Genomic DNA, 287288 nt, shown 5'->3' with positions numbered 1-287288 from the left:
ATAAGCACAAAACACTGAAGGCAAACAGTTTCCATCAGGTAGAACTGAGTGGCTCTGAAATCACTTTTTACAAACAAGCAAAGTTTCAGTTTAAGATTTTTTGCAACTTAGTTACAATTTAAGTTTAATAAAAACTTTAAACTCAGATTCACAAATGAGTTTCCTTTACTAAACTGCATCTGTAGGTCTCTGTTCATAAACATAAACTAGACAAAACTAATTTACTATAAAATGAAATTGTGTTTGTATAAATTCAGATGCCAGTCACAACTGCATATGAGTACATATTTCTATATTGTGGTCTATTTACACAAAGTTAGGTTAGTTCATCATTTATGTTGAATAGACACTCCCAAAATTTTACGCTGCTGCACTGACGTTGAACCGTGTGCTGCACTGGGTCGGTATGACCAACAGGTCAAAACAAGCTCAAAACAAAGTGACCGCTGTGCCCTGATTGGTGTTCATGCTTTGCGCTTCTTTTGTTTTGCCTGGACTGCTCTCGGTAGCTTTTTAACACAGAGTATGTTAAATCAGAAAACAATATAACACAGAAAGTGTAAAAACAGGTTTCTTGTTATTTAACTGGGTCATTCTACAGAAATGTCCATTTTTGTGTCCCTACAGATATATTAAACTTGAAAACCATGTTAGGGTTACAGTTTATTTATATTTTAAAACAAAACAGCAAGTTATTTTAACAATTACACCTTCTTGAGCCTCAATTTAGCAATACTGGTTTTTATATCAATCATATAGAACTCCAAGCACCTCAGAAGAGCTCGTCCTCACACTCATGTGTAAAGGCTGAGGCCATATTTTGAGGTAAAAAACAGTTTTTCTTTGCAATTTTAACTACAATAATCTATACATGACTATGAAATATATGATTTAAATGACATAAAGAAAACAAATGCCAAATAAATATTATAAAATATATAATGAAAGTTGTCCCCAGGAGTCGTGTCACTGGTGTTACTGCGTAACAAAAAACCTCTTATTTTGAAATAAAAGTCACACTGATGACATCACTCGACTTCCTTTTACCTGTTTTCTGAGGATCTGTGAAGAAAAGCACATGGTGAGTCCACTGTGTCTTTCAGTTATCAGAGATTTTCTCATTTAGCTCATGATTTCATATGAAGCTTTTAGCTGAAGTCACTGGTGTGACCGACTTTATTCTGAGGTCATTGTGAAAAAATAGAATACAAACGGATTAAATTACATATTTTAGTGGATATTCCATGACTGACAACATGTGGTTTGATGCTCTGTAGCAGCCAGTTTGTAAAATGCACCAGTAATACACCAGTGACTCCTATAGAGAGATAAAACAGTGGACATTCCTGTAGAAAGACCCAACACTTCTTATCACTTTTTATGCTGGTAACTAAAAAGGGAGCACCAGAGGTAGCAAACTTGGGCTCCCTGAGATCTCAGCAGCTCTCCACTCCACTGTCAACAAACCTGAGTGAGTGAGTTAGAGCAGTGGGACGACAGCACCAACACTCCCAGTATACCATAATACTCTACGACCATGAACCCCCAGATCTGCAGCTTTTATCTAACAGGAAAAACTAATTACCAAAGGCTCCACTAAACAAGTGGGTTTTTAGGCTAGACTTAAAGTCTGAGTCCTAAACGCTGACACTTTATTGAACATGTGCCTTTTGAGTTTTTATGTTTAATGTAGATAACGACAAACTAGTGTTAAATCTGAAAAGGAGATGCTATATATTTGTGCTATAACTCTCTGTGAGGTCGCTTTTAGAGGCATTGTACTCCTCAAATGTCTGATTTCTATTACCATCAATTTCACATCAAACAATTCTGAATAACTTCACATTTTAATAGTTTTATCATGGAAAATTTTCCAAAAATTCCAAAAAGTAGATGTAAATGAAGCTGCAAATATATGACTGTTTATAGACTGTTCAACATATTTTCTTGACTATTCCTTTCAGGAAAAAAGTCAGATTTTTAAATTTTCTTAGTCTAAAGGATTTAAAGGTTGATTCCACAGATTTAAACAGAATTCTGCCTAATTAAATTAAGATATAAACACATTATTTAAAACCAGTTCGCTTTGCCAATAAGTATGTTTTTGCTTGTAAAAATACAGTATATTATACAAAAATTGCAAATAAACAAACACAATATAGATTTGTTTTCAAAAGTAATATCTTGTGAGCTATTTTGAAGAACAAATTTTGGCCCCGGACTCCTCCTGTACGCCTGCAGCCGTCACATATATTTATTAAATTCCAGCAGCAGCACACTTTATATACCATAATGAAATACTGATTAGCCAAAACAGGTATTGGATGACAATCGCAAGTAAAACTGGGAATGATTAAACAAACACATTGACATACATAAAATCACGACCAACTGTATTAATGTTGTTTGTCTTTCTTCTAATGTGTATTTTCCTGTGTACATAAATGCTTACTGACCAGATAAACAGCTTTTTAAATGTAATTTTCTCAGGCGCCCAAAACATTTTACAAGGTGTGGACAGAAGAAAGTGTTAATAGGAAAGATATTGAACAGGAGACTGAGGAGTATTTCTGTTTTATACAAGCAAAAATACTCCTTCGTATGTACTCATGCCTGTAAAGTGCACTACTCTACTCCAAGTCCCCACCAATTAAGAGATACATCACTATACACTTCTGGAAAACTGTATTGCATTCAGAAATTATTAAAAACCCATTTAAAATCCCAGTTAAAACCATGCACAAACCATTACGAACATTAAAATGATTGACATGAAAAACATTTTGAAGCATTTGTTGAGGTTCTATAAACTCTAAGAACTTAAGAATGTGTTAAAGAAGGATGTTGAATGTTTGAATGCACAGATTGCGGGAGCGGCTGACACTAAAGAAATAAGTAAATACTGTCGAAAAGAGTCAAAACAGACAGTTCCCAAAGTTACGGCCCTAATCCAAAGGACAAAGATCAGTTTGTCCATTTCTCATAAATGGCAGCTTGAGGAAAGGGAACTGGCAGAAACTGGTTCACTGACACCGAGGCAAACACTTAGAGCATTAGAATAGCTGCTAAACAAATTACTGGATCTTTTTATTTAAACCCTGTTAAAACTGTGCTGCGTTTGCAACACACAGTCAGACTTAAATCCAAGTAAACCTGGAGGGCATTACATAAAGAGACTAAAGAAGGAACATCTGTCTCCTCAGATTCTCACAAACTTCTACTGCTGCACCATCGAAAGAGTACTGGTGGTACAGCAGCTCCACTGTGGCCAACAGGAAGCTCCTTCAAAATGCGGTGAGGACTGCTGAGCGCATCACCAGCGCACGGCTCCCTGATATCAGAGACATCCATCACCAGTGCTGTGCGCATCATCAAGGACTCCTCCCACCCCAGCCACACACTGTTTAACCTCCTCCCATCCGGGAGGAGATACAGAAGCATTCAGACCAGAACCAGTCAGCTCCGGTCCAGCTTCTTTTCATCCACCGTCACCCTGCTGAACTCCACACCACTCCACTAATACTCAGACTTATATGTTGTACACAATATTTATTTATTATTTAATATCCCTTGCATTTCCATACAACAGACTGTTCACTGTATATTGAATACAACACACAACTGCTTACTCTAGCAGTACATAACATACCATTTGTATTGTATTTATAGTATTTTATGTATTATATTTATAGTATTATGTATCATATTCATAGATATATTTGTAATTCTGTATTTATTGTTCATATAGCTATATATATTTCATATAGTTATATATGTAGACATATTTGTAATCGTGTATTTATTGTTCATATAGTTATATATAGTTCATATAGTTATATATATGTAGACATATTTGTAATTGTGTATTTATTGTTCATATAGTTATATATTTCATACGTTATATTTATGCCTGTTATTTCACATTTGCACTGTCTGCACTATTGCTACTATTTGCACCTGTCTGTCTGTCTATCTATCTATCTATCTATCTATCTATAACTTAAGCCTGAACAGAGACTCACTTTTGGTTTGAGTTATCCAGTTTTCCCCAGAGCAAGTGTTTCATATCATTCCTCTAAATCCTGAAGCTGCTCTACTAACAGGCCTTACCACAGATAATCCCATGTACTGAATGACATTTGCATCATTCTGTTCACTCCTTGTATAACTCACTTTAACCAGGTATAGATATATATCACTGCTGTCGGAACAAAACCTCGTACCTACATTTTTTACATTTTTCAGTTTTTAACAAAAGTGTGAAAATGCCTGTTACATTATATTCAAATTTCATGATAAATGGACCAAAAATTACTAAATGTCTGGTTCCATTGACTTACATTGAAATTAAAGTGTGTTTCTTCCTTCTCCTATAAAGCTCACATTTTGGAGATACGAGGTTTTGTTCTGACAACAGCAATACACGACTACACTCTTTAGAAAGATGGTTCTTCAAGGGTTCTTTAATAAAGAAAAGGGTTCTATGAAGAACCATGAACACTCAAAGAACCCCTTGCATGGCTAAATGGTTCTTTGCATGATTAAAGGGTTGCTCAGCCTAATGGAGAACGTGCTGTAAATGGTTCTATATGACACCCAAAGGGGTCCTTCTTTTGTTACAATGTCTAACTTCTAACGATAGAAGGACCCTTCTGGATGCCACATAGGGCCCTTTTTAAAAAGGTTCTATATAGAACCGTTTGTAACACATTCATGCACATTCTCCATCAATCTGAAGAACCCTTTCATTACGCAAAGAAGCACTTAATCATTTGTAAAGGGTTCTTTGCACATTCATGGTTCTATACAGAACCATTTTCTTTACTAAAGAACCATCTTTTTTAAGAGTGTATAATTTTAATAATCAGGCCGTTTTATGCAAACAGAAACACATTATTTTATACACTCAGACTCACAAATCAAAACAGCAAAGCTGCAAACTCAGTTTCACTTTTGCTGAATAAGCACAATAGACAACATTTCAACCTTTATATTTCCGCATAAATCAATAGTTGCAATGTAAACAAAGTCATTCAAATTGCTTTGATGTAAAATGCTTCATTCTAGAGAAACTTAGCCAGTCAGAATTGTTCACCGTGGAGGTGACAGGAACCAGATATGAGAGGAACCAGACCTATAACGCCTCTGAAAGCTACTTAACAGAAAGCTATTATATGAAATGGTTACATATACGCTGCCTGACGCCTGAGACACTGTTTTATAATAATTCTGAGACAAAGTTTTGGCCTGAAATGTAAAGACGTCCTGCCCCCTTTAAAGGGGAACTCCACTAACTTTTCAAAATTTCTACACAATCAAATGGTTAAGATGTAAACAAAGTCATTCTGAGTAGTTTGGTGTAAATGCTCAGTTCTAGAAACTTGCCAAGCCAGAATTGTTCACAGTAGTGATGATAGGAACCAGACGTCCGAAGAGTTTAATGCCTCTAAAAACCCTCTCGCAGAAAGTTTTTACATGAAATGGTTATGAATACAGTGCCTGATGCCCAAGACATTCTTTTCTGATAGTTTTGTGGCCTAAAACAACTTGTTAATCCATTTATTTTAATCTATTTTTGGCAGAGGGGTAAGTGCAGGGTGTTATAAGGCAACATAGCCCATCATAAACATGACATATACAAACTTAGACCTAAGTAGATTTGGTAGTGATTCTGGATAGTAATTAAAACGGCTATATTTTGGGCTTCGACATGGCAACCCTTGGTTCCTATCACCTCCACTGCGAAGAAATCTGAGTCTGTATCTTTCTCTACGACAACACATCTTACATCAAACCCCTCTGAATGACTGTTTACATCGCACAAACTGAATTATACAAAAAAAATTAAAAACCGGTGGAATACCCCTTTAAGGATACTCCATAGGATTTGAGGCCTAGCCCACTTGCAATGCCTGGAGAATGAAAGGCTACATCATTATGTTGAAACACCCATCAGGACTGAAAAGCGTCTGATCAGAGATGCAGTTTGAGGAGGAACAGTGGGTGGCTGACTGAGCTGGGCAGAAAGTTGCAGGCCATGACACACATGCACACTAGAACGGAAAATATCCGTGGCTTCTGTTACAACCTCCAAAACGGGGCGAGAGAAGGGATCCGCTTTCCCCAGAATTCAGCTTATGTGCACGGCTGCGAGGATTTGCGCAGGGCCCCGAAACGAAAGCGTATGCAAGCCTGGGCTCGGGGCACCGTTAAAGGAGACCCCCGCCGTTTCGCCAACTTCATTCACGTTTAATGCCCGAGCGCGGGAACGCGCTTTCGACCCCGCTCGGCTGGGCCTCGTGCACGGCGCAGCCCGGAGCCTCTGCGAGCGGCGCAGACTCAGCCGCCGCTCCGAGTTTACCCGATCTACAGAACATCCGAGCAGCCGCGTCGCGCGGCGCATGATCTACAGATCGCGCGGTCAGCGCAGCCTCTTGCGTGACGTGAGCGGGCTCCCTGTTTGTTTGTGTAGCTTGAGGTTGAAAATGGCGGTGGGGAGAGACCAACGCGAGAATTAAAGACACAAATAGCGAGTCGCTTCGGATGACAGCTCCAGCGCAGCTCCGTCAGCAGACGAAGGAAGCCTCCGACGTCGGACGGACCGTCGGCTTCCTCCGGGCTTCGGCGAAGGACGCCTGCAGCGCGGCTGAAAACAAACAGCGTCGTGGATTTAAAATAGCCCTCGGAATTAGCCAGCTAGCCTCGTTAGCTCGGTAGCTTTCAACTGGGAGATTTAACAGCAACAACCTTGTTCGCTCAGCCAGGCTAACCTAACCTAACCTGGGTGGCTGAGCGCAACTCTGGCAAAACAAACGAACTTCTCGCCTTTCGCGTTAGCGGGGTAGCTTCGTCGGACGCTTTCTCGAAACCGAGCGGAACCCGTGGGCTCCCTCGCCTTGTCAAAACATTTGCATCTGATTGAATGCATAACTAATCGCTCCATCTGGCAACTCTTGCAGGCTAACAGTAGCGGGGCGCAGCCATTCAACGCCTGGGAAGTTCAAGAATCTTTTGCGGAGGAGAGCCAAGCCGAGCCGAGCAGGTAAGGCAGCTGCAGCTATGTATGCTTTGTTTTGCGGGTGGTGTGTGACGAGCTTCGCCTTGCGGACCGATCCAGCCAGCGCGCTCCTCAATCGCGCATACGCAGCAGTATCGGTCCGCCACACTAACGTTAGCCGCAGCGGAGCTAAAGTGGCTAACAGGGCAGCGCAAGTGATCGCTCGGCTGCTGCAAATTAACGCTACTGTCGTGGCTCGTCGCTTTTTAACGTGTTACGTAACGTTAAAACGCGTTTTCCCCTCTGGAGTGGGTGAATATAACCTATGCGAGCCCAGTGCTGCGGGGAGCGTTTGTTGTTGGCGGTTTTGCAGGTGAGCTAGCTTAGCTGACACCAGTAACGCTGATGTTTTTACGCGGATCCAAAATGGTTAACCAGCCGTTCCAGTCAAGCCAGTCTTTCACCTCGGTGTTTTGACTGACTGACCTGGAAAACTTTGGTTTGGTGACATTTGAAACCCCTTTCAAGTCGGTGTAATGACTCGTGTGCGTGTCATCTGGACGTAACGCCGCTCTCTCTGTGTTTATTTGCGGGTCAGTAGTTACATCCCTGCCTTTACATAGTTCGGGGAAAACTACAGGTCTGCGTGATGTGGTGGTGCTCGGCGATGAGACTGTCATTAGAAGAACGAGGAAATTGGAGTTTTATGACGGTTGCCTCTTTAATATGGGTTTGCAGATGGGAAAACAAGGTTTTATGAAACCTTATAACGGTGTTATAAACCTTATAAACACGTTTTTTAAGAATCCCCTAATGAGGAATTGCATAATGCATTCATTGAGATGTAAACTGATTCATTCAGACTGGTTTGGTTTGAAATGATTCATTCGTAGAAAATTTACACACTCAGATTTATTCACTGTTGTGGGGATGGAAACCAATGATCGGTATGTCTACAACACAGATTGAGCCGTTTTATTTACTGTCCAAAACTACTAGAGAACTATAATGCTAATAAAAGTTAAAATAGTGGTAAATCTAGAAAGGAAAAAGTTTTATTTGGGACCATATTGCCTTGTGACAACCTTTAATGGATCTTAAAAACTACACCGTAGCCCAAAGGTTTGTCAGAAGTCCAACAGAATAATGCATTGAGTACTAATCTGTGTATTCATAACCATTTAGTGTAATAATATTCTGTGAGGAAGCTTTTAGAGGCGTTAAGCTCTGTCTGGTTCCTATCACCACCACTGTGAACAATTCTGACTTGGTAAGTTTCTCTGGAACTGAGCATTTCACTCCAAACCACTCTGAATGACTACCTCTTAACAGTTGACCTATGGAGAAATTTGGAAAAATCAGTGGAATTCCCCTTCAACGCTCACTTAGCTATGCAACTTGCATGTTTTTGTTATGGACTGAAGTCTTTATTATTCCGTTTTATTCTGATTTCATCCACATTTTCATATTTTACTTACTATGTACTATATATATTATTATATATTGTATATTGCTATATACTATGTATATATTTTCAGATATACTTAGTATATATACATATAGCATAATATATATACAACATATAGCTCAATTCCAAGACCCACTGTAACTCTGCATACTACATAGAGCACATTCACCTGAACTTGGCCTTAATGTGAACTTTCTAGAAGGAAGGGAGAAAATACAGGGTGCTCTGTTATGAGGTGCAGTTTGACATGTGGAGCTGCTAACGCCGTAGTATTAAAACCAGTTTGAATAGAGTGCAGGCAGCACGTTTGTAATGGACTGCTGACAAATTTGATTGGCTGCATGCCCAAGGTCATACCCAGTAAAAGCACTGGTTCTCAGTGCAGGTGTATGCTTAGATTAAGGCTGTACCCATGTTAAGTGGTTGAGTGTCCAGAGTTTGGGAGGGCCGAATGGCTAGTAGGTCAGAACATGTGCTCACATGCTTCTTATCTCTGCTGTCGGGACAAAACCTCATATCTCCATTTTTGCCGTTGTTCAGTTTTTGACATAATTTGAAAAGACCTGCTGACCTTTACATTGCGTGTAAATTTCATGGTGAACGGACCAAAGGAAACGGCCCAAAATTGCTTGGAAAAACTTGTGGTTCCATTGAATTACATTAAAGATGAAGTAGGTTTTTTCCTTCTCCTGTGAAGTTACCGTTTTGGAGATACAAGGTTTTCTCCCGACAGCAGCGATATGCATCTGTAGAACCATGCGCTGGCCTTTGCACTTCCGAATTACTGCTGCTGGTTCTTGTATTTTCCCCAGTCTGAAACTGGTGACCAATCAGAGGCACTGTCACTCTGCCTTTCACTTTGTTGCTGGTGCTGATTGAAGGGTCATGCCTTAGCTTCATAGCTTCGTTGTTATCTGAATTCATGAATATTAACTACCTTTCAAATAAAAGTCAGATACCAAACACACCAGGTTTAGGTGCTGTTGAATGTTAATTAAAGACAACAAATTGTCCGTTAAATACAGCTCAACTTTAAATCGTAGGTAATACTTTCTATTTAATATGACCCAGAATGTAAATCTAACCCTAAAACCTAACCCAACCCTACTGCTGTTGATAATCGACATAGTCTAACCAGATAGTGTGATGACAGTTTGTGCTTTTGAGTTTAATTTCAGTCCAAAACATAAACCTAAACCTTGACTGTAATCAAAAATGTAAACTTAAACCTAACTCTGATTAGGTTCCGTTTCCCCTTTTTTAAAACCTAAAATGTTTTTGCTAATGAACACACTTAATAAAGATGTTTCTTCAAGAGTTCTTTAGTAAAGACAGTGGTTCTATGTAGAACCATGAACACTCAAAGAACCTTTTGCATGTTTAAATGGTTCTTTGCATGGTAAAATAGTTCTTCAGATTGATGGAGAATGTGTTGTATATGGTTCTATATAGAACCTTTTTGAAAAGAGTTCTCTGTAGGACCAAAATGTTCGTCTATTGTTATAAGCTTGACATCAACAAGCAACGAAGGAACAGTACCAACCCTTTTTGATGCTATACTGAACCACATACAACACATTCTCCAATCTGAAGAACCTTTTCACCAGGCAAAGAACCTTTTATGCATGCAAATGGGTTCTGTGTGGAATGACTGTCTTTACTAAAGGACCATCTTTTTAAGAACCTTGAAGAACTGTATTTTAAGAGTGTCGGCTATAATTATCCTGTAATTTGAAAATTGCGCTGCCTTAAATTGTGATTTCAAAATATAATCAATTAATCTTTCAGCCATACCCAAAACCCAGCCCTGCTGCTGTTGATGATCAGCCAATTGTCACTAGAAGTTAATATCTAATAACGTCTGATAACTAAGATAATCTGAGCATCTGCATGGTTATCTACTGAGGGTTATTGAACTGAAATGTGATTCAAATAATGAGGCACGATAAGATATCTTAATAATATTATGCACTTCACTTGTGGCCTTATTAATGGTTTAGATATTATGATTCTTTTTACAGTCCATAAACACTGAAAGTAACAGACGTTATTTTTATGTCTCCAACAGGTGGAGACAAAGCAAGTGAACATTTTGAATTTATAAATAAATTAATTCATTTATTCATCCATTCATCCATCCAGTGAGGAGAGGTAGTTCCAGCTCAACCAGTCAAAGAATAGGAACGTTTTGTAGCAGTGTTGTGCTGGTCTGAGTGGATCAGACACAGCAGTGCTGCTGGAGTTTTTAAACACTGTGTCCACTCACTGTCCACTCTATTAGACACTCCTACCTTGTCAGTCCACCTTGTAGATGTGAAGTCAGAGACGATAGCTCATCTGCTGCTGCACAGTTTGTGTTGGTCATCCTCTAGTCCTTCATCAGTGGTCACAGGACGCTGCCCACAGGACGCTGTTGGCTGGATATTTTTGGTTGGTGGACTGTTCTCAGTCCAGCAGTGACACTGAGGTGTTTAAAAACTCTGATCCACTCAGACCAGCGCAACACACACTAACACACCACCACCACGTCAGTGTTACTGCAGTGCTGAGAATGATCCACCACCCAAATAGTACCTGCTCTGTGAGGGTCCATGGGGGTCCTGACCACTGAAGAACAGGGTAAAAGGGGGCTAACAAAGTATGCAGAGAAACAGATGGACTACAGTCTGTAACTGTAGAACTACAAAGTGTAGTAGTTTATTTTGCAAGTGAAACTAGTAACATTTACTTGTGTAGGGTTTTACTCTTTATTGATTATTAGTGAAAAGCTCTGCGTTGGAGGAAAAGAAAGCGCTTCACTCCGGTCTTTTCTGCACGTTGCGTGCTCAGGAGAAACGGATGATGGAGAGAAGTTAATTCATTATTTTTACCTGTGCTGTTGCATGAATGTTGTGAGAATCCTTTCTAACTAGTGCAGAGCCATGGCTGCTGCTTGGTAGCTGCCTTTATATGTAATTCTTTGTAATCTGGCATAATTAGCTGTTTGTTTGCGTCCTTGTAGGGCTGTTTTAATGTGGTGGCCCTGTTAAATGCTGAGCATGTTACTGTGATGTGTGATCTGTGGCACATATGTGAACGTTGTGTTGTTTGCGGTTATTATTACAGCTACGGACTCTCTCACATGCACAGGCTGTCGTACAGATTACTGCCTGTGCTGCTGCCTTTGTGATCAACAATGAGGGGAGTTCACTCCTCTGTCTCGTCCCTGTGCTGTAGCCTCAGAGGCTGCGTTCACAAGTCTCGTTGCTCAAACCTGATTTTTTGCTCAAATCCGATCTCTCTGACTCTCTGATGGTTCACACTCATTTAGGTAAGTGATTCAAATCTGTCATTAATGTGACGAACCGGCGTCCTGAAATGACCCTCATGAACACATCTTACTCAGTAACGTCACGTGAACGAATCACGAGCATCATCAGCACAAATTAACGAGCAGAACGAGCTTCGCTGAGAAGATAATTAACTCTGATCAGCTCTCAGCTTCATTATTAGAGCGAGACGAAGGAGAAAAAGGTGAGATGAGCTGCTTTTCCACCGTTTACAGGCTTTAACTTCTGTTCGGCGCTGCTGCCATGGTAACGCTGAATGATGGCACAGCACAGTGGAAAAAAGCACATGAATTCCGATCTGAGCGTCACATTAAGGTCGCATGGCAACGAATCGGATACGTATCTGATCTAGGACCACGTATGAAAGGCTGCGTTCACATTACCAGGCTGAAGTGACTCAAATCCGATTTTCTGCCCTAATGTGACCCAGATCTGATGTTTTCAGAGCTGTGTGGACACAAATCTGATCTTTTCAAATCCTACCTGAGCCACTTTCATATGTGGTCCTAGATCGGATACGGAAAAAAAATCGGAGCAATGAGGCTTGTAATGTGAACACAGCCAAAGTGGCTCAGGTCGGATTTAAAAAAAAAGATCAGCTCTGAAAACATCAGATCTCAGTCACATTAGGGTTAAATATCAGATTTGTGCCACTTCAGTCTGGTAATGTGAACGCAGTGTGAGCTACATCTTTTATACCATCCTGAGAAAAATCCCCAATATTGTTTTATTCATTATTATTGTAGTTTTTTTGTAAATAAAATCAAACATGAACAAAGACGGCTTTGCGATTTCCTTAACGTTATTAATTTATTCACTGCTACTGTAGTTTTTTAAGACGGTATACATTAACAAAAAGTATCTTTTGTGCCTCTGGTTTGTTGCGTCATCATATTTTATTGTGACACTCGTATCATGATGTGTATCGTATCGTCAAGTTGCTGCCAAAACACAGTTCTACTCCTAATTTAGTTAAACATTTTCAGTTTGGGGGGAAGAAGATGTTGCCACCCTTAAACAGAACAGATGCTGCTGTTGAAGTGTTACCATATTGTGTTTACTGCTGCTTTGCTTTGGGAGCGATAATTTGCCATTTTGTTTTTCTTAAACGAACCATGTGTTGATCAAGAAAATTTAAAGCTATAATTTTTGAATTGCTTATGCTGACATTGATCATTCATGGCAGCTGTGTGCTGTTTTGCCGTTAGATTATTGGGACTATGGTGACCTTCAGAGATGAGCCAAATAGAGAACAGAAAACCCAATCAGAGATTTCAACGCTGCGGTAGTTTAGTGTCCAGAGAGCGATTCATGCATTTTTCACTGCATGAAGCTGGGGTTACACTACACAACCTTTAGCCCCAACTTTAGCCCCGATTCTGAGGCTGGCTGAGTCTGAGCTGGTCGGCTCTAGTCTGCAGATTTTTGAGTCAGTCGGAGTCGACAGTTGGAGAGAGAATTAAGACGTGTGTGAGCGACGCCGACTCAGATTTCTGGCCTCCGGTTCTCCTTTCAGGCCAGTCAGAGTTTATCAAACGTTTGATTTGTTTTCGACCCGACTCTGAGCGAAATCTCATGTAAACTGGTCAACGACTCAATCTGAACAGGTTCCTGCAACAACCAATGAAAACAGAGCGCGAAGGAAGAAAATACAGCAAGCAAACAAAGAAAAATGTTAAAGTCTCTCACATGTGGAGCGAAGCTTTTTAATGAGCTGAGTTTAAGGCACAATTGAGTTTATATATGTTTAAAGTGCTAAAAAATACCAAATAGATCACATTTTAAATCTATGATCCTCACTTAAACATGTTTACGGCAGAGAAAACAGTAGCAGCAGCTCCACGTTTGTTTATTTGCGTCTCCTAGTAATGGGAGAACGCGAGAGTTTGCGAGAGTTCAGTGAGCTCCATTTGGTTCAGCACTAGCTGAAAAGTTGAGGAGTGTGTGATCCCCAGTATCAGACTGGTTTTTGCAGAGGCTTTAGTCTTACTGTTAATGGCCAACTTTCCCGTGTTGGATGTGTTAAATAACCTCGATAGTGTCCGTGTCATTGCGTAAGCCATGTAGGCCTACTGTCATGAACAAAAGCGCCTCGTATTAATTTCCATTATCCAATCAGCACCCTGGGTGGCCCGGACAATTTGCATTCATTAGGTGCGATACGCAGCCATTACAGTCGTGGGCTTCAGGACCTCTCAGGCTTGGCCTGGCCCAGTGATCTTTGTGATCAGTGAACAGGCTAATAATTTGCTTCCAGGTTTGCTGAGGAATTTGCAAGAGGGAAACTGAAAGTATTTGCTTTTTGAATTTGACAGCGAGGTCCACCATTACTGCGCTCATTATTGTGAGTGTGACAAGACTCCTAAACAGGCCGTTAACAGTTAGGAAAGTGGGCCGCTGCATAGTGGACAAGTAGTTGGATATGGAAGCTGATTCGCTCCTTTGCGGCTATTTATTTATTTATTTATGGAAAGAAAATCTTTATTTCCTTCTTCTTCTTCCCCTTCTACTTCTTCTCCTCCTATTCCTTCTCCTTTGGTAGATGACGCTAAGAAAATGTCATGAAAACATGAAGAAAGTCATTAGTTAAGCGATAGAACGCGTGAGGGAGTGAGTTATCACGAAATAACATCACGGCTGTGATTTGGTCGTCGTAGATCATCACAGCCGTGATGTTATTGGCGATAACACACTCCTCGAGTGTTCTATTGCTTTTATACAACAGGTAAATAAATAAAGTAATAAATTAATAAACTGGGCCGTGAACGCGGCGTTTAATATGTTTTAATGTTCGCAGTTCCTTCACCAAATTATAGTTCCTTAACGAGCAGCTTGTTGCTACGTCAGAGTAACGAGCTCCGCCCACTCGCTGCACAGCCGGCAGTTCGTCCTCCAGCTCCTCACACTAAATTCCCAAACTGTCATCACCACTGAGCAGCTTTTCAGTCAGCAGCTGTGACAGAAGAACAGCTAAACAACCTGGAATCAGCCAGAAATGAACCCAACACCATTCGCCAAACGTGTAGTCTGATCTTCAGAGTCTGACCAAATCAGACTGAGTCATAAAACTGGTGCAATATCAAGTTCAGCTCAGTTTTGTCAGTTTTTTCTAGATCAGTATTAATGTTGTTTTGTTCCAGCCAGTCTGTAAAGCATCTTACAGCCCATTTAGTTTGGCGAATGGTGTTGGGTTCATTTCTGGCTGATTCCAGGTTGTTCAGCTGTTCTTCTGTCTCAGCTGCCGACTGAAAAGCTGCTCAGTGGTGATGACAGTTTGGGAATTTAGTGTCGTCTCATCTTCAGAGTCTGACCAAATCGGCTGTCGGTCAAATGTGATCTTAAAAGTGTCTGTTTTCTGTTTGTGGCAAAGTAAGAAGTAAAAACGTTCAAATGGCTGTGATGTTATGGTGAAATAACAGCACGGTCAGAACGCCTCTCAACCAATCAGCTTGCGTGGCCGGAACTAACTGTTGTATAATGTGTTGTATCCACAGTTATGAAGTAAACACCCCGAAATTAAAACAGCTTTCGAGAAGGTGAGATTGTGATACCCACATCCAGATTCAGACCTTAGTGCGTCATGAGTGCCGATGCTCTCCCTAGATCCTCTTTTGAGGAACTGGCTGAAGTGGCGGTGCAACAGTAAATTCAAAACAGCGCATAGATGTTTTGCTGTTAGTCTGTTTGCTGTGAAAAGTGCCAGACTCTATTGGGCAATATACAACAAGACAGTGACCAGAGGAAAACACAGCTAAAGCAACCAAGGACTTTGAAGAGGGGTAGTAAATAAGTGGAGGATTTTGTGCTGTTCAGGGCCTCGATTCTGAACGAGCCCTTCTTTTCCAGCGCTCTGGTTGCTTTCTGTTCTTTTCTGGAGAAAAGAAATGAGAAGGCTGTAATTTTTTAAATATTTTGCTTCATATTAATTGCTTTGTTTGGAAACATCTCTGGTATAAAGCATGACAACACTTTGGACGTTGTCCTGGTCGTGTTGCTCGTGCAATAGTTTACAGATTTATTCAAAACTAGATGCTCAGACTCTTCTCAAGGGCGAACAAGGCACAAGAAACATGACTATTACTGACAAGTGTTCAGGTCTTTGACGGTGGTCAGTGGTAAAGGAGTCTGAGCGCACTAATTTAGCCACCCTATTAGGTAACTCTAACATAAGATAGCGCTGATTCTGAATGAGGACTAATGGTATCAGTAGTATTAATCTCAAGCATGTGAGCTCTATCCTGAATATCTGAACAGAGAGAGCCCAAACATCTGTGCATGTGTGGGCTCACCAATGCATAGTAATGCATATACAGACAAATTCCATGTCTGACAAGTTTGACTGGAGAGTGAACGAATGGACGCAGCTGCTGTTCTGCGTATATTTATGTTAAATCTGTGATTGGATTTGATGTAAATCCCGACCGGTTTGGAAAAGCGTAGCATTTCCCTACTTCCCTGTTTCTTTTAAATGTGTGTATATGTGTGTATATATGTGTGTGTATATGTGTGTGTGGGTGATATGTGTGTGTGGGTGTGTATATGTGTATACATATATACCTGTTGTTGGAAGACAACCTTTTATCTCCATTTTTGACGTTTTTCAGGTTTTTGACATAATTTGAAAATGCCTGTTGCTCTTTACATTGTATGTAAATTTCATGAGGAATGGACCAAAAGAAACGGCCCAAAATGACTTGGAGAAAAGTCTGGTTTCATTGACTTACATTAAAAGTAAAGTAGGTTTTTTTCTTCTCCTGTAAAGTTACCATTTTGGAGATACGAGATTTTCTTAAGACAACAGTGGGGTGTGTGTGTGTGTATGTATATGTATGTGTGTATATGTGTATATATATATATATATATATATATATATATATTGCTGTTGTTTGAAGAAAACCTCGTATCTCCGTTTGTTGTTTTTCCATTTTTGACATAATCTAAAATACTTGTTACCCTTTACATTGTGTGTAAATTTCACGACCCAGAATAACTTGGAAAGTAGTCTGGTTCCATTGACTTACATTAAAAGTGAAGTAGGTTTCAGCTATTGCAGTCTGGTTGAAATGAGTTTAGACTTTTCCGGATGACCTAAATAAAATACTTCTCTCGAAACTCCGGTCCGTACGTTTGTTTGGAAGCCAAAAGCACGCAAGCATACATGGGTAGCCAACGTCTGATCACTGCGTCTGAGCCAACAACGCTGATAGGGTGACGTCTGACAGCGCTGTAGCTTATTTCCCTTCGGTGTCGGTGCGAGCGGCTCGCTGCCGCAGCCTGGAAAGAGGCGCTCAACTGTGCCTCCCCCAGTCGTCAGAGAAGCTGACCTACATTCTCATCTCTCTGGAAAAAAAGAGCTTGTGCAGCAGACTGTGAGAATGTGTGGGGGCAGAGAGCGCAAGAGGGAGAGAACTTAGCGAATGAGAGAGGGAGAGGAAAGGAAAGTTAGTCTGCTCAAGTCAGCCTTTGGACGCCGTCCTCGAGCGAAGACCGAAAGGGAGACCCGGGGCCGATTCGCTCATAGTGGACCATGAACAAGCCGACGAGGAGCATGGAGCTGGTGTCCAGACCGCTGTGGACCTTCAGGACTTCCACTTGCTCTGTACCACTTTTTAACGGCAGTTTGGAGAAGAAGCAACAAACTTTACGAATGTAGCGTCGGCTGCTGCTCCCTTTGCCTCAGGACGCGCGTTTACAGATTTGAGGAGGCGGGAGTGAAAGTCTCACGCCGAAGTTCGGAAGTACGTGATGTTGTAGCCGGGCTCAGCGAGGGCGCAACATCAGGTTCTCCAACTACACCTCCCACAGCGCTCTGCTGTGAACCTCGGTGGCTTTGGCACCCCTGTCGGCTTCCTGATATTCAAATTGAGCAGTTGGTTCTTAATGAGGACTGAGGTTCTAATTTAACTTTCGCCCCATGCGGATCAAGGTATGAAGAACAGTATGGATCCTTTGATAATTGATAGTTAGTATATCGTCGCTGTCTGAAAAAAATGGAGATGAATTTTCTTCTGATTATTTTTCCTTTACGTTGCATGAAAATTTCATGATGAATGGAACACAGTTGGAATAAAATCTCAAAATATTAACATTCATTAAATGTTTGTCTTCTCCTATAAAGTTACCCTTTTGGAGAGACCCCTTTTTTTGGGACAGTGACAGTGAGAAGATTTATTTTATGTAAAATTGGAAACCATATGTATGTGTGTGTATGTATGTGTGTGTGTGTGTGTATATATATATATATATGATATATATATATATAGATATATATATATATATATATATATATATATATATATAATATTTTTTTTTATATAGGTAGTATGTACATAAACGTGTGTGGGTTGGAAGAAAACCTCGTATCTCCATTTATGACGTTTTTTCAGTTTTTGACGCAATTTGAAAATACCTGTTGCCCTTTACACTGAGTGCGTTTACATGCACTCAATAATCCGATCATAATCGGATTTCTGCAGTTATCCGATTATTCAAATGGTCATGTAAACACCGTACTCCGATCTAGAAATCTGATCAAGAAATCTGGTAAAGAGGCTGGATTTTAGCTCAGTAATCAGATTTCTCAGTGCATGTAAACTCTTACTCTGATTTCTTTCCGATTTCTCAGTCTGCACATGCGCAAGATCAGACGGCGGATGTATCAAAACACCTTTGGAGCGACACTAAAACCAAACACGAAATAAAGGATTTAAATATTGTTCATCTTCTAGATGATGTATGTTCATATTTTCAGATAAAGTGGGTCCCTGTTTAAAAGAAAAGCCGCAGGATGAAGTCTGGGTTTTACATATGTTTATGTCACGTCGTCTTCTGTGACTTTATTGGTCGGTAGTAAAGCAGAAATCTGATTACTGTCTGATTCATGTAAACCCAGACTTTCCCCATTATCTGATTGCTCAAGTGCATGTAAACATATTGATCAAATTACTGACAAAATCTGATTTTCTGCAGTTATCGGATTATTAAGTGCATGTGAACGCACTCATTGTATGTAAATTTCACTATGATCACCTGACAAAAAGTTTCCATTGAGTTACATTAAGAGTAAAGTAGGTTTTTTCCTTCTCCTGTAAAATAATCATTTTGGATATATATGTATATATATATATATATATATATATATATATATATATATAATATATGTAATATATTTCTCAAAGGAAAAGTCTTGCTAATGAGTTCAGTGTCAGTTGAAACTGTCTATTTTCCTTTCGTAGTTATGAAGGATGGGGCTACATGCTGAATGTGTGTACCTTTTCTGTTTGGTTTACCTTTTTGTGGTGGGGAATAACAAACAATCTGATATAAGCTATATTTTTCCATATCTTAAAGCTGGAGGTTTGTTAAGATCCTGTGTTGTTCGTGGTCGAAAGAAAGACATTTCTATTCCTGGGCTAAACCTTTTGTTTGGGACCTTTGTTCTGTCACACTGACCGTACTTGGTTACACCAGAATGCCACTAGGAAAAACAAACAAAGCAGCCCTCTCAGAGAAATAATCAGAGCTGTTCTCCATTTCCACCTCTTCTTTCCTGGGATCTGCTGAATGTGTTTTGATGCTCTTATGAGTTTAATTCGTCAACAATAAACTACAACTTATTTACAAATAAAAAAGTAGTCTTGATATTATAGTCCAGAACGTTTGCCACAGTTCTAGTTCATGAATAAAACAATAATAATGTACTTTTTACTGGAGTTAGTTTGAGTAATTTCTGATTTATGCAGTAAAGCTGCAACAAATATTCGCTCATTGTTGATAAATGAAATAAAATTGATGGTTAAAATATTTAAAATATGGAAAGATCATTCGAATAACCAGCACGTTTACTACTACTGTGAATTTTTAAGACCGTGGTTAAAAAGCAGTGTCTCCGATCTCTGACCACTGCTCAGAACCAGATCAGGGTTGCCAGATTGGGAAGAATCAGCATTTTAATGCAGCTTGCTATGAAAGTATTCATTAACAATGACATTTTTTCAGTACTTTTTAGTAATTAGAAAGCAAAAAAAAATGAGAATGCAAAAAAAGATAAAGATAATAATAATAATAATAATAATAATAATCTCCCATTGCCTTTATGGCACAGGGTCATCTGGGATTCTCTGGTCTCCCAACTGCTACCTGACCCTATCTGGAGTAAATGGTTAATGTTTTTGATGATGATGATGATAATAATAATAATAATAATAATAATAATAATAATACATCCAACAATATTTTTTCTTCTCAGTTATTAGAAAGAAAATGTCTTTTTGTATTGTTATTGAAATGAATAATCAGTGCTAATATTTAATGGAATATTCTAGATGAATTTTGATACCCGCAGGCCTTCACTACCTCTACAGCTTTATTCACAACAGTAGCCTATTCATACTTTGGGGTTACAGAGTTACCTGTAATGTTATCTTTGAGCTGTGAGTCTGTTGGGAGTTTGGAAAAGCGTGTTGCTGTAATTATTGTCATGGTTGCAAAGTGAGTCACGGCGGGAGTTTTTAATGTTTAGTGCCATCTAGAGTGTTTATTCAGGTAATTCTGTAAGGGTGCGGTCTCGCTTCTGTCATATTATATGGGCACCAGTGCCACCGATGCCAGGCGTTTACTGGGAGATGTGTAGGTCCACAGTTAAAACTGATTTAAAAAGGAGAGAATCCCGTTCTCTATACAAGAATCTGCTGTAGTTACTATATCATGTCATATATACTATTATAACATCACGTTTTTTTTTCACAAACACTGTCACTCCGCCGAGATGCTGTTGCTAAGCGACGACTTTGACAGCTGTATGAGACGCTCAAGCCATTTGAATGTTTTTACTTCTTACTTTGCCACAAACAGAAAACGGACACTTTTAAGATCACATTTGACCGACAGCCGATTTGGTCAGACTCTGAAGATGAGACGACACTAAATTCCCAAACTGTCGTCACCACTGAGCAGCTTTTCAGTCGGCAGCTGTGACAGAAGAACCTAAACAACCTGGAATCAGCCAGAAATGAACCCAACACCATTCGCCAAACTAAATGGGCTGTAAGATGCTTTACAGACTGGCTGGAACAGAACAACATTAATACTGATCTGGCAAAAACTGACACAACTGAGCTGAACTTGATATTGGGGCAGATTTATGGCTCAGTCTGATTTGGTCAGACTCTGAAGATCAGACTACACGTTTGGCGAATGGTATTGGGTTCATTTCTGGCTGATTCCAGGTTGTTTAGCTGTTCTTCTGTCACAGCTGCCGACTGAAAAGCTGCTCAGTGGTGATGACAGTTTGGGAATTTAGTGTAAGGAGCTGGAGAACGAACTGCTGGCTGTGCAGCGAGTGGGCGGAGTTCGTTACTCTGACGTAGCAACAAGCTGCTCGTTAAGGAACTATAATTTGGTGAAGGAACTGCGAACATTAAAACATATTAAACGCCGCGTTCTGCGACCAAAACACAGCCGTGATGTTATTTCGCGAAAACACGCTCCCTCTCGTGTTCTATTGCTTAAATATACTGTTCCTGTTAACATTCATGCCATCGGTACTCTGTCCAGTGAACTCTGAATAATAAAGTCCTTTTGAAATTTTCTAACTTCCCCATCCGTCCATCCTTCCATCCATCCATCCATCCATCCTTCCATCACCCTAGATCGTAATCATTCCGGCATGTAAATGTTCTGCTTGTAAAGACAGAGTTCACTGGTTTTCTGACAAGGAAGGTAGATATGTGCAGATAAGTGGAGATGAGGATGACTCAGAGTTTTTTAATCATTCACGGCCGTTATGATCCTGTAATTCTAGCTAATAATTAGTTATTATAAATAACAATCAATAATTTAATCGTTTTTTTTTGTTCATTGTGTGCAACTATTAAAATACAAGTTTAAGTGGCCACATTGACTGTTCAGCAACTTGTCTTGCTGGCTGTGTTTACTTGGTAACTGACACTGGTTGTACTGTTGAATGAATACTGTGCGCACACTCACATAAACGTCTACAGATACATAGAATTATGTGTAGAGTTAAGTGAATCTACGTGTTTGAAAAAGTTGGTTGGCCTCACTAGCAGCACGGCGGGAATTTTTTTATTAAAAAAAATTAATAAATAATAAAAATAAACAATGAAATATAAATTATTTTATTTATAAAATGCTCTCCAGTCGTATGTCAGAATATATTACTTCGATGATGTTTGTAAATAATGGTGTTTATCAGACTCGCTCCAGTGGTTGGATCTCAGGCCAGGTACTGAGAGTTTTTACCGAACTGCCTTTAGTTCCAGAGCACCAGCGAACTGGACCCTCACTACAGGAAACACTACAGCTCAGCTCGCTGGGTCACTCAGTCATTTAAACTCTTACTCTCTAAACACCTCCACTCTGCCTCACACTGTTTTACCTGATTTTTTTTACTATTATTGCCCTATTTTCATTATTTTATTATTTATTTGTTTGTTTATTTATTTATTATCAATCATATTCTTATTCGTATTTTAATTACAATTATTATGTTATTATTTTACTCATTTTAATTAATTTTTAGTTTACTTTTTTGATCTTATCCTCCTTTTGTTTTATTTTGATTTGATTTGATTTTATTAACTTTTATATTTTAGCTGCGTTTTAATTATTGTTTCATATTTTCTACTGTATTTATATTATTAATGTTTCTTTTTTTTTGTACTTACCTGATTTGAGTCGTTTTTTTATTAAATTTTCTTTTATTATTTGATATGTTTTTACACATTATTGATCCCTTTTCCTGAATCAACCCAGCAACATTGTAAATGAGGGTCACCCTCAATGTTCTCAGAGGTTTAATAAAGGTTGGTTGATTGTTAAATATAAATATAGACAAAAATTTCTGCTAGCCTGCGTCCTGAAAAGTTAGAATTAGCTACATAACAAATAAACAAACATTACTCAACACTGCCCAGTTAGAAGCTGGAACTTTTTACCAAAAAAAAAAAAAAGAACCGCTTACAAAAGTCCTGTGATGTTTTAGTGATTTGCATTTAATGATTTTACTTATTTAAATTTATTTCCCTGTTGACACACTTAATTTACATTTTAATGTTTCCTGCGTAATGTGATTGTGAAATCCAGTGACTGTGGAAAGTGATTGATTAAATAATTATGATTATGTAATAAACGTGACGGACCTCAGATTATTATTTATATATTGTAATCACCCCTGCTAGCCTTGAGCGAACAAACAAGCTGTGAGTTTATATGCCAGCCCATAGCAAAGCTTCTGTTTCCTCCAGTCTGTTGCGTGTAATGGTCGATGCCGTGTGTATATTTAATAAGGAGCTTTGCCTCAAGCAATGCAATACAATGCAGTTGTGTTTTTATACCCATATATAATAGAGAAAAACAGTTGTCACATTAACCCAAAGTGGTAAATCACCTCCTAAACATTCTCCAACTTGCTGGTCCAGACTTTGATTCTTTATTCTTTTAACCTCTTATTCCCCAGTGTATATTTTGGTTTGTCCATCTGAATTTACGTGACCAAATCGTCAGGCAAATTATTCAGTAACTTCATGAAATAAATGTAAATTTTTATTTTATTTTATTTTTTTTTGTCAAAGCTCCTCAAATTAACAGAACGTGTTTTATGATACACATATTGTTATATGCTTACAATTTACTACTGAAAGCCAATGATCTTAGATGCTCTTTGTATTATTTTATAAAAATAATTTTTACAGAGCAGATCACTGAAGAGACGCCGTCTGTTTATAGTTTATAGCCCAGATTTGTGGAAAAATGGGTCGACTTTCAGTAGAAAAAAAAATTGTGAGTTCAGCTTCTTTTATTATAAGGGTTTAAAATGACATCACCCATCTATTTGACTGGAAAGAAGACAGTTACAGCTCTCATATGACCCCCACCTTTAGAATGTAGCTTATGAAATATGAAAGTTATGAAGAATATGACGAAGTGTGTTTTGGAACCACCGGTGGTCTCAAGGAGTTGAAAAGGTTAAATAACTCAAAACTCCGTATCAGTGAAATCAATGAAGTTCATAAAGATTCTTATTCTTTATGTGCTGTAATAACAGCCAGATTGCCTAATGGACACAACCATACAAGAGCCACTTTGCAAACATTTCACTTAAGATTTTGAGAGTGTTGGTGTCGGTAAAAATAGTTAGTGGTAGAGAAACGACTTCAGTGACGTGACTGTAATCATGTGCTGTTAGCAGTTGACAGTGTTATAGCAAACCTGCAGCAGTTTGACCAGATTAATCACATCTTGATATTTTTCATTACGTCATCTATACACGTCCATCAGTGTGTAAGTGAGAATCTGAGAGTTTCCAAACTGGATAGTTTTCTGTTTTCGGACACGTTATGTATGAAGGTAGTAAAATGCTGTCTAGATACTGGCGCTTCCTTAAGTAATTCTCAGTTCTGGCTTCTCTAATTGACTATTAATCCTCACCTAAAGTACGATCCAAAGTGCGTAGCCTGTGCATAACCTGTTTGGAGAGAAGGCAAATTTGGATAACATGTTTAGCAGGAAATGTCAGTCTTTTTATGTTGTTTCCTTGATGGATAGAACATATGAAAAATGCGGCACTGCTTTGTATTTTCCAACTCGTCAATAGTAATAATATGTATGTGTGTGTGTGTGTGTGTGTATATATATATATATATATATATATACGTACATTTTTTTGTGGTATTTTGGGTCAATTACAATTGCAATTATAAAGTATTTACGTGTGACAGTCACACATGCCATATGCTGTTATTTTCAGGAGACCCTGGGCTACACAAATATAAGCATAAGGCGGACATGTTTTTTAAATTGATTTTCTGTCCTTTTGGATTCAAGCTGAGTGCTAAAACTTTCATACACAGCAAGACAGGCTTTATTTTTAATTACACATTGAGTTACATAATTAACGTCAGATGTTTTTAATACTCAAAATCAGTCTAAACTGAAAGTCAGAGCTGGATATTATTAAATTTATAATATTTGTCATTTATTGTTATTTATCTGTTAAAATGTATTTTAGGGCCTGTTTCTGTGATTTTGAGGGAAAGAGGGAAAGTGCACTCATTGTGTTGAATGGGACGCTGCAGTTTTATCGCCTTTTATCGCCTTTTTTGTTGGAATAATATCAGGATTTTAGGTGATTTTCCGAGCAGAATTACTCACTGATGCTGACGTCTCAGCTCGATGGTCATGCTTACTAGTTAGGGGCGGGTCTGCTGAATGTCCTGATATGTGGATCATGTTTGTAACTTAAACCGTTCTGAAGTTATAAAGGGTAGAAGTGACCTACCGTTTTTCCCGCTAATTGCGGACTTTGGGTTAAAGTATGCCGATTTTTCCCGTATTGCCCACCTGACAAATTTGGTTAAATCTCTTAGGCCAACACTTATTGACAAGTGTTTGCCATTCTCAGTGGAACTTATACTTATTATCTGAGCTTTTTTCCTGAAGCTGCTCTAGAGTAGTTATTAACTGGTGCTTCGGATCGTTGTCATACCAATAAACGAGTAACTTGACTTGAAGATATTTAGCTCTAATAAATAAATGCTCACCAGCATGTTGCTGCCACCGCCATGCTTCACACACAGAAACAGTGCGCTCACAGTCAAGAACCTTATCCAGACAATATTGCAAAGTATCATAATAATGATTTACAGACTATGTATTGTTCAGCTCTACTCTTTTGCGTATTCCGTTTCATTGAATGCCATTTTAAACTAAGCTCTGTCTTTGTTTTATTCGCAGGTTGCGTACAGTGTCCAGTTGTTTTCTGCCTCCCCCAGTGGGATGGTGCTGCATGACAGAGAGGGAATGGCGCCGTAGCCCCCTCTGCTTTGCGTCTCTGCTCGCCTGACACCGTCACACAAGCCCACTGCAGTGGATCACAACCACAGTGCTCCCCTCCATGCACACCCTCTTGGAGCCCTAGATCAAGTAAGTTAACTGTGTTAGTCTGTACAGCGGGTCTTGGCTCACAAAGTCTGTTTTCTTATAGGCTGCAGGGCAAGGTTAGGATTACGCAATCCAGCAAAGTGGCTGTGGTGTAGGGCTGGGCAATTAATCGAAAAGTAATCAACATTCAGAACCTCTAACCGTCGTGATCTTGCCCATGTTGCTTATTTTGATTTTTTAAAATTCTGTTATCCTTTCCTGACTCTCTGTGTTAATGTACTGTCCCCTTAAAACTTACTACCGCGCGTGTATCACGTGACTCCGCCACATCAACTCTGCGATGTGGAAGCTGCGGCTACATTCACACAGCAGGTAAAAGTGGCCCAAATCTGGTCACCAAATCCGATTTTTTGGTTTGGCTGTTCTGATTATCTTTTAAATGTGATCTGTATGGGTCATCAGTCTGAACAGATCAGCTCCTAAACTGACCCACATGCGCAAAAGATCAGAGCTTCACGCGGCTCATCCAGAGGTAAACAATCACGACTGCCAACGAACGCCAGTCGCTCCCGGAGGATCAGCTTCATCTTCACCAGCATCACAGGAGCCATCATGAAGCTTCACTGACTGACAGCTGGGCTCATCACCCAGAATGTGTTTGAGCCGTAAAAAGGGCGCGGTCACTTCTTTGGTTCGCGTCCTCGGATTCTTTAAACTCTGCTTTCAGACTTTTAACTGTTCTTTGACGCTGCAGCCTCGTTCTCCTGCGTCCGCGTTCGGACATTTCTTTCGAAATCTCTGAACACAGAGGTGTTTTGGACGAGTCTCTTCTAATTTTTGTACAGAAATATCAGCCCAAATGTTTTTGAGTCTCAGCAGCGTGAAATTATGACTAATGTCGAGCAGGATTGACGTAAAAACCGAGTGAATTCCAATCTGGCTGTTGAGACGATTTACATTAAGATATGCAGAACATATTTACAGCACATGCCTTGTCAGTGAACTATAAGGGCTGTAAAGTAAACAAACAGAAAACAAAAACAAAATAATCATTTATTAATCGTAATCGAGGTAATTAATCTTAATAAACAATATTAATTAATAAACGTTGAATTAATCGTGATATTGGTTTGTGGCCATATCGCCCAGCACTACTGTGGTGTCTATGCTTTCTTGGTGTGGGCCTGTTTTGAGTATAGCAATCAATCAGTGATTGTGCTTCGGATCGTTGTCATACCAATAAATGATCGTTGTCATACCAATAAATGAGTAACTTTACTTTGAAGACAGTTTGAAATAAGATATTTAGCTCTAATAAATAAATGCTCACCAGCATGTTGCTGCCACCGCCATGCTTCACACACAGAAACAGTAATTTTGGCGTGGGCCTGTTTTGGGTATAGCAATCAATCAGTGACTCTCTGTGCTTCTTTAATGTATCCAGTCTACAGTTATGTTTTGCTATGGCTAATGCTACGAATGTAACAGCTAATCTCATTACTGATGTCCACCATGAACTGAGGTCATGCATATCAGTGGAACTCATAGGGCTGTTTACTGATGAACTCCACTGTACATGTGACTTTGGTTTCAGTTCTGACATGCACTCAGGAGAATCTTGTGAAACTCATGTTAATCCACAACACATACTCCACAAGATATACTCCTCCCCTTTCTGTATTTAGTACATGTATACTTTAATATTAGTGATACATAGATCAGGCATAACATTATGACCACCTCCTTGTTTCTACGCTCATTGTCCATTTTATCAGCTCCACTTACTATATAGGTGCACTTTGTAGTTCTACAGTTACAGACTGTAGTCCATCTGTTTCTCTGATACTTTGTTAGCCCCCTTTTACCCTGTTCTTCAGTGGTCAGGACCCCCATGGACCCTCACAGAGCAGGTGCTTTTTGGGTGGCGGATCCCTCTCAGCACTGCAGTGACATTGACGTGGTGGTGGTGTGTTAGTGTGTGTTGTGCTGGTATGAGTGGATCAGACACAGCAGTACTGCTGGAGTTTTTAAACACTGTGTCCACTCACTGTCCACTCTATTAGACACTCCTACCTTGTCAGTCCACCTTGTAGATGTAAAGTCAGAGACGATAGCTCATCTGCTGCTGCACAGTTTGTGTTGGTCATCCTCTAGTACTTCATCAGTGGTCACAGGACGCTGCCCACAGGACGCTGTTGGCTGGATATTTTTGGTTGGTGGACTATTCTCAGTCCAGCAGTGACACTGAGGTGTTTAAAAACTCCACTCCACTCAGACCAGCACAACACACACTAACACACCACCACCACGTCAGTGTCACTGCAGTGCTGAGAATGACCCACCACCCAAATAGTACCTGCTCTGTGAGGGTCCATGGGGGTCCTGCCCACTGAAGAACAGGGTAAAAGGGGGCTAACAAAGTATCAGAGAAACAGATGGACTACAGTCTGTAACTGTAGAACTACAAAGTGCACCTATATAGTAAGTGGAGCTGATAAAATGGACAATGAGCGTAGAAACAAGGAGGTGGTCATAATGTTATGCCTGGGGCCATTTGGTCTGACAGTGTTTGGCAAATGTAGGTATTTCATTTCATTTTCAATTTTGGCAGGATATTTGTGCAGATGTTTGGAAAAAGAAATGGAAAAAAGAAGTTTGCTTTTACATTTTATGGTTTTATTTATAATTTCTTTCTTCGCTTTCTTTTGCCTCCCACATTTAGAGCAGTGTATAGCCCATTGGAAACCTACTTTTTCATATTTATAACTACTTTACTATTATAAATACTACGCTTAAAAAGTTCAGAAGATACTTTTAGGGTTATTAGACATTTTGGATAGTAAATAACATGCCTATATTTGCATTGGAGACATCGTGACCCCCCCGTTCCTCTCATTACCACTGTAAAGAAATCCAAATCAGTACATTTCTGTACAATGAACCATTTCACATCAGACCACTCTGAATGGCTTAGTTTACATCTCAATGATTTAGTTGTGCAAAAACTGAAAAATTGGTGGAATTTCCCTGTAATCAAAAGTGAGTTTTGCTTCAAGGAGAAATGATTCACTGGCTTTAAATCAATTTGACATGGGTAACCAGGACGGTGGATTTGGTGCTAAATTCAGAAATGCTTCAAATTGATGTTGGACGGATGATGGAGTTACATAAACATGTTTATTTTAACAGAGCTGACCGATTACCGTGAAGACAGTACATCAATTCTTAAATGAACACTTGTTTTGGCTGCAGCAATCAATTATATTTTTGATTTCTGTTATTCTATTCACAATTGTTTTCAGTTAATATTATCAGATGTGCTTATAGAAGGACAACAGCATGACCAGTAGCCCTTTCTGTGCAGGAAGTGATGTGATGTAATGCCTTTATATTTGGATTTATTTGGATTCTTCATTTCAAGTGAGCATCTCGTTACTTGGATAACCTTTTATATCCTTCCTTAATACAACAGAGAGTGTATGAGTCGCTAGGAAACCACCTGAACTGGCAGCTCTCCCCCTTACATTGAGGTGGGCTGCCTCCATGAATTAATCAGAGCTCTAATGGGCTCTCAATCCAATTTGAAAGAAAGCCAATTAGTTTTGTCCATATGATGGTTCCACCAGTAGGCCTGGCTTTCCTCCTAGGGCTGATGTGCTAATGAAACAGTGTGAACAGCCCTGCCACCTGCTCTGAGCTCCATCCTAGTCCATTAGCTTCTGAATCCCTTCTGCTACACTTTCTCTCTTCGGCCTCCTCAAAGGTTCACTCATTACTCACTCTGTGCATAGGAGCGCATGCTTTACACTGAGTTCCAAGACACAGTGCTGTACATTATTATAATTATTATTATTATTGTTATTATTATTATTACTATTATTATTACTATTACTTTGTTGTTGTTGTTGTTGTTGTAATATAGAATTGCTAGAGTGATGATGGTAACTGAAAGTAGCATCTTCTTGTGTCCGTTTTTTTTTTTTGCACACTATTTCACACTATAATCCATAAAAATGCCTAATTAATTAATTTCACACTGCCATGACTATGCAATATCGGCCATGTCACTTATTGTCAACACTAAATATTAACTGAAAATGATTATATTAAATGAAAACATAAATAATAAACATGAATATTTTAAATTTTTTTAAACATGTATTTTAAATATTATAAATATAATAGCAAAAAATATAATAACAGATAAATAATAGATTTAATTAAATTAATGTAATAGATTAAATGAATAGATAAATGTATAAATTGATTCTAAGGTGCTCGTCCTGTTAAACTTCACATCGTTCAAATGTTTGACTTTTAGAAATTTTAAATGTGTCCAGGACAATGAGGAAACTGTAGAGTCGATGATTCTGGAATGACAGAAAAAGCTGTGTAACATCAAGAATGATTTAATAATTTATAATTGATTGATTCATTGATAAATTATAATGAATAAATGAATATCCAGACTAATATCCATGAATATGGTGAGACCAATAACTTGACAAAAGTGTGTTGTATATAAATAATTACAGTATTAATCTACATGAAGCCATTCTTCAACCTAAAAAAAAACATTAAAAACTAAACTTGGTTAGTTTTTACACATTTTGTTAAAATTTGAGATCATTTGAGGGAGAATTGGCTGTTATTAGACTATGAAATGATGTCAATTTTTTGGGACACCCTGCATGTTTATGTCAGTAATGTGCCGCAGCATCCTGCATTATTTCAGACATGAAAACATTTAAATAAGTTCAGTTTGCCAAATAAATGAAAGCAGTGCACAGTTTTTAATCCACCACTCAATAAACGTCAGCTTCAATCTAACGCCAGTTACTAAAATGTTAAACGGTGCTGCTAACCAGGAGAGAGTAGTCGGATAGTATTAGCTTAGCTAGCATGCTGCCAGATCTGGTCACCAAAGAACAGGTTCAGTTCTGACTGAAAACAGAATTTACTGACACAAGTTTAGTTTATCATGACTCAACTTTGAGGAATCTAAGTCGAGTCACTGGTGTTGGAGGTACAGAAAGCCGAAATTAAACCTGTGTTGTAGCCAGTGCTAGTTGGCTCCTCTCTCCTAACTAACTTAGCTAATGATATCTAAACACCCCATTAGGGTTCGATTTAACTAGCTGGTGCTCTCCTGTCACAGTGTAGATGATAAAATAACAGCGAGAAAGTCAGCAGATTGATGTTGGAGTGACAGAAAGCCGGAATCAAACCTGCTAGAGTTTTAAACTGCTAGGCTAAGCTAACACAAGCATTTGGTACCTCTGACCGCAGTAGAGGCTCAGTTCCAGTGAACTGAAGCTTAAAAACACCCGTTTAGAGGTTATTGACTCATATGAGGTCACATGAGGTTTTTTTTTCTAACTTAAACTTTGTTTTTAGACAATAAAAATAAAAAAAGGAAAATGAGAGAACAAACAAAAACCCTCCCAACAACACCCCATCTATGCTGCACCACTGCACCATAAAAGGTCATTCAACTAGTATACAGCAGGGCTGAACGATTTGGCTCAATTATCTAGTTTCGATTTTTCGGACTAATTTTGCAATTGCGATTTAAATTGCGATCATATTCTCTAAAGTGAGGTTCAGGACTTTTTTGTTGACAAGACCAGAATATTAACCTTTACTAGCTTGAGGCTTGACCCCTTAATGCACTGTGCCAGACTGCCAGTAAGTTGTGGTTGTGATGTCACAAAACATGGAGGTTCGGTTCCCTCTGATTGGTCTACCTTACAGTTCTCAAATTCTACGTTATTTGGTTAAACTTTCCCTCTTAAAACTTACGACACCATTTTTGATGACGTACGCTTTAATTCTTTTAAATTGCAGCTCTTGTGATTTGAAAATTGCACTCCCTTAGATTGCGATTTCGATATAAAAACGATTAATCTTTCAGCACTAGTATACACTCATATATATACACATGCATACATACATACAGGCTTAAATACACATACACAGATATGAAAATATATACACAGAATTATATAATACAGTGAGAAGAAAAGTGACATTTGATTAAAAAGGAAATAAATAAACAAATAAATAAAAGCGAAATATCGACCGAGTCCATGTTTTCTACATATGTCAAGACGGGTTGCCAGGTCTTATAAAACTTATGACCACAACCAGTCACAGAGTGACGAACCTTTTCTAGACTCAGGTAATGCATTAAATCCCTTGTCCAGTATTTGAAGGTGGGTGGGAACCCATCCTTCCATTTCAGCAGAATACGCCGCCTGGCTAAGAGAGCGGCAAAAGCACTCGCCCTTTCAGCAGAGTTATCTATGAGAGACTCCTGTGAAGTCACTCCAAATATTGCCGTAATGGGAGACGGCGTCAGTGAGCTTTACATTGTTTTTGAATTTCATGATGAATGGACTAAAAGAAACGACCCAAAATGACTTGGAAAAAAGTCTGGTTCCATTGACTTACATTAAAAGTAAAGTAAGTTTTTTGGAGATACAAGGTTTTCTCTTCTGAGACAGCGACATGTAAGGTACACAGATGGCGCATGCCTATTGAAGTGAATGGGGCGAAAAGGGGTTCAGCTCCTGTCTACTTAAGTCTCTCCATGGTTTGTAGCAGCGTGTGTAAAAGCTAAAAATAAGGTGCTAAATTATCAGATATGAGTTAATAACATTGGACAGGTAATCATTTTCCCATTTATTGGTGAAATAACCATATTGGCCGCTGATATATTGTATAGCCCAATAGCAACTGTATTAAAACAGCATGACTAGATCTTTTTGCCAAGGTAATTCAGATGATTTCACAGGAGGGTGTTGATGGTGGCTCATTATTCGGAAATTCCAGGCCCCGGTTGGTACCCGGTTGGTGTGTCGCAGTGTAGAGTGATGGTAGAATAATGGAATAACCAAAGGTAATAATATTAAGTAGCGCTATGCAACTGAAGCAGCGGAGCACTGAAGTCCTGCTGCCTCCCTCAGAGAAGCACGACTTCCTCCCTAGAATAAACATCCTGGCTTTGGGCGTAAACTTCGAACACGTCAAACAATGTGCGTTCAGGGATGAAGGCGTGCATTGCCCACTCCCCCTTACTCCTGGGCTACTTCAGCAGGTATGTTCTGTCACGTAGACGGTGACATTTCACCCAGCTGGAAGTCATTCCTAATCACATGGCTGCTCTGTAGAAGCAACATACAGGGGCAGTGAGTGGACCCCCACATTGCACCTCACAAGGGCAAGTGACAGCACAGCTCTATCAGGTGTCTCAAGAGCTTTAAGCAGTACTCCTTTCCCATGTGAGCTTTTATATGAGTATAATCAGTTAGTGCTTCCAAGTGAATTTTAATAATAATAATAATAATAATAATAATTTTAATGTTGCAGTTGCTCTTAAGCTCTTGTGTGAAGAATTCCATGACTTTGAATTGGGCAGCACACTTTTTATTTAGCTAGTTAACTTCAAGCTTAGTTTGATCTGACCCTGGATTTTTACCAGGCTACATACATTGGGGGCAGTCGTGGGCTGGAGGTTAGGGAACCAGCCTTGCGACCAGAAGGTCGCCGGTTCGATCCACTGAGCCAACAGTACGTGACTGAAGTGCCCTTGAGCAAGACACCTAACCCCCAACTGCTCCCCGGGCGCTGTGGATAGGGCTGCCCACTGCTCTGGGCAAGTGCCCTCACTGCCCCCTAGTGTGTGTCTTCGCTAGTGTGTATGTGGTGTTTCACTGCACGGATGGGTTAGATTGCGGAGGTGAAATTTCGCCACTTTGGGATTAATAAGGGTCACTTAATCTAATCTAATCAACATGGCAACACAGCTAACCTGCTCCAGGGTCAGTTGACTTTGTGATTTCTATTTATAAACAGCTCTTTGACCAATCAGGGCTGAGCTTCTGACCAGCTTCTGACCAGGGCTGAGCTTCTTCCAGAGATAGCTGGATGAGGTGGACCCTCCAGTCCTTTTCAGGCCACATCATGTGAAAAATGTCGCTTTTCTGCATAGAACAAATATAAAGATCAGCACTTCTCAACCTTTTCCACCTCAGGGTCCATCTGAGGGCTTCTCCCTCAGTATTGGCCTAAGATGGCCAGAGTGTGCTTCACGGCCCACTTGTGGCGCACAGCCCCGTGTTTGAGAAACCCTGTTATAGGCCTCATGAATATGCAGCAGTTATTCCTCCGAACACATTGGTGACAGCGATGCCTTTTATCGCTTATTGTAAATTTTTTACTTTCTATGTACAACCCAGTTTCCAAAAAAGTTGGGATACTCTGTGCAAAATGTAAATGAAAACAAAATGCAATGATGTGCACATCATTTAAATTGTATATATATATTTAAAAATAGTAAAAAGACATATCAAGTGCTGAAACCGAGAAATTTTATTGTGTCTTGAAAAATATATGCCCGTTTTGAATTTGATGGCAGCAACACGTTCCAAAAAAGTTGGGACGGGGGCCTGTTTACCACTGTGTGTCATCACCTCTTCTTTTAACAACACTCTGTAAGCGTTTGGGAACTGAGGAGACACTGCTGAGGTTTTGAAAGTGAAATGTTTTCCCGTTCTTACTTGATATAGGTTTTCAGCTGCTCATCAGTTCGGGTCTCTGTCATATTTCTTGTTTCATAAAGTGCCAAATGTTTATAGTGGTGACAGGTCTGGACTGCAGGCAGGCCAGTTTAGCACCCTAACTTTTGTACTATAGAGCCATGCTTTTGTAATATATGCAGAAAATGGTTTTACATTGTTTTACAAAGCCTTTCTTAAAAACGATGTCGTCTGAATGGCAACATACACAGATCATGCATAATATTCTGACCACCTCCTTGTTTCTACACTCATTGTCCATTTTATCAGCTCCACTTACTGTATAGGAGCACTTTGTAGTTCTACAGTTACAGACTGTAGTTCATCTGTTTCTCTGATACTTTGTTAGCCCCCTTTTACCCTGTTCTTCAGTGGTCAGGACCCCCATGGACCCTCACAGAGCAGGTACTATTTGGGTGGTGGATCATTCTCAGCACCGCAGTAACACTGACGTGGTGGTGGTGTGTTAGTGTGTGTTGCGCTGGTCTGAGTGGATCAGACACAGCAGTGCTGCTGGAGTTTTTAAACACCTCAGTGTCACTGCTGGACTGAGAATAGTCCACCAACCAAAAATATCCAGCCAACAGCGTCCTGTGGGCAGCGTCCTGTGACCACTGATGAAGGACTAGAGGATGACCAACACAAACTGTGCAGCAGCAGATGAGCTGTCGTGTCTGACTTTACATCTACAAGGTGGACTGACAAGGTAGAAGTGTCTAATAGAGTGGACAGTGAGTGGACACCGTGTTTAAAAACTCCAGCAGCACTGCTGTGTCTGATCCACTCAGACCAGCGCAACACACACTAACACACCACCACCACATCAGTGTTACTGCACTGCTGAGAATGACCCACCACCCAGATAAAATGGACAGTGAGCGTAGAAACAAGGAGGTGGTCATAATGTTATGCCTGATCGGTGTATATATCGGTGCATGTTCTGAGCTGCTGATTACATAGCTCTGTATTGTTGCTAAGCTTGATGGGTCAGTTTTGAATCTCTGAAGGTGAAGCTTTGCCATTTCCTGGCTTCATGTCATGAATGGGACGTCTGACGGTCTAGAGAGCAGAAAAATTTGGCTTTAGGTTTATGGGATATTTACCAAGCCCTATTTACAAAGAGAGGATGGTCTGGAGGCTATACGGTGTTTAAGCAACCCCAGGTTGAGTAATGAAGACGGATGGTGATGAGCTGGAGGCTTCTGTGGTATCAGGATTGTAATCTGAGTCCCAGGGCGCTGTGGCACTCTGAGCCGTAGCTAAATGAGCCATGTAAAATACAGAGTAATGGCATGAATTCTTTTGTTGACGACAGAGAAAAGTAACTCCCGCAGAGTGCAAATGGTACTGATTTAAGGTCAGCACTGGTGTTGAGTGGCGATAAAGCACAACTGAAAACGTTTTGCAAGAAAATTTTATTTTTTGATTGTTTGGATTGAATTGCTGTGATAATAAGAGGCCGATTGAGTCTCATTTCTTGCAACATCAGCTACTGAAATAAGTCCCATCCCTCTTGTAGCTTCTGTTACCATGCAGAGTTGATGTTTTCTGGAGCAGTATGCATTTTCTCCCTTGGCCTATATTGCTGATGGGAGGTAGTCAGCAACAGTGACTGCGCGGCTTTCTCCCGGAGCGAACCATTCTTGCGAGGGACGGAGGGGGAGGGGTGTGCGTGTGCAGCCGAGCATGGGATTCGTCTGTTATGAAACTGGCTCGCTACCTCCTCCTCCTCCTCCTCCTCTTCCACCCCCCTTTTCCACTTCTCCACCCTGAGCTCCTCCACGAGGGGCCTCTTCCCCCTCCGTCCTCCTCTTCCCAGCTCTGTTCTTCCAGGCTTCTCTCCTTGTCCCCCCCCGGTGCGGCTGCCGGAGAGGAGTGTGTAAACAATGCTGTCCCTCCCCTGTCCCTCGGCGTGCGGTGGTCCGTCCCGCTCCCTCGGCGACATGCGTTGCTGTTTCTGCCTGCGCGCGAGGTGATTAAGGCAGCTCAGGCAAGACGCTCGGGAAGGAGCCTCCCCCCCCGGTAACCCTGCGGAATGAAGGCACCCACGGGCACAGACTCGTGCGGCCGGAAGGTTCGGTGCCGCTCTCGTTAGCCTGGGCTAACAGGGCCGCCTCGCTGCTTTTCCCCTCTGAGCTGCTCGGCTCCGTAGGCCACAACAACAGCCCCGTCTCAGGTGCGCAACTGCATGCTTTTGAGTTGAGGGAGAAAGTGAGTCCCTCCCACTCTTTCCCCCCCTTCTTTCCTCTCCTTGTGGCGGGTTGTTTAGCTTTAGGTCATGTGCGCTCGCATGCGTTTGGAAAGAAAGGGTTGAAGGCCTTCCCTGGCTTTGTGAGTTTGTTTCCCTGCTCAGGGGGGCGAGTGCACGGAGTTTGCACATGTTTTGCTGAGCGAGTTCACCAAGTTTTAGGTGTCTGTTTATGAGTAAGTGCGCTCCAGTTTGACGTGGAAGGCGGCTGGACAACGTTAAGAACTTAAAATGCAACTGTGGGCCGTTGAAGATGAAAACAACTGTGTAGAGGACGGGTTTGTTTTGGTTTCAGTATGTGCAGCTGTGTGACACCGAGAGATTAACAGTTGTAGTAGCATATTTCTCATAGTTATGCTGTAAGCTTGCTGGTACAGTCAGTCAATTATAATATTTTATGCTACCCTGTAAATGGTATCTGCTGTAATTGTCTGGTAGGTGATGTAATGAATGAAATTTAATGATCGGTTTACTGCCAAGACCTTTAGAAACCTTTAGGTCCAGTGCACATGAGCTTTTCTGTTTGGCATGCAGGAAAGTGGATGTTGAGTTATTAGCAAGCTGTGCTGTTCTTTTGGTCTTTCAGTTTCTCTTATCTTTGCATGTAAGTGTATGAAAAATGCAGTGACTCCCACGTATGCCATTTCTTTGCCAAGCTAGTGTTTTAAGCTCTGTCTGATTTATACGTTTTGATTTATAAATGAGAAAATGCATGCACTTTACATAGTTACTCCACAAACATCGTAAATAAAGGGTGCTCAGCGGGTCAAACGCATGGATGAGGAGTCGATGCTTTGCTCCGTTTGTGGTTGGCCATAATCTTTTGAATTTATGAAGAGCGATGTTGTCCAGGGGCTATTAAAGTTGTATAACATATATGGTGAACTGCTGCAGGGGAAAGAAAAAAAATAGAATATTGCAATATTTTAATATCATGATTTCCATGATGAAATTTAGAAAATATAGTAAATTTTGAGTTTTTGGCAAGACTTAAAGTGGAGATCAGCATAGCGTTTCACGGTACATAGTTCAAGGATTAGGGATATGGGAAGGAAAAACGAGAAACAGAAACAAACTTCAGCTGATGTTGTTGGGCTTTATACAGCAGTTAGTTCCGGCCACGCAAGCTGATTGGTTGAGAAGCATCGTAACTGTGCTGTTATTTCGCCTTATCACGTTTTTTTCACAAACACTGTATCACTCTGCTGAGATGTCATTGCTAAGCAACGACTTTGACAGCTGTAGGAGACGCTCGAGCCATCTGGACGTTTTTACTTCTTACTTTGCCACAAACAGAAAATGGACACTTTTAAGATCACATTTGACCGACAGCCGATTTGGTCAGACTCTGAAGACAAGACGACACAAAATTCCCAAACTGTCATCACCGCTGAGCAGCTTTTCAGTCGGCAGCTGAGACAGAAGAACAGCTAAACAACCTGGAATCAGCCAGAAATGAACCCAATACCATTCGCCAAACTAAACGGGCTGTAAGATGCTTTACAGACTGGCTGGAACAAAACAACATTAATACTGATCTGGCAAAAACTGACAAAACTGAGCTGAACTTGATATTGCGGCAGTTTTATGACTCTGTACTTCAAAAGGCGAGGCTTACAGCAGACTGTGCAGCGAGTGGGTGGAGCTCGTTACTCTGATGCAGCAACAAGCTGCTTGTTAAGGAACTATAATTTGGTGAAGGAACTGCGAACATTAAAACATATTAAACGCCGTGTTCACGGCCCAGTTTATTAATTTATTACTTTATTTATTTAACTGTTGTATTAAAGCAATAGAACACTGGAGGAGTGTGTTATCGCCCATAACATCACGGCTGTGATGATCTACAACCAAATCACAGCCGTGATGTTATTTCGCGATAACACACTCCCTCTGGTGTTCTGTTGATAAACTGGAGCAGCACGTAGCAGAGGAACATGATTTAAAATGTTTTGTTATTCAAAAGCCAAAGCGAAATTAATAGGCTCTTATTTTGAGTGAGGCTGCCTCTTCAGATGAGCTAATAGTCTAACTATTAACTGGTACAACATGATGAGGACTCATGGTCTCGTAGATGATGTGCCAGAATTGTTCCCTCAGAAATACGTTTTCACTGTTTCTGGGCCCTAGCTAACTTTAGCTAGAGCAGCCTAGCTAGATGGTAGAGTCAGCCTAGTTAAAGATTTAGCCACACCAAACCTGGTCGTGCCGTCTCTGCCTACTGATTCACATCCTTAACAACATGTCCTTTGCAAAACACTCACGTGCAGGCACTCGTGTTTCGTAGTAGCGAGGTTTATTATAATATACTTACTCTGAAAAACTTGAAAAACTTGTCTTTCCACAATAAAATGAAACACATGAATAGCGATTTCAGTATTCGAATACTGCAGGGGTGTGCAAAGTCTGGCCCCAGGGCCAAATGCGGCCCACGGACAGATTTTAATTGGCCCCCGGCTTCTGATTTACAGTGTATTATAAGTGGCCCGCCAGCCATTACGTTGCAGTTCTCCCTTTCACCTGATGGTGGCAGCTGACCAGACCTGCAGCTTCATTTAGTGAATGACGTTTAGTCAAGACTTCAGACATAAAGCTCAAACTAAACACTGAAAACTGCCAATTTTGGCGAGATGGAAAACTTCCTATCAGAGCAAATTCAGCAGTTCAGTAAATACTAACCCTATAAGGTCGAAGTAAAACGCAGCTACACTGTGTTTACTTGATATGTAAAGAACTTTACCTAACAAAACCAAAAATTTTTTGTTTGTTTTAGTTTGTGTCAAAAATTATATTTTTTAACAAATAAAAATCTTTGAATAGGAATATAATGTATTGTTACTCTTAAACGATTTAGTTATTTATTATAAGAGCTTATTGATCCAAACTTCTGAATGAAAAATCCAACAGTGAAAGAAGCCTCGTGCATCTTTTATACAGTGATAGGAAACACAGCAGCTCACAGAAAGCTCAGATTCTATGCGCTGATATTTTGAAAAACGTTATATTTTGAGTCATTAGTGAATAATATGTCGGCCCTCAGGTGTTTTAACACAGTACAATCTGGCCCTCTTTGGAAAAGTGTGGACATTCGTGGAATATCGGCACCTCGAATGATGACCCGAGTGCAGAAAAAAAGGAAACAATAACGTTAATTTAAAAAAAGGAAACAATAACGTTAGTTTACGTATTAACTATGTATAATTTGTAAATATTTTCATGGCATAAAAGTAGTGCTGCCACATTTTCCATGAAACGGAGATAGTTAGTTTGTTTTCCTTAAAAACACAAGTGAAGTGCAAGATTAACCAAATTAGCCTAATACAAAGACATGGGGCTGAGGGGCCATCCTACCCACTAAGAGAGAGCGAGGCCAATTGTGCTCTCTCGGACTCCCGGCCACGGACGACTGTAGCATCACCAGGGATCGAACTTACGATCTCCTGATGATGGAGCCAACGCTTAGATGGTTGTGCCACTCGGGAGCCAGACACACATCATGATGAAGTCTAAAAAAATTCTGTCTCTGTTGCTCAGGGGTTTGTTTTGTCATGTCATCATTAAGCCCATGGTAGAGATGTGCATGGGTAATCATGCACTCGGGTAACCATTCGAGGTGCTGGTGTTCCACGGATGTCCAAACTTTTTTCAAAGAGGGCCAGAATGTACTGCGTTAAAATAGTTCTTTAATTGTTTATTCGGTTCACACTAGTTGCTGTGACAGTATGGAAAAACAAAACTAAAGTCAGCGCAAAATTAAACCTGTTCTGTGGTGTTTTTGTTTACTCCCCGTGTCTGAGCAGTCAGTATGTGAGGAAAAGCAGTATTTGGTCTTTGCGATTACTGCCTATTTGCGATGAAAGCGCCAACGGCACAATTAGAAACCAAAAACGGTGCGTATTGTTTCACAGTGGTGGAGATAAAGCGCGTAGTACGCTGCTCAATGCTCAGTTCCTATTGGTAATCGCCCCATTGTTTCGCTCCTTATTTGCATAAAGTTAAACTCCGCTCAACTTTGTTGCGTCGCTGACTCCCCCTGTTTCAAGTCACTTCCTGTCGCCAGAAATCACCAGATCTTATTGAAAAAGAATGACCTCTGGCCGCTTTGTCGCATCGCGCCGCTGCCGGTGTGAGTGCAGGGTTAAACCCAAAATGTTCCCAAATTGACGACGTGACTTTTGGCTTAGGAACTAAAATCATAACATTTGTTAAATCGAAAAACGACCAGCTGGCATCAACTTTATGGGCAATGCCAAGAGAAGTGTGTTCGCTATAAGCACTTGCAATTAAAATCCAGCTCCAACTGTTTAGTAATTTGTTTCTGTCTTTTAAATTAAATAAATAGTATCCAGTTTGTTTTCTGAAAATGTTTGGATCATGTTGTACTATATTGTGGAAAGTTTCCTTTTGGTGGCATTTTAAGAGAAGTAGAACACAACAAAACCATCCAATCAAAACAAACTGTATCAGGCCGGTCACTGGTCTGAAATATGCCTGAGGGGCTGTTGTTTTATTCTAATATGTATGAATATCAAAGCTCATCTCGGTGATATTTTTTACTTAATTGGATATTTAAATAAGGCATGTTTGGAGTGCTGCGATGGACTGGCGACCTGTCCAGGGTGTATCCTGCCTTCCGCCCAATGACAGCTGGGATAGGCTCCAGCACCCCACCGCGACCCAGAAGGATAAGCGGTTTAGATGATGTATGTATGTATGGATGTATGTATGTATGTTTGGAGTGGGATAAAAGCTAAAAGTAGTGTATTATCTTGTAATTTGTAATTAAAGTTTAACTGAGCAAGCAGCTTTGAACCTTAGCAGTGCTGAAGTGCATCTCGTTATATGAAATGTACCCTTGTTTATTCATAATAATCGAAATATTTTGGAAATTGTTGAAATGGATTAAAATACATGAGCGACTGTCAACATACGTGACTCAATTGTTGCTTGTGTGTGGGATACACTGGCATGGGTTCCTTATCTTTCTTATTGCAAATGTAAATATAATCTGACACCATGACATTTGGAAAATATTGTGACAAATATTCCAGGTTTTGCATATGTGCTGTACTAAACTCCACCTGCTGCACGTCTGGCTGTGGTGATGCATGTAAAGCATCACTACTTTACTGTATATTCACAGTGCATCATTGCCTGATTAGTGAATTCGGTTCACTTCTTGTCACTTTATGGAACTGACACTTTTGTAATAGCAGATGCTGCGTGAGGAGTTAACCTCTTATTCCCCAGGGTATATTTTGGTTTGTCCATCTGAATTTACATGCCCAAATCTTAAGGCAATTATTCAGTAACTGCATGAAATAAATGTAAATTTTTATTTTATTTATGTGTTTATTTATTGTAGTTCCACTCAAATTAACAGAACGTGTTTTATGATCACACATATTGCTATATGCGTACAATTTACTGCTGAAAGCCAAAAATCTTAGACGCTCTTTGTATTTTTTTATAAAAATAATTTTTACAGAGCAGATCACTGAAGAGACGCCATCTGTTTATAGTTTATAGCCCAGATTTGTGGAAAAATGGGTCGACTTTCAGTAGAAAACAAAATTGAGTTCAGCTTCTTTTATTATAAGGGTTTAAAATGACATCACCCATCTATTTGACTGGAAAGAAGACAGTTACAGCTCTCATACGACCCCCACCTTTAGAATGTAGCTTAGGAAATATGAAAGTTATGAAGAATATGACGAAGTGCGTTTTGGAACCACCGGTGGTCTCAAGGAGTTGAAAAGGTTAATAGAGGGGAGAAGCTTTCTTTTGGGACATCATAAGGGTCTTATATGTGTCGTATGGCTGCGCTTGGGTTCCTAAATAAGGAAAAAAATATAGTATTTAATTCCTGTTCAAAGGGAAATGTGCAAATTTGACAGCAGTTTACTGCAGTGCCTCATGCAGAAGAGAACTGTGTGAAAGCTGCACTGCACCTATTTAGAACAGTAAAACAAATGCATGGCTGTGTAAATGTTGTAACTTTATGGCACCGAGTCCTGCCAGTATCAGTTCACATGCAAATCTCTTTCCCTTCAAAGTGGTGCAGTGGTTTCGTTGATTTGCCCGTTGTTGCAAGACTTGCAGATAACCCGCTGCTTTAGCAAACCTGAAGCAGGCTGAGCTTATCTGTCAGCACCCTTACAGGAAAAGGCCTGTGTTGTGGCGATGTGGCAGTGCAGCAAACCAAAACAAGACGCGTGTGAATGCCATGGTGAGTTCGCCTGGTAACCAGCGCATTGGCAGCCTGCTCTGCTCCTATTCTAATAGTCTGAAACTGACTTTGTTTATTTGGCTAAATCCTTGGCTGGCGTCCCGCCTGCCGGGAGATCCACCACTCATTTCGGAGACATAGCTAGCGTCTAAAATATGTGACACTCACAGGCGTCGTCTGCCCCTCCTGTTCCCAATTTCAACGATATTTCAGAAGGTAAGGTCAGAAGACTTCAACTATGGGTGTTTGATGTGATGAAGTTTGCACTCAGGTAAAAACCATCTTTATCACGTTTAAAATGCTTTAAAAATTTGATGAAAAAATTACTGAGAGAATGAACGACGCTGTCTTTACTAGGATGTTTGAGTGGTTTAAGTGAAATCAGCTGTTTTAGGCTTTTAGTGGTGGGGCATATTGATGCTGTTGGACAAAACCTTGTTTCTCCAAAAATGTAGCTTTACATTTAATTTAAAATGTAAGCTGATGTATGGTGTCAAATCCAATGTAAAAGCAGCAAAACCACGCACGCGAGGGCTTCTGCTTTTGCGCGAGTGCAGAGTAGTTTTCCTCGCGCAAAAGCAGAAGGCCTCGCGTGCGAGAAAAATCAGCCCGACACTCGACTGTTCTTTCTGCTCAATATTGAACTTCTGCTTGCAAAACAGTAGAATTCCTTTTTGATGGCTGTGGGTTGGTCCCGGCATATGATTGGTCACTACTGATTTCTGGAACTGTGTTGTGATTGGGTGGCTGTCAGAGGTCATCAGAGCTTTTGCTGCTTATAAAAAAATGTGAACAGGACTTTCAGTCTAGAAGACGACCTCCGTAGTCCGCCTGTACAGTGGCGTTAGCTGAAACGCTGCCTGTTATTACTGACTTCTGCCTTCATGAATGTTCGGGAATCATGATTAATCACTCAGCCAGCCTGAAACCATTTTAAAGAAACAGTTTTCCTCGTGCGCGAGAGCAGTTTTGCTTGCAAATTTTGAATTTAATTTGATGCCACACTAACGTAACAGAAGGAGATTTTGTACATTGATCCTTTGACCTGGTTATGGAAAGAAACAGATTTTTAACAAGTAAATTAAAATACCTAGAAAAACAGTACATTTGGACATAACTTGTATTTGCGAATAGTCCCTGCGTTTTAGTCTCAGAGTTAGGGCAATTAATCGAACAGTAATCGAAACCGACTTTCAGAAACTCTAACCGACCTAATCTTGCCCATGTTGGTTATTTAGATTTTTTTTTTTTAATTCTGTTATCTTTTCCCCACTTCGTGTTCATGTACTTTCCCTTTAAAAACTTACTACCACGCATGTAGTCAAGTGACTCCGCCACGTCCAGTCTGCGACGTGGAAGCTAAGGCTACGTTCACACAGCAGGTAAAAGTGGCCCAAATCTGATTTTCTCACCAAATCCGATTTTTTTGTTTGGCTGTTCACATTATCGTTTAAATGTGATCTGTATGCGACATCAGTCTGAACAGATCAGCTCCTAAACTGACCCACATGCACAAAAGAACAGAGCGTCACGGCTCATCCAGAGGTAAACAATCACGACTGCCAACGAACGCCAGTCGCTCCCGGAGGATCAGCTTCATCTTCACCAGCATCACAGGAGCCATCATGAAGCTTCACTGACTGACAGCTGGGCTCATCACCCAGAATGTGTTCCAGCCGTAAAAAGGGCGCGGTCACTTCTTTGGTTCGCGTCCTCGGATTCTTTAAACTCTGCTTTCAGACTTTTAACTGTTCTTTGGCGCTGCAGCCTCGTTCTCCTGCAGCCGCGTTCGGACATTTCTTTCGAAATCTCTCCAAACACTGAGGTGTTTTGGACGAGTCTCTTCTAATTTTTGTGCAGCAATATCAGCCCAAATGTTTGAGTCTCAGCAGCGCAAAATTATGACAAATGTCATAAATCTAAAAGCCGCATGAATTCCTATCTGGCTGTTGAGATGATTTACATTAAGATATGCAGAACATATTTACTGTACAAACCTTGTCAATGAACTATGAGGGTAAAAAAACAAAAAACAAAATAATTGTTCACTAATCTTAATCGAGATAAAATATTAAATTAATCGTGATATTGATTTGAGGTCATATCACCCAGCACTACTCAGAGTGCACCAGTATTTCACATTAATGTCACTTAAAAATGTCACTTCTCCTAGGAACGATGCCCCCCAGACCTCCCCCTAAACAGGATTGGTTTCTGAACTTGCCACCTTTTTTCTCCCACTGTTTGCGAGTTTTAGTGTCTGCAGACAAATCATGAACAAACAGCGTGGTGGGAAGGCTACTGTGGCCGCTCCAGCACACCTTATCCATGACGTTATCTGCCAGTTTGATATGATTAGAAATTAAGTGACCACAACTAAATCAATTCTAACCCCATTCAGTGCATTGGTAGACGGCAAATGTTGTAAGGGCGGCCAAAATCTTTTCTCAAAACCTGAACAGTTTTCCTTGAAAGGAAATCCATGCCACCGATCCCTAAGACCAGGACTGTGACCAAAATTTTATTAAGGCTGTTCCGGCAGTTTTAAAAATTCTGTTCTTATAAAAAAATGGTGTTACAAATCAAGGCCACAGCGCGCCGGCCATCCAGTTCAGCTCTGGGCTTGTTTGCTCTGTAGCCTTTGGCTGAGCAAAACCTAAATGCTGGCCTCAGGATGTTGATTGCTTCAGGCAGGGCAACACAGGGTAATGTCATTGTAATCATTACTTGTCATGTTTTTTAGAGCAGGGAATCATATCCAAAAAATGTGCCTGTTAGCTTTGGCCAAGTTGAATTTCTGTTCCTTTAGCTTGGCTTAGAAAGGGTCACCACTGGATCAAAACTATAAAATGGCAAAATCTATCTACCCAGGCTTAAATGTTTACTTACCATAAAGAACAAAACGTCTTAAGGTGGTTCAGTTGCAAGGTTGTCATTCCTGGTATGTCCATCATATTCCTGTCGTCTGCATCAACCGCAGCTTGTCTGCTGTCATGCTACAGTTTTATGCCATTATATCTCCGTATGATCCTCTTAGATCAGGGGTCGCAACCCAAATGGTAAGAAGAGTCATTTTGTCAAGTTTCAAGAAAAATCAGTCCACCTTGGGAGCCACAACATTTCATGTCCATTTATTTAAGTATTGTTTTACCATCTTGGCTGTAAATATGTCTCAGTATGTACTAATGTACCAGTACAGGCTATAAAATATAAACAAAAACACAGACTTACTTTGCTCTGCTTTAAGCTTTAGCTCAGCTGTAGCTGCTTTTCTCGCATCTCCGGCAGGAAACTTTTCCTCAAAAGTAGAACATTTTCTTGTAAAATGTCTCTCAACGTTCGACTTTTTATGAGGCTGAAGTCGCTTCTCATTCTCCAGCTTCTTGTTCGAATTGTCCCGTTCCACCTTAAATGGCACCCGAGGTGGCAGAATGGAACTGCTGTACCATTTAAGGTGGAACGGGGACAATTTGAATGATTGGCTGACTTTAGCTTTGCAACTTTTTAGTGTTTGAGAGTTTCTTGCTGCAGCCAAAACCAGCTGAGTGCTTATAAATGCGAATAAGTCCATTCGTCTCCAAATTATCGAAGTTCGTCTTAAATCTTTCTCTTTGCCTTTTCGTTAGCTGTTAGCTAGGCGAGATTGTCTGTGTTGCTATGGTGACCAGCGGTCTGCACGCCAGCCTTCAAGGTTAAAGGGTGAATTAGCAGTTCTACATTAACTCCAGAGTTTAAGACCATTTATTGTTAAACTGTGTTGAACGATCAGCAGAGCTTTATTTTACTGTAAAGGAGGATTATTTTATTATTACCTACAAATCTGATTCTGCTGTGGAGCCGCAACAGGGACAGTAAAAGAGCTGCATGGGGCTCTGGAGCCACGTGTTGCCGACCCCTGTAGTAAAGCATCAGGGGAAAAAGCTGAGAGCATATATTTCATAGCAAATTACAAAGAGCCTCAACAACTACTTATAATACCATGTTTTCAGGCCTTTATTGCAGCTTCTGCTCTTTTCAGGAGGCTTGCTTTCAGTTTTTCAAAGAATTTTGCATGGGTATTTTTCAGCACCTCCAAAGTTCAGTATCGTAATCCAAGTAATAATTCCGAATACAGATGTCCAGGTTTGGTGTTTTAGTGCAGATTTTCTTTGCCAATTTCCTTTTCATCTGCCTCTTGATAGCCGCACAGGTTTGGTTGGTCTACCGAGTCTTGCGTGGTTGTTAGGATCTTTAACAGTTTTTTTGAACTCAGTTTTGGAAATCCATTCAGGCGGATTATCTTATATCTAATCTCCTCAGAAATATCTCCTTGAGTCATTTCAGATTCCAATGAGAAAGAAGTGAGCAAGGCAGCTAAGGTGTGTGAGTTGTTGCTTGTGTAAATGTTTGTGTTTGTTTGAAGGGGAATTTAATATCAGTGACACTGTTGGGAGCAGCCTTTGTTGGGAGAACACTGCTGTCACTCGTTGGTTTTAAGGAGGGAACGGTTAAAGTGTCAGTAGGTGCACAAAAGTAAAGAGTAGATAAGTTAAATGCTGACATTTGATATTATACTTAATGTTGGAGAGTTTTCTATCAAATCTGCTTTTTTTTTCTGAAACTGAAAAATAAAAACTGTATTTTATGGCCTTTTTGATATGAAAACGAGCGAAAGAGTGGTCTCTGACTTGTGTGTAGTACTCAGGGTCTGAATTTCAGTGCTCGATTGTGGGTATTGTGGTAATTTAATTCATTTCCGCAAATCTAACGCTTACAATATGGGGGATTCCCGCAGGCGTTTACAGCGATGTTTAATAATGTTCAGCCAATGTTTGCACCAGTGTGACGACTGGCCGAACGGACTGACTTCCACCCTGGACAGTATACTTGGCGCATTCTCTCTCCCTCTATCTACGAGCCTACGAGCACCCTCTGCCGCTGCGGCACCTCTCGCTAACATTTACAGACAGGTTTCAATGACGTGGACTTAAACAAACATTGACCGCTGGCTAAAACATAAATCTACATCATCTGAAGTGGAACCCGCTCAGAAAACAACACCAGAACCGGAAAAGGGCGCAGAAAGCAGCGCTAACGATGTCTGCGTTAACAGTATTAATCCTCAGGATCCTCAGTCAGGTAACAGTAACGTTAATGAGCTGAAGCAGCACGAAGACAAGTTTCAGACTAACTGGCTTAGAATATCTCCGTGGCTCGAACTTAACGACGGTGAAATGAGCTGCTCGATTTGTAAAATGTACGGTGCTGCGTCTTTTACCAGCCAATGTTACTAAACGTCAACTTTAAGGCGCCACTCAGACGGCATTTCTCACACCGCAGCCTTGAAAAGGAAGCATGACGCAGATTTGGCAAAGAATGTGATGGCTAATGATGTTGAAGTTGCGCAGTTGCAGTGTGAGGAGGAAACGATGGGGCTTCTCAAAACCGCCTACTTTATAGCAGAAAATGAACTGGCTAATTCATAATTTGGTCAACTGGTTAAATTCAGGGAAGAGATGGGCCCAGTCCCATTTCTTATTTTTACCCCTACTCCTTGTTTTTGAGTGTCACCTTGCCCCTTGGAACTGAGTTACAGGGTAGTGGTTGAACTCTTCCCTCTGAAATGGGACCCTCAAATAAAAAGAGCATCACTTCATTAACAGCTACCAGCGCTGCTCTGTAGGCGACCCTGCCAGTCTGCAGTGACAGCAGAGGAGGGTAAAGTTCAGCTCCTCACTGCTGGGCTTTAGTTACATTAAGGGAATCATATGCCTTCAAAGAGGGGGGCAATTATTTATTATCACCCCCCTAACTCTTCAGTGATATGAAGCTGAAGTCAGTTATTCTCCAGCTTCTTAATCAAATTTTCCCGTTCCACCTTAAATGGTGCAGCAGTTACATTCTGGTGCTTCAGGCGTCAGAACTGCTGGACTATTTAAGGTGGAACGGGAAAGTTAGCCAGCTACAGAGACATTAGTACACTATTACCGATTTTTTTGTATGCTTGTTATGAAGAAAACGATCATAATACACTGAAACGACATTAAACTAAGATAATACAATGGTTATTGTAATTTTTTAACAGAGAAAATTCTCACATTTGTGTGTTTCTTTGGTCTCTTGTTCTCCATCTTGCCGTTTTTTCTTTTTTTTTCTCATAACTCTCTTTTTGGAGTCTCTGAAAAATCTCCGTTTAGAGGGTCATGTAGCTCCAACACGCCCCACCCCTCTATCTCAACAAAAATCGGGACACCCTACCCCTAGACGTGAACGCGCAAAACAGAGGGCTAAGGGCTAAGTGGTAGGGCGAGGGGTGAAATAGGACTGGGCCATGGAGTGTCCTTCTTTCAAAAAGCTTTTAAAAAGAACGGGACAAATAGTATCCCCCCACCCAAAGTGTATCAATCCCCCCTATGTGAAACATTTTTGGGGGGGAATCCTCCCCTATTTTGAAAAATGAATTTCAGGCCCTGGTTCTGTGGATAAGTATCACATCAGAGCGAGTTTTATCTGTGAGGTAGCGTTGGTGACTTCAGTAGCCCAATAACTGCGAAGTGCCAGTGTACATGATGGCATTGTGTCGGATGAAGCAGTCTTGCCTACTGTTTGCAAACTGTCTTCTAACAAGCACATTTTCGTTGAAACTGCCATATAAATCAATTGCAGCAGGCTCTCATAGATTGATACTTCAGCCTGTATGTCTGGTATGTGTCTATTGTCATTTATTTTGGACAGTAAGGAAGCTATTTAGCCGAGCTAACGATGTGCTGCGACTCTGAGCCAAACTTAAGTGTCCTGGGTCTCAAAATGCACTCTGTGAGCAGAAAAATGTGACGTTTCGCCTCCGCTAAGAGCTCAAGCCTCCTCATCCCTAATAGACACACAGTTTTTTTAGACTAATCGATCATGGCATGTGGTGCTTTGTAGCTGCCTGCGAAATTCTAGCTGCTGCTGCAAACTTGGAGACTTGTGAATGCTCTGATTGATGCTTAGGGAATAGGCATTGTCCAGTGCCCCGTTAGGCAGCGCTTGCCAGCCTTTAACAGAGCGAGGGCACGACTTCTGTGCCATCGCTAAAACCTGCGCCACAAGCGGTCCCACCTTGTCACTTTTCTTTACCCTACCGATTCTGGCTCATAAACCGATTCTTTTAAAGTTTAAAGCCGGCCTAATTTCCGTGGTTTCTTGGCCTGCGTTAAATGTGCCGGTTCGAGGTGAAATGCTGAAAACGAGGCTGCTGGGGATTAGGGGCTCACAGGCTGTCGGCGGTTTTTCAGCAGGCCCCACAATGGCAGCCTGTTCAGGCCCTACAGATCAAAGTTGCCCACGCCTGCGAGCCAAGCAGTGGTCCCAAGAAAGCCCAGCAAAGCTCCTGCCCCCCTCGGTGGCGCACCTCAGACGCCAAGCGGAGCATCTGAGTGGGAGAGCCGCGCTGGCTTCCTGAAGGAACACACACAGCCTTGGCACGTCGTGGTGCCGAGACTGCTTCAGAAGTCGTGCCCTTAGCTTCGAGGCTCTTTCGCAGACGAAGCCAGCTAGGGTGAGCCACCTGGCCCAAACGTACAATGATGGCAGTTCCTTGCTCAACTCTGGAGTTTTGTTTAGGGTTTTGGCCCGGAATGACTTGTTGTGTAAGGGAATGTGTGCGTCAGTGTCTTTAAGTTGGCCCTGTATGCTGAAGGATTCCCTTACAGGGAGCTTGTACACGTCTTGTTGCTATGGTTACGGGCAGCATCCGAGGACACCTGATGCTAGTAGAGAACATTTTATGCGGTGCTCTTCAAGTAAACACAGTAAGCACAGACCGAAAATTAGCTTACGTTGCTTGATGAGACATATTGACTGTTACTATTACCTTTATTTGACACAAGCTGTTCTGCTGGCATCAGTAGATATTTAGCGCAGTCCCACTTCAGACTGTAAATGATCTGATGGAGGTAAACTTCTTTAATAGTAGCTTGACTGGTGTTCAGTCAAATGCAGGTCGGTTCAGGGAATGTGGCTCCTCAGCTTCTGAGGGTTCTGGGCCTCAATAGGGCCAGTGCTTAGACAGTTGTCAATCAACCTTTATTTAATCTCGGAGAACATTAAGGGTGACCCTCATTTACAGTGTTGCCGTGTTGATACAGAACAAGGGATTGATAATGAGAATGTATCAAGCAATAAAAGTAAATTTAATTAAAAAAATGATTAAAATCAGGTAAGTATAAAAAAAGAAACGTTAATAATAAAAATACATAAAAATACAGTAGGAAAAAAAAACAATAAACTTTGCTAAAATGTAAAAGTTAATAAAATCAAATCAAAACAAAATAAAATAAAAGGAGAATAAGATCAAAAAGTAAACTAAAATTTATTTAGAATGACTAAAAAAATAATGAAATAATCATAATTAAAATAAGGATATGAATAATAATAAATAAACAAACAAATAAATAAATAATAAAATAATGAAAATAAGACAATAATGGTAAAAAAATCAGGTAAAACAGTTAGGGCCAGATCGGAATTCGTGCGACTTTTATGTCAATCCAACTCGACATTTGTCATAATTTTGCGTTGCTGAGACTCAAACGCTGATGTTTCTGTACCAAAAAATTAGAAGAGACTTATTGCAGGAGTTTTTTTGAGCGAAACGGCCGAATGCGACCGTAAGAGAACGAGGCTGCAGCATAAAGAAAAAATTAAAGAATCTGAGGACATGAACCAAAGAACTGTGGCTGAATAACGTGCCCTTTTTACGGCGTACTCAAACACATTCTGGGTGATGAGCCCAGCTGTCAGTCAGTGAAGCTTCATGATGGCTCCTGTGATGCTGGTGAAGATGAAGCTGATCCTCCGGGAGCGACTGGCATTCGTTGGCAGTCGTGATTGTTTACCTCTGGATGAGCCGTGAAGCAGCGTGACGCTCTGTTCTTTTGCGCATGCGGGTCAGTTTAGGAGCTGATCTGTTCAGACTGATGTCTCATACAGATCACATTTAAAAGGTAATCTGAACAGCCAAACAACAAATCATATTTGGTGAGAAAATCAGATTTTGGCCACTTTTACCTGCTGTGTGAACGAAGCCTTAGACGCCCTGTTATGTATTTTTTTTGTAAATTATATTGCATGCTTTTTTCAGCTGTTTGATTAATTATTTTTTTTTAGCTCCTTGCAATCAGTATGGACAATCTTATTTATTTATTCATTTATTTATTTTTCTATCACTCAGGCACTAAAGGAATCAACCCTTTTACTGCCTATCCCCATACTGTGCCTCTAAGTATGGAGACTCTGTAGCAGGGGTATTTAATTAAAATTCAGTAAGGTCCAGTTAAAGACATTTTCCTCAAGCAAAGGTCCGGAACATCATAATGTCTAATATGCATTATGATTCAGTGCCATATACTGTTTACTGAAGTAGCCTAGCAGGTATATCAACATCTTATACAGTCAACAACTGAATGTCAAATCAAATAAAGTACAATTCAGTCATATTTTAACAATATTTGTTGTCAGTTTCTCTTTTTAGAGCATGTCGTGAAATAATCTGGCTCACTTTCTTCTCCGACTGCTGTGCCTCGCCTCGTGTGTGCGTCACTCACTCGAGTCTCAGTGCTCATCGTAATGCCCCGATCTGATTGGCTGAGTAGCGTCACGTATGATATTTACAACCCATGTGATTGGTCTGTGAGTCTTCCAGTCTACCGATTAAAATAGGACCACCCCGTTGATATTAAATAGTTGCCCACAGTTTATCAGTTATAGGTCCAGGTCCGCCTTGGCCAGAGTCTGGGTCTGGACTCTGCGCCTATTAAGACCTCTTCTCTTGAGTCTCTCAGACTGACGATCAGACCCTCGTACTGTGCCCATCATGGGTGCACCGGAAGTGTCATGAAGGCTCGAGATGAGCAGGGGAAAAGTCCGTTCTCACTTCTTCTGTGGAATTCCCCCCCAACTCAGAAAACAGAGTCATGCATCATTGGAGAGCATGACCCATAGATTACTTACCAGTGCATAAATGGTGCTTATTCAAAGCTTAGTTCTCTCACCCAGTCACCATGCAGCGCTCGCACATTAGCCACGCGAATGGGGATTTCGCGGCGCCCGAGCTTGATGCTCACAGCCATGAGCCAGATGCATTTGTGGCTGGAAAGCGCTGTGGATCAAAAGCGTCTTTAACTTAGCGATTCGGCTCTTGACAGATTCATGATGCCTCAGTGAGGAGCTGTTGATTTCATGCATGGCCGACGGGAATGAAGCAGTCACTTGAGGCTGTGCGTAACATGGTGTCATCTGACTCTTGTGCTCCAACAGTTCGGGCCATGTCGCTTGACCTTTTGCTGGTTTATGAGCAGAAAGACATGCGACCGTTGTCCTGCCTTCATGCATGCTGGTTTGGGCAGATAATTGATTTTTCTGTCGGTTTAAATTTTTTCTTCCTTGCCGTGTCATTTGTTCGTTCTGGATACTGTTATCTGATTCTGGTTGAATGCGTAGAATGGATGCCATTTGGCTGTCTTCCCTAAGCTTATGTGAATCAATTTCCTGGACTGTATCACTTAACCCTGCTGGCCTGCTGCTGTTGATTTGTGAGTATTGGATTATGTGATTGGCCGAGTGCCTTGTCTGAACTTGAACCCATTGGCTGACTGGTGTCTCCACTCTCCCACAGCTTTGCATAAGCTCAAAATGAGTGCCCTGGGAGAGAATGCCCTTGACCCCGCCACCCCGGAGTCACGCAAAAGGAAAGGCTCACCATGTGACACCTCTGGTCCAAGGTAAGTTGAACTAAGCTTATCTCGCTCTTTGTTTCAGTCTGTTATGGATGCTCATGCTGTTATTTACACTGATGTATTGATGTATTGACTTCTGAATCTCACCAGCAACAAAATAAACAGGTTTCTACCAGAATCAGGTGGAGTATTCTTCCTCTGTTTCAAGCGAGATGTTTTCGTGTGCTGTTTGGACAGGTTTATTCTAGCCTCATGAGCCTGACGGGCCCGGTATCGGATCCATACATACATACATACACCGTCCAGGCATAACATTATGACCACCTCCTTGTTTCTACACTCATTGTCCATTTTATCAGCTCCACTTACTATATAGGTGCACTTTGTAGTTCTACAGTTACAGACTGTAGTCCATCTGTTTCTCTGCATACTTTGTTAGCCCCCTTTTACCCTGTTCTTCAGTGGTCAGGACCTCTATGGACACAGCAGTGCTGCTGGAGTTTTTAAACACTGTGTCCACTCACTGCCCACTCTATTAGACACTCCTACCTTGTCAGTCCACCCTGTAGATGTAAAGCCGGAGACGATAGCTCATCTGCTGCTGCACAGTATGAGCTAATCATCCTCTAGTCCTTCATCAGTGGTCACAGGACGCTGTTGGCTGGATATTTTTGGTTGGTGGACTATTCTCAGTCCAGCAGTGACACTGAGGTGTTCAAAAACTCCAGCAGCACTGCTGTGTCTGATCCACTCAGACCAGCGCAACACACACTAACACACCACCACCACGTCAGTGTTACTGCAGTGCTGAGAATGATCCACCACCCAAATAGTACCTGCTCTGTGAGGGTCCATGGGGGTCCTGACCACTGAAGAACAGGGTAAAAGGGGGCTAACAAAGTATGCAGAGAAACAGATGGACTACAGTCTGTAACTGTAGAACTACAAAGTGCACCTATATAGTAAGTGGAGCTGATAAAATGGACAATGAGCGTAGAAACAAGGAGGTGGTCATAATGTTATGCCTGATCGGTGTAGATTCATACATACTTACATAAATAAATATATAAAAAGGTGCTTTTTTACATCTGCCACCAGAGGAGTTAGTTACATGAGCGAATGAGAGTTTAAATCGGTTGATTAGTGATTAGTTTATTATTGATTAATCAGAGTTACGATAAAGCATCACTGACTTCGATTCCTATTTGTTTTTTTTGTTTTTTTTTGTTTAGCAAATAATTTGTGACAGAGTGATTAAATTGGCTTTGTTAGATAACGTCCTTTACGAGTCAGAATGAACTGTGATGCTTAGAAATGACGTGATTAATGGAGAAGATCAGTTTAAATGGCAGGAATAGACACTTTTTTGCCTCAGCCTTAAGTGCTTAAATGGGGAAGAGGCGTAATGTAATTTTACCACAGGACCATTTTGGACTGGATATGAAATCTTAGTATGTCGCTGTTGTCGGAAGAAAACCTTGTATCTCCAAAATGGTAACTTTTACAGGAGAAGGAAAAAACCTACTTTACTTTTAATGTAAGTCAATGGAACCAGACTTTTTTCCAAGTAATTTTGGGCCGATTCTTTTGGTCCATTCTTCATGAAATTTACACACAATGTGCAGAGCAACAGGCATTTTCAAATTATGTCAAAAACTGAAAAATGGAGATACGAGGTTTTGTTCCAACAGCAGATCTGATCTGGGACCACATATGAAAGTGTCTCAGGTCAGATTTGTGTGTCCACACAGCCCTGAAAACATCAGATCTGCGTCACATCAAAGCAAATATTCAGATTTGTGCCACTTCGGCCTGATGGTGTGAATGTAGCCAGAGATGACAAGTAAATGCCTCCATCCATACTTCAAAGAAAAAAGAAAATGAAAAAGAAAACTTTGAGCCAGCAGCTTTGGCAGGCCCACAGTCTAAACCCCCCTCCACCCCCACCCCCTGGGGGATGCATGTCAAATGGTACTAAAATTAGGCAAGATCATGTACGATAAGAATTAGTCACAGTTAGAAACTGTTCTAATCAAAATATCTGTGAATTTTTTCACTGTCCTGACAGGCTCCTTTCATTTCTAGGTATGCGCCAAATTGAAATATCAATACCATTTTTTTTTCAGACCCAAGTAAAAAATATGAGTACATCTTTTTTGGTACTCAATGATACAAAGTCCGATACCGTACTGAATGACTTACTTAGAATTAAGTAGTTGTTAGTGTAAATGAGTGCGATCTCTACCTGTGTTGGGGAAAAGGTTGTGCTGTGCTGGTGTCTGAATTTTTCTGAGGTTGAGTCTGAGTAAATGAGCATGGTACTGGCACAATACCAGAATAGGTATCGATGCATCCGTAGTAATAAGTTACATTACTTTGATGAAATAATTAAAATAGTTTCCTCCTTAGTACGTTTTTAATAGACTAACTCGTAATCTGTAATCTATTACATTTCAAAAGTACCCTTTTCCAATATGAACATTGTTGGAAATTATTTTGTAGTACTGTGAAGTATTGAAGTATTTTCATACACTGAGTTCGCTAACGTTAGTGTAAGGTTAGCTGGACCACTGTTTCGTGATGTAGTAGTAATAATCCGGTGTCGATCAGAGGAGGATGGGTTCCCTTTTTGAGTCTTGGTTCCTATCAAGGTTTCTTGCTCTTAGGGAGTTTTTCCCTGCCACTGTATCCTTCGGGGGCGCTCATGGGGGCTCGGACCCGGATTTTTCGGTAAAGCTGCTTTGTGACGAGACCTGTTGTAAAAAGCGCTTTATAAATAAACTTTGACTTGACGTGACTAATAATAATAACAATTAGTTGTCCATGAACATCAATAGAGAGTAATGTTACTTTGCGAATGTTCTTTTAAATATAACTTAACATTAGCTAGTTTAATCTACCTCTACCTCTGACCCTGCGTTCACACGGGCAGCGGCTTTTCGCCTCTTTTCGCCTCAAATTGCTGATCGCTCATCGCTGGTGGGCGTTTCTGAACTCGAGCGGACCCAGATGTGTCCCCGCTAGAAATAAAAATCCTGCTGAGAAATCTTGTGTGCTTATTTTTATTCAATCCCCTGTCAGTTTGTTAGGAAAACGGTATTTGGTCTTTGCGATTACCGTCTGTTTGTGGTGAAAGCACCGCCGCCATTATTCCACCTGTAGTAGGAACAACTATCTATGAACCAAAAATGGAGCGTACCGTTTTACAGTGGCGGAGATAAAGTGCGTACTATGCTGCTCGATGCTCAATTCCTATTGGTAATCGCCCCATCGCTTCACTCCTTATTTGCATAAAGTTAAACTCTCAACTCTCACGTCGCTGACTCCGCCCACTTCGCGTCGCCAGTGTTCGCACTGCCTCCTGTCGCCGGAAATCGCCAGCTCTCACTGAAAATGAATGACTGCAGTGTGAATGCAGGGTGACTTCTCTCTTCTCGCTGTCTCTCTTCCTCTGGTTGGGTGCATAGATATAAGAAAACCGGATTGGGTGTCTTCACTTCCTGTATCTGTTTCAAATTAAAAGCTCTCTGCAGAGTTTAATACTTGTGACTTCATGACATTTCATTAAATTCTGAAGCAGTGGTGCCAGTAATTTTGCGGTGGCGTCAACACTGGAGGGACGTGAAAGTCTAGTGGTAACTGGATCACGAGTAACATTGTTCTTGTCAAATTGCCTTTTTTTGTGCTTTTATTCTAAAATATGCTATGAAAACTAGTTTGAAAAAAAATGCAGAGAGGAAAACTTGCGAAAGAAGAGAGTAGCGTTCAGATGTCAGCTGATTATGACTATTTTTCCTCCTTGTTTATTCAGAATAATTAAAGGTTCTGGAAACAGAACAGGGCAGCTCATGTTTTGATACAAAGCCGTCCTCCAAGCCAGGTTGTGAAATACCACTGAGGCAGATGTGCCGTGCCTCGTCTGTCTACGGTCACTGACTCCTGAAAACAGAACATAGCATGCTGAGAATGTGAGATACAACAACTATGCCAAGAAATCTTGTAGGTTTTTGAGTGTAGCGAGGCAGTTAGACTGTACACACGTTCTGTTTGCATAGGCTGAGTCCGGACGGCAGGTAAAAGTGGCAAACAAACATCCAAAGACATCCAACAAACACAGCTGTCCTCTGCCTTTCCATTAGATTAGATCCTTAGAATCCTTTAATGCGACTTCAGAATGAGCAAAGTGCTGCTTTAACCCTTGTGTGGTGTTGATGTGTTTGTTGCTCAGTGGTCTGGTGGACCCACCGCATTATTGTTTTTAAATCAATACAGCCATAACAATTTATGTAAAAATACCAGATGTTTAAAATATCACAAGTGTCCAGCGTAGGGTTCTCCTTTAGCAGCTGTAGCCAGTCAGCAGCCTGTCCATGTTGTCCACCCTCGCACACACACACACACAGACTTCACAGAAAATGAGCAAAGACCAAGAAATCTGAGGTTGAAATAATAATAAATCACATCATTTTTTCATTTGGTAAACACTGAAAATGGGTCCCACAGATCTGAACACCACACAAGGGTTAAACTTGGAGGACAGACAGTCGAGTCGAACACACTCCTCGAGTGTTCTATTGCTTTTATACAACAGTTAAATAAATAAAGTAATAAATGAATAAACTGGGCCGTGAACGCGGCGTTTAATATGTTTTAATGTTCACAGTTCCTTCCGCCAAATTATAGTTCCTTAACAAGCAGCTCGTTGCTGCGTCAGAGTAACGAGCTCCACCCACTCGCTGCACAGTCTGCTGTAAGCCTCGCCTTTTGAAGTACAGACTGAGCCATAAAACTGCCGCAATATCAAGTTCAGCTCAGTTTTGTCAATTTTTGCAATTTTTTAATGTTGTTTTGTTCCAGCCAGTCTGTAAAGCATCTTGGAGCCCGATTTTTGAACTCAGAAGAAACTCAGATGACGTGTAGTAGGTTCACTTGTTATTTTGGGTAGTAAATAAAATGACTATCTGTATTGTAGACTCCTGGTTTCTGTCACCACCACTGTAAAGAAATCAAAGGTGGTAAGTTTCTTTATTTCACATCAGACAACTCCGAATGACTGTTTACGTACCACGGCTTGAATTTTGCAGAAATTTAAAAAAAAATCTAGAAAGTTGTAGCAAACTCACAAAGAAAACATGCTCATTTGTTTTGGAAACATTTTAAAAAGCCGGATGTTCCTGTCGTTTCGGGCAGTTTTGTAATAGTGTCGGTTCAGTGCAGTAGGAAAAGGCATTTGGTGGTAAAGGTACAGTAGTGTTGGTAGATCTAGTGGTAGCAGTTGGTGTTTGTGGAATTAATAGTATTTGTAGTGTAGTAGAGTGTGTGTGTGTGTGTGTGTGTGTGTGTGTATGGGTGTGTGTGTGTATGGGTGTGTGTGAGGTAGCAGGACTGGTCTGTCCGGCTGTGTGATAGTACCTCTTCCACGATAGAGGCCTTGGTGGGGCTGATGTAACAGCTTGTTTCTACAGCAACCCCACGCAGCGCCTGACCTGCGCACCGCGCCTGCGCGCAACCTTGGCAATGCGCTGACCTACTTTCTTCGCCTGTCTCCCCCAACACACACACACACACACACACACACACACACACACACACATGTGCGTAAACAGAACACACACACGAGAGTCATCTATATGTGCATGGACTCGCTCACCTCAGCCTCTATATGAAGTCTAACAGATAAGCCCACTTTTAGGTCCTCACACAACACTCCCATCATATGAGTCACTCACGCACACTCTCCGCTGCACACATGCGCACACACACACACACACACTCGCTCCCATTACAGTGTAGCGCACACAGAGCGGAGAATGTTGAAGAATAAACAGTTCCTGCCACGACTCCCCAACTGACCCGCTTCAGTCCTTTGCTAATGTCTGTCGTTCCTCAAACATTTACAGTATCACTTTCTTCCCTGTGCCTCGGCGAGCCTGTTTACTGGCAGCTTTCTCCAAACTGACTTTCGTTTTTCACAGGGCAGAAACTTTCGTTCCTTTTGACAGGTTGAGAACGAGGGTCAGATGTGCTACATTCCACTGATATATCACACTTTGTCATTGCTGTTATGTCTCTTTCACTCGCTCTCTCGCTCTCTCCATTATTTCTCTCTGCCCCCCCCATTTCTTAAACATATACTGATACTGGGTATCGTTATCATGTAGGCCTGTTGCGATCAAGTTTTACCTGATGATTAATAAAGCAATAAGCCACTCAAGGCTGTGAGTTACTGTGATTTATACCATGGGTTGTTTGCAATGGCCTATTATTCCCTTCATTGTAATAAAATAGCAACAACGCACAGCCTCAATTGGCTTATTGCTTTCACAAAACAGTGGCCAATATAAAGTATGATAAAATTCTAGTCATCAGTGGCGAACCCCTGCCTGTGCTGGACAGGAAAACGTAGTCTTTCGGAGCAAGATATATTCATTGGATTTTCACAAGCACACAACGGTTACTTCTGTCCACGCAAGCTGATTGGTTGAGAAACGTTCTAACCGTGCTGTTATTTCACCATAACATCACGTTTTTTTCACAAACACTATCACTCCGCTGAGACGCCGTTGCTAAGCGACGACTTTGACAGCTGGAGGAGACGCTCAAGCCATTTGAACGTTTTTACTTCCTACTTTGCCACAAACAGAAAACGAATACTTTTCAGATCACATTTGACTGTCAGCTGATTTGGTCAGACTCTGAAGATGAGACGACACTAAATTCCCAAACTGTCGTCACCACTGAGCAGCTTTTCAGTCGGCAGCTGTGACAGAAGAACAGCTAAACAACTTGGAATCAGCCAGAAATGAACCCAACACCATTCGCCAAACTAAATGGGCTGTAAGATGCTTTACAGACTGGCTGAAACAAAACAACATTAATACTGATCTGGCGAAAAATGACACAACTGAGCTGAACTTGTTATTGTGGCAGTTTTATGGCTCAGTCTGATTTGGTCAGACTCTGAAGATCAGACTACACGTTTGGCGAATTGTACTGGGTTCATTTCTGGCTGATTCCAGGTTGTTTAGCTGTTCTTCTGTCACAGCTGCTGACTGAAAAGCTGCTCAGTGGTGATGACAGTTTGGGAATTTAGTGTAAGGAGCTGGAGGACGAATTGCCGGCTGTGCAGCGAGTGGGCGGAGCTCGTTACTCTGACGTAGCAACAAGCTGCTCGTTAAGGAACTATAATTTGGTGAAGGAACTGCGAACATTAAAACATATTAAACGCCGCGTTCACGGGCCAGTTTATTAATTTATTACTTTATTTATTTACCTGTTGTATAAAAGCAATAGAACACTCGAGGTGGTGGTGTGTGTTACTCGCCTTCGGCTTGTGCAACCAAATCACAGCCGTGGTGTCATTTCGTGATAACACACTCCCTCTTTTAATTTTACAGTGGTTTCGAAGGCGGCTTAGCCAATCAAATTTTGAGCGATAGAGCGATGTAATTGGATATTGTCGCTGATTAAAAAAGTAATCTGATGACGATGCTTAAAAGGCGATAATCACTATATTGGTAAACCGTCAGAGAACTGGAGAGGACTAATTGGCTAACAGCTTGCTAAATATGTCGGGAAATTGGGGTTCATGTTCCTTTAAGCAGTGCGTGGGCGTGCTCCCAGTAGTTTTTGTTGTTTTCGATTAGAGAGAGAGAGTGTTTGAAAGTTTAAATAGCAGCCTTTTAGTTCTCTCTACAACACTCTGTAAGGCTATCTTTACCTGCCCCTCGGCTCTTCCTCTTCTACTTACTTTACATTCAGTTTAGCTTTAGTACATAGAAACGAGCATAAATGCCGACATGGGAACTTCGGCTTACTTCGTTGTGTCTCACTGCATCAAAACAACCAAGCCGAAGACTGGGTTTCACCCTAGAAGAGCAAGCTCTAGCTCTGGAACTTTTAGAAGTAGAGGAAGTTCCTCTGTTCCAGCCTCTCTGCCAGAAATGGCATGTAAAAAATGTAAAAAGTAGTATTAAATAATATGTACGCATAATGTTCTATTCACTCTCACAGTTAAAAACATTGGGTTATTATGGGGCTTTTAAAAGCCGTACGACTACGGTCATTTTCCATTCTGCTCTGGGTTTCCCAAAGTGGGACAGGGTGGCAGGATAATCACAATTTACAAAAGGTTGTGCTAATTATTTTTACCTATCAACCAGGCCTAGTTGTCATAATTAATCACCATCATCATCATCATCATCATTAACTGCTTAACCCAGATAGGGTCGCGGTAGCAGTTGGGAGAGCAGAGAATCCCAGACGGCCTTGTCCACTGCCACTTCCTCCAGCTCATTCCCGGGGACCCCAAGCCGCTTCCAGGCCAACTTGGAGATATAATCTCTCAAGCGGTTCCTAGGACAACCCCGGGGTCTGGTAAACCCCCACCGGGAGGCGTCCAGGGGGCATCCGGATCAGATGCCTCAACTGGCTCCTCAACGGTGCGGAGGAGTAGCGGCTCTACTCAGAGCTCCTCACCCTCACCCTGTCAGTAGGGTGTAGCCCACCACCCTGCGAATAGGCTCATTTCTGCCGCTTGGATTCGTGATCTCATTCTTTCGGTCCATACCCAAAGCTCATGACCACAGGTGAGGGTGGGAATGTAGACCGACCGGTAAACAGAGAGCTTTGCCTTATGCCTCAGCTCCCTCTTCACCACTACAGTCCGGCACTATGACCGCTTTACTGCTGCCGCCTGCCCAGCCTGCGGCCGATTTCACCATCCCTGTTCACATCACTCAAGAACAGGACCCCGAGATACTTACACTCCTCCACCTGGGGCAGGTCTAAATAATTGTAATTAACAGTTTAATTGCCTTTTTTGTGTTAATTGAATGCAACTAATCTCGCAAGACTATCGACAGACTCTGGTAGCAAGAACTTTCTACTTTGTACATAGGAAGCCATTTGACTGACAGGCAAAACGATAGCCTGCTGTTTTGGCATAGCGTGTAGGGGGAAGTGCTTGTGAAAATCCCATGTACATATCTTGCTCTGAAAGGCTGATTTTCCTGTCCAGTACAGGCAGGTTTTTGCCATTGCTGACTAGAATTTCGCTGGAAAAATAAAACTTTGTTTCCTGTGTAAAAGATAAAAGTACTGCACAAAGGTGTATAAGCGTGGATATGCGAATAGCCAATGAGAATGCAGCTGACAATCTCGACAGTTGCGGCCAGCTACATGTGCAAAAGATATCAGGCGCTCAGTTTCCGAGTGGGTGGTGTGTCTGAGGCTGAGGCTGCTGTAGTAGAAACTTAAACTGGCCAAATTAACTGAAACTGTGTTGTTTCCTAGATGATACTTAGTACTAGTAACTAAAATCAAAAGGCACAAGTAAGCATTACTTGCAGCTGCCCTCCAAAGGTGTTACAGCACCAGTCAGAGGTTTAAAGATAGATAGATAGGCAGACAGATGGATACTTTATTGATCCCAAAGGAAATTTAGCAGTCAGTAGCCGCTCAGTTATAATAATAAGGGTCACACAACACAAGACAGTTATAATAAAATAAAATGTTATTATAAAAATAAGGGTTTTGGTAACACCCATAATGTCTCAAGAAAAATGGTTTTTTAGTTTTATTTACATTTCGCTGTTGTCGGAACAAAACCTCGTATCTCTAAAATGGTAACTTTACAGGAGAAGGAAAAAACATACTTTACTCTTAATTTAAGTGAATGGAACCAGACTTTTTCCAAGTCATTTCGGGTCAATTGTTTTGGTCCAATCATCATGAAATTTACACATAATGTAAAGGCCAACAGGCGTGTTCAAATTATGTCAAAAACTGAGAAACTGTTTGCAACGTAATCATATTAATGTGAAAGCTAACAAGTGTAGACAATAATTGAGGCCAGCTTAAATAGTTGCAGTATCTGCAGAAAATGCTGGGTTGGATGTTGGAGGAGGAAAATGAATCCAATACTGTAACGAATTTATCCTGAAAAAGCAGTGCTTGAGTAGATCGAGCGAGTATGATAGCCTACTTGTAGATACTCATCTTAAAAGGCCCATATAAGGCAAAACTGAATTTGCTCTCATCACTTTTGTTTAATGAAAGAGTTTGATGTAGTGTGTAAATATTGTTTTTATAATAATTTTCAAAACGTTGACTCCCCAATCCAAACAGTCCGTAAATGAAAACCACACTGCAACAACATTTAATTTGTTTTTGTCATGTCATGAAAACTTGTTTACACACAACCACCAATTTAACTTACGGCAGTTTAGCTCCACCCGTTCACGCTAAAGTTGTAAAGAGTGTTTAACCGGGATGCTTTTTGATTGAAGCATGTTACAGGGCAGCCAGTCAGGACAGAGCTCATTTACATAAAGCACAGTAACAACAAGAGCCCCTTAAATTCAAAGGGATAAAAAGAAGTTGAAAAATGGTTATTTAGAAATTTGTTACGATTTTTTGTGGAACATAAATGCACACAGATGTAATTGGGTCTCAGGGAAAAGAAGAAAATACGGGAAAAAGGCAAGGCAAGTTTATTTATAGAGCACCTTTTAAACGCTGCTGGCATTCAAAGTGCTTTACAAATGAGAGAATTCAGAGTAAAAGATAAATAAACAATTAAAACACAACTGTATGTGAAAACAATTAAAATAAAAAAACATTAAAAACATAGTTAAAATGTGACAAACAATACATTTAAAAGAGAAAAATCATTAAATTAAAAATTAGAAATTAAATTAGGATAGTTAAATAACAAAAATTAAATACTGAAAGTTAGATTAGGATTAAAAAAAAGTGCTGTTACAGAGGAAAAAGGGGCTAGAAATGCTAATAGTGTTTGAACTGAGCTGAAAGCTGCCCAAACAGGAACGTTTTTTTAAGCCTGGATTTAAAGAGTCCAGTGTCGGGGCTCTTCTAATGCTCTGTGTCCACTGGGTCCATTTAAGAGCAGCATAGTAGCTAAACGCTGCTTCTCCATGTTCAGTCTTTAAGATATAGAAGGTGAGATTTGGGGCCTTAAAGTGAAGAGCATCAGTTATAAATAGCTCAATTTAAAGCTTAGTAGTTTTTAAGGAAAAAAATGTTGGATTTGGGATCTGCTGATTCTCAAGGTTTCAGTGTCGATATCACTATAATAATCTTACTCTCGTCCCTTTTTTTCTTCTTCCCTCTCTTTCTCCCACCCACCACATCTCTCCTCTCTGTCTCTGCAAAGCTCTATAACCCACTTTCCAGCGTGCAGTGTAAGTCTGTGAGGAATGTGTGATGTGCATCTAGAGCTGAAAGCCTCGGCTCGCCCCTCATTAGTCCTGCTATAGGGCCCGGCCAGGGAAGTGTGTTTTTTGGCCTTGCACTGCCGGCAGCCCACCCACCGCGCGTCCCCGAAAGCACCTATCGCCCCATCGCCTCGGTCATCTGCTGGCTCTTCCCTCCTAAACCAACCCCCCCCCGCCTCATGGTCAGAGACTGTCCTCTTATCATCATGTGACCGAGGACATGCATGCAGCAGCTGGGTTTTCCTGCTCTCAAGCTGTCTGTGAGCCATGCCTCATGGAAACGTGAATTATTGAGAAGGCCCTGCAGGTTGCTGCACTCTTTCCTTGCACTTCCACCGTTCTTAGGCCTGGCCTGGAGATGGGGCCTCAGACGAAGTCTGAAATTTTCAATTTACTTTGGTTCATGTCTTCTCTCAGCTTGGCTGGGCACAGTTTTTAATTATTTTTAATATTTTTAATTGTCATGGCTAGTTTTTTTTTTTCATTTATCATATTTTGGTATATTGGGCTAGGCACTCTTAAGGTGTTTTCACACTTGGGCTGTCTCAGTGTCTGAAATGGACTCGGACTGTTGAGTCATGGTTTCTTTTGGGTTTGTGATCACGCCAAACGAACTCAGACCCTCTACACTGTTAGAAATAAAGGTACTTTGCTGGTACGTTTTTCATTCATCAAGGTACAAACAGTACAAATGTTCCCTCAAAGGTCCAACAGTGGTTTTAAGGTCTGATTGTGAACCTTAAATCAGTTTTTCCAGGTGAAAAGTTCGTATTTGTACCTTTTCATAACCGAATGTTTAAAACAGAACAGTAAAATAAAAGCCTGGAGGTGAGACGGGGTGTGTGGAGTCAGTACAGCTTAGAACATATCATTTCAGTGGGTTATGGTTCAGTTATGTTCCCTGACTAAAGGTACTGAGATGGACCCTTGAGGGTCCCAACCCAGTGACAAGAGGGGAACTGACCCAGTGACAGTTTCATACCTTGTTTTCTGAGAGTGTAAACGGCCCTCAAAATGAACCAGACTGAGACCACCTCCTGAGGTCTGGTTCATTTGTAGGTTGTTTTGTGGTTCGATTGATTTGTACATTGTGAAAACAAAACAGCCCCAGTCTGCTTTAGCTTTGCTTTATGGTGAAGACCTCGAGGCTCACTGTACACACAGCCAGTCTTCAGCACCTCAGCAGGTAAAAACAGACCAAGGATCATTTATAAGGTTCTACTCAGGATAAAGTCTGTCCGTGATCTGTGACAAGACAGCAGCGCTGACATATTAAAGCGATAAGATGCGAGAGGCCGCGTGATTTTAACGTGTTAAATGCTCATGCTGGACACGCAACACAGAGTTTTAGCTGCTTTCACACTGAACGCTGAATGAATGAGTTTCACAGGTTGGAGATCAGTAACGAGCACAGCCGAAAACGGAACGGCAGACATGCAGGGTCATTTTTGAAATTTTGCGCGATGCACTGCGGCCAATAGGAGAGCAGCAGGCGTTGTTGGTGGTTCCTCTCAACACCTGAAAGGTTCAATTTATCAGAGAACGCTGCCCACACCATGAGTGCTGTGTATGGGGTCTGAGTTCTGTTGGAGTTGTGGTCTGAACAAGAAGTGGTCTGAGATCTCAAAGGACCAGAAAGAAAACCGAGTCCTCTTTGTAGTTCACTTACAGGTCATTTGCAGTTGATTCCCTTCTAGGTTCACTCAGTTTGGTTCTTTTAAAACTAACTATATGTGAAAACACTGTTAGATGTGCATCCAAGTTATAACTGTACAAAACATAATCGCTTTAATTGAAAACAATACAAAGACAACAAATCCAATGTTGAAACGGAGAATTTTATTTTTTTTTAATGCATGCCTGTTCCAAAAACGTTGGAACAGGGGCAACAAAAGAATGGTAAAGTTGGGTAATGAACATCTGGTGAAACATCTCTCAGCTAATTAAGTTAATTGGCAACAGGTCAGTAACATGATTGGGTATAAAAAGAGCATCTCAGAGAGGCGGAGTCTTTCAGAGGTAAAGATGAGGAGGGGCTTCACCACTCTGTGAAAGACTGCACGATCAAATAGTGCAATAATTCAAGAATAACGTTTCTCAGCATAAAATAGCAAAGAACTTTTGCTTTTCATCATCTACAGTACATATTATTAAATGATTCAGATAATCTGGAGGAATGTCTGTATGCAAGAAACAAGGTTGGGAACCAGTATTTGCTGGCTGTGATTTTGGGCCCTCAGGCAGCACTGCATTAAAAAGAGACATGATCCTGTAGAGGACATCACTGCATGGGCTCAGAAATACTTCTGAAAACCACTGTATGTGAAAACAGTTCGTCGCTGCATCCAAGAATGCAAGTTAAAACTCTACCATGCAAAGAAGAAACTAATATAAACAGGATCCTGAAACGCCGCCGCCTTCTCTGGGCCCAAGCTCAATTAAGATGGACAGTGGAAAAGTGGAAAAGTGTCCTGTGGTGGTGTATGTGTGTGTATGTATATATGTATATATATATATAAACCCTAACCCTAGATGTGCATCCAAGTTATAACTATACAAAACATAATCACTTCAGACCAACCTAAACTGGCAAATCAGACTAAATTTATTCTGGGCTCAAATGGGTTAACAAATCAGTGCATAGTTAGGAGGTAGTTATTGTTCAGTGTGCATGTAATGGCAAAGAACACAGGCAGTGTTTGAAATTGTTTAACGTTTTGAGCTCACTCAGTTTCAGCGACTGATGCATTAGCGGCTCATGTGTTGTTGTCTAATAAGGCTCAAGGGAGCTTGGAGGTGCGGATGCTTTTATTCAGTTCCAATGTGTATGAAACAGGCTGCTGTTATGTCGCTGAATACTGTGTAGAATTTTGCAGAGAATGTTGTGGTACTGTGGAGCTGGTTGCTTGCTTGAGATTGTATATACTCTCCTTAGAAAGAGGTTTGCTGTTGTCTTATTTAGACGATTAAGGTTCAGGGCAAGCATTGCTCAGAGAGCCTATTCCCTCGCAACACAACTTAAATATAGAATCATGAGGGTCCAGATATGAGGGGTGCTTTAATGCAAACCATAGTAAGAGGATTGATGGAACGGTGAAAATGCCTAATGATAACTTGCACAATAGCAAGTAGTGGCCACTAACTTCCCCTGAAGGATTCCCCTGCTGTGTTTCCCTTCATACTTTAGGGTAGGGGTGTTGCAGTTTAGTCCTGGAGGGTGGTGCCCAGCATGGTTCGGTTGTTTACTTGCTGAAACCCAGCTGATTCAGCTCATCTGTTATTTGTCAGGTTAAATGGGTGTGAATAGGGAAATCACTAAACAGTGCTGGACACTAGCCCTCCAGGACCTGTCCCTGCTTTAGTTCCCTAAATGTTTGTTCCTTGACTTGGGACTAGTTTCTGTTAACCTTCATGGTAAACGTTACAGATCTTTAGATTGTAAGAGTTGTAACTGTCAAATATTGAATATTGTATCAAATATTTTTTTGAAGAAAACCTTAAATCTCCATTTTTGTTTTTTCATTTATTAACATAATTTGAAAATATCCATTGTCCTTTACATTGTAAATTTCATGATGAATGGACTAACAGACTAAGGGAAATTACCCAAAATTACTTGGAAAAAGTCTGGTTCCATTGACTTATATATATATATATAATGTAAGTCAATGGAACCAGACTTTCTCCAAGCAATGTTGGATTATATATATATGAAATTGAATTCTGTTCTGATTGGCTGCCTTTTATTGTGCCTTACTCAAAAACACTCCTTATAACTTCATTGTGAATGGGTGGAGCTAAATGGCTCCCGGTCTTGGAGAACTCCCACGCTGCAAAATTTAGCACCACCTCAAATCTAGCACATCTGATCCAGATACTGAAGAAATTCAGGGACATCTGAGTATTAGAGCCAGGTGTGTTGGATCTGAACCCTCCAGAGTGATAGACCTCCAGGACAGGGGTTGGACATCCTTGGTTCACATAATACATTTAATGTTTATATTTAAAAACCTAATTTTCCATAATGTGGGCTCCTTAATAACTGAATAAAAAATTATTGTTGCCTTTATTTTTATGCGTAGTCAGGTTCTTATTCTTCTTAGTATTATTATTCTATAAATTCTGTTCATTTTTTTTTATAAATAATGCCCAAGTGAAATATTACTTGATGATGATAATAAAAAAGAAAGAAAAGAGTGGAAAAAAAAGATTCCTGATAATTATTTTCATAGCAAGTTGCTATAATGCTAAACTGAGGATCTGGCCCAATCTGGCAACCCTAATCAGTTCTTGGCTCTGTGTGAACAGCAAAAAGTGGTGCAAGAAAGCAGCATAAGTCTCCTGAGTCTTTTGAACCTTCATCTAAAAAACAAAAACAACTTTTAGTGAGCTCTTACTTATAAACAGAGAAGTGATGAGGGGTTTTAAATCGCTGGCTTTACCCAAAGGCTTTAATGGCCAATGAAGTCCAGTCTCAATAATTTTTCTAGTGCAGCCCAAACCTTTCATGTATTCTCTGTATTAGGTGCATTTGAGAACATGCTAGATAGCTAGCTAGCAGTCTGGAGCAGTGGGAAACTTGCTTGGACTGACTCTGGAGTTAAGACCAGTAATATCAACTGTGTGCTGCTGGTGACAAGATAGTGTTTGGGTTCTTAAACAAATAACAGAAGCGCTTGAGTTTATAAAAGAAGTAAATTTACGTGTTATTAAAATGACTTTTTAATTCTTTAATATGCTCATTATTGAACTAAGGGGTTAAACGTCTCTCTCTCTCTCTCTCTCTCTCTCTCTCTCTCTCTCTCTCTCTCTCTCTCTCTCTCTCTCAGTGTGGAGAAGCGGCGTCGGGAGCTGGAGTGCCGCTACATCGACGAGCTGGCCGAGCTCCTGTCAGCCAACATGTGTGACCTCGCCAGCCTGAGTGTGAAGCCGGACAAATGCCACATCCTCAAGAGCACGGTGGACCAGATCCAGCAGATCAAACGCCGCGAGCAGGGTAAGCAGCTCACGCCAAATCCCTCTCCTGTTGGGTGACCGCGCAAGCCAGGCTGCGGCATTCCGCTGTGAGAGCCAAATCCGGGCATCAGAGACCAGGTGAATGAACCCCTCGGGCCCTTCAAGACCGGCAATTAGGAGTCTGTTCGGATTTGAGCGAACAAGCAATGCATGATGGAGAGCTTCTCAAGAGTTTCTCAGAATCTCTCCTGGTTTTTATTTGTGGCTATTGAAACTGTTGAGAAATGGAAAAGTGCCCCCCCCACCACCCCCCAACTTTATTGAGTAGTGTTACACTAATTCTGGTTAACCATTTCAGAGCTGCCAACTTCAGTACTTGTGTGACTAGGGTTGTTTTCTTTGCCTTTCTTTGGATTGCAGGTGTCGACATAGAGAGGTGTTGCTTATTTGCTTGGGTCTGTTTTAATGAGTAACTGGTCAGGGCTCTTAAGAGAAGCAGTAAATTGATAAGAGGATGAATTTACACCCCCTATTTCAGGCTTTTGTCCCTCTCTAGACCAATTGCTGAGGATTTAGTCTAAGGCCCATGTGTGGAACTCAAGGCCCACAGGCAAGATCAGGCCCACGACACAATCCTATCCGGCCCACAAAGGTATTTTAATTTTCTGTTAATATTAGTTTGTTTTACAATGCGCTGCAATACAGTCCCCAGCATGCACTGCAATGTAAAGTGCGCTCTGACTCTCCAACATCAACAGCAATCTATGGGGACAGCGGTTACACTGCGATTCTACACAACTCCATGCAATTCTTGTTTTTGAGACCTTCTAGCTGCTTCACGTTGCCAGACAGGTTCTATGTAAGTGATGTTTAGATTCAACAGGTCTGACAGTAATGAGGCCTGGGTGTGGTGGTGAAATTGAACCCAGTAGTCAATTGAATTCGGTTAACTGATTGATTTAGTAGCAGGGGGCAGTTACTTTATCACACAGGGCCAGGTACAGCCGAACAGCATGTTTTGTTCAATAAATGAGATCATCGTTTAAAAACAGCTCTTTGTGTTTACTTAAATTATCTTTGTCTCATAATAAAAGCAGTTATGTGATTTGAGTCATACTCAGTCATATTTACCCAGATTTTTCATGGTAGTGAAACTATATAAGCAAAAAAATGCTAATTCTGCTTGCATACATGATAACAACATCAGAATTAGCTACATGGCTAACAGTTAAACAAACTCATGGTGTCTTCTTTTATTAATGCATTTACTGCTTTCTTTTATAGACGCTTGTTTGTCTTAACCCAGCTCACCTGTTTATTAAGATTAAGTTAAGTGACCCTTATTAGTCCCACAACGGGAAACTTCAACCCATCCGTGCAGCTGCTATAAAATGTAAATTTACACCATCGTTAGCTCGATGCTAACCTTTCAAGCTGAAAATGTCATTGAAACACTAGCACCATTTTAGTGGTAGCAAACTGCTAAACAAACTGCATTAAGCATTGCTGTCTTATGACATGTTTGCGTGGCACATATTTATGATTGGTTTTTAATTCAGTGACACTTGAGGGATCGAAGATTCCTTTATGCACAAACATTTTTCTGGATTCCCTGAATCTTTTGCTCATATGGTGCATTGTGGAGGGTGAAATACCTTTTATTTAAAAAAACAAACAAACCCTAGTTGAATTATTTGCTGATGCATTTTTGGCATTTTTGGCAAAGTGACTTGCCTTGACGCATCCTTGCTCATTAAGGACCTTTCTTGGATGCTTCTTTGATGTTCAAGCATAAATGCATCACCTTTTTAAGATGTCTTTTGAACATTTTACAATGTTTCTAGTCTTAAATTGTCCCTCTCTACACTTTTCTTTGTTGAAAAAAGTAAAACATTACATATCTTGTCTTTGTACTATTTTTATCTAAATGCAGGTCAAAATAGATTTATATCATTGTTTTCTGTTTTTATTTGCATTTTACCCTTTGTCCCAACTTTTTTGGAGAACATATATATATATATATAGTTTTAAATATCTATATATTAAAAATATTTAGCAATATAGGTATATGTCGCTGTTGTCAGAAGAAAACCTCATATCTCCAAAATGGTAACTTTACAGGAGAAGGAAAAAACCTACTTTACTTTTAATGCAAGTCAATGGAACCAGATTTTTTTTCCGTGTCATTTTGGGCCGTTTCTTTTAGTAATGAAATTAACACACAATGTGCAGAGCAACAGACATTTTCAAATTCTGTCATGACCTGAAAAATGACAAAAATGGACTTCCAACAGCTTCCGACAGCAGCTATATATATTGTGTGTGTGTGTGTGTGTGTGTGTGTGTGTATATAGACACTCAGACATGCTCACACAAAGACACACATTTGGTTTAATTTGGCAAAGTGATGTTTGATTTATTTGTTTTTTTTAAGCTGTTTAGGTGATGCTGGGGTACTATACTAAAATATCAGCATTCAATAAGTGTTGCATTTCTCCACAATGCTTATGCAGGTGGATCTAGTCACAATTTCCATATTATGTTATGAATGTTTATGAATCAGCATTGGCACATGTCTACATGAACAGCATCATAAAGCTGTGTCAGCCCACAATTCCCCAGTCAGTGCGTCCCTGATCATTGCTTTCAAACTCACTGTTTAATTTTAAATAACACAGTGAATTTCGGTGTAGGGGTGGAATGCATACCAGTGTAAAAGTAAATACCAGTGTGATGTTCTCCCAGGGGTTTTGCCATACCATGGGTACCTTGACAAGCCCAAAAACAATGAACCGCAGTCAGCACCACACCCACGACAAACTAAACATCAGCATGAACCGCTTGAATAACTCTACTAAACTCGACAAAGGGATGTTTTAAACAAAACGGCACCGCTGAGTGCTGCTTGCAGTCGCTCCTACGTTAGTCAGTAGTCAGCGTGCCGCAGGCATGAAGCATCATAAAGACATTCCTTTTTGCAGACCACACCGTACGGTGTCCGCACAGACTTTTACTTTGAGATACTTTCCATTTTTACTCTTTTGTTTGACTCTCTTGGTCAAAACATGGCTGTTGAGCATGACAAAGAAGAACGAATCAGCTCATAAAACCCATCCGGGAGGCGGGGGTGAACTTTGTGATACACTTAGGCAGTTCGCTGTTCAATGCTTGCTTTGTTAGATACAGCAAACAGTGAAATGTTATTTTAGACACCAGCTACAAGGTGCGAAATGGAATTGAAGTAGAGTGAAAAGGTAAAAACAAATATGACGAGAGGCTGCAGAAGGGAATGACTACAAACTGCTTCCATACAAGGGGACCTAAGAAGCTAATAGATTGTGTGGTAGTATTTACACAATGAATACCTTTCGGTTGAAAACTCTCACAGAAAATGTTTTAAGAATAGGGATTGTATTAGTTTTTAACTTTAAGGAACTTATAAAAATTGCTGTTAAGATAATAAGAAGAATAATGGGAACAGTAACTATAGTAATAACAATAATAATCATTATTGTTGCAGTGTTTTTATTGTTATTGTTACTATTATAAATGTAATAACTTCTTTGATATTTTGACATCATATCATTATTGTAAGAATAGTAGAAAGTATGTGATGGTATGAGTTTATATGATAGGGCATGTCGCTCTCTTTCTTTGGTGAAGTGAAAAGAAACATTTGACCAAAAACTCCAGCCTTGGCCAACAATGAATGATGGTAGGAACCGTTAAGCAGGTTTGCTTTGGCATAATTCCAGTTGGTGGCAGGTCTTGTCACTTTCATTTCTTCTAAGCAAAATTTGCATTTGTGGTTATGCTATTGTTTTAAATACAACCCCAATTCCAAAAAAGTTTGGAAAAGGTAGATAAATGAAAATACAAACAGAATGCAATGATTTTGCAAATCTCATAGACCCATATAGGCCCATATTTTATTCACAACAAAACAAAGAACACATTTCAGATGTTGAAAATGAGACTTTTTACCAATTCATGAAAAACAGTAACTTATTTAGAACTTAATGGCAGCAGTGTATCTGAACAAAGTTGGGTCAGGGGCAACAAAAGGCTGGAAAAGTTAGTGGTACTAATAAAAAAACAGCTGGAGGAGCAATTTGCAACTAACTCACATGACTGAGTATAAAAAGAGCATTTTAGAGAGGCAGAGTCTCTCAGAAGCAAAGAAGGGCAGAGGTTCCCTCTAAAAGTGTGTCTAAAAATTGTGGAACAATTTCAGAAAAATGTTCCTCAACGTAAAATTACGAAGTACATAATATCAAAAGATTCAGAGAATCTGGAGAAATCCCTGTACACAAGGGACAAGGCCGACAGTCAATATTGGATGCTCGTGATCTTTGGGCCCTCAGGTGGCGCTGCATTAAAAACAGGCCTGGCTCCCGAGTGGCGCAACCGTCTAAGCGTTGGCCCTATCATCAGGAGATCGCGAGTTCGATCCCTGGTGATGCTGCAGCCGTCCGTAGCCGGGAGTCCGAGAGAGCACAATTGGCCTCGCTCTCTCTGGGTGGGTGGGATGGCCCCTCCTTCTCCCCCCATCACTCAGCGCGATGCTAGTCAGCGCAGGCGTCTGTTAGCTGACGTAACAGATCTGGCGGTTGGCGCTTTCCTCCGAGCGCGTTCGGCTGTCCAGTGACGTTGCGTGAGCGGCAGTTCGAAAAGAAGCGGTGGTTGGCTTCACAGGTCTCGGAGGAAGCCTGTGTTAGCCTTCACCCTCCTAGCGTTGATAGCATCGTGTGATTGGGGGAGTCCTAACTAGCGGGTGGAATTGGAGACGACTAAATTGGGGAGAAAAATCGGGTAAAATTTAAAACAAAAAAAAAAAACAGGCCTGATTCTGTACTGGAAATCACTGCAGGGGCTCAGAAACACTTCCAGAAATCAGTGTCTGTGAACAGAGTTTGCTGTACAGTCCACAAATGCAAGTTAAAAAAAAAAAACAAAAAACAAAAAAACAATCCAGAAACGCCACCGTCTTCTCTGGGCCAAAGCTCATTTAAAATGGACTGAGGCAAAATGGAAAACTGTTTTGTGGTCAGATGAATCAAAATTTCGAGAAAAGGGACTCGAGAAGAGGGACCATCCAGCTTGTTATCAGCCCACAGTTCAAAAGCCTGCAACTCTGATGGTCTGGGGTTGTATTAGTGCCTATGGTGTGGGCAGCTTACACATCTAGAAAGGCACCTTCAATGCTGAACAGTATATAGAGGTTTTAGAACAGCACATGCTCCCATCCAGACAGTGTCTCTTTCAGGGAAAGCCTTCATATTTCAGCAAGGCAATGCTAAACCACACACTGCATCCATCCCAACAGCATGGCTTCACTGAAGAACAGTCCAGGTGTTGAACTGGCCTGCCTGAAGTCCAGACCTTTCACCAATAGAAAACATTTGGTGCATCATGAAACGAAAAATCTGGCAAAGAAGACTCAGGACTGTTGGGCAGCTAGAATCCTACATCAGACAAGAATGGGACAACATTCCTCTCCCAAAACTCCAGCAGTAGGGGACGCTACACAATGGTAGACACAGTCCCATCCCAACTTTTTTGAGATGCGTTGCTGCCGTCAAGTTCTGAATGAGTTGATATTTTTCATGAAATGGTACAACGTCTCACTTTCAACATCTGATATGTGTTCTATGCTCTATTGTGAATAAAAAATGGTTCTATTAGATTTGCAGATCATTGCATTCTGTTTACATTTATTTACATTTTACACAGTGTCCCAACTTTTTTGGGAAACAAAAACTTGTACTTGATCATAGGAGAGAAGACTGTAGCCCAGAGGTCACTAATAGGCGGACTGCAGTCTGAGTCCGGACCCAGACGCTGTCCTATGCGGACCTGGACCTATAACCGATAAACTATGGAGAATTATTTAATTTTGACCAGGTGGTCCTATTTTAATCAGCGAAACTTTTCTAGCCTTTAGGGTAGCTTTAACAGCCCGGGAGACTCACCGGCCAATCGCATGCATTGTAAAAATCACACGTGACGCTATTCAGCCAATCAGATCTGTGCATTACGATGAGCACTGAGACTCGAGTGAGTGACGCACACAGGGGAGGGACAAGGCAAGTAACAGCAGTCAGAGAAGAAAGTGAGTCAGAGGGAAGTTATTTTACATAGCGTGATCTAAAAAGAGAAAACTGTCAATAAATGTTGAAATATGACTGAATTGTACTTTATTTGATTGGACATTCAGTTGTTGACTGTATAAGATGTTGATATACCTACTAGGCTACTTCAGTAAACAGTATATGGCACCGAATCATAATGCAAGTTAGACATGATGATGTTCCGGACCTTGAATTGTAATTAAATACACCTGCTTTAGCCTGTAGCCTGATTAAAGGATCATTTCGAGCTCTGTGCATTGAGTGATATACACCGTTATGAAGCCTTGTGGATGTGACTGACTGATGCCTTGTTAGGAATCCGCCTAGATGTTTTTTGGTGTAATTATTAATTCACTAGGCTGATAAATAATGCATTCTGCTCATTTCAGAGGGGAATATGAATCTGCCAGGATAATAACGCGCGACGTGACGAATGACCAAATGAATAGATGCGTAGCACATAATTCAGCGCATGGTTTATTATTATTTTCCTTATCTGTCTTCAGTTACTAAGCAGCGTATTCTATATCTTAGAGTTGTAGTTGGACCGTTTCCCATAGGAGTCAGTGAATTAAGTCATGACATCATTGCTCAGGCACAAGTACTGTGAGGTAATTCTGTTTGTGTGTGATCTCCGTGTTGTCTTTAACACATGAACTGTATTGTCTGTGGTGAGTGGTGGGTATTACGGGTCTAAAAGTTGGTCATGCAGGTTGTAGCAGCAAGAAGGTTAAGGACATTTGGCAATGCCAGTATGTGGTTACTGATATGAGGCTGAAGCAAATGCCCTCTTCTGCTTTATTAGTATTGGGCTATCCCTGTTTACTAACAGATAAGACGCTAGGCTTATCAAATATTTTGCAACACAACAACGTTCACTGGTAGGACATAGTGTCTTTTTTCAGTTTGGTTTGTACATGAAGGAAAACAGCTGATTATTCTGTTGGAAATTTACCAAACAGTTTTATAACCAAGTCCAAAATATATCAGTGTGTTCATGTGTTTCACCCTTTGCCATGTTGCCCCCTTACCAAATAGCAAAAAGGTTATCTTATGGGCCCAGTCCCATTTCTTATTTTTACCCCTATGCCTTATTTTTAGTGTGTCCTCGGCCCTTGGAACCGAGTTACAACCGGTAGTGGTTGAGATCTTCCCTCTGAAATGGGACCCTCAAATAAAAAGAGCATCACTTCATTAACAGCTACCAGCGCTGCTCTGTAGGCGACCCTGCCAGTCTGCAGTGACAGCAGAGGAGGGTAAAGTTCAGCTCCTCACTGCTGGGCTTTAGTTACATTCAGGGAATCATATGCCTTCAAAGAGGGGGGCAATTATTTATTATCACCCACCACTAACTCTTCAGTGATATGAAGCTGAAGTCAGATATTCGTCAGCTTCTCGTTAGAATTTTCCCGTTCCACCTTAAATGGAGCAGCAGTTACATTCTGGCGCTTCAGGCGTCAGAACTGCTGGACTATTTAAGGTGGAACGGGAAAGTTAGCTAGCTAGCTAGCTACGAGACATTAGCATGCTAGTAGCGATTTTTTTATGAAGAAAACGACCGTAATACATTGAAACAATGTTAAACTAAGATAATACAGTGGTTATCGTCATTTTTAACAGAGAAAATTCTCACATTTGTGGGTTTCTTTGGTCTCTTGTTCAGCCATCTTGGCAGTTTTTTTCCTTTTTTCTCGTAACACTCAGTTTGGAGTCTCTGAAAAACCTCCGTTTGGAGGGTCATGTAGCCCCAACACTTTGCCCTGCCTCTCTATCTCAACACGAATTGAGACACCCTACCCCTAGACGTGAACGTGCAAAACAGAGAGCTAAGGGCTGAGTGGGTAGGGGTGAGGGGTGAAATGGGATTGGGCCATGAACTGTAGTAACAGTGAATGATATAAGCTGGAAATTGATTTTCAGCTCTGAATGAGCTCTTGGTTCGATTTTGTACAAAGACAGCATTGGCAAAGCCCAGCCGTGCTCCTCTCAGCGCTTCTCTATGGTTAAACATTTTCCAAGAATAACCCACAGGGACCTTGGGATTGAGTAAAGTACTTGTGACTCTAGTTCTCCTCCTTATCAGTAATAATGTTTTGTCGCAAGTTTATTAATTAAGCTCGACCTCACGACTCCTGTCGACTCATTGTCATGACTATTTGTACTAACTGTTAGGCTATTTGTGGAGTTGTGATGTTTTTATTTTGAACGGGCAGAGAAAGAATGATATATATATTGGCCTCTGTTTGATTTGGGTGTTGGGCGGATGTCAGATCTGCCCAATAACCAGTCAGAGTTAGCAATTTGTGTATATCAGCTACTCCTGTTCCTCTCCCTCACATCATCATCATCATTCTTTATTTAAGCTCGGGTTTACATTGAGGAGGGCCCTCATTTACAGTGTAGCCAAGAGCCACAGGAAGAGTAAAAAAAAAAAACATATAATAAATTAAGATTTGTTAAAATAAAGATTCCAAAGTGAAAATAAAATAATAAAAGAAAATGTTTAAAAACAATAAAGAAATACACAACAATAAAGAAATTTTATATAATAATAATAATAATAATAATAAATAGTAAAATAATTTAAAAAATAATAATAGTACGTAAAATGGAAAAATGAAGATAAAAATAAATAGATAGATGAAATATTCAACTAAAACAAACTAAACAAAATTTTAAAAGCCCTACGAAAAATGAGTGAGTCAAGCTTTAGAGTACCTTGTACCTTGTTCCAGCTCACTGGTGCACCGGAGCTGAAGGCGGTTTTACCAGCCCAGTAAAAACTCGGGGAACCTCCAGTGAAATAAAATCACCTGAGCAGGTTTTGTAACGTCACATGAAAAGTTCCCAACAGTTGGTTATTTACACTTTCCTAAATTTAACTGTGCTTTTTATGAGTATTTATTACACTGTTGTTTGTAGCAGAGCTAGATGCTGCTGTCTAATTGCGTTCCTATAAGCAATCAACATATATGAGCGTGCAGTAGTTAGTGATTTAACTGTAGGAGTCAAAATGATACGTTGGTTTAGTATTATGTTAGCTACCTCCCTTCTCACTTCAAGGCTCACAGTATTGCCCTACAGTTGTATTCATATGTCTTGTATATAACACTGCTAAACGCTTATTCTGCAGCATGTTTTATATTTTCTCTGTTAAAACAAAATTGTAAACATTTGAAACCAATGGAGCATTCAGACAGCATGGAGAGGTACTAAAAGTCATGAAATGCCTACGTTCACATTACCAGGTTGAAGTAGCACAAATCCGATTTTTTTGCCCTAATGTGACACAGATCTGACGTTTTCGGGGCTGTGTGGACACAAATCTGATGTTTTCAAAACATTTTGCTCAAATCCGATCTCTCTGACACGATGGTTCACACTCGTTTAGGTAAGTGATTCAAATCTGTCATTAATGTGAACGAACCGGCGTCCTGAAATGACCCTCATGAGCACATCCTACTCAGTAACGTCATGTGAATGAATCACGTTCATCATCAGCACAAACTAACGAGCAGAACGAGCTTCGCTGAAGATCATTAACTCTGATCAGCTCTCAGCTTCATTATTAGAGCAAGACGAAGGAGAAAAAGGAGAGATGAGCTGCTTTTCCACCGTTTACAGACTTTAACTTCTGTTCGGCGCTGCTGCCATGGTAACGCTGAATGATGGCGAGCGTGCAGTGGAAAAAAAGCACATGAATTCCGATCTGAGCGTCACATTAAGGTCGCATGGCCACGGATCGGATACGTATCCGATCTAGGACCACATATGAAAGTGGCTCAGGTCGGAACTGAAACGATCAGATTTGTGTCCACACAGCACTGAAAACATCAGATCTGAGTCAAATTAGGGCAAAAAATCAGATGAGTGCCACTTCAGCCTGGTAATGTGAACGTAGCCTAAGTCACTCAGCATTCTTGAACTGGAATTGCTAATAATACAGTTTATGGAGAATCTGAAAGTATGTTTTCAGTATTTTCTAATTTGGGTGTCAGTAGTACTGGGTAAGATACTGTCCTGACTAGTTTTCCAGTATTGATGTTGCGTAACAGTTTTGGTTTGTTGTTTTATTAGTTGTAAATTAGTTGTTTATTAATTTGTATGATAAGATAAAATAAAATAATCCTTTATTAGTCCCACAATGGGGAAATTCTCAGTGCTACAGCAGCAAAGGGACAGTAAGACACTCAAGAAAAGAAAAGAAGTACCAAGAAGAGAATTAACAAGCGAGTAATTAACCTTGTTAGTTACTTTATAGACAATATGTAGTACTAAAAGTAAAAACCTAAACTCTATCCTTCACAAAAAGTAACAATATTAAAAACTATAAATAAATAAAAGCGAAAATGTTTCCATTCATTTTTTTTTATTCAAGAAGTTATTTAACCACAACTCATCAGTATTCATTAATATTCTGTTATTCAGTATCAGGAAACCAAGCAGACAACATGTATTTCTTCAGTTCGGCAGTTAATTAATTTCACATTTTTTAGCTTTTAGTTTCTGTGCCTTCATTACAGCTTCTGTTCTTTACAGGAGAAATGTGGGGATATTTTTCCACACCTCCAAAGTTCAGTCTTAGAAATTGGTTGCATTTTCTGCTTCTTACAATCCAAGTACAGTGATGTTGGAATCTGGGCTCTGGGGTGGTCAGTCCATTGTTCTGAAAACACCAGCAGCTTCTTTCTTTTTCCTTTTTGTCTGTTTTCTATTCTTGACAGCTACACATCCTTTCAGACTCAGTGTTGTGTTGCTTCTCACAGTGGAAGGATGGACAGAAACACCTGTGGATGTTTTCAGATCTGAAGCAGCTTGATTTTCTCCTCTCTCTCTTAAAGATGAAAGCTTTATCTGATGGGGACAGTTTTGGTGGTCTTGTTTTTTCAGTTATTTTCCTTTGATTTTCATTATGTAAGTAAATAATCTAATCTAATCTCCTGGGAAATATCTCCTGAAAACATCCACTGAATGGTCATTTTGACCAGAAGTTAAATAAATTAAGGCTAATTTGTACGTTATTTGCTTCAGGTACTTCAGATTGTTTTGAAAGAACAGTTCAAAAATAGTTAAAAACTATATAAAATGCATGTTTCATTTCTGATTTTTCAAATCTGATTTTAATGCCAGGTTTGTAAGACATTCTTTAAGCATAGAATGTGCTGTTTTTATTGTGCCGTTTTCGATCAATTGTAATAATTGTGCTGTTTTCGATCAAATGAATGCTAGAGTAGCATTCAATGATGTAAGCCTATTAATCTGACACTGCAAAGCCGTAATAAATTTGGAAAATACTGCGAAGCTGAATTGTATCAGTACCACCTGTCACTACTTTTTTGGATTTACAGCAGGAGGAGGTTTAGACTTGCAGTATGGCTCCCTGTAATAGGTGGCATTGAAAACAGATGAGTTCATATAGGCTCTGCTTTGTTTTCGTTTTGCTCATAGCTGGATGAGGTCAGGTCGAGGCCTGCGAAACTGTTTGGCTGCCCGGCAGACGAATGTGACTCGACCTGGTGCAACAGAGTGAAACGCTCAGGGGTCATCACGCTCGCTTCGTTTCTCTGGTGTGTCATTCAGGACTCTGGCCATCTTTTCTGTTTTCGTTTCAAGCCCTCGCCCTGTGATGGTTTGGTGTGGGGGGGGGGCAGTGGAGGGGGGCCCACAGGGGCGTGTGAGAGAGCGACCAATGGCTGTGCTCCTCTGCCCCCTGACCTTGTGCAAGAGAGGGGCCTCTCGCTGGCCCTGCTTCCTTTCTCTCAGAGCAAACGAGCAAGAGAGAGAAAGAGAGAAATGGGGAGTGGGGGGAGGTCGGGGGGGCGGTTTGAGAGCAAAACAGGAACTTGCCACCCCTCCGCTCCTATCTCCAGCCCAGGGTGGTGTCAGCGTTGTTAGACAAGGGCAGGTTCTGGGCTCTATTGCCTTCCCTCAAACACGCCAGATGTGGGGCAGCAGCCTTTACAGGGGGCGAAAATAGTGCAGTAGTATCTTTCCCTTGGATCACTGCGCGAGACACAGCGCTCTACGCAACCTCACTGGCATTAGACTGTAATGGGTTAGCGTGCTGTCTGCCGCTGGGTACAACTGCACTCACTCTACTGAAACACCAGCTAATTCCAAAGAATCAGCAGCGTCCGACTCATATCTGTAACGGGAATCGCTCATCCACGTTTTGAATGTGCTGGAAATCGGGCTAATTGGTATTGATCCTGGCCTGCTTTTTCTACCCTTGGTTGAAAGGCTGGTCACTGCCACTGGACAGCAGCATGAGCCTTCAAATGAAAAATGTCATCATGACATCTCTGATGGAGGGTACATCAAAGTCGTTGTATGCATTTCGAGCTACTGCTCTCTAGCCATTGCACGTTTCGCTCAGACCTCTTTAAAGTTGGGTGATAGGACAGTATATCAATATTCTGACAAATTACTATCATAATCTTTCATAAGCATATTGTACATTTGAGAACAAAACAAAATAATTGTGCTGTTTTCGATCAATTGTACAGCAATGCTGGTCAGTTCCAGTTAGTAAAAAACAATATCTTGTGATTAGAGCCTGAGGAGTATATCGATTTAGACGGAGTACATATTTTTTAGTACTCACTGTACCAGGTCTGATACCATACTGAGTAAAAAAGTGAGTTTAAAGTGAAATTTATAATCCTGTACCCCTGTATAATTTTAAGTCCACTGATTTGTAACCGGTCATTCAGAGTGGTTTTATTTCTGGAGGAACTCAGAATTATTCACAGTGGTGGTGCTGGGAATCAGATGTCTTAGGAGTTTAATTCCTCCAAAAGCTCCCTCACAGCTATAGATAGTATTCAGTTGACACACTTGTCGCTGCTCCCATATTGTTGACATACGCCAGTCAACGAGACAGTGACAGTGTAGGGCCACTGTTTGTGCACCGTTAGTTAATAAAGCATCCTGACAGTTAAAATATAGCCGTTGTGCGCTGCATGCTTAAAGGTAGTTGGAACAACAGCAATAAAAAACAAAATGAATTGGGTTTTATAGCATCCTGGCTGGCTAACATCGTAAGGGGAAAGAGGCTGAAGAGATGATCCAGCGAAGGAGAAATCTTTGGATAATAACCAGGAAAAACTCTCAGCCGTCTCCCGTTAACAAAGTTAGCTCTCCTGATTTTGTCACAGCTAACATAGACAGTTAGGTGAATGAAGGATGCTGTAGTTTTGTCCTTGATCATTTTTGAGTGTGGAAAATTGTCTGTGGTTTAGCTGTACGATTAAAACTGATATGGCAGAATGTTAGCAGGGCTCATGTAACGTAAGCTAACCTCAGGTTAAGGCTGGGCGTACACAGATTTCTGAAACGGAGAGCTTCACACACGTAACGTCAGTTTTTCACTGAAGTCTTTTTGTCGTGAGGCGCTGAGACTAGACAACAAGACAAAGAGAGAGAATGACACACACAACGAATAAGAGCTCAAACTCCCAGATCTCCTCAGATCACATGACACAAACAGAGCTAAACTTACTGGACCTGTTTGTGCTTTTATGCTTAGTGAAAGCGCAAACTGGGGATTGATATGTGGTGAGAAATGCTGACATCACAGTAGAGCTGGAGAAATATTTCACTACAAACTGGCAGCTGAGCTGAAACGGTAAAGACAGTGACCTGATCTGGATCCAACGTTATAATATGATATCGGATCTTATCTGACTGTGTTTTACGCTCAGCTCCTCTGTCTGTGCTGTTCATGTGCGCCTCTTCACCTTTCTCTCCGCTCTTCTAGCTCTCTGATTGGCTGTTTGAATCACTCGTTGCGTTCATCCCTGACCTTTTCACACTACAAGGCTTATGAACGTTTTAAGTCGTAAATATCAAACATGTTTGATAACATCTGAGGGTCTCTGATCATTTCAGAGTTCGATCAGAGGGCTAAAGATTCCCTCGTTTCTCCTCTCACACATCAGATCATCCACTCTGTCAGTCACTTCTGATTGAGCTCCTGACCTGGAAAATCGCTTAAGACTGTGAAAATGTGACGCAAGGGGCAAAAAAGGGCATAAAATCGGGCAAAAAATTGTGTAGTGTAGACCCAGCGTAACACTTTTGTGATCACAATGACATTTGATGGTGTTGATTGGACAGCAGGCAGAGTATCGCTGACCCTACCACAAAACTATTTGATTCTAGCAATCTTGTATTCTTTTAGCTCCTGTGATGTGTGTCTGATGCTGAATTTGCTGGTAACTACAGATGTCTGCACATGTCATTGAGGGCAAAAACGCATAACCTGGACTCACAGATAACACATCGAATTGGTGCAGATCGACACCTCCATACATTATGCTGACCGAATGTCAACAGTATGGCCACAAGATGCTTTTCTCAGTGATTTATGAAACATATGGTTTACAGTAGTTTGAAAAGATGTTTTGGAAAGAAAAAAATATTTTTTAAAAGCTGTTCATTGCAGAGAAGTACATGCAAGTGTTGTGCGGCAAAATAGAAAACAAAACAAAAAAATCCTTATTTTACCATTTATCAACAAAACGTATAAAAACCCATTAATCACTCTTAACACTGTAAGTGTATAAATTAATGAATTAGGGCTGTCAGATCAAATCAAATCACGTTTGTCACATCACATTTACACAGGTGTGAAGGTCAGTACATACACATTTTTATATATATATATATATATATATATATATATATATATATATATAATATGCACAATGATATATACCAGTATTGCACCATTTTCAATGTACAGTATGTGCGGCAAAATAGAAACAAAATAAATGTCTTATTTTACCATTATCAACAAAACACAGAAAACCTCATAAGGCACAAGTTGGTTCACTGGTGGTTTGAATAGTAAATAAAATGGCATTTATTATCATTTATATCTGTGTTGTAGACATTGAGAGCCCTAGTTCCCATCACCACCACTGTAAAGAAATTTAGGACTTTTTTTTATACAGTGCATCATTTCACATAAAACCACTCTGAATAATGTTAACATCTCAATGACTGAATTATGCAGGAAATTAGTGGAATTATCTTTATAGAAGTTTGGGCCAGTAAAGCACTATATAATTTAAAATATATACCCCAAATTATATCGGCCATCATTATTGGTAATCATGTTCTTTAGTCCCTTAAAATCATATCAGCCTGCAAATTTTCTTAGCACTTCATTTCAACTTCTTATATATATTATAAATCTCGTTTATCATGCAAACGTCTTCAAGTGTTATGATGTTAGATTTTTTCCATGTTGCCCCTCAGATCTAGTCTTGTTTGAGCTGAAATGCCAAGAAGTGAAGCTATGACAAAGGTCGCCAGCCTCGGTGCCCATTAGCTTTGTTTGCTCAGCGTGTGGCTGTGTGACCCAGTGACATTGCGTTCGTTTGTTTATTCTACTTTCATATCAAGCTCCAACTCGAGAGCACTTTGTGTAATTCGTGGCGAAGCCCTCACACGCTGCCCTTATTTCAGGGGCTTGGCCGGGGGCCAGCGCGTAGTTAATAAACACAGCTTTGTCACTGTTTTTATTTCCGCCGGGAGAGAAGGAGTGAGAGGCAGAAGAAGTGGAGGAGGAATAAGGATGACATAAGCCACTCCTGGCCATTTCTCCAGTGTCTCCAGTCCAGTTGTCTGTGAGTTTGGACGTGAGAGCGAAAGAGAACGAAAGTGAGTATGTGTGAAGGAGAGTGGGAGAGAGTGATGATGCTGCCTACATCACTCAGCCCGGGACCCCCCATGTGATGAGATCAGGTATCGCCTGCTGCAGTGCTGCCACGGTAACGCTGCCGTCATGGCAACGAGCTCTGTTTTGCTGGGGGCTGGGAGGAACGGTAGCGTAGCCTTCATTACTGCATTTTGATTGACTGGCTGTTGGTCAGGCTGCGTGGGATTCAAGAAGAGCCACCCGTTTTATTTATTTATTATTTATTTATGATTTTTTTTCCATTGATGTTCAAAGAAGACACTGTGCAGTGCTGCTCTTCTCATCCATTCATGTTCAGCTTCACTGTCTTTCTTGTTTGACTGTCTTGTTTTGATTTGGATTTAATCTTTCAAAATGACTTTAAAACCCATTAATCATTCTTAACATTGTACGTGTATAAATTACTGAGTTTAGGGCTATCAGATCAAATCAAATCACTTTTATTGTCACATCACATTTACACAGGTGCGAAGGTGAGTGAAGGTGTGTGTATGTATATACACCGATCAGGCATAACGTTATGACCACCTCATTGTCCATTTTATCAGCTCCACTTACTATATAGGTGCACTTTGTAGTTCTACAGTTACAGACTGTAGTCCATCTGTTTCTCTGCATACTTTGTTAGCCCCCTTTTGCCCTGTTCTTCAGTGGTCAGGACCCCCATGGACCCTCACAGAGCAGGTACTATTTGGGTGGTGGATCATTCTCAGCACTGCAGTAACACTGCCGTGGTGGTGGTGTGTTAGTGTGTGTTACGCTGGTCTGAGTGGAGCAGTGCCCCCCCTTCCCCCCCATCACTCACTGCAGTGCTAGTCAGCTCAGGTGTCTGTTAGCTGACGTAACAGATCTGGTGGTTAGTGTTCTCCTCCGAGCGGGGCGGGGTTTCCTTTATATGGGGGTTTCCTTTATATGGACTGATTAACCCTTATGTGGTGTTCAGGTCTGTGGGACCCATTTTCAGTGTTTACCAAAATATAAAATGATGTGATTTATTATTATTTCAACCTCAGATTCTTGGTCTTTGCTCATTTTCTGTGAAGAACATATAAAATAACCCATTTTCAGTGTCTTCACTCTGTTCACCCCCCAAACATTTATATTACACATGTGGTGTTGGGTGAACCCACGGGGAGTAAAAGTGTGGAGGTGCTGTGTCCTTCACTCTGTTCTCCTCCTACATGGCCTGCTGTTAGTGTGTGTGTGTGTGAGGGTGGACAACATGAACAGGCTGCTGACTGGCTACAGCTGCTAAAGGAGAACCCTACGCTGGACACTAGTGATATTTTAAACATCTGGTATTTTTGCATAAATTGTTATGGCTGTATTGATTTAAAAAACAATGTTGTGGTGGGTCCAGCAGACCACTGAGTAACAAACACATCAACACCACTCAAGGGTTAAAATATTGTCGCTGTTGCGCAAAAAACATTTTTAAATTTTTCATTTCATTTCATTTTTTACTTTTTTGCATAATTTGAAAACTCCAGCTACCCTTTGCATTGTGATGAAGTTTCATGATGGACAGACTAATAGAAATGCTGCAAATGGAAAAAAAAATCTTGTTACATTAACTTCCACTAAGAAGTTAATAATGTTTTTTTTTGTTTTCCTGTCAAGTTACAGTTTTGGAGAGGTTTTCTTACAACAGCAACAATATTTAAAATCACAGTGTGATCATAAAGTGTATAGTGGTATGCAACAGTTTAAAAATCCCCTGTCAAATTAAATGCATTTTGTTAAGAATAAAATCTTAATGCATTAAAAACAGACATGATTCTGTATTGGAAATCACTGCATGGGCTCAGGAACACTTCTGAAAACCACTGTCTGCATCCACAAATGCAAGTTAAAACTCTAAAACACGAAAGACGAAACAATATATAAACAGGATCCAGAGATGCTGCCACCTTCTCTGGGCCTGAGCTCATTTAAAATGGACTGAGGGTAAGTGGAAAAGTGTCCTGTGGTCCGACGAATCAACATTTTGAAATTCTTTTTGGAAACCATGGTCACTGTGTCCTCCAGGCTAAAGACCACTCAGCTTGTTATCAGTGCACAGTTCAAAAGCCGTAAGATGGTATAGGGGTGCAGTAGTGCGCATGGCATGGGTGACGTGCTAAAATCCTGTATTAAACAAGAACAGGAAAACATTTCACTTTCTAAACTACAGCAGTGTCTCCTCAGTTCCCAAACGCTTACAGAGTGTTGTTAAAAGAAGAGGTGATGAAACACAGTGGTAAACAGGCCCCCGTCCCAACTTTTTTGGAACCTGTTTTTGGCATCAAATTAAAAATTGGGCATATGTTTTTCAAAAAACAATAAAATTTCTCAGTTTCAGCATTTGATATGTTGTCTTTGTACTATTTTCCTTAAAAAATATGGTTTGCATGATTTGCACATCATTGCATCATATTTTTATTTACATTCTGCACAGCGTCCCAACTAAAATGTATCATCTGTCAACAAATTGGAGAGTAGCTGGTGCTCTCAGTGGCCCCTCCAGGCTCTATTTCAGTTCTCTCAGCAGGAGGTCTAACTGTACCGGGAGTGTAAGGCTGGGGACGTCCCTTCGATCCAGCCAGTGCTGGTCATTCCATGACCTGAGGCGCCCAGCTTCCGTTTCAGATTCATGACTGACACTGATTGCGATGCAGATCACCGTGAAAATTACATAGGTCAGCAAAAACAGTGTTATTAAATGCTGACAATCCGACGCTTTCTTCCCCCCTCATTTGTCACTTGGGCTATTAAAGACTCATGTCTTCCGCTACTCCACCCTTGACCTCTCTTGTTACCAGCACAACAAGCAAGTCTGCAGTCCGACTCGGAGCAGAGAGCTTCGCGCACATTCCACAGAGCTTGGAAAGCTACGTTACTATTATGTATGTAAATACGGCACAAGGCGACGCACGCAGAAGCTCAGATCTAAATTTAGACGCTCCTTCCAGGAGTCGCTGCTCGGAATAAATCCCAAAACAAACAGCCCTGAGCCTCTATTCCCTCCAGCTGCTGGACCAGGCCCTGTTCTCATGTGGCGGCTCCAGTGCCCCGAGCGCCTTTGATCTGGAAGATGAATGACAAGGTTGAGCGACTTGGCTGTGGAATAATCGCCGATGCATCATATAGCGCTTTGAGCTTTATGAAGACGGAAGCGTTGGCGTTGTGGCTTTTGCCTCTCTTCACATTCTTTTTCTCGAGAGCACCCATGGGTCTTGCTGTGGTTGGCTTCCACTCAGCTATCCCACTTCGCCAAAGGGGGATTAGGTGAAGTGTCTGCTGTGTTGCTTTCATCTACCACCCTTCTGGGGGGAAAACGGGTACCGGGGCAAAATGAGGTGATAACATTTATTTAAGAAAGAATAGATCAAGCCCAACGTATATGAACATATTTGACGATAACAGTTTCAGGGGACTATAAATTCAGATAACGTCAGCCAGTAAGTTTTTTTTGTTTAGATTTTAATTTTGCTTTTCAGTTGTTTCAGTTAAATCAGTGTTTTACTGACTGAAATAATTGTTAGCTCTTAATTATTACACTTGTTAAAATCATTTTAACTACAGAAACTCAGTCTTAGATAGTATAAATATTGCTGCAGTGTGGTGAAGCTGCCTGTTAATTATTTGTGTTTTTATTTATTACCTTTTATTTCTTATTTTGTGTTAGTTCTGTTCATAAAAAGTATTTTTTGTGTTAAATGTTGCAATTCAAAAAGAAAACACTAAGATATACCATGAAATGTGTGTTCTTTATATATGTATGTCAATAATACTGATACAACTGATCTGCAGTTTTGGTAATATTGACAAAAAATATTGTGTGTGTGTGTGTGTATACTCACAGTCATATGTAAAAGTTTGTATGCCCCTGGTCAAATTATGTTTTGTTGATTTTCTAAGTGAAAATACTAAACGCATCTACAGAGACACACATTGGTGCATGTTCCAATGCGCAGTTGCTGTTTATTTGCTGAAATTAACATATTTGTGGAGAGAAGAAACGTAAAATGTGGCCTGTGCAAAAGTAATGACACATTTTATATTTTGTGTTTTTATTTTTTTCTAATATGTTTAGTTATTTAATATTATAAAATTAATATAAATGTAGTATTTAATGACAATTATTCAATGTTAAATTCTGCAAATGACCAGAAATTGTGCACTAAATTTGCTGAAAATGTCATATTTAAGTGTGTTTCCTGTGAAGGATTTGTTAACATATTTTCACATGGAAAATCAACAAAACTTGTAATTTTACTGGGGGTGTTAAAACTTTCGCATACAAACGTATAGGTTTAAATTTATTGGTTGCATTTTATTGTTTCAAGAAATTGTTAGAATAAAGTTGAACAGTTCATATAAAGGATTCACCCAAGTTAATGATCTGTATTATTGGGCATTAGCTGTTAGCATGACATCAGACATACTGACACTGGCTGTCTTTATTGGCAGTACTGTCCATGTTTCCATGTGGGGTTGAAGTGTCCCTGTAATCAGGATGGCCTGTGTGTGTTTCCACAGAAAAAGCAGCTCTGATGTCCCCAGATGACGAGGTGCAGAAGAGCGATGTGTCGTCCAGCAGTCAGGGCATGGTGGAGAAGGAGGCTCTGGGCCCTCTTCTTCTGGAGGTACGTAGGGGCTTATAGTTGTGCTTGTTAGTTATTTATTTATTTATTTATTTATTTAAATCAATCAATACTGGTTTGTTATGGTTGTAGAGCCATGCTGCTTATACTGTGGTCGCAGTTAGAGAGGCATATTTTCATCTAGTAAAACTTAAAGATGTTTGGCTGACAGTGCTGTATGAAATACTGTATACTGTGCAGAGAAGGTGACCTTTGCCAAATGAAGAAGCGCTTAAGGAAGAGTTCAATCAGCAACGCTAATGTTGTTGTCAATGAATGGAAGCAAATGGCCATTAATTGGTATAACGAAAAAAAGACATAATGGCATTTGGTGCCTACAGTCGTTGCCAATTTGTGCATGTATGGTTGATCTATTCCTTTTGCTCAGGGGTGTTAGACATACGGACCAGCCCAAATGTGGTTCTTTTCTGTTTGCATAAATTTACAGTCTGTGTTCTGAATTAAAATAAGCTTGTGCACCATAATTGACCATTGGGAAGTGTGTGTGTGTGTGTATATATATATATATATATATATATATACACACACACACACACACAAACATTACAGGATAATGAAAGAACATACTTTACTTTTAATGTAAGTCAATGGAACCAGAACTTTTCATAAGTTATTTGGGTCATTTCTTTTAGACCATTCATCATGAAATCTACACACAATGTAAAGGCCAACAGATATTTTGAAATTATGTCAAAAACAATGGAGATATGAGGTTTTCAGGCTTTCTTCCGACACACACTATGTATGTGTGTGTGTATGTGTGTGTATATATATATAGCTGTTGTCAGAACAAAACCTCTTATCTCCAAAATGGTAATTTTACAGGATATATATTTGTTTTTTGTTCTTGCTTATTTGACATTGAGCTAAATGTAATGTTACTTAAAATGAGTTTGACAGCCCTGTTTTAGCCTCTTTTAGATGGTGAAGGTGTGTTATTACCTTTTTTGATTACTTTCCCGTTCTCTTATTCAGATTTCTGTAAGAGTAGGAGAAGAAAAATCCAGTCACACCACGTCCAAAGCTGGCCCAGTTCCCACGGATGGGAGTGTTTTCGTGGTTTTAATCCTTTGTTTTTTCTCTCTCTCTCTCTCTCTCTCTCTCTCTCTCTCTCTCTCTCTCTCCTCCCTCTCTCCAGGCCCTGGATGGCTTCTTCTTTGTGGTGAACCGAGAGGGCCGGATTGTGTTTGTGTCGGAGAACGTCACCAACTACCTGGGCTACAGCCAGGAGGAGCTGATGACATCCAGCGTCTATAGCATCCTGCACGTCGGCGACCACAACGAGTTTGTTCGCAACCTGTTGCCCAGAAGCCTGGGTGAGTGTCATTTAGTTTGTCCTGTTGACACGGAGTGGAAATGGAGCTGCACCATGCTGCCCAGAGCTTAATGTCAACACTGGCTGATACAGTTAATGCCAGAATGCAGGTCAGAGGGCGGCATGTACTGGCTCAGACCACTCTGATTCAACTCGCACATGCACATATTCCTCCTCTCATGGCTCTGACACTCTCCCGCTCTCTCTCTTTCAAGTACACAGATACACTACCTGCCAAATATTTGCAAACACTCTGCCTTCTTTTGAATGTTTTGGAGTAATGTTTGATTTTTTTTTTACTATTAAAACTACTATTTGGGCAATTTTTTGCAACACTCAGCTTTATGTTCATCAAAGAGTCTTCATTTGTATGAAGAGAAGGTTAAATAAAAACTGTTAAACAATGATTTGATTTTACTTTTGACCCAAAGGTGCTTTAAATACCTGTGAAGTGTGAGTTCTGACATCACAGCAACAGAATACAGTGTGTGGACTTTGGCTTAACTCTCAAACTAGTACTTTTGTTAGTTGTTCCATCATTTCTGCAGTTTATTTGCAAAGAAAAACTGCAAGATCTAAGCAGCTTTTCTGTTTAGTGTTAAGTTACTGCAAACTGACAAAGAAAACATGCTCAGATGTTCCGGATAGTGTTCTCAAACTTTAATGGGCAGTGAGTGTGCCGTCGTTTTCTCACTCTTCTTTCTCCGATAGTGAATGTGTTTGTTTATGTGTGCATGTACAGTGAATGGGGTGCCCTGGCCGCAGGAACAAGGCCGGCGGAACAGCCACACGTTTAACTGCAGGCTGCTGAAGAGGCCTCCAGATGAAGTGGACGCTGAAAACCAGGAAGCCCGGCAGCAATACGAGCACATGCAGTGTTTCACCATCTCGCAGCCGAGAGCCATACAGGAGGAGGGCGAGGGTGAGACACACACACACACATGCGCTCTGTCACTGCAGCCATGTTAAAGCAATAAGGTACAAGAAGCCGTGGGTTACTGCAGTTTTATCATGGGAAAGGTGTTCTCAGGCACAGCGCAAAGCAGAGTAAACCCCCTCCCCATGATAAAATCGCAGTAACGCACAGCCTCAAGCGGCTTACTTATTTTGTAAAGTGGCAGCCAACATGAAATATGATTTAAATACACACTTTTTCTGAAAATAATTTAACTTATTATTAATAATAATCGACATCAGCAAGTATTCTGCCAAGAAATTTAGTTCTTTTTGTCATATAACAATGAACATATGATAAAACGGCACTATTTAATGCCTTTTATTTTATAAGTACTTTTTGGTCACCAAATTTCCGCCTCGAGTCTAATTTAGCACCAATCCAGTGGTGCCCTCTTCTCACGCTGGGGCTGAATCTCAAACGGCTCCCTGCTCCCTACATAGTGCGCTACATAGAATTTTAAATACTGGATCCTGCAGCACAGCAGAGCAAAATAAAGCCAAGCAATAGTCATTTATAACACAGACACATCCACACTCGATAGATGATGCACTGTTTGGCTGTAGAGGCTAGAATTTCTAAATAGCTAGCACACTATTTAGGGAGTCTGGGGCCAACTGGAATTCAGCCCAATCAGATTTTATAATTATTCATAAACTCAGTGCATGTGAATATATAAAGTTACATAAAATACTGTTTGAAGACACGTATTTTAATTAATTGACAATGTTTTTTGTCATAGAAGTTCAAGTTTACATACATGATTTTTGTGCAAATCACTGCAAGACAGCAGAACTCCCACACATAAACGTAACTGAACTTTTGCACATCGGGTGAGGTGATATCCTGCATTAATGCCACGTTTATTGTACCTAACAGATAAGATTGTTCTAGAAATGCAGCTACACTGGTTAAACACTGTGCTGCAGTCAAACATCATGCCTGTACAGAGAGCAGCCTCTGTGCTACGCTGTACATTTTAGAACATCCTCACACCACAGTGTCCGGTTTCACACTGGAAAACAACTGCAGTCTCTGGAAAAACATGAGTGCAAACACGTTTCAGGCTCTCGTTTATCCGTTGAAACTCCTTCAGAGCAAAAGGCCACAAACTCTCAGATGGTAAAGTTTGTGTGATATTTGCAATTATGTTCTTTCTTACCTAGATTAATTAGTTCTGTTGCCAAAATCGCAAAAAAAATACAACTATAACTTTTACAGAACTGCACTGTATTATGTTCTTTTATTTGACCAAGATTAAGGCCCAGCTTAGTACTGTTTTCTACTGTGGCTGTTAGGGACCGTCTGAAAATTACTGGATGAAACAGTTAAACAAACAAAAAACATACCTCCAACCTTTTATTTTCTTTTACTTTCTTATCATCTTCGTTTTTTTTTTCTTTTTCTTTCAGACTCTTATCTGAAATGTTATCAGCAAAGGCGTATATTAACGGTTAGTTCTCAGACCCCGACTAAAAAAGCCAAGACGAAGCACACATTTTCAACGGTGCGTCAGCGTTGGCACAGAACTTTAATCCAAGACTAGGCTTTATCCATGTCTGAGTAACCCTTAGCATTTCTTTGTCCTTGAGCTAAAGACTACATTTACAGAATAAAATTACAATTTATAGGAATATGTTTTGTAAAGTAATGCAATAATGATAGAAAACACAAGGAGTGTCAAAACAGTGTTGAGATTCAAGCATGAATCTGTTCTTCTTACTGAACTGTTGTTTAGTCTGCCTGAATCAGAACACATTTTCTTTCCATACTGTGACATGAAACACGGTACCTGAGCGTTTTCACTCAATGACTGTGTTTACATGCACTCAATAATACGATAACTGCAGAAGATCAGATTTTGTCAGTAATTCGATCAACACGTTTACATGCACTTGAGTAATCAGATAATGGGGAAGCTCCAGGTCTACATGAGTCAGACAGTAATCAGATTTCTGCTTTACAACCAGCCAAGACATGACATAAACAGTACATAAAACTCGAGCTTCATGACGCAGCTTTTTTTTTTAAACATTGCACCACTTTACCTAAAAATAAGAAAATACATTATTTAGAAGATGAAGAATATTTACATCTTTTATTTCGTATTTGATTTCAGTGTCGCTCCAAAAGTGTTTTGCTGAGTTGTGTGGCGACGCTGCTCGCTTATTTCCAGTACCGCCGTCTGTTTTCACACATGAGCATGAGAAGTTGCGAAGATGAAGTCGCTTCTCTTTCTAATTTTCCCGTTCCACCTTAAATGGTACCACATTTACATTCGGCGCTTCGGTGAGAATTTTAGGTGGAACGGGAAAGTTCAGCAAGAAGCTGGTGAGTGAAAAGCAACTTCAGCCTCGTAAAACAGCCGAAAGCTGAGAGACATTTTACAGGAAACTATTCAACTTTTGAGGAAAAGTTTTCTGGCGGAGATGGGAGGAAAGCGGCTATAGCTGAAAGCTTAAAGCAGAGCGAAGTAAATCTGCATTTTCGTTTATATTGTTTAGCCTATACTAGGACATTAACACACACTGACACATACTGGACATTGTGTTGCGGCTCCCAACCTGGTTTGATTTTTGTTGAAAGGACAAAATGGCTCTTCTTATCATTTGTGTTGTGACTCCTGACCTAACCTGGCTTTAATGCAGAGGGAGCCGGTCGGATTTCTCGCTCATCCAGTTGTGTTTTTGTTAAGTGCCGCCACAGACTGTCCGGGCGCTGCACTTACCCACTTCCAAGTTCCGCCTTTTACGTTCCTTCAACATTACGTTATAAATTAAATATTTAGAAAATTGATTTTTGACATTTGTGAATCGATTCAGAATCGTCCACGTCTGCATCGCGATGCATCTAAGAATCGATTTTTTTCCCGCATCCTTTATATATATATATATATATATATAATATGATAATTTACATATCTGTGTAACTTTTCTGAGTTCTGAATGCCGGCACATACACGGCACGTTACCTCATCCTCACATTAGCACGTCGATCTGTAAGTTTGTGCCAGCTCCTCCACTCTCACATGCGGATGTGCCATGTTGTGAAATCTCGAGAATCAGCAGCCGTGAAATTGCATTACGTCTTTTGTCGCAGGTGTCTCTGCACATTTACGGTGTGCGTTTTAGAGCGAGCGTGGCAGCATATGTTCCTGGCTTCTATAAATGGCGGCGTCACTGATACACAACAGAGCATGTCGTGGCACAATGTGATGCGTTTATTTATGGAATATAAGCACTGCTGTGTCATAGGAGGAGGAGGAGGAGGAGGAATACTACAGAGTTTTTTTATTTATTCATTTCTGTCATCTTATATATTCCACCGATTTATGTGGTAAGATCATTACATTTATAAAACGTTGCTACCCTTAAAGCTCCAACCATACAGTCAAGTACAACGAAGTGGAAAATTCCAGTGCTAAAATTTCTATTAAAAGAAGGGATTGGGGGTGAAGGTTACGTAAAGGTTTCTTACTTAAATTCGTGGATGAATCTCTTGCAAGTGCAAGAACCAGCCCTGGATGACAGACTCAGATTTAAACTAGTGCCTTTTGTTAATGGCAGGGAGCTCAAACTGTCGGCCTGTAGACCTGCCAACCTGCATCCAGCCCTCAAGACAGCTTCACGCGGCCCGTCACACATTTACAGTTTTATCTTTAAATCTGGCCTTGACAGCGTGGCTGGTCAGTAAATATAAGCTATATAACATCATCTTAGGCTGATTCTTATGTTGGTAAAAGCAAAAGTTGAGCACTGCAGACAAGAATAACCGTTCAGATGAAAACCTGGCACAGCATGAGTGCTGCACACTTGGGAGGCATGACTGTAAGTTAGCTACAATCAATGTAGTTATTATAGTTTATTATAAGTATAGCTAATTTATTTAAATCTGCTTTCATAGACTCAGTAATGATAAAGGGGTAGATACACTGTATCACAGTTAATAAATGAATAGAATTATCAATTCATAATGCAGATTATCTCCAGCACTTCAAATGCAATAAATTCATTCTCATTCAGCATAAAGGGCAACTGTACTGTTAAATATTAGGTGGTTTAACTGATTATGCAATATTTGCAAAATTTGTATTACTTTAAATACTTTATGTATCCATAGTATTTATTTATGTATGTTTATGTATTTATAACATTACTACAAGTAATAGTGGTAGGAATAGCAGTAGTAGTAATAAAAATAATAATAGGAACAACAACAATCTTAATAAACGTCGACTAAAATGTGCTTAAATGAGTGTATATTTTATGCTAAAATCTATGGGCAATGTGACAAAGTGTAATATCATGATAAGATCAACAAGTTTGCACGATACTCAATATGTCTATATATATTGATTTCTGAAATCTGCTAAGTTGGAACAGATAGTGCCGAATTTAAAAAATACTATCAAAAAATAATTTTAATTAATTAATGCAGTTATTTATATTCAATTAATCATTTACTGTGCTGCACTAAAACCTATTAAATAAGGATTAATAAGGACTAATTAGGCTCACTTTGTAGTCAAATGTGTTTGGGAAGTGTTTTTAAGTACTGATCATTTCCTCAGTATACTCATAAAAGCTTATTGTGAGATAAATTATCACGATAAATATTATTATACAGGGTGTCCCAAAAAAATTGACATCATTTGAGATGTGAATATCTGAGTAACTACATGTCCTGGGCAAATTAAACAGGCTTCATGTTGAACAACACAAGATTTATATATCAAAATTCGAACAAAAAATTCAGAGGGATGTAGATTTTATAACCGATTTCACAGCTTCACAAATGTAATATCTTCCAAAACTGGTGGTCGTCCAGACCCCTCTGTCCTGCACAGACAGCCTTCCTCTTTGAATTTTTTTGTGCTGTGTCCAAATCTGCTTTCCAGTTGGTACATTTTTATTGAATTTTCTGGAAAATGCTGCTGCACACTCTCGTTTGACTGTGTTCGAGCAGATTCTAACACACAAAACGCCTTTTCATTTCTAGTGAACGCCGTTCTTCAACCTGAAAAAAACATTAAAAATGAAACTTGGTTAGTTTTTACACATTTTGTTAAAATTTGAGATCATTTGAGGGAGAATTGGCTGTTATTAGACTACGAACTGATGCCAATTTTTTGGGACACCCTGTATTTCCAAGGACACTTTTTCCCATAGTTTAGTTTTAAACATTAGGTAAACAATACATTAAAAACTGAAATACCTGTGGACCCTGCAGATCACCTGGCTTGTGGACCATGAGTATGAGACTCCCGTTGTGTTAGTATAATGAGGTACATAAAGCTATTTGCTCTTAAAGGCAATTAGAATGTGATATTTAATGCAAACCAAATGGATTTTGCAGTTCTTACTCAGGAGATTCAGTTCTGGTTTGCATCTGGTCCAGTTCTTTGGTCTGGGTGAGGCTGAAGTGATTCTCCAGAAGAGAACTGGCACCAACACAATGAATACACTTCAATGTTTGTCTAGGAAATCCGCCCCATACAGGTTACTTTTAGCAAAGCATTTGCGAAACTCTTGTCATGAATGATTGCAATGCTACTCTCTGACCTTTGCCCTGCCTCTCTCTTTCTTTGTCTGTTTTCTCTCTCTCTCTCTCTCTCTCTCTCTTTCTGTGAACAGACTTGCAGAGCTGTCTGATCTGCATAGCGTGCCGCGCACCCCGTCCGCCACAAATTCTCGCCAGCACGGAGTCCTTCATCACCAAGCAGGACCCCACAGGTAGCCCCTCTTTTCTGTGCCTCCTGTTTGCCATGCACGCACATTCCACTCCCAGTCTGACGCAGCTTGCTAATCTAACCGATTATCAGACGAGGGCTGACTGATCTCGGGTCAGCTTTCCCCAGGCTAATCCTAAGCCCCCACAGCGCGCTCAAAAAAGGCTGTATTGGTCCGAGGCCTGCGCTTTGGTAGTACGGACTCTCGCTAACAACCAGAAACCTGGAGGATTAGGAGGCCTTTTGTGCCACTCTGGTCATGCAAGGTGAAACAAATGACCTGATGTGTGAGTTGCCCAATAAACATACCAAGGTGTCACCAAGTCCCCTGTTGAAATTTAATCTTAGGAGTGCTCCTGGCAGGTATAGGACAGGGGGGACGTGGAAGCTGTTTTTCAGCTAGAGCCGACACGGTTCTTTTTCATTATTGATACTGAAACCTAGCCGGTAAAATCTGATTTTCTTACCAAATCTGATTTTTTTTGTTCGGCTGTTCACATTATCTTTTAAATGTGATCTGTATGCAACATTCGGTCTGAACAGATCAGCTCCTAAACTTACCCACATGCACAAAAGAACAGAGCTTCACGTGGCTCGTCCAGAGGTGAACAATCGTGACAGCCAGCGAACGCCAGTCGCTCCCAGAGGATCAGTTTCGTCTTTGCCAGCATCACAGGAGCGATTTATAAAGTTCCAATGGTTTACAGCTGGGCTCATCACCCAGAATGTGTTTGAGTTCGCCGTAAAAAGGGCACGTTATTCGGCCTCGGCCATGTCTTTGACGCTGTAGCCTCTGGCTGCGTTCGGTCGTTTTGTTCGAAACCTCTTTGAACACGGAGCGTTTGCGATGAGTCTCTTCTAATTTTTGTATAGAAACAGCAGCCTAAATGTTTGAGTCTCAGCAGCGCGAAATTATGACGAATGTCAAGTTGGATTGACATAAAAGTCGCATGAGTTCCGATCTGGCTGTTCAGACTGAGTCGCACTGCTGCAGATCGGAAACGTATCGGATTTCAGTACCACATATGAAAGCGTCTCAAATTGGAATTGAAAATTTCAGATTCAGTGTGTTTATCTGTTCACACAGACACACAGACACACATCTGTGTCACATATGAAGAAAAAGATCGGATTTGGGCCACTTTTACCTGCTGTGTGAACAAAGCCTTTGTCAACACAAAAATCACTTCCAGTGCAAATGTTTGCAAATTAGACTATTTAAAATAAAGGAATTATACTATAATATTCAACTGGCTACTGGTCCTTCTTATGTTAATGCACATGTTAATGTGAATAAATGCTTAAATGATCAGGTAAATAATTAATTTCCTTCAGAAATTTCAAATTCCAAATTCAGGCGAATTCAACTGACAATTTTGTCCCATCATCAACACATCATTTCCATATTAATTATAGACGTTATCATAAGTGTGCATGTTTTTTGCGTACTGTGGTTGTCAGTAATCAGTAATCACTTACTTTTTTAAGAAAATACCGATAAGAAAATATCATGCTATTGATTGTTAGACATCGCCAGGCTTTATTTCACTTCTTTTCGTCATTGTTCCTGAAGATTTGTGTGTAGAAATATTTTACTTATTTTGTGTTCGTTACATCATTTCAAAATAAAGCATTAAAACTTGTATATTTTAAGAGTGCTTGTCTGCATGTTCTCAGTTCTCAGAGACAGTCCACTTCCAGCTTGTTTCTCGCTCGTTTTTGTCAGGCTTCATTCAAAACAAGTTGACGAAATATCTCACAGCCATCACGAGTTTCCGTGGATTTATTGCAAACTCAAAACTAAAGTGCAGAAATTTCTGCTGCTGCAAAGCAAATGTGTTATTTGTCTTTCTTGCATGTTCCACGACTTTCTGCACACTTCTTTTCTCTCTGTGCGCGTGACTGTACTGTTAAATAAATGTGCGTGTATAACCTGCAGGGAAGATCATCTCCATTGAGACGAGTGCTCTGAGAGCCACCGGCCGGCCAGGCTGGGAGGACCTGGTCAGGAAGTGCATTTACGCCTTCTTCCAGCCTCAGGGCAAAGAACCCTCCCACGCCAAGAAGCTGCTACAAGAGGGTAAGCACAACCACCACCTTTTCCTCAAGCCTTCTTATTCGGCTCCAGTAGAGGTGCCTGGGTACTAGTCATGCTCGAATCTCGATTTTTAGAGGTCTCTTGCCTGGACATTACCTGTATTACCTAAACAGGTCTTGGAAACGGGGTGGCAGTGTCAGTTTTGTTTTTCTCTTTGATCAAATGCTCTTATGTGCCTGGAGAAAAGACTTCAATTGCTGCTTGTTGATGTCAGCTGCTGCTGCCCTCTGTTGGTTACATGTTATTGCCTTGAATACATAACAATGAAGCAGAGCAGGTAATGTGTGTGTGTGTGTGTTTGAACAGTGATGACCCATGGCACGGCCATCAGCCCTCTGTACCGTTTCACACTCAGTGACGGGACACCCCTCAGTGTGCAGACGCGCTGCAAATTCTGCTGCCCCCCCAACCCCGATGAACAGCCCTTCATCATGGGCATCCACACTATCGACAGGTATTGCTTCTCTCCTCACACACACATGCAGCAGATTACTTTTGTAGAGATGACGTCCAGTCGATTTTTTGCAAGCACTCTATGTTTAAGGCAGACGCTGGTGTTTCACAGCTAGGCTCAAGTCAAGTGAGGGCTAGGTTTGAACAAAGATGTCTTTTTTGCGCATTCTCATACGTAATCTCTATTCAGACTGGATTAGTTTTGTATGGTGAGGTGTTGTAATTTGACTGATTACAATGAGACCCATGATTTCATACTAGTACAAATCTGCGAAGTGTGTGTAGTTCCAACTACTAATTCCAAATTACCTTTTAAAGCCCTTTTCTAGCTGGATTAGGTTTACCAGATTGTAATCTGTGCCCAATTCGTACGGGATTAAAGTTCTGTGTTATTTCCCCCACATTACCCCAAATAGCCTGGAGCGGAACATCATTGCGCAGATGTTTGCATCAGCAATATGCGACAGGTGCCACACTTCAACAATAGCAATGACAAAACATATTCAACATGGTGTGCACTAAGTGGCATATAGACTAGCATTAGGCTAGTGAAGTAGGTTTGTTCAGTTATTAGTTGCTGCCCAATAAGAGGTACTTTCGAGCTGGTCGCTAAGCAACCATTGACCGCGGAATAAGGAGAAGAACGTTTTTTCGTATAACAGTGAATATACGATAACAGCACTGTTTAATGTAAATACTTCCAGTTTATAAGTACTTTTAGGTCACTAAATCACCACCGCGAGTCTTCTGCCAGACTGACACCGCTGCTTTCCTCACGGTGGGGCTGAATCTCAAACGGCTCCCTGCTCCCTACATAGTCTCCTGCAGCCCAACAATGCAAAATATCGCTAAAATTGGGTCATTTCCGATTCAGCCACATTCATACTCGACAAGCAGTGCATTATCTGACAGCAGAAGCTAGAATTTCTAAACTTAATGTTACACAGCGCACTATTTAGCAAGGGAGTACGGAGCCGTTTGGGATTCAGCCTGGGTTTGATGCTGATTCTGGCTGAAACGGACATTTCTTCTCAAGTTCAAAATAGGACTACTGTAATCTACAGCAATTTTGGTGATGGTCTAAATAGAAGGAGAATGAAATGAAATGTCAGTGCCTCTCACAAGGCAGAGCAATTTCTTTCCTGTTGGGCAGTGGTTAAGGTGAATGACCCCTCTTTACTTGACTAATGCTATTCCCTTTAAACCAGAAGTTTGTTTTTGTTGTTTGTTTGTTTGGTTGGACCCATTTTATTCTAGTCCTGATGCTGAAATAAATGGATGGGCTATGACGTTTCAGTCTGAGCTATCTGAGGCCATTTGGGGAATTTACCTAGATACTTTATCCCATAAGATTCAGCCAGTGAGATCCATAACAAAACACAGTGCAGCGCCTCCTCTGGTAAAACTAATCCATGTCGGAAAGGACTTTAAATCTTTAAATATGTAAACTGTTTAGTTGGATCTTGTAAATGCTTCAGTAGCTTGCCACGTAACATGAAGCCACTTTTTTCAGTTTCATAGTATGATCATGTATGTGTTTTGAAGTATTTGTTCAGCACAAAAAAAAATCAGTTGAGTACTGTTTCCCATGCCCAGTATGTAGTTAACGAGCCAAGAATTGAAGTACACTATCAATGAGCATTGCACAAAATATTTATTAGGTTTCCCATAAAAGTCTTAGAAAGACTTAATGATAGATTTTAAAAAATGTAAGATTTTAAAATGTCTGAAAATGTCGTCTTTGCTACTATTAGAGACAGACATTGCATGTTTCACAGATAGAAGTCAAAAACAGTGAAAATAGAAAGCATTTGGAACCGAAAAAGGTCCTTTGACTTTGCAGAACCCTTTTTGTTGTTATATAGAGCAATCTTTTTTTATAAAAAAACCTTCGTTAAAAAAAAACGTGTACAGTTGTTGCTATTCTATGCATTACTACTGCCTTTACTAAAGAATCCTTGAGGAGCCCCTTTTAAGAGTTACTACAGCATATGTCAAGCATGTATCTTAAGAGTGTTATTACATATTTGATTTTCAACCATTTGCTTGAATAAAACAGAGATTACATGCTATATTGTAAAGTTAATTTGTGGTCATCTTCTAACTGATAGTTATATTATTTTTTTGTGTTGCGGTCTAAAAAGTATTAAAAGCACTGAATTAGTTTTTTTTAAGCAGCAACTCTGCTCATGCCTAAACCTTCTCTCACTTTTCTCAAACCACTTTGAGTTGTGGTGTAATCTCAGATTATGGTTTTGCTTTGTATGACGCTCTTATCTATGAAAATGGACCAAAAAAAAAACATTAATGAAGCAAATTTGAGACAGGCAGCATTTCTTGGCTGGTACTGCATACTGCCCTTGTGGTAAATGGACAGTTAAGTCAATTGAGACAATTGAATTTGATTTTGCTGAACAGTTTGTTAGTTAAAGAGATTACCTTTCATGTTGGCTTAAACTGTGTGTTTTATGTGCCACAGGGAACACAACACTGCTAGCTCTCAGGAAAACACTACCCCCAGCCTTCTGTCCCCCTCGGCCCTTCCAGCCCGCTCTCCCGCCCTGCAGCCCTCCAGTGACCTCGGCCTGCATCTCAACAATGGAAACGGCACCTGCCCCACGCCAGGCCCTCCTGCCTCCACCCCGCCGGGCTACCTGACGCCCAGTCGTGCAGGGCCACCCCAGCAGGTCAACAGCCCTTCGCCGCTGGGCAGCCCCCTCACAGCCACCCCTACCTCATTTATGTCACCGCGGCCTCCGCGTGGCAGCCCGGGTCTTGCAGGCAGCCCCCGCATCCCGGGACACCCTTTCTCGCCCCCCACGCCCGGCATCCACTCTCCGGCTGGCGCCCTGGTCCGGCAGCAGTCTGGCGGAGATGGCAGCGCCTTCTCTCTCCCCTCCCCCCTGCCACCCAGGCAGGCACCCACCCCCAGCAGCTCCCCCGCTCGCCCGCCTCCAGCTAAGCCACCTGAGCTGGGCATTGACGAACCCAAGAGCGCATCGGTGAGCAACCCAAAACTCAACCAGCTCCTGGACAGCAGCAGCAGTGCCGCTGGCCCTGCAGACCACGAGCCCTCGCCGGCCACACAGACCCGTCCGCAGCCTGCCGCCCAGTGCCCAGCCTCCCACAGCACCCTGACAGAGCGGCACAAGATCCTGCACCGGCTGCTCCAGGACAGCAGCCCCGCTGACACTTCGAAGGATGCAGAGATCAAGAAGGAGCCACCAGGCAGCCCTGGCCAAGGCACAGGCCCAGTCTCTATTGCTGGAGGCAGCAAAGAGCCGCAGGACCACCAGCTGCTGCGCTTTTTACTCGACACAGATGAGAAGGACTTGGCTGACCTGCCGCCACCCGCTGCACTCAGTCTTCAGACGATCCGGGTCAAATCGGAGAAGAAAGTGGGCGGAGAGAATGGGCCCTGCGCCGCCACAATACCTACTGGCCCTGCTGCTCCTGTAGCTCCTCCAGCTTCTGCAGTTACCTGCTCACCCAAATCCAGCGACCGGCCCAGTCCGGTATGCATTTACGTACTTATACCTTATTCACTTAGAAAATACTTGTGTTTTATGCGGTGAGGGTTTCAGACCTGCCAGACAACAGCAAACCAATGAACAAGAACGATTCACTATGCATGAGAAATTCAGTTTCAAATGCATAGTATAAGATGTATTTATAGATTTCGGGATAGTCCGACCAGTGCTAATGTTGGTAGCAATGAATGAAGGCTAGTGTTGCCAGTTGGCATCGTACTACCTGGCATCACTGGCTTTCATGTATTCCTGGCCATTTAGAGGTGTAAAAATGTGCAATCTGAAGGTGCCTATTGAACAGCGTTGATGTTGGAATGTTAGAATTAATTATAATTGTTTATAATAATGGCGAAGTCTGAAAATTTATGATACATTGATTCTTTTCCTAAAGAATAATAGAGTCGTTAAGGGGTCAGAGGCATCTCTGTGTTGAAATTCATCTCGATGCATTGTTCTAAAGGTGGCTTTAGATTTTTGGAATATTAGAATCAGTTATAACTGATTATTTAAACAACAATGTGCACTTTTTGGACAAAATCACTTAAGGTTTGAGATTTGAAATTTGCAATTTCATCATGCATCAAATTAGAGGTCATTGCTGTCAGAACAAAATATTTATCTCCATTTTTGTTGTTTTTTTTTGTTTGTTTGTTTTTTGACAGTTTAAATTTGCATTGTGCCAAAATTTTATGATGAATGGAGCAATATAAATGGAATTACTTAGAATAATTTGCAGAAGTTGCAGAAAATACAAAATTACTTAGATTTTTCCTATAAATTTTCCTATAAATTTCCTTAATAAACTAGATAAGTCTTTCTTTCCTCTCCTGTAAAGTTACCCTTTTGGAGATACAAGGTTTTGTTACAACAGCAACAATATGCATCATGATAAAGGAAATACATCAGTATCTGCAGATAATTGCTTAAAAAAATCTCTGCATCAGACAGAAGTTTAGCTTTGATCAGTATTTCATTTTTGATTATAGATGATCATTGAACTCTGGAAGAGCAGATTGTGTAGGCAAACAGTTTTAAAAATATGTATCAGTATACATGACAAATATTGGATATCTACATTATTCTACAATTCTCATAATGGTGCTACGTCACATAGTTTCTAGAAGAACTGTGATTGAATTGATAGTATATATTTGTAAGCTACTTTTTAATTCTGTCTCTCTAAAATGTTTTCAGTATGGAGGACACCTCTTGAGTGTAAGCAGGTAGTCTGATGCCCTCATTCTGGTTAAGAGCAGATACAGGTTGCTATTTATATCCACCAAGCTGGCTCGTTCTCTGGCTCCGCTCTTTAACACTGCAGCCTTGGTGTTCGTTTGCAATTCCTGAGCTTGAACTTTGCCTTACTGGTGCTCTTAGTTACCGTAGAACACTTAGATGTTGGCTAAACTTTTCCCCCTCATCCTTTTTGTTTTTGTGTCTGTGTGCGCGTGTAGCAGTTTCCCAGTGATTTGGACACGTTGAACCAGCTGCTGCCCACCCCGAGGGGCCCTGTGGGCGGGAAGCCAGCAGAGGAGCCGGGGCTGCCCCAGCCGGCCGACGACAACATTCCCATCGGCGTGAGCGTGAAACGTGAACCGCCTGGAACACCTAGCCGCGGTGAGGGCTTCCAGACCTGCCAGACAACAACAAACAAATGAACAAGAACGATTCTCTGTGCATGAAAAATTCAGTTTAGTTACATCACTTCCATAGTATAAGATGTATTTAGAGATTTAGGGATAGCCCGACCAGTGCTAATGATGGTAGCAACGAATGAAGGCTAGTGTGGCCAGTTGGCATCATACTAACTGGGTTCACTGGCTTTCTTGTATTCCTGGCCATTTAGAGGTGTAAAAATGTGCAGTCTGAAGGTGCCTATTGAACAGCGTTGATGTTGGAATGTTAGAATTAATTATAATTGTTTATAATAATTTATGGGGCAGTCGTGGGCTGGAGGTTAGGGAACCAGCCCTGTGACCGGAAGGTCGCCAGTTCGATCCCCTGAGCCGACAGTACATGACCGAAGAGCCCTTGAGCAAGGCATCTAACCCCCAACTGCTCCCCAGGCACTGTGGATAGGGCTGCCCACCGCTCCGGGCAAGTGTGCTCACTGCCCACTAGTGTGTATGTGGTGTTTCACTGCACGGATGGGTCAAAATGCGGAGGGGCAACTTCCCCGTTGTGGGACTAATAAGGGCCATTTAATTTTACTTAATTGTTCAAGGCATGTACAATTTTTTTAACAAAATAAAAAATAACCTTGGAGTTTTGTTTATTTATTGTTTTTCCATTTCATTTTATTGTAAAAATAATAATAAATCCTCCCAAATTCATCATCAAATTGTGGTAAAGTCTGAAAATGTATCATGCTTTAATACTTTCCCGAAAGAACTTCATTATGGGGTCAGAGACATCCCTATCTAGGCCACTGTTGACTCTCCTCTGAATGCTTAACATTTAAAATTGCAGTTCTGCTTTTGTGACAGGTGCTTTACATGTCTTTGGGCACCAGAACATTGCACTTTCTTAGGCTTAGTAGAACTATTTTGTTCCTTAAAGTAACTGTGTCTTTGAGGCTCAGAGAACATTGTCCATTTTCAGGCCTATTGGCACTATTTTGTTGAACAGTCCCTTTAAACACTTAACAATTCAGTGCATTTACGCTGACTGCTCCGTATGTGTTCACTTGTCTCTGCAGTGTTCCCTGATGGCACCAGTCTTCAGAGCCAGTCTCCTTTTGACTTCTGCAGCCCCTCTACGCCCACCCAGGCTCAGGGCCCAGGGCTGGGTCAGGCTGACCCCTTCCAGCCACCCAAAGAGAGCAGCAGCCCTTTTGCTGATCCCACCAACATCAACACCTTCAGTGCCAGCACAGGTGCTGTATCGCCATTCCAACACACATGGCTCATGAATTACGTACTCCAATCATCCCACTGTGACAGCTTTGATTAGTTGTATTGAATTCATGGGGTCAGGCCCTGGCCCTAGTCCTTCTTGCAGTGGACAAGAGGTGTCACTGTTGTGTTAATGACTCATAATTTGTTCCGATATAGGACTAGCCAAGCTGGAGCTGCCGGACTCTCAGCAGTTTCAGCCCATGTCCTTACCTGACCTGGCTTTCGATGGTACCCTGGGAACCCAGACACACGCCCCTCTGCCCTCTCCTCAAGAGTGAGTGTTTGTCCTTGACTAAGTAAAGTTGCTAGGCATAAAATGCGAATGTTTTAAGTTTCTATAGTTTATGATTTAGATACAGATGCACCCATATTGATTATCTCAATACGAGATCCCAACTGTTCACACCTTATTGTAACCTGATATCATTATCAGTATCTGATAATTTGACTGTTTGGAAATTTAAAACATTTTCATCAGTGTTACTGACTGTGCTGTCCATTTGTGTGGCATTCCCAACACCACACGTGTCAGTGTGTGCATTAGCTTAAAATAAGATGCTGAATTATTGTTAGTAATTATTGGTTTTAAATCTAATATTGGATGAATAATAATAATGAAATTTTCAAATTTTAGCATTTAACCTCATCCAGTGCTCTGAATTCAATGCATGAAGGCCTTGCTAATCAGCTAATGAGCTGAATCAGGTGTGTTTAATGAGGCAGTGTGCTGTAGCCTACAGTGTTTTGTCCTGTGAGGACTGGAGCCTGACACAGGTGCTATAGATGGTCATTTGATCACATGGACTATACTGTGCACAAGTCAGAGATCACCCTTCATTTATTTAAAATACAGTCAAAACAGCCATTAAGGCAACTAGTAAGTACAAGTTATTCATTTTTCAGATGAAAAAGCAGAAAAACATATAACAGAAAATTACAAATGAGTCCCAACAACTGCAAATACATCACACTATTCGGTATTTAGTCTGTCCAGCTTTTGCCTTTATTACAGCTTCAATTCTTCTCAGGAGATCTAGGGCCATATTACATGGTCTGAAATCTTATCTGCTTAGTCGCCATGACAGCTACAGTATGGACTGAATTTAGGACAGAAGCTACTAGAGAACAACAGTTCTTAAGTTCAGAATCTTATCCTAACTCCAGATAAGAAAACAGTATTACAGGAACGTCCTAACTAGACTAAATCTCCTAAATGCTGTCCTAACTTTGAGATAAACCCCAGTGTCTTAACTTCTGTTTTAACCGTCTGAGTCTATTGTTTTATGCAGCGACAGGCTGCACGCTACATTTAACTAAGTTACACTGAAAATGGTGGTTTGACTTGTGAGATGTTTTTCTTTTCTAACTCTGCGTTTTAAAAACCTCAGACGCTGCAGACTCGATCTCCACCGTCCCTCTGATTACCTTCGTGTGTTAATGTTGATGATGAAATATTACAGTGATGGTGGTGAATAATGAGGAGACGGAGCTGAACGTGTGTCTGTTTATTAGGAGGAGTAAGGTTAAAGCGTTTGGGAAATGGAAACTGAAACTGTGGAGCAGTGACGCTCTGATAAACAGCAGGGGGCGCTGATACAATATTCTTAACTTCAAGTTTATCGCGCTTTAGTTTTGACCTTTTTAAATCAGTAATGGTAGCTAATGTTAGCTGTCTGGCTAACTAGCTTGATTGCTTTGATTACGTTTGTTTACGTTTCAGTGCGCGTATAGTCGGTTGCTAGGTAATAGACGTGACAGTTGATCGTCGACTTTGATTGAGTAAGTTGGGATTTGAGATAAGATGCTGTGAGATAAGATTCCTAAATTAAGATCAGATTTGCTTCTGTAATACGAATTTGTGAAAAATCTTATCTTGACCTTCAGATATTAAGTTAAGACAAAAAGATAGGAAGTTTCTGTAATGCGGCCTTTGATTTCCGAAGTTCAGTCTTGGAAGTTGGTTGCATTTTCTACTCCTCACGATTCCAAACACATTCAGTGATGCTGAAGTCCGTCTGTGTCTTCTGCTGTTTGAGCAGGCAGTGTGTACCATGCCCACTGGACGAGATGCTGTGCCCTCCTACCACCCCGGAGGGCCGCAACGACGAGAAGGCCCTGTTGGAGCAGCTGGTGTCCTTCCTGAGCGGCACGGATGAAAGCGAGCTGGCTGAGCTCGACCGGGCGCTGGGCATTGACAAAATTGTCCAGGTCAGAGTCACTCTCGTTCGATTCCTTTTCCCTCGCAAACAATCAGGGGTCTAGGTGCTGACCGTCTTCTTCTGTCTTCTCCAGAGTGGATGCCTGGATCAGATCTCCCAGCGCTTCCCCCCACCACAGGCGCCAGCCCCGGTGCCCATGGATCCCAAGCTCCCCAGCTATACCACCCAGTTCCCCACGTCACCCTCTCAGTTCCCGGCTGAGATGGGTGCTACGCAGGGCGTGGGCTTCGGAGCACCTCGAGTGCCCTTTCCAGGCAACATGAGCATGAACACGATGCGGCCCGGCATGAACCGAGCCCCTGGGATACCTAACCAGCTGCGCCTGCCGCCCAACCAGCTGAGGCTGCAGCTTCAGCAGCGTCTGCAGGGACCGCAGCAGGTAAGGCACAAACCTGGCAACCTTTTTGTTTACCACCTTTTTGCTGACTGCTTCATCCTGGTTTGTTGATGCTCCAGCTCTGGTGAAACTGTTGTGCAGTATTTGTTTTGCTCAACATAACCCATAGTTTGGGGCTCCCGAGTGGCGCAACCGTCTAAGCGTTGGCCCTATCATCAGGAGATCGCGAGTTCGATCCCTGGTGATGCTACAGCCATCCGTAGCCGGGAGTCCGAGAGAGCACAATTGGCCTCGCTCTCTCTGGGTGGGTGGGATGGCTGCCCTTCTCCCCCCATCACTCACTCAGCGCGATGCTAGTCAGCGCAGGTGTCTGTTAGCTGACGTAACAGATCTGGCGGTTGGCGCTTTCCTCCGAGCGCGTTCGGCTGTCCAGTGACGTTGCGTGAGTGGCAGCTCGAAAAGAAAGAGGTGGCTGGTTTCACAGGTCTTGGAGGAAGCCTGTGTTAGCTTTCACCGTCCTAGCGTCGATAGCGTCGTGTGATTGGGAGAGTCCTAACTAGCGGGGTGGAATTGGCTACGACTAAATTGGGGAGAAAATCGGGGTAAGAATTAAAACATAACCCATAGTTCATAATGTGGGATGATCATTTTCATGCATTGTGTTATAAGAAAAAAGGAACTTGACTGAAAATGCAGATGTAGTTTTGTTCTCATTTGTCAGAAGTGGTTGTTAGATGTTCACTGCTGGTTCCATTCTAGAATTGATCGCTAATGTTCAGAGTCCGATGTTTCTTGACTCAAGTGTGGAAGTGAAGCCATAGGTTTTATTGTAACAGATACGTAGAGTTATCAAATAAGTAATGTTCAAACGAATAAATTGCGTTTAATCACATTGTTTTGTGTAGTGAAGCACAATAAATCACATTATTTGTGTCTTATTTGTGAAAAATTTGACCATAATGAAAGACTTTTGAAAAGGCAGTTTGTTTTGTTTAGGGATGCACCGGAATGAAATTTTTTGGCTGAAACGGAACAAAATGAAACATTTGGCTGAAGGACAATTACCGAATACCGAACACGGTTTTTCACAGTGTTTCATTTATTTTGCCACTTTTTTCACCATTGCATAAATTAAATAAAGATGATTTTTTTGTCTTGGTTTTCAAAGAAAAAACAATTAATAAACTGCAGTTTAAAAATATTTATTGAACACTGAACATTTTTAACATCCCAGCAGGCATACTAACAAAGCACACTAGATAGATAGGTAGATAGATAGGTAGATAGATAGATACATAGATAGATAGATAGATAGATAGATACTTTATTGATCCCGAAGGAAATTAAGTAGCCCGTATCAGTCACACAACACAGGACAGTTAGAATAATAAAGGTGAAACAATATAAAAAGAAGAATAAATACAAAAACCCTATCTACAGGCATATATACAACTAGAAATATACAAAAATCTGCAATAAGATCTATAACCTGAGATGAAAAGGCAGTGCAATAACAGCATATAATGACAATCCTGAATAAATATGTGCATATATTGGTACTGAAATAAAGTGTCTAGTGTGGAGTGTCCAGATATGCAAGATACGCAGTAGGGGTTACAGAAAGTGCAATATGTACAGTGACTAAATGACTAAATTAGCAAAAAAAAAATGCAATTTTTCACCCCGCCCCCCCCCATAAAAGTAAAAATAAAATGTCAATATGACTTAATAAATTAGTAATACAAAATATTTTTATTTGCCCCCCCCCAAAAAAACAGTATGACCATGTTACTTGACATAAATAAGTTAAGATGTACCCTCTCTTGACAATTCAGCAGAACAATGTCTGCAAACGGCCGATCTTGGGTCTCTGACGCTTTAAAACGCTTCCACACCGCCGACATGTTCTGCATTTACAAAGAGCGCGAGAGAGAGAGAGAGATGGAGATGGTTACGTTTGGCTCTTGAAACTGAATAAAAGCTTGGAAACCTCAGCTCCAGTGTGACTCGCTGTGTAAAGATAACGCGTTAAAGTGGGTATTAGCCTAGAGCAGTTGGCTCCATCCCTGGAGCTAAGGAGTACAAGTTCCACTCTGGTTCCCGTCTACGGCCGGGAACTAGAAAAAGGTATAAAGGTCATTGTTCGGTATATATTATTCGGTCTTTTCACTTACCGAAAGTATTTTTTTTGCCATTTATGGCCGAATAATTTTGGTTACTGAACATTCGGTGCATCTCTGGTTTTGTTGCAAGTATGTGAGTGGACAAAATAGGTTTTCATCATAATGTGTTTATTGCTTTCAATAATTCAGTAATTATTTTCATTGTGTTAATGCAGGGTCACATGATATGAACATAAAACCCACGGACACGTTATCCAGGTTTCATTACTGACCTCCACTGAGAACAATAGTGGCAAGGAAAATGCATTAACATTGTAAGAAAATGTAGTGACTTACATTTATGGCATTAATAATTAATAAGGGATGTACATTTCCACTAGTTTTGATGTTCAGGGAGCTGCAAGAATTATTGAATGGATATCATTAGCCCAATACTTTAGAAGCAAACAGTTGATTTCCATTTAAAAAACATGTTAAGGTAGGTAGGTAGTTTTTCGTGGTGGATGAGTAACGCAGGCTGCCTCGTCAGATGTGAGCTAAACCAACAGCTCACTTTGTAATGAATTTTGTTCTAATGCTGGACGCAGGCTCATCATCTTACATCAGGTCTTTTCTCCTCAGTGGACAACGTGCCAACATCTTGTTTATCTGACAAATATATTTCAGCTGTTTCTGGAACTAGCTAACATCGAGTAGATGAGTAGATAAGCCATTGTGTGCCATGGTCAACTAACCAGGTCACGTCTGATCCAACTGCTTATTTTGGAGCAAAAAAAAATGAAGGGAACAATATAATATGGGGGCAGTCGTCGGCTGGAGGTTAGGGAACCAGCCTTGTGACTGGAAGGTCGTTGATTCGGTCCCCAGAGCCAACAGTAGGTGACTGAGGTGCCTTTGAGCAAGGCACCTAACCCCCAGCTGCTCCCCGGGCGCCGTGGATAGGGCTACCCACCACTCCTAGTGTGTGTTCACTGGTGTGTATGTGGTGTTTCACTGCACAGATGGGTCAAAATGCGGAGGGGAAATTTCCCCTTTGTGGGACTTGGAAGAGGGTCACTAAATCTTAATCTTAATAACACATCATAATGTTCTGTGCCTCATTATATCAAGTTACTCACACAGAGTGAGTTATCAGTGTGTTGTTCATGATCACTTAAAAACCTCAGTACATTTTGTCTTTTATGTTTGCTCAGGAGTTTTATTAAAAAGCCCAAATCAGAAACACTAAAGTGCTCCCTGGGGATGCGGTTGCTCAGTGTTACTGAACCGACGAAGGCCTGTTGAATGTCTGCTTGCGCTGGCATGCTGTGGAACTAACCTTGTCTTTTGTGAGCTGCAGCCTTGTGGTGAATACATGGCAGGCCAGGAGATTAGTTGCGATCATTTAGTGGCGATCTGTTGCTCATATCTCTTCCCTCTCCCTGACAGCTTCAGAACAGACTCGCAGCCATGGGCCAGTTCCCACAAGGGGCGCCAGTTGCTATGGGGATGCGTCAGGGCATGCAGCAGCCCCAGATGCCCTCGCAGGTTAGTGTATGCAGGCAGTGAGGAGCAGTGCTCCGTGCCAGGCATCTGATGATGATGTTGTATAAAGTGGTGTGTTAGCGTACAGGTTCTTTAAGTGATAACATCTCCGCTCTTCTCTCACTCAGCCTCCACTCAATGCTCAGATGCTTGCCCAGCGGCAGAGGGAGCTCTACAGCTTCCAGCACCGCCAGAGGCAGCTGCTTCAGCAGAAGGTCCTGATGATGAGGCAAGGAATTACCACGGGGCCCATGGCAGCCCAGCGAGTCCCCAAAGGCCCCCAGCAGCCTCAGCAGCCACAGCAACAGCAGCCGCAGCAGCAGTTTGGCTATCCCCCAGGTTACAACACTGTCCCTGGAAACACCCCTACCTCCCCCAGCCACTTCAGCCCCTTGGGGGGACCTCTGGACCCCAAGCTGTCTGCCAGGGGACCCCTGCCAAACCAAGGCATGATGGGAGGCATGCAAGGGCAGTTCGGGGCACCTGTGAACTCCCCGGTTCAGCAGGGGCTTTTCCAGCAGTTTGGGGGTCCAGGTAGGTTTGGATGAACCAAACGATGCTAACTGTGATGGGAAAGTACTAACGACTATTAAACAGCAACATTTGGTTTCATTGTATCCTAGCAACAGGAACCCTGCTTGGTGGAACTTATCCTTTGAGTAGATGGTATTTAGCAATGGTACATGTCTACATGCACCTTTTTTCGCCACTTTCCACCACAGTGGGTCCTTCTGATTGCCACTGGTGGACATTTCTAAATGAAAGAACTGTGTCAAACATATTTGGGTACGAAAGAATCTGTGAAGTTTTTTATTTTAATGTTACACACAAGCTTATAGTGAGATGAAAAAACAAAGTAAAGCTTTGTAAACACTTTCAGTCCAAAAACTAAAGTCAGCTACCATAGCAAGTAACCTATGAAGTCTGTATGATTTAAAATTTAACTTCCCGCTCAAACAATGCGAAACATCATCCAGTTGAACATCTTTCCTCCAAATCTGCAGATGTTTTCTTTATTACCTAAAACTCGTATGGATTCCACGAAGAGAAGTGGATGCATTGTTTTTCCTGCTCTGTCCTGTGGCTAAGACCAGTCTACTCTTGCTCAGTAGACTAAAGGTCTGCAGCTGCCTTTTGCATGAAGTAGAAATCTGTTGAACTTTTTTGCTGCAACCGTCATTCGTCGCATGGACTCTGCACCGAAATAAATAGGGTGCAGCATAGCAAAGCTGCAAGTGGACACGTACCATAATAGGTGAACGCCAATAGCCACGTTTACATACATCTTAATAATCCGTTAATAATCCGCCTAATAGCTCAAACAGAATGGAACACGTCCATGTGAACACCTCAATCAGAATAGTCTGATTGAGGGAATTCGGAATACAATTTCTGTCCGATTGATCGAGGTGGGTAATCCTGTAAATGATCTGTTAAATAGAAGAGTAATATCCGTGTAAACGCCTGTATCTGATTACATTCCCAGTCGGAAAGTTTAAGTCTGTTCTGATCATGTTCGCCGCGTCATAGTGAGAGTTTATACTGTTCAACATGGCGGAGCAGAAACTGGTCTGCAGAGGAGACGAAGTTTATGCTCTGATCTTTAAAAGACGGCGGTGGGACGGACGTCCAGCTTACGTGTCTCAGAACACGACGTCTTCCTCTCGGCCTCCTTTAATAAGGACGTGTGAAGGACGTTTTCCTGAGTCTGACATCATTTTAAAGCAATTATAAACACAAGCACTGCTCACTGCTACTCATCTCAGTCCGACTGGACTCACGTGATGCTGGTTGTCATGGTAACGTCTACACTAAGCGGTTCTCTACGCATGCGTGTCATTTTCGATCTGATTACTTGTAGTGCGTATGTAAATGTGATTATCATCAGATTGTTGAGTAGAGTGAGATATCGGTCTTAATCAATAATCAGAATGTGTTTAATCGGATTGTCAAAAATCTTGCATGTGAACACAGACAATGTCTTTTGTCTTAGTTCAAAGTCTAATAGCTGTTGAATGTTTCTTTAAGGCATGGTCCAGCAAGGAGATCCATCTTTCCCCCCTGAGCTCGGACCTACCAGCCCCTTGCTGTCACCACAGAACTCTACCTCCCAGAGTCCTCTGCTTCAGCAGACACAGCCGCCACCTGGTTACCAGTCGCCTGACATGAAGAACTGGCAGCAAGGTGGCATAACTAATAACAGGTAAGGTGGTCAGGAGGTGAATGGTCTTTGTGTTCCTAGCTTTGATGACCACTTTCTGTACCAGTGCAACTTGACATTGTAAACAGGACCCAGTATTGCTTTTGCTTTTTGGACGTTTACTATCTCTGCTTTGTTTGTTAGTTTATATAACCAGACTGGCCAGACTGCCTCGCAGAATTTTGGCCAGCAGGGTGTGTACAACAACATGAGCATCACCGTATCCATGGCCGGGGGCACGGGAGCCGTGGGTTCACTACCTCCAATCGGACCACCAGTTGGCATGGGCAACAACAACCTCGGCAGTGTCAACTCTATGTGTAATGATCAGGTGAGCAGGGTGCCGTTACTGTTTCGGTCTGTGTTTTCATTTGAGGAGCCCTGCTGTTCATTGCTCGTATGTTCTTTGCCAGGTACAGCAGGTTCAAGTTTTCGCTGATGTCCAGTGCACAGTAAACCTCGTGGGGAGCGACTCCTACCTGAACCAGCCTGGGCCCATGGGGCCCCAGAAGACCCAGAGCGGGGCCCCCACCTCCCAGTCCCAGCAGAAGAGCCTCCTGCAGCAGCTCCTGACTGAGTGACCCTCCTAGACGCCTGCCTAGACAACAGTCTCCAACGCGTAGAGATTTCTATTCGTCACCTTTGGTTTCTATACAGTAATATCTGCAGGGGTCGGTGTCCGTGGGCCCGGGGGGCCGAATGGCATTTCGCAGCCTGTTAGACAGCGTGCTCATTCCTGGTCACCTACTTTTCAAAGTCTGCTTCCTGAATGGAAAAAATTATATATATATATATATATATATATATATATAATATAATATATATATATATATAATATATATATATGAAAAATAAGATCACGTTCCAGAAATTTGCCAAGTCTGTAAAAGGACCTGCTGCTTCTCACCGGCTATCGTCCTATCAGGCCATCGTCGCAGTGCTTCTTGGAGAGCGGAATGCAGCAGCTGAGCTCAGATTGGACAGATTGGAAACTGGGGCAGGCGGTTGCCGTGGTGTTGCCATGGTGATGCTCTGGCCTTGGCCAATAGGACAATTCTTGGGAATGTTTTAGGTTTCCTCTGCATGGGAAAGCTCAGTTTCAGCTGGATCTGTGACTGATAGGCTCTCCTCAGCAGTGCCTGATGATGGGAGGAGTTTCCTAGCTCTTTTTATTTGTGTCTCTCTCTCTCTTCGTCTCTCTCTCTCCTTTTCCTCTCTTCTATTTTTCTTTTCTTTTAAATATCTGTTGTCGTCTTCAGAACAAGCATCGCCAGGTTTGGGAGACTGCTCTGTAGCACACGTCTGCTGCAGGCTTTCCTGGGAGAACTAATTTTGAAACAGCAGGCGTTTTTAAAAATGTCCTACACGTTTTTTTTTGTCCCCCCCTCAGCAGCTGTGAATACGAGCCACTTAGGGTCGCGTCAGCCTATCAGTGTTGTTTGCCATGTGTACTGTGCTGGTTGGTATTATTGTACAGCACAAAAACGGACAAAGTTGGGACGAGCTCACACTTTCTATTTTCGTTTAAAAGAAAAAGAGAAGAAAAACATTTAAATTACTCTACGAGCAACTGTCCTTTTGAATGCATCAACATCATGGGTTTCAAACTGGTTCTCTTCTTTTATAGCTTTGAGAATATGTAATATCTTTTCTTTGAAGAATAATGTTTGAAATCAAGAAATCGTGTGTACTAAGTAACATTGCTGAATATTACCTGGGGAGGTGTCAAGCTCTCCACTCGTTTATGATGAGAGCTTGCACAAATTTTATTATTATTATTATTTTTTTCTTTCTCTTCTGATTGATATTGGTATGCTATGTGTTTTGTTTTTCGCACCCCAGAACATGTTACAACCCTCAGATTCTATTGTACAGTACATTAATAACATTTATGAAGCTTAGATGATCTAAACTGGTTTTGATAATTCAATGGAGGTATTTTTTTCTTTCTCTCTTTGTTTTTTTTCCCTTTCCTTCTTTCTTTCTTCCTTCGAAGACAGTCTAGAAAATCCCAAGCCGCTCTCCTCTGGCTCTGGAAGGGCGTCGCCTCTCTCTCGCACCGCCTCCAGCTCTTTGACTGCTCATGTGACTACTGTTGCCCAGTCAGACACTGTTCATCAGCATCGCCCTCTTCCTCATTCGCTTCCTCTCCCGCCCCCCCCTCTTTTAGACTCGTTACAGCGATGGCAGCATTCTCTCCGGGACGTCAGGAAACGAGATGACATGCAATAACGTTACACGGCGGAGTTCGAGTTCCGTCGCGCCGTTTCAGCGGGTGGTTCCGAATCCGTCTCTCTGCGAACACGCGTACAAGGGTATTTCACGAATAGTGCGACACAGTCGGGAAACCGCCCGGCACTACAGATCGTCGGAAACCGTTGCATGTGTGACCGTCTCTCCCCTCCGATTTTTCATCCTGCGCAAACGGTGTTCTATGATTTGTGAATCACTTTGTGTAGTTTCAGTGGTGTGTCTTCGTGGGTGTGCCGTGTATACAAAGAATGGCTCTTTTAGCTCAATGCCGCACTGAGTCGAACCGTTTACTTTCGGACGCGAGTTGTGAGGCATCAGGCGGACACAGTTCCTTTCCTGAGCCACTTTTTTGGTATAAATGTTCATACACGTTACAAAAGGCAAAATGGGTTTACATGAGACTACAGTTACAGCGTGTACTCCCTCCTCCCACCACTACGGAAAGAAATCCAATCGGCTCACCTTCGAAAAGGAATACGGCGGAGAACGAGCCGTTCGTTTCCGCCACGTTCTCTACAAGCAGGCGTTCTTTTATCACTAAGCCTTTAGGTGATGTGGTTACATCGGATACGTTCTTTTACCCTCTAACGAACTCCTCTTCGCACCATTTCTGACGCACGATTATGCCAAATATACCGCACTATTAAACAGTGCCTATTAACGATGGGTTATCCTTTAAACAAACGGCTCTCAGTCAGTTCCACACCGAGGTACAATGGACATATTTTTGTTTTTTTTTTTCCTGGTTCAACAAGTTATCGTGTATATAACAGACAAATGTGAATATGTATCTGTTCAAGAATCAACAATATGTAGTGCTCCAAGTTTGTGGTAATAACTACTTGCTTCCATTTTTTTCCTCTCTGTTTTTTTGGGATGTGTATGGCTGTCTGAAAGTGTGTATGTGTGTGTGTGTGATTAATACTGTATATCTGGTGTTTTTAAATGGAAACTTGTCCTGATTTTTTTTTTTGTTTGTTTGTTTTATGTTTCTCTTTCTTTCTTTTTAAGAAAAAAAAAATACCTGCAACTTTCCTGTGGGTGTTCAGATTGCTCTTTATGTGAGAGAATGGTTTAGCGACTGCTGAATGTGACTTTACTGAGAGAGAAGCAGCGTGGACTGGCTTTTGTACGGGTTAATTTAAAAAAAAAAAAGGCCATATTATTTAATTTCTCTGTTGTCAAAAGTTTAAACAGCTCTGAGGAAGTGGAACCTTGATTTGAGGGTGAACGGTGCTCGGGTATTTCGGTCAGAATTTGCCACGTGCTTATTATTAATATTATTAATTTTTTTTTTTTCCTTTGAGAAATAATGACCAAAGCTTCAAGGTATTAATGGAAAAAAAACCATATCATATGCAAGGCTCATGCAATTGGATAGAATAAATGTAGCATTATTTTTTTCCTGAATAGACGTCCCATACTTTTAGCATAGTTTATTGATAACACTACCTTTCTGTAACAGAATTTGTTACCCATTTCTTTTATTTTTCATTTTATTTTTTAAACCCCCTTATTTCTTTCGCTCTTTATCCCCCCAATATATTTAAGTGGCTTAGTGTTTGTATATCCACAGAATATTTTTCAAACCCTGTTGCTACTCAGAACATGCAAATGTCTTTACGGGCAGGAAGTGTAGTCACTGTTTTCAGGAAGAGAAATGTACTACAGCTAGCTATGCACCTTAAATAAGAACCATTTCTTCTTTCTGTTTCAAAGGTTAAAACTGACACTCGAATCTGATCTTTACTTTTAAACCGCTAATTCTCTGTATGCATACATGTGATTTACGTTCTTATTGTTTTCCTTTTTCTTTCAACTCAAGGAAAAATACCTGATTTGTGGTTCGGAACATGGTTTTGAGCCACTTGAGCTAAAAAAAAAAAATCACACTGATGCAAGTATTCTTAGATATTTGACTTTCTTTAGCTGAATTCTTTATACCAAATTTGAGGTGCCTCTTGTATATATTTTCTGCATAGAGGACTGCTCCTCCTGTTTGATGAAATTTTTCTTGTTAATGAAGATTTTCTTATATCGACCTTTGTAAGACATGTTTGCTGTATTTTACATGAATTTTTTACTCAACAAAAAAAAAAATATTCCAGGAATTTGCAAGGAATACAATCTAGTTTTGCACTTTATATTTCAATTAAAAAGGAAAGAGGCCATCAGACACACACAGGAAAACAAAAAACAAAAAAACAAAAAAAATCAGAAACCTTATGACATTGGAAGACTAGAAAATGTCCCCTGAATGTATTATAGTCAAATGTCCTTTTGCTTTCTGATCGTTAAACCTTCAAAGTTTTTCCTCAGGTTCTTCAGAAAGAACTTGGCAGTAGCCCCTCACGCTTCGAGAAACATTGAAAGAGCAGGGTAGCCTAGCTTTTTTTGCGACGTACTGCTGCAGCGTCTCCGTTTTTTAAAACTATGCCTATCTTCTTCAGGTGCTCCACTTTCCCCCCGTCCCCTCCTCGTCAGCCGGCGTGCTCGCCTTTCGTACCTCTTCTAGCTTTTCGCCTTCTTGAGACATTCCTCGTACATCTCTGCTTTCCGGTGGCTCGTGCCGTGTTGTGAACTTAGGCTTCGAGGTCGCGATCCAGGCCCCGCCCGCACCGTGCCAAGCTCTGATAACCATTTATGCAAGACTCCTCCCCTCTATGACTCCCCTCCGCATTGTTATTGTTAGTGAATCTCGTAGAAGCTTCTCGCAAAGTGAGCGCACGCTTTCCTCCACATTCAGGTCACACCACTCTCTACTGTATCACTATCGTAGGCGCTACTGTTTGCCTGAGATATTTTTCGAGTATTGTAAGTGCTGCCTTATTATTAATATGGATGTTGGTTGCGGTGGCAAAGACATTTGTCAGGAGTTTTTTGCAACTCTGCTGAAACAGCACTGGTGACTCAAAGCAAGGTTCCACTTTTCACCTGTAAAATTAATATAAATAAATATAAATATATATGAATATATACATTTTACTCATTTTGTCCAGTTTTGTATAATACTTGTGAAACATTTTTTTTTCCCTCAAGAGGCATCATTGCAGCTGTGTTGGGACATTATGAATGAAGATGTATCTGGGAGACTTCTGCATGTTATCGTCATGTTTTTCATTTCTGTTTTGGTTGGTTTCTTTTATTGTTTTTGTTTCTTTCTCCTTTTCTTCCTCGTTCTCTCTGTGTCCAGGCGTGTCTGGAAAAAAAATCCTACCTTTCTTAGGACGTTGTAGACAATCAGTCACATGCTGGGTCCAGCACCCGCAGGGTTGTCCTGTGGGCTGCAAAACTGTGTTTCGCACCTACTGAATCAGTCTTATTTCTCTTGTCCATTTCATGGAAATATGTGGCTGCTCAAACTGAAATAGTTCAAGTTTACACACGTATGCATACAAACATACATACACACTCGAATACACACACACACACACACACCAACATCCACACCTCGTGCATATGGCCCCTCTGTTGCTTGTCCAAGGTGAAGATGCAGACCTTGAAGGAAGTGATGCTTTGACTAACAAATCTCTATAACATCCATGAATGTGAGAATGCAACACATTGCAATAAAAGCACCATGTAAAAAAGGCATTTCTAACGCTCACTCTGTCCTCACTTTAGTTCCGCAGTTTGCCTGTAAGCAGCTCCAAATCAAGAGCTGTTTTTTTCCCCTCTATTGATGCAGCTGTATGCGAATGTCCCCACCTCCCTCCCCTCCAAATTACAAATTTAATTGATTTTTTGGAGTGAAAAGTCGGCGCAGCCTCTGCAGCAAACTCTCTTAAAAAATGACATTTGTGTAATAATCTGCTTGTCTGTGGATGTGCACAGTTACTTTATATTTCATTAACTCTCAGAATATAAAAGAACAATTTAACTGCATTTGTCGCATGTTCAAAAGTTCGGACACCTTTCCAGCTGTGAATCCTCAGAACTTAAGTCATTAAGCCATAATTGAGTCGTTAGGACTGGTTAGACAGGTCAAGAATTGCCATGAGAAAGTCAACCAATAACAATACTAGAGCGTAATAATTCTCTGACTCTTCAAACCGTCTGCTAATTCAAAAAGATTCGTCCGAATTTCAAAATGATTTATTTCACTTGTAAATCATTACAGATCAATGCAGTAAACTAAATAGTTTAAACGAGCATAAAGTTTATGTAACTGTAGATGTGCTCAGCATGAACCTCCTCCAGCTGTACAGACAACATCAACACCATAGTCAGATTCATCCCATACTGGATTGAGCGTGTCGGGTGTCGCTGCACTCACGGCTCTTTCAGTGCGATTTCGGAGATCAGTGTTGTGGAACCAACGCCGAACGCTCTGAGCTGTTGGAGCTTCACTGCCCACGAAAATCACACTGCACAGTTATGACGGATTCCCTCTTATTGAAATGGAGAACGCAGAACGCTTTCTGCTCAGGGGTCGCATCTCCTCTCAGACTGAAGGGAGCCATCTTCCACTGACAGTCAGAAACTCTATGACCCCCTTTACAATTGGATTGTGATTGGTTCCTAGGCGCCTCACGGTTGTAAAAATACGGCACTTTGAATCGGATGAATCTTTTTTGAATCACCCTGTATTTGTGATGTAAATGCCAATATCTCCTTATAGTGGCACTCCAACCAAATCTCTCCTCTGAAAGTATGATTCTGCCTTACTTACCTGTAGCCTGGCGACCAGCCGTTAAAAAGAAAAGTGACAACCAATTGGACTGCTTTGAAATCGGATGAATGTTTTTTAATCACTCTGTATTTAATAACCATGGGCTCCTCTAAGCAGCCGGCTGAGGATCTGCAAATCAAAGTGATGGCTGCTAGGCAGGGGAAGGCTACAGAAAGATATCAGAGCACTCGCATTTTCCACTGAAATGTCATTCAGAAGTGGCAGTTAAGGGGAACTGTGGAGGTCAAGGATCTGAAGACCAAGAAAACTCAGAGCTTTACTGTGAAGGCAAAGCAAAACCCCCATATGACAGCAAAGGACCTGCAGGAAGGTTACACAGGAGCGGTGGTGCAACGTTGGTTGCACAAACTTGATCTGGAAGAGTCATCAGAAGGAAACTCACCTGCGACCTCATCACAAAGGTCAGTGTCTGAAGTATGTAAAACAATATCAGTATCAATATCTAGATGAACCAGAGGCACAATTGAAACAAGTGCTGTGGACTGATTAAGAAGAAAACTCAACAAAGGTATGTTTGGAGGAAAAAAGGAGCAACATTTAGTTAAAAGAACATCTTGCCAACTGTTAGGCTTGGGGTGGATTTATGCTTTGGGGTTGTGTGGCAGCCAGTGGCATAAGAAACACTGCACGGGGAGACTGGATACCATTAAATATCAGAAAATTCTGGAAGCAAATGTGACAGCCAGTCAAGAAACTGAAGCTGAAAAGAAGCTGGCTTCTACAAGAAAACAATCACACCATAAACTACTTCAGGAAATGCAAGCTGAAGCTTTTGGAGTGGCCCTCACAGTCCCCCTTCTTCAAAATCACTGAAAATCTGTGTGTGGATCTTAAACATGCTGCACGTGCAAGACAGCCAAAGAATACTGCAGAACTAGAAGCGTTCGGCAAGAAAGAGTGGGTGAAAATTCCTAAAGCAGAACGTCCCAGCGAGCTGCAAAAAGCAATAAGCTGTGATATCTGTGAAAAGATGTGTTGCTAAAATCCATTTTTAATTTCATTATTTTTATTTGCACAATTTTCTTTCCTATTTTGTAAGATAATCAAACATCGCTGCTGTCAAAACAAAACCTCGTATCTCCATTTTTGTCGTTTTTCAGTTTTTCACATAATTTGAAAATACCTTTTGTCCTTTTATATTGTGTCAAACTTTCATGAGGAATGGGCCAAAAGACAAGGCCCAAAATTGCTTAGAAATATGTCTGGTTCCATTGACTTACATTAAAAGTAAAGTAGGTTTTTTCCTTCTCCTGTAAAGTTACCATTTTGGAGATACAATTTTTTTTTGGTTCCGACAACAGCGATAAGTAACATTTGCAGAAAAAAAATGTAAACTAATTTGCTGCAGAAAATCAACAAATTATATATTTTGACCAGGGGTGCCCAAACCTTTGAATAGGACTACGTGGTCCTCGAATCTAAACGCGGCTTCTGATGAAGAATCCCCATCAACATTTTAATGAAGACCAGACTTAAACCACGTCTGAATCTCATTTGAACATACAAGGACAATCTTCTCTGCAAAGGACTAGTGTTGCTGAATACTTTCATTCTATCTCAACCCAGGCTGGACAACTCCAGTTCTGGAGGGCGAGTGTCCAGCCTAGTTTGGTGATAGTTTTGGCTGCTGAAACGTACCTGATTCAACTCCTCTGTTACTGGGCAGGTTTAGTGGATGTGTTTGAGTACGGAAACTACCTAAATGTGCAGGGACACCAGGCCTCCAGGTCCGGAGTTGTGCACCCCTGATCTAAACAGAAGCACCTCATATACACTAGCATTAAAAAGTGTATCACTGGGATGACCTGCAGCCATGTCAGCGCTTTGCAGATAAGACTGGTGACGCCGTCCTAGGACTTAATATATAATGAGAAGATGCAGCATCTTATATTTTACTTAATCTGGTGGTGGGACTAAACGTTAACATCCTTTAGTGAGGCAAGAACCACTGGACAGCACAAATCTCACTTTCATTCATGTTCTCAAGTGGTTGAATTTGCTTTTATATGTATTAAATTGCAAAGTGTCACACATTACATACGTAACTGAGACGGTTTAAGCTCATTCTCCTCAAATAGGAAGACACTGGATAAGTAGATGTTTTCCGTGACCCGTTCGCAATGACCTGCTGAATCAATAATCCGATCACAATCTGATTTCTGCAGCTTTCTGATTATTCAAACGGTCATGTTAAAAGCACACTCTGATTTCTTAGATCGAAGTAAGGTCCAGAAATCTGATAAAGAGGCTGGATTTCATCAGATTTTGTCAGAGTCGGATTTCTCGGTGCATGTGAACTCTTACTCTGATTTCTTTCGGAGTTCTCAGTCTGCGCATGTGCGAAAACAGACGGCGGTACCTGAAATAAATGAGCAGCGTCGCCGCGAGACTCTTTTGGAATGAAGCCGAATCCAACCACATGCTTGACTAAATGAAGGATTTAAATGTTCTTCATCTTCTAGATCAGGGGTATTTATAATTCAATAAGGTCCAGTCAGATTTCCTTAAGCAAAGGTCCAGAACATCATAATGTCTAACTTGCATTATGATTCATTGCCATATACTGTTTACTGAAGTTGCCTAGTAGGTATATCAACATCTTATACAGTCAACAACTGAATATCAAATCAAATAAAGTACAATTCAGTCATATTTCAACAATATTTATCAGTTTTCGCTTTTTAGAGCATGACAAATAAAAAAACTGCCCTCTGACTCACTTTCTTCTCCGACTGCTGTGTCTCGCCTCGTCCCAAACCTGTGTGTGCGTCACTCACTCGAGTCTCAGTGCTCATCATAATGCACAGATCTGATTGGCTGAGTAGCGTCACGTATGATATTTACAACCCATGCGATTGGTCTGAGAGTCTCCTGGGCCGCTAAAGCTACCGTAAAGGCTAGAAAAGCTACACCGATTAAAACAGGACCACCCCGTCGAAATTAACTAATTCTCCACAGTTTATCGGTTATAGGTCCAGGTCCGCATAGGACAGCATCTGGGTCCAGACTCGGACTGCGGTCCGCCTATTAGTGATCTCTGTTCTAGATGATATATGTTCGTAGTTTCAGGTAAAGCCGTAGCATTAAGTTTGAGTTTTACGTTACGTTTACGTCACGTCGTCTTCTGTGAGTTTATTGGCTTGGTGTAAGGCAGAAATCTGATTACTGTCTGACTCATGTAGATCCGGAGTTTCCCCATTATCTGATTACTCGAGCATGTAAACGCGTTGATCAGATTACTGACAAAATCTGATTGCTTACAGATATCGGATTATTAAGTGAACGTAAACACGCTCAACGTTTGCTAATTGAACGAGAATTAAACCGATTTTTCAAAGATGTCTGAGGTGAATAAATTAATTGTAGTAAAACTTACCAACTCGGATGTCTTTACAGTGGTGGTGATGGGAACCAGGGGTCATAACGTTTACAGCACAAACATAGCCAGTTTATTTACTTTCCAAATGCACCAGTGAACCTGTATGTGTCCGACTTCTTGTATGCAATCGATAATGATGAAATAGTACTAAATCTGAAAACATAAGGTGAAACTTTTGTTCAAACCTATTGTGAAATAATGTCTCGGGCATTAAGCAGCACATTTGTAGCTGTTTCATGCTTTCTGTGAGGCAGCTTTTGGACATTCTGGACATCTGGTTCTCATCGCCACTTCTGTGAACAATTCTGACTCGGTATGTTTCTCTAGAATCTCTTTCACATCAAACCACTCTGAATGACTTGGCATACATCTCAGTACGTGGATTATGAAGAAATCCTTTTTAAATAATTTGAGAACAGCAGCGAGAGGCATCACAAGCTCAGACACAAGTACGTAGTTTTATTGACCATTAACAGCTTCACCTAGTCCTCCTCTCCTCTTCACACCACTCAGTTGAACAAAGCCAATTCTTTTAACATGAAGGTCTTCATAACATCCATCAGTGAGCAGTGATGATGGATGAGACTGCCATGTCCTCCATATGTGAGGCTGGCAGCCAACTCCTTTATCAGAGGAGTTCTGAAGAAATGAATGGCTACCCCATGCACCAACAGCATTCCAAGGCAATCGCTTATTGAGCTCTTTTCATGCGCGGTGGAGTGGAGCGCGAAGCTGAGCGGTAGCGTCCTCTGGAGGAGGCCGCGTCATTTGAAAAGCTTGAGCTTTTTGAGAAAAGGCTGCACGGTCTCCTTCGGGTAAGGTTTCAAGGCCAGGCAAGTGGCGATGTTCTCAGGCTGTTCCATCCACAGCTTGTGGGCGATGCCACTTGCACTAAGCGTCGCTGATAAGCTGGAGAGACATCCTTCATCTGGTGCCTAGAAATGAAATTTAAAAATATATTAAAACATTTGTTGGCTTATCCAGTGCATTAATATCAGGATCAGCTGAGCGTTATGATAATCACCCTACAAGATACATTTACTGGCCACTTTATTAGAAACACCTGGCTACCTCCTGGCTACTTCATGGGGTCCACCTACCTTACAGCAAAATATGTATTATATGTCTTGACACTGGGCGGTTTGTCAGCCACTGTTTACCCCATGCATTACTGGTCACTTCGCTTGGCCTTGCTGGGTTTTTTAACACTGATTGTCACCCCTGGGTTTATAAAGGCCCACCACCCTAAAATTGTCCAGCCAAGAGCAGCTCTATGGTCAGAAACAGACCACCTATGAAGGGCCAGAGCAGGGCTGCCCAGAGTTGGCCCACCACAAAGTTAGGCCAACCCCAGAAACATACTTTAAGATATTTTTTTCTGTTTTCATTTTTTTCTTAAGACTTATTTCTTATTATACTTTAGAAACGCAAGTATTTTAGTAACAAACTAGTGTAATGTTACAAAAGCTCTCTTGTAGAAAATTCTGGAATATAATGGTTACAAATTTGTCTAAAACATTGTTTAAATCCAGTCATAGCAGTGAGGTAAATGTAGGCAAAACAGTACCTAAAGAAAACTTATTTTTAGTCATTTTATTGTTAAACATTACATAAAACTCAGATGTAAACATTCACCAATTATTTTGACAGTAGAAGTAAAATGGCTATATTTGTGTTGTAGACACGGTAGAGTCAGTAAGACCCTGCTGAAAAGACATGAACCATGAAGCATGAATTCCGTGCTGGTTTAGCCGGTCACCCAGCATGACTGACCAGCATACCAGCATAATGTGCTGGTTTTGTTGGTGACCAACCATGCTGGTCTACGATGTTTTATCTAGCAGGAGAGTCGGTAAGTTTCTCTACAATGAACCACCTCACACGTAAAACAGACTCTGAAATACTTTGTTTACGTTTCAGTGACTGAATTATGGAAAACTGAATCATCAGTGGAATTCTCCTTTAAAGGGGAATTCCACCGATTTTTGAAAAATTCTGTATAATTCAGTCAGGTTAATATATATATATATATATATATATATATATATATATATATATATATATATATATATATATATAATATAAATAATGATGTTGATCATTGTAAAATAATTTCAAATTTAGAAAAATACATTTTCTTTGGGGACTATTTTGCCTCATAACGCCCCTCCACCATGAATAGCTTTTAAAAATATACATTTTAAGCCAAATCCTTATTTCAAAACTTAAGGAAAACGATGTCTCAGACATCTGGCAGCATATTCGTAACCATTTAATGTAGCAACTCTCTGTGAAGGAGCTTTCAGATGCATTAAACGCTACACTAATTTTGAAAAATCGGTGGAATTCCCCTTTAACACATAGTTGACACTGAAGGGCTCCCGTCTGTAACACCACAGCGGAACGACAGGGAGAGGTGTTTCTAATAAAGTGTCCGCCCGTCAAACTTGCAGAGCAGGTGAATCACAGAGATTACTGATTTTAGCCGGTCTGTTAGTGAGTGTGTGAGTGTGTGTGAGTGAGTGTGTGTGTGTGTGAGAGTGTGTCTGAGTGTGTGTGTGAGACTGAGTGAGTGTGAGACTGAGTGAGTGTGACTGAGTGTGCGTGTGTGTGACTGAGTGAGTGTGTGTGTGTGTGTGTGTGTGTGTGTGTGTGTGACTGAGTGTGTGTGTGTACCTGCAGCACCACTTTGTGCATGCTGTCCAGTTCAGCCAGATACTCCTGAGTGTCCGGGTCGCTGTAGTGCAAATGAATGGCAGCGGTGGCGGCGTGACAAGCCTGAGTGATGACCGCTCCTAAAGGCCAGGATAAAGCACTGACCAGGTCTGAGCGAACCACCACATACTGAACCAAACGTCTGGAGGGGCCACCGCCACCCGGGGCCGCCATCTCGGTACAAGCTGAAGGAACTGACGAGGCGGCTGCAGCGGTGTTTATGTTCCGGGTCGGAAGCCTAAAAGGACTATTTAAAGCACTCTATTAGCTGTAAACCCACAGCGGCGCCCTGTCTCTCAGTGAAGCCGGTAGGAGATCGAAACAGAGCCGGTTTAACGGGAGTCTGGACCATAGATATCCATACCTAGATGCCGCGCTGTCTGTTGTTCTCTATCTGAGGCGATACGTCTGCGCGTCCGCCATGTTGGAGCGGTCAAGATCCGCTTGTGAACAAATCCACTTGTATTGAGAGACGATGAGTCTCAGGATTAAATCAGCCACAACTTCCTTATTACTCAACCGATTTTCACCACATTTGTTTTGTTATAATCCTCAGACAGAGACTAATCTGGGCTGCACGGATCTGCTCTCGGTAGCTTTTACTTCTTTAATAAATGATTCTGCTAATTAGCCGTCCGGACCAGCAGGAAAGTGCTCAGTCTGCACCTGACGTGAGTTTAGCGCGATAAACACAATCAGCAAATCCATCAATGTGTTAATCACCTCTAATCTTTATACACAGAAGGACGACGCTAAATGTGGCTTCCTATTCGCCAGCTTCTTGTTCGAGCTTTCCCGTTCCACCTTAAATGGTGCAGCAGTCACTTTCTGGTGCCTGAAGCTGCACCATTTAAGGTGGAACGGGAAAATTCAATCAAGAAGCTGGCAAATAAGCACCTGACTTCAGGTGCGTGTAAGAAGGTGTAAATGTTAATCTATTATGAATATCTACACGGATTAAGGATTGCTATAATTTTACAAAGCTTTAACCATTATTGTAAATAAATAACTACATAAAGTTAAGATCCTCTGAATAGATTATTAAATGATATAAGCTTAATATAAAACCAGAGGAAAAACAATCACATCAACAGGTTCTCTGTGCATCACCAACCACACGGCCATATCTACATAAACACCACACAAACAATACACATCACACTAACATGAGTGTGGATCACTGCGTTTCCTCCGTTATATAATCCTATCCCACTTTCTGAGTGTAATATTCTTGAAATAGTATAATTTTGGACAGTATCTTTCTTAAACTGCCGCTCTGTAATGGTACTGAATGCAGTCCAGCATCAATGTTGACCTCCCTAAAATGGCGGCGCCGTTGACGTGCCTGGCTGGACCCAGCGCTGCATCTAGGTCTGTATATCTATGGCTGGAGCAGCGTTTTGGCTGAGTGAGGCGGTTCGCGCTCACTGACGACATGAACGAGCATGAGGAGCCGTCTCTATGAATGGAGCTCAAAAATACTCAGAAATATAATAGCAACGTTGAAAATGTTTTATTCTGTTCTGTGTTGAGCAAATTAACATATTCTTCTATATAAAAAAATGTTTAAACATTTATAAACTATGCTCCACATTAAGCCGTTCATTTTGAACTCGCTCGGCAGCGCCCTCTTGCGTTCGAAAAGCCTAAAATACATCAGAGTGGCAGATCTCCCCAGAACACGTTCTGTGGTCGAACGGCTGATTCAGATAATGATAATTCGGTCTTTCGAAACGTTCGAATCATTGCACAACAGTGACATCTTGTGGCCAATCGGTGCTCAACACCGTATTAAAGACCACAGAGAGTAAATAAATGAGTTCCTACATTAGACGTTCTGCCTCTTTGTCAGATAATAGAAAAGATAAATGCACTGGTGGTTATTTAATTGAGGCGAGTGGAAGTGCAGGGCACTATAAGAGGAAATATTGGCCAAGAAAACTTATTTTTTAGGATTTACCGCTTTTTTTAAACATTATATCCCTGCTGAAAAAAAACATAGAAACCATTAAGCGCTTCTGTTGGTTCCTAGTGGTTTTGTAATGTGTTTTGGGTTTTTGTAAAGGGCTGATATCACAATGTAAAGGGTTTAACAGGTGACCAATGGCTGAATCTAAATGCATTTGATGATTTCATGATGGGATCTAAAGGTGCTCTACTGGAAATCAGTGGTCTCTATTGAAAACCATTAAGCCAATTCCCATTAGAAAGCAAAACCAATGGGTTTTAATCCTAATGGTTTCTAATAGTCCTTTTTCAGCCGTGATATGAAGGTTCCTTTGCTGTGGAAAGCAAATGAAATGCATTGGAGACATCGTGACTCTTGGTTCCTATCACCACTATGAAATCCAAGCCTTGGAGGACCTGTTAAGGTATGTTAATATGCCCCCAGTTTAGAGTGGAACAAATATCTTTAGTATTCAATTAAGCCCATATAAAATAAATATAAAAGGCGAATCCAGACTAAGGTTTGGACTCTTGTTTTTAATTAGTCTTTTTCTCTATAGATACACTGAATAATGCCAGCAGCGCTGAGTGAGGTTTGTATGTTCATGGTACACAGTAACAGGCATCCAAACATGAAGTACATCTGTGTGGGTTTTATACTGAGTAAGCCTTTAACATGAGGCTTCGTCTCTAACTGCACATTATTTTGACTCTAGCTTTAGCTTATAACACAACCAGGCCATGGAGGTTAATCAGTGTTTTGCTGGGCTGCCGTGAAGGCCTGAAGTCTAAGGCACCGAAGGGAAACACTTTGTCTGTCCACAGTGGACAGCAGTTTATTCTCAACACTCTTGTTGATCTTCAGAAGGAGCTGATGCCCACGGCTCGTCTGATTTGTTCAAACGTTAGCCAAAACGTCATGGACCAAGGAGCCTGCAAAGCCAAGAACAAACAGTATACATACATTCATAAAGCCAAGGAGACAAAAACTTTAATGCAAGGAAATAATGTTTAAAACTGTACCATTCTCAGCCAGGTTGGTAGGAAACCTTTATAAAGTGACAAAAATCCCTCCCCCCTGACAGCCTGAACCAGGCAGTCGACAGACGACTTGTACAGGAGACCCCTAAAGAGTGAAAAGGCATTTTAATATTTATTATAGATACAAAAATGAAGTGCCTGTTGGCTCACAGTGCCGTCCATAAGAAAGCTTAGCTCTGTTATTGTGGCTCTGTATTCAAGCAGACTGGATTTCGAATGAAACAGTGTATTTGAGGTTAAAATAAAAAGAGATCAGGTTTAATTTAAGAGTATTTACATCTATACTGGCTGAACCACATCGCTGTTGTTCGGAAGAAAACCTCTAAAATGTTAACTTTACAGGAGAAGAAAAAAACACACATCACTTTTAATGTAAGTCAATGGAACCAGACTTTTCTCCAAGTCTTTTTGGGCTGTTTATTTTGGTCCATTCTTCATGAAATTTACATACAATGTAAAAGGCAGCAGGCATTTTTAAATAAGGTCAATAACTGAAAACCACAAAAATGGAGAGGTTTTCTTCCGACAGCAGCGGAATACTAACAATACCTTATACAGTGTAGAGTGAAATACGATACGCAAGACACGAGAGGGTTTATCAATGTTTAGTCAGCAATTTACATTTTTGGGAAAAGCAAGAATTTATATAATGATAAAGCACAAATAATATACTATAGGAGTCATTTCTTGATAAGTTGTCTGTCTGAAATCACCTCGTTTCAAATGTGAGGCATTCAGGATGCTATTTTTTATCACTTCATTCTCAGTTTTTTACAGTCTTATTAGTGATTACACAATCATCTACAGCTCTGTTCATTCTGGACACATCTGAAATATCTTAAACTAACTTCCTACTAGTTGAAATCTGTTAAGTTATAAAATAACTATAATAATAATAATAATAATAATAATATATCTGCAGTTGTTTTTAAACAACACAAATTGTTCAGTTGTGAATTTAAACTTTGGAAAACAAGCGTAGGCATCACATTTGTACCATTTTTGTACATAAGTAATTAAACAACTGACCACTCAAGAAACAATTTTTAAGATTATATTCATTTGTCCAATTAATTAGAGCCCAGAAAGGAAGGAACTAAAATGATTTCAGTACATTTCACCCAGTATGGAGTCACAGGCAGGTCTAAAACTATTTGGATGTCAACAATGTTATGGTTATTTTAGCTGTCTACCGCAGCATACTGGAGTTGAAATTAAATAATGAAAAACATGACAGCATAAAGTCTGGAACCTGTAGACCAGTGATGCTCTTCGAAACCTTCACTGCAGCTGTCTTCACGTCCTGCTTGTTCTTGGAGCGTTTTACCTTTGGTAACTGAAATGCATGCTGATTGGACTGATGACAGGTAATTGCCTTGGTCATTGAAGAACATTCCACCCTTTGCCTTTAAAAAGTCTAAGGTTGCTTTTGCCGTATGCATCAGGTCATCTGTGAAGCACTGTCTAGTGAAGCATTTGGCTGAATCTGAGCAGATAATATAGCCCTATATAACTCAGAATTCATCATGCTGCTTCTGTCAGCAACATCATCAATAAATACAAAGGATCCAGTTCCATTAACATGCCTACACCATAAAACTACCTCCATCATGCTCGACACATGAGGTGGTGTGGTTTGGATCATGAGCAGTCCCTTCCATTCTCTATACTCTTCCCATCATTCTGGTACAAGGTGATCTTTGCCTCATCTGTCCGTAAGATGTCGTTCAGAACTGTACAGGGTTTTTAAGATTATTTTTGGGAAAACTCTAATCTTCCTGGTTTTTGAGCTCCTAAAAACAGCAGGGGGCTTTGAGTGAAAATGATTGTAATTCACTGTTCACCCGATTTAGATCCCCTTAAATTAAAGATGAAAGTATTTCATTTGAACTCCAGTGTGCTGTTAGACAGCTAAAATAACGATAACTTTGTCGACGTCCAAATATTTATGGACCTGACTGTAAATGCCCTCAGTGACGTTCATAAAAGATGACATTCTGCTCTTTAACCACACAGTCACTGTTTCATTTCAGAGCTGGAGCTGTGGCACAGAGGCAAATGAGCAAACAATGTGTCACTAGCCAGCTTGTTGGACTGTGTTGTATATTTACATAGATGTTAAAGGATTACTACACTATATGGACAAAAGTATTGGGACACCTACACAAGCTTTTATGAATCCCATTCTAAATCTATAGGCATTAATATGGAGTTGGTCCCCCTTTGCAGCTACAACAGCTTCCACTCTTCTGGGAATCTTTCTACAAGATTTTGGAGAGCGTCTGTGGGAATTTTTGCCCATTCATCCAGAAGAGCATTTGTAAGGGTCAGACACTGAGGTTGGACGAGAGGGCCTGGCTCTCAATCTCCGTTCTAGTTCATCCCAAAGGTGTGTGATGGGGTTGAGGTCAGGGCTCTGTGAGGGCCAGTCAAGTTCTTCCACACCAAACTCACCCAGTCAGGCCTTTATGGAGCTGCTTTGTGCACTGGGGCTCAGTCATGCTGGAACAGGAAAGGTTCTTCCCCAAACTGTTCCCACAAAGATGGAAGCACAGAATTGTCCAAAATGTCTTTTGAAGCATTAAGATTTCCCTTCGCTGGAACTAAGGGTTCTAGACCAACCCCTGACAAACAACCCATATCATCCCTTCATCCCTCCTCCACCAAACTTTACAGCTGGCACAGTGCAGTCAGGCAGGTAACGTTCTCCTGGCATTCGCCAAACCCAGACTCGTCCATCAGACTGACAGATAGAGAAGTTTGATTCGTCACTCCACAGAATACGTTTCCACTGCTCCAGAGTCCAGTGGTGGCGCTTTACTCCACTCCATCCAACGTTGGCATTGTGCATTTTGATCTTAGGCTTGTGTGCAGCTGCTCAGCCATGGAAACCCATTTCAAGAAGCTCCTGATGTGCAGTTCATTTGCTGATGTTGCTTCCAGAGGCAGTTTGGAACTCTTTAGTGATGATTCAACAGAGGACAGACACTGAGCTCTTCAGCACTCGACAGCCCCACTCTGTGAGTTTGCGTGGTCTACTGTTTTGTGGCTGAGCTGTTGTTGCTCCAAGATGCTTCCATTTCACAATAATAGCACTTACTGTTGTCTGGGGCAGATCTAGCAGGGCAGAAATTTCACACATTGACTTGTGGTGAAGGTGGCGTATGATAGTGCCACATTTAAAGTCCCTGAACTCATCAGTGCGACCCTCCACTGCCAGTGTTTGTCTAGACTGCAAGGCCATGTGCTTAATTTAATCCACCTCTTAGCAATGAGTGTGGATTAAAACACCTGAATAATTAGGAGGGGTGTCCCAATACTTTTGTCCATGTAGTATATGTAAACACTGCTATGAATAAAGGCTAAAACAGGCTAGTTAGCATTATGCAACTTATGTAATTAATCATGCAAACTTGTTCCACCTACTTAACTGTAAACTACTAATATTAATAATAAACTACTAGCCAACTTAACATTTCTGTCATAAAATTTTGAAGTATCTCAAGTGAACTCATTAACAAACTGACCGTCCGTTGGAATCCCGAGGCTGGTTCATTACTCTTGTTTTGACCACATCGGCTGGAGTTCCCATTGTAGCTGCTACCAGACCGGAGCAAGTGCTGTAAAAAAGGTTAATGGAACGTAAACCAGTAGTAGAAACCTGACGGTCTTTTAAAAGCGGAGTAAATTTTGCATTTTAAAGAAACTGAAACGTCACCTTGCCAGTCCATGACAAAGACAGTTGTCTTCTAAAGAGGTATGTCTTAGTAAAAGGTGCTTCACACTATCGTACGTTGCGAGGTCTGAAAAAAGGAAAGAATGGAGTTGTAGACAAAATTCACAAAACAACCGACTAACTGGTTTCATGAATTAATCTGCAGTGTTTGCTCTGCATTACCTCCTAGATTGACCAGAGCTGCTCTCTGGACGTTGGGCACCCATCCAGCCCAGAGGCCACGGATACCTCCCTCTGAAACAATCTTAATGAAGGCGTGGTAAACCCCCCGTACTCTGTTAAACCACAAGCACAGTGAAACACGAGATGTACAAAGAGAGGAGTTTTGTTGTATTTTGAAAAAGTCTCATGGGTTACTTACCGCGGTGGTTTGCCCTCCAGCCGCCTTCTTCCTTCCATTTGCATCTGTACCTTAACTAGATCAGTGGGACTAGCCAGGAACTGACCAAAGGCGCCAGATACCATCCCACCAACTGCAGCCTTCCTGCGCCCAGTAAGGGGTACAAATGTCATAATCTAACATGTTAGGTTAAAGGAGAATTCAACTGATTTTCACCGTTTCTACATGATTTAATAGTTGAAATGTAAACAAATTCAGTGTGGCTTGATGTGAAAATGAAGCGTTGTAGAGAAACTTCAACTCAGATTTCTTAACAATGGTTATGAAAGGAACCAGGAATTGCAACATATATAGCACAGATATTGACATTTATTTATATATTTATATTATTTATGTTGACATATTATTTATAACCAGTGAACCTTATGGTGATAAACGTATAATAGTACATAAAGGTAATAAATAAAGGTACTAAACTGTCACTGGGTCAGTCCCCCTCTTGTCACTGGGGTGGGACCCTCAAGGGTCATCTCAGTACCTTTAGTCAGGGAACATAACTGAACCATAATCCACTGAAATGATATGTTCTAAGCTGTACTGACTCCACACACCCCGTCTCGTCTCCAGGACTTTATTTTACTGTTCTGTTTAAAACATTCGGTTGTAAAAAGGCACAAATACCTTTGAGGGAACATTTAAATTTTTTGTACCTTGAAGAACGAAAAATGACAGCATATACATAACCATTTCATGTAATAACTTATTGAAAGTTAGATTAATGCCATTAAAATTTTGAATTTAAATGTAAAAATTTTAATTTCAGTGTTATTATATGGAATCTGTATCATACCATTTGAAACTGAATTCTGAATTGAAATTAAATGTTTGCAAGAAAGCAATATCAAATCTGAAACTGAATTGATGTACAATTAAATGTCTGCAATCCAGTTTATAAAAAGCAGTTTTTCTGTCTTCCATTATGAATCTGAACATTTTAATTAACCGAAAAAACTGAATGTTTTTAGAAACTGGATTTCATCAACCATAAAATTCACTTTCATATTGTATATTGCTCTCTTACAAACCTTAAAACTCAATTTCAGGTCAGAATTCAATTGCATGGTATGATGCATTTAAATTCAGATTGTAAATGGTGTGAATCCAACTCCGTAGTCTGGTTACTATCACCAACACTGTCAACAGCTCAGACTCCGCAAGTTTCTCTAGAGCGTCGCATTTCACGCCAAACCACTCTGAATGACTTTGTCTACATTGTAACGATTTAATTATACAGACACTTTGAAAAACTGGTGGAATTCCCCTTCAAGAGATGAAGTTAGTGGTAAACCTGCCCTTACCAAACTGAAAAGCTGCCATCTTCAGATTTTCCTAAGACAGACTCCCTGAGCTGCTCATACGCCACCATCCTGCCCCCGGAATAAACTGATCAGAAGAACAAGAATGTCAGTATCCTGAGATCTAAAGACTATGCTGAGTTTAACTGGTTGAGTTCACAAAGCTTTAACACGATGAAAGAAGTGGCAGCGTAACATCCCTGCTGAAAAAAACATAGAAACCAATGTTTTTGTTGGATTCCGAGTGATTTTGTCATGTGTTTTGGTTTTTCTTGATGGGTTGATTTCACAGTGTAAAGGATCCTCAAGGTCAATCAATCAACCTTTATTTAATCTCTGAGAACACTGAGGGTGACCCAGTGCCAGGTTAATACAGAGCAAGGGACTGATAATGTATAATATATATTGATAATATATTAAATACATAAAAATCTAAAAAAAATATTATATATATATATATATATATATATATAATATATATATATATATATATATATATATATATATATATATACACATATACACACACACACACACAGTAGTGTGAAAAAGTGTTTGCCCCTTCCTGATTTCTTATTCTTTTGCATGTTTGTCACACTTAAATGTTTCAGATCACCAAACAAATTTACATATTAGACAAAGATAACACAAGTAAACACAAAATGCAGTTTATAAATGAAGGTCTTTATTATTAAAGGACAAAAAAATCCAAACCTACAGGGCCTTGTGTGAAAAAGTGATTGCCCCCTAAACCTAATAACTGGTTGGGCCACCCTTAGCAGCAACAACTGCAATCAAGCGTTTGCGATGACTGGCATTGAGTCTTTTGCAGCGCTGTGGAGGAGTTTTGGCCACTCATCTTTGCAGAATTGTTGTAATTCAGCCACATTGGAGGGTTTCCGAGCATGAACTGCCTTTTTAAGGTCGTGCCACAGCATCTCAGTCGGATTCAGGTCAGGACTTTGACTTTGACTTTCTTAAGCCATTCAGAGGTGGATTTCCTGGTGTGTTTTGGATCATTGTCCTGCTGCAGAACCCAAGTGTGCTTCAGCTTGAGGTCATGAACAGATGGCCGGACATTCTCCTTCAGGATTTTTTGGTAGACAGCAGAATTCATGGTTCCATTTACCACAGCAAGTCTTCCAGGTCCTGAAGCAGCAAAACAGCCCCAGACCATCACACTACCACCACCACATTTTGTTGGTATGATGTTCCTTTTCTGAAATGCTGTGTTACTTCTATGCCAGATGTAACGGGACATCCACCTTCCAAAAAGTTCAACTTTTGTCTCGTCAGTCCACAGAGTATTCTCCCAAAAGTCTTGGGGATCACCAAGATGTTTTCTGGCAAAACTGAGACGAGCCTTTATGTTCGTTTTGCTCAGCAGTGGTTTTCGTCTTGGAACTCAGCCATGCAGGCCATTCTTGCCCAGTCTCTTTCTTATGGTGGAGTCATGAACACTGACCTTAACTGAGGTAAGTGAGGCCCGCAGTTCTTTGGATGTTGTTGTGGTGTTCTTTTGTGACCTCTTGGATGAGTCGTCGCTGCGCTCTTGGGGTAATTTTGGTCGGCCGGCCACTCCTGGGAAGGTTCACCACTGTTCCATGTTTTCGCCATTTGTGGATAATGGCTCTCACTGTGGTTCGCTGGAGTCCCAAAGCTTTAGAAATGGCTTTATAACCTTTTCCAGACTGATAGATCTCAATTACTTTGTTTCTCATTTGTTCCCGGATTTCTTTGGATCGCAGCATGATGTCTAGCTTTTGAGGATCTTTTGGTCTACTTCGCTTTGTCAAGCAGGTCCTATTTAAGTGATTTCTTGATTGAGAACAGGTGTGGCAGTAATCAGGCCTGGGTGTGGCTAGGGAAATTGAACTTTCCAAAGATGTGATAAACCACAGTTAATTTATGTTTTAATGGGGGGGTTCTTTTTCCCTTAATAATAAAGACCTTCATTTATAAACTGCATTTTGTGTTTACTTGTGTTATCTTTGTCTAATATGTAAATTTGTTTGGTGATCTGAAACATTTAAGTGTGACAAACATGCAAAAGAATAAGAAATCAGGAAGGGGCAAACACTTTTTCACACCACTGGGTATATATATTATGTATATATATTATATATATAAAGATACATTAAAAAAATATATATATATATAATTTTTTAAATGTATCTTTATTATTAATGTTTCACTTTTTATACTTACCTGATTTCAGTCTTTATTTATTAAATTTACTTTTATTATTTGATATGTTCTTATACATTATCAATCCCTTGCTCTGTATTAACTCGGCAACACTGTAAATGAGGGTCACCCTCAATGTTCTCCGAGATTAAATAAAGGTTGATTAATGTGTGACTTTTGATGGTTTTCTAATAGGACCTAAAGATGTCCTACAGTGAGTGGGTCCAAAGTCTGGCCCCAGGGCAAAACGCACCCCACCAACAGATTTTAAATGGCCTGTGGCTTCTGTTTAAGATTGTGTTATAAGTGGCCCGCCAGCAAATACACTGCAGATTTTCCTCTCACCTGGTGGTGGCAGTACTGCAAAATTACAGTATACTGCATCGCACTGTTAGCTAAGATTTAAGAGCCTTTCTTTTCTGACCAGACCTGCAGCTTCATTTACTGAATGACGTTTAGTCAAGATTACAGCCATAAAGCCCAAACTTAACAGTGAGAACCGGCTGTTTTGACGAGATGGAAATTTGAATACTTTTTCATTAAAAGCCACAGCAAACAGGTTTGCCTCATATTTCAAATGACTGTACAGAATTCAATGTCAATAGACATAAATCAAAGCATGGATGTTAGATATTACAACACATATACAGGAGACGGCAGAGAATCAGAGCAATTTCAGTAGCTCAGTAAATATTAACCCTTAAAGATCGAACAAAAATGTGGCTATTTATACTGTTTAATCTGCTCTACCGTTTAACCTCTTCAACTCCTTGAGACCACTGGTGGTTCCAAAACGCACTTCATCATATTCTTCATAACTTTCATATTTCATAAGCTACATTCAAAGGTGGGGGTCACATGAGAGCTGTAACTGTCTTCTTTCCAGTCAAATAGATGGGTGATGTCATTTTAAACCCTTATAATAAAAGAAGCTGAAGTTTTTTGTTTTTTCTACTGAAAGTCGACCCATTTTTCCACAAATCGGTGCTATAAACTATAAACAGATGGCGTCTCTTCAGTGATCTGCTCTGTAAACATTATTTTAGCAAAATAATACAAAGAGCGTCTAAGATTCTTGGCTTTCAGCAGTAAATTGTAAGCATATAGTAATATATGTATCATAAAACACATGTTCTGTTAATTTAAGGGGAGCTTTTAAAATAAACAAATAAATAAAATAAAAATTTACATTTATTTCATGCAGTTACTGAATAATTTGCCTTATTTGATTTGGTCATGTAAATTCAGCTGGAAAAACCAAAATATACCCTGGTCAATAAGAGGTTAATAAAGTGATTTCTGAATGTTGTTTCTGTGTTTCTTTGACATGTAAAGAACATTATTTAACAAAACTGAACAATTTTATTGATATTTGTTCAGCTTGTCTCACAAATGATATTTTTGAACAAGTAAACATTTGAAATAGAAATATAATTAATACATCAGCCATGTTTTATAGTTACTCTCAAACAAATTATCTGTTATAAGCATAGCTTTGTGCATCTTTTATACAGTGATAGGGAACACAGTAGTTCTCAGACAGCTCTAAATCTACGCGCTAATATTCTGAATTACTTATGAAAGATATTTCGGCCCTCGGGTATTTTGGCACGGTACGATCTAGCCCTCCTTTAAAAACATTTGGACACCCCTGTCCTACAGTGGTCTCCCATGGTAGCCATTACGCCAATTCCCATAAGCAGAACCATCCGGTTTTAATCCTAATGGTTCGGTTCTAAAGGTCTTTTTTTCAGCAGGGATGTTTTGTTTGTGTGTGAATAATGGCAAAGTAGAACCTATTTGTTCAAAAGCAACACTGATATGTTTACCTATATGCCTATAGACAGCAGGTGTGGCCCCCTGCCACAATTTCAGGGGTCCCTCTTCACGCACTATTCCCACAGCTGTGCTCAGCATACCCCTGTAGACAGTTCGAGTAGGTCCAGTCCTGCCATGTTCCGGAAGACCAGCTTCACCTTGGACCTGAAGCCTCGTTTTCGTAAGATCAAGTGGGAATGTGACTGAAATGGAATAAGCAACGGGAACAGACAGAAATATTCACCTTTAATAAATAAATAAGCCCATTCGCTTATCAATAAAAGTACATGGCTTTCAATGTTATCACACTGTTCTTTCAGTAGCTGGACATTTATTACCCAGTTCTGCAACGGTAGCAGCGAATGCAGACAGAATGAACTTTGACACAAGGGGGTACTGAGAATTTTCTTGCACGGGGTCCATCGCAGGCGCCAGCTGTCGGTTGTGAAGTTACAGATTAAAATATGTATATTTTCAACATAACGCGTCATTCAGCATCAGCAGAATCCAATTTCACAAACTACAAATTATCACTAACCTGAAGAGCATGCCGTTCCTCTGTTTACCCTCCTCGAGTCAGGACAGCGGCTTTCAGACAACATACGATTTCACTGTAGTTCAAAGTCCGCTTGCGTGCGGTTGTGTCGTATGGAATCCCGAGATGTTTTAAACTACATTTCCCATGTGCCGTAGCGTGTCAGACGCCAAACTGCCACAGCTACTCGCCACCTGATTGGACGGCCTGTTTCGTGACTCTCACATGCAAAACTTGGCGGCTTTTTAAAATAACCTGTTGTAAGGAGAGCTTGTCTGCTCAAATGTACTCACTTTAGATTTAGGCGTATAAAAATATAAACATTTTATTCAGCTAATGCTGGCTAGCGGGCAGCAACTACTGATTGTAAAGTTATTGTGCCATCTGGCGGCCGAACCCGAACACAGCTACATTATATGTGTGGCGTTAAAATACATTAAAAGGGAAAAAAAATAATTAAAAGTGCTAATTAAAATAGACATTTCTCTCAGTCGCTGGTCGCCCATCCGATTAGCCTCATCAGTTTCTGTTACTATATCAACAGCCCCGAGCAGGGGCGCGCGTGACGTCACGCCCAGCTCCATTTATGGTGTTTAGTTTCTCATCTCAGTCAGTCCGAGTATTCAGATCAGCAACGCCGGCTGAAGAGAGGAAAGCCTCGCCTGGGTGAGCTGTGGCTTTATCGACTTATCGAATGACTAGAAAATCGATTTTCCTCCGTGCGTCTTAATCATAAACGCCAGACCAGTGTTGTGCTTTAACGCGACGGGGCTGAAGTTGGTTTCCCATTCGCCTGCTTCTTCTTAGAATTTCGCCGGTCCACCTTAAATGGTGCAGCAGTTACATGCGCCAGATTGATACTGCTGTGCCATTTAAGGTGGACCGGCGAGATTCGAATAGGAAGCTGAGTAACAGCCGGCATCATTGTGCGCTCGGGCTGTGTTTAAAACGCGAGTCTGCGTCTCCTGAATGGGTTTTCTGTCAAAATATCCGCCTAATTTTATTAACAATACCTCGGAAATAATATTCTGTGCTTTTACGGTGTTTTTAAACCACCGTGTGGGGATTTATTTTAGAAAAACCGTGTAAACTTCCGCCTTTCCTGGCGTGCTGAGTGAGTGTGGTCACAGTGGTCATGTGCATCTTAAAGCCGGCGGCTTTGTCTGTGTTTCCGCCGGCGAGCTGCAGCTGCAGCCTGTTAAATATAACTCCCTCGACGGTTTAAATGAACCTGGACAGTAAAACCTACCTGTACGTCGAGCGTTGTCTTGTTTCGTAGGCTGGGGGGCGCCTCCCTGCCTCCCAGCGCTCAACTTACTTTGAGGCACTTGATAATGCATTAATTCTCATTCAAAGAAGTTCATTCCTGAGCTGTGGAGTCCAGGAATGAATTACTCATTACTCATGTATATTTTATAATATATAATATATAAAAGCTAAGAATCTGAAATCCAGACCGTTTGAACTGTTCACCCTTTTCACACTGTGTGTATTAAGTAAGACAGTAAATGCGTTTAGGGCCACTGAAGAATAAGAAAGGGGATATATGTTATGAGTGTAGCCTACATTTCCCAGGTACATATACATGTCCCTACATTCCATTCAGACCTCATCAGTGCCTTCTGAAGACAAACACCTCCATATAAGGGCGCTGCTTCCTTTGCTGTTCAGTAGGGGGCTGGTAAGGTGTCCATTGGCTGGTTGAGTGAACGTGTTCACACCAACAGAAAGGTTGTATATTGGGTTGTGCGTTGGGTCAAGAGTCCTCTAATAGGGCATTACATACACGTCTAATCACTATTATGTGAGATGACGGCAGTTATTTAAGCTGACTGTAGTCATTTCCCATAGTCGTTGGATTTCACAGTAATATGCTGCAACAGACCACATGTGCATTGTGTATGTTGGGTTAATAGTAAACGAGAAGAATTGAGCTTATTAGAGAGCAGAGCTCATTAATGGTTGCTTATTTATTAGCTATGTAGCTGTGTAACAACTATTTTGAGTGCATGCTTGCAGAATTAGTTTTTTGAAATTATTTATATGACAATTAATCGTCAGTTAAAATGTCGTGATCATGACAACCCATCATCTAAACCGCTTATCCTTCTGGGTCGCGGTGGGGTGCTGGAGCCTATCCCAGCTGTCATTGGGCGGAAGGCAGGATACACCCTGGACAGGTCGCCAGTCCATCGCAGGGCAGACAGACAGACATACACATTCACACACACTCACACACACCTAGGGGCAATTTAGCACTTCCAATTGGTCTGACTGCATGTTTTTGGACTGTGGGAGGAAACCGGAGTACCCGGAGGAAACCCACGCAGACACGGGGTGAATATTCAATAGAACTTGCCCTGTGTGACTGGAGCTTCTGCAGTGTCTCTCCTCTGATCAGTCCCCCTTTTACATGCATATACAGACACTTTTAGCCCTCGTTTCTCAAACTTCATGGACCACAGTACTGACCAGTTCAGTGTTTGTCCTGATTTAAAGAGACGCACTGGTCAAAACGGAAGCTTGAACCATTTTGAACTATACATTTGGTGTAAACATGCCAACTTTCCTCCTACAGCAGTGCCACGGTAGTGTCTAGAGCCAGAAAACCCCCTTCTGATGATGTATTTTGAAGGTGGAAGGTACTTTTGAAAAATGCTGACAGATATAAGCTGTGTCCCAATTCAGGGGCTGCATCCTATGAAGGCGTGTCCTTCGAAGGCTGCGTAGACCCGCAAAGCCTAAACCAAAATGAGACGGTCTGCCCAACGGTGGATTTCCTGTTTGCGTCACTGTTCCCGCTCTTACCGCTGCGCCACGAAACGCTGCTGCTGTCAAGTTCTTTTAAAGCTCTTTAAAGAAACTTTGATTTTAGTTTATTTTTTCATTTATTAGAGCTGGAGATGCTCCTTGCTCCCTAAAACAAACTGTAACGTTAGTGTAAGTGCAGCTTCAGACCACGTTGGCTTTTTCCAAATCTGTATCATTAGCTATTCAACTCAGTGTAAACCCAATACTCATATTTAAAAGTGTCTCCTCAGCCGCCGTTCGCTCCTCTGCTCACGCCGCCATGTACTCAAATCCTCACCAGCACGCAGTGAACCTCGGGATATGTTGGCTGGCGAAGGATCCACCTGTTGGATCCTTCATTGCCATGGAAAAGAGGGACACATTTCTCGGCCGCATATGAAGGAGGCTTTGAGATAGGACAGCCTAGTCGCACCACTTTGATACAGTCGGCCTTCAAATGCAGCCCCTGAATTGGGACACAGCTCTAGTGTGCACAACAGAAAGTGCTAGTTTTAAGCTGGAATGCCTTTTTACCATCTACAGAGTTTGATGAGCCCACTGCCCTGGACATTTTCATTGTGTTTTCTTTCTAAAACCAGTTTTAAATCATGGAGCTTTGCTTAATTTAATTATTTGCTTAAATCCAGGGACAGTGTGAAACGGAGTCGAGAACAGGAGTCTCTAATTCAGGAGAACGCTTGAATTAGAGCAGTGAAAAAGGAAGTGTGCAGTTTAGCGGCCCTCCATGATCAGTTACCTGTTTTCATTACCTCTTTCCTGACCTGTCATGTTATATCTCTATTCTGAGTTCTCCTAAAGGCTCCGCCGCTGCTTCTACATCCAAAGATGATTCACTGCAATTTAAATCAAATTACTGCGGTTTATCGCAACCAGAGGCTGATTTTAGCTTGTTATTTTCATTTGAAAGGCTGCAAGGAAATTACAGTAAATGCTTTCACAGTGTGCCCATGTTAAAATGTGCAGTATGTACATTTACCATGTTCTCGGTTCGTAAACGCAGAGGTAGTTCTTACTGGGATGAATTCACATATTTACTACTTTATCTATTCTTTTTTTTGGGGACATGAAATAGTTGGCATGCAATGCTGGTACTTCATAACGTTTTAAAGAATATGTTTGACATCCTCCCCTAAAAATGGACAGAAAACAAGGGTTTTTGTTTAGAGAACAAAAATTAATTGTGCTTTGTTTTGTTTTAAGAAATATTAGCTGACAGCTTCATGTTTTAAGTCTTCATACTACAATTACTGCATACTTCACTGTTTGCAGACATAATTCTGTGTCATTATTTACTCCACTGTTAAAAAGTTTGGAATCACTGTTTTCAATGATTATGAGAAGAATTATTCTAATGTTTTTGTCCTGTGCAAATTTACAGTTTTCATGTAATTAATAGGACACTAGTACGCTGTGAATGAAACATGAAGGAGCTTTAGAAGCGTTGAGTGATGAGCAGAGCTGTAGTTCATAAAACTATTTAGCTGTTTATCATCTAGAGTTGTTCTAATTATATTACCATCCATCATACTTTAAATTTCAAGGCAGATAAAATGACAAATTGGTGTTAATAGATAATTACAGTATATTTTTTAGCATTGTTTGTTTGTAGGATTTCCTAAAATATTGAATTAAGCATCCAAAAATACTTGTGAGTAGTTTGTGGTGTTTGATTCCATATTATATAAATTATTGTATATAAAATAAGTCATTAATATGGAACAGGAACGGCTGTTATTTGCAGTACAGCTATTTGAAACTTAAATGCTATTTTGCTATTTTTACAACATTGTTACTTTACTGATTCCTAATTTTTTGAACCTCGTCTTTTAGACACTATACCGCCCTGAATTGACTGACACCTGAAAAATCTCTACACTGAAGTAATTCTATGATGACAAATCCATTGAAATATATTTTTTCCCCTCTTTCAGTGGAAAAAATGAACGTGGAACACGAAGTAACACTCCTTGTGGATGAGATTCGTCGACTTGGCAGCAAAAGTAAGAATCATCTCATCCATCATTACTGATTGTGTTCTTGTCTCATTGAGGTAACTTGTAAGTAACTTCATTAGGTTCTACACGTAGCTCACAGCATGCCCACAGTCTATAGGCGGCATCTCCAAATGTCATACATCATCATTCTCAGGAAGATGTAAGATTTTTTGGTCCACTGCCTCTTTGGGACGTGTCCAGTCAATTGCAACTGAGCCCAGCGGTTGTTTTCGAGAGCCATTTAAATGGCCTACTTTTCTTCCGTGGGCAATTTTGCAAGTCATAACATTGAGCTACCACTCCCTCTGTCATAACTTTCACTTCAGCAGCCAGTGTGCATGTTCAGAATCAGAGTTTCCGTGTGAGGTGCCTCCTTGTTTAAATGCTCCGCCAAGAAATACCAGCGTACACAACTACACACAGATGCAGGGTGTGATTTGAACTAAAAGTCCAGGTGAAGAAACATGTTTTTCCTATGGTGAAGCTCAATAAACCACATAAACATTCACTGTTAATCAGCAATTAAAACAAAATCTAATGTACACAGTTTGTCTCCTTAACCTTAAAATGTTGTTTACAAGCTAAAACTTTTTGGAGTTTCAAAGTTTAATTCTTTAGTTTTTTGCCTTTGAGCTGTTAGGCTAACAAGTAAAGGACCAACCGACCAATTAGCCTTGTTGCAAACTTCAAATATATATATATATATGTGTGTGTGTGTGTGTGTGTGTGTGTATATATATATATATATATATATATAATATATATATATATATATATATATATATATATATTGTCCATTTTATCAGCTCCACTTACTATATAGGTGCACTTTGTAGTTCTACAGTTACAGACTGTAGTCCATCTGTTTCTCTGCTACCCTGTTCTTCAGTGGTCAGGACCCCCATTGACCCTCACAGAGCAGGTACTATTTGGTTGGTGGATCATTCTCAGCACTGCAGTAACACGGACGTGGTGGTGGTGTGTTAGTGTGTGTTGCGCTGGTCTGAGTGGACACTGCTGCTGGAGTTTTAAACACCTCAGTGTCACTGCTGGACTGAGAATAGTCTACCAACCAAAAATAACCAGCCAGCGTCCTGTGACCGCAGATGAAGAACTAGAGGATGACCAACACAAACTGTGCAGCAGCAGATGAGCTGTCGTCTCTGACTTTACATCTATACATCAGTGTCACTGCAGTGCTGAGAATGATCCACCACCCAAATAGTACCTGCTCTGTGAGGGTCCATGGGGGTCCTGACCACTGAAGAACAGGGTAAAAGGGGGCTAACAAAGTATCAGAGAAACAGATGGACTACAGTCTGTAACTGTAGAACTACAAAGTGCACCTATATCGTAAGTGGAGCTGATAAAATGGACAATGAGTGTAGAAACAAGGGGGTGGTCATAATGTTATGCCTGATCGGTGTGCATGTATAACCATTGCTTTACGAAGCCAACTGAACAAAATGGACAAAGGTATGTTGAACAGCTATAAACAGTAGCCAAACTGAATCCTGAATTTTGTCCACAGTGTAGTCAGTTCTTATAAATGGTGTCTGATGTTTATTGACTAAGCATGATGACTACATTTTGGTATTTTTTGCTGAAGTGTTCCTTTCATATGAACACTAACGACTGAGAGTGATTAAAATGGAAAACTTGATATTGATCCACAGCCAAATTACCACCCCTCACTCTTTTACAGACTCAGATGGCAAAACCAGCGTCAAATTTGGAGTCCTGTTCAACGACGACAAGTGTGCCAACCTCTTCGAGGCGCTCGTCGGAACGTTGAAAGCAGCCAAGCGAAAGAAGGTCATCACGTTCGACGGGGAACTCTTACTGCAAGGAGTTCATGACAACGTGGATGTCATATTACTGCAGGAGTGAACTTGACAGGCTGTCTTCTAGTCAAACACAGTGGTTTTGTTTTGAGAGATCTCAGTGCTGCAATGAGTGAGCAACGTTTTGATATCACATAATCATGAATGTATCATTTTTCTACATTGGAATATTTTTTTTTATAAAGCTGAGGGGAGTGAGCTGCATCCCAAACTCGTTTCTTTTCTTTTAAATGTGCAACAGCCTTTGATTATTGACATGGTTGATGTGGCTACCTCTTGTAGACTTTTATCAGTTTTTTAAATCACTTTTCGTGACCTCAGAACCAAATGATTATTGCGTTTCTGGCACATATCAGTACTGTATTTGTTTGTGAGCAAAGGTTATGGATGCTTGACATCAGTATAATTTCTACTGTAATTAATTTTTAATGTCTTACAGAAGACTCAGCCAATGACCTTCCGGTGCAATACTGTTACTGTGACAATGGCCATCGTATTTGTACCAAATGTTTAGTTCATTTGACTAAACGTTTTCTATTCGGGTAACCTGTACTTAAAAGTAATGCTTGAAATTTGATAAATGAGCTGAACCAATGTGGAAACTTGAGTAGAAACCTAGCAACAAATAAATGCCTTATGAGGTTTTTAGCACACATTTCTATATGAAATTTGAGACTATAGTGCTGGAATGGTTGAAATCTTTTTAAGTTCATCCACTTGATGGCTGCATCCCATTAAAATGGGACAACACAAGTAGCAATAGGAAAAACCCTGAAGCTTTTGGCAAGACAAATGCAAGATTTGTGTTATGGAATTCAAAGGAATCACACTGTCTGAATCCCAGATGGCTCCCTTTTGGACATATAATACACTTTAGAGGTGCAGAAGCCATTCATTTTTGACCTATATAGGGTGCTTCCTACGTGCACCATGTAGGGCACTACCTAAGTGCACTATATAGGGAGCATCTGAGATTTAGACTGTGAACAGGGTCTACTCAAGATCACTGATTTACACTGAAATGATCTACACTTTGCCTTCATATCAGCGTTCTGATATAATTCACCTCATTAAAATTGTACCATTTGTAGTCTCTCAAACTGTGTGTTTATTTTGATTTCGAATTAAAATGACCCTGATAAGTAGGTTTAGTGCATGCCATATCTTATCTTCATCAGACATTAGGTCAGCGTAAGATACCATCACCAGCATTGGACATTATAAACCAGCTTAAGAAAACAGACGGCTTGAAATTTAAATGGGAGCCTACTCAGGAATTATGCTTTTAAATAAACATTAACTTGATAAGCGTAGTTAGTATGCGTCATATCTATATTTATGTAGATAAATGATACTATCACCACCATAAAACACCACACAAGATGCCATCTCCAGTGTGAGAAACATAAGACAACTGAAACATGCTGTATTAGCATTGTAAGATGTAAGTATAATTCATGATAGCAAAAGAAAAGAGACAACGTGATGTTGATCCCATCGGGACAGAGGACCATTTAACACTCCATTCCCCTTCTGTAAGTGCAGGCCATCTTTAGGCCCTGGAACTGCCCAACTGCTGCTATTAATAACCCCATAGTTGGAGATTGGGGTGGGGGGGCGGAGGCCCCGTGACGTAAGGAGGGAGGAAACGGCATCACTCCGCCCCTTTTCTCTTCAGAGCATAAGACGACTGATTCAGTTCTAACGAACCGATTCGTTTGAACAGTGAATCGATTGCCCGAGTCTACGAATCGTTTTCCGCTGAGGCTCGGAGTAGTACAATGTTTAAAGTTTAAAATTAACTTTATTCACAAGTTATCGATATATAACAACTTTAAAAGAATCAGGCTGATGTCGCTAAGTGTACTCCGGACTCGGTAAGTCTAGAGACTAGGATGCACAGCAGACAGAGAAAATGTACGTGAATTTAAACAGGTTACTTTGCGGTATTTTGTGCTGCAGTTTTACACTGGGAAATATGATTATTTGTGTTTTATTTGAACCCTTCTGTCTTCAACACCGATGTAAACGTACCAAATAAGTTCGACTCAGTCGTACTCACGAATCGGTTCGAGTGATTCAGTTTAAAAGAATCGGTTCAGAAGAACGACTCGTTGGCGAGTCGGACATCGCCACTTCAGAGACAAGAATCAAAACAAGCCGAGCGGACACGCCTTCGCCATGGCTCTCGGTCTCCTGTCAGAAGAAAGCGCGCCGCTCCGCACCGCGGCGTTCGAACTCGCGCTTTAACGGCTCCGCGGGCGCGTTCTGTCTCGAGACCGACAGACACGAATCAACGGGAGGACGATGGCGGGCGACGGTCGCTGACGGACGGGCGGGCGCTTCTTCGACGAGCGAGCGAGAGCGCGGCCGCTATGCCCAACCAGAAGAGCGGCAAAGGGAAGAGAAACAAGCGGACGAACAGCAGCGGCGACGAGCAGGAAAATGGAGCCTCAGCGGCGGCGGCGGCGGTGGCGGCAGCGGCTGCGGTGGCTGCGACGGGAGGAGCGCAGGGGGCCGCCGGAGCTACAGGAGGGGCTGCAGGAGCTCCGCTGACCGAGAACAGAGGTGGGGGGCGAGGAGAAAAACACCACCCGCTGCCCACAGACTGTTTTGGTGGGGGGAGGAGGAGGAGGAGGAGGAGGAGGAGGAGGAGGAAGAAGTGGGGGGAGGAGGAGGAGGAGGAAGAAGGGGGGGGTGAGGAGGAAGCCTGCCTCATGTGCTGCTGCACGATGCTAAAGCCAAATTACCTTCGTTTGTGGCACGAGGCTTCTTGCTCGAATTCCCCCGTTCCACCTTAAATGTTGAAGCAGCCCCGGACGCCAGAACGTGACTGCTGCACCATTTAAGGTGGAACGGGGAAATTCGAACAAGAAGCTTGCCTTCACCTTCGTGTTCCTGGCAATGTAACGAGTCGTTCTTGTGGAGCGCTTCTGTCCGATAAATCGGTCGAGTCGATTCATAAGGTCAAATGAATCGAGCTTTCTGTGGCGTCTACGCAGTGTTTACGTCCGCGTTACGGACTCGAATAAAACAAAGCGTTCGCACTATAAAATCACGACCAAAACGCCACACCGTCGCGTTTTAGGAGCTTCCTATTTGAATCAGTGTAGATTCTCTGTCTGTGGACTGAGCTGTTTAGGTGCCAGCTCTCTTAGAGAGAGTCGGACAAGTCTGTGCTGGACATCTGATTCTGATTCACTCGTTGAATGTCGTTGCACATGGCGGATGGTGAAAATGAATGACAATATGAGAACAAGTACTTGACCACAAGTAGTTGACTTCACTCCTCGTTTCCCCCCCCGCCCCCAGCACGAAACGAAAGTGAACCTCTGAATCGAATGCTCGAATCGCTGGAACGGCGAGTTCGAAAGAGTCGATTCGGCCAAACAGATTCGAACTTCATCACTTGGTTCCTCGCTCGCACAGATCTGTTTGGAACGGGTCTCGGCACGTCTCACGCTTTGATGCAGAATTTAGCTCTTACGCCATAACCTTGGCTTTACCTTGTGTTTTAGTGCTTCCTCCTTGTCGTCGTGCTCGGCAAGGTTGCGTAGGCCTCGCTCAAGGGTACTCAGAGATTCAAACGATTCATATCCTTCTTTCACGTGATGTCAAATCAAAGCAGCAGGACGTCCACTGTGTGTTATCAGTGGTTCTCGCAGTAGCTGACACTGACTGTTGGGTAGTGAAGGTCAGCTTTTAGTAGTAGTACATCTTCATGCATCTGACTGGTGTGTCAGTCTTTCTTATTAAATGCACAGACTCTGAGTGGAAGTGAGGATGCACAATGATATATCGGACTCATATCGGCATCGGCGTTTTTTTGCTCAAAACAGATACATTTGTCTGATGTTTTGACCCAATATTTAATGCTATATTTATCGTTCGCTGGAAGAGCAGAAGGTGTAGGTGATGCTGGACTGCTGCACTAAACATCTGCGTTTTTTTTTCATCATATCACATTTATAACCCTATGGAAATAAGTGCTATATCTACCTAGATGAGCATTATGAAGAGATATAACATTTATTTCACTGCATTTGTATCAGAAGGAAATATTATATCTCTCCATAATGCTTATCCAATTACATTTAATCCCAATTTCTGCCTACGTTTTATAAATGTTTATGCATCTGCGTTCGCAGATATCACTGCTGTCGGAACAAAACCTCAAATCTCCATTTTTGTTGTTTTTCATTTTTTGACATAATTTGAAAAAACCCATTGACCTTTACATTGTCTGTGAATCTCATGATGAATGGACCAACAGAAATGACCCAAAATGGCTTGGAAAAAATTCTGGTTCCATTGACTTGCATTAAAAGTTGAGAATGTTTTTTCCTTCTCCTGTAAAGTTACCATTTTGGAGATACGGTTTTGTTCCGACAATAATAAAATTTGCATTGGCCCATAAGTCCCGCATCAGCGCATCCCTGAGTGTAGGTGTGAGATATATTAAGCAGTATTCACAGATGAATTTGGGTCAGTATGTCCTCTCTTTCTCTCTTTGTCTCTCTCTTTCCCTCTCTCTCTCTCTCACACTCCCTCTTATGCACACACAGCATCTCAGGAACACACAGTCGGTCCATGCGAGAGTGTTGCGTAATATTTTTTCTTTTGAGTACTCTTCTTTGTGTGGGTAGCTCACCCACAGAGTTTGCACAAATAGCACACTGATTCTTAGAATTCATCGAGATTGCACTGTGGCGCCACGGGTCCTCTGGTCTATTGATAAATGTGCATTTATGAATTGTCCAAGGTCAGATTTGCAAGGAATCACTTGCAGGCGATTGATTTATAAGCCATAACTGTTTAGCTGATTGAATTAGGAGTCCTAATACACTACTCAGCTACACTTTTATGAAACCCTGTGATGGATAATTCACTCAAATATATTTGCTTTACAAGACTGTAACACGTCCAGTGCACTTACACCAACAAGATCAAAGCCTGGGTTGACCGGAGTTCAGATGTACAGTTTTCCCCTTACGCCAGATATATTCGATCGGTTCAGACATGTTTGGTGTCTGAAGTTTTGCGTCTTTACTTTTGCACCAGAGGCTGATCATAACAAATCAGATTGCTGGATTAGAAAAGCAATCGGCCAATTGATTATTATCTTGATTTTGGTTTAAATTTTAATGAATGGTTAAATTTTATGATGCAAATAATGTGAGGAAGGTAAGCTATATTTGAATGCTGCTGCTACACCTGTACTGAAACGTCATAGCATCATTACGCACAACTCATTGTGCTAAATAGCAAGTTGTGTCTAACTTTCGATGTACCGCTTTGCTTGATATGTTGTTTTCTTAAACAGGTAATTGATTATTTGTTTACAAATTAAAAATGCCAGTTTGGCCCATTCATAAAAAAGGAGTGGTACTAGTGATGTGTTCACACGGTGTGAGCTTCCAGTATTAAAAAATCAGCCACCAGCCAGTTTCGATATAAATTCACTGAAATCAGCCATAAAACTTATTGTTATTAGAATCTCAGCTAACATGTTCATAGCCAGCAGTTCAGCATTACGTAAACTGTATTGCGTGCTCACCACACAGTTGCTTTGACTACTAAAATAGACCAACTTATGTGGTTTCTGACAGCTTTTATCTGAAATTTTGACCATTTTTATATATAGTAGTATGTCAGGCAGACTCAAAAATCACCTAATCAAGTCTATTTGAGTCTATTTTGCAGCTTAATACATTTGAGGCAAGGCAGTAGGCAAATAGTTTGCATGATGCTAATTGGTTGCAAATAAGTGGTCATAATGTGTTAGCTACATTAGCCTAATAGCTCCAGTGCAAGCCTAAATAAGCAAACTTAAGACACTACTAAGTATGTCTCAACTGATTGATGACATTTGGAATATAGGGTTAACTGTAAATTTGACTCTTTGTGGCTGAGCCATCACTGTAAGTATTATGATTGCAATGTCAGTTGATAGCTGATGAAATTAACTAAAGTCAGGGTTACACTACACGACTTTTACCCCAATTTAGCCCCGATTCTCAGTCTGGCTGAGTCTGAGCTGATCGGCTCTAGTCTGCAGATTTTTGGGTCAGTCGGGGTCGACAGTTGGAGAGAGAATTGAGTCGTGTTTGAGGGGCGACTCAGATTTCTGGCCGCCCGATCACGTTACAGACTAGTTGGAGTTTTTTTCGACCTGACTCTGAGTGTAATCTAGTGTAAACTGGTTAATGACTCAATCTGAACGGATTCCTGCAACAACCAATGAAAACTGAGAGCGTGAAAGAAGAAAATACAGCAAGTAAACAAAGAACAATGGTGAAAAGTTTCTCACAAAGCTTTTTAATGAGCTGAGTTTAGGGCACAAGCACAATCGAGTTAATGTACATTTAAAACTCTAAAAAAATACCAAACTGATCGCATTTTTAAATCAATGACCATCAGTTAAACATGTTTATCTGCTGCTTCTTTAGTGTGTCAGTGCAGGCGGCAGAGAAAACAACAGCAGCAGCAGCTCCACATTTGTTTATTTGGGTCTTTTAGTAACGGGAGAGCATGAGAGTTCAGTGAGTTCTGTCCGGTTCTGCAGCAGCAGAGTAGTGTGTGATCCCCAATATTTTAGTCGCCCCAAAAAATCTTCAAAAACCTGTCGGACAGAGTGAGACGCCCAGTCGTTTATAATCTGTTCAGATTTTAAAAGTTGTGTAGTGAACCCAAGGCTTAAGGTAAACATTGCCTGTGTTTTGTGTTGTCTTTTGCAGACGCGCCATGCGCCACTCCTCTGGTGTGTAGCGTGGGCCGTGCAGTGGACCTGGAGAAGGACGAATACCAGCGGGTGCTGTGCAACAGTGAGCACTGTCCCTTTGGCAACTGGATGCACCTGCAGTGCTTCTATGAGTGGGAGAGCAGCATCCTGGCGCAGTTCAACTGCATCGGTCGCGCCCGCAGCTGGAACGAGAAGCAGTGCCGGCAGAACATGTGGACCAAGAAGGGCTATGACTTGGCCTTCCGCTTCTGCTCATGCCGCTGCGGCCAGGGCCACCTGAGGAAGGACACAGACTGGTACCAGGTCAAGCGGATGCAGGACGAGCGCAAGAAGAAGGTGCTGCCGGAGAAGAGCGGTGCCAAGGCCAAGGAGGGAGGTGCGTCTGGTGCGTGCGGAGGGGAGGCCCCGGAGGAGCCCAAGAAAGGGAAATCGTCCAGTAAGCTGGCTCACCGAGGCTCCAACCAGGAGCTGGCGCGCCGCCAGTCTGTGGACCGGCAAAACTCTCAGGAGAGAGGCCACGCGGGTCTGACCTGCGACTCGCCTGGACAGTCGCCGCCCTCGGGTTTCTCCTTCTTCTCCCCTCAGCAGGCTGGAGGCCCGCGCAGCTCCCGGCATCTAGGTGAGTTCCTGAAGAGCGCCGTCCACATGGAGGGTGGCCGGAAGCACCTTTTGGCCACCCGTGGGGCCGCACACCCTGACCACGGAGCCGCAGCGGCTGGCCTATGCCTGCCCCGCCTCATGCCAGGCGATAACCCTGTGCAGTTTCTGCAGAGGCTGGACCTCTCCGAGCTGCTGGCGCATATCCCCCGCCACAAGCTCAACACCTACCACGTGCGCATGGAGGACGACGCGCAGGCCGGCCAAGGAGAGGACCTGAGGAAGTTCATCCTGTCGGCGCTGAGCGCCAGCCACCGCAACGTGGTCCACTGTGCCCTGTGCCACCGCACGCTGCCCATATTTGAGCAGTTCCCGCTGGTGGACGGGACGCTCTTCCTCAGTCCCTCGCGCCATGACGAGATTGAGTACGACGTGCCGTGCCATTTACAAGGTGAGGTTCTGGTGTTACATACCTTAGCTGTAGTTGCTCGTATTCATCTCAGTTTTATTTAAAAGAGCATTGTCTTTTATCACAAATACAGTTTTTCTACTGTTCAAAAGCTTGTTGTATTAATAGTTTTTGTTGTTTTATATACAATAACAACCATGTATTTTACATCTACAAAAATACAGTGTAGAGTTAAGTATCAAATACACACAAGGCATGTCTTGATCTGATCCCATGGATCAGGACTGGAGCTGGTCCAGGCATATCCAGGCATGCTTTACCAAACTTATTCTGTTTATATGCAAAAGTGCTAAATCAGAGCCATTTTTCTTTGTGGAGTGTAAAGAAACTTTCTTATTAATCAGTGTTTGTGTCATAATTGTCTCAAAATCTAGTAAAATTTGTAATGAAAATGATACAGTTGGTGGTGTAATTGCAAAAATACACCGTGCTGTACCTTAAAATATTGGCACTGGTGAGCTACGGTCGTAGATCAGCGTACCAGTGCCTGTTATTAGATTTTGACACAATTATAGCACAAAAACTGACAAACAAGAACGTTTGTTTACACTCTAGCACTGCTGCATGTGAATGTTAATAATTAAAGCATTGCAATGCAGAACTTTCATGACGTCTACGCTGGAAATGTTAAGTCTTTTCATCGAGGCAAAACATAAACAAACTATAAACTAATCAGCTGACAGCTGAGAACTAGTATATTTAAAAGCAGTATCAGTAGCTCATATTAGATTAAACAACACTAATGAAAACTTCAGGGCAGCAATGTTTATATAAAAGTAGGCAAAGGGTCATACAGCTCTCTTTTCTCCACCTGATGGATTAGTTTATCCATTTTTGGCTATTTTAACTGTGTTTTGATGAAAGGCGACAGGCTTAACCGCAGTATTTAAGGTGGAACATCAGCTGATGCAACGTGTCAGAAATAGAAAGAGGACGTTTATCAAAAACGGGCCTCTGCCACTCGTGTCTTGTTGTTGCTGCATTACAGACAAATAAAGTGGGGAGATACTTAGAGATTGATTCCGAATGCCTTTATCAGAAGATACTGTCACACAAAATGCCTGTTAGCAAATCACATTGCAAAGTCAGAACCAAATATAATAATAATAATGGATCGAATATCGGCCATAAATGCCTGATCCAGTTCCGGCCCCTGAAAGTCTGCAGTGTTTACACTGAGGAATTATTTTACTCAGAATATGAAAATCTAAAATACAGGATGATTTAAAAAGATTCCTCCGATTTCAAAATGATTTATTTCACTTGTAAATCGTTACAGATCAATGCAGTGAACTGTAAATGGTTTAAATGAGCATAAAGTTTATTATGTAATTGTACAAGGTCTCAGTATGAACCTCCTCCAGCTGTACAGACAACATCAACACCATAGTCAAACTCATCCCATACTGGATTGAGCATGTCGGGTGTTGCTGCACTCACGGCTCTTTCAGTGCGATTTCGGAGATCATCCAGTGTTGTGGAACCAACGATGAACCTTCTGAGCTGTTGGAGGTTCACTGCCCACGAAAATCACAGTTATGACGGATTCACTCTTATTGAAGTGGAGAACGCAGAACGCTTTCTGCTCAGGGGTCTCATCTCCTCTCAGACTGAAGGGAGCCATCTTCCACTGACGGTCAGAAACTCTATGACCCCCGCTTTCAATTGGATTGTGATTGGTTCCTAGGCGCCTCACGGTTGTAAAATATGGCGCTTTGAAATCGGATGAATCTGTTTGAATCACCCTGTATATCTGTAATATTTGCAGTGCCAGTGTTTGAGCTAGCCACGTTTCGTCTAAACCCTGGCCGTCTAAACCCTGGTACACTTCCACTTCCACTAAGATAAAGGACCAGGAGCGCATATGTTAGAGCATTATGAAACCTTTCTGTGTTCACAACAATATAACATGGTTATTTCTCATAAATAGTGTACCACTATGCACATATCAGAAGTTGAGTGATTTCACTGTATATTGTTAAAGTTCTGCTGGCTGGACAATCAAATTTGATCATAAGCCAATATTAGAGTATAGTATAGTAGAGTATAAAACATTAATTTAAAAGCATATATGCCTAGAAACAACACACATCCACAGTTTTGCATTGTGCACATATTAAAAATGAGAGTAAATTTACTGTAGTATTTATTGGCAGTTTAACATACGTTACCTGAGTTGTGTGGCTGTATTATATATCGTTGCTGTCCGAAGAAAACCTCGTATCTCCATTTTTGTCGTTTTTCAGTTTTTGACAGAATTTGAAAATGCCTGTTGCCCTTGAATGACTTGGAAAAAAGTCTGGTTCCATTGACTTACATTAAAAGTAAAGTAGGTTTTTTCCTTTTTCTGTAAAGTTACCTTTTCGGATATACTTTTTTCATATTCCGACAGCAGCAATATGAAAACGAGCAGTATGGAATTTTATTGAACGTTACTCAACATTAAAGTGGTCCAGTTAGATCTGGGGGAAACGAGTACAGTCATACGTGAAAGTTTGGGCACTCCTGGTCAAATTACATATTTTGAAAAAAATAAGTGTTAACACATGCTCTACAGACAACAAACTTCTGAAGATCTTTATGCAAGATTACTGTTTATTTAGTTGTGTACTACTATCTGTACTGGAGGAAAAAAATATATATAAAACGTAAAATATTTTATTTTTTTTTAAAAATGATAAACTGTTTTTTATAAAAGCAAATCAGTAGAAATTGTGCACTAAACTTTGCAGGAAAATGCCATAATCTGTCTTCCCTGTATAAGATATAAGATAATTCAGCACCACTGGGCAACTGTATTAGCACACAAAGGAATTAGACCTCTGCATTTTGACCCATCCATGCAGTGAAACACCCACATACATGCAGGTGCGGTGGGCAGCCCTGTCCACGGCGCCCGGGGAGCAGTTCGAGGTTAGGTGCCTTGCTCAAGGGCACCTCAGTCATGTCCTCTCGGCTCTGGGGATTGAACCGACGACCTTCCGGTCACAGGGTTCCCAAACGTCCATCCCACGATTGCCCCCGTAGAGAATGTGTTCACTTATTTTCACTCAGAAAATCCACAAAATGTGTAATTTGACCAGCGGTGCCCAAACTGTTGCATACTTTTTCATGTTTAGACTAAATATTTTAAGAACAACATGCTATTAGATGATCAAAATGTGGTTATCTTTTACGTCATTCTTGACACATTTAAAATTTCTCATGTTTTAGGAATATCAGTGAAGTGAATATCGCAGGTCTAGCATAGTAAAATCACTTATCTGCAACCACATTGGTGTTATATTAATGAAATTCCAACCCTTTGAATTTGTAAACTTTTGAATGGTGGTTTATTAAACCGGTTTTGGAACATTAGTAATTGAAAACAAGCATATCTATAAAACAGAGCTTTGAATTGTAGGTATTTGGACCAAAAAGATCCATTGAATCCCCTATGCAAATGAAATGCTTCATGCAAAGTGTATGAAAACTCAGCCTGACACAAATCAGTGCTCAGAGAGATGATGTTCCTTTTTTGAACAGCAGACATCAAACATAGCTTTCCTGTAGCACCACTTAGCCCTGTTGCTGTGATCATGGTTGGTTTGTTACTATGGGGTCTATTAGAGCAGGGAAGGCATGTGTGATGGAAAGTTGTAGGTACACAGCTGACAGCTGATAAACCGGGGAGAACAGTGAGTGGGTGGTGGCTGTTCCCTTTTCAGCTGTGTGCATTATGGGAAAAGGGTTTGCCAGTTTCTGTTGGAGGCTCAGCTTAGACTACCTGAATAATCAAGCCATTAGTGGTCATGATGAGGTGTGAAATGAAATGAATGAGAAGAGTGAATCAAACTGACTGTAATGTGGAGTGAAAAATGAAGTGAAATATTGCAGTGGGAGTGGTTGGGGGGGCTTTTATCTGTACCCGCTGCGACGTAACTTTCCAGAATGTTATCCATGATGTGTCACAATAAGGAAGACCAGAAGGATGATGGTACATCAGTGCGGTCTCTTCCTTGATCAAAGGCGAGGAATATCATTAAGCTCCAGGCAGAATACATTTTCATTAATGGGGTAAATAATTTTCAGTTCCTAAAACAATGCACTTCTCATATTTCTAAAGGGAGGCTGATGCACCTGTACGCTATCTGTGTGGACTGTCTGGAGGGGGTGCACAAAATCGTGTGTATAAAATGCAAATCTCGGTGGGACGGAAGCTGGCACCAGCTGGGCACAATGTACACTTACGACATTCTGGCGGCTTCACCTTGTTGCCAGGTAAGTAGTGTCTGAGTGCGCCTGTAGAATAAAAGTGATAACGGTTTACATTCGAATAAAACAACAGAGATGTTTATATTGTGATTAGCCATTCTTACATATGGCACTCTGGAAACTCCTTGTGTTGCCCTTTATCTGTTGAAGTAAGTTTAGATGTCAACATTCAAATATAACGACCTGCAGTGCGGCTTGAACGCCTGTGTACCTTTTAGCATTATGTGCATTTTTTTTACTTAACATTTGAGCTAAAATAAAATCAGGGGTTACAGAAACGTTTTAAGTCTGAAATCTTATCTGCTTACTCACCGTGACAACTTCAGTTAGGACTGAAGCTCTTACAGAACAACAGTTCTTAGGTTAGCCTTTTCAACTCAAGACCACCGGTGCTTCCAAAACACACTTTGTCATATTCTTCATAACTTTCATATTTCATAAGCTACATTCAAAAGGTGGGGGTCGTATGAGAGCTGTAACTGTCTTCTTTCCAGTCAAATAGATGGGTGATGTAATTTTAAACCCTTATAATAAAAGAAGCTGAACTCTCAATTTTTTTGTCTACTGAAAGTCGACCCATTTTTCCACAAATCTGGGCTATAAACTATAAACAGATGGCGTCTCTTCAGTGATCTGCCCTGTAAAAATTATTTTAATAAAAAAATACTCAGAGTCTACGTCTACCATTTTTGGCTTTCAGCAGTAAATTGTAAGCATATAGCAATATGTGTATGATCATAAAACACATTCTGTTAATTTGAGGGGAGCTTTTAAAAAAAATAAATAAATACAAATTTACATTTATTTCATGCAGTTACTGAACAATTTGCCTTATGATTCGGTCATGTAAATTCAGATGGAAAAACCAAAATATACCCTGGGGAATAAGAGGTTAATAATTGTATCCTAAATCCAGATAAGAAAACAGTATTACAGAAACATCCTAACTAGACAGAATTTCCTAAATCCTGTCCTAACTTTAAGATAAAACCCAGAGGTGTCTTAACTTCTGTTTTAACCGTCTGTTTCTATTGTTTTATGCAGTGACAGGCAGCACAGTTCACTGTAACCAGCATAATGATACAACATTTATCTACTCCGGATACGGTGCTGTGAGTTTTTTTTCTAAAAGCCCAGACGCTGCAGACTCGATCTCCACCGTCCCTCTGATTACCTTCGTGTGTTAATGTTGATGATGAAATATTACAGTGATGGTGGTGAATAATGAGGAGACGGAGCTGAACGTGTGTCTGTTTATTAGGAGGAGTAACGTTAGCGTGCTCGGCTAAAGCGTTTGGGAAATGGAAACTGAAACTGCGGAGCGGCGACTCTGATAAACAGCACGAAGCGCTGATACAACATTATTAACTTTCAGTTTATCGCACTTTAGTTTTATTTGACCTTTTTACATCGGCAACGGCAGCTAACATTAGCTGCCTGGCTAACTAAATTGATTATTTTGATTACATGTTTATGTTTCAGCTGTGTGCCTATGGTCGGTTGCTAGGTAACAGACATAACAGTTGATGGTCAACTTCGATTGAGTAGGTTAAGATTTCCTAACTTGAGAGACAGCCCCCAGATCTTCATTTAAGTCAAATGACACACACAATTATATAGTTCTCCATTCCTTTATTGAACTAAGTGATCAAACGTCATATATGTTGTTTGGCAAAAGTTTGTGAACCTTTAGAGGTATCAGTTTGGTGTAGGTGATAATTAGGAGGTTCAGTCAGTTGGATGACAATCAGGTATGAGTGTGGCTGACCCTACTCTATTTAACCTCTTATTCTCCAGGGTATATTTTGGTTTGTCCTCTGAATTTACATGACCAAATCGTCAGGCAAATTATTCAGTAACTGCGTGAAATAAATGTAAATTTTTATTTTATTTATTTATTTATTTTTTGTAAAAGCTCCCCTCAAATTAACAAAACACGTTTTATGATACACATATTGCTATATCTTACAATTTACTGCTGATAGCCAAAAGTCTTAGACGCTCTTTGTATTATTTTATAAAAATAATTTTTACAGAGCAGATCACTGAAGAGACGCCATCTGTTTATAGTTTATAGCCCAGATTTGTGGAAAAATGGGTCGACTTTCAGCTTCTTTTATTATAAGGGTTTAAAATTACATCCCCCATCTATTTGACTGGAAAGAAGACAGTTACAGCTCTCATACGACCCCCACCTTTAGAATGTAGCTTATGAAATATGAAAGTTATGAAGAATATGACGAAGTGCGTTTTGGAACCACCGGTGGTTTCAAGGAGTTGAAGAGGTTAGCTTAGAAAATCACTAAAATATTTGACTGGGGTTGCCCAAACTGTTAGTGGTATGACATTGAATTCAGTTGCATTGTTTGAACACCAAAGTTCACAAACCAGCAGCAACAATGAACAGCATATTCCAGGAGGCTCATTAGTAACATGGATACAGGCGTCATTTTTCTTCACTCAAATTTTGTCTAAAATATTGTTCAAATACTGAATCCAGTATTGAGAATCAAATAAAACATGTGCCGAGTGCTTAAAGTGCTTAGTTCAGCGGAAAAATCTAACTAAAGTGATGTTTGATATCCGGTATTTATCTAGTTTGCAGTGGGAGATGTTGCTAACAAACACTGGACTTGGACTGTCACCAAACTCATCTCTGTAAATACATACCAAAATATTAATGTAATGCTTCAAAAATCTTTAAAAAATAGTCAAATGGCATAGATAGACCTTATGTGGACATTTAAGCTGAAATTAGAACTACCTTTTCACCTGCATAACACCCACCTTTGTAGTATTACTCGTCACTGTGCGGCCATCACGTTCGTTTTTTTAGCACAGCTAAGGCTTCCTAACTGTAAGACAGCTAGAAGTTGCATCTCAAACAGTGGTGGACGAAGTACACAAACCATGTACTTGAGTTAAAGTAGAGATACCCAAGGTAAAATATTACTCCAGTAAAAGTAGAAGCTCCTCCATTTAGACCTCCACTTGAGTAAAAGTACAGAAGTATTTGCCATCAAATGTACTTAAGTATCAAAAGTAAAAGTACTAAAAGATTAATTATGATTCTGATGTCCTATTATCATTTCTGTAACAAGACTCGCTTCATTAACTCATTTTAGGTGAAAATACTCCAGTGTCTCTCTTGGTAAACCAGTCTTTTAATAGAGTCATTAATTAGTGACGCTGACGTCTATTAAAATGATCATAAGCACAAAACACTGAAGGCAAACAGTTTCCATCAGGTAGAACTGAGTGGCTCTGAAATCACTTTTTACAAACAAGCAAAGTTTCAGTTTAAGATTTATTTGCAAGTTAGTTACAATTTAAGTTTAATAAAAACGTATTTTTCCTTTACTAAACTGCATCTGTAGGTCTCTGTTCATAAACATAAACTAGCCAAAACTAATTTACTATAAAATGAAAGTGTTTGTATAAATTCAGATGTCAGTCACAACTGCATATGTGTACATATTTCTATATTGTGGTCTGTTTACACACAGTTAGGTTAGTTCATCATTCATGTTGAATAGACTCTCCCAAAATTTTACGCTGCTGCACTGACGTTGAACCGTGTGCTGCACTGGGTCGGTATGACCAACAGGTCAAAACAAGCTCAAAACAAAGTGACCGCTGTGCCCTGATTGGTGTTTTTGCTTTGCGCTTTTTTCGTTTTGACATGTTACGTTTTTATTCACACATAAACCAAAAGGAACGACGGATTTCTCATAATGTAGTGGAGTAAAAAGTGAGACAGTTGACTTTGAAATGTAGTGGAGTGAAAGTAAAAAGTCACCCGAAATGGAAAAACTTCAGTAAAGTACAGATACATGAAAAAACTACTTAAGTACAGTAACGAGTCACATTTACTTAATTACTGTCCACCACTGCTCTCAAAGCTGTGAGGTGTTGCATTCCAGTTTCATAAACAGTAAACGTCTTCTTATTCGACTTTTCTGTTCCACCTTAAATGGTGCAGTAATTCCACCATGGCATTTGTACGGATGCCGTAATTTAACTGCTGCATCATGTAAGGCAGAAAATTAGAATAAGAAGCTGGTGAATCCGAATCCAGCTTCAGCTTCGTCAGAATCTCTACGAATGCAGTGATCGTTTTTCACCTGACGATTACAAGGCAGATCGCATGTGGGATGTTCTAAAATCTGCAGCTGTTCCAGGTAAATTTCTCCGGATGAAAAGTGGATTTGAGTTGAGCTTTGTTTACTTTTTCTCCATTTTCACTGCCCTTTTTCTGTTTACTTAGCTGCTGTGATGCCATGTGCAGCTAACATGCTTGATAAACATGCTTTCCACAGTTTGACAGTGGAAATAAATATCTACCATCTTCAATACCGATTTGTTCAAGCGCTGGCAACAATAGCTCGCATTTTTCAGCAGACACTCCACTGCAGTTGGAGGCTCATGACACTTTCCACAAGTAAAACCAATCAACAAGGCAAGAATCACAGTAAAATCATTGGTGAGAGGTTTAGAAACATCTTACGTTCCTTTCTTTGGTGTTTTGACTCTCAGTGTTGTCTTTATTTTTTGGATAATGCTTTTTTGAGGGTAACTAACAGCTGTATCTCTAAACAGGCCAATAGAGATATTCTAATATGACTTGAAGGCTCATTACACTAAAATCACTTCTTTTCCTTTTACTGATTATTATTCTATGCAGTTTTTATCGTAAGTTAAGGTGAACTCATTATGATTTTGGAGAAAGTGGGTTTGTTTAGCAGAGAGGCTGAGGGCTGTACAGATTTAGTGCACATTTAAAAAGCCTCATTCAAACCTCAGCAAGACTTTGTCATTTCTTGTAATATCTTTAGAGAGCAGGTTAAGAACGTGGCAAATATGTTCTGATTAAACACTGTGTGAGTTTGAAAGCTTCTGCGCCACAAATATTGACAGTGTCTCAATTATAATCTAATTGAAATGTAATGAGCTTTAATGAACAAGCCGTCATTCGATGTACCTGGGTAGGCGATACAGTATTGCCTGGATCCATAAAGCCACTGCTGTGGAATAAACCATGTCTGTCATTTTTTTTCTGGAAAATCACAGCCTTAAAGATTAGATTAGATTCAACTTTGTCATTGTGCAGAGTGCAGGTACAGAGCCAATGAAATGCAGTTAACATCTAACCAGAAGTACAGTATTATTTACAGACAAAGTGCAGAAGGATGGTACAGTGCAGGGGTATTTAATTAAAATTCAATAAAGTCTAGTTAGAGAAAATTTCCTCAAGCAAAGGTCCGGAACATCATAATGTCTAACTGACATCATGACTCAGTGCCATATACTGTTTACTGAAATAGCCTAGTAGGTATATCAACATCTTATACAGTCAACAACTGAACGTCAAATCAAATAAAGTACAATTCAGTCATATTTCAACAATATTTATCATCAGTTTTCTCTTTTTTTAGAGCACGGCATGTAAAATAACTTCCCTCTGACTCACTTTCTCCTCTGACTGCTGTTTCTCTCCTCGTCCCTCCCCTGTGTGTGTGTCACTGACTCGAGTCTCGGTTCTCATCGTAATGCACAGTTCTGATTGGCTGAGTAAAGTCATGTGTGATATTTACAGTGCATGTGATTGGTCTGTGAGTCTCACGGGCCGCTAAAGCTACAGCAAAGGCTAGAAAAGTTACGCTTACGATTAAAATAGGACCACCCCGTCAAAATTAAATAATTCTCCACAGTTTATCAGTTATAGGTCCAGGTCTGCATAGGACAGCGTCTGGGTCCGGACTCGGGCCGCGGTCCGCCTGTTAGTGACCTCTGGTATAGTGGTTAAAAAAATATAGATATGCAATTATAAATATAATATACATACATACAGAGTAAATGGAGAGCATGCAGTGAGGTAGCATGTCCTGTGGGAGGAGCATATGTAAAAATATGCAGAGTAAACTTGTACAGTAATTGTTGGTGCAAATACGAATAGTGCAGTAATAGACTGTTCAAGCATGAATAGTGCAATAATACTAGGATATAAAGTACAGTAACAGTGCAGTGAGCGCAAAGATGCGGTTAAAGTGACAGTGTGGAGTTCAGCAGGGTCACAGCCTCAGGGAAGAAGCTCTTCCTGAGCCTGCTCTTGCGGGAGCGGAGGCTCCTGTAACGCGTACCAGATGGGAGGAGGGTAAAAAGTCCATGGTTAGGATGAGAAACGTCCTTGATGATGTCCCTCACCCTGCCCAGGCAGCGCTTATGGAAAAGTATGATTCTTTTATATCCATGCTGCATTTCAGAAACTTAGCAAACTAAATCTTGGATAAAGACAAGCATTGAGAGCCATTGGACCCAGTCAGATACCCCACTGTTCATATCCAACGCTGTAATTTGATGACACCAGACATCTTTGAGTAGTTATTTGAGCCTAAGATTAAAATCACAGACAGGATTCATCTTCTAAGTAAAAGACTGTCGTTCTCCCCGTGACACAAATATCTTACAGCTGAAATCTTATTTTTTAATTGTACCCATTAAACTTCTGGCAAGGGATCATGTGCGACTGGCCGAATTCTTAGCTGTAAATATTTCAGGGAGCACTTCATTTAAGTCTGTTATTTAGCGCAGGGGTGTTCTGGTTCTAGATGCCTCATATCCAGCACAGTTTGGTGATTTCTTTACTCTAACACACCTGATTTAACTCAATAATATTCCTTATTATGAAGGCTGCAAGGTAGATGATGTTCACCAAGACCCTCTGGATCGGTAAAAGCAAGCCAGCAATAAATTGGCAGTTTTGTGTTTTTTCAAAAAGTGACAATTTGCAGAAAAGTAAAAAGTGAGATGCTCTCAAAATAATGCATGAGGAAACAAAAGTCCCAGAGTTGCAACCACCTTCTCTGTGCAGTCAGAATATGTAAGTTGAGGTTTAGTTCAGCGCTGTGGGTTTCACTTCCTCGTCTCAAACCACTGACTTGCATCTCTGCTGATGCATTGTTAGTTTGTTTCCTAGTTACAGAAGTTTTGGTGACTGTTAAATCCCTATATTTCTTCGACACATCAAAATACTATTTAATTTTACGTTCTGTTGTATTTAGTGGTCGTGTACTGGTGCTTTTTTCTTTTCATGGTAAAGAATTAAAATAATATATAACCCCATTTCCAAATGCTGTAAAAAATGTAAACAAAAACAAAATGCAATGATGTGCAAAACCTATAAGACCTATATTTCATTGAAAATGCTTCAAAGACAACACGTTCCAAAAAAGTTAGGACGGGGGCAACAAAAGGTTGGTAAAGTTGTGTAATGCTTAAAAAACACCAGGTGGTTAATTGACAACAGGTCAGTTACATCACTGGGTAGTAAAAAAGAGCATTAAGAAGTAAAGATGAGGAGGGGTTCACCACTCTGTGAAAAACTGCACGAGCAAATAGTGCAACAATTCTAGAATAACGTTTCTCAACATAAAATAGCAAAGAACTTTTGCTTTTCATCATCTACGGTACAAAATAACATTAAAAGATTCAGAGAATCTGGAGAAATCTCTGTATGCAAGGCACAAGGCCAAAAAACAGTATTTGCTTGCCGTGATCTTTGGGCCCTCAGGCAGCACTGCATTAAAAATAGACATGATTGTTTAGAGGAAATCACTGCATGTCTCAGAAACACTTCTGAAAACCACTGTCTGTGAAAACCATTTGTTGCTGCATCCACAAATGCTAATTAAAACTCTTAAATGCAAAGAAACCACATATAAACAGGATCCAGAAACGCTGCCAACTTCTCTGGGCCTGAACTCATGTAAAATGGATTGAGGGGAAGTGGAAAAGTTTCCTGTGGTTCAACAAATCAAATTTTACATTTTCCCTTTGAGAGTGTAAAAATATGAGCCAAAACTGCTCGTTCTTCAGTTGCTACCATGCATGCTAACAGCGCTGCCGCTATAGCTTCCACACTAGCAAACATTACATTCTATATTTCATTTTACATTCTGGTGCGCTTAGTGTTATGTACTGGTGCTTGTTGACTTCGTGTTCAGCTGAAAGTGTGGTTGGTGTAGTGTAGTGGGTAACACCTCTACCTTTTTATGCTGTAGACTGGGGTTCAATGCCCCATCTGGACAAGCAGAGCAGTCGTTACAGGAAGAGCGTTTGTTGTTTTTGTAAGACACATGACGTGTGTCTACACCGGGTGTCGTCTTTGTACAGTACAGCATTGCTTGCTGTTTGTCGTGGGCGACGCTTGAGTATACAGGCTTCAACAATGGGTGTCATTTAGTTAGTCAGTAACTCAGTAACTCAGTCAGAGTCGGGTTAAAAGCATCATGACGCTCATTCAAAACTGAGCAAGACCATGTTGCAAGATCTCTAGAGAGAGGTTATGGACGTAGCAGCATGTTGTGATTTAACTAAAGCGTTTGTGTCAGTAAAGTTAAAAGTGCAGTAGTGTTAAAAAGTTTCTAAGCGACGACAAGTTAACACACCTTCTCCAGAGATCACACTTAAATATCGACATTATTTCTGCTAAATTTAGTTCACAGATTTTCTTTTTTTTGCTGAGTTTACTGGAAACTTACTGGAAACAACATGTAAAATGCTACATAACGTTCGCAGAAGCCTTATTTATTTATTTATTTATTTATTTTCCCAATATGTTAAATTCTGCAAATAAACAGCAGTTGTGAATTAAAATGTGCAAAAGTCTCTGTAGTGGACGTGTTAACTTATTTTCGCATAGAAAATCAGCAAAAATGTGTAATTTGTCTAGGGCGCCCACACTTTTGCATACAACTGTAATCAAACTATAAACTATAAACTCAGGATGAGCATTTCAGTGAAATTTGATGTTCTGTTTCTTAAGGCATTATTTAAAAAGTATTCTGATAACATGTATTTTCTAGGAGATTGCAGCTGTACAAGATGAGCCAAAACATGAAGCAGGTATTCAGAGGAGATTCAGGCCATTTAATAATAACCGACCGATGGGAAATTGCACCGTTTCAGTACCAACACATATAATTGCACGTAAACTTACATATATTATGCTAAAAATAGAAATGAAAATAGACATAAGTTAGGCAGAAAATAAGAAATAGAAATAAAAGTAGACATAAGTTAGAAAGAAAATTAAAAATAGAAATAGACATAAATTAGGCAGAAAAAAAATATAGAAATAAAAATAGACACGTTAGGCAGACATAAAACATAGAAATAAAAATAAAAAAAGTATAAGAGAGTAGAAATAAAAGTATCTCTATTTGCATATTTACATAGCATACAAGACAGATTTATTGTATTTACATGAGAGCAGGCACTGAGTGGTATGAGGTCGTCTAAAAACACAATGAGTGTAGACATAACTAGGAGTAGCATGTAATGAATCTGGCACCTTAACACCAGCTTAAAGTCTCAGAAGAACACAAAAGCAGATGAATATGAAACCTTCCTTCCTCTAGGCTTCAGCATTTGTTATTTGGTATCACCGCTGCTTAATTTGATATCTACAGTAGCCGACAAGACCCTGTTCATATTAGCATTAAAAACACTCATAAATGAGCTGCAAACACAGAAAACACTCATCACCACGACGACATCGGAGCTACATTTTCGCATTTGTCACACAAGTATTTACGGTACAGAATATAAAAACCTTTACATTACATTGCGATTATGGTGGATGCCTGCAGTTTACCAGCAAGATGTTTTCTATTAAGTACTACAAGTACTTATACTGCTAATAGTAGTAGTAATAACAATAATAATAATAATTCTTCAGTTGCTACCATGCATGCTAACAGCGCTGCCGCTATAGCTTCCACGCTAGCAAACATTAGATTCTGTACAAAGTGATAATTCTTAAAAAGTGTGATTAACACATCAAAATACTATTTCATTTTACATTCTGGTGCACTCAGTGTTATGTACAGGTGCTTGTTGACTTCGTGCTCAGCTGAAAGTGTGGTTGGTGTAGTGCAGTGGGTAACACCTCTACTTTTTACGCTGTAGACTGGGGTTCAGTCCCCCATCTGGACAAGCACCCTACGCTATACCAATAAGAGTCCTTGGGCAAGACTCCAAACCCTACCTTCGCCTACCTGTGTAAAAAATGACCAAATTCTAAGTCGCTCAGGATAAGAGCGTCTGCCAAATGCCGTAAACGTAAATGTAAAAAATTGCCAAATGACTTGCGCTAAAACTACAAGGTTAGAGCCTGAGATTAAACTACCATACAATACTCAATGCTGTGTTAAAGCAGCTAGCAAACATTACATTCTTGTACTGGTGCTTGTTGACTTCGTCCTCACCTCAAAGTGTGACAAATTGCCAAAAGACTTGCGCTTAAAGTACGAGGTGAGAATTTTTAAGTTCATGGTTAAAGCTGACTGGCTACTTTGCTGTCTGACATGTCGTAGCTGTACTGTGGGAGTTAATCTGGTGTTATTAGTTAAATGCTTACAGTTACTCTCTACAGCTAATTCTCATTACCATACAGTGATATTAATCTGCTCAAATAAAAGTCAACTTACTTTTACCGGTGAATTTTTTTGCTGCATAGGATTTAATAGGTCTGAATGTTTCCGTCGTCTCTAAGTGTCCTCCAGAAACACCTCCGTTGTGTTGTGATTGGCTCATCTGCGTTTCTGAAGTGGCATGTGTTTCTGTATCAGCAGTTCGTTTACGAAATGTTGCACCAGTGTTGTCATTTTGATGAAAGCTCGTTTTTTTATTTGCAGTTTGTTGGGTCTTCTCGGCTACCATAGATATCAGTTAATGTTTGATCATTTGATCGGCCAAGTGTAAAAATACAAGGTGTCCCAAAAAAATTGACATCATTTCGTAGTCTAATAACAGCCAGTTCTCCCTCAAATGATCTCACATTTTAACAAAATGTGTAAAAACTAACCAAGTTTAATTTTTAATGTTTTTTTCAGGTTGAAGAATGGCGTTCACTAGAAATGAAAAGGCGTTTTGTGTGTTAGAATATGCTCGAACACAGTCAAACGAGAATGTGCAGCGGCATTTTCCAGAAAATTCAATAAAAATGCACCAACTGGAAAGCAGATTTGGACACGGCACAAAAAATTCAAAGAGGAAGGCTGTCTGTGCAGGACAGAGGGGTCTGGACGACCACCAGTATCGGAAGATATTACATTTGTGAAGCTGTGAAATCGGTTATAAAATCTACATCCCTCTGAATTTCTTGTTCGAATTTTGATAAATAAATCTTGTATTGTTCAACATGAAGCCTGTTTAATTTCGTTTGCCAGGACATGTAGTTACTCAGATATTCACATCTCAAATGATGTCAGTTTTTTTGGGACACCCTGTATTCAAATGAGTGTTCTGTTAAAATGGTGTCACCTCTCTCTCTCTGTGTTTTCACAGGCCAGACTGAACTGCAAGCACTGTGGAAAGCCCGTCATCGACGTCCGGGTGGGCATGCAGTATTTCTCCGAGTACAGCAACGTGCAGCAGTGTCCACACTGCGGCAATCTGGACTATCACTTTGTCAAGCCATTCTCCTCCTTCAAAGTTCTCGAAGCCTATTGACGAAAGTTGTCATTGCATGCTAGTTTGCTTTTTTCTATTCATAGGTATCTTATTTGGAAACTTTTTTTTTCCTCTGGTGGGTTTTAGTTCCAGATTTAAAACGGTAGGAGAGAAAGTGAAATGATGGTGGGTGAAATAATCGCGGAGGAAAGGGGCGAGGGGGCGCTTCACTATCTGTTCCTAAGACATTCTTTAAAAGATTCTCATCTGGCATTTGAAACCCCAAAAGCAACAAAAATACTGTGACAAGTGAATGTATCTGTATGCCAAATTTGCTCTTTTTGTACAAAAAGTAAAACAATAAAATACATAAAATTGTAAACATCTGCTCTTTTCCTGCTGTCGTTCACACTCCATTTCATCTTAGATGCCTTTTCCGCCACCGTCGATTCGTATGTGGCCGTTTGATCTAATATCAGTTTATACATAAATGACAAAATTAATGAACTCGTCCCTCCCTGGGCCACCTAGATAATTATTACTTTCCATATCAAATGGCTTCTCTCAGTAAGGCTGCGCATTAATGGAGATGGACAGCTCTTTTGATATGGCTAATGAGGAGCAGTGTAATTTAAACCTCCCTTTTTAGTCGTATCAGTCTTTGAAGACAGAGAGGCCATAGAGTATGAGATGAATGAACGAGTGAACCATCTGATGTTTCGGGCTGCTTTTACATGCGATGGCTGGAAGGCAAGAAACTGAGGAACAATTACACGAGGATCGTGACAGATAATCAATGCTGCCAACTAAACATTTTCGAAAACAAATTTTCTTCGACTTTTTGCTGCTGTTCTGTTTTGTACAGTGGGGTCCAAAAGTCTGAGACTTCATTTAATATCTGGGATTTTGTCCATTTATACCTAAACAGAGTGTTTTAGATATTTGAAACATACAGTGGCATTTAAAACTGTTCAAAACTTTGTAATCAATGAGTGCATATACGTGCACTCAGTAATCCGATCATAATCGGATTCCTGCAGTTATCTGATTATTCAAATGGTCATGTAAACACCATACTCAGATCTAGAAATCTGATTAAGAAATCTGATAAAGAGGCTGGATTTTAGCTCAGTAATCAGATTTCTCAGTGCATGTAAACTCTTACTCTGATTTCTTTCGGATTTCTCAGTCTGCGCATGCGCAAGGTCAGACGGTGGATGTCGCGAGACGCAGCAAAACGCTTTTGGAGAGGCGCTGAAACCAAACACGAAAAAAAGGATTTGCATATTCTTCATCTTTAAAATGATGTATGTTCATATTTTCAGCTAAAGCGGCGCAATTTTTAAAAACAAAAGCCGCGGTATGAAGTTTGAGGTTTACGTTTACGTCATGTCTTCTTCTGTGAGTTTATTGGCTGGTTGCAAAGCAGAAATCTGATTACTGTCTGACTCATGTAGACCTGGAGTTTCTTATCGGATTACTGATAAAATCAGATTTTCTGCAGTTATCAGATTATTCAGTGCATGTCTACGCACTCAGTGATGTAAAGACCATGTGGTTGCACGTAGGTGTAGCACTGCTGTGTCTGATCCACTCGTACCAGCACAACACACACTAACACACCACCACCACGTCAGTGTTACTGCAGCGCTGAGAATGATCCACCACCCAAATAGTACCTGCTCTGTGAGGGTCCGTGGGGGTCCTGACCACTGAAGAACAGGGTAAAAGGGGGCTAACAAAGTATCAGAGAAACAGATGGACTACAGTCTGTAACTGTAGAACTACAAAGTGCACCTATATAGTAAGTGGAGCTGATAAAATGGACAATGAGCGTAGAAACAAGGAGGTGGTCATGATGTTATGCCTGATCGGTGTAGCTCTATATAGAACTTTTTTTACTAAAGAACCCTTGAAGAACCATCATTTTTAAGACTGTAGCTCAAGCAGTTTGCATTGAAGTCCCCAAAAATAAGCGTTAATATGTAATAAGCCTGAGATTTTAAGGGGTTAAGTCTTTTGCAGTAAAATGTTAGTTTTTTAGTCCTTCTATTTGAGCTCGTGTTCAGACTCTCAGGTGGATTTGATCTCTTCAGAGGCCTTTGCTCAAACTTGTGGAGTTCATGTCAGCTCAAGGTCGCACTGACATTAAAGCACAACGTAGAAATACCTAATAATTAACCAATAATTTGGACTTTATGTTAAAGATTCTACTTTTTTGAGCCAAATTGTTATGCTATATTTAAATTACATTAAATCACAAAAGCACATAAAGTAGCAGCATTGATGCAGTGGTCTCAGACTTTTAGACCCCACTGTATGAATCTGGTGAATAGGGTGGTGAATTGAGCCTCACCGTCCGCTCCCAGACACAACCTACTAACAAACCAACATGTGATGATCAGGCTGAGAAAGTGCTTCATCCAAAAAAACCTAATTAAAATGCAATGCAGACCATTTGTTATTGCATATTCAGCACAAATTCAAAGCCGGTCTTGCTTTACAAAGAAAGAGGCCAGCTTGGGCCCCATCTGGTGGTCAAAAGCAGAAAATAAAGCCATTGTTTAACAAAGCTCCCCTCTTAGCTATGACTCAGAGCCCACTTGCGTAATCATGTCCTTATTGCTTCATGTTAACACAATGTCCAGTCAAGTTCTGAAGTACTGAAGTCTTCTAAGTTTAACTTGTTTAGCACGTAGTGATGGAGATTCTCAGTGCCTCTGGTTGGGGCTGCATCTTGTTTGAGTTACATAAAGGTTTTTCCTCCCTAGAGAGCGATTATTTACTGGCAGTCTGAAGATGGTGGGTTATTCCTTTACTCCTATTATATATTTGCATAGTGCATGTATAACATGGCCATCAGTGCCCTGGAAGATTGTCGGTGGAAGCTGTTGTGCAGACACGGTTCCTTGCTTGTCCTTGGTGGAGGAGCTGTTGTAATATAATTTCACCAGAAAATTGGACGCACACACACACACACACACACACACACACACACACACACACACACACACTCACGCAGGCCAGTGCTTCTCCGGCATGCCCCAGGTAGGGAGGCTGTCTCATGCTGAATACTCGCAGACTGCTTGCCTTTTTTTTAGGTTGTTCCCATGGAAACTGCTGCGTGGTGAAGAATCAGAGTGTATAGTAGAGCTATAGATTGTTTTGTGAGCTGGTGAAATTTAGAAATGAATAGCGAGCTTAGCGAATCTCTACGGATGACCAGCTTATGAACGAACTTGAGGCATGAGGTTGAACAGTTTTAGTGAAGCAGCATGATTTGTGACAAATAACACTGACTTGTAACGTGCAAAAGGCCGAGACCAGCCTTCATTTAATTTCCAGTCAAAACAGCTGTTTAGTTCAAGGGCAACACTTTATTTAGTGGTCCTTTGTAGATGATTAATAAACTCTGTACAGAGTATCAGTAACACATCAACAACATATCAATGCAGTATCAGTAGTGAAGCATCCGAATACACTGAATTTAATATCTTGTCGATGTTCTGTTGATACACACACTAAGTAGATGTTTTGTTAATATGTTACTTCCATTACACAAAACCTAACCTTACCAATCTTACCATAACACCTAACCCTCAACCTGGCCCTGATCCTAACCCTGACCTTAACCTCAACCCAAAACCTAATCCTACCCCTCACCCTGGCCCTAATCCTAACCCTGACCCTAACCTCAACCCAAAACCTAATCCTACCCCTCACCCTGGCCCTAATCCTAACCTTAACCTTAACCTCAACCTAAAACTTAATCCTAACCCTCACCCTGGACCTGATCCTAACCCTGACCTTAACCTCAACCCAAAACTTAATCCTAACCCTCATGTTTTTGACATGTTACTGAGAGTCTGTTGAGTGTTTGTTTCATCTAAAGTGTCACAGATTACATTTACAGTAATCCAACTGCATAAAGAAGAGAAAGTCAAAAGAAAATAAGACAAAAAACAGGCGTTTTCAATATTGGAGTTCAAAAAATGATTAAAAGATATAGAGAAAACAGAGCTCCTAACAACCACCTGGAAGACCCTAAAACTGCCCCCATCAGATAAACAGCACTTAAAGCTTTCATCTCTGAGAGAGAGGAGAAAATCAAGCTGCTTCAGATCTGAAAACATCCACAGGTGTTTCTGTCCATCCTTCCACTGTGAGAAGACGACTCAGCGCTGTGGGTCTGAAAGGATGTGTAGCTGTTCAAGAAGAACCTCACTGAGAAGAGGTTTCTCCTTTTTGTTCTAACACTGAAAAATAAGGACTTTGATGGTTGTTTTGACTGGAAAAGAAGAGTGAACTCGAGACTGAGGAGAATTCCAACCAGACTGCACTAAGAGGACTGTAAAGCACTGAAGGAGAAACGTTAAACTCTGGGGCTGTTATTCATACAGTGGTGTTGGTGAGCATTGATGGGATCATGAGCTCAGAGGCATTTTTGGATGCAAACCAGCAGAAATCTGCAGATAAATAACTCGGACAGTAATGATCTGAAACACAGCAGCCACCTTTGGAAAGAATATCCGCGTACATTTTGGGGCAACTGTAAATAAAGTATATATAGCATCTAAAACTTTTAGTAATCTAAAAATTACTATTCAGAATTTTGAAACCAAGGTTTTTGGTGATAGAAATACAATCTGGTTGCAGAAAAGTGTATAAAATGGTTCTAATATGCTATTCCTGTGCAGCTCCACAGCTTTTAAACATTTAGTAAAGCACTAAGCTGTAAAAGTCTTTAGAAGATTGAAAATAAGAAGGGAAAGCTGGATAGAACCAAGATTTCAGTTACAGTAAAATTAATAACCAGGGAATACATTTAAAGTGGAGATCAAATCTTGAGACAGATGACCTGCAAAATATGTAAATAGATAATTACAGCATACTATTTATTTTATTCATTTTTTGTTTACTCAAATATTGTATAAAACATCTAAAAAGAAATTTTGGAGAATATTTTGTAATCTTTAAATCCAATTTGTAGACAGTTTTATTGTGTATAAAACAAATTGTTCAAAGCAAGTGACTCCACACTTTTGAATGCTACTGTTGAACCATCTGATCCTCGTTTTGTGAAGCCTGTTTCATTCTTTGCATAATTTTGTGTAAAAAAAACACTTTTTTATCAACAGAATGTCATCTTTATTTACGAGTAGAGAAACGTATTACAGGATGAAAAAAGTATGAATCGCACTTAGAGAGCTATAAAAAGCTTACCAAGGGGCTGTTCTTAAATTAGTAGGAAAGGTTAGATACGTTTAATATATATAACCCAAAACTCACACAGCACTGCACTTATCCAAACACACAAAAGCCAAAATTAAGGACGAAAGAGAGAACATTTTCAGTGAAACTGTGGCAGCCAATTACTTTATGTTAATCTCCTCAGCTTTTCTTCGCCCCCTTAGCTGCACCTTTCTTCTTAGAGGCGCCTTGTTTTTTGGGCTGGGCTTTGCTGGGCTTTGGCTTGGCTTCTTGGCCTTTGGAGGTTTGTGGTTTGGCTTCCTCTGTTTTGGGTGCTGCAGCCTCAGCTGGTTCTGGTTGTGCTTTCACGGGTTCAGATGTGCTGGGTTCTTCTTTGATTGGCTCTACCTTGGGGGCGTCTGCTGTTTCTGCTTCTGCATTGGGAGGCTTCACTTTGGGGGGCTCTGCTGTGCTCGATTCTTCTTTGATAGCTTCTTTGGTTGGTTTGGTTGAACTTGCTTCTTTAGCAGGCTCCTGTTTGGGGTCTTCTTGTGTAGTATTGACTTTTTCTTTGGTAGACTCTACTTTGGGGTCTTGCTGTGTTATACTGACTTCTTCTTTGGTAGACTCTACTTTGGGGTCTTGCTGTGTTGTACTGACTTCTTTGGTAGACTCTACTTTGGGGTCTCCTTGTGTTGTACTGACTTCTTTTTTGGTAGACTCTACTTTGGGGTCTTCTTGTGTTGTACCGACTTCTTTGGTAGCCTCTGCTTTGGGGTCTTCTTGTGTTGTATTGACTTCTTCTTTGGTAGACTCCACTTTGGGGGCCTCTGTTTCCACTTCTTTGAATCTCACCTCTTTTTGCCGAACAGGTTTTGGCTTGCTGGATTTTTCCTTGGGCGCGTCCTGCTTGACTGGCTCTACTTCTGCAGCTTCTTCTTTGGGTGGTTCCTCTTTTGGTGACTCTGCTTGTTGGCTTGGCTCTTGCTTGACCTCAGACTGACTTGCCTCATTTTTGATTGGCTCAGGAACTGCAGATGATTTACTGGCCTCTTCACTGACTACCTCTTTCTTGTCTTCTTCCAAACTGGAAGGTTCTTCAACTGTGGATGTTAACTTCAGTGCTTGTGGTTCGCCTGACACGGCAACAGAGGAAGCCTCTGGTTTAGGCTGAGATGATTCCTCTTCATCGTCGGAATCCTCCATGTCGTCTGCAGTGGAGGCCATGAGGGAGGCTGCAAACTCCTCCAGCCGGGCCTGCTCCTTCCACAGCTTCTCCATCTCAGCAGTTAGGGCGGGGTTGCTTGCCACCTCTGGCTCTGGCAGCTGGTTCAGCTCTGGGAGCTCCTCTTCTGTGCCCTTCACTGGTGCTGAGGCTGCAAAGCCCTGCAAGCGGATCTCTTTGATCTTGTCGTATAGGACTTTCCTCTCCTCCTGCAGCGCTCGGCACAACGTCTCCAGCTTTGCAATCTTCAAGGTGAACAGCTCGAGCTCTTTGCCCTTCTCAGATCTCTGCGGGAAGGAAGAGATGAACGCACAGTCATTTAGTACAGATCTGATGGTGAAATAAAGAGATTACGATGCACACAGTGAATTTTTTATTGTTTTGGATGTGCATTATGTTTGTTATATTAGTTTGTCTGTAGTTCATAACATCAGGCCTCAAAAACCACAGTTACTCCACTGATTTTTCAAACATTCTGCATAGTTAAATGGTTAAGATGTAAACAAAGTCATTCAGAGTGGATTGTTTTGAAATGCAATTCTAGAGAAAATTACAGAGTCCGACTTGTTCACAGTGGTGGTCATAGGAACCAGACGTCCACCTCTAAAAGCTCCCTCACAGAAAATGATTACATGAAATGATTGCAAATTTGAAGCCTGATGCCGGAGAGATTGTTTTACAATAGTTTTGGGAAATTGTTTTGGTTTAAAATGTATTCTTTTAATGCATTCATGGTGGAGAGATACATGCAGAGAGTTCTAAGACAAATAGTCCCCAAAGAAAATTACCATTATCTACATTACATTCAGAAATGCACCAAATGCCTGTAGGTTCACTGGTGATTCTGAATAGCAAATAAAACAGCCATATTTCTGTTGTAGCCATGGCGACCCCTGGTTCCCATCACCACCACTGTAAAGAAATCTGAGTTGGTAAGTGTCTCTATAATGAACCATTTCATGTCAAAACAGTATGAATGACTTTGTTAGCAATTTAATTATGCATACACTTGGAAAAAACGGGGGAATTCCTTTTAAAAAATGAGCTGCCTAACCATTTTTTGGTTTGATTAATGTCCCTGATATGTAAATACAATAAAAATACAAAAGGTCACCTCCTCAATCATTTCAGTAAGGGCTTTGCTGCAGCTTTCAAAGCGTATCTTCCATGTATTTGACTCCTTCTCCAGTTTCTTCATTTTCTTGGTCATCTGTGGAGAAGTACGATATAAAATACAGTTGTTGATATAAAGGGGTTATTATTAGGGTGTATAACAACATTATAACCACAGTGCATTGCAGTATATGTAAGATAAAGGTTTAAATCACGATCATTCATAAAAACGTGTGATGACACACCTTGTCCATCTCATGTTTGAAAGTAACATAAACTTCGTTGCTCTTGGCCAGTGTAGCCTGGAACTCGTCGAACTTCTGCGAGTACAACACAAGCTAAAAGAAAAGGGTGAGAAAACAAATGTTTGCGATTGCTCTCAAATGGCATCCATTAAAAACACAGAATTTGTAAAAAAAGAATTCAATTTCATGCGATTCCTGAGTTGTTCCCTTCTCCCTCCTGGCCAAGGACATTAACTCCCCCAAATCACATCCAACAAACCTAATTTGTGTCGGAATATGAATGATATGAATGAAGATTGCTTTTTTGGGCGTTAATTGGATTGGAAATGTGACATGGTGCAAGTATATGACAAATTGACTGAAGGTTGAATACAATATTAATAGAGTTTGTTCAGTAATTGGTGATGTTCTTTCAGGACATATAAATCAGTCAAAGAGCGGCTCTAATATTCCAGGTCGAAACAGGCCTCAAATGGCCGCGTGCTTTCAGAGATTAATTATAACGCTGCTCGCAACAGCAGCAGTGATTGATTCATTGTTTTGTAACTTACTGTTTGGTAGAATAGACCCCTGTGAATAAATGGCTTCTGAGAAGTAAGGAGTGCAGAGAGAAAACAGCTTTGAAACTCATCAGCAGGATTTGGTCTAAATTTGCATTCAGATTAGTGCAAACTCTACTAGTACCGCCATTAAACAATTAGTCATTAGTTTAAACATTCAAATAAAGACTGTAAAATTATAATGCAAAAAGCTAAAGTAAAAAATAATATAACTCTTGCACTCTTTATCAGGGTTTCATAGCTGATAAAACATGAAATTCCATTGTCAAGTCTGTGTGTGAAAGCAGGCATTTCCTAATGACATGCATGACATAACACACATCAATAATTTATATGATTGTGGTTGTTTACAAGAGTGAACCCATGTATGCTTCCAGTTGAGGCAGCAATAGAAATATATCGCTGTGTCGGAAGAAAACCTCCAAAATCTCCAAAATAGTAACTTTACAGGAGAAGGAAAAAACACACTTTACTTTTAATGTAAGTCAATGGAACCAGATTTTTTTCCAAGTCATTTTGGGTCGTTTCTTTTGGTCCATTCATTATGAAATTTACACACAATGTAAAGGGCAACAGGCATTTTCAAATTGTGTCAAAAACTGAAAAACGACAAAAACTGAGATACGAGGTTTTCTTCCGACAGCAGCGATATGTCCATTTATTGATTACATTTTAGTTGTAATCTAGATCAGGGCTGCCCAAAGTGTGGCCTGGATGTTTGATTTGGCCCTCCTTCACTAAGTCAATGAGAGAACATGTATTTTTACCGAACTTCCTCTTTTTAGCTGATTTTTCTTTTAAATGTTATTTTAAAGAAAATTTTGTAATAAAACATATAGTTTAATGTTATAAAGTCAACCTATAAAAAATCTGACCCTTGACATCATACAATTATCAGTCACTTCAATGTAAATGTAGCTGGAGCAAACGTAAATTGAGCGGGATACGGACAGGACAGGTGGTGGTGGTACAAAGACAAGAGGAGATTTAGAGACCACTGGGGTGAAGATTTTCTTTTCACTAAATTTACAAGTAATGTATATCAAGAAACCACTGGAGGATTTAAAGAATACAGTTTCTCCACATGTACTGGCAAATAGGGATATGCATTCAGGCTAATTCTGATATTCAAGTATCCATAAGTTAATTAACGTATATCCGGTTAACCACAGAGAAGGAAGCAGTAACAACAAAAAGGGAAAAAATTGGCTTTGGCTAAAGGGCTGAAGGCTTTCTTTTTAGATGATAACACTGGAGGTTAAAATTGAAAAAGATGATTTATTATTCAAAAACAGCCAAAGAAAATCAGCAGCTTTTCATGTTGGATGAGTATCAGATGCTGCCTCTTCAGATGAGCTAATAAGCTAACGCTAATTAGTCCAACATTGGCTGCTGATGGAGACTTGTCATCTTCTGTAGGAGGTCAAAATCACTGCTGTTGGAAGAAAACCTTGTAGCTCCATTTTTGTCAGTTTTTCAGTTTTTGACATAATTTGAAAATGCCTGTTTCCCTTTACATTGTGTGTAAATTTCATGATGAATGGACCAAAAGAAACGGCCCAAAATGACTTGGAAAAAAGTCGGGTTCCATTGACTTACATGGTTTTTCCTTCTCTTGTAAAGTTGCCATTTTGGAGATACGAGATTCTCTTCTGAGAACAGCGCTATATTGGTTTGTCAGCAGCACTGCTGTGTCTGATCCACTCATCACAACACACACTAACATCCCACACCATGTCAGTGTTACTGCAGTGCTGAGAATGATCCACCAGCCAGATAATACCCGCTCTGTGGTGGTCCTGTGGGGGTCCTGACTATTGAAGAACAGGGTAAAAGGGGGCTAACAAAGGAAGGACTACAGTATGTAAATAAAGAGAAGAACTATAAAGTGCACCTATATGGTCCTATATGGAGCTGATAAAATGAACAATGAGTGTAGAAACAAGGAGGTGGTTTTAATGTTATGGCTGATTGATGTATAGTCATATTAAACATTATAATTTGGCATCTCAAGATAAAAGGTTTGTGCCTCTGTGACGGCCTGTGTTAATGGATATCACTGAGCCAAGTTAGTTCTGTTTATTCAGGCCAGGTTTGGGAGTTCCACATTTTGGGTACACTCAAAAAAACACTGAACCAAGAACGTTGTTTACATTGAGGCAACAATGTCTGAATATACAAAATATACGATTTTTTGAGCGTCTATTAAAACATTCTCAAATTCTCAGAAATATGCAAAAGCTTTTGACAGACTAGAACTCCAGTGTTCGATCTGAGGTCAAGCCTAACACTGTAATGCTGATAGCCCTGCTGTGTTGTATTCTGCAGTCTGAGTGAGTCACGGTGAAGCTGCACCTCTTTCATTTTTCACAACAATCAAATCAAAGGCAAGAGAATTCTTTATCTACTCTCACTTTTTTCATCTTTGAAATTTGGAGTATATCCTGGTTCCAGTTGCAGGGAAACCTAATAGCTGGGTTGCCATTGTGGGGAGAGCAAAACAGTCTGGTTTCTGGTGTGAAAATAATAAACTAATGATGTGCTTTAAAAGAGCAGCGTGAAACACTGGAACCAGCTGCCAAAAGGAGAAGAGTGCAAATTTAATATCAAAAACTGTAGCAGATGGAGCTTTTTTTCTGGCCTGCACTCAACATTTGTAGACCTCAAAGAACTAGCGGAGACTGCTGATACCATTGTCTACTGGTGTGTGTCTCTGTGCCACCAGCATATGGAGTTCATAGATTTGTAGAACAGTGTCAGATCGACAGTGTACCAACAGCTGCTCCCTGAAGCAAACCATAGGCTTTGTCATGCCAACACTAACCAGCTGAAGCTATTTAAACCAGTCGAATGCAAAGAGATATATAGTTTTCACATTGATACATTGAGGTCAAAGTCTCAAATATAACACTTAGGGCAATAAATCGGTCAGAAATGCTAACAATGCTGATAATGAAGGTAACAGTTGCCTGTTGATTCACACTAATGTCTCTTCTGTTCATCATAAATGGAAAATTCCTAAGATTTTGCAAAAATTCTGTGTAATTCAATCGTTAAGATGTAAACTAAGTTATTCAGAGAGGTTTGATGTGAAATGCAGCGCTCTCGAGAAACTTGCCAGGACAGAATTGTTCACAGTGGTGTTGATAGGAACCAGACGTCTGGGGAGTTTAATGTGTCTAAAAGCTTCCTCACAGAAAGTGAAAGTATGAATTTGCTGCCTGATGCCTGAAACTCAGATAGATCTGACATCAGGTTTTGGTCTATAATGTATTTTTAAAATCCATTCACATTAGAGAGGTACATGCAGAGGTATGGCAAAATAGTCCCACAGAAAGATTTATTTTTTTGATATACGGCTATTTTACCACCATTGGCATTACATGTAACTCAAAAGACGCTCACTAGTCATTTTTGGTGGCAAATGCAATGGCGACTTTTGTGTTGTAGATATTGCGACTCCTGGTTCCACAGAGAGTTATTAAATGGTCACATTACATGAATGCATTGCCTGATGCCTGTGTTTCACGATAGTTTCACGCCCCATCACGTTTTGGCCTAAAACATATTTTTTAAAGATATTTATGATGGAAGGATACATGCAGGGTGTTGTGAGGCAAAATAGTACCCAAAGAAAACTTTTGTTAGATTTACCACGACTGTTATCAACATAAAAATATAAATATAAAAACTCAAAAGATGTGTAGGTTTACTAGTTGTTTTGGATAGTAAATAAAATGGCTATATTTGTTTAGTAGACCAAGATCATGACTCCTGCGTCTGTATTACAGAAACTTCTTAAGTCTGAAATCTTATCTGCTTAACCACCACGACACCTTCAGTTAGGACTGAATTTAGGACTGAAGCTGTTACTGAACAACAGTTCTTAAGTTCATAATCTCATCATTAACTCCAGATAAGAACAGTATTACAGAAACATCCTAACTAGACTAAACCTCCTAAATACTGTCCTAACTTTGAGATAAACCCCAGTGTCTTAACTTCTGTTTTAACTTCTGTTTCTATTGTTTTATGCAGTGAGAGGCAGCTCAGTTCACTATAACTAGAATAATGACGCTACATTTAAAAACTGCTTTGACAATATTTTAGAAGCCTCAGACGCTGCTGACTCGATCTCCACCGTCCCTCTTATTACCTTTGTGTGTTAATGTTGATGATAAAATATTACAGTGATGGTGGTGAATAATGAGGAGACGGAGCTGAACGTGTGTCTAATAACGTTAGCGCGCTCGGCTAAAACATTTGGGAAGCTGAAACTGAAACTGCAGAGCAGCGACGCACTACAAAAAAACAGGAGGCGCTGACACAAATGATTAACTTCCAGTTTATCACCCTTTAGTTTTGTCTGACCTTTTTACATCAGTAACGGTAGCTAACGTTAGCTGTCTGGCTAACTAACGTGATTATTTCGATTATGTGTTTAAATTTCAGCTGTGCATGTATGGTCTGTTGCTAGGTAACAGGCATAACAGTTGATAGACTTCAATCGAGTAAGTTAAGATTTCCTAACTTGAGATAAGATGCTGTAAGATAAAATTCCTAAATTAAGGTAAGATTTGCTTCTGTAATACGAAATTTGTGAAAAAGATCTTAACTTAAGACAAAAAGATAAAAAGTTTCTGTAAAGTCCCCACCACTGTAAAGACATCTGAGTAGGCATGTTTCTCTACAATAAACCATTTCACATCAAAGCGCTCTGAATGACTCTGAATGTTTAAATCTCAACCACTGAATTATTCAGAAATTTAGAAAAATTGATGCTTCCCTTTTAACCACATATGTATGTTCGGTCAAGCAGCTTCACTAAAGCTGATTTAAAGTCAAGTGGCTCGATTAGGAACAACTCCCAGGCTTCTTTTCCTTGACTACAGCTATTTTAAGTGCACCTGGGATGGCATCTGTAGGCTAAAGAAACAGCGAACGCTCATGGATAACACTGCTTTCTAAAATGCTTTAAATGAGAAGTCCCCTTATGTGCTGTCACATGTGATGAACACTACACTGATGTCATCCTTTAAGCATCATTGAATTTTAATGATGTAATTTGTCCATTCATTTTTACAGTGAGCGCTGAGGACAGGAGGGCCTGAGGAGCTAGAGGTTGAGAAAGCGCTGCAGTGGATATTCACCTGAGCCTGCATCACAGTGTGCTGCTCTTTCAGCTCTTTAGCCTGTAGCTTCCACTCTGCAGCGTGAGTCAGTAACTGCGGTTACACACAAAAAGACACACAGATATGGGAGAGAAAGAGAGAGACAGAGCACTTCGCCTTTACCTGCTTCTTCATCTGTAACTCCTGCTGCTTCATTGTGTAGCATTTCTTTGTTTTGTCAATTGCTTCTTTAAGCAACTAGTAACAAAGACAGGGAGATATTAACATGGGTCACCTCCTCAGACTTTGTTCTACTTTCTGAACTCTCCATGCATGACTAATGCTATCTGATTCATTACATAATCGCTGCTCAAGAACTAGTTTAAGGCAGTGGTTCTCAACCGTGGGCATTGTTGAGCTGCGATGCCCCCAAAAATGTTTTCAAAACGCCAGAAATAAAGGAATATTTTGCAAACATTGGACAACAATTTATCACACCGAAACAGAGCAGCATGACCACTTTTAGTTCGCTTTGTAACGCAGAACGCTAATTATCACGTAATGTTGATCTCACAGGGGTGGGGACCTTAGGTCCTGGAGGACTGGATTCCAGCACCGCTGAGTTGTTGTCTTTCTTAGACCCACCTGATTCGACTCATCAGTTAATCAGCAGTTGTCCCCAAAATCATTATTTCCATTGATTTCTTTCACTTACAGAAAAAATTACATGAATTTTTGGACACCTTACATGTCATTTTTCACAAAAATGTGAAAAACTTGCCATCACGTAGAAGAAAATGTGAGCAAATTTACATTTGTGATAATGTAAAAAAAATGTATCATGGGAAAATGTGTGATTATGTGTAAAAACATGTAATCAAGTGTGAAAGTATGATCATGTGTAAAACGTGTGTTCACATATTAACCCTCTACTGCACGTATTACGAGAGAATTAAAAAAAAAAAAGTTTAATTCACCTTTCTTGCATAAATGGACCTGATTATTAAATTCCACATTTAAAAATTGTGTGCAGAGGTTCTTTTGGGGTATGTTGCTTTGAGGCAACATTGTGCAACAATGAGAAGAAATGATATAAAGCGAGTGCTTGTGACTGTCTAAATCCATTCAGTTTGGTCATACTCAGAAATATTTGCAGAAATATGTTTGTTGCCTAGAAGCAACATTGAGTGATATTGCTTCTAGGCAACAAACATATTTCTGCAAATATTTCTGAGTATGACCAAACACGTGCTTTTTATCAATTTACTCAACCTCTTCCCTTTATTGTTAACCTTGTCATTGTCTTCAAATACCTACAATGTTATTGTAAAGTGAGGAAAATGGGTTTGTTGCCCTGAGGCAACATTGTACAGTAGATGGTTATCTTTACATGTGTTTACTTGTGATCCTGTGTTTTTAGACACCTCTAATGTTGAATATTATTTTCTGTAATGGTTTTTATTAAGATGTCTGACAGAATAAAGGGTATTTTAGTTTTTTTTGCAGAAGACAACATCTAATATCTCTTGATATAATGCTTTTTTTTTGGTTGAAAATGAAATTTTAAAAAAAGAAGCAAAGCCTTATCATCTATAGAGTCTATGATATACTGTGACCTGTAGTTTCTTCTGACTTCAGCATGTGTGGCCATCAAAGGCCAATTACACTATTTAAAAATGGCACTCAAAATGAATAGCCACAGAAAAATCTACAGTTTTGAGGATGTATTTACATGAATTCTTTACACAGTGCAGGTCACTAGTATATCAAAGTTAACTTGCTATTAGTTATTAGGCTAATAAGTGCTACTGAACTGCGTCTTCTGAAACATGCGTCTTCAAAACCACCTTCTGTTTAACTTTCTGTTTTAAAAACACAATATTACTGGTGTACAGAGGTAGTGCCACATCTCCAAAAATGGTTGGGCAAAATTGGTGGTTGGCTCTAAGAAAGTCTAACGCAGGCCTCTCTGTAATCCCGAAATCTCAGTTTTGTTAATCTGGTTATTTCTTCCTATAGGTCAATGGTCTGTGCGGATAGGTAAAGTTGTTTTCTTTGAAACAGGTGGCCTGAACTCAACCCCGTTGTTTCAGTGGCCATGCTGATCTGTGAGATTTAATGGAATCATTATCAAAAACACATCAAGCTTCCCACGACCCCTAAAAATTGCCCAAATGATCGACCCCCAGGTTGAGAACCACTGTTTTAGGGTAGAAAACTTGGAACATCTTATATGTCTAGGCATAACATGCATAAGTTCACATCGACATATCACAGATCCAGCTCTTAATGCTCGGAAACTAGTGGTAAACATACTGTGTATAAAAACGATCCTTCTGTTTGCCTGAGGCACATTAGAAGGGCAGAAATAAGGGCACTGCATGACTCACATATTCCTTCTCTCTATTGTGCTTTTCCTCAGCTTCCTTCAGCCGCAGGTTCGCTTCTTCCAGTTTGGCGTCTGCCAGTTTCTGCTGCAGATCCCTCTGTTTGAATATCTTCTCCAAACTCTGAGAGGCAAGAACAGAGAAGAAAACGCACTCTTGTAATAGGCAACATATGTGTTAATGTGTTAATGCCAGGATGCTCCACCAGTACTGTGATTACAGTAAAGACTTTCCAGTAAACACTGGCATCGATGTTTGGGTGAGCTGGTGCTTTTGCAGAATGCTTGATGTTTTCTAGGCTTCAGTACAGTACGTTCCAAAGGATCTCAGGCCCCAGTGCAAAGAATTTAATATGAAAATCATTTTTAATGAATATAAAACTGGCAAAGTAATTTGCTGATGTTCTCAAGGCATTCCTCTCCACTCACTAGCATCCAATGCTAAGCTAAATGTTTACGTTACACTACATATTTGGATGGCATTAATTATACGTCATATTTAGCTGTCTGGCAGGTCAATGGCGAAAGGAAAAGATTACATAGTTTCCTGAGAAGGCCTACTGTGCAATAATTGATTAACAAATAATTTAATAAAATACATATTTTAATATATGATGAGTTGGAATCAATTGTCATGTTGCAGGTTGTGGTGGATCCATTGAAAAAAGGTTTAAAAAACATAAAACTGAACAAAACGACTGTCAAAATTCAGGGTTCAACATAGTTTTAGCTATACATGGTACTTTGATACATAACAGTTGCCATACGGTGTCAAAAACCACAGAAATAAGCCTATATGAAGCTTCCATTGTCTGTCAGCTACATTAGTCTCATAGTTCCAGTGCAAAACTAAAGAAGTAAACTTCACCCAACATGTCTTGACTGCTTGACCACATCTGGAATAGGGGAAAGCTGTCATTTCACCAAAGCAAACACTGCAAGAAGGTAACCTGTTTTCCAGCATAGGTGATGAAGTTGTTATTTAGAATCACCAATGAGTGATACATTTAAGGATTAAAGAGCCATAAGCACTGGAGATCTTTCAATTAATGTGTATAATTGCCTGAGACATGACATTGGCCACATCCCTCTGTGTCCTGTGCTTACCTCCACGGACCAGGTGGGGGCAGTAGAGATACACGTCTCAGTTTTCAATGATAAAACTCCAACTAAACGACAAGAAGCGTTTTTTTTACCCCCATAATACACAGCTGTGAGTGAGCGGTCTCAGTGGTACCCATCAGCGTGACAGATTGAGCCTAGCCTGCGTCACGTTGGGCTTGTCGTTCTCCCGGTGGATTCTCATGTGATTAAGTACGCCATGCTAGAATGTTCTACAAGGTGCAAGTTTCACTGTCAAATAGGGCATGAATCAAGAAGTAAAAAGTAAAATGAAGAGGAGTTCTTGCTGTGGACGATGCAGGTTTGTAGCTTTTTGGGATGCAGTTTCCTTGGCAATGCGCCATGCAATTAAAGCTGCGCCTGTGCCAGACATAGAGTTTGTCCCCATCTGTACGTGAGCTAGAAGGTTTAAGCTGTGTTCTAGTGTTGGATGTCCTTATGACTAAATGCTGTTCTTAAATGAATGATGTGCTGTGTCCAGCCACCACCTCTAAATAGTAAATTCAGCTACCTTAACATGCACCCATTCAGCATACAGCATTTATACTGATCAGGCATAACATTGTGACCACCTCCTTGTTTCTATGCTCATTGTCCATTTTATCAGCTCCACTTACTATATAGGTGCACTTTGTAGTTCTACAGTTACAGACTGTAGTCCATCTGTTTCTCTGCATACTTTGTTAGCCCCCTTTTAACACTGACGTCAGTGTTACTGCAGTGCTGAGAATGATCCACCACCCAAATAGTACCTGCTCTGTGAGGGTCCATGGGGGTCCTGACCACTGAAGAACAGGGTAAAAGATAAGATACACTTGTGTAAGTACATAAGGTGTACTTCTGTACTCCGTCTGTAACAGTGACTAAATCATTAGTAGTTCCGTTGTTGTGGCATATGCTGTTCACATGTAACTACACAGTTATTAGAGCCAAAATAAAATGGGACCAAATAACTTAGGTATTGAAATTTGGTATTGAAAGGACATAGAATATTTCAGTACTCTGTAGTGTTGACCTAACTTGGTCTATAAAAGCAGTGAATTTTGATACCCAGCTCTACACTTGAGCTTGGATAAAATGTTGAATGAGCAGGTGTCTACAAACTTTTGGACATATAGTATATCTCTGGTTTTAATTCCTCAAGCTGCAATGAAAATACTCAGCTGTGCAGCGGTGGTTCTAAGTGGTGTGACTTTTGAGACCGAGCTGCGCTGCGGGTTCTTGAGGATATTCACAAACTCTTTCCCTTGTCAGCTAATGCATCAGTCATCAGCTGCCTGTGTGGTTATGTTGTCCTTAAGAGGCAGGTCAATGGTGAAGGTCCTTAAACCCATTCTCTGTTGTTCAAGTGTTTAAACAATGACTTAAGTAGAACCAGGCTAGGGAAAAATGGCTTGAGAAGTAAAACATATTTAGCTCTCTATAGAACTGCAGAGGAATTTTAAGTCCACCCAGCATCAGAGTGGGAACTGCATTTTGTTAGACACTGAGCAATAGCAAAGTGGTCAATGTTCCGAACCCCATGTGTCAAACACAAGGCCAGCTCAGGCCCAGGACACAGTCCTTTCCGGCTCACAGAAGTATTTTGATTTTCTATTAATATTAGCCTGTTTTGCAATGTGCTGCACTACAGTCCCCAGCATGCACTGCAACATAAAGTACACTTTGACTCTCCTACCCCAACAACAGTCTATGGGACAGCGGTTACACCTCAATTCTACACAATTCTACACCATTCCACACCAGTCGTATCACCAAACTAGCTGCATTTCAGCTGCAGTTCAACCAATATAAACACCTAAAGTCAGCTCAGTAGCTTAAAAACTGATCCGAAGTCTTAATGAACTTACAGCAAAAAGGATGCCAGGTGTCCAGTTCAAGCAAACAGGTAGGTTTAAAAGACTGAGCACCTGGGGACGTTAAAATTTTGAATATTTCAAATATTTATGTAATATTTCAAGGTCGACTATAAGTGCTTATATACTACTGTTGAAGTTTTTGCATATTTTGAATAAACAATCGCCAGTTCGGGTTAAAGCACAACATTCATTAAAAATGATTTTTTTTTAAAAATCTCAACAGATTTGTTGAGATTTTTTATTATGGCCCCTTTAGTGGTTGAGTTTGACACCCTGTTCCGAACCAACCAACCAAAAAAAGAGAACTATTGTCAAAATATTGTCATCAATTCATCCAAAGTTGTACAAATTCTTTCAAAATTTTTGCGTAAATACATGAAACCACCAACTACTCACCTCTGCTGTCACAGAAGCAAAAGTGTTCAACATATTCAAGAGTGCAGCTCAGCTAGAGTTTTAAATTAATGCTGTGGAAGGCAGGATGTGTGTGCATGATGTCCTTCCTTTGGAAATGTCTTAGCATGATAGGATCCTTAGAATCTAAACATTTTCCAAATGGGCAAAACTTTTCTGTGAGTTGGTGTGGATAAAAGTCAAATGCTGTAACTGTGAATGTGTGCAGCATTTTCCTTCCTCAGTTGGCAGTGCTAGGAGGAGATCACTAACAGTGTCTAGAACTGAGACAAGCAGGAAAGTAATGGCAAAAATAACCAAAGACACTCACATCCTCTTAGTTAGAACCACCTAATCCTTTTTAACTCCTTGAGACCACCAGTGGTTCCAAAACGCACTTCGTCATATTCTTTATAACTTTCATATTTCATAAGCTGCATTCAAAAATGGGGGTCGTATGAGAGCTGTAACTGTCTTCTTTCCAGTCAAATAGATGGGTGATGTAATTTTAAACCCTTATAATAAAAGAAGCTGAACTCAGTATTTTTTTTTCTACTGAAAGTCGACCCGTTTGTTCACAAATCCGAGCTGTAAACTGGATCTCAGATGGTGTCTCTTCAGTGATCTGCTCTGTAAAAATTATTTTTATAAAATAATACAAAGAGTGTCTAAGATTTTTGGCTTTCAGCAGTAAATTGTAAGCATATAGCAATATGTGTATGATCATAAAACTTGCTCTATTAATTTGAGGGGAACTTTTACAAAAAAAAACAAACATTCACATTTATTTCATGCAGTTACTGAATAATTTGCTTTATGATTTGAGCAAAATCATTCAGATGGAGAAACCAAAATAGGCCCTGGAGAATAAGAGGTTAAAAAAATGAAAAAACTTGTATTTACACTCACTGGCATCTATGATCCCTATAGACCCTATACACAACTATATTGGTCCTGAAGGACTTGAAGGCCCACTGTAAGTGTACAAATACAGACCGTAGCCCATCAGTTGTTGCCCAGTTTGTCAGCCACCCTCTACCTTTTTCATCACTAGTCAATTTTTGACTACAGGACAATTGTTGAACAGCTATTATTTGGGTTGTCAACCATTATTATGTTATCCCATTCTCTTTATCACAGCTAGCTGGACAATGGTCCACCACCCAATAAAAATCTGCAAAAGATAAGATTAGATTCAGCTTTATTCTCATTGTGCAGCACACAGGTACAAAGCCAATGAAATGCAGTAAACTCTGTGCAACTCTGTGGTCAGAAACTGACCACTGATGAAGGGCACTGTGCATCAACAGATAAGCTACAGTCTCTAAATAGCACGGTGCTATGTGTTTCCAATAAAGCAGCCAATGTATACAATGAATATACAATGAATTGGTTGACAGTGCTGACCTCTTAGACACCAGTCTGCATTCTGAACTGGTCTGATCTGGTTTGTACGCATGTTTCAAATGTGTCTGTGTGCGTCTCACTGTACCTCCTCTCTCTGCTCGTACTGCTCGATGATGGCCTTGAGTTTGTCGGCCAGCTCACTGTTCTCCTGGCACAGTTTGTTGTTGCGGTTGCTGTGGTGCTCGATCTGGGCCTGAATGTCCACCAGCGTGCTCTGGAAATGAGTGGTGATCTCTATACGCTTCTTCTCATCCTCACGACACCTCTGCAGCAAGTGCTCCTGTGGCAGAAGACAGACGGCTGCAGAGTTACACGGCAAAGACAAAGAGTTGCCATTTCCAGGCAAAGAAACCACAGCTTGATCAAAAGCTGAGGACACAGGTGTGTTCCTATTACTGTTGCTTCAAAACAGCAGATAGCCAATAGCACACCAAGCCAGGCAAGGGTACTTATCCACATTATGTTATAGCCTGTCAAGGTTTGAAATAGAACCAGGTTGTTTGTTAGCCTCTTAAACTAGATTCAGACTGGGTTCTTTCCGGACCACTGCTTTGCCGAGATCAGTATTTTCCCTCGTCTGATGTTCCAAATTTGTTAATTAGGCTCTTTTTGCAGGCCCACTAGTAGCCTTTCCACTAGAGAAATGGAAATTGACTCAAATTTTTATTAGAGAAAATAAAAAAAATCCACAGTAACTCTGTTATCAGATTAACCAGGACACTGTTGTCTTTATCGGTGTGAAATGTTGTGATTCCGTGTTGAGCTGCTAGTGAGCAATAAGGTGTGAAAGAGGAGGAGTGAGAACTCCTTGCTCTGAAAAAGTTAACGCCTCTCCACTCAAAGGCAGCAGTGCTAAGAAAAAGCAACACTACACGTTTCTTTACATCAACAATCATGTCAAGAAATATGCCACAATAAAAATAGCATTCAAACACTTTTATAAATGTTAACTTGTTACAAATAGGTCATGTCATGAATGTGGCACTGACACACTTGGAACCCAAGGAGGTTTGGGGCTAAGGGATTGCTAAGTTGTTGTCAACACTAGTGCAAATGTCTTTGAATAAATCTATAACAAAGAAATATCAATAAAACTGTTATTCCTAAAAACAAATGTTGACTTGCTTTCTCACCTACAGGGGAAAATCTTGTTCATTTGACTGCGTAAGTCATACAGACAGCCATTGAAGTACAGGGTGATTCAAAAAGATTCATCTGATTTCAAAGCGCCATATTTTTACAACCGTGAGGTGCCTAGGAACCAATCACAATCCAATGGAAAGAGGGGCTCATAGAGTTTCTGACTGTCAGTGGAAGATGGCTCCCTTCAGTCTGAGAGGAGATGAGACCCCTGAGCAGAAAGCGTTCTGCGTTCTCCACTTCGATAAGAGTGAATCCGTCATAACTGTGCAGTGTGATTTTCGTGGGCAGTGAAGCTCCAACAGCTCAGAGCGTTCGTTGTTGGTTCCACAACACTGGATGATCTCCGAAATCGCACTGAAGGAGCCGTGAGTGCAGCGACACCCGACATGCTCAATCCAGTATGGGATGAATTTGACTATGGCGTTGGAGGTTCATACTGAGCACTTGTACAATTACATAATACACTTTATGCTCATTTAAACCATTTACAGTTCACTGCATTGATCTGTAATGATTTATATGTGAAATAAATCCTTTTGAAATCGGATAAATCTTTTTGAATCACCCTGTATATTCCATCAACATTATTGGAGATAAAAAATGCATAGTTCAGCTCCAGGACCTGCAAATCAGAGGAGTCTGCATACTTGGTCCATACTTCAGTTCCTCACTTTACTACCTACACAACCCATGTATTTGTTTCACAATGGCTAATAACAATTCATAGTAATTACTGAATAATACATCTTCGGATTAATAATTGATGAATAACCCCACAGTTTTTGTAAACAAGCTGACAGTATTGGCTTAAAAATTAGAAATAGTTGTTGCTGGAAAATATGTAACTATTAACTTATTTTTTACACATCTAACGAAACACTACCCATCTTTTAGAGCATCACCTTAATGAAACAAACTAACAAAAAAGAATTTATGCATCTAATTTACACTGTTGTCCACATAACCAGTGTCTAGTTGATCAGACAAGACATGTTTGGTGTCCAGATTTTCGCTTCTTTACTTTAGATGCTGGAGCTGTGAAGCTAACGTTGCTAACTACCACTAAAAGTCACTAGTTACTCAAACCTCTTCTGTAAATATTTCCCCAAAACCTCTCTCAGCCTGCACACACTGCGTCCAGGTCTTCAGTAAGGTCTTGCAAGCTTGTTAATGTGTTTTGAAGCACAGTATGATTTACTGTAAACTATAAAAACGCGATGCCCACTGCGTTCAGCTACTTGGTGAAGTTTTGTTCATTTTCATCGCTCAATGTAAATCACACTGTGTCCTAAACCACACTGAGAAGTCTGCATGACTTTATTGAAGGATTGGATGTGGTGTGAGTGGGTGGAGAGACGTTTTAGGGACGTATTTACAGAAAAGATTTAGGTGACTACTAATGTCTAATGTTTGTTAGCAACATTAGCCTCGTAGCTTCAGCACTAAAGCCCAATTGGACAACAAACATGTCTTGGTTGATCGTCCGCAACTGAGGTATGTTGTAAAGTTTAGAAATCAGGGTTTTAACAAACTGTTCCCTGAAGGGAAAAGAAACGTCTACTCAGGAATGGCTTACGCTTTCATATGTTCTAAATAATAAGGGTTCCTGAATGGTGCTTGGTCTAGATCTAGAGTTCTAGGAGAAACTTTTTATCAGTATAGAACATATACTTGCATCCATGGTTTTCTTCTGTTCTCAATGACAGTCACCATGACGTCACAACAGTTCCTCTAGAATGGGCTAAACTTCCGTGTAACTCTTTTCACTGAGAGTAATTATGATGCAATCGAACTGTCTCAAAAGCACAGGAACGTTATGTGCTGGTGTCACAACAGCCCTCGAAAGCTTAAAACGATGTTGGAAAATAAATGCTACAAACACAAAGGCGAGCACAGATCAGATTGTCAGTGTCCGAGGAAGACGAGGCCAAAGAACACGGCTAGCGGCACTGAATTTAAAAAATCCCCCCTGAAATATTCATGTTTGTCCTTCCATTTCGTGATAAAACACTACAAATGCATAAAAGAGAGATTCTGATGAACAAAGCGATTCAAGAATGAACACCTGATGGTATTTTAGTCGGCCTATGAAATACTTTGCTACTGCAGTGCTAAACTAATAAAGCATTACGGCTACCGTGGCAACATAACCAATTATAATATATTATAACAATTATAATGCATCTTAACTGGCTGTGTATTCTAGTTTCATTTAAAATCTCTAACCTACCTTCCAGAAAACAGCAGCGACGTGGCTACAAGATCTGCCCGGACCAGCGATGCAAGACCATCCTGGCGTCTTTACTACACCGTTGTTTTGAACCATAACCCATGCAGAGTAGTCAGGTTTCCCGACAGACTGGCCTGGCTGAACCTCAGCTTTGAGAAATGTGAACTGTCCACAGTAACACAGAACCCCTCAGATAATATTCCTGTGTAGAAAATTATGAGCTTCTGTGCTTTTATGATTTCTCAGCTCCTCATCGTCAACACCTTCAGAAAAAACAAGGCAGTTGATGTCAACATACGTGACATTTGGCCAGAGTTTCATGTCGTCAACCCAGACTTGGGATGGGTTCAGTAGATGAGGAACAGACTGGGTGACACCATTTACAGTTCTTGTTAAACATTCTTGTCCGTGATGCCACCACGACACAACTACCATCTTCTTGTATCCAAAAAGCGAAACATAACTAAGTAACATTTCACAGTTTAATAACTGGCTAGTGATAAATCTCTTTAGCCTTGAAGCTAATCCGTACGCTATCGGTTGTCCACAACAAGCGCATACCGGAAGTCGTGCCCGTTCTCGTTCCAAAGACAAGCAAAGTGTAATGGTAAATGTTCTAGTCTAGGAAAACCATGGATAGAACATATTCTATCAGTATAGAACATATGTGGAGGTTCTTTAAACTTCAAAGAGGTCCTTCACCCTCTCATATCATATTTACAAAAACAGCTCTTTACAGAATCATCCATTGAAAGGTTCTCCAGGGAACCAGAAGTGGCTCTTCTACGGCTGCGTCAGATATCCACTCACGACCTGAGATAAGCAGTGGTATAAGGTTTTTGGATAAGGGGAGAGAATATGTATGAGTCTAAATGAGCTGTGTGCCCCCCGCAGGCTGCCCTGGAGACTTGAGCTAACGTTTCAGAAACGCCACTTTCCTGACTCAGCTAATCGAGAATAAACCATGCGTGTAGCGTGGCTCTCAGGGGCCCAATCTGCTCGCTTGCCAGCGTTCACACATGACGTGAGCCTCGAGCTCCCACCTGGGGAAGGTGAAGCTGTTACACCTGCAGCCGTGCTCTTGGGGGAAGTAAGTCATACATACACAAACACTCTCGCATGTAGTACTATACATGTGAGAATTTTAACTTTAACCCCTTAAAGTCGGAGTTATTTTCTGGGAAAACAAAAACAATATTAAACATTTCTCATTCAAACATCATTGAAAGAAGCAGAGAAATTCTTTTTAAAGTGCGAAATCTAAACTTTCAATTAATTCCATATTTGTATTCTTAAGAAGAAGATATTTTACAACCCCATTTCCAAAAAGTTGGGATGCTGTGCTGAATGTAGATGAACAGAGGATGCAATGATATGCAAATCTTGTAAACCATATTTTTAAAGGAAAATAGTACAAAGACAACATATCGAATGTTAAAACTGAGAAATTTTATTGTTTTTTGAAAAATATAAGCCCATTTTGAATTTAATGCCAAAAACACGTTCCAAAAAAGTTGGGACGGGGGCCTGTTTACCACTGTGTTTCATCACCTCTTCTTTTAAAAACACTCTGTAAGTGTTTGGGAACTGAGGAGACACTGCTGTAGTTAGAAAGTGAAATGTTTTCCATTCTTGTTTGATACAGGATTTTAGCTGCTCAGCAGTTCAGGGTCTCCTTTGCCGTATTTTTCATTTCATAATGCGCCAAATGTTTTCAGTGGGTGACAGGTCTGGACTGCAGGCAGGTCAGTTTAGCACCTGGACCCTTTTAATACAGAGCAATGCTGCTGTAATACGTGCAGAATGTGGTTTGACATTGTCTTGCTGAAATAATCAAGGCCTTCCCTGAAAAAGACGTCGTCTGGATGGCCAAAACCTATATATATATATCATTCAGCATTAATGGTGCCTTCACAGATGTGCACATCACCCATGCCATGTGCACTAATGCCCCCCTATACCATCATGAATTCTGGCTTTTGAACTGTGCACTAATAACAAGCTGAGTGGTCTTTAGCCTGGAGGACACAGTGTCCATGATTTTCAAAAAGAATTTCACATTTTGATTTGTCGGGCCACAGGACACTTTTCAACTTCCCCTCAGTCCATTTTAAATGAGCTGGGGCCCAGAGAAGGTGGCAGCATTCCTGGATCCTGTTTATATTTGGTTTCTTCTTTGCGTTTTAGAGTTTTAACTTGCATTTGTGGATGTAGTGATGAACTGTTTTTACAGACAGTGGTTTTCAGAAGTGTTTCTGAGCCCATGCAGTGATTTCCACTACAGAATCATGTCTGTTTTTAATGCAGTGCTGTCTGAGGGCCCAAAGATCACAGCCAGCAAATACTGGTTTTTGGCCTTGTGCCTTACATACAGAGATTTCTCCAGATTCTCTGAATCTTTTAATGATATTATGTACTGTAGATGATGAAAAGCAAAAGTTCTTTGCTATTTTATGTTGAGAAACGTTATTCTTCAAATGTTGCACTATTTGATCGTGCAGTCTTTCACAGAATGGTGAACCCCTCCTCATCTTTAGACTCAGCCTCTCTGAGATGCTCTTTTATACGCAATCATGTTACTGACCTGTTGCCAGTGTGTTTTTTTAGCATCACACAACTTTACCAGCCTTTTGTTGCTCCCGTCCCGTCTTTTTTGGAACATATTGTTGGCATTAAATTCAAAATGGGCATATATTTTTTTAAAAAACAAACTTTTCTCAGTTTCAACATTTGATTTGTTGTCTTTGTACTATTTGAAATGAAATATACAGTTTAAATGATTTGCATATCATTGCATTTTGTTTTTTATTTACATTTTGCACAGCGTCACAACTTTTTTGGAAATGGGGTTGTCTATGGGGTAATCTATTGTTGTTTTATCTTTTATTTTTGTCTTATTGTGTGAAAAAAAAATTAAAGGGCCCATATTCCACTTTTTGTTTAGTTTTCCCCCAAATGTCCACTTATAATATCCCTCAAAATTAAGCAGTTTTTTTGATGCTGTGCCTTTATAGCTGTTATATGGAAGTCAGGTCTGTTCTGATTGGCTGTCCTATATTGTGCCTCAGTTCGGGCTAAAACTCTCTATATAACTTCAACATTATTAGGCTGGGACTAAACTGCTGTAGGCTGAATAGGTGGATATTTGTGAATGCATTTGTTTGGTGTGACATTTTTACCATACATCAACAAAATGTGTCTGATGTGCATACTTGAACCTGTTGAATGTAAATGTAATCTAATGTGTATCAAACTTTGCAGTTAAATTAGTAGTTAACCCTGTTTAAGTACATTTTAATAGTACAGTAAAACAGCAGCAACAACTCAAAGTCTAAGGCATAGGAATTGAAACTGTGGCGGGGGGCAGATTGAGTGTCATGTGAGACATCCTGGGGAGGGTGTGGTGGGGTTCACAATAAATGATCAAATTTAGTGTCATGAGAGATGTCCCAGGGGAGTCACAAGTTCTCAAAAACTGCAAAGGGGGCCTCTCAGGGAAAAAGTTTGAAAACATCTGGTCTAGAGGTTAATTACATGTGATTAACCCCTTAAAATCCCAGGCTTATTACACACTAAGGCTATTATTCAGTTACTACAGAGACTTCAATGCAAACTGGCTGAGCTATTCTTAGGTCATAAAACTGTGGGCCCACCAGTCAGCCGGGGCCATATAAGGGGTTAATCCTAAACGTAAGCCTAGTCCTAACCCTAGACCATTTTGACTTTAAGCCTCTAACCATTAACCTGACCCAACTTCTAATCTCTAATCTGTAATCATGAACAAAACCATGACTATAAACCAGATTTCCAACTAAACCCTAATCATAAACCTCAGGTTCAGCTCAACCAAAAAATGAACGTTTCAAAACAGAAAGTCAAAATAATCACTTATTTTCTCAAATGCCTGATGTATTATTTCACAATAATGTCTTATTTCCCTAAAATAATTACTTATTATTTTGAAATAATCACATACATTCTCAATGAGTAAAAACTATTTTTTTTGGACTAACTTTATTTTGACTAACTGAATCAAAATCATCAGAATAAGTCATTAAATCAACAGAATAAAACTGATTTCTCTACATGTTTAAATCAAATCTGAGGATCTAATTGATCTTTTCCAGGTTTTTTTCAAGTTTTTTGTTTGTATTATTCTTGATGTTCATTGGTTCCAAAATTCAAACATTCATTAAACATTCAACAATTCAAACATATCAGAATGTTTTTATTACTCTGTTTTCATTTCATAATAAAAATAGATGCTGGTTGTTTGCTTTGTGTTCAGTTGACTTTAGGTGGTGATTTCCATTTTTTTCTTTTTCTTTTTCATTTTCTACAAAACCTTAATCTGGCCTTGATCTTGTCACAGGCTCTTGACTACAACACTAAATAACATGTTTCTTATTGAATCTGTCCCTTAGTGCTTATTAACTGTAAATTAGCATTCTCCTTCAAGCATGTTGAGCTGTCTAGTGACTTCACGCTGGCGGCAGCAGCTGGGCTCATATGACTTGTAGAACGCATGTGTTAACTTTCACCTTCCATTGGCCACAGGAGGAAGACCTAGCTGGCAGATGGAAATGGACATGTCGAAATCATGACAGCAACCCTCTGGGCTCTACAAACACACCTGCTTGTCAAATACCACGTTTCTATATCTGTATCTGTGTCTTTGCGATAATCCAGCACAGAAATCCAGTTCAAACACTCCCTGAATCTGTAGAGTTGCCCTTTCCATTCCATCTTATCACGAGATCATACGACACTCACATCCGGAGTTATGAGCCTATGAAGAGGGGCTGAGATACACGTCATCTGCCTCTCACCATGTGGAACTGGTGGATTCATATGTCCGTCTACATTCTGTGTGAAACTGACCAATGGACACTCAGAAATTCACTAAGGACTGACCATCACGCCGGAAACCCTTCATTCTTCATTCAGTCCACATCGGAGGCTCATGTGAAAAGGCGTGCAGAGACTTTACAGTTGCTGGAGCTGCTGAAGCTGCGGCAGTGGTTTTGGAAAGCCGAGATAAGATTAACGGAGCATTTTGAAATGAAACATATGAGGATAATGTCATATGAAGAGCCTTTAAAGGTGACAACAAAATGTCTTTAGACCCCAGAGGGATAAAAAAAAATCATTCCTCTAAGTGAGGACTAGTAAATTGTCCTTAAAAATGATAATTTTGCTTTGCTATCTAATCAAGTTACTATGCAATCTGATCACTTCTCAAGCGTAAAAGATAAACACACACACACACACACACACACACACACACACACACACACACTATTGTTGAAAGTACTCATTAAAAGCTCTTCAAGAATTGGAATAAAACTGATTGGAGACAGAATAAGGTCAACTCAGGCTTCTACAGAAAGAGATTGCTGGCCTCAGAGGACGTGCCATCTTTGATATTCGGGACTAAAACCTCACATTTCTTGTGTGTCTGGAGCAGAACGGTGATGTAAAAAATGCCTAATGGGATTGCGTGGCTCCTCTGAGTCATCTCGGCGGAAAACGAAGGGCCGAGAAATGGACGTGTCTGTCTGAGAGCCCTCCTGCTTTTTCTCATAACAAAGTCCTCCTGCACCTGTCTGTTGAATGAGGTAAATGCACTGAAATCAATGTAGCTGAACTGCAGAGATGGGTGGGGGCGGAAAGGCTCCAGGTGCCATGCAGAACACGAGCTTCGTGACATGTTTCTGCAGCAGCGCGCGGCCAGGGGACGCCGTGAAAGGCGCTGCAATTGTTTGCTGGTGTGAACTGAACAGTGAAAAAGGAATGAGACCCACTCGCTAAAAGATCAGCGTGTCTGGCTCGGGAAGCATTTCAGGGGCTGAATAGCATCTTTTTGTTGTTGGGAAATAATAAACATGGCTGGAGCACATGAATACACCTTAGAAAAAGGCTAGTACAGAGTTTATTTTTATTCGCCAGTGTAGAGGTAAAATGTAGGATGTAAATATAACTTGACGCTATTTCTAAATTCTATGATGTTTGCACCAAACTGTGGATTCATTAATAAAAGTAATACAATTCTAACTTATCTTTGCCACCACAAATCTCTATATGTAGAATAGTACTGGTTAGATGTGCTACAATGTGTATCACATAGTAGGTCTCCATTGAAACATACAGCGATCAGGTACAACATTATGACCACCACTGCAGTGCTGAGAATGATCCACCACCCAAATAGCACCTGCTCTGTGAGGGTCCATGGGGGTCCTGACCACTGAAGAACAGGGTAAAAGGGGGCTAACAAAGTATCAGAGAAACAGATGGACTACAGTCTGTAACTGTAGAACTACAAAGTGCAACTATATAGTAAGTGGAGCTGATAAAATGGACAATGAGCGTAGAAACAAGGAGGTGGTCATGATGTTATGCCTGATCTGTGTATACTGTATGCATTATACCAGAGGGGAACCCTCGGAGCCTTCTAGGTCTTCAGAGGAGGCCTAATAATATAATGACCTTAACTAATCAGAGATTATTTAGAGTCAATACATGAAACTCAGTTTCCAGTATAAAACTCAACGCCACCAGGCCAAACTGTGTTGTTGTAGTTAACTGAAACCAGGCAGGAATCAGACAAATTGGTCATCATGCTAACATCAACTTGATTGCATGACGAAAAAAACTACATGCAATCCATCCTAACAGCAAGACCTATTAGTAAATATTATTGGAAACACACTCCAAAATGAAGCGTTAGTTGTAATTTCTCATAGGTTAAATGGGATTTTGGTCAATCTTCTTTAAAGCTTGTCCAACCTAGAAACGGTTACTATGACAGAATGCATTTGTGTAGAGCAGGGGTCGGAAACATGCAGCTCTTTTACTGTCCTGTTGTGGCTCCACAGCAGAATTAGATTTGTAGGTAAAAATAAAATAATCCTCCTTTACAGTAAAATAAAGCTCTGCTGATCGTTCAACACAGTTTAACAATAAATGGTCCTAAATGCTGGAGTTAATGTAGAACTGCTGATTCACCCTTTAACCCTGAAGATCAGCGCAGACTGCTGGTCACCATAGCAACACAGACAACAATCTCGCCTAGCTAGTAGCTAACGAAACGGCAAAGAGAAAGATTTAAGATAAACATCGATAATTTGGAGACGACTTCTTTGCGTTTATAATCGCTCCAGCTGGTTTCCTGATACATTTAATCTGCAATGGGAAACTGACAAACACTAAAAAGTCGTGAAGCTGAAGTCAGTTTCTCGTTCACCAGCTTCTTGTTTCGAATTGTCCCATTCCACCTTAAACAGTGCAGCAGTTACTTTCTGGTGCCTCAGGCACCATTTAAGGTGGAAGGGGGATGTGAGAAAAGCAGCTATAGCTGAGCTAAAGCTTAAAGCAGAGCAAAGTAAGTCTACGTTTTTGTTGATATCATATTTTTTAGCCTATACTAGTACATTAACACACACTGAGACATATTCACAGCCAAAATGGTGAAATGGGCATACTTTTTCTCTTTGAGCCCCTGGCCCCAAACACTGTGCTTGATATGGCTGCATAGTGTCTACTGCTATAGTTTGAGCTTCTGCTAATGCTACATAGCTTACATGGCCAATGTACTACAAAAAAACAAAAAAACAAAACACAACACATTGGCCAAATATAGAGTGTAACATAAAAGTACGTCTTTCACTTGTTCATTTGAATTTAGGTTTTAGGAGCTGACTGTGATCTAGGATAATCATGTTCCACAATGAAAATCATAATCATGTTTCCTCATGAAAAAATGAACTATTCAATCTGTATCCCCTTCAAATCCCAGGGCTATTACATTCTATAGTAATATAATAATTCAGTAACTGGATAGACTATAAGGCATGATTTTTGTTGATGGCTCTTCTTAACATAGAGCACAGAGCATAGATAGATCAATTCGGAAGCTATATATATATATATATATTACTGTGTATTAATATATAGTATTGTACAGTATTGTATATAGTATTTCACGTAAGAGGTGCTGTAAATACAGCAGAAGTACAAAGCCAAACATTTAGTTATGAACAGCACTGTGTAACTTCACTCACTAGTCCAATTTTCTTATTGCAGGTCAATTCAAATCAACTCCCAGACCTAAAGGCATAAAGTCTAAGTTAATATTAAACACAAACTGGTTCTCTAAGGAACGCTCTCAAGGGCAGTGGAGAGCCAAGTGAAACCTGCGGTCATGTGAATCAAACCGAGTACTGATCTATGATAGGTTTTCGCTTTTCATATACTCCTCAATGAGAATTTAGGGATAGGACAACTGATGCAAGATCAGACTAAACAAAAGTGTTTTTCAGGACCAAAGGTGGAAAACAAAGCCAAAACAAATAAATGAACAAACAAAAAACCTGTAATTGTCCATGGTGCATGCATGCCGTAATCTGATATTGAAACCTAGGTACAGTAGTGTGCAAAAGTCAGAGACCACCCTTCATTTAGGAAGCCATTACTGAGAAAATGAAATAGACCAAAAAAATAAGAACGTTTGCAAGTCAAACTAACAAGCTGCTGGTGTTCTCAGAGTACTGACCACCCTAGAGACACGGCCTCAACATCGCTGCATGTGTTTGGGATTACTTCGATTGTGAGAAGCATAAAGTGCAACGAACATCTAAGACTGAACTTTGGAGGTGTGGAAAGATATCCCTGTAGATTCCTTTGAAAAACTGAAAGCAAGCGTCACAAAGAGAATTGAAGCTATAATGACTGCAAAGCGTGGACTCATGAAATACTGAAAACTATTCGATTATATTTATTTGTTGAGACTTCTGTGTATTTTTGTGTTAAACATGAATAGACTGTACTTAATAGCCATTTGGACTGGAGATGAAATAAAGGAAGGGTAGTATTTGATTTTTGCACAGTACTATACATATGATATCAGGCTGGTGGATCATTCACAACACAGCAATGACACTAACATGTATTTAAAAATCCCAGCCGTGTCGAAGTGCCCAGTACAGTCATACCAGCACAACACACGCTACCTTACCACTACCATATTAGTGTCAATGCCGTGCTGAAAATGGTCCACCCAAATAATATCTTATATAATAATTAGCGCTGGTCCGGTGGTGGACACTTTCTATTGAAGATGTGCTAAAGGAGGGCTGATACAAAGTGTTGCAACAGTCAGTATATGATCATCTACATTAATTCTCTATAAAGTGCATCTATATTTTAGTTCTATAATGGCCAATGAGTGTAGATACAACAGTGTAGGTAATAAACCAGCAACTCAGTGTAGTGTACTCACATATTACTGGTGCAATTCCTGAGCTGATCTGAGATCAGACACTTTATATAAAAGCCTTATATATCTAACCCCAGGCCAAAAGCTCCCCAAAAAGGCCTGGGATCAGTCCAGTCCTTTGTAGATATCAAGCTGCTCTGCAGTCCTGAGGGCTATTAAAGGTGAGCGCTGCTTGCACAATGCCGTAAGCCTGTAAGGCGTGATCTTTGGCTTTTGATTTTTAATGGAAGGGCAGATGCCACTGACGTCCAATGACACTATCTTTCTTGTCAATGGGGCTTGGCAGCACAGCACTGAGTCTAAGGCCACCTGCCTGAACTCGGGCTATAATCCAGCGATAGATCATTAAACTCTCAGTGGACTCTTGGAGAGAGAATCACGGCAAAGAATCACTGCAAACAGTAAGTGCCATTTCATGGTTTCACTGGGAGTCCTGGTCATTCTGGTTTACTCAGGCAAATTATCAATGAATATCAATTGCCAACATGTTGTTTCTAAATGTGAATGGAAATTTATAGCTTTAAATCTTAATCTTACAGTCTTAAAAAAGATGGTTATTCATAGGTTCTTTAGTAAAGACAGTGGTTCTATATAGAACCATGAATACTCAAAGAACCATTTGCATGCTTAAATGGTTCTTCGCATGGTGAAATGACAGAGAATATGTTGTACATGGTTCTAAATAGAACCTTTTTGAAAAGAGTTCTATATAACACCAAAAATGTCCTTCTATTGTTACAAACTTGACATCATACCAACAGAAGACCCCTTTTTCAGGAACATCCTTTTATTTTGGAAAGTAAATATTACATTAAAAAAACTAAGAAAATTTACCAGTACCTTTTTTTTATTTTTCTACAGCATGTTTAGAACTAGAACACTAGTGCTAGCAATTACTGCTCCTGAGTGCCGATTGGTTGGCGAGCTGGTCAGCAGTTCACACTTACCGACATCATGAATGCACATAAGACAAATGTTAGAAGGTCCTACAACTGGAGTTCAAACATGCTCAGAATATAACGACAGTTTTGAAATATTGTATGCTATGTTGTGTCAAGAAATGTGCATTTTTCAGTATAAAAACAACTATGTATTGACATACATGAATGCTTATTAGGAAATCATTCATTTTGGACTCGCTCAGGAGCGCCCTCTAGTGGCAGACAGACCAGGAACACATTACCGAGTGGCAATTCCCTCTCTAGAAACTCTCTGTTACTACCTAACAGCTAACCTAGCAGACAAAAGCTACATAAGTGTTTACAGTAGGTTAGTTAACAGCTTTTTCTAAAATGTGGAAATTTCATTCCTTCTTGATTTCCTACTCAATAACAATGAGGTAACCAACTGAAAACTTATGAGATAATCATGACAGTTAAAATGCTGTAAACTATTGCTAGCTAACTACGTTACTGCCCACTTTTTTGCCCATTACTTTTTTTCATTTCCTTCTTGGCAACATCTTTTTTGCTTTTTGCTACTACTGTGCCTCTTCGTATGAGTCACATGTGGGGAAGTGCTGTGTTGGTAAGCAATGCTAAAGGTGTTTAACCTTGTAGAGCACTGTCTGTCAACCAGTCCCAGATTCATGTTACTGTGCTGAATGTGAACAGACTAATCTACTCACTCTACAAGACTTACTGTCTGACCAATTACAATCAGCAGTTCACACTTACTAAAACTTACTGAAATGTCTTGTATTGCAGTTGTGCAATGTCTTTTTTCTTTTTTGTGTTTCTTTCAGTCTAGGTATAAATACTGACTCTTGTTTCTGACTCTACTGACTCTTGACTCGTGTTTAAGCTCAAGGGTAGTTTGGACTGTAAACTATCAGTACTAATTAGGATACATTCTCTGAGTGGACAACAAACAATTTTTGTAAGTCACTCTCGATAAGGTTGAAGATTGTCTGCCTAATGCTGTAAATGTAAATAAATAAATAAATAAATAAATAAATAAATCCATCCATCCATCCATCATCTAAACCGCTTATCCTTCTGGGTCGTGGTGGGGTGCTGGAGCCTATCCCAGCTGCCATTGGGTGGAAGGCAGGATACACCCTGGACGGGTCGCCAGTCCATCGCAGGGATAAATAAATAAATAAATAAATAAATAAAAAGTTTTTAGGGCCTCTAACATTTGAGGAGCTTGTCACTGGTTTAACCCCTACATTATGACAAATATAGACTTGATGGTATTGTTTACAGTTTATGTGTTTATATGCATGAGCTTATACAGTTGTATGCAAAAGTTTGGGCGCCCCTGGTCAAATTACATGTTTTGTTGATTTTCTAAGTGAAAGTAAGTTCACGCATCCTCTACAGGGAAAACACATAATTACTCTGTCTTTGCTGTATTTAACATATTGGAAAAATACAACATAAAATGTGGCCTGTGCAAATGTTTTGGCATATTTTATATATATTTTTTTTCAATTGTATATTCTGCAAATAAATACAAATTTTACACTAAAATGTGCAGAAAATGTTTAATTCTTTTCAATTTTTGTCATTTCACAGGGTACCATGAAATTGGATAGCAATGCTAATGCTGTAAAAACAAAAAAGATTAAACTAGGAATAAAGCAAAAATATAGGCTAATGTAAAATATAAAATGCAAGATACTGAAAGAAAGACTGTATAATTTAAAATGATTAAAAAGTAAAAATAGAAAATTAAACTAAAATAATGTAAAATAAAATTATAAAAGTAAAATAAGTACAATAAAAAGGGTGGATGTAAAGGAATGTAGAGGATATATCATTTATTTTTGCTTAGAAAATGAACAAAACAAGTAATTTGACCAGAAACTGTTCAAACTTGCGTAAGTCTATATATGTTATGTTTTTGTGTGTGTGTGTGTGTTACGTCTGTTTCAGGACTAAATTCTGCAGGTAGGTCGATCTCCAGGATGAGGGCTGGTGACCACTGCTTTAAAAGGACACTTCAGCAGATCTGGGCTGACCGTTGCTCACCTTCAGGGTCCTGTTGTGTCTCTGAAGCTCGCGGCACAGGGTCTCCAGCTTGCTGCGGGCCAGAATGGCGCGGCTGTGCTCAAACTGGAGCTGGTCTCTCTGCTTGACCAAGAGATCCTCCCTCCTCTGCAGGAACTTCAGCTGCCGCTGCTCCCCCCTCTGCTCCTGCAACTGCACACACATACAGATTGTGCCATACGTTACTCCACAATCTGGACTTAACCACCACTGGCTTTTCTAAAGCAGATGTAGGACAACAAATATCTGACGGTCAGGGTTGGGGGGGATGTGTGTTCTAAGAGGATTTGGAACAGCAGTCTGAGATAGAAGTATATGTTGATGTAACTCCCTGATCCCAGCACCAGTTGCAGCTCTCTAGGATTTTTTCCCCCTTTTCTCTGTTCTCTAGACTTTAAAGTAGCCCCCCTTTACAAACACGGGTGTCCACTTTTGCTGCAAGCACTAGCAGAAATCCTTTTATTTGCCCTGTACACCTTTTTTTTTCATAGTCATGTCCCTGATGTCTCCCTGTGTTTGCTGAACAGGAGAGGCAGTGAAAGCTGTAGCCTTCTAGCGCGGCATATGGCCTTGCGTTCCGATTCAGCTATGCAGCCCCGGAGCGCGGAATATTTAGGTCATTGCGGTATAAGCGCAGCCACTTCTACCGTCTCACCAGGAGCTCTCTCGCTTTTTTTCCTCCAGATTTCCTTTCCTGCTCTCCCTTCTACTCTGTGTTCTATTTGTTTTCCTCCTTGCTCCCCCCACCTAATGTTGTTGCTGTTGCCTCTGGTGCTGTGTGTGCTGAATAGAGAGAGTGTCCATGCTATGTCTATCAGCACTGGACATTATACCTTGTGATTGTACATTATACAATCACAATAATTATAGTTATAATTATTGAATAGTTATCATTTGTTCAGTAGTGATGGTAACTTGCTCTTGAGATATTTACAATAAAATAATGTCATCCTCTTCCTCAACTGGATATTAATTGAAAGGGTTTGAACTATAAACAGTTTAGTTTTGCACACAAGATGCACCTTTTTATTTCCTCAGCAGGTAGAAAGAAACAAGTATTTGTCTTGTGTTACCAAGCATGACAGTTAGCTAGATAGTTATATATATATATATATATATATATATACCAATCAGGCATAACTTAAAAACTCCAGCAGCACTGCTGTGTCTGATCCACTCGTACCAGCACGACACACACTAACACACCACCACCACGTCAGTGTTACTGCAGTGCTGAGAATGATCCAACACACAAATAGTACCTGCTCTGTGAGGGTCCATGGGGGTCCTGACCACTGAAGAACAGGGTAAAAGGGGGCTAACAAAGTATCAGAGAAACAGATGGACTACAGTCTGTAACTGTAGAACTACAAAGTGCACCTATATAGTAAGTGGAGCTGATAAAATGGACAATGAGGTTAGAAATAATGTTATGCCTGATCGGTGTATGTTAGCTCTCAGACAACACAACACTGTACAGTGCTCACACTGGTGATGAAAACCAGCTCCAGTACAAAAGTCCAGAGAGGCCATGAGGGAGTTATACATTTCTGGATTGTTGTGTTTAGATAACAAGATAATTATCTTGTTATCTCAAGATAACAAAATTGTTATCTGTCTGTCTATCTATCTATCTGTCTGTCTGTTTGTCTGTCTGTCTGTCTGTCTATCTATCTATCTATCTATCTATCTATCTATCTATCTATCTATCTATCTGTGGATCTGTTTGTCTGTCTGTCTATCTATCTGTCTATCTATCTATCTGTGGATCTATCTATCTATCTGTCTGTCTGTCTGTCTGTCTATCTATCTGTCTATCTGTGGATCTGTCTGTCTGTCTATCTATCTATCTATCTATCTATCTATCTATCTATCTATCTATCTATCTATCTATCTATCTATCTATCTATCTATCTGTCTGTCTGTCTGTCTGTCTGTCTATCTATCTGTCTATCTGTGGATCTGTCTGTCTGTCTATCTATCTATCTATCTATCTATCTGTCTATCTGTCTGTCTGTCTGTCTGTCTGTCTATCTATCTATCTATCTATCTATCTATCTATCTGTGGATCTGTCTGTCTGTCTGTCTATCTATCTATCTATCTATCTATCTGTCTGTCTGTCTGTCTGTCTGTCTGTCTGTCTGTCTATCTATCGATCTGTGGATCTGTCTGTCTATCTATCTATCTATCTATCTATCTATCTATCTATCTATCTATTTATCTGTCTGTCTGTCTGTCTGTCTGTCTGTCTATCTATCTATCTATCTATCTATCTATCTATCTGTCTGTCTGTCTGTCTGTCTATCTATCTGTCTATCTATCTATCTATCTATCTAGGATAGGTATATCTAAGATATACATATAATTAGCAATAATTAGCAAAGTCAAATTATTCACAATAATGTGTCATAATGAGACTTTTGTCCATGTTGCCCAGTCGTACAGGACACTCACCAGCTCGGCGTACTTCTTCAGCACTGTCTCCACTTTCTCCTCGGCTGAGCTGAGCTTGTTGAGGTTCTGCAGCAGGAGCGAAGCCTCCTTACCTGTGCAGACAGATCAAAGTGAAGCCGTTTTATTCAGCGCAGCGGTGAGGTGGGAAAAAATGATGCAGAAGATGAAGAGGTGGGGAACCACATGGGGGTTTGGGATGTATGAGCCAGCTTCAGACTGAATCAACTGTGGGGCCTTTAGGACGCATCGTACGCAAGTCTGATGTTCGAGTCTTTGATCCCCTGGATGAGAACTGAAACGGCATTAGTTCAAACTTTAAGGCGTCAGGGTTCCTACTGAGTTAAACTAAATGCACTCCTATTAGATCTGACATCACTCATGAATTGCTGTCTTGCAACATTTGCATTGAGATCCTGCAAAATGTCTACTGTATCCACTGTGTGACCACAGTCATGTACTGCTGCTGACAATTCATCCCCCTATCCATATCAAATAATCTATGTATTTAGTATATTTCAGCTTTATTCATATAGCACTTTCTAGAACACTGTCACAAAGCATCTTGTTCTAGCCCCTTAGTGAGTAAGCCGAGGGTGACGGTGACAGGAAAAAGGCTCTAAGAGCATAAAGAAGGAACACTGAGAGGAACCAAAACTAGAAAGAGGAACCTGTTCGCCTTTGGGCAATGGACTTATGATACAGTTAGTACAACATTATGAGCGAGATGTGGCATAAGCCAGTGACTAATGCTAAAAGCCTGGCAGAAAACTGGCAGAGGAAGGATTTGGAGGATGACTGTGTCCGACATACAGGATGTTAAACATGAGAACATGGTTTCAATACTATGGCGTATAAATCACTGCTGACCTAAGAAAACCTTGTATCTCATCATTTTTCCGTTTTTGACATAATTTGAAACTATCTGTTGCCTTTTACATTGTGTGTAAATTTCATGATGAATGGGCTAAAAGAAACAGCCCAAAATGACTTGGAAAAAAGTCTGGTTCTATTGACTTACATTAAAAGTAAAGTAAGTTTTTACCTTCTCCTGTAAAGTTACCATTTTGGAGATATGAGGTTTTCTTCCGACAACTGTGGACATCTGCTCATCCAACATTTCTTGTAAAGTCAACGGTATTAATGGAGAGTTTGTTTCCTCGTCTGGAAAGGCTTTACACTATATGTTGTAACATTGCTGCAAGGATTTGATTGCATTCAGCCACAAGAGCTTGAGGTCAGCTACCGATACTAATGATCACAAACGCCACTCTAAGTCATCTCAAAGGTACTGGATGCATCTGTATAACTTCAGAGAACACAATGTTCCACAGCCCAATGCGGCAAAGTTCTAAACCCCCATTGGTCTCACTTTAAAGAACTTGGTTCTTTAGAATTATATACCAAACCTGGAGTATGAATCTTGGGTGTGATCTTAGACTCTGAGCTCTGTTTTCTCTGCATGTAAACACAGTCATTAAAGTAGCTTATTATCATTTGAGAAAATCACTAAAGTTCAGCCTTTTCTCTCTCAGAGTGACGCAGAGAGACTTGTTCATGCATTTGTTACAAGCAGAGTTGATCACTGTAATGACCTTCATACTGGACTTCCTAAGAAAACAGTGCATCCCTTACAACTCGTACAAAATGCGGCAGCATCCTAACAAAAACAACACAGAGAGATCAGATCACTCCCACTTTAAAAGAGCTGCACTGGCTGTCTGTATCGTTCAGTTGAGATTTTAAAGCTCTGCTACTAGTTTTTAAAGCTCAAAATGACCTTAAAGCACCTTTTACATCACAGAGTGTCTGTCTGTTTACATTCCAGCATGAGATCTTAGATCTGCAGATACTGACCTTCTTTAAACACCTTCTGTAAAATATAGAAAATATGGAGAGACTTGTTCAGTTATTCTGCTTCTAAACTGTGGAGCTCAGTTCACCTTTTATTAGACAGTCAAGCTCAGCTCTCACTTTTAAGAAGCATCTAAAAACGAATCTCTTTAATTCAGCATTTTAATAAAACTCTATGTCTCGTGGTGTTTATCTTTTAACTTGATCTGCATCTTTTTCTTGTATAATTCTAAATTAATGCTTATAATCACCTGCCTGTAAAGCACTTTGAGCTGCTAGTGGCATGAAAAGTGCTATATAAATAAAAATTATTATTATTATTAGATTATTATTAAATTAAGTCTTTAGTACCTGGGAGTTACACATTAACAATACATGCAAAAAACAACACTTCTGATGTAGTCACTGTAACAGATGGAATACAGAAGTATTACATATTTATCAACTTTTGCTTTTACTTATGTAATTACTCATATAATTTCGCTGCAACTTCATAACAACTACACAGGAATTGTCCACTTCTTTTAAACTGTAACTCTCTTACTATGTTACTATGGAATACTGTGAATATTTGTGTTGTGACATGGTAACCTGGTCATATCTCATCACTTACTACTACAGCTGGCTAACCGTTGACATTTCCTGTGCAGATACAGTGTAAGACCTCTTATAATGTAGGTAATTACACACCTCCTGGTGTAATCAGAAAAAAATCCTATTGGAAAAATGCCAGTTCTCCTATGACGTGTAATATGCTGTTATAACTACCAAGATACACTTGTTTAATTAGTTAATAAGAGTGAAAACTGAAGGTAATGCATGTGTGTGTCTACATAAGCTGCACTACTATAATCCATCTGAAACAGTGAACACATCACCAGAAGTTACATTGTTGTTGCATGTATTGTTCATGTGTACCTATATAGTCATTATAAAAGTAAGGTTCATTGTAATGCCTGTCAGACTGGCATTTGTAGAACATTGTAGTCATCAGCCACCTTGATGAAGAGTGAGAGAGCATGATTTGGTTTCAGTATGAATTCACTACTTAATACTTTTTTTCTACTACTTACTACTTGTTTTGTTTTCAAGACAGTGGACATAAAGGAGTAGCTAGTCTTTTAGGGTTAATTGCAGCCTAATATGGACACCAGTGCAACTGCCACACAAGAAGCCAAATTCCAGCAGCGTCTGATGACTGGAGGCACGAGTGTATGTGATCGCACTCATGACATGAATGACTTAAGAAATTTTAAGAAGCTTAAAATTTGAAACTTAAATTGAAACTTAAATAGTGCAGCAGTTGCATTCAGGTACCTGTACAGGTACCAGAATGTAACTGCTGATCTATTTACCGTGAAAATCCAAACAGTTGGGACTAGTGTTAGAAAGCAATAGCGACACTTTGACAAGATTGATACTTATCAACATATTTTTTGGTTCTGTTTTTTTTTTTTTCTTATTTCGCATGATAAAAATATTTCAGACTTACATAAAGGGACACTCTAGATATTAGAATAATAAGCAACTGTTAACTTATAAAAATAGATTTACTTAAGCATGAAGACATTACATTTTTCTATACTGCAGCAAATGCCTGTGGGATTATTCTGAATGCTCTTTATCTTGACACCCTCAAAAGCCCATAATGATTTAGTATCTGATGTTTGTAACATAATATCATAGATACCTGATAAGTCTGCTGTTACAGCAGTTTGAGAGAAAAAACTCTTTTGTTGGTGATCTAGGCTGGACCAAGTGTGTGGTGTTGCCTGTTTTCTCTCCAGACACTGATCTTTAAACTTCATAAATCATACAGTATAGTACCCACTGTTATCTGAGACGATTTGTAATAACATTTCCTGCCCATCCTTACTACCATATCACATATCAACATATAATTTAGAGTACTCCACTATATACTTACGGGCATGTCATCCTTTTAGCGTTCACCTTTACAGAGCCTCTCAGAGGAGCCCTGGGTCTAAGCCATTTTTGTATATGTGAAAAATGAATAGCATTTTTTCAAAAGTCGCCTCAATCGTGCTCTGTAGGGAGCCAGTGAGTTCTAAAGCCTGGATGCCATTGAATTACATGATCATTAAGTACTTGAAATAGGAATTTTCCCATAAATGCGCTACATGAAAGCTAGTATTACTGTGCATCTAATCAACATCATAAGACTGGCGTCCTCAACAAAATACTGAGCGCAAACCTTGAGCTTTGCTAAGTTTGGTACTGAAATGTTTAGAGTGTTCAAAGTCATATAGAGAATAGTTAGTAGGCACAAAGTCACAGTGCAGATACTGTATGGAGCAATATTCATATTTTGACTACTGAATGACCTCATAAGTCAGAGGACGCAGTGATATTCGGGAAAAACTGTACAGTATTGTGCAAAAGTTGGAGACTAACCTTCATTTATTTAATGTAATCCAGTCAACATGGCTATTAAGCACAAGCTATTCATTTTTCAGGAGATATTTCTGAGGAGATTAGACATAAGATAATCCATTCGCATAAAGAAGGGGAAGTGAAAGGAAAATAAGTGAAAAACAGGAGCTTCCAAAACTACAGCTCCTTTTTTTTAAAAGATATACAGAAAATAGGAGTCTTAACAACCTTAAGACCTGCCAGACCACCAAAATGGTCACCATCAGATAAATAAGACAGTTTTATCACACACTTCTATTACCTAAGAATAGCTCAGCCAGTTTACACTGAAGAATAATAAGCCTCTGTAGGTAATTAGCCTGTGATTTAAAGGGGTTTAAAGATTTCATCTTCAAAGATTTTATCATCAAAATAAAGCTCCACTCTTGCTTCAGATCTGAACTAATCCAGCTGTGTTATGGGTCTGAAAGAACGTGTCTGCTTTTCCAAGAATATTTCAAATCGATATTTAAGCTAAATGGAATAAAAAGGAAAAACCAAGTTGAAATCAATATTTTATTTGCTTGAACTCAAGATACTAAGTAGAATTATTAGGTAAAGCAATTGGTATGACAAAAAAGTTAAATCAACGTGCCTTTTAGATGTTGTACCTGGACGTTTTAAGTTATGGTAACTGAAGTTTTCATTACACATTACTTAACTTTTTTAAGGCAACTGGTTTCCTCAATTTTTTAGAGTAAATTCAACTTATCTGGGCTTACAGTGGAGCTGACAAGAAGTAGTTACTGCTTAAAGGAAATAGACAGAGAAGAAATATGCAAATCAAATAAAGAAGCTGCTGGTGTTCTCAGAACAATGGACTGACCGCTCCAGAGTCCAGACCTCAACATCACTGAATATGTTTGGAATTACTTGGATTGTGATGAAGCAGAAAATGCAACCAACTTCTAAGACTGAACTTTGGAGGTGTGAAAAATGTTCCTACAGATTTGTTTGAAAAACTGAAAGCAACTCTCCCCAAAAGAGCTGAATGTGAACACAGTAAATACTGAAATCAAAAAAATGTTCTACTATTTTTACTGACACTAAAAATTAATAATTTAAACTCAGTGACAGTTTTGACTAGAAATCACATAAATGAAGAGTGGTCTCTGACTTTTGCACAGTACTGTATGTAGGACATCAGGCCCCACTTTATATTAAGTGACTATAATAACTGTGTAGTTACATGTAAACAACATATGCAACAACAATGTACCTACTAATGAATTAGTCACTGTTACAGATGGATTACAGAAGTACACCTTGTGTAATTACATGTGTGTATCAACTTCAGCTGTTATATAGGTACAATCCAATTACAAAGTGGCAATTAAAGTGATGTGATTAGGTTACCTTGTTATAACACAGTTATTCCACAGTAATTATGTAAAACAAATGTAATATGTAAAAAATTTACTTCTGATCTGTAATGTATCAAATATCCATCCATAACATTGATTAAATCTTCAGTAGTTACAGTGTTGTTACATATGTTATTGATGTGTAACTACATAGTTATTAGAGACACAATATAAAGTGGGACCGGACAAAATGTACAGACTTTGGAAAATTTCCCTCAGTCTATAGTATAGAGTACATTTGCGATAATAAAATGACGACCTCACAACCTCTGTGAGTGATCTCTGAGGTTGGGTATTAGATCAAATATTATGGTCAAAACATATGATGTAGTCAGACATGATCACCTCACAAGCCCCTCTTGTTTCTTGTGAATGATGATTTTCTACTGCAGTACATGCATGGAAACCTCTGAATAAATGAACACAGGTGTTTCTACCTATTGATTATGGACGTTAACTGAGATTTTAAGGAGCAGAAGTAAAAGCCAGAAATTATGGACAAGTAGTCTGTAGGCCTGTCAAGTCGCCCGAAACAACGAAAAAGATGAAAAGATGCCCAGTGTTTATTTTTTTGGCTACTGATCTAGTTTTACATGGTAGCACTGAGCTAGAAGCCAAACACAAACTTCTCCTTTCAAGACTTAGACAACTCGCTGAATGTGGGAAGTTCTTAGCCACAAAATGGCTAATTATTCATTTTTCCCAATTTGCCAGATGAAAGTGGAGCTAATTTGACAATTTAATTTAATTTAACTTTTTCTCCGTAATAAATTTCTGTTTAACGGACTCATATCGTTTGCCTGAAATTTAGCACCAATTTTTGGGAAAAGTTTATTTTCAAACATTCCAAACACCTCTGACCCCAATTTTACACAACGTTTGCAAAACATGCCAAATAATGTGCTCCCAGGCTGCTGTTTAGAAGAGAAATGCCTGCTGGGGTTAATAAATAAGGCCAGGACTTGTTTGATTTCTGCCTTGTGCTTCTCTCTTTCAATAAAAAGCATGGACAGTGGACTCTCAAAGCCAAATGAATGTAAATGCTGTATGCACTGAAAGTATATGGGCAATTATGTGCATTAGCATGAATTAGTCATTAGAGGGAAGAGAACCTGAGTCATGCATGCGAAACCTGTTGCCACCCTTGCAGTGTGCCGGACAGATGGCTGTCTGCAATATGACACGGCAGCACTCTCCTTCAAGTGTGTTAAAGCAATCATACACTTGTTTTCTTTAGGTTTGCACTGGAGCTACAAGGCTAATTTAGCTAACAAGTAATAGATGCTTAAATAGCACCAATGAGCATCATACAAACTGCATTGCCTAAATCATCACACACTTTCCTCAAATGGACCTGCAGTGATTCTGGACACTAAGCTGATTTTAAAATGGACGACGTTCAGGCTTGAAGGCGGCTGCTACTGTTTTTAGCAATGCAATGCACAATGCACAAGGGCTGGCTTTAGCCTTTTTGAGGGCCTAATGTACTGTAGAGCTGATGTACTGTAACATTAGAGCCTAAACAATAACAATGAGTGACAGAAGTTGTTTAAATGATATACATTTATAATTGGCTAATTTGTGTACGGCTGCTGACTGGAGGCTTCTTTGGGGCTCTAATAAGTCTAATAAAATTATAGATTACTCTTCAACATTCTCAATCCAGGGGTCTGGGTGTCTTGTAATTATTTAAATCCACATTGTAAAAGTTAGTGTAAGTTAGTTAGTGGAGCACTGATGCCCCCCAGTATCAACCTGGACTAATCTAGACCCTTTCCGACTTCCACCATAGACTGGCCTCACATCCCTTAACCGTCACTGCACACCTGTACTTTAACTTCTTTTCGTTCTTTGCTGCTATTGGACTATTTTACTCCAACCTTTCTGTACAGTTTACAGTACCTGGTTTCTTCAGTCATATGCTGCTCTGAGTTGTAGGCAAAAGTCTGAACCTGTTTTCCTGATTTTCTAAGTGAAATTAACACATCATCTGCAGGAAACAAGTTTAAATATTACAATTTTTTTTGCAAATTTTACTGCTCAATTTCTATTTCTTTGCTGAATTTAACATATAAACCATAGAATGTACTATAACTTTTACACAAACCACATTCATTCTTCATTCATCATATCCTCCTGGGTTGCAGGGGGTGCTGGATCCACACAGAGGAGACCTTGGTTGCCTGGATGGGGAATCAAACCCAGACCCTTCTAGGTGTGACGCGACAACGCTATCCCTTTTTTATGTTTTGGTAGATAAAGTGATTGTGCATTACAATGTACAGAAGTGTGGCTCTTTGTAAAGGACTTTTTTTTATCAGATTTTCACTTAAAAAACTGACCGGGCCACCAGACCTTTTGAATTTAACTGCATTTGATGCTGATTCATATATTTTGTTTTGTTGTCCTGTCTACTTAGCGTCATGTGTTTTTGCTGTCCTGTGTATTTATTGTCCTGTAAATGTGCTGTCCTGTGTATTTATTGTCCTGTAAATGTGCTGTCCTGTGTATTTATTGTCCTGTAAATGTGATGTCCTGTGTATTTATTGTCCTGTAAATGTGCTGTCCTGTGTATTTATTGTCCTGTAAATGTGCTGTCCTGTGTATTTATTGTCCTGTAAATGTGCTGTCCTGTGTATTTATTGTCCTGTAAATGTGCTGTTCTGTGTATTTATTGTCCTGTAAATGTGCTGTCATGTGTATTTATTGTCTTGTATATTTATTGTCTGGTATATTTATCATTTCTATCTATTCTGCACTTGATTCTGTTACATATCTGCACTTTATGTAGTTCTGTGTAACTGTCGCTGTTGTGTGTCGCACAATAAAGCCTGAAAAACACATTTTGTTTAAATGTATACAAGCTGCGTTGACAATAAAAAATCATGTGACGACTTAATTGTAAACGCAATATGGCAAGTGATTCCAAACTTTTGAATGGTTGTATAAGCTTGCATTACTACATTAGCCTTGTAGCTCTACTGCACAAATAAAGAAGCAAACCCCAGACACCAAATACGTGAGTGGAACATCAGGTAAATTTGGATTTTTGCTAAACTATCATAATAAGATGTTTTATAATGCAATGACTATGCTGCAGTGACCAAACCTCACAGACATGTGCACACTGTGACGTCCCCAAACTGACTGTACTGCAATAGGCTAGAGATTAATACCAGGAACTCAGTACAGTCAGAGTAAAATTGTTAAAAATTAAAAGATGAATAGATATAATTCATCCAGTGAAACATATCACAGGGAGTATTTTGGGTCTGCTCAAATGAGGTCAGAGGTGTGCGTATCCCGCTGGATCAGCTTACTCAAGTGGTGTGTGTGGACACAGAGACACACTGGACAGCAAGGTGTAGCCTGTATTTCTGCATTTAATACAATTTATTCACAATATATTTTATTAATAAGATATTATGCTGCTGCTGCCATCAGGCCTTGTGCTTAAAAGGATCAACAGAACTGAATGTAACTGCTGTCACATTTGTTCATTTTAATTCTGTTATTTCAACATGTTCTTGCGGTTTGTCATTATAAGCACACAGGATCAGACGGATCTCTGCCACCAAATCCTAATCTTAAGGTGTTTCCACAAACACTAGGACTGTTTGTTAAGAAAGCCTGCAGAACTGGCACAAAATCCTCCCAGTAAAAGGTCCTTGTTGAGAGCTTTTATCAGTTAGATCCTCCTAGCACAAAGCATGTGGACCATTCTACTGGAGTTCAGAACCCATTTGGGACTTTTAACTGACTTGGACTTTAGACTAAAGTCCTTTTGCTTTATGTTATGTTAATTATGTTTATTTTATGAAAACAAGTACTTAAACAGTCCATTTTGTTGCTACCAGAAGAATCATAATATTTCAGTAGTGACAATTTTAGCTCCTTTTGAGTAGAATTCAAGTACATGACTAGAAAACTCAGCTCTGAACAGTTGTACACACATAAAATCACAATGTGGTTCACTAAACTGCAAAAATATTTACGTAATTGCACAAAATATGAGTTTCAGTAGTGACAATTTTTAATGTTACACACTGATTTTCTACTTGGCTTCCAAACAGTGGGATCCAACTGCTCACCATGTGGCCATGAGGGACAGTTGCAGTCTCACTTACTGCTCTAAAATTCAGGGGTGTGGCTAAAACAGACTAAAACTCTTGTTTTGGTGGTGACATGTGGGACAGCATTATTTATATAAGTTTTTTCATTTTAAAATGAAAATCTAAATCTTTTAACTTCTCTTGAAAATAAATAAATACACAAAAAATAAGTATTTTTTTTTTACAATACTACAATACAGTACAAAACGCTTTACAATAAAAACAGTCAAATGCAGACAGTGCAGTGAATTTTACTAATAACTGCATGAATTTTAGTATTTCAGAGACATACTGTTTTAATTCTAATCTACCACTTTTCATACTGCCATTGCAATATTCAACAATGTCCCTGATAGCAAGAGGATAGTGGGCCACTGTTTGCCCGCTGATAGCAAAACTGGCGGTCCACTGGCGTTTTGCTCAGCATTTTCTGGGCAGCCCACAAGTGTTTAAACCACTCATCATCACTTAATTTCCACTCACAGTCCAATTTCCTTATTTTTTTCCTTTCTTTAGTTATACTTTGTGAATTAGTAAATTAGTTAAGAAAATAGTTATAATCTAGCTCAGTGTCAGCAACAACATTTTCTATAAAATCTTCAGTTGTTTGTAATATTTTTCCAAAATAAAAGATGCATTTAAATTCTGTTTGAGGAGGTTAAAAACTAGCTAGAGCTTGTATGCAGGGCAGTAATCAGGGTGGTCCAAGGGTGGACCAGCAGTGGCAAACAGTAAGCAGTGTGCTGACCAAGCCAGTGGACCGATATATGGGGTTATTGAACACACTTAAAAAAGTGGTTCTTCAAGAGTAAAGAGTAAAGACACATATAGAATGGTGACAACTCAAAGAGCCACTGGAATGCATGAAGTGGTTCTTTGCATGGTTAAATGGTTCTACTCTTTTATGGACAACCTGTTCTATGTGGTTCCTTAAAGAACATTTTAAAATGGTTCTTTTTAACACCAAAAGGACGACTGTTACTACTATGTAGAACCATTTTTTGCTAAGAGTGAACATCCCATTCAATGTCAATATCCTACTTCTCAGCATCTCCTCAACAACAGACCAATCCTACCAATCCCAAACAGACTGGACAGTGATAAAACAGATTCCTTACCAAGACCTTTGAGAACTTTCTCAGCTGATGGCTCCTCCTCTGGGCTCCCGCTGGCCTCCGCACTGGTGGCCACTTCCTCAGGTCCGACTTCTTCATCCAGCTTCTCGTCCTCGTTCTCCAGGATGGCGATCTGCTCCTCCATCAGGCTGGAAGCTGAGCCATATGTGTTGATGATGTCCTCGAGCTGCCTGCCGAAGTCCTCGATTGGGTCCACGGGCTGCTCCTCCTCACCATTGACCTGGTCACTGGCATCAACCGAACTGCTCTCCATCATCTGCTGAACAAATTTAAAACTATATCAGTGACTGACACCATTCTAGTAGGGTGGAAATACTGTCCCTATGAAAAGACTGGCTGATTAAAACGGGTCGCTCTGCCAAGTTCTTGATGACAGTCTTGGCTTGATGTGGAAATCGGACCAGGCGAATTAATGAAGAGCGATTATGCACTGCTTGGAGAGCAGTTTGGTAGGAGGCCCCTAAATCACCAATCACTAAATGTTTTTTTGGAGACGGATCACTGTCGGGCGATTTGCGGAGCGGGTGTAAATAAGGAGGCTTTGTGTTTTCTATGCAAATGCCTGCTTGTGTTTGTAGAAAATGCAAATACAAATTTGGGGGAATGACAGAACCTTTCTTGCTGATTAATGTGAATGCCTTGAGCAGGAACAACAGGAACTGTAGAACGGTTCACATTAAATGTACTGGAGTTTGCAAAAAAAGGTCTTTTTGCTTTTATAATGTTTCTTAAAACAGTTCTTGACCATCTTTCTTGAAGCCACAGAAGAACCCTTTTGTTTTGCTAAAGAACCATGTAGGACATCCAGGCTACAGAGAAGCTTTTCCCACAAGCCATCACTGTCTTAAACTGTTAATTATTACACATAAACAATAATGCAGCTTCTAAACTGCACTTCTAAATATACTGGTATATAGTATCACACTCAACTCCATCCTCAAACTACCGTCTCAGACCAGTGCTTATTCTAGCATCTTACTTATCTGTCGTATTACCCCACTTATCTGACTGTTACCTCACTTACCTGCCTTATTACCCCACTCATCTGACTGTTACCTCACTTACCTGCCTGATTACCCCACTTATCTGACTGTTACCTCACTTATCTGTCATATTACCCCACTTATCTGACTGTTACCTCACTTACCTGCCTTATTCCCCCACTTATCTAACTGTTACCTCACTTACCTGCCTTGTTTCCCCACTTATCTGACTGTTACCTCACTTACCTGCCTTATTACCCCACTTATCTGACTGTTACCTCACTTACCTGCCTTATTACCCCACTTATCTGACTGTTACCTCACTTACCTGCCTTATTCCCCCACTTATCTGACTGTTACCTCACTTACCTGCCTTATTACCCCACTTATCTGACTGTTACCTCACTTACCTGCCTTATTACCCCACTTATCTGACTGTTACCTCACTTACCTGCCATATTACCCCACTTATCTTACTGTTACCTCATTGATCCCTTTCTTTGCCACTATAGACCCTTTAACTGCTGCTGCACTCAGCACTTTAACTTAAGTCGCATACTTGGCACAATGTAAAGGTTACAGGTATGACTGTGTGTGTGTGTGAGGGTGGACAACATGGACAGGCTGCTGACTGGCTACAGCTGCTACTTGTGATATTTTAAACATCTGGTATTTTTACATAAATTGTTATGGCTGTATTGATTTAAAAACAATATTGTGGTGGATCCACCAGACCACTGAGTAACAAACACATCAACACCACACCAGGGTTAAATGACATAAAGGGGCTGTCGCCAAATTCTTAGCAATGGATTGCCAGTAAGATACTCAGTTCGATAGGATTAACAGGGGTTTTCACATCCACACATCTCATTTGCAAAAACAGTTCTCCAATGAATCAGTCACTGAATGGTTCTGTAGGGAACCAAATATGGTTCTTCTATGGCATTGTGCAAAAACCTTTTTGGCACCTCTATATTTTTAACAGTGTGAGAAGATTTTATGGTAAAAAATAATTTGGACAAAGGTACACAATGGCCTAATTAAGAACATAAATAAAGCAAAATAAATATAAATAAAACAATATAAATACACACTACTATTCAAAAGTCTAGAATCGTTGGGCCTCATTCACCAATATCTTCCAAAGTTTTTATAAATTTGTTCCTGTGAAAAGTTATAAGATCATGTATTTTTAAACCTCAGACCTGTTTGAGTGTGTGTAGATTCTGTTCTTACCTAAGAACAAATCCCAAATAGGAAAGCAGAAAGGTTCACTGGTGGCATTAGATAAATAAGTAAAGGAGTGAATAAGTAAATAAAATAAATAAGTAAATAAAATGGCTGTATTTGCTTTGACTCCTGGTTCCCGTAACCACTCTGAATGACTTTGTTCAAATCTCAGTGACTGAATTATGCAGAAACTGAATTGGAATTCCTCTTTAAACTAATTGTTTCAAAATAAATATTTTATGGTGTCACACATACAGGAGAATTCCACCAATCTTTTCAAAATTTCTGCAAAATTCAATCACTGAGAAGTGAACAAAGTCATTTAGAGTAGTTTGTGAATTGGTTCATTGTAGCTAAACTTACAGATGTCTTTACAGTGGTGGTGATAGGAACCAGGGGTCACCATGACTACAACACAAATATAGACATTTTATTCACTATTCAAACCACCAGTTCACCTACACATGTCTTCTGATTTTTTATAAGTTGATAATTGTAAAATAATGTTAGTCTGATGTCTCAGACATCAGGCAGTGAATTCACAACCACTTTACCTAGTAACTCTGAAAGAGCTTTAGAGGCATTAAACTCTTCGGACGTCGGGTTCCTGATTCGGTATGTCTTTCTAGAATGACGCAATTCACATCAAACCACTCTGAATGACTTTGTTTACATCTAAATGATTTATTTTTACAGAAATCCAATTTCACCAAGACACCTAAGTAGCTGTAATACCCCCCTTTAACCCTGTTCTTCAGTGGTCAGGACCCCCATGGACCCTCACAGAGCAGGTACTATTTGTGTGTTGGATCATTCTCAGCACTGCAGTAACACTGACGTGGTGGTGGTGTGTTAGTGTGTGTTGCGCTGGTCTGAGTGGATCAGACACAGCAGTGCTGCTGGAGTTTTTAAACACCTCAGTGTCACTGCTGGACTGAGAATAGTCCACCAACCAAAAATATCAAGCCAACAGTGTCCTGAGGGCAGCGTCCTGTGGCCACTGCTGAAGGACTAGAGGATGACCAACACAAACTGTACAGCAAGAGATGAGCTATCGTCTCTGACTTTACATCTATAAGGTGGACCGACAAGGTAGGAGTGTCTAATAGAGTGGACAGTGAGTGGACACAGTGTTTAAAAACTCCAGCAGCACTGCTGCGTCTGATCTACTCGTACCAGTGCAACACACACTAACACACCACCACCACGTCGGTGTTATTGCAGTGCTGAGAATGACCCACCACCCAAATAGTACCTGCTCTGTGAGGGTCCATGGGGGTCCTGACCAATGAAGAACAGGGTAAAAGGGGGCTAACAAAGTATCAGAGAAACAGATGGACTACAGTCTGTAACTGTAGAACTACAAAGTGCACCTATATAGTAAGTGGAGCTGATAAAATGGACAATGAGTGTAGAAACAAGGAGGTGGTCATAATGTTATGCCTGATCGGTGTATCTGCAGCGGCAGCATCCGTCAGATACGTTTCAAAACAGGATCTTTTCAGAGCTTTTTTTCAGCTCCAACAGACTTGAAAGTCTCGTCACAAATATCTAGACTTGGTTTAATCACACAGTTGTCCTAACAGTGAGCCAGAAGTCAAAAGGCGGCGAGCTGGCCTCAGATCCATGTGACAGCCACTGCTGGGGGTGGGAACGTAGGGAAAATAGTGCAAAACACAGCGGCACAGTATCGCTGCACGTCTAAATCTGACACACCACGGATCTGTGGCAGGCCCCAAGCCCTCCCTCCGACCTCCATTTGATTTCATGTGGAATGAACTTGGAAAAATCCAGAGGTTGTTTATCCCCCAGCTCTGTTGCTTCATGACTGCTGCTGCTTATCAGGTTAAAATTACAGCCCCCCCGCCTCCCCCTCCCTCTCCGCCCACCCTTTCTACCCATCACCACTCAGCCTCCAGCAGGGAGCCACATGGCACCTGTTCTGAAGCCCTGGCTCTATTTTTGGAGCTTCTAAATATGGGCAAGCTATTTCTTATTCCAGCCACGTACCCTCTGATGTCAATGATGGCACTTTTGCGCAAAGTGGAAAAAAACATACAAAGGCTGCCCTCAGTGACTGCAACTCTGCAACTCGACTTTATGGACACTGGTGGTAGCACTTTATAATCTATGATCTAAATAGATAGTTTGCAGCCAAGACTGTCAATGCTGGGTATTGCTGGTCATTGCAACACTGGATGTTAAGCTTAGCTCACTTTTAAATTTAGCTATCATCTGATTAGGTTTGATTTCTTTAATATAACATGCTGTATCATCTGATTTCAATATACGTGCTAGATACTCAACATCAAGCCATGGCAAGAGTGATAAAACCCACAGCAACAGCACCACTAAACTACAACAAAAAGTCTGAAATGCAATCCATCAAGACCTGTTTACAGCTACGTAGGTGACATAACTACATAATATTTACCCTTAGAATGTTTTACATTTAAAAAACGCAGCACTTACCCAATGTGTGGAGTATAATGGAGCTGTTAGTCCACACGAGCAGTGGAAAGAAAGAGAGGGCTGAAGGGGACCCAGCAGCACTCTGGTGCCTGAGACAACAGCTGTGACAGACAAGACCCTCAAAATAACCTTCCTCTGGAATCCAACGCCGGCCAATGGAGAGGTCTGGGAGAACTGGCCTGTCATGATCTTTCCAGCAAGGCTTATCAGAGGAACAGCTGAGGAGGTCATCTCCATGTGTCCTTCTAGGCTTTTGGTGCAGGCTTTTGTAACATTTACATATCTTCAAAGACTTCTAGGGTGCTGCATTGAAGCCTGGGTGGTTTAATGTCACACATTGTGGGTCTTGGTAGGTGCTAAAGTCATTTAAGTAGGAGAATCACTGGTATGTGCAACTTCCTGGAGACTTGGTGGTCAGCCAGAGACCAGCTGCCAACTGATTGTAACCAGTCACTAGGATTCATCTGATAGGCTCTAAGTGAGCACTGACAGAATGGCTACTAATGCAGCTATTTTCAGTTCCGGCTTGCCTGGAGGGTCTGTTTGCCTTCAGTCTTGTCTTCAGTAAGTGAAATACATGCTCAGAGGGGGTTCAGTTAAGAACACTCCACAATTCTGGCCATCAGCTTTTGCAGTATGGTGAAGATACTAGTGTGTTTTGAGGCTTTTAGGTCTGTCGAATTTAGTAGAATTCATTGTGTTGCTGCAGTTGCCATCCATAAAGACTAAAGTAGGCCAGTTCCTGCAAGTGCCCATGTCACCATGTCCCACATGCTTTAGTTCATGAGCAACTGCATTGGTTCATCACTCTGTAATCTTCTTCAAACCTGTCCATAAGACGTTTTCTAAAAAATATACATGTATTTTCATGTAGTCTTTATCAAACTGTTACCTGGTCCTTTCTATTGTTAAGGCCCACCAGTGGTTTGAAACCACTATTGATGCCATGCTGGTGTAATTCTACTTTTAATGGCAGCCTCTGTCTCGTCTTTGTCCTGGATAGTTTTCCAGGTCTATTCAACAGTTTTTCATCACAATTGAAAGCACTCTTTGTTCATCCACTACAGGGGTCTCCTGACAATAACTGTGGATAGCACTGTATTTACAAAAAAAAACATTTCTATAATTTTAGCAGATTTATTAATCATGCCAACCTAATACCAACAATAGCATGAGGGACACTGCCATTTAGAAGATTAGAATCACATGTATAAGCTGTAGATAAGCTATTTTAACCCCAAAGTGCTTAGACCATTACCCCAGTTGGGAGTCCCTGATGTGCCTTTTTGCATCCAAAAATGTTCAATACATTGTAAAAAATGTTATTTGTTTTAATTTGACTGACTTACTTATTAGTTTCCTCACTTTCTGGCTGACTTACAATTCTAATTTCATTGAACATAATAAATTACAGAATGAAAGACACAGATCACTGTTTTGTTAACTTTATATTTAATGTCAAGTTAACTCAAAATTTTAGGTCTGGCACAAATAAATTCGAGTTAAATTCTATACATGAATATTTAGGTTTCCTAACTAGCAGATTGAGTTAGACTTAATAAGATTAACATTTTCCCTTTTTTTGGCTTTTGACTTGATCTGGACACCGATCATTAACTTTTTACAACGGTAAATGTCCCACTAAATCAATTTTACAGGAGAAGTTGGCATCCTGGGATCCAAAGCCCAGTTCCAAACTGCTCTATACATAAAAATATTTTTATCATCAAAAACTCTTTCCCCTTCTTTATCTCTCTCTCTCTCTCTCTCTCTCTCTCTCTCTCTCTCTCTCTCTCACACACACACACACACACACACACACACACACACATACATGCACACGCAGAATTGTATCTCTGTACAGCAGTAATAACAATGATATCATGTCACAGACACTTTGGTGTTGTTAACATTTGCTTCTTATTATGTTCTTTGCTTATTTTCTTCTCTTACCATTGTTTGTCTGTCTGTTTGTTTATGCCTACATGTCCTCCCTTATGAATACATTACAAATAAAAACAAATAAATAGTCCTCCAATAAAGTGGAATCATTTTTACAGTGCAGTTATTTAATGATAAATAATATACTGTAATTCAATCTCATTGTTTTGACACGGTAAAAAAAGGTTGTTAGTTCAACCTAAATATTTACTTAATGTGGTAACAAACAATTGAACTAGTTTTGTTCAACTCAAAGAAATACTTTGAATGAAGCAGTCGTTCACTCAAAGCATTTATTTAGTTTGAATAAAACTGGTTAATTTACTTGTTACCACATGAAGTATTTTTTTACAGTGTACATTTCTCTTAACCACTTTGTAAAAGAGTGACTCTTAAATAAATACTTTGAATGAACGATTCTTTCAGTCAGTGCATTATGGAACCAAACACAGCTCTGTACATACAGCTTCTTACTGATTAGTTAAAGCCTACAAAGCTGCAGAATATTGGCAACGCAATATAATTTTTAACACATGCATTTTCAACCTATTGGTATTATATTATTGAAAACAGTGACTTCAAACTTTTGAATGGTAGTTAATCTAGTATGCCCTCATGATAGTTTATCATTTTTTAACAAATATTTCTCAAATTCTTTATTTCACACTGTAAAAAGTCATCAGATCTACCTAAAAATTGTTATATATATATATATATATATATATATATATATATATATATATATATATATATATAATTATAATTATTTCATGTGGTAACAAATAAAGTAACTAGTTTTATTTAACCTAAATAAATACTTTGAATGAACGATTCTTTCAATCAGTGTAATTTTTTGAGTTGAATAAAACTAGTTCAATTACTTGTTACTACATGAAGTAATTTTTTGGTCCCACTTTATATTAAGTGTCTCTAATAACTGTATAGTTACACAGGAATAACATATGCAACAACAGTGCAACTACTGATGATTTAGTCAATGTTACAGATAGATTATTGAACTACAGCCCATGTAATTACATATGTATATCAACATTTTTAACAAAAATGCTAGCTAAAAGTTAGAAATCCTGGCAGATCCAGTGTAAGTAATGTCTTAATGTAAGTTATTACATACTTCCTATTACTGCTGGAAAATACCTCTGAAAAAACCTGCCGTTCCAGTCTGATCACAAATGTAATTACATTTGTTATAACCCTTCTGTGATTACATGAGAGAGAATATGCTGTTACAACTATTAAGATACACTTGTGAAATTACATAAGCTGTACTTCTGTAATCCATCTGTAACAGTGACCAAATCATTAGTATTTACCGTGTTGTTGCATATGTTGTTCACATGTAACTACACAGTTATTAGAGACACTTAATATAAAGTGGGACCAATTTTTTTTGGGTAGATCTGATGAGACACTTTCTACAGTGTACAACACAAAAACAATGGTTTTATAGACTCGAGCTGAGCTGCTGTAAAATGTGAGCTACCAATCTGTTCTACATTTAGAATTTCCAGAATAGGTTTTCCCATTACTCTCTGTAATTAATAGCCAATCAGTGTGGGACCTCACAGGTTCACTCAACACCACCCCCCCCCCGACCCATGTGACATAAAGAAGGAGATCCTAATTGATACCGCTAGTGTGTCAAAGAGAGGCCACTCGCCTTGACTGTGGGAAGACTTCCCCATAATCCCGGGCCCAGACTTCTAGTAGCGAGTCTCTTTAATTATCCTGATAGAAGTGATTCTGACATTGGCTCTGGGCTTAATTATTTCACTCAGACCCTGCATCTCAATTAATGTTTGTAATGCCCTTGGTCTGAAAGGGAAGGCGCTGGTTAGTTATCACATTCTGTTCTCTAGCTGAGCTCCAGTGATGGATGTCTCTTTAACCTTGGATGCCTTTATGTCTGTAGCTTATATGTCAGCATATATCAGGGCTGGCAAGACCTTGGGAGATATAGCAAGGAGGTCTTCAGCGGCGAGCTTATTGCTTTGAGGTTTCTCAATTCACAAAGACAAATTGGTTTGGAATTATTATGAAATAATGAGGTATTTCTGGCACACGCTAAGTATTCCGACATAGTGAATATTCCAATAATAAACCAATTAACTAAATATTCACAGAGACTGTAGAAAACTGCTGGGTTAAAAATAACCCAGGTGACCCAGCGACCCAACACTGTGACCAATGTGGATGGTTCTTTCAACCCAACAAGACTAGGTTAAAGACCCAGGGAACCTAAATCTGTGTTTATTTGATCTAATTAGGTTAATCGTGTTCTTGCAGGCAAACAGTAAACATGTACTAAGTGAACAATAATATTCCACTGACCAATAATTGACCAATATATTTCACTATATTTCTCTCCTCTCAATGTAAACTGGGCAGTCCTAATCTTGGGTAGTGCTTCTGTAAGCATTCACCTGACCAATCACAAGACTGACATCTCCTGCCCCTGCCCACACAAAAGTTTCAGAGTCAGAGAAGCTTAGTGAGCTAAAGGTAACCCAGCATAACCACAAGCTAGCGAGCTAGACCACCTGTCTGTAGCTGCCCATTCATTTGTTTATTTATACATGAACAGTGTTCGCTCATCCATCCATCTGTTCATTTGTTCCTTCATTCAGTCCAGTTACCGTCACATAAAAGCTACATACTGTTTTCAGTTCTGTATGAGTGGCAGATCAGGCTAGAAGTGTCTGAGAGAGAGCTGTCAATCAAGCTGCTCATTAGCCACGCCCACACTGTTCTCAGACAGGTCTAATCAGCGGTTTTTATCATATTTATATTCTATATTTATCATTCAAGCTTTGCTGGATGTGTACTATAACAGGGGTTCTTAACCCTTTCCACCCCAAGGCCCACCTGCTCATACATACAAAGCATAGCGGCCCAAAGGAAAATTAAAATCAGCTTTTTTAATGCAGTATTATTTTTCTTTTCTTAAGCGCTGACACTGAAAACCTGAGAATTAGGGCCTGTAAAAAATACAGACCGGTTCAATCACAGAAAACAAATCACAGTTCTCATCTTCGCTATTATTTTAAGGCTCGTCGGTCATTTTTAACAGCTGCAGCTCGAGCTGCAGGAACGACAGATGAGCCAATAAGAGTCTGTAAAGAGGCAGTTGTTATAAAAGGCAGATTATACTGACTGTACAACGCTGAAAGTGCTGCTAAAAGAGAAGGAAAGCGAGCTCTATTGATGAATTTATGACTTAAAGTGATGTGAACTAGCCCACTACCAACTACTGCCCCCCCAGAGTTCAGGCCCGCAACCTACTAGAGGGTGCTTCACAGCCCACTAGAGGGTGCTTCACAGCCCACTGGTGGTCTGTGGACGACAGGTTGAGAAACCCTGTAATATAACACTAAAGTTTAGTATCATACAAACGTTTTCATTTTTCACTCTGTGGTCCCTGGGACTACAGAACTGTGGGTCTGTTGAGTACAAAAACATTCCAGAGTTACAGTAACCCAGTTACTGAATTCAGAACACCTGGTCAAAATTAAACAGCTAACAATAACATAATCTATGCTATCTAATAGCAAAGTACCTCGGCTAACTTTAGCTAAATGGAATTCATTTATTTCACAGCTAATGCTAAAGTCTACTTAAATGTTATCTGACATTCAGCTATAAATGCCAACATATATTGTAAACATCATATAGGCTAATAAACTACACATGAGTATAGTGGAAACACACATCTAAATTAGCTAATGTGACGAATCAACAGAAACCAGATGCTGGCAGATAAAAAGGACAATAGCAGGTTTACTTTTAGAATCACAATCCAAAAACGTAGTCAAAGAACAGGCGTGGGTCAAATCCAGCAAACACAGCAGAAGTGTTATGATAAGCATAACACCAGACAAACTAACACAAAAGAGTAAGGCAAAAGACGTAGTCGTAGAGGCTGGCAAAAGGTCAAAACACGAATCAAAACACAGTCCAGCAAAAGTACAAAGGGATCGAGCAAAAGGCAGAGTCAAAAAACAAAGCATTAATGAAGCAAACGAAGCAATAATGATGATAAACGCTCAGTAGTTTACGGAGAAACAATACCTCGCAACTAGACATAACTAAAGCCCGGGCTTATACACTAAACTCTATGAGTCATATGACTGCACACACAGGTGATACCCATTAGTATTCGGGTGACTGAGAGCGCTGATAGGAGCGCGAGTCATGTGATTCCCCGAAGAGTCTGGGAGGTGGAGTCTGTGTTTCTGTGAGAAGATGCCGGATGCATGACAGCTAACATAAGTGAGCTGACACTAATCCCAAACGCTACACATGACAACCAAAAAATAAGGTCTAATATTATAGATTTTACTCAAATTTTATTTATTTCTCTTAAGTATACACAGTAAAAACTTTATATCACTGTTGTTAGATCAAAACCTCGTATCTCCAAAATGGTAACTTTATAGGAGAAGGAGAAAACATACTGTACTGTTAATGTAAGTCAATGGAACCAGACTTTTTTCCAAATAATTTTGGGTCATTTCTGTTGGTCCATTTTTCATGAAATTTACACACAATATACAGGACTACAGGTACTTTCAAATTATTTCAAAACTGAAAAACAACAAAAATGGAGATACACGCTTTTGTTTCAACAGCAGTGATATGTTAAGAAATTGTACTTACAGATTTCTTTCAGCCCCAACTCTGAAACTTCATTTAACTGTTTTGATTGGCATCCTCAGGCGCTGGGAGTGGAAAAGTGACCCAGTTGGCTGGCGTCACTGTGACCCAGACACTGACCCAGTGATTGGAACTACCCAAAACTACAACCACAGAGAAATTAAACCTCACAATACATGTTAACCCAGAGACTAAACTACCCAAATCTACCCACAACAGTGAAAACAACCCAACAAAACGTTAACTCAGTGGCTAAAACTACCCAAAAACTGCACAGCGTATAATATAACACCCAACAAGATGATCCAACAGGTACAAACTAGTGTTTCCACAATGCTGGGTAGTTCTGTGTAGCCCAGCTGTGGGTTAGTGGCTGAGTCAATCTCAGTAATAGTGGAGAACGTGATGATAAGACTATGCCCCCTGGCCCTTGTACTGCCAGATGTAGCTACCCAGCTGCTGGGTCACTTTGACCCAACTGCTGATTCATCTGTGCAAGAAAAAAGCTTTGGTTCAGCTGGCTTTTTTCTGCTCCTCATGTTAGGAAAGCAGATAAAGGGGCAAATAAAAAAGGTTTGTTATCACTAAGTTAATGTTACTCACTTGTTTTCCAAATTTTTACCTCATTATAGTTGTTAATAGTGGTTGAGTTGATGATCAATTTCTATTACATTTAGGTTAAGATCTCTTTAAATCAAACCAGATCATACCACAGAAACTGATTTTTACACTGCACAATACAATACGTTTCAATTAATACTTAACTCAGTGCTCACTTAAGTGCTGTATAAAGAGACGTGTCTTCAGTCTGTGTTTGAAGACCATGAGAGACTCTGCTGTTCAGACAGCCACTGGGAGTTCGTTCCATCACCTGGGCTCCAAGACAGAGAAGTGTCCTGATGCTTGTCTTCCGCACGTCTTGAAGGACGGTGGGTCAAGCCGAACTGTACTTGAAGCTTGAAGGGCTTGAGGTACAGTTTGAGTTTTGACCATTGCTATTATGTAGGGAGGAGCTGGTCCGTTTTTGGCTTTGTAGGCATCAGGGTTTTAAATCTGATGCAGCTACAGGAAGCCAGAGAAGGGAACGCAGCGCTGGAGTGACGTGACTGAACTCAAGATTGAAGACGAGCCGTGCTGCTGCATTCTGGATGAGGTACAGAGGCTTGATGACCCACATTGAAAGACCAGCCAAGAGCGAGTTGCAGTAGTCAAGTCTTGAGATGACAAGAGACTGAACGAGCACCTGGGTGGCCTCTAGAGTGAAGAAGGGTCAGATCCTCCGGATGTTGTACAGGAGAAACCTGGATGACCGAGTTAGGTTCATGATATCAGCTGAGAACGATAACTGACCACCCAGAATCACACCGAGACTTCTTGCATCTTGCAACGATCAGAGAGTTCTTGAACGAGATGGAAGATCATGATGAGGACCTGTAGTTGCACGGATGAATAGCAGCTCAGTCTTGCTAGGATTCAGCTTCAGGTGCTGAGCTGCCATCCATGAAGAGAGGTCAGTCACACATGCCGCGATGTGAGTGGAAACCTGGGTATCAGAAGGTGGGAAGGAAAGCATTAGTTGAGTGTCATCAGCATAGCAGTGGTAAGAGAAGCCATGAGAGGATATTACATCACCAAGAGAACGAGTGTAAAGTGAAAAGAGAAGAGGACCCAGCACTGAGCCTTGTGGGACACCAGTGGAGAGCCTGCATGGAGAGGATGTGGACCCTTTCCATATTACCTGATAAGAGCAACCCTCCAGATAGGACTTGAACTGCTTCCACGCAGAGCCAGCGATTCCAAGGTTGGTGAGGATGTCCAGCAGGATTGTATGGTTGACCGTGTCAAAAGCTGCTGAGAAGTCAAGAAGAATCAGAACAAATTAAAACTTTTAACCACAAATGTTGTTTGGATTGCAAATGATTTTCATAATGAAGAGATGCATTAGTTATATAAAAAATAAAATGTTGAACTCTCCTGGTAAGGAAGGTGGTATGGGTCACGATGACATTAATTACTATGTACTAAACAGAACACAAGGCTTAAGTATAATTTCTCTGTACTGTTCCACCTCTGAAACGTTGTAAACACAGTATTCAGTCGAGCTGTTGCCCTGTTTGTGTACAAATTGGGAAATAAGTGCTCTCTTCTTTCACACTGCTGCTGTTTATGTAATGCTGCTGTCCAATTTTCCCCAGTTTGTTTTCAAATAGGATATCAGCTCAGCTGCTCACTGTGACTTGTTTAAAAGTGTTGCAGAAAAGTATTTAACGCCTAAACATTAAGATATACAGCGCAGAGATTTCTAAAATCAGTTGTTACTTAAATCAGGACCTTCTCCAAATGATCTGCTGAGTCATGTAGTTGAAATGAAGTCGGATCTGGCCACACACTCCCCTGCCTCCCTCCCCGTTCAGCAGCTGTCAGAAACGCTCTGATCTCCCGCCTGTATTCTACACGAGCAGCAGAGCCCACCGTTTCTGAATCTGAATCTCATTAGCATTTTTTCCCTCACTGCTCAAGTCTTTTCACTTCCATGCAGAAGACTTAAAGGTACACTTTGCCCAACAATGCTAATGATGCTAATAATGACGGAAAGCTAATCGGGGACAGCTAACATTATGCAAATGGGATCGTGCCAATTTGGCCCAACTGGCTTTCATTAATTGCCTGCATTTTGGCTCAAGTATTCCATTAACCCCACAGTTCCAGAAAAGCATGTTGTAATTTGATAATAATTGTTTCTCATTCGTGGCTCATTAAAAGAAGAGGAGAAATTCTGTCTGAAGTGCAGATTCTACGTTTTCAATCAATGCAATATGTGTTTGTAAGTATATGTTTTTACCACGTTTTTGTCTTTGATATAGAAACAAACGTAAAAGTCAAAAGTGCAAATTCAATTACATAGTAATTACATAATTGCATTTAACCCATTAACCTCTTATTCACCAGGGTATATTTTGTTTTTTCCGTCTGAATTTCCATGACCAAATCATAAGGCAAATTATTCAATAAATGCAAATTTTATAAACGTTCCCCTCAAATTAACAGAACATGTGTTTTATGATACACATATTGCTATATGCTTACAATTTACTGCTGAAAGCCAAAAATCTTAGACGCTCTTTGTATTATTTTATAAAAATAATGTTTACAGAGCAGATCACTGAAGAGACGCCATCTGTTTATAGTTTATAGTCCAGATTTGTGGAAAAGTGTTCAGCTTCTTTTATTATAAGGGTTTAAAATGACATCACCCATCTATTTGACTGGAAAGAAGACAGTTACAGCTCTCATACGACACCCACCTTTAGAACGTAGCTTATGAAATATGAAAGTTATGAAGAATATGACAAAGTGCGTTTTGGAACCACCGGTGGTCTCAAGGAGTTGAAAAGGCTAAAATTCAAGACTACTACTTTCTAAGGCTTATCATTCAGTAACTACATGGACTACAATGCAAACTGTTTTTTTAAGGTTATAGAAGCGTGTAGACAAACTTTGGACTTTTGGTCAGTGAGTCCTGGCCATTTAATTGGTCATGGTTAATTAGTATAACAAATCAAAACCAGATCTCTTGACATAAAAACTGAAATCAATGACATTTGAAAAACAGCCTGTGTGAAAGTGTCTCGCTGCGGTCAGCTTTTCTTTTCCCCCACACGCTCCTAAACTGCAATCCCTATTAAAAATGTATGTTTTTGTAGTAATTTAGGGGGCAAATGAGCAGCCCCCTTCCTCAAGTGGTACCCCCCCAAGTTTGTTTGACAGCTCATGAGCCTCTTAGAGTGGATAATGATCAGCCTGTTCAAATTCCGCGTGGCGGTATCTGGAACTATTTGACACAACAGGCAGTTTTCCGCAGACTGCATTCATTTTCATTATGTTGCATTTGGGCTGTGATTGGTCAGCCTGATTTTTACCATTAATGATTAAAAAGCATAATTTTTTGACATGCATTGCAGTTCAATGTGAAAGATAATATTAATATGCATATACTCATTTTTCAAAACCTGACATGCATTTTTTTAATCCATAAAAATCAGAGCTAAGTCTGCTAGGTGATACAATCTACATAGTGACCCTCACTTTGCCCAAATCTAATTTTTCTTTCTTCTTCTTATAGTGAGAAACACTAATAGTGACTAACAAAAAAAGGCCTTTTTAAAGACTTCAGGGCAATCAATAAAAATCTCTATGGATGATTCAACCAGACTGGTTCAAAGTGAGTGCCCGAGTGCCCCTATTATACCTTAATTACATTTATTTTATTAATATAAATGACTGAATGTTCAATTTTGTCATTACTAAAACATAACACTACCAAAACTTTACCAAATGGCAGAAAATATGTGTTTTAGTAGTGACAATTCTTAATGATACGCAATGATGTTCAGACTTTGGGACACATTTACTTTAAAACAAAAGGATCTAACTTCTCACCGTGTGGCCATGAGGGACAGGGATGCAGCCTCACTTCCTGCTCTAAAATGCTTATTCTATTCTAATGCTTATTTGTATTCATTTTATTTTACTGTGGAAATACAACTTGAACTATTTCAGTAGAATGGTCCAAATATTCTCATCAAGTTCTTCAAGTTCTCAAAACTAATGACATGCAGCTAGACCCCAACCCCGACGTTAGTTAGCAAAAAACAATGGGCCTCATTCACCAACTGTTCTTAAGAAGAAATTTCTTAATAAAACCCACTTACACAGTTTTCACCAAGATTCTGAGATTCAGCAATGTTTTCTTATTTGGGATTTGTTCTTAGGTAAGAAAAGAACCTACACGTACTCAAGAGCACAAAAGGGCCAACAATCATGCGGTTTAAGAACACGTCATTAATCTGACTTAGGGCCTTTCTCAACAACACGTTTAAGAGCAAACTTGGGAAGAGATTGATGAATGAGGCCAAATATTCCTAATGCTATTAAACAAAGAATGGACTTACCAATTTGTGTGAAGCTAGCTTATATTTAAAGTCCTATTCATCATGTACATATAGTTTAATTACATATAGTGACTTGCATGCTCAGTGTAATCTTACATGCTGCAAGACATTGGTTTACATTATACAGACTGGGTGTCCACAAAGTGGCTAATGGGACACTCCAGAGTTCAGTGCTTTCCGCAGTAACTTATTTACAGCATCTGTGGGACATTAGGAGCAAAACAATGTCTTTGTGTAACTGATCTTCAATCACAACTCCCTGTTCCTTCATCTCTGCTGTGGACGATGTGTCATGAATACTTCAAGTCAGTAATCTTAGACGGCATAAGTTACCAATCTGGGTCCTGGAGTACCTCCTAGCATGTTTTAGTGTTTTCCTGCTCCAACACGCCAACATCCATTCAGGAAGGGCTTATTAATTAATTGTTTGGATTTAGATGGAAGCAAAGGGGTGGGAGGGAGTTTTGATAGGGTGGCATCTGGGCTGGCCAGTCGGATTTTAGGGAAGGAACTGGCCACTCCAGCCACCCCTTAAAAACTGTGTATGGATGGAAGTGAAACCTGCAAAAAGAAATGTATTAAAATTGAAATTAAACGAACATTTAAAACAAAATTGAAACATTTAAGCATCACTACTGCTTTCAGTGGTGCCATAGTGAGATTTTCCAGTTTAAAGACTGGGAAAACCCACTTCTGATGACATACAGTATCTTGAAGGTGGGAGGGCCTTTTGGATAACCTACAACTGCCTTTGAAAGGGTTTTTTTGGTGACAGATGTTCTTTTAATTTGCTTGCTACATGCTGCAAGGAGTTGGCGTACATTATACAGACTGGGTGTCCATGAGGACCGGACTGAGAACCACTGCTTGAAAGGTTTATACACTCACTGTGCACTTTAATAGGATCATTATCCAATACTGGGTAGAGCCTCCCTTTCTCTCAAAACAGCCTCAATTTTTCGTGGCTTGGATTCATGGCTGACACGATTGCATTATTAAATAAAAAAGATTTTTCAGGTGCACTTTCACACTGTGAATCTCTCATTCTACCACATCCCAAAGGTGTTGGATTCAGATCCGGTGACGAGGAAGGCCACTGAAGAACACTAAACTCATTGTTGTTCTTGAAACCAGTTTAAGACGACTTTTTACATAACAAGGAAAACCAAATGATGATTCATGGTTAAATAATGGAAAAACATTATATCTGAACATTACATAGTATCAAACAGTCTACAATGAATATTCCTTGCTGACAATAACATATCTGTTGGTTTATGTCATGGCTCATAACAACATTATATAACAAGCTCATAATAATACTTATGGCTGTTGCTGACTTTAAGTCAAAAGTATCTGAAGATACTTTTGACTTTGATACGGGTTTTTACATTATGAATTCAAAATGAAAATATAGAAAAGCTGTAGTATGATGGCATTTGTTTTGACAGAGAATTGAAATTTTAATTAAAAGAAATAACACAGGACCCCCGAAGTTCATTTTTGGGACTCCCTTAGCCCCCATTCAATTCAAACCCTGCTAAGGATATGTGTAGTCTACTGCTTGCTCACATTACTGACACAATAGGACACAAACTGCTGCTTTGATGAACACTATTGTTCCACAATATGAAAACAATCAAGTCCAAACAAGCCCTTAAATGAAAAAAGTGATAATTCTGACATGATTTCTTTTGCGAGTAGCATTTTTAAGGTGAAGTATTCTGTCTCTCGATCAGTCCGGTCTTCAGTAGTGCTGGGTGATATGACCTCAAATCAATATCACAATTAAATGAATATTTTACCTCGATTACGATTAATGAATGATTATTTATTTATTTATTTTTTTGTTTGTTTTTTTGCCCTTGTAGTTCACTGACAAGGTTTCTACTGTAAATATGTTCTGCATATCTTAATGTAAATCATCTCAACAGCCAGATCAGAATTCACGCAGCTTTTATATCAATCTAACTCAACATTCGTCATAATTTCGCGCTGCTGAGACTCATAAACATTTGGGGTGATATTTCTGTACAAAAATTAGAAGAGACTCGTCCAAAACTCCTCAGTGTTTGAAGAGATTTTGAAAGAAATGTCCGAACGCGGCCGCAGGAGAACGAGGCTGCAGCGCCAAAGAACAGTTAAAAGTCTGAAAGCAGAGTTTAAAGAATCCGAGGACGTGAACCAAAGAAGTGACCGCGCCCTTTTTACGGCTCCAACACATTCTGGGTGATGAGCCCAGCTGTCAGTCAGTGAAGCTTCATGATGGCTCCTGTGATGCTGGTGAAGATGAAGCTGATCCTCCGGGAGCGACTGGCGTTCGTTGGCGGTCGTGATTGTTTACCTCTGGATGAGCCGTGAAGCAGCGTGACGCTCTGTTCTTTTGTGCATGTGGGTCAGTTTAGGAGCTGATCTGTTCAGACTGATGTCGCATACAGATCACGTTTAAAAGATAATCTGAACAACCAAACAAAAAAATCGGATTTGGTGAGAAAATCAGATTTGGGCCACTTTTACCTGCTGTGTGAATGTAGTCTTAGCTTCCATTTCGCAGACTGGATGTGGTGGAGTCATGTGACCCCACACGCGGTAGTAAGTTTTAAGGGGGCAGCACATGAACACACAGAGTGGAGAAAGGATTAACAGAATTAAAAAAAAAATGAAATAACCAACATGGGCAAGATTACGACAGTTAGAAGCTCTGTATGTTGGTTTCGATTACTTTTCGATTAATCGCCCAGCCCTAATCTACAGCACCGCACAACAGGACAGACTTCTCTCTACGTGTTCCAGACACGTTCTCCTGGCTGTTCTGCCATTGTATCTTTTTTCTTATCTCCTCTCTTCACTGCTGTTCTGGAGACAGCGCCTGGCCTGTTGGTGAGACAGCATGAAGCAGGAGAGGTGAGGATGTGAACATCCTTGAGGAAGAGTACAATGTCTCCTGTTTCATCTCACAGTGAAGGCACTTTCAGTGACGACCGTCCCTCTGGGTCCACTTTAATGCAGCTCGAGCCCCATTCTAACCGGAGCAGAGGGATCCAGCCGAGTTTAGAGGTCAGATCTGAGCAGGCCAACATCACAGTCTCAGTTGGGTAGTATCTGCTTCCCTTCTTTCCACTTCAGATCTGTGGTTGTCATAGAAGCGATTGCCTCTGCTGTAGCTAAACAGACTAATGTGGTGTTGACCAACACAGCTCAGCTGAAAGGCATCAGTGGTGGCTTCAAAGGCAGTTTAAACCACAACCCCCCGCCTCATCTTCCAGTCAGATTCCAGAAGAGCAGGTATAAATCTCTGGCCGTTAATGGGACACTCCAGAGTTCAATGCTTTCCGCAGTAACTTATTTACAGCATCTGTGGGACATTAGGAGCCAAAGAATGTCCTTGTTTGACTGGTCTTCAATCACAACTCCCTGTTCATTCATCTCTGCTGTGGACGATATGTCATGAATTGAGCAATTATACTTCAAGTCAGCAGTCTTAGGAGGCATAAGTTACCATCCTGGGTCCTGGAGTACCTCCTAACATGTTTTAGTGCTTTCCTGCTCTAACACACCAACATCAATTCATTAAGATCGCATTAATTAATTGTTTAGATGTAGATGGAAGCAATGGGGTGGCAAAGGGGTGGTTGGTAGTTTTGACATGGTGGCAATGTTTACAGATGTTCTTACAATGATAATAAGTGACCACTGGGTGGAGGACTGGGGGTCAGAGTTGGAGAGAGGTTGGATAGTTGTTCCAGTGATAGCAAAACAACTCTCCTCATAAAGTCAAAGACTTGCCCCTCAGCGAGGTGGAAGCCGATGACATGACAGAAATTTTGGGGTGGCATCTGGGTTGGCCTATCAGATTTTAGGGAAGGAACTGGCCAAACTGGCCACCCCTTACAAAAAAATGTGCAAGGGTTGAAGTAAATCTGCAACACAAAAATATTAAAATTAAAATGAAATGAACATTTCAATGGCTCCAGCACCCCACCGCGACCCAGAAGGATAAGCGGTTTAGATGATGGATGGATGGATGGATGAACATTTCAACAAAAATGAAACATTTAACCATCACTACATGTGTAAAAATACTTACTACCAACTTCCAGTGGTGCCGCAGTGAAATTTTCAAGTTTAAAGGTTAGAAAAAACACTTTTTTGATGACATACAGTATCTTGAAAGTGGGAGGGCTATCTTTGGTGGGGGGGGGGTGGTGGTTGGGGAGTTGTTTTGGGGAGCTGTTTTAATTGATTATTTCTTCATTAGCTGATGAATGCAGAAAGCTAATGCTACTGCTAGTAAGCTGAATATCTTATTGCAGCCATATAAATGTAGTACTGTCTTCAACTCATCATTACAGTGGAGAGAATGGATTACTCAAACAACAGACATGACTGAGGTTCCACTAATGCTGGCTTGTATTTATCAGCCTATGGATCACTGGCTAGGCTAGCCGTCAGGATTGGTTGACATCAGTGTGTGAAATAGCCCTTGGTATTTGAGGGTCCCATGTTGGCTGGCTAGTCCAGTGTTGGCTGCTCACTCCCTCACTTGCACTGATGCTAGCTTCAATGGCAACACAATTTGGCTCAACAATTTCTCATTTAAAAATACTCTTTTCTAGTTTGGTAATGTGGTCTTCCACATATTAACTGAGATCTTACACATCTCCTCTTTCGTCTTTGGTTCGAGAAATAAGTAATAACATTTCCACCAATCTCTCGGGAAATCAGGCAAGTTTTCAGATTTACAGATATGCTACGGCACATTGTAAAGTTTTTCAGAGGAATCCCAATAATATTTACAGTTGCTGGGCTATGAAGGACCAACTGGGTGAGCCAGTTTGCTACAGCGCCACCCTGAGGCAGACCAGTGCTGCAGCTCTAGTCAGTTAAGAACACCAAAGACAGAAGCTGATTGTGGGTGAAGCAGCTAAACAATGACCTTTTTCTGAATTTATGGACAGCATAACATTATGGTAAGTTTATTTTCAGGAACCCCCCAGAATTTTGATTTTGAGACATTCAGGGGGTCCACAAGGTTAATTAGGGGGTCCTGGGGGTGTATTTTGCATCTTGGTTGCCACCACAGGGATTTCCAGTGGTTGTATGATGTATTTGTATAATGCATGCTGGGTATTGTAGTGATACTGATGAATACAAAATACAAAGTGCTGTAAAGCACAACAAACAACATATTAAACTGCAGTTTTGGGCTGGAACACTACTTTATTCCATTATGGTTCCATTATGGAACCCCAGTAATGATTCTACCTAACTTTTTCTTGTAAAAGTCCATGTATGGCATCCGTCTCCGACGACATGTTGTCAGTCATTTGATTCATTTAGTTTTAAAGGCAAGGGAGCACATTTGACTTAGTCAGATCATTTCTTCTATTGACTGAATTAATGAAGACAAATCTTCGCTTGAGCACTTGCTATTTCTTCATTACCTTCTTGTCAAGACCAATGCCTACGTATGTCTTTAATTACTGCTCCCTCTTATCTTTTCCTTGCTGTGTAAATTTAATTTCCCCAGCTGCCAATGAGGTGATTTTAATTCCCCTCTACGTTTACCGGTCTATCTCTCTCTCTTAGTCCACTTTGGACGAGGTAACAGATTCTGAGACTAAGCCAAAACCACAAGCATGTGCTGGAGGAAGCATGCCCATAAATCCACAACCATACTCGAGAGGAAGAGAGCGCCTCCGGGGAGATCTCTTCTCTTGCTAAGTTTCAAATGATCCAACAGTCTCATTGGGGAACCTTTTTTTGCCATTACTTTCTATTAGTTTTCAATTATTAATTTGCGGCGTGTTTAAAATTCTCCCTAAATTAACTTTCTATAATGGATACTTAATGGCGTGCAGAATAATTGCTGTAGCGGAAGAAAATAGATCTCAGCACATCGGGAGCCAAAGAAGTTGTCATCTACTCTAGGCTGTTTAAATGTTCTTAGGCATCTGAACCTCAGGCTCTTTACCTAAGGGTTTAGCCTGCTACATATTTAGCAAAAGCACTGAAGCCCACAGACACTGTTTCTGCTAGTAAAGAATGACAATAATGAAACATCCATTATAAGTCAATTTCCCCACAGGGGAGCCATGAAACCACAATTAAAGTGAAATCATTAGAATGTTAAGTATAGTCATTCACCATCGTAATTCAATAAGCAACACAGCTGATGGATGTAGCAGAGGATACTTACAAGGCTATTCATTTGTCCTGTATCTCTGTTTGCACATTAAGGAGCTTTTAAGTGGAAATAAAACTTAATAAATAAAAAGTTTTACATGAAGAGGAATGCAGTAGTATAGCTGAATACACCAAGAACGCTACGTTTTTTGAAGGCTGAGCTAATGTACATGACGAGGCCTGAGATATCCACTCGTGAAGACCAACCAGAGTCAATACATCCTGTGACATGTTAGACTTACACACTGCAAAGGTGCCAAAAAGGGTTCTTCTGAGAACCCAGATGTTTCCTAAAAGAAACATTTTTGCAAAGGAAATCTTTTTACAGTTTAAAGTGTATGGAATCTATGGGGAATTCCACTATAATTCTGTATAATTCATTGGCTGAGATGTAAACAAAGTCATGCAGAGTTATTTGATGCAGAATAGTTCACTGTGGAGAAACTTAGCCGGTCAAATTTCTTTACAGTGGTGGTGATAGGAACCATATAAAAAGTAATATGTGGATTTGATTGAATCCAAATTGGAATCAGACTTGGTTTTCTATGAGTTGTCTTAGAAATATGTCTTGGCAGCAGCTCACGTTAAATGGAAATTTCAAAGATTTTTTTAAAACTACTGTATAATTCAGTAGTTGAGACATAAACAAAGTCATTTAGAGTGCTTTGATGTGGGATTCCTTAACAGTGGTGGTGAGAGGCCCCAGGGGTCACATGACTACAACACTAATATAGCCATTTTATGTTCTATCCAGAACCACCAGTGAACCTACATGTGTTGTTTGAATTTATATATGTAATGTTGATGATGATAAAAGAGAAAATATGGAAAAATAAGGTTTCTTTTGGTACTTACAATGAATGTATAAGTAAAAAAAGTACGTTTTAGTCCAAAAGACTATCTCAGAACTATCATAAGACAATGTGTCAGGCATCAGGCAGTGTAATTATAAGCAGTTCATGTAATAACTTTCTGTGATGGAGCTTTTATAGCCATTTAATTCTTCAGATCTCTGGTTCCTATCACCACCAATGTGAACAACTCTGAAATGAAGCATTTCACACCAAACCAAACCACATTGTACATCTAAGCCAAGAGCCATTTAGAAACCTTTATTTCTAACCATGTAAAATCATCTAAAGGACTAAAAAGGATAGCGGTAGCGTGTTTAGTATTCACAAAGGCTTCACTGGAGTCACACTGTGTAGAAAGCGAGAATGCCAGCCTATATTCTCAAATGCAACTTTGAAAAAAATTCTGGGTGTTTTTGACGTGCCGGAGCCTGGGAGTACTGAAGGTCGTCTCTCATCGCTGTAGAAGTGGAGCTCTGGATATGTAAATGTTCTGTCTCCTCTTGGCACGTCTCTTTCTCTCTTCAGTATTGGCACTCGACAGTTTTTTTTTATTTATTTTTTTTGCTCCAGTCAGCTCCGAGCTATGGCAACAGCAGAAGTTTCAATTTCACTGCAGGACAAACTCAGCTGAATCCTGCCAATTTGCATGACAATTATTCATGCAGTGAAACCGGATTCCTCCCCCAAGACTCAGTCAGCATTTTAATGCACGTATGAAGTGAACTGTGTTTTTCTTTCTTTCTTCCATCAATGTAAAGACCACCAAGTGTAGAACAAGCCAGCCAAAGTGAATTAAGCTGCACATGATATGACACACTGAACGCTGGATGGCAGAATTCAGTGGTTCGTCAGTTTGTAGCTTTAGTCATTAACTACTCCCACGCGTGTAAGTCAGCTTACATAGACACTTATCTCAGGGTTCAGCTCGGTATTTCCTTCATAAGTCAATATACACTCGTAAAAAAGGTACCACAACAGGTTCTTTGAACGGTCGTTTAAAGAACCTTGTTTGAAAGAAGATTTCTGAGTGTGAAGAACCGTCTAACAATGTAAAGGTTCTACACCAAAAGCAGGATTCTTCCTAGAACTTTTACACTATATGAAGGTTATTTAAACTTTAAAATATGTTTGTAGGTAAAAATCTGGTGCACACCAAATACTATCAGGTGAGCACCCAATACTATCAAGTGAGCACCCAATACTATGCGGTAAGCACCCGATACTATCAAGTGAGCACCAGACACTATGTGGTGACCACCTGATACCATGTGGTGAGCACCTGATACTATCAAGTGAGCAGCAGACACTATGTGGTGAGCACCCGACACTATCAAGTGAGCACCAGACACTATGTGGTGGGCACCTGATACTATATGGTGAGCATCTGATACTATCAAGTGAGCAGCAAACACTGTGGTGAGCACCTGATACCATATGGTAAGCACCAAAAACTATCAAGCGAGCACCAGACATTATGTGGTCAGCCCCTGATACTGTATGGTGAGCACCCGATACTAATCGAAAAAAATGTATGCATATATGTATTTTTTTCGATTAGTATCTGATGCTCACCTGATAGTATCAGATGCTCACTTAATAGTATAGCACACCAGATTTTTACCTAAAAAAAATGACACCACATCCCCTTTACCTAAAACAAAAAACACACCATGTCCCTTCAGGGGCTCTGTACTTTTACAAAAATGGTTCTCTAAAGAACCATCCATTGGAAGTTTTTTGGGAGAACCAAAAGTAGTTCTTCTATGGATCCCACAAAGAATCCTTTTTAGCACCTTTAGTTTTAAGAGTGTAAACATACACTATCAGCATCATATTTGTGGTGCTATGAAGAACCATTTTTGTAAAAAAAAAAGGTCTCTAGAGAACAATAGTTTTTCCATCATAAAGAAGAACCATTTATCCCTTCAAAGAATGAAGGTTTGCACATTCACATGGTTCTTTGAGTGAGTAATAGTTCTTTATATAACCACTGCTTTGACAAAGGAACCCCTGAAGAACCATTTTTTAAACATGTACATTATTTATGTTGCACAGTAGTAACCAAACACCTAATACTGCTTATTAACAAGGTCATTCCACTGTCAAACCAATCAATATATTTCAGTTCCAAATCAATAAATTCAATGATCTTGACAGCCTGTTTGCTTCAGTAATGCATTTCTGCTGCTTTATTCATGTTTGCAAATTAAAATATAATAAATTAACATTTTCTTCTAAAAAATATACAAAAATACTGTCAAACTTTCCTAGAAAGCCTCAACACAGTAGTATTGCCATGTATCGCATACTAGATAAGCACAGTGGTGTATCTATAACTGATGAAGGTGATAATCCCACATGGCCTTCCTTTAAGAACATTCCAGACATTTGTTTTTAATGTCCACTCACAAAAAGAGCAGAACAGGGCAGTGGACATTCAATACAGCGACGTCTTTTCCCACGTTTTCCCCCTTAAGACATTTCTTCCCATACTTTTTCAAAATATCTCTCACCATTTGATACCATTGTACCAATTTTAGCACGAAGCATAGAGCACACCTACACACGCACAGATCACTCCCACAGTTTTTTTCCTCTCTCTCTTCCTTTTCTGAAACTTTTCAGCAATATTATGGAGGAGCAAGGTCTCTGAGTGATCGCAGCTGATAGATCAGACGGTCAGGAAGCTGGAGAGAAGACAGGTAAACGAATTGAAACTCCCACCCATGGTCTGACGAGTCATTGAACAGCATAGATAATCGTGTAAATATTATGGCCACTGAAGTTTAAAGTACATCGCTGACTGGGACAATTACACTGGACTGGTCTACAATCATGTTACATAACCACCTACATCATGATGCACCCACAGAAGTTTGATATGACTCCAGGTCTCTCGTTCGAATGACACAGGAAAAAAGAAACGACCAGAATGCACAAGTTGGGATTCATTTTTTTTTCGGGTTCTGTTGTCTCTGCTACAAATCAAAAGATGCTGAATAAACATCTCATGGTTTCTAAGCTTCCATTGTCTTCTCCACACTCCGCGTGTCCTGCATGACTCGGGACCTGGTGTCAAAAAGCCTGTGTTGTCCTGCACGACCTGATGGGGGTGTCCCTTAGCCAAGAAAAAAAAGGGTTTTTGAGGCATGCACCCCTGATGCCAAACTCATTATCACTTCTCCAACATGGCCTCACGCGGAAGAGGAAAAATAAATTCTTAATCACTTTTAGAGTTTGAAATTGATTAAAAAAAAAAAAAACTAAACTAAATAAAAAAAGCAGAAAAAAATTAATGATCAAAACTGAAATAAAAGTTAAAATAAAAAAACTAAAAAACAAAATAACTAAGAAAGTAGCAGAACTATTAAAAACAACACTAAACAAAAAGAAAAAGCAGAAAAAAACTGTTAAAAAAATAAAAGATAAAATTAAAAAATAAAACAAAATAAGTGAAAAATAGCACAGCTATTAAAAACAAAAGTAAAAATTAAAAAAATAAAATAAAAATAAAAAAAAACAGGAAAAACAGTTAAAAAAGTAAAAACTGCAAGGCAGGAATGTCAGATCCTTAAAAGAAGTGAAGAATAAAATAAAATAAACCGCTAGTTTCTAGAATATCAGGAGAAAGCCAGGGATGTGTTTTTTTCTTTAAAGGAGAAAAAAAAAACAGCGTAGTATAAAAGTCCCCCCCTTTTCCACGGAGACATTAGCAGCTCACTCGGCTGGGCTGCTGTTTGCACACGAAGTCCGTCATGAAGTCGAACTCGTTCTGGCCCAGCCAGAGCTCGGGCAGCTCCTTTATCCTGTCCAGACCCATCTCCACCACCAGCGCCATCAGCACCTCCTCGTCGATCAGGTCCGTGTCGATGACGCTGTGGGCGGCGGGCAGCTGCTGAGGCTCTCTGCCGGCCGCCCCGAGCCTGGCCCCCGCGTCCCGGAACCCGCCCTGCAGCTCGTGCGGGTAGTGGAGGAGGTGCTGTTGGTGCTGCTGCTGCTGCTGCTGTTGGTGCTGCTGCTGCTGGTGCGGGTGGTGGTGGTGCTGCTGGCTGTAGTACTGCGTGTTGAGCTTCTGCAGCTGCATGCTCGCCGCCAGCTGCCCCTGACCGCCGGTGGCCACGAACTGCGAGGCGAAGCGCGCGGGCGCCGCCACGCTGCCGCTCGGATGCCGAAGCCCGTGGCTTCCGCCGCCGCTGCCGTAGTGCATGGGCTCCAGCAAGCCGTTACTGTAGCCGTGCTGCTGCTGCTGCTGCTGCTGCTGCTGCAGGGGGCTGGAGAACTGTCCCATTCCCATCCTGCGCTGCTGCTGCTGCTGCTGCTGCTGCTGGTGGTGATGGTGGTGGTGGAGACCGTTCACAGCTTCGGGGAATCGGCCATGGTTCATTGCCATCATGCGGTCGACCATTCCCCCCCCCTGCGAACCGGGAGACGAGCGGGCGGAGGACACTCAGAGGCGCGCGAGGCGAGAGGGGCTCAGACAGAGAACTCCATCTCCGCAAAATAAAAAAAAAAAAAACACCACCCGAACTTTCAGCTTTTCCTCGGATCACTTCGGGAACAGACAGCCTCGCATCGAGACGAGCTGCGGGGGGAAAACCGCTTTAACACGAGCTGCGGGAGCCGTGAAGAGTTGAATGAGGTCAAAACGCGCAATAAATCTCAAAACTGGCGCAAAACTTCGCCGCTTTTCCCTCCTCCTTCGCTCAGAAGTCAGATAAAACAACTCCAAGCGACTGACAAGCCGTAATCCAGCGAACGCGCTGCTGATGTCCGAAACGCTCCCAACGTCCGCGGCGGAAAAACGCACCAAAAAACACACGCACTGCTCCCAGCGTCCCTCAGCCCCCCGCTCATATACACACGGTCGGCAAGGCGGGCGGAGCCAAGCCAGGCTCGAGGGTGACGAGACGGGTTCTGTTTTTTTTCCTCGCCCGCATTCAGACAAGCCACGCCCCGCTCGCGCTACGATTCGTCACTGGCTTATCCTCGCCGACGCGGCCTCGTGCGCTGAGATTGGCTGCTTCACACTCACTGCTATAAATACGAACTGTCAGCCAATCCCAGAGCGGCGAGGGACGGGTCTTGTCGGAATACGGGTAGGGAAAAAAATAAGCCCGACGAGACCAAAACGTGCTGAACGTGGAGTTGAGACGTACGAGCGAGTCCGCGGAGCAACAACACTGAGCATTACCTCACTGCGGCTATTTCTGTTTGAGGCAACAGCGGGAAAACGCGGAGTCGCCTTTCAGTGAGGCGGTGGCGTTTAACAACAGAGAAAGGGTTGATGAGTTGATGACACCGAAGTTCCTGCTAAAGCCTGAGTAGACTGATTAATCAATGTGATCAGTTATTAATCTCAGTGTTACTGAGCTCTGCTAAAGCCTGAGTAGACTGATTAATCAATGTGATCGGTTATTAATCTCAGTGTTACTGAGCTCTGCTAAAGCCTGAGTAGACTGATTAATCAATGTGATCAGTCATTAATCGCAGTGTTACTGAGCTCTGCTAAAGCCTGAGTAGACGGATAAATCAATGTGATCAGTTAGTAATCCCAGCGTTACTGAGCTCTGCTAAAGCCTGAGTAGACTGATAAATCATTGTGATCAGTTATTAATCTCAGTGTTACTGAGCTCTGCTAAAGCCTGAGTAGACTGATAAATCAATGAGATGATCAGATATTAATCTTAGTGTAACTGAGCTCGTACAAGCCAGGTTGCTGAGCAACAACACTGAACATTACCTCACTGCAGCTATTTCTGTTTGAGGCTACAGCGAGAGAACACAGAGTCGCCTTTCAGTGAGGCGCCGTCTTATAAAAACAAATAGAGACCAGTGAAAAGGATGATGACTTTGTAAAATGTCCATCTAATATTGTTAATTCTAAAGTTCTGTACCGTTTGGTGGAGAAGAGGCTTCAGTCGGTTGACTCGCCTTTAGCAGTTGGACGGCTCCACACTAAGCACAGTTTAGGGGGTAAACAGAGAGGATTAGCCTACTCAAACTCAGTTTAATTAAGAAGGAAAACTCAGTGAACCCGGAGGAAGTGCAGCTCTCCTTTGAGCAAAGCCTGGCTTCAGGAGTTATTTACATAAGGCTGTTCGCTTAGTGTTTCAGTTGGAGGTTAGTCAGGCCTACAGCTACGTCTCTGTTTGACATGAGACCGTTACAGAACGCTGGGTGTCTTAAGGGTTTGGTTCGCCAATAATTAATAGAGAAATCTAACTGGCAATTTGTTGGTGGTGTGTTTGTGTGAGCTATAATGAACTGACAGAGCTGTATGAGAATGTAGGGGTGCAACATATTCTGAATACAATCTGTATTCAATCTGTACTCGGTCCAAATTACATGTTGGAAAGGCAGTATTTAGAATAGAGCTCAAAAGAAACACCAGTGCTTATTTATAAACATGCTGACTAGATGACCTGTAAAGAGGACCTCAATCAATGGCCTCTTTACAAACACTGAAGTTCTGTCTAAAGCCTGAGTAGACTGATAAATCAATGTGATCAGATATTAATCTCAGTGTTACTGAGCTCTGCTAAAGCCTGAGTAGCCTGATAAATCAATGTGACGATCAGTTATTAATATCAGTGTTACTGAGCTCTGCTAAAGCCTGAGTAGATTGATAAATCAATGTGATCAGCTATTAATCTGTGTGTTACTGAGCTCTGCTAAAGCCTGAGTAGATTGATAAATCAATGTGATCAGCTATTAATCTGTGTGTTACTGAGCTCTGCTAAAGCCTGAGTAGACTGATAAATCAATGTGATGATCAGTTATTAATCTCAGTGTTACTGAGCTCTGCTAAAGCCTGAGTAGACTGATTAATCAATGTGATCAGTAATTAATCTCGACTTTAGCTGTTGGACGGCTCCACGCTAAGCACAGTGTGTTACTAAGCTCTGCTAAAGCCTGAGTAGACTGATTAATCAATGTGATCAGTTATTAATCTCAGTGTTACTGAGCTCTGCTAAAGCCTGAGTAGACTGATAAATCAATGTGATCAGTTATTAATCTCAGTGTTACTGAGCTCTGCTAAAGCCTGAGTAGACTGATAAATCAATGTGATCAGTAATTAATCTCGACTTTAGCTGTTGGACGGCTCCACGCTAAGCGCAGTGTGTTACTGAGCTCTGCTAAAGCCTGAGTAGACTGATAAATTAATGTGATCAGTCACACAGTTAAAATCTCAGTGTTAGTGAGCTCTTTTCAGGGATGATCAAACTAATAATCTCCTCTGTAGTGGACATGTTTTGCGAATGATAAGCTTAGCATCTGTATTGTACTAGACTCCTGCTTGGAGGGATTATGGGCACAGCAGTGGACTGAAGCAGGTGATAAGAGAGAGTGGCTAGTTGTAGCAGTCGCTAAAAAGTCTGGTAAATCGATGCAAAACCAATCCATTCTGTATATTTCTAAGCTGTTCGAAACAGACATCAAAATAAATGCGTTTAGTGAAAAGAGGCTGTCAAACAATGCAAAATTACTTTTGACCATAACGTGAGTACATTTTTGACGTATATGTGCTTTAAAAAAACTTTGATAAAGGTTGTTTTGAATGTATATTGGAGGAATCGAGACTTCACTCATTGTTTACTTTTGGAGGTTTAGTTGTAACAGTGCGTTTAAAGTAACCCCACCGTGTGGAGGCTGTACTTTAGCCTGGCTGGCTCTCGCTGTGACTTTTTTATATATTTCAAAATAGAGCTATATTACAGCCACTGAGGCGGCAGTTAAAATAATATGAGTGAATTCTGTGACTTATATATACAGCACAGTTGAAGAGCACTTCTGATCAAAAAAGCAATTCTATGGTATAAAACACTCTTCAAGGTGAAATCCTGAGAAATATATGTACAATAGTCACTTGTCACTTGAACCTGTTTACAGATTGTACAATGCATTTCGCACACCTCTTTGCAGAAACATGCAGCTCAGCAAAACAGTTCATTTCATGCCCAAAATGCTCTACAGCTATAAAACACTGCAGAAATATTTCAAAATAAATTCATTTAATCAAAAACACCAACACTGTTGTTCTTATTGCACGAATGCTTTGTCAGTCAGTGCACACTCACCTCACTAACTTCACTAACATCTGTCGGCATTAGGCTAGATCACTATTTTTATGTAAATCTATGAAGCAGTAAAGAGTTATTTGCATTGTAGTTTTTTATATCATAATTAATTTATTATTCATTGACTGATCTTTTAAACAACACTGTAAACAGTGGAAAAGGGCAGAAGTTGATTTGAAGTGTTTTGAGGTTTGAATGGATGTAAATGTTAATTTTGTTCATCTAAACTAAAAATTTGCCTTGTACTGTTTCACTGAATGTGTTTATTTGAGTTAAAACAGTTTGTTGATTGTTACTACATTAAATATGTTTTAGGTCAAATTGACAAACCATTTTTTTAATCTGTGAAAAAACTCATTACATCAGAAAAACATTACAAAACAGATAAATCCAGTGCTTTACATTATGTAGCAAAGGAAAAGGTCATGCATATTGTAAGTGGGACCTGATCTGCATCATAATGTCCTCTCTTGCTAACACGTACACAATTGTGCACTTGCTTATTATGTGCTGGGCCCATAATGGACTGCCTATTGTGAACAAAACATCTCAGAAGTGACCCTTTTTTGTAGATGGTCAGCACACGGGTAGGACTACAGCTCAGATGGGCATCAGTTGTGACTGGCCTATTTACATACATTCTTAATAATTTGGCCACAGAAATACAGTTTTCTTAAATGCTGAGACTGAGTGAGAAATAAATTAAAGAATTTTGGAAATTGTGGTCACTGAACGCATTGTTTATTGAAGCATGCAAAAAGCATCCATTGTTTGGTCCAAACAGAATATTGATGTGCTGTGTGAAGAGTTTTGATGAGAACTTATATGGAGTTAAATCAGTGTCACCAGAACCTGAATTCAAATTCATGATTCTGAACCTGAATTTGTGATTTTGAACCTGAATTCATGATTCTGAACCTGAATTTGTGATTTTGAACCTGAATTCGTGACACTAAATCTGAATTCCTGTTGCTTTTTCAGGTTGTAAAATTCAAGTAAAAAAAATCAGGGAAACATCCGGGGTACTCGGGAAGACCAATAAGCATAGATGTAATCGACCTCACACCTGGCCAATCACTAAACATCTCTGGGAGGAGTACATCTGATGCTTGATTTGTATTTTTCAACCTGAATTTTACAACCTGAATTTCTCAACTTGAATTTTACAACCTGAATTTTACAACCTGAATTTCCAGACCTGAATTTTACAACCTGAATTTTACAACCTGAGTTTCTCAACCTGAATTTTACAACCTGAATTTTACAACCTGAATTTTACAACCTGAATTTTACAACCTGAATTTCCAGACCTGAATTTTACAACCTGAATTTCCAGACCTGAATTTTACAACCTGAATTTTACAACCTGAGTTTCTCAACCTGAATTTCTCAACCTGAATTCTACAACCTGAATTTCCAGACCTGAATTTTACCACCTGAATTTTACAACCTGAATTTCTCAACCTGAATTTCCAGACCTGAATTTTACCACCTGAATTTCTACGACCTGAATTGTACAACCTGAATTTTACAACCTGAATTTCTCAACTTGAAAAAGCATCAGGAATTCAGTATCAGCATCACAAATTCAGGTTCAGAATGATGAATTCAGGTTCAGGTTCTGGTGACACTGATTTAACTCCATTAACTCAGTACTGAAAATACTGGCAATTGCAAAAACCTAACTCCTTAAAATATTCATTATATTTTACCCCACACTAGTTCGTGCCCTACTAACAGGACATCAGCAGTGTAGAGAAAAGTATTAGACAGCTTGCTGTCTTTATGTATGCTCTGTTTTCGTAAGCTGCCTAATGCACCTCTTCAGCTTTATCCTTTGGATGTGAGAGTGTTTGAGGAACCTCAGTCCCACTGGAGTCACTGCTGTGAAGAAAGCTGCTTTACGAATGTTGAAAAGTGGAGTCCAGAGGAGCACTGCAGAACAGAAACCATCTATCTTTCTGAAAGGAGTGTGCTACTGCAACAGCTGTTGAGTCAGACAGTTGAATTTGCAGTAACCAAAGTGGAAAAAAAGGAGAAGTGAAGTGAAAGTTTGGGTACTGTATCACAGTTTGACTCAGTTAAAAGTGGAATTGTGGAGCCAAGATATACGTGTGAAAAAAGTACCTACATTAAAAATACTCAAGTAAAAAGTAATTATTTTAACAAATAAATTAGTTTTCTTTGCTAGGTGTTGTGTCACATACCACACATGGTGCTGCTCTGACACAGATCCCCACCTAACTCAAATAAGAATAGTCATGGGCATCATTTTATACTGAAATAAATTTGGTTCAATTCAAATGCACAGGAACTGATTAGCACAAGGAAAATAGAAAAAGCTCTTGGTCTTTGAAGTACTTTGAAGGTATAGATGATATTGTAAGAGGCATGTTTTCACTCTTGGAAATGTAATTGCATAAAACTACAAGTATTTGATTTTAGTAATTCTCAGGGAAAGACTAAATCTTCCAAAATAGTACAAACAAGCCCAGATCATCAAGTTACTGGCCTCTGGGCACAAATGTTTGGTGGGCCCCTACCTGGCTACCTTTTTTGGGTGGTCAGTAATTTTGTTATGATATCATAGCTAGGTAAACAAGGCCTATGCAGCACCACAATAGCAGCATACTAACCTTAGTGTTAGTATGTCACCACTATGAGCGCATTTTTTTTTCCAATTGAGACAAAACAGTAGCTTTACACACACATTAATGAGAACACAGGTTAACATAAACCCAACAACCAATGCAACATTTCCCTATAAAGCATGCATCCATTTATGACAAGCAAAACATTAACCCCAATGAAGATGACACAAATCAGACAGCTGAAATGTTTATAAAGACAGAAAAAAGTGGCAAACTTTAAAACCCAAACTGTTAAGAAGCCCAGCTCGAGTATACTGCCATGGCAGGCATGGAAATCTATGTTTTTTTTCATTTATATTACCTCTGATGATTCAGATCACTGCTCACAAAGACGAATGAATTTTTTTGAGTGTTAGACATTTTATATTTGGCTATCAAAGGGGTGTCTTCTACTCTGTCTAAGTTTCAGGTCTTGCTTTTACAGATCCCTCAGGCATATCTTTTAACCTCTTCAACTCCTTGAGACCACCGGTGGTGCCAAAACGCACTTTGTCATATTCTTCATAACTTTCATATTTCATAAGCTACATTCTAAAGGTGGGGGTCATATCAGAGCTGTAACTGTCTTCTTTCCAGTCAAATAGACGGGTAATATAATTTTAAGCCCTTATAATAAAAGAAGCTGAACTCCCAATTTGTTTGTCTACTGAAAGTCGACCCATTTTTCCACAAATCTGGGCTATAAACTATAAACAGATGGCGTCTCTTCAGTGATCTGCTCTGTATAAATATTTTTTATAAAATAATACAAAGAGCGTCTAAGATTTTTGGCTTTCAGCAGTAAATTGTAAGCATATAGCAATATGTGTAACATAAAACACATTCTGTTAATTTGAGCGGAGCTTTCACAAATAAATAAATAAATAAATAAAATAAAAATCTGCATTTATTTCATGCAGCTACTAAATAATTTGGCTTATGATTTGGTCATGGAAATTCAGACGGAAAAACCAAAACATACCCTGGAGAATAATACCTGGAGCTTTATATTCAAAGTACATTCACAGGAACACTAGCTCAATGTTAAAACCCTCAATGCTTGAGGGAGATAATAAGGGGCAGTGTAATGGTAACTAAGTGGTGGTTAGAGGAGAAAAAGAAACTGATGTTAAAGAAAGACGTAGAGATCATCAGGATTATGATCGGTCATAACACAAAATTGCACCGTGTCCGTTCACATGTAGTATCGCATCACGTTGCAAGGCCTGCAGCATGTCCACAGTGGAAATATCAAGTGTGCATAATTTGGGGAATATAATTAGTAGAGTTTGTAATGTGTTATGTTTTATTCCCACATTTAACATCGATAGTCCAAATTGCATAATTAAAATAGCATTATACTGCAGTGACGGTGGGCAGCTTGGTCACGCTAACTTGTGTCTACTTAGCTGGCTAGCTAACCTAAGTAGCTAACAAAAGACAAATGATCTTCACCTCTATATCTTCCAGCACTCTGACTGTTTCTGTCCAAATTGTATACTGGAAGTGTTGCTGATCACTCTCTTCTACACCTTATGGAAGTCTTCTCATCTATTTTAATGTGGAATTGCAGAGGGATGCGACACATCTAAAACATAAACAGAGCGCATTTCATTGCACCACATCCCATTCTGTCGCTCGCTGCTGGTGTAGACATTCTCACTGATTATAATGGATGCATTTTGGTTTTGTTGTTCTCACTCACATCGCTTGCTGTTAGGACAGGGCATTAGTTAATTTTTCCCGCTGTGCCACTAGTAAAGTTACCACTGACAGCTGTTTAGATTTTGTTATAATTACTTGTGGGGGGCCCCCTAGTGGCTCGGGCCCCTGGGCATGCACCCATAAAACCCACTGGATGATCCAGGCCTGAGTACAACACACAAGTACAGTTCCTCAAGTATTTTCCACCCCAACACTCTTAAAAATGTTTATTACAGTTTAATAAAGACAATGGTTCTGTATAGAAACATCAACACTCAAAGAATGCATAAATGGTTCTTTGCATGGTTTTATGGTCCCTCTCTGTGACAGTAAACCAGTTGTATATGGTTCTTTAGAGAACCCTTTTAAAATGATTCTATATAGGACCAAAAAGGGTTCCGCCATTGCAGGAATATCCGGTTTTATCCACGTAGGGCCGGTGTGGGTGCAGGTTTTTGTTCAAAACCTGAAGAGCACACCTGATTCCACTTGTTTAATCAGACAGTCTCAGTCTTTAAACAACTGACCAGGTGAGCTCTGTTCTGTTGCAACGAATGCCTGCAGACACACCGGCCCGTTGAGGATAAGATTGGACACCCCTGCGCTATTGTTATGAGTCAAAGAGCCCTTTTGTAGCAGTAACTATGCTTCATCTTTTGTGATTTCAGAACTTTTTCAGTTCAGTTTAATTCCATTCGTTGTCATTGTACAAAGATTGCAGTGTCCAACACAACAAAATGCTTTCAGGCTGTTGATAGGTGTGATGCAGTATAAAGGCTGTAAACTAAGCCGCTGTTGTCAGAAGAAAACCTTGTATCTCCAAAGGGGTAACTTTACAGGAGAAGGAAAAAACTTACTTTACTTTTAATGTAACAATGGAACCAGAATTTTTTCCAAGTCATTTTGGGTCGTTTCTTTTAGTGCATTCATCATGAAATTTATACACAATGTAAAGGACAGCAAGCATTTTAAAATTATGTCAAAAACTGAAAAACGACAAAAATGGAGATACAAGGTTTTCTTCCGACAACAGTGATATGTGAATTACAAATATTTGAGGGGGTCACCTTTTCCCCCACCTTGATTCCAAGCCACATAGTATAAAACAGACATGTGCTTCACTGAAAAAACTACCCATTTATTGCTTTCAGTTAGTGAACCAGCTATAAACCATTTTTTTCAAGTGGGCAATGTTCAAGATATCAAAGATAATTGTTGCCAGATAGCTCCTACATAGTACTTTTCACCTGTAGTGAAAATAGCAGAAAATATCTGCTGCTAAAGGGGCTGAAAAGTAGCAACAAATGAGAGTGTGCATGACTTTCACAGTGGTAGTGAGCAATATAGTGGCTAATGCTCTACCAAAACACTTACATTCACCCTATACAGCATAAGAGTAGAGGTGAAGCATGAAGCAGTGTCTACATTAAGGAATAGTATGACCAATTGAAGGTGTCTTGGAAATGAACACGTCTTTCTGACATGAGGAAAGATATTTTACAGTGTTTACTATTTAAATGATTTAGTTTTGTGTCATTTCTAAGAACTTCCCACCCCAACCTTTTGTCTGTGACTTGACTTGTGTGCCTGTGGAGGGGAGAATAAAGTGTTAATTAGGAGGCTCACACCCCCCCCCTCCAACCCAAAAAAGAAAGCCCTCCTGTAATTTGCACATGAAGTATCACAGTGGCAAAACATTTGTCTGGCGAAAAAGCCAATTTACTTGAATGGGAAGGGACGCGGGAACACTGGTACTGGATAATTGCGCTTCATCTACAAGAACTTTAACCCAGCAAATTTGTGAACCTTGGAAGTAGTTAAGTAGTTAACATTAGCTAGCCAAACCATGCGCTCCCTCCAAATTCTAGGGTTAAGGCCACCATACTCGCTGATTTTAGCTCCACGCTGCCAGTTTGGTGCGGCTGCAGCTTTGTGGTACAAAACTATGTAAAAATTAGACTTTTAGTACTTCATATACTTCATACTGACAACACAGAAAGGTTCACACTATGCAGTTATTCTGTAGGCAGGTTTAGAGGAGTTTTGGCAAGAATACTTAACTATTAAAATTACAGTACTGTGCGAACATCAGAGACCATTGCTGATTTAATTTCCAGTAAAAATGGCCAGTAAGTACACTGTCAGAAATAAAGGTATTAAACTGTCACTGGGGCAGTGCTTCTGTTATCACTGGGGTGGGACCCTCAAGGATACATCTCAGTGCCTTTAGTCAGGGAACATAACTGTACCATAGTATTTTCTAAGCTGTACTGACTCCACACACCCCGTCTCGTCTCCAGGCTTTTATTTTACTGTTCTGTTTTAAAACATTCGGTTAAGTTAGACGTCGGTTGCATTTTCTGCTTCTCACGATTCAAGTAATCTTAAACACATTGAGGTCTGGACTCTGGGGTGGTCAGTCCATTCTTCTGAGAACACCAAATTTTCTTCTTTGCCTTCTCACTGTGAAAGGACAGATACATTTTTCTGAAACCTGAAGCAACGATCTCCGAAATCTCAGAAAAGGTATTAAACTGTCTCTGGGTCAGTGCCCCTCTTGTCACAGGGGTGGGACCCTTTAAGGGTTCATCTCAGTACCTTTAGTCAGGGAACATAACTGAACCATAATCCACTGAAATGATATGTTCTAAGCTGTACTGACTCCACACACCCCGTCTCGTCTCCAGGACTTTATTTTACTGTTCTGTTTTAAAACATTCGGTTATGAAAAGGAACAAATATGAACTTTTCACCTGGAAAAACTTATTTAAGGTTCACAATCAGACCTTAAAACCACTGTTGGAGCTTTGAGGGAACATTTACATTGTTTGTACCTTGAAGAACAAAAAATGTACCTGAACAGAACCTTTATTTCTAACAGTGAAGAGTGGAGCGTAATTTTTCTCTCCTTTCTCTCAAGGAACAAAGCTATACTGTTTATCTGAGGCTGACAGTTCTGGTGGTCTTGCATGGTTGTTAAGAATCCCCTTTTTCTAAGACTTTAAATCATTTGTTTACCTCCTGTTTTTTCACTTAATTTTCCTTTGAATTTCCTCTTCCTAATGCAAGTGGATTTTCCTTTATCTAATCTCCTCAGACACATCCTGAACAGTGTATAACTTGTACTTGATGCCTGGCTGGAAATGAAATAAATAAAAGGTGGTCTCTGGCTTTTGCACAGTTTTGTAGATTAAACAAAATGCCACCCAGTTAACTGTACCTAAATATGTGTAAGTAAAGACATATGTACATCTCTTCACAGCTCAGTAGTAATGGTAAAACAACAGAATTTAGCAGTGCCTTCTGAGCGTGTTTCCATCAGGGATTCCGAGTGCAAGGACAATAGCATTCCAAAGTAGTTTAATGCCAGAGCTGCCTGAATCGATCGCACTAGGGAATCTAACTAATGAGCCTCACACCCACCAAAGCCTTATGTTAGAAACCTACTGCACTTTTCAGAGTCATTAGCAGTCACTCAGGAGTTTTGCGTGCCTCTTGTCTGCATAGCAAATGCAACCCGCTTTAGCAGTGTTATATTGGGCTTTACACTGTTTAATTCATTGGGCATATTTTATTTTCTTGCTTTTCCTCTTAAATCCTGTGAGTTGGTAAAATTACACTAATCTCACTTAGAGGTGCTAGTGGTTTTATTTATAGCTTGTGCAGTGCACCCAAGCATTAAACCTGTTTGGAGCCACAGTGTTTCTACCGAATTGGAGAGGTTGTTTTATTACTGCCTGCGCTGCAGGGATAAAGCAGTAATAAGGAAAGCTGCAAATGGATTTTCAGACTATTTAAGATCTCTAAACAGTTTTGATGTGAGTCTGGGAGTAAAGATAGTATGTGTTTTAATGTCAGCTCTTTGACATTTTTAATACAAGAAGGCAATTTATATACCAGTGAATGACGTCACTTGTTACTGAACTAACATGGCCTAACTTGATAACCAAAATTTGATATAAAAAGTTATATGTGGATTTGATCGAATCTAAATCAGAATCAGACTTGTTTTCCAAAAAGTCGGGATGCTGTGCAAAACGTAAATGAAAACAAAATGCAATGATGTGCAAATAATTCAAACACTATATTTATTTGAAAATAGTACAAGGACAACATATCAAATATTGAAACTGAGAAATGTTATCGTTTTTTGAAAAATATACACCCATTTTTAATTTGATGCCAACAACGCATTCCAAAAAAGTTGGGACAGGGGCAACAAAAGGCTGGTAAAGTTGTGTAATGCTAAAAAAAACACCTGAAGATTACTTGGCAACAGGTCAGTAACATCACTGGGTATAAAAAGAGCATCTCAGAGAGGCTGAGTCTTTAAGAAGTTAAGATGGGGAGGGGTTCACCACTCTGTGAAAGACTGTGTGGGCAAATAGTGCAACAATTCAAGAATAACATTTCTCAATGTAAAATAGCAAAGAACTTGGGGATTTCATCATATACAGTACATGATATCATTAAAAGATTCAGACAATCTGGAGAAATCTCTGTACAAGGGACAAGGCTAAAAGCCAGTATTTGCTGGCCGTGATCTTTGGGCCCTCAGGTGGCACTGCATTAAAAATAGACATGATTCTGTAGAGGAAATCACTGCATGGGCTCAGAAACACTTCTGAAAACCACTGTCTGTGAAGACAGTTCATCACTGCATCCTTAAATGCAAGTTAAAACTCTAAAATGCAAAGAAGAAATCATATATAAACAGGATCCAGAAATGCTGCCACCCTCTCTGGGCCTGAGCTCATTTAAAATAGACTGAGGGGAAGTGGAAAAGTGTCCTATGTTCTTTTTGGAAATCATGGCCACTGTGTCCTCAAGGCTAAAGACCATCAGGCTTGTTATCAGTGAACAGTTCAAAAGCCAGTATTCATGATGGTATAGGGGGCATTAGTACACATGGCATGGGTGACGTGCACATCTATGAAGGCACCATTAATGCTGAACGATATATACATGTTTTGGCAACATATGCTGCCATCCAGACGTCTTTTTCAGGGAAAGCCTTGCTTATTTTAGCAAGACAATTCCAAACCACATTATGCTCAAATTACAACAACATGACTCTACAATAAAAAAGTTAGGGTGCTAAAGACACATCAGACCTGTCAGCCACTGAAAACATATGGCACTTTATGAAACAAGAAATACGACAAAGGAGACCCTGAACTGTTGAGCAGCTGAAATCCTACATCAAATAAGAATAGGAGAACATTTCAATTTGCATTTTGTTTTCATTTCCATTCTGCACAGCATCCCAACTTTTTTTAGAAATGGGGCTGTAGTTGGCAGTCTTGGCAGTTCCTCACATTAAATGGAAATCCAAAGATTGTTCAAAAACTACTGTATAAGTCAGTAGTTGAGATGTAAACAAGTCATTTAAAGTGGTTTGATGTGGGATTCCTTTACAGTGGTGGTGATAGGACCCAGGGATCACATGACTACAACACAAATATAGCCATTTTATTTACTATCCAGAACCACCAGTGAATCTGCATGTGTCTTCTAAATTTTTATATATAATGTTCTGAAATGAACTGATGTCTGGACTCTGGGGTGGTCAGTCCATTGTTCTGAGAACAACAGCAGCTTCTTTGTTTGATATGTAAATTGTTTCTTGCCTTCTCACTCTGGAAGGATAGATAGATTTGCTTAAATCTGAAGCAAGAGTGGGGCTTAATTTTCCCAGTCTGGTTCAGATTTAGATCCAACCAAATGATGATGGTATATAGAGGTATAATAGAGGTATGTATTCTTCAGCTACTGTTTTGCCTCTGTATGCCCTGCATGTTCCTCTCCATTAATGGATTAAAAAAATTAGGTTTTAAGTCAACAAATTATTGCAAAACTATCATAAAACAGTGTCTCAATCATCACCAGCATATTCAGATGTTTGGTTCCTATCACCTCCACTGTGAACAACTCAACTAACTGAACAACGAGTCTAGAATGAAGCATTTCACGTCAAACCATTCTGAATGACCTTGTTTACGTCTTAACCAGATTCTCCGAAAAGCTGGTGGAATTCCTCTTTAAGACAAACATGTTGCTGTATAAACTGTGCATGCTTCAGGTGCCGTCAAACACTGTGGTTGTTGATTTGAGTTTCACACGTGTGCAGCCAAAGTTTCAGTCAACGGAGCTCCTGAATGGTCAATAACAAGCCAGCCTGGCTGGTGCACTGACCACAGCGGTTTGAAAGTGAAAGTGCAGGGCAAAGGGGAAACAAACACGACAGTAGCACATGGATCGCCCATGTGTTGCTTATCACAGAATGGCTCCCTCCCACCACTTCTGTTTATCCATCTCGCTTCCTTAAAGTTGCAGGCAGACGGTGTTTTATGTTTACATAATGCAGCTCTAAGAGGTCGTAATGAGTCAGTTTATGAGGAACTGAAACTGGCTGAACTAAACTCTTGTTCTTTAAGACTAGTCCAGTCTAATACGTAAATATCCTGTGATATGTTTGTACAAAATATATAAAAATATCAAACATATTTTGGCAGTAATTCATGCAATACATTTACTTGCACTTTAAATGGGCATTTCCAGCCTAAAACTAGTGTTTAATATGTTGTTATGTTATGCAATATTCTGTAGTTCCACAGCCTCATCAGTTTGACAGAATTCATGACTTTATTTCATCGTTTCCATTCATCAGTGTTCTGTTACTACAATCCTCAGCATGTAACACATTGTATAACTATTCGGAAACACTGTGGTGTCAATCAATCCTGACTGATCTACAGGCCTAAACAAGTACAGCTAATCTATAATAAGAGTCTTATCTCTGTATTTGGATGAAATTTTTAAAGAAAAAGTTAATTGAGAAGTGATTTTATCTTAATTTCAGCTCAAATGAACCCCAGAGACAAGACTTTACCTTTACAACCAGAGAAAATGAGCCGAACTAAGGTAAGATACCTAGATACCTTGCTAACCTTAGCTTTTAGCTTGTAGTCCTCCTTATCTGATGAGCTATTTCAGTTCAAATCCACTGTTTTTGTCGTGGCTGTAATGTTAGCGATCTGCCTTTCTTCTGCATTCACCAGCTAACAACTACAAAACCATTCAAAACAGCCTGTTCCCAAAAATCCATCCATCAAGCAGTTTCAGAAGTTTCTCCCACCTTCAGGATACATCATCAGAAAGGAGTTTCCTACACTCTTAAAAAAGAGAGTTCTTCAAGGGTTCTTTAATAAAGGCAATGACTCTGTTTATAAACCATGGGTTCTGTTTAGAACCATTACATTAAGTTCTTTGCATGGTGAAACGGTTCTTTAGATTGATGGAGAAACGTGTTGTGCGTGGTTTTATATAGAACTTTGTGGTTCTATGTAGCACCAAAAAGTGTTCTGCTTTTATTACAATGTCAAGTCATAACAATATAAGTGATCGTATTAATAGTGTGTCGCATTATAACTTAAAACTTAAAATGTCCCATTATAACTTAAAAACATCCACCATCTCAGTTTCTGAGGGGACTGTTTTTTGTGATCAACTTTTTATTGCATTTTATATTGAGTTTTATAACAGGGGTTGGGGGAAGGCAGGATGGTGACATACATTATTAGAAAAACACACAAATCAATAAATAAAGACACTACAAAACAAACAACTAGACCATAAACATCACATAATTCAGTTGGAGACTAAAGTTCTTGAATGGAGTCATATGGATCCTCGCAATTTTTTAATTGTTGACTGCTTTGCCTTGTTAAGCTTAGCTCTAATATAGTCCATTCAAACTATATTTTGAAACTAGATATCCAAAATTTCATGTCTGAAAACACTGAGGCAATCCAGAGTTGTACGACAGTTTTCTTGCTAGCTATAAAACCTGCCATCAGCATCCTTCGCTGAATTGAAGAAAACTGAAGTCCTCATTTAAGAGACATAAATGCGGTGACAGTGGAATTACTGAGATCAAGTACTTTAGATAATACATCTGCAGTAGAGGTCCATATATCTGCTCCTTTAGAACATTTTCAGAACGTGCATAAATGTAGGTGCAGAGTTACAAATATTGCAGGTGTAACTAGAAATATGTTTAATTTCATATCTCCTGTAAGGTGTTGCATGTGCTCTGTGAAATACTTTTATAATGGATACATTGATGAGCCAAATTTTTAGAGGTTAGACTTTACTAGTAGACCATATAGTGTTCCGATCCAAAGAATGACCAATACAGGAAAGCTCTTGTTTCCAAAGTTGTTCAACTGCCAACTGCTTTATATGATTACCTACCAGAGTGCTGGAAATAAGCTATACTCTGTCCCATAGTTTGTCCAGAGGGCTTAACCAGTCTAACAAGGATTGAGACTTGGGAGTGCTGCCCCAGGGACCTCCATAGACTCAAAGTGCAGAACAAAGTTGTAAATAAACAAAGTATGAAAAAGATGGGAGATTAAAAACATCTGAAGCTCCTGAAATGACAGCAAACCACTCAGCATCGCCACATCAAAATCTTGAAGTTATTCCATAGAGGAGTCTGTAACCAAGCTTGGGCTGCAACACCCATAAACCTATCCACTGTTCTCCAAACACTCAGTGAGTTATATATAAATATATTACAACCCAGCCTTTCCAGTAAACAATAAATCCTGTAACCTATGAGGTTTTACTATAGACTCTTTAATACATCTCATAGGAACACTGGAGTGTTGATCCATCCATACATGGAGAACTCTTATTTTGAAATGCCCAGTGATACCTACAATTTGGAAGGGAAAGACCACCATGTAGTTTGGATCACTGCAAAACCTATTCCAGGGCGTTTACTGCTCCATATGAATTTACAAATCATTAAATAAAAATCGGTAACACTTTACTGTAGGGTACGGTTCATAAGGCTACATGACATCTACGTAAGCTTGTCGTGATGACTGACATAGACTTACATAAATGTTTATAAATGCCTATTCTAACAGACGTCATTTGCTATAAAGGTTGTATTTGCCAGTTTTGATCAAAGTTAGCTAAAGTAGCCTTTATGACAGATGATGCCTATTGCATTTATAAACTTTTATGTAGGGCTATGTCAGTTGTCATGGCAAGCTTATGTGCCTGTCATGTAGCCTTATGAATTGTGCCCTACAGTAAAGTGTTACCTAAAAATCTTTGTAATAGTTGTGGAGGAGGCAAAGATAACATAAACTACATAAACTTAAGTCATGGCAATATGTTCATCTTTACTATATTAACATGCCTTGAAGTGATAACGGCAGATTATTCCATCTCTGGATATCAGACTGAATATCATGCAGAGCTTTAACAAAACAATCTTTGGTATATCTGGGTATATTTTGATACCCAAGTAAATAAAGGACTCTCTAAGTGGACTGTAAAGCACAGTCACATCTGTGGGAGTCCACTGATACGTAATTCAGTTAGTAGGTTCGTTTATTTTAACCCCTTAAATGACCAGGGTCCACTCAAAGGCCCAAAGTTTTATTACACACTGCTATAACCTAAGAATAGCTCAGCCAGTTTGCATTGAAGTCCCTGTAGTTACTGAATAATAAGCCTTAGAGTGTAATTAGCCTGAGATTTTAAAGGGTTAGGTATCTACTTCTGTTCTTTAAAGTAATTAATTCCACCACATAACTTGTCTGCCATACCTGTTACATGTTACCAAAGATGTCCAGCTAATTTCTTCCCACTTTCAAAGATTCAGTGTGTCAGTGAAGAATGTGAAGTATGTATCTTTGATAAACCTCATGGCTGAACATTGAGTTCAACCCACTCGTCTTTCACAGAGCGCACGTACTCGGAGCTCGGCGGCGAGATAACAGAGCGCTCTCTCCATGTAAGGAGACACCTGCTTTTCAAAACAGATGCAGAAAAAAAAAGTGTCAGCCTTCATTACACTGTGGATAAACATGCCCATTTCAGCGCTGCTATGGAAGGAATAAAGGCTGATCTGACTCATCTCTTGTCAGCTTTAATTGAACAGTGAGCCGGAGTGAAAGGCAGAGCTCTTTGGCTCTCCATGTGAAGGGCCTTCATTTCCATTAAACAAACTCTATCGGAGGGTGTTGTTCATATCTGGGTGTCGTTTAACTTGTTTGCTCAAACTCAAAATTTCGCACTATTATTCTGAAACTTTATAGTGTTTATAATAGTCATAAGCCCATTTAGAAAGGCTTCAGGAATGCTTTGTTCCACTGCTGAGTACCGTCAGTCGACATTCACATTATTAGAAACACCTACTTCGGCCAAGTTTTACTGGAAGAGCTCTATTTTTTTTGGAAATCCTTTTAGAATAAAGCTACTTATAAAGGATTTATGAATGATTTAAAATGACTTACATCATGGTTAATAATTAGACCACTAACACTTTTAAAATAACATTAGACACAAAATTAGAGTAATAACACATTAATAAAACAATGTGACCTGTTATCTGATAAATATGAATATCTGATGTAGCTGACAGGTGTAATCTTGACAGATGTAGAAGACAAAGTTAGATAAGTAACCAGCAAGATCTGAGATTAACGATATAAATGAATGTGGGTTCACTATTAGGCAAACAGGTCACTGTTGCACATTTTATTTACGCTTCTTAACTCCTTATTGATGTTAAGGGTACTTTTACTTTAAAGTGGTACTATTTATTTATTTATTTATTTATTTGTTTGTTTATTTATTCATTTGTTGTGGAAAACATCTTCTCCATATGCAAGGGAAATAGAATTCCATATATTTTTTTAAAATGTGCCAAGTTTGTAATATATTATGTGTTTGACATTGATGTCAAACACATAATATATGTGTTTCAAATCGAAAGTACAGGCTGAGCTGCGTAACTGACTCGTGTTCCACACTGGTAGCCTATCCACCAGAACCACATGAATCTTCGATATAGTTCTTGATTTTATTACTCCATTTCAGTTGCAAAACTTAAAATACAGCTTAACAGACTTGTGTCTTTGTTCCATATGTTCCCAGATCAAAATTTAGTTCACAGCACGACGACACGACGACACGGTCAGAAAACTGTGCGGCTCCTTCGCTTTCTTAAAGGAAAAAACGCTGCAACAACAAAAAACGTCCGCATCACACGTTACCTCACTGAAAAACTTTGCATGGTATAAAAGCCAATGCATTAAGATAAAGCCATTGGATTAACAGAACATTTAACCATATACATTTCGAAATTATGCACATATATAAAAACAAAACACTACGCTCATCCCTAAAGCTATTAGGATGCATTTTGGCTCCTACATGTACATTACAAATTGACACTTTTACATATCTTTTTTCATATTTCATCTTTAGTGCATTTACATATGTGCGCATATATTGGCTATTTTGATTATTTAGCTCTGCCCACTTAGATTTTTCGCAATACTGCGAAATATGCGAAACCTACTTTTGCGAACTAGTCCTACAATTTTTGACCAATCCTCATGCTTTTAGTGTCAAAAAATTCAGAAGAGCCTCAAGGTCAATAATTATCAAAAACATTTAAAGTTTTCTATACAACATGGCTGCCATATGCAAATGAACCCTTCTGGATAAATTCAGATTAATTCAGAATTAATTGAAAAATCTGTAACTCAAGAATCCTTCAGCCAAAAAATTTCAAACTTCACAGACCATGTCGGTAGACCATTCTGAGGTAGCCTTTCGATTTTTGTGCGCATAAGTAATTAGGGGGCGGAGCAACAAAAACAGGGCATTTTCTCTGCAGCCGTACAACCTATCAAGCTCAAACTTTGCATGCAGCATCATTGGGCCAGACTACAAGTGCAACTATAAGGACATTTGGATACATTGAAATTTGTGGTCGCCATCGGCCAATAAGCATTCAGCAGGCCCTTTGACAGGCTTTACATTGACCAATCATGACGAAACTTGACTGGTGTCTATATGTAGCAACTTTCTAACAACCAGTCGAGTTTCAAAAGATTTGACCACTGGGGGGCGCTATTTCAAAAATTTACATATTATTACATGTTATTACAATATTATTACAATTTCCACCTACAGCCTATTATAATACAGTGTGACAAACAATTGTGCCTGTACATGTTTATTAAAAATCTGTATAGTTTTTTTGTAATCGATAAATGTTTGAAAACCCTACTTTTCGAACTAGTCTCTGGATTTTGATCCAATCTTGTCAAAGTTGCTCTAGAACAATTCTTTGGCATCTTTAGGTAAATAATTATCAAAAACATTTTGACTTTTCTACTCAGGGTCATGTGGATTAATCACCAAATTCCTGCATATGTGGCATTGTTAGCTTGGTTAGCTATAACTCACCAGCCATTGGTCAGATCCTGTCCAACCTTTGAGGATTTATACAAATTGAGATTCTAATGGAGTATGCCAAGTTTGGTCCAGATTGGCCTTTGGGGGTCCTTCAGCACTCAAAAACACTGAAAAATCAATAAAAAAGCTATTACAGTGTTATTACAAGGCCCACATATAAACAATTGGTGCCATGTGACTCAGTCCACTAAGAGGAACAACTGTCTAATTGCATGTTATGTCAAAAATTGCACTGCTTGTCTTTTATTTTGGCTTATTCATTCAAAGATTTCACAATACAAAGACTTACTATACAAAGGCTTGAGGCCTTTTTAGGCCTAATGGGCGAAACAAAATGCTTGAGGCCTTTTTAGGCCTAATGGCCTAAACCAGATGCTTGAGGCCTTTTTAGGCCTAATGGGCTAAACCTGCAGAAGGGCCCGTACTGCTGTTGCGTGCTTGAACCCGCTCATTGCCGCTTGCGGCTATATTTTATATTTATATTTATTCACACATATTGGAAAAAAAAACATAAAATATAAAATAGTATTTTTCTTTGCACAGACCACATTTCAGTATATGTTATATGTTAAATTCAGTGAATAAACAGTAATTGTGCATTACAATGTGCAGAAGTCTGTTGTCTGCAGAGCATGTGTAACTTATTTTCACTAAGAAAATCAACTAAACATGTCATTTTGAACAAGGGGGCCTAACCCTTTGCATACAACTGTACTTTTCTTTCACAAAGGTGAATTTCTGTTATCCATCCATACATCATCTAAACCGCTTATGCTTCCAGGGTCGCGGTGGGGTGCTGGAGCCTATCCCAGCTGTCATTGGGCGGAAGGCAGGATACACCCTGGACAGGTCGCCAGTCCATCGCAGGGCAGACATACACATTCACACACACCTAGGGGCAATTTAGCATATCCAATTAGCTTAACTGCATGTTTTTGGACTGTGGGAGGAAACCGGAGTACCCGGAGGAAACCCACGCAGACACGGGGAGAACAGGCAAACTCCACACAGAAATGACCCTGGTCGCCCGGCCATCGAACCCAGGCCATTCTCGCTGTGAGGCAACAGCGCTACCCACTGCGCCACCGTGCCGCCCAATTTCTGTTATTCTGCAGTGAAATATACCTTAAATATATATGTTCAAAAATTATCTTAACATTCATAGATTTTAGAATTAACTAATAAAAGCTTTAATCTAGTAAATTTGCTGAATCAAAAATGAAGACATATAACATTTGACTGTTTTCAAACTTCACCTTACATCAAGAGTCTCTCACCATATTTAGTAAGTGGAAACAACAAACAACAGTTTGTTAAAGTTGAGATAACTGTCAAAAAGTGTTTTGAACTGATTGTTACAAATAATCTAGGTCTCTATCCTGCCAATGTACTTCTATTACTGACCTTGTAATTAATGCTTTGATTAAACACCAGGAATTCACCCATTCAAAATATTGCAATTTAAAATCTCAGGTTTATTACATACTAAGGCTTATTATTCAGTTACTACATTGACTTCAGTGCAAACTGGTTGAGCTATTCTTAGATTGTAGAAGTGTGTACTAAAACCTCAGGTCCACCAGTGGGCCATGGCCTTTTGAGGGGTTAAAGTAGCTGAATTCATTATTTAAAAGGGCTGTCTGGATATTTTTGGACATAGTGTCTATGCACAGTTTTCCTATAAAAATTGGTAAAACTTTACTTATAACCTGCTGTATATCATTGACATAACTATGCCATAAACATGTCATAGCATGCCATATGCTGCCATGAGTTATCATGACAAATTTTGTTCAGTAATATTACAGTGTCATATTACCATTACTATTAACTTCTTGTGACAGATGCCATAATATTTGACATCATGACTGCTTAGGTCATATGTGTGCACTAGTTAGCCATAATTATATCAAATATTATGGTATATGTCATGAAAATTAAAGGTAATGGTAACACAATACTGTTATATTACTGGACATAATTTGTCATGACAACTGAGAACAGCATATGACATCTTCCATGACATGTTTATGGCAGGGTTATGTCAGTGATTGTGTTCACATGCACAGATTTCGGTAGTTATATTCTGATTACTTAGATCAGATTAAAACTGATCTAAGTATCAGATTTCTGAAAATCCAATAAAAAGGCTAGATTTTAGCTCAGAAATCCGAATTTTCAGTGCATGCGTACCCTTACTTTGATTTCTTTCGTTTTTCTCAGTCTGCACATGTAGCAAGCAGCGTTTAACCCTCTCAGGTCGACGATGTCATATGCAACATCAAAGGATGTTTTAGATAAAAGAATAAATATCTTGTGAATTGTGCATGCTAGACACATACTTTCATTTAGCTTGGAAGAGTAGCGTTGGTCTGGCAACAACTCAGAAACACAGCCTCTGATTGGTTAACAGACTTGACCCAAGGCGTCAGTGGACACCTACCAGCCCTTCTACTGTGTTCAACACAGAGAAACAGATAAATAATTACAAAGACATTCAGTGTTTTCAGTGAATTTGTCATTATAGTTTTTGTTTTACAAAGTCTCCAAAAAGACAAAGACAAAAAGTGCAGCTCATGACTGGATTACAAAGCTGCTGAAAGGGATATGATCACACCAGAGCCCTCATTGAGATGGAAAAACTTTAGCCTTCCAGGAAAAAATAAAAGTAAGTCTGTAGCCTGCGGCGTTCTCAAGATGTTTATTCTTTTATGTAGGACGTCCTTTGATGTCACATACCACATCGTCAGCCTGAACGTTATTTAAAAGGGTTCAAGTGCTACCAAAAATATTTACCTACATAGATATGAACCGGGACACCATTCCCATGTTTACCCCAGGGAAAGGGGTTCTGGTGCCCAGTTTAACCCCTGTCTGTAACACGTTATACATACTTTACAGCTCCACTATACTGCTGTACAATTACAGACTGTAGCCCATCTGCTGACATTCATAATTTGTCAGCCACCCTCATTAATCTCTGTTCAGTTTGCGACTACAGGAGCACTGTTGATCAGATATTATTTGTGTGATGGATCATTTTCAGCACTGCAGAGACACTAACATGCCAGTGGAACTAGTATGAATGTATCAGGCACAGTGGTGTTGCTGAGGTTATTTACACATGTCAGTGTCACTGTTGGGATGAGAACAGTCCATCATCTAAACATATCCAGTCAAGAGTGGGTCTATGATCAGAAACTGACCCTTGATGAAGAGCCAGAAGTTGGCTAACACAAATTGTGTATGACAACAGCTGAGCTACAGGCTCTGACTACACACTAGAAATGTGGACAAACGCTTAAAGTGTCCAGGATCCATATATTGATAGATAAACAGTCTCAAAGTTAAGGTGAACCTGTTCAAATGTCTGTAACGAAGCACCTTCACAGTTAAACTAAACCTGTAGAATCTGAAGCAGTGATTGTTACTCAGAAGAAGTTATTGCCAACAGAAGATATATCATTTATATATTTCATCTTTTAATAAGGCTGAAAGGTTAATGTTATATCTGGCTTTTAAGTTGAACCCACATGATGTAAAGTACATTAGTGCTCGAGGAGGCAGGTCATATTTGCTGATTACTTGCTCTGCTGTTGCTGTAAGCGAAAAGAGAGTTAAAGGAGGTCAGTGTAACAATCAGCACTTTCACTTCACAGTTGCATTGCTAGATCTGGGCCAACATTAAAACTGAAAAAATGATAAATGAAAGAAAACAAACATGGCTGATACACCATATGTTCAAAACTATCCAGACCTCCATATTTCAGGGACTTTAAGGTGTTCAGTTACACACACAGCTGTATCCTCTCCATAGAAAATATGTCAATAGAATAAGCCATCATTGGCTGTGTTTACTGTGTTTATCTAATTGAATACATTCCGATTATAGATTTAGACTAAGGTGTTTATGCTCACTCTACTCAACAATCTGATGGAAAATCTACATGCTCACTACAAGTAATCCGATCCAAAATTACGCACATGTGTAGAGAACCACTTAGTGTAGACGTTACCCTGACAACCAGCATCATGTGAGTCCAGTCAGAGTGAGATGAGCAGCAGTGAGCAGTGCTTGTGTTTTTAACTGCTTTAAAATGATGTCAGACTCAGGAAAACGTCCTTCACATGTCCTTATTAAAGAAGGCCGAGAGGAAGACGTCGTGTTCTGAGACACATAAGCTGGACGTCCGTCCCACCGCCGCCTTTTAAAGATCAGAGCATAAACTTCGTCTCCTCTGCAGACCAGTTTCTGCTCCGCCATGTTGAACGGTATAAACTTTCACTATGGAGCGACAAACATGATCAGAACGGACTTAAACTTTCCGATAGGGAATGTAATCAGATACAGGCGTTTACATGAATATTATTCTTCTATTTAATGGATTATTTACAGGATTACCCACCTTGTTCAATCGGATAGAAACTGTATTCTGAATGGCGGATGAATCTATTCCAATTCAAGTGTATACATGGACGTATTCTATTCCAATTGAGCTATTAGTCGGATTATTGATAATCATGCTGCATGTAAATGTGGCTACTGTCTGGTGTATTCATTGTATATTCTGCACTCGTTTTACACTGTAACTGCTCTCTATGTAGTCCTGTGTAATGTACTGCGTTGCACCATATGGCCTGAAGAACGACATTTCATTCCAATGCGTACAAGTTATAATGAAGAACGACAATAAAGACCACTTGAGTTGAAACACTTTGGAGCAGCCACACATAAGGTCACCATATGCAATGAAAAACATTGGCAAGAAGGGTACAACCCCCGCCCCCCTACCAAGCATGGAGCTGTTGAGCAGTAGAACTGTGTTTTCTGGAGTGATGGGGCACCATCCAGTGAGTTGGGGTGGAGTTTGTGATGCAGAACTCATCATACGACATCAGTAGCTGACCTCGCTGATGTTCTAGAGGGTGAATGCAATCAAATCCTCACAGCAATGTTCCAAGATCTAGTGTAAAGCCTTCCCAGAAGAGTATAGGTTGTTACTGCAGCGAAGAGGGGCAAACTCCCTATTAATACCCTTGATTTAAGCAGAAATATTGGCTGAGCAAGTGTCTTTAAATGTTCCATCAATATAGGTTCAATCAAACAAGTTCAATGTGGATCAGTATATTTACACAGCACAGAAGATGCTTACAGAACCACATCATCATCATAATCATAATCATAAGAGATCAATCCCATCATAATACAGTACAGTAGTTTAGTGATGCCCGTGTTGTTAAACACGGACGCAATAAGAGACAGTTGTAATGCACATAATTGTCTTTTAAATGTGTTAATTTGTCAGCTGGCTACACGTTTCATGAATCGATCCGTATTTATACACATTTGCCATGTAATCAGTCACTAAGTGGAGGCTTAATTGAACATTGCTGCAGATTGATTACAGTGAGCGTCTAATGCCCTCCTCGTGTTGGCTCGGTTCACGTGGTGCATGCACGGTTTTTCACTGAGGCTCCTGCACTGCACACACCGCTCCAAACTGAGGGCTGGAAGGTCATTGGGATGCACCGCAGCAAGACTGTGTGCATGTGACTGCCATGCTCCTGCCTGCCCGGCCGCAGTGGGAGGCAAGCCTGCAGTCTGGCTCCTTCATTCGTTCTCTTGCGCCAAAACAGGATGTTTACAGATTCGGGAGCCAACTTCCGACAAAGTCGCCATAAATCAGTTCATTTACCCTTTTAACTGCTTGATCAGGGAGGAAGGAGGGAAGAGTTCAATCAGCGAAAAGTGCCAGAGAATGAAGTGACTTTCGCAATGAGTCAGCCTTCTTACCATTCAACTAGGGTCACATCGGTTTATGATTTAGTGGTCCACCGTTTTTGGGAGGTCAGGGCAGGCTTGCTTTTAGCATTTAAGGTATGTGTTATGGTATGTATTTAGCTGTACCTGCTTATTTTGAAAGGAGCACTTTATTTGAGCTGCTGAGCCACGTTTGCCTGAGTCGCCACATGGGAGCCACCAGAGTTGCTAGAGTCACCACTAGAGTTTCAACCACCATGGAGCTTCACGCTGTACAAAGCTGTGCAAACCTCACCTGCATGAACTGACCCCACTGATGCTGCTGCATAAACTCAATCTATCTAATTAACCATTGCTCCACCTGTTTTTCCTGTTTTGTATGCTAATATTTGATTCTAAAGCTGTTTGCTATCCGGTGTCGACCAGAGGAGGATGGGTTCCCCTTCTGAGTCTTGGTTCCTCTCAAGGTTTCGTCCTGTTTCTCTTAGGGTGTTTTTCCTTGCCACTGTCACCACTGGCGACGCTCATGGGAGCTTGGATTCATAATGAAATAATTTAGCCATGAATTAAGCGATCGCTTTTTAATTTTGATTCTGATAAGTCGCTTTTACACTGGCAACTTTTCAAAAGAAATAAAGACATACTTATCACTAATATTAAATTGTTCTCAATGCATATAATGCTTTGTAAACGCAACAACAAAGTTGCAAATATGCAAACTGGAACAGATATATATTTTGATACAACAAAACAAAGCAGTGCCTTGAAAATGGGCCTTATGTTCAGGTCATTAAGGCTTTAGAATGGTTTGCTTGATCCATCCAGGCTGGTTTCTTTGCAGCAAATAAACACTGAGAAAAAGCCATTTTATATAAAGTAACAAAAACAGAATCAAACAAACAAATAAAAATAAAAAAAAAAATTATCTCAGTTTAACAATCACAGCACCAGATTGTTTAACTGTTTCCTCTACTTCCACTGACTGACAGAAGGACAAGATGTTTTGACTAAAGAAAAATGATGTTTGAAACATAATGACTAAATCTAATTAAATCTAGTTCTTTGGTGGTTAAAACGTGTGAGAGCGCTGTATATCTATATATATATAATGGACAATGAGCGTAGAAACAAGGAGGTGGTCATAGTGTTATGCCTGATCGATGTATGTATGATGATATAAGATGATACATGATGTTGGGAAGTATATATCTTGCCCAGCCTGTATATTTGTATTATTCTGTGTTTAGGTAAAGCTGTGGATAACTGCTTATTTGGATAACTTCAGTGTTTCCAGGCTTGAGGTTTATCCATTCTGTCTTTGCTTCCTTCCATTAAGACAGCTGTGCTTGCTGAATATCTATTCCTGAGTCTGAGCAGTGGCTGTGGAGTGTCAGCGCTGGTGACAAAAAAGCCCTCGCCTGAGCGAAGATGCTGTCGAAGCAAATGCTGCATTTAACACAGTTGCCATGAACTCTTCAAACCTTCACTGCTATTACAGCGGAATATTGGTTGCCATGCTGTCTGGTGCACATTTGCTCAGCACGGCTAAATAATTGTTGGATTCCTCAATCCTGGCGAGTGCTCTCTCGTGCTTGATTTCACACTCCCATAACAGAACTGCAGGGTCAACACTGAAATTCCACTGAGCCGAACAATTTGGATGGCACTGGAGAAGGTGAGCCATAATGCAGAGCATATTAAACAAGAGCTACAGCAAAAGACGACTTCAGTGGTGTCAGTGATTCAGAAATGGAAATAATAAAGTACATTTAATAAAGTTGAGTAACTGTCATTGCAATAAAAAGGTGAAGCCTAATGTAATATATGCTAAGTAAGTGCTATATTAGAAAACCTTCAGTGGTGTCAAAAGGTGGACTCATTGCTGATACAGGCATCCAACTGCACACAGAAATATTGCAGAATCTCCCTAGAAAAGCATTGAACACTCTGGAGTAGAGTCCATGATCCTAAGGTCACCGTGTCCAGTGCCATGCGTTGGCTAGAAGGGTATAAAGCCCCCCAGCAATGGACTGTGAAGCAATGGAACTGCATCTGTGGAGTTATCAAGCTCTGTGAAGTATTTTTGGAATGAGCTGTAGTGAAGTTTATGATCCAGAACTTGTCATCCAACATCAGGAACTGACCTCACTCATGTTCTGTTGTGTCTGAATGCAATCAAATCCTCATAGCAATGTTCCAACATCTAGTATAAAACCTTCTCAGATAGGTAGAGGCTGTTACTGCAGCAAAGAGGGGACAAACTTATAGAATCTTCACACCATAGAAGGTGAACAATAATAATGTAATGCATGTTATGTAAATGAGTAGAGTACAACAAACAGGTTCTATACAGTATATAGTTCTATATATTATGTACCTAATAGTGGTAGAACCATTTTTGGTGCTGTATAGAACCATTTTGAAAAAAGTTCTTAAAAGAACCACATGAAACTTTTTTTTTTATCATAGAGAAGAACCTTTTTTTCAGTGCAAATGACCATTTCATGTGTTCAAATGGTTCTTTGAGTGTTCATGGTTCTATAACTATTGTCTCTACTATAGAACCCTTGAACAACCATTTTTTAAAAGAGCGAACTTAAATGGTTCAACCATTCAGTCAAAAATGTTAATTTTCCTAACAACTAGTGAAAGTCAATAGCCATCCATTAGCATTATGTAAATAGTATTGTGTTAATTGGTGGCTACTAGCATTTATACGTTGGTAAGACAAAGCATTTTTAACTAAACTGATCCTTCAAGAATTAAAAAAGATGTTTGCATTTTACCCCTTTTTTTGGAGGGAAAGGGGAATTTATACCCAATTTTCTCCCCTTTTTAGTTAACAATGCCACCCATTGGCTACGTCTCCCCCCAATCACATGAGGCTACCAAGCTGGGAGGTTGAGGACTAACATGTTCCACACTTCCTCCAAGACAAGTGAAGCCAGCTACCATATCATTTTGAATTGTAGCTAATTCAATATCAGACAGCTCAATGTGCTTAAACAGGGACTCATGAAAGTGTTGGTGTTGAGGGGGCTGCATCCCCCTCAGGGTCCAACATAGCTTAACTGAAACTGCTTAAAATAATTTTAAAAATAGTAGCTGAGCGCTGTTTGAATTAACGCTGCATTTTCATTACAGACCGCTCAGTCGCTTCCTCTCCAAGCTAGTTAGATGCCTTGAGTTACAATGTGTGCACAGTTGTAGTTCTTTACTGAGCGATGTGGCAGCATAACTTTACTTTTTAAAAGTGTAAAAAAATTGGAATACATTCAAATCATAAATTCATAAATTAACAACGTTTGCAGCAAACTATTTAAAAAAAATAACATTTTCTTTGCAAATATTTACATTTGATTAGCTTAAAAAAGCAATTGTGACGTGCAAAAGTTTAGACATCAGTCCAGTTGTAAAGTCTTAGAACGTACTTAACTCATTAGGACTTAATTGATCCTTCACTTGTGCTGGTTAGGTACGTCAAGGCGTACTGACTTTTGCATAAGCCAGAATCACTTTTTCACTTTTTTTTTCCTTAATTATTTAGCAGCGAAAGTGTTTTTGTTTGAAACAGTTTTGCTGCAGTGGTCATATCTTATTGGTCGATGCTCAACTTACTTGGATTAAGTTTATCCAGACTGAACGAGAGTGAGGAAATCAGGGTGTACATTTGTGGTTTGATGTGTCAGTTATATGTGTATATAATCTAATGGATCTAATGGGAAAAAAGGACATTTCATTCAGCATGACATCACTGTATATGTAAAATTTCAGCACCCCTAACTAAAAACACTTTCCTGCATCCTTATGCTTGCTTAACGTTCAATTCTGTTCAGTTAACAGATGCCTGTGTTGGGTAGTACTGTGCTGAGCAGTGGTGGACAGTAAAAAAGTAAATGTAATGTAGTTTTTTCCTGTATCTGTACTTTACTGAAGTGTTTACATTTTTGGTGAATTTTTACTTTCACTCCACTACATTTCAAAGTAAATATCTCACTTTTTACTCCACTACATTATGAGAAATCTGTCGTTCCTTTTGGTTTATGTGTGAACAAAACCGTAACGTCAAAACAAAAGAAGCGCAAAGCAAAAACACCAATCAGGGCACAGCGCACTTTGTTTTGAGCTTGTTTTGACCTGTTGGTCATACCGACCCAGTGCAGCACACGGTTCAACGTCAGTGCAGCAGCGTAAAACTTTGGGAGAGTCTATACAACATAAATGATGGACTAACCTAACTTTGTGTAAATAGACCACAATATAGAAATATGTACACATATGCAGTTGTGACTGACATCGAATTTATACAAACACTATTTCATTTTATAGTAAATTAGTTTTGGCTAGTTTATGTTTATGAACAGAGACCTACAGATGCAGTTTAGTAAAGGAAACTCATTTGTGAACCTGAGTTTAAAGTTTTTATTAAACTTAAACTTATTTAAATTTAAACTAATTTTTATTTAAACTAAGTTGCAAATAAATCTTAAACTGAAACTTTGCTTGTTCACAAAAGGTTATTTCATAGCCATTTGGTTCTACTTAATGGAAACTGTTTGCCTTCAGTGTTTTGTGCTTATGATAATTTTAATAGACATCAGTGTCACTAATTAATGACATTCTATTAAAATATTGGTGTTACAAGAGTTAAATATTGGTGACACTGGAGTATTTTCACCTAAAATGAGTTAATGAAGCGAGTCTTGTTACAAAAATGATAACAGGACATCAGAGTCATAATTAATCTTTTAGTACTTTTACTTTTGATACTTAAGTACATTTGATGGCAAATACTTTTGTACTTTTACTCAAGTGGAGGTCTAAAGGGAGGAACTTCTACTTTTACTGGAGTAATATTTTACCTTGGGTATCTCTACTTTAACTCAAGTACATGGTTTGTGTACTTCGTCGACCACTGGTGCTGAGTGATGATGGGAAGTGAGGTCAATTGTGATCTCTTAGACTCTCAGCTACGGATGGCTGCTTCATTGCAGGCTATCGCTGACGACAGGGCCTTTGGACGCTTGCAGGACTCTGCAACCAACTCCTTCTACAATTTTGTTATACAGTTTTCTTCTGTTCCTCATACATCCATCTTCACAGCACCCCAAGTCAAAACAAAGCCCTCCTACAGTGAATTCTTCATCTGCCTCCAGCTAATTCTTGTGTTGGACAGTACAGTTCCTCCAGCACAAACACAGTCGGGCTCTATCTTCACACAAGGCGCCTTGATATATCACAACTGTGTATTTGGTGATCTTTGTACAACAACAAGCCCTTTTCATCAAGTTTTGCCATTTTTGTTGGATGTGATTGAAATTTTGGGACTAGGCTTCCAAGAACAATACACGATGTGGTGTGGAGGATGGAAGATTCTTCATTTATTGTTTGTTCTAGAACTGGATTTTTCTTTTTTGGAGAAAAGGGAGCTCTCAGCTTCTCGCTGCTGGCTCGCTACTGCTCACCATGACAGAGGGAGCCAGCTTAATCTGTTTATTTTGAAGACTGGTTCAATTTCCAGCTGGCCATTTTCTCAAACGCACTCTTAAAATATAAAGCACCCTAAATGGTTCTTGGCTTGGACAGAGCATTCTAAGAACCTTTAGATGTTACAGTTATTATTTATCTGTCTTTAAAGTATGTGTTTATACTTCTTCACACTCATACATTTCATTGATAAAAATGATTCTTTAAAGAATTAAACACTGAAAGGCTCTTTAGGACACCAATGGATCTTCTGTGGGATTACTCCAAAGAACCCTATCTGGAACCTTTATGTTTAAGAGTGTGTGTAAGAAGCAGAGTAGTTATGGAATGCATGTAACAGCATTACATATTCAGGATACAAAAAAGATAACTGTGTTTATTCCATTACAGTTATCATCATAATCATCATTCGCTTATAAACTGCTTATCCTTCTGGGTCGTGGTGGGGTGCTGGAGCCTATCCCAGCTGTCATTGGGCGGAAGGCAGGATACACCCTGGACAGGTCGCCAGTCCATCGCAGGGCAGACAGACAGACATACACATTCACACACACACACTCACACCTAGGGGCAAGTTAGCACATCCAATTGGCCTGACTGCATGTCTTTGGACTGTGGGAGGAAACCGACGCAGAGAACTCCAAACTCCACACAGAAATGACCCCGACCGGGAATCGAACCCAGGCCCTTCTTGCTGTGAGGCGACAGCGCTACCCGCTGCGCCACCGTGCCGCCCTCCCATTACAGTTATAGAAAAAAGAAAATAATGAGATTACGGAAACATTATGAAAAACTAAATGCTCTTTTTTTGGATGGTGAAAAGTTGACATTATTTTGTTCGCCCTCTCTTCGTCTTTAGTAAACAAGACCAAACTCACTTTACTCTGTGTTTTTTTATGATTGGCATAGCAACAGCCAAGCTGACCGGACAACATGTAACATGTCTTAAAATATTTGTCCTCCACTTCATCATGTAAGGTGTGCAATTCCAAAGCAGCTCAAACTGGGCCATGGATGTCTAAGTTAAATGTGAAGACATTCAAAGTTTCAGCTCCTGAATGAGGGGGCAAACCTCTCCCTGCTGCTTTTGCTTTTTCAAAAATAGAAAGTAACCCACCCAATTAAGAGTCTTTTATCAGAATTTAAAAATGTGCATGAAAAATTCTGGATGGAAAAGCCAGAAATTTGAAAACATATTGCAAAAGAAGTTTTTATGCTTAAATGAGGTGGAAAAGTTGGTTCATCTATAAAGATGAAATGTGAAAAATGGTGGTGGAAACAGATTGTTCAAGTAAGTGTTCACGTAGCTGGAATGAAAGTCTGGCGCCCTGGTGGCGTTTGCAGGAGTTTGGAGGGCAGCGGCAAAGTAGGACAGCCTTCGTTAAATGGGCCACTCCGTGCTCAGCCCGGCATCTCTGAACTGTTAGGCCTGCTGCAACGTTGAAGTGGGTAACTGTGTTTTGGGCTGCTTACTGTGAGCTAATGTATAAACTTCCATAGAAGCACAAGAACGCTCAGACAAACTATAAATGTTATACAGGGAGATTCACTCAAAAGAGGCCCTGAATATTCTGTAATAACTCTCTCTAGGACGAAGCAATCTGAACGAAACAAAATGCAATGAGCTCCTCAGTATATGGAGCTTCGAACAAGCCGGGACGCCCCTGCGTCAGAGTGATGAGGTAGGTGCCGGACAGCCGTTGCGACGTTTAACCTCCATTTGCAACTTCCTAGTGCATACCCCCGTACCCCTTCACTCAGTCACTCGACTTCTCAAAGGATGGTGGTGTACAGTATTGAGCAGAGCGTCTTCTTATTGTGAACGTATAGGGTCACCAGTTCGTTTAAGCGATGTCAGATTCGTGACGTACCCTCAAAGAGTGTTATTCAGAAGATGGTACAGAAACAGGAAACGATGGGATCATTGATCCCTTCTCGAGGCGAAGGCCATCTGAAAAAACAGCCAACATGAAATTGCTGCTATTCCCCCGATATGCTTGCCGCTACATTCAGGAACATGGAGAGCCACTTTGAAATGTGTCTGGCAGAAAAGGTTCAGATTGCTTCATCCTAACTGGGGTTACAGCAGAATATTCGGGGCCTCTTTCGAGTGAATCTCCCTGTATCCAAGTGTATATCTGTAGTAAATTTGGGGTTAAACCACCTCAAGTGGTGCAGCCCCGGTTTGAGTGTAACTAAATCTCAGACAGGAGATGGATATTAGATGAAGCCGAAGTTAGACTTCTTAGTCTCATTTCCTGTTTCAGCTTAAATGATTTAGCAGGTACATTCAGATGCCTGTACGGGTGCTGGCATGTTACTGCTGCACTGTTTAGGATGGAATGGAAATTTGAACAAGAGTCTAACATCAGCTTGAGAGATTAGAGTAGCAAATCTCTCAACTGTGTGAATTTGGGACTGGCTGACACAGCAGGCGGTGCTCTACAGAGTTTATTACATTTTTCTGTATTACCAATGTAGCAATTTTTGTATGTGAATCATGTGAAGATGGACACCAGCAGCAAAACAAGAAAAAGCCACTGAAGGAGGATGAGGACATATCCGAGCATGTGGGCTATGAGAAATGGTGACGTTAACTTACTTAGCTAGCATATTGACTATCAGGGTTATGTCACATTTAAGATAAAAACATTTGCCAGTTTTCATTTTATCACTAACCATCTTGGTTATCTGAGTGTAGCAAATCAATGATTAATAAAAGTAAGAAATGAAGGAGATGAAAATGCACAAAGTGTGTATGTGTGTGTGTGTGTGTGTGTGTGTGTGTGTGTGTGTGTGTGTGTGTGTGTGTTTAGCAAGAGAAATACAGATACAGAGTTTGGGGTTGGCTAGTCTCATGTATAGCCTAGTATGAAAACATGTTCCACTCTGACCCTGGCTGAAGCCTTATACAGCTGATAGATGGTTTTCAGAACTGCTCTACTGAGGGCTAATAAAGGCCTTATATGTGGTCTTCTTCTCTTCTGTACATATTTTGTTGTACAGCTGTAATTAAAGTGATTACCTGAGCCTCACCACAAGCATTTCAATGTATGTAAGTCTATGGCATAACATACATATGACAAATAAAGCTCCGACTTTGGAAAATCCCAGCATTTTTCAACCTAACGTTTGTCTGTACCACACCATCAATTACCACAGACTGTAATTCTGACATATTTCCCTGTGCTTAGTAAAAATCTGAAATCCTGTTGACTTGAAACTCATTTATAATAGAAGCCACTGGGCAGTTGTTGAATTCCCTGAATAAATACTTTAAATATGTGACTATAATGCAAGTTCACATAAACATTTATTGACAGAATTTAGCAACTGCCCACTGAGTCCTGTTATAAGTGTGTTTAGAGTCAGACATTTTTCTGTTCTTTTTTAACTACATGAAAATGCCTCAGAGTTACTGTCTGATGTAATCGACTGTGCACTAGAGATGTAGCAGATAGAGATTCATTTAAAAATGCTGAAATATTAATTTAAGACTTATTATGCAGTAACTACTTTGAGTTTTTCAGGAACTAATGTGAAACTACCATGAAAGTTATGTACACCCTTAACGATTGTTCTTCAAGGGTTCTTTAGTAAAGAAATTTATTCTGTATAGAACCATGAACACCCAAAGAACTCTTTGCATGATGAAAGGGTTCTTTGCATGGTGAAATGGTTCTTCAGACTGATGGAAAATATGCTGTAAGTTCTCTATAGCACCAAATTCTGCTTTTCTAATGATGCCAAGCTTATAACAATAGAAGAACTCTTTTTTTGCCATTTAGAACGCTTTTCAAAAAGGTTCTGTTTAGAACCTTTTATAGCACATTCTCCATTCTGTTTTGGGTGTCCAAGGTTCTATGTGGAACCATTTTCTTTACTAAAGAACCCTTGAAGAACCATCTTTTTAACGAGTGTAGTTGAACTGAAGTGTGACCCATTAACAGGCCGTTAGGGTTTAAAGGGTTAAGTATGCCCAATATGTTTTCTTCTCTATTGATAGAAAGTAATAAATAAACATTGAGACAGCCTAAAAAAAGAGAGAGCAACTTTCTGACAGTCTCCAAGCAACAGTAGTCACTGGACATTAATACTGTGTCCAATACCCTGAAACTGATAGTGCACTGCTACCTTCTCTGAATGTAATTGCCTGCTTGAAGCTATTAAATGAAGCAGTTTGATGCTTGAACTGAGTTGTCTGAATAATAACTTCATTTTCATTGTCTTCCTCCTCTGTGCAAGTTAGGGGTCTTTGTTTTTGTTTGGCAAGTCATATTCATAGCTAAGGATGATGGACAGGTAACAATGGACATAACTATGAGCTAAATACAGAGATCTTTAATTTGAAAGTATTTCTATTTAGAATTTATTAAATAAACTAGGCATAAACACAGCTCTTCTAATACACAGTACCCCCATCTCAGAAGACCAAAGATATTCAGACAAATGGACACAATATTAAATAAAATACTTATATTTATAGGACTTGACAGCTATTGCAACTCAAAGACACCACCAGAAGCCCAACATCTAGCAATGTCCTGTAACTCTAAAAAGCCATTTTCAGTTCCTACTTATTTTCAGGGCTTTTGACCTTCAGTCTTGTCTTCGGTGAGTGAAAGCCGTCCTCCGTGGGCTTCAGGTCAGGTGATTTACTTGGCCAGTTTAAAAGTTCCATTTTAAAGTGCTGAAACACTCTACAGTTGCTTTAGTTGTATGAGCTGGGTCATTGAGCTGTTACAAGGTGAGGCACCATCCATTGAGTTGTAAGGCAGTTATGCTCCCCTTGCTTTGAATTCAAGCTACTTCTGCCTTTGTCAGGTTGATTGTTGGATCCAGTGCCATCAGCTGCCAAACACATCCAGGTCTTTATGCTGCTATTTTATGACCATTTTAAGAGATGGTTTTTGTTGTCACCCATTGTGACGATGCCTCACCAAACCCCATGAGGGTACACAAAGTCACTGAATAGTGTGAGGGATAAAGTTGCAGGTGGAAGATGACTCTGAGTGGTTCTGTTCAAATGGTGAGTGATTTATTTACAGACATGTAAAACATACAAAAGAAAAACTGTGCAAACGAAAAACAAACTGTAGTTAAAATATTGACTGACTCGATAGCAGCACAGGTAAACATATTTAGTCCTAGGCCACAAGGCCATAGAACCACACTCCCGACTGGCTCCTTTTATTGACCTATACAGCACTAAACGGACTCGCCCCTCAGTATCTGAGTGAACGTCTCTCATACTATGAACCATCACACCTATTTAGATCACAAGGTGCTGGATTACTATGAGAACCTCGAATTAATAAAATTACATCAGGGGGGAGAGCCTTCTCATACAAAGCCCCCCAGCTTTGGAATAATCTTCCAGTCAGTGTTCGGGACTCAGACACAGCCTCAGTGTTTAAGTCTAGGCTAAAAACTTACTTGTTTAGTCAAGCCTTTGGTAATTAGTTTTCCCTGTTAGATAAAAGGTGCAGATCTGGGGGTTCATGGTCATAGAGTATTTTGATAAACTGGGAGTGCTGGTGCTGTCGTCCCACTGCTCTAACTCACTCACTCAGGTTTGTTGACGGTGGAGCGGAGGGGCGCTGACATCTCAGGCCTCATGACTCTGTTACCTTTCTGGTTGCTCCTTTTTAGTTAGGCTGTAATATCTAGACCTGCCAGAGTCTCTGCTGCTCTGCTAACACTGTAATCTGTGATCAGTCACTTTTTACAGAACTGACTCTCAAGTCAAGTCAAGTCAAGTCAAATTTATTTATATAGCGCCTTTTACGACAGATGTTGTCACAAAGCAGCTTTACAGAGAATCCGGGTCCACGTCTCCAGTGAGCAAGCCTTGGTGACAGTGGCAAGGAAAAACTCCCTCAACAGGAGGAAGAAACCTTGAGAGGAACCAGACTCAAAAGGGGAACCCATCCTCCTCTGGTCAACACCGGATAACAGCACAGACACAAAACAGTATAAGTGGATACAGTTTAACACCACTGTGCAGTGCGCCGGCCGCATCAGTCACGTCAGACCCTCTTAGGACAGGCAGCCGCTCAACTCAGGGAAAGAGAGGGGGAGGGGGGAAAGGGGGGGGATAAGAGGGACATAGTTAGGAAAACAAATTAACCAAAGGCTCGACTAAACAGGTACGTTTTTAGCCTAGACTTAAAGATGGAGGCTGTGTCTGAGTCCCGAACACTGACTGGTAGGCTGTTCCAAAGCTGGGGGGCTTTGTATGAAAAGGCTCCTCCCCCTGACGTAACTTTATTTATTCTGGGTACTAAAAATGAGCAGCACCTTGTGCTCTAAGTGGGCGTGTCGGTTGATAATAGGAAATAAGGTCACTGAGGTACTGAGGATCAAGGCCATTCAGAGCTTTATACGTCAGCAGAAGAATTTTGTACTCAATGCGGAATTTAACTGGCAACCAATGTAAGGTACACAAAACTGGGCTAATGTGGTCGAACTTCCTGGTTTTGGTGAGAACTCTGGCTGCAGCGTTCTGGACTAACTGAAGCTCATTAAGGTTTTGGCTGGTACAACCAGAAAGCAGAGCGTTACAGTAATCTAACCTGGACGTGATAAAGGCGTGAACTAACGTTTCTGCATCCTGTAGCAACGTGTCTGTGTGTTTCCTTTACTTTGCCGAGTTGAACAGCTGCCCATCTTGTGGGTCTGATGCTGTGGCTTCTTCTGCCTTGATCGGGTGCCACTGCTTGCCAGCCTTCTGGACCGTTTTAGCCTTCTGGACCATTTTGACCAC

The 287288-nt window shown here is 40.2% G+C and overlaps 7 protein-coding genes across 9 annotated transcripts; 3 read left to right on the top strand and 4 right to left on the bottom strand.

The window, feature by feature from the left end:
* Nucleotides 1-52319: 52319 nt before the first annotated feature.
* ncoa1 (nuclear receptor coactivator 1) lies at nucleotides 52320-116085 on the top strand. Its single transcript, XM_036581237.1, has 20 exons — nucleotides 52320-53305; nucleotides 53389-53494; nucleotides 69516-69682; nucleotides 90001-90107; nucleotides 91264-91441; nucleotides 92183-92362; nucleotides 98029-98127; nucleotides 100063-100203; nucleotides 100528-100675; nucleotides 103154-104189; nucleotides 105659-105821; nucleotides 106903-107079; nucleotides 107258-107375; nucleotides 109141-109309; nucleotides 109394-109699; nucleotides 113209-113307; nucleotides 113433-113838; nucleotides 115333-115507; nucleotides 115649-115835; nucleotides 115918-116085. Exons 1-20 carry the CDS (start codon nucleotides 53206-53208, stop codon nucleotides 116083-116085), a joined length of 4230 nt encoding a protein of 1409 aa, XP_036437130.1. The 5' UTR covers nucleotides 52320-53205.
* Nucleotides 116086-126268: 10183 nt separating this feature from the next.
* On the bottom strand, nucleotides 126269-128884 carry ptrhd1 (peptidyl-tRNA hydrolase domain containing 1). The gene is made up of 2 exons (XM_036581236.1): nucleotides 128506-128884; nucleotides 126269-126764 (listed from the first exon to the last, which is right to left on the bottom strand). Exons 1-2 carry the CDS (start codon nucleotides 128716-128718, stop codon nucleotides 126594-126596), a joined length of 384 nt encoding a protein of 127 aa, XP_036437129.1. The 5' UTR covers nucleotides 128719-128884; the 3' UTR covers nucleotides 126269-126593.
* A 2124-nt stretch (nucleotides 128885-131008) lies between these two features.
* On the bottom strand, nucleotides 131009-141615 carry slc25a27 (solute carrier family 25 member 27). Its single transcript, XM_036581234.1, has 10 exons — nucleotides 141507-141615; nucleotides 141307-141403; nucleotides 140980-141171; nucleotides 136967-137051; nucleotides 135630-135752; nucleotides 135431-135543; nucleotides 135251-135335; nucleotides 135060-135152; nucleotides 131515-131617; nucleotides 131009-131424 (listed from the first exon to the last, which is right to left on the bottom strand). The coding sequence occupies exons 2-10, from the start codon at nucleotides 141389-141391 to the stop codon at nucleotides 131353-131355; spliced, it is 951 nt and encodes a 316-aa protein (XP_036437127.1). The 5' UTR covers nucleotides 141392-141403; nucleotides 141507-141615; the 3' UTR covers nucleotides 131009-131352.
* A 465-nt stretch (nucleotides 141616-142080) lies between these two features.
* Nucleotides 142081-149252, top strand: abracl (ABRA C-terminal like). The gene is made up of 3 exons (XM_036581235.1): nucleotides 142081-142169; nucleotides 146246-146314; nucleotides 148014-149252. Exons 2-3 carry the CDS (start codon nucleotides 146254-146256, stop codon nucleotides 148196-148198), a joined length of 246 nt encoding a protein of 81 aa, XP_036437128.1. The 5' UTR covers nucleotides 142081-142169; nucleotides 146246-146253; the 3' UTR covers nucleotides 148199-149252.
* Nucleotides 149253-150287: 1035 nt separating this feature from the next.
* On the top strand, nucleotides 150288-172421 carry heca (hdc homolog, cell cycle regulator). Its single transcript, XM_036581233.1, has 4 exons — nucleotides 150288-150720; nucleotides 154890-155942; nucleotides 160066-160220; nucleotides 171564-172421. The coding sequence occupies exons 1-4, from the start codon at nucleotides 150528-150530 to the stop codon at nucleotides 171726-171728; spliced, it is 1566 nt and encodes a 521-aa protein (XP_036437126.1). The 5' UTR covers nucleotides 150288-150527; the 3' UTR covers nucleotides 171729-172421.
* Nucleotides 172422-176792: 4371 nt separating this feature from the next.
* txlnba (taxilin beta a) lies at nucleotides 176793-226169 on the bottom strand. 3 transcript variants are annotated; one of them, XM_036581230.1, is made up of 10 exons: nucleotides 225962-226169; nucleotides 221256-221532; nucleotides 210378-210469; nucleotides 207905-208075; nucleotides 192365-192559; nucleotides 187503-187622; nucleotides 185296-185370; nucleotides 179442-179534; nucleotides 179198-179293; nucleotides 176793-178370 (listed from the first exon to the last, which is right to left on the bottom strand). In XM_036581230.1, exons 1-10 carry the CDS (start codon nucleotides 226145-226147, stop codon nucleotides 177060-177062), a joined length of 2616 nt encoding a protein of 871 aa, XP_036437123.1. In that variant the 5' UTR covers nucleotides 226148-226169; the 3' UTR covers nucleotides 176793-177059. The 3 variants fall into 3 exon arrangements, with proteins under 3 accessions (XP_036437123.1, XP_036437124.1, XP_036437125.1); XM_036581231.1 differs by lacking the exon at nucleotides 185296-185370 and adding an exon at nucleotides 185152-185226; XM_036581232.1 differs by having other exon boundaries at nucleotides 221256-221529.
* Nucleotides 226170-248131: 21962 nt separating this feature from the next.
* Nucleotides 248132-249673, bottom strand: cited2 (Cbp/p300-interacting transactivator, with Glu/Asp-rich carboxy-terminal domain, 2). The gene has a single exon (XM_036581229.1). It carries the CDS (start codon nucleotides 248971-248973, stop codon nucleotides 248278-248280), a length of 696 nt encoding a protein of 231 aa, XP_036437122.1. The 5' UTR covers nucleotides 248974-249673; the 3' UTR covers nucleotides 248132-248277.
* Nucleotides 249674-287288: the final 37615 nt, after the last annotated feature.

Source organism: Colossoma macropomum, unplaced genomic scaffold (assembly GCF_904425465.1).
Source record: "Colossoma macropomum unplaced genomic scaffold, Colossoma_macropomum, whole genome shotgun sequence".
NCBI lineage: Eukaryota > Metazoa > Chordata > Actinopteri > Characiformes > Serrasalmidae > Colossoma > Colossoma macropomum.
The sequence above is the reverse complement of the archived record's forward strand: the minus strand, read 5'-3'. Positions and strand labels throughout refer to the sequence as shown.

Bases quoted from the DNA above. Each gene is read 5' to 3' on its own strand.
- cited2 (XM_036581229.1), bottom strand. From the start codon at position 248,973: ATGGTCGACCGCATGATGGCAATGAACCATGGCCGATTCCCCGAAGCT.
- ptrhd1 (XM_036581236.1), bottom strand. From the start codon at position 128,718: ATGGCGGCCCCGGGTGGCGGTGGCCCCTCCAGACGTTTGGTTCAGTAT. The intron at 126,765-128,505 runs GTACACACACAC...TTTCATTTCTAG, and splicing joins TGCACAAAGTGGTGCTGCAG to GCACCAGATGAAGGATGTCT.
- txlnba (XM_036581230.1), bottom strand. From the start codon at position 226,147: ATGACAGGCCAGTTCTCCCAGACCTCTCCATTGGCCGGCGTTGGATTC. The intron at 210,470-221,255 runs GTAAGGAATCTG...CTGTCTGCACAG, and splicing joins GAAAGTTCTCAAAGGTCTTG to GTAAGGAGGCTTCGCTCCTG. The intron at 178,371-179,197 runs GTGACCTTTTGT...TCCTTCCCGCAG, and splicing joins TTACTGAAATGATTGAGGAG to AGATCTGAGAAGGGCAAAGA.
- heca (XM_036581233.1), top strand. From the start codon at position 150,528: ATGCCCAACCAGAAGAGCGGCAAAGGGAAGAGAAACAAGCGGACGAAC. The intron at 150,721-154,889 runs GTGGGGGGCGAG...TGTCTTTTGCAG, and splicing joins TCCGCTGACCGAGAACAGAG to ACGCGCCATGCGCCACTCCT. The intron at 155,943-160,065 runs GTGAGGTTCTGG...ATATTTCTAAAG, and splicing joins CGTGCCGTGCCATTTACAAG to GGAGGCTGATGCACCTGTAC.
- ncoa1 (XM_036581237.1), top strand. From the start codon at position 53,206: ATGCGTAGAATGGATGCCATTTGGCTGTCTTCCCTAAGCTTATGTGAA. The intron at 113,308-113,432 runs GTTAGTGTATGC...TCTCTCACTCAG, and splicing joins AGCCCCAGATGCCCTCGCAG to CCTCCACTCAATGCTCAGAT. The intron at 115,836-115,917 runs GTGAGCAGGGTG...GTTCTTTGCCAG, and splicing joins ACTCTATGTGTAATGATCAG to GTACAGCAGGTTCAAGTTTT.
- slc25a27 (XM_036581234.1), bottom strand. From the start codon at position 141,391: ATGGACCCCGTGCAAGAAAATTCTCAGTACCCCCTTGTGTCAAAGTTC. The intron at 135,544-135,629 runs GTAAGTAACCCA...GTGGTTTAACAG, and splicing joins CTGGAGGGCAAACCACCGCG to AGTACGGGGGGTTTACCACG. The intron at 131,618-135,059 runs GTCAGTTTGTTA...TTCACTCTTTAG, and splicing joins CCTCGGGATTCCAACGGACG to GGGTCTCCTGTACAAGTCGT.
- abracl (XM_036581235.1), top strand. From the start codon at position 146,254: ATGAACGTGGAACACGAAGTAACACTCCTTGTGGATGAGATTCGTCGA. The intron at 146,315-148,013 runs GTAAGAATCATC...ACTCTTTTACAG, and splicing joins TCGTCGACTTGGCAGCAAAA to ACTCAGATGGCAAAACCAGC.